General features: G+C 32.9%; 5 protein-coding genes and 1 long non-coding RNA gene across 6 annotated transcripts in view; 3 read left to right on the forward strand and 3 right to left on the reverse strand.

The window, feature by feature from the left end:
* Positions 1-7,441, forward strand: part of LOC148307100 (alkaline phosphatase-like) — a 10,691-nt gene extending 3,250 nt beyond the window's left edge. Inside the window, exons 3-11 of the mRNA XM_088263934.1 lie at positions 987-1,068; positions 1,784-1,913; positions 2,002-2,176; positions 2,253-2,431; positions 5,461-5,668; positions 5,764-5,904; positions 6,136-6,318; positions 6,399-6,599; positions 6,682-7,441. Coding sequence (XP_088120060.1) covers positions 987-1,068; positions 1,784-1,913; positions 2,002-2,176; positions 2,253-2,431; positions 5,461-5,668; positions 5,764-5,904; positions 6,136-6,318; positions 6,399-6,599; positions 6,682-7,034 — 1,652 coding nt within the window. The 3' untranslated portion in view covers positions 7,035-7,441. The remainder of the gene's footprint in view (positions 1-986; positions 1,069-1,783; positions 1,914-2,001; positions 2,177-2,252; positions 2,432-5,460; positions 5,669-5,763; positions 5,905-6,135; positions 6,319-6,398; positions 6,600-6,681) is intronic.
* Positions 7,442-77,059: 69,618 nt separating this feature from the next.
* LOC148307101 (uncharacterized) lies at positions 77,060-78,811 on the forward strand. Its single transcript, XM_088263935.1, has 2 exons — positions 77,060-77,502; positions 78,096-78,811. The coding sequence occupies exons 1-2, from the start codon at positions 77,289-77,291 to the stop codon at positions 78,215-78,217; spliced, it is 336 nt and encodes a 111-aa protein (XP_088120061.1). The 5' UTR covers positions 77,060-77,288; the 3' UTR covers positions 78,218-78,811.
* A 1,605-nt stretch (positions 78,812-80,416) lies between these two features.
* LOC148307102 (uncharacterized) lies at positions 80,417-85,618 on the reverse strand. The gene is made up of 9 exons (XM_088263932.1): positions 85,385-85,618; positions 84,256-84,364; positions 83,267-83,345; positions 82,482-82,968; positions 81,715-81,843; positions 81,436-81,610; positions 81,221-81,357; positions 81,019-81,151; positions 80,417-80,934 (listed from the first exon to the last, which is right to left on the reverse strand). The coding sequence occupies exons 1-9, from the start codon at positions 85,467-85,469 to the stop codon at positions 80,838-80,840; spliced, it is 1,431 nt and encodes a 476-aa protein (XP_088120058.1). The 5' UTR covers positions 85,470-85,618; the 3' UTR covers positions 80,417-80,837.
* Positions 85,619-87,492: 1,874 nt separating this feature from the next.
* Positions 87,493-98,865, forward strand: LOC148307103 (dolichyl-diphosphooligosaccharide--protein glycosyltransferase subunit STT3B-like). Its single transcript, XM_088263931.1, has 11 exons — positions 87,493-87,751; positions 88,968-89,186; positions 90,703-90,946; positions 91,314-91,684; positions 91,774-91,952; positions 92,896-93,098; positions 94,219-94,445; positions 96,940-97,042; positions 97,451-97,693; positions 97,779-98,102; positions 98,596-98,865. The coding sequence occupies exons 1-11, from the start codon at positions 87,570-87,572 to the stop codon at positions 98,665-98,667; spliced, it is 2,367 nt and encodes a 788-aa protein (XP_088120057.1). The 5' UTR covers positions 87,493-87,569; the 3' UTR covers positions 98,668-98,865.
* A 1,950-nt stretch (positions 98,866-100,815) lies between these two features.
* LOC148307104 (uncharacterized) lies at positions 100,816-222,937 on the reverse strand. Its single transcript, XM_088263933.1, has 19 exons — positions 222,905-222,937; positions 221,830-222,004; positions 186,592-186,732; positions 172,746-172,837; positions 140,407-140,525; positions 137,847-137,971; positions 137,181-137,422; positions 136,301-136,660; positions 116,760-116,837; positions 115,470-115,664; positions 112,740-112,860; positions 111,657-111,892; positions 111,313-111,516; positions 109,820-111,227; positions 109,537-109,743; positions 108,842-109,083; positions 108,494-108,604; positions 107,498-107,628; positions 100,816-106,838 (listed from the first exon to the last, which is right to left on the reverse strand). The coding sequence occupies exons 1-19, from the start codon at positions 222,935-222,937 to the stop codon at positions 106,658-106,660; spliced, it is 4,401 nt and encodes a 1,466-aa protein (XP_088120059.1). The 3' UTR covers positions 100,816-106,657.
* LOC148307105 (uncharacterized) lies at positions 173,977-174,505 on the reverse strand. Its single transcript, XR_015837903.1, has 2 exons — positions 174,375-174,505; positions 173,977-174,281 (listed from the first exon to the last, which is right to left on the reverse strand). It is a non-coding gene; the product is annotated as an uncharacterized LOC148307105 (long non-coding RNA).
* Positions 222,938-227,157: the final 4,220 nt, after the last annotated feature.

Genomic DNA, 227,157 nt, shown 5'->3' on the forward strand with positions numbered 1-227,157 from the left:
TATAACCCTCCTTTCTCATCCGGGCTTGGGACCGGCAATGGCTGAAACAATACTGATATGGTAAAAGCCTTCTTACTTATTTGGTATTTTAGCACGTGATTTGGAGAGAATCGCATTTTAAATTACATATACTTTCGCCTTTTTACCATCATTTTCACTCGTTTATGTCGGATAGAAGAAATAAATACCACATTTCTTTAACATTTTACCGGATAACGTCCTGTTGTTCCTTATAAGGGAGTTCCTTGATATTATTATCAAGTTTTACCTTCTGTCGATTCAATTCATAGAATGGTAAATATCACTCGTATATAATGTGATAAGTATGTCTTTTATATCAATTAAATCACCGACATTTTCAAAAATGCTGCTACGAACGCAACACAATATCTCTCTTTATTAGTGTCGGAGCAATGCTGGCATCATGTTCAAGGAGTGAACACACACGTACGGGAGTCCTTCGACTCAACCCACCTTCCCCATCCTCTCGTAACGTAAAGGTGGAGACTGACCGGAGCATTTCTCGGCGAGCGCTCTGACTATGGATGGAGCGCTCGGCTCGCTGTACTGACTGTACGAATGCTCGCATCGTAACGTGTTACGTCGAAATGGCTCCGGTCAGTCTCTACCATTACACACCCTTACGACGTATGTATGAAAAAAGTAACTTTTAGTGGTGGGAACTCAAACCTCAAAAACACAACAACATTTAAAAAATCCGGTGATAGACTTATCAAGGTGTATTGAATTATCACAGTGTCATTTTAAGACCATTTATCGCAGTGTCCCTTCAAACACGGCCTACATTAGGCTTACACAATTACACATACAGTGCGTTTGGTAAGTTGTACGAACAAATTGCGTATGCTCATCACTTTTTCAATGACAGAAATCGTGCAGCATCGGCCCGTGTAAATCAAAATACATAATATGTCTTCTCTGTCCGGTCTTAATAATTACAAATTCATTTCATCATTTATTTGTAGATCGTGAATACTGGTATGCAGAAGCTCAGAAAGATTTAACTAAACGTCTTCAGGAAGTTAGAGACAACAAGCCAATAGCAAAGTAAGTTTTACATTATGACAAAAAACCTTAATTTCTTTCCTTTTAAATTAAATTTACTTTTATCATTAAATATAGTTATTAAAAAGTATTTACTTCCACAAATCAAATTGGTGGTGGGTCAAAAAGTTATAAAATGGCTACTAAAGACTTTTTTTAAATAGTTTATCTTTATATATTGCGAATAATTTTAAAGTCCGACAAATAAAACAGTTTTCATATCCATATTATAATAATGAAATAAAAGATATTTGATATTTGTAATTTGTCCGGTAAAGTAGAGTAGAAAGATTTTTAACTGTCTCAAATTGATAAAAAGCTAATTTCGAATTATTGAGTTAACTTGTATTGACCAACGCACCTATCTTTCACTCATAGTTCTATATTTATCCTATGATATAATAATTTAAAAATGCTACATCAAAATTTCTACCAATGTCTCGTCTTTAAATAAAAATAAAATATTTATATACAAAATAAAATATGATCTTAATTATATAACTTATAGTCATAAATTAGAAAAAAACCTAAAAAATGTTAATTCGAAATTAATTATTCTTTTAGAAATACTAATTTGATGATGATTAATATGTTATTAAATTAATTAGAGAAAACCTGGTAAAGGCGGAATGGGTCAAATTAAAGTTTTTTTTTTTTTAAATCTCCAAAAGGGAAAAAAGTACCATATCTTAAATAAATATACGATGACGACTTACAGAAGCGTCGTGATGTTCATCGGAGATGGAATGAGTCTCGCTACCGTGACAGCTGCTAGGGAACTCCGCCAGCAACGGAGAGGAGAGAGTGGACTCATTTGGGACCACTTCCCTGCAACTGCCCTCGCTCAGGTTCGATATAGACATTAAACTTCTACATACATTTATTACCACAAAACAAAGTTTGAGGGATTTGTAATTAGAAAACACTTACTTATAGACTTACAACCTAAACGCTCAAACGGGGGAGTCGTCAGCTTGCGCCACAGCCCTTCTGTGCGGAGTGAAGGCGAACTACGAGACTCTCGGGCTAGACGGGACAGCGTCCTTCGAAAATTGCTCCTCATCCCAGAGCGCTGCCGTTCCTTCCCTGCTGCAGTGGGCTCAGGACGCTGGTGAGTCGATGCTGCCTTCACTACACTTCGTAAGAATGCGGTTCATCACTCAAATTTCATCTCACGTCCTCTTTAGGCAAATGGACTGGGATAGTGACCACGACTCGGGTGACGCACGCCACACCCGCGGCACTATACGCGCACTCTCCGTCTCGCTACTGGGAGGATGATAGTAAGGTGCCTCCTGCCAGCAGAAAAGCTTGTAAAGATATAGCACTCCAGTTTGTAGATAGTGAACCTGGAAAAAACATAAACGTGAGTATAATCGATTTCGTAATGGTTTTAAACACATATTTATTATAAACCATTAAGATTTCCAGGAGCGATCAGGTCTTTAAGAACAGTGTCCGTCGATGGTTGCTTAGCATTGGAAGGGACAAGGTAGAAAGTGAATTAATTAAAGTCCAGGTGTAATTATCTTATTGAAAAACCTTTAAACTGTAAATTATTTTTGTATCTCCTGTATGTTATGTTTATAATCTAATAATTAAAAAAAAGTATTATTAAAAAATAAAAAATAATATAAAAATTGTATTAACATGTTAGTATTCGGCTCAACACAGGCCATGCCTAAAGAGCCGTAATACATATAATAAATGTATATATGAAATGAATATGTATATTTGAATGTATCTATGTATTATGAAAAAATAATAATAATAAAAAAAAATAAAAAAATAATTAATGACATCACAGTTTGGTGAAACTTTAAGGAATTCGAAATAATATTTTTTCCTACATAAGTTATAATAAGTATATTTTTCAGCAAATACTTCCTATATCCCCGTCTTTGAGAAATGACTCGCGAAAACGATTTCAATTTCAATCCATGAAAAACATCCGAAAACTCGGGAGCTGTGAAAAACACAAATGAAGTTATCGAATCCGTTTCGGGTAGACCGCATAAAATAAATACGATGTGATCATAAAAATCCTAAATCGCCCTCCTCCACCAATCATCTCGATATTCCGCGGAAACTGCATCAAGCATTCCACGGGTGGTCGGCAAATCTGATGGTCCACTAGACTTATGCTGGTACTGGTGGCATCCACTACATTTTTATTATTAATATCACAGTATTATGTTACTTAGCGTGACAGGGAAGGTGCCCCCTTACTTAATATAATATTACAGAAAATTCGTGTCTCTATTGTGCAAATTCTCAAAAAAAATTCAGACCCCCTGGCAAGTCGTTTGTAAATTAATTCCATAATAATATACACACATTCAGATCACATAATATAGGAGAGTTGGGAACCGAACAGTTCTCTGGCTGTGATTAGTTGATTATGAAATGGCATTTAATATAATAGTTTGCACGGGCCAAAATTCTGGAAAGTACTGGAAGCTACCTTCGACACAAGTGGAGGTTATTAAGGCCTTTTCTCTTAAAAGCAAATGCCGTATGAGAGTTAATGACCTTGCCACGTATTCGTTTGAGGTCTCTACCAGTCAGGTAAGTCTGCATCCTAGTGCCGTTTCTCTTTATCATTACCACCCACCGAGGAATAACCATCTACTCCTTGCGGAAACTCTTTGACCTTAGTACGCAAATGATGCCTTTTAATTTTGTAATCGATGACTTCTGTCGAGCGGAAGGCTGATCACCCTTCCTTCATGTGTTAATGATCAAGATAACACTGCTGCCTATGCACCATTGATTGGGTGTGGATGAGGGTTCGAAGATGAAGAAAAAGACTCTGTCGAAGGTCTTAAATTAATTGTAGATAGATTCAATAGGTATTTCACACCCATTGGACTTAAACTCATTTATTGCGCCTCAATGCCCAGTAAATCTTGACGTTGAGTTACCAGCTCATCGAAAGGTTCGAGAGTAAAGTACTTAAAGGTGTACAAAATAAAAAATGTTACTTTAAAAAAAATTAGGAATAAGTCTTGCGGGCGCCACATTCAATTGTATGAAGTCTCTCATGCGGCTATGAAACATAACGCCGTACGAGGTCCTATGGCAATCTTGTGCTCTGACAGACCTGTAGGCAGTGTGTGGACTTCATATTCCTTTGGCTACCGAGACTTTTCGGCCTACTATCCCAGAAAGACCGCGATTTAACCAATAATAATTAAAGAGAAAAATGTGTAACATAATTTGGGAACACCTTTTGAAATGTTTCAAACATCTTTCGCGCAACAAAAATATCTGATGAGAGTTTAGTTAACTAAATTATGTCACATTATACAAAAGTCTAACACACCGACTAACATAACGACACTCGATTATTATTCAGCGCTTTTTTATGCCCTGCGCACAAATACTCAAACCTCAGAATATTACATTATAATACTCAAAAATATTACAACTCAAACCGCTCGCCACTTCCGCTGGACACAATACACACCACAAGGGCTGCCAGTAATTAACGAATAAAAAATAATAATTTGTATTTCGTTATGTATTTTACATTGAATAACTAAGTGCAAATTATTATTATTTATTCATTAATTACTTTTTTTTTCGTTAGTTACATATTATGTATTATATTTGTACCAATTTAATGCATGTTGTTGATTAACCCTGACACCTAAAAATGTATATATTTGAAGAATATCATTGAAGAATATTCTGTCTGCACTCAGTGCGAAAATGTTTCGTGGGGCCTTTTTTCCTAAGAATTGATTGTTAAAAAATGTATTTATATTTTATAATTTCGGTTTTGCATTAATATAAATTTAATTCAATTTTGTTAGTCACGTGTGGTTTTTCCAGTGCTTTACCAACCTGGTTATACTTAAGTGTTTTTATTGTATTTTTGTTTATTATATTTTTTTTTATAAACTTCGTTGTAATTTTTATACTTTATATCATTTTTCATTCTATTATTTTTTTTAAAGTTTTTAAAACTTGATTGCTATAGCTTTACTTTTCTATTACTTTTAACGGAAATAAAATTGTTTTATTCTACTCGTTTTTCTCGTATTTCGTAACTTAATTTTTTGTAATATTTTAACCGATTGTAAAAAATATTCAATTCTAAATATCGATGTTTAAATTGGAAAAAAATATTAATAAAAAAAAATTGCACAACCCTGAAAGAATGAGCGGATCTATAACATACTGTACAAAATGTAACTGACATTTTCATAAATCATGACGTCAGATCCGACGGATCCGGCATTTCTCGCTAGAATTTCGGCTTTTGGTAGTCAAAGGGATATCCTCCACAGGACGAGGACATGGATTAATAAATGAAAGAGTTCTTATGTAACATGTTCATCATATACGTAATGTTAGTAGCGAGATACTAGCGTAAACAGAGAATTTCAGGTTCTGCTCGGCGGAGGAAGGAGACATTTCCTCCCCACGGTGGCCCGGGATCCAGAGCAGCCCTCGGTCGAGGGACGGCGGCTGGACGGCCGGAACCTTATAGATGACTGGCTGCGGGACAAGAAACGGAGGAAACTAAAAGCTGACTACGTATGGAACAAGGAACAATTTGATGCTATCGATCCAGAAAACCTCGATTTTTTACTGGGTGAGTTATCATATTTTTATATATAAGTATATGAATTATGCATGTATGGAATTGTGTATAATAATAATAATACATCGAGTTAATCGAATACCTAGGTTTGTTCGAATATTCTCACATGGGATTCGCTGCCGACATGGAACCGGGCCCGGGAGCGGATCCTACTCTATTGGAAATGACGCTCACGGCTCTAAGTATTCTCGAAAAGAATCCAAAAGGCTTTTTTCTAATGGTAGAAGGTATGTATTATATATTTTGTAAATATTTTTATAAAATACATAGTTTAATTTGTTTCTTTCCGTGAAATATTAATTTTTATTAGAGGTGTAAGACTACTCCATTCTTTGTTAATAAAATTAAACACGCCTTTACTCATTATATGGTATATAATAGTATGTAGAAAGTATGACATATTTTTGGCCATACAGTTTTGTGGTCGCTCAGTGTTACGTTTGGACGGTTTCGTTTAGGAGGTCGCATAGACCACGCTCACCACTACAACAACCCGTATCGGGCTCTGGACGAGACTTTGCAGTTGGAGGCGGCCGTGAGAGCCGCGGTGACCAGAGCCGACCTACTGCTGGTCACCGCGGACCACGGCCACGTCATGACCGTCGGAGGACACTCCGCTCCTCGGGAACATCCCATTCTAGGTGAGTCCTCTCGGTCCGGGAGTCGGAGTCGGAAGGCGCGCTATAATACACGACAGAAGCGTAATATCGAGCCGTTCCAGAAACCGACGTGAAGTTGTCCGATGTGGACGGGCTGCCCTACAGTACGCTGTTGTACGGCAGCGGGCCGGGGCACGGACTGCGCCCCCCCGCGGACCCGGCCCCGGAGGGTGCCGCGGAACGTCGGGACGCGGTGCACGCGGCAGCCGCCCCGAGGCAGTGGGCTACTCACGGAGCCGAAGATGTCCCCGTCTACGCCATGGGTATGCGCTACTAACACATTTCTCCCTTCGAACGAGTCGGTTTTCTTCTCTCCGCGACGGACACTGATAATTCCGTTTCTAGGTCCATTGGCTACCGCGCTCTTCTCGGGCACGTTCGAGCAGAGTTACATCCCGCACGCGGTGGCCTACATCGCGTGTCTGGGCGAGCAGGCCGGGCGCTGCGAGGAGCTGCACAACTTCACGCAGTCGCAGGTCCCGTCCTGCCTGGAGGTGAAGAGCCCTCCGCCGCCCCCGTCCCCGCCGCCCCCCTACCGGCCCCTGCCCCCCGGCAAGGCGGTGCTCGCCTCCAGCGTCATGGCGGATGACTCGTCCGCTGCAGCCCTGCCCCTCTCGTCCGCCACCTTCCGCTTGCTCGTAACCCTCTCCACTCTCCTCTCGATATACTCGGGCTCGGGCTGCCTCGGGACAGTATGACAACACGCGAGTAGTTGAATCTCTCTCTGTTTTATTGTACAAATTACTAATGTGAAATAATGTTTTTTTACGATACTTATTTTGTGAATTTTTACGAGATTATGGAGGTAAATTTTTCGCGTTGATAGCATGTAGGTACGCTTTTTTTACAAAATGTTGTTTCGAATTATTTAATTTTAATCAACATTCTTATTCAAAAACAATGTTTAATAAATTTAAAAATTGTTTCGTTTTTTATTTCTTATTAAATGTTTTAATATCTTATTTGTGTGTATAAAACCAAGAATTTTATTTAATCAAATTAGATGCCTTAATTTAGATACCTACCTAACTAAAACATTCAAATTATTTATATCAGTGTAAATATTGTTAAATAAAACCGTTTTTAAATAAAATAATACATAAAATATAACAATATAGTTTTTTCACTCAGTTTTTCAGTTGAAAATAACCTGGTGATGGTCCAGTGGCAGTTGGACTTAGATATGCGTAGTAATCTCCAGAATAATGATATACTCACTATTGTTAGGCAACAACGCTTTATTTTACAGAATCAACGATCAGGTATGCCAAATACTTGAAAGTGGCGGGTATGTATGAGGAGATGCATGAACGTGGAAGAGGCGAAGAATGTTTGCAAAGACAGAGTGGTGTGCCTAGAGAGAATAGAACGCCACAGTTAGTTAGTTTTTACTCGTCGTAAGACAATAATTAATACTAAATATAATTTTTATAATTCATGTAGCGCCAATTACGTAAAATACTATTCAAATTCAACCCCGATTTAAACAAAAATAATTCAAAATTAAAATGTGTTCGATAATGTATAGATTTGCCATTTTTAAAAATATCTCTCGATATCTAATAGAGTTTAGTTAACTTAATGTATGCAACCTTATGCAAGAGACTAATGCAGACTAATAAGTATATGCTTATTGTCCACCGCGCAAAATACTGCAAATCTAATGACTCGCTACAGTGCCAGTGAGTTATAAACATCCAAGGTAGGTACTAGATCGCGGAGACTTGCAGGGCTGCCAGTAGTTAACGAATAAAAAAATAATAAAAAGTATTTTACCAATTACATCGATTCACATACATTGATTTCTCGCCCGAGAGAACGAAATTGGCGAGCCAAGACGATCGGAGAAATGAAAGTATTTTTCGCAGTGATAATGAAGATGGCTTGCACCGAAATGTAACGTGTTACGTCAACCTTTTCTTAATATGTACTCGTATTATTTAATTATGTAAAGGAGTTATGAAATTATTAATAATTATATATACAGTCGGACGCGAACTGACACTGTATGTATGTATAGGTACATATTCTGAAGAAACATACATAAATGTAGGTACTAAATTATTTATTATTACAAGAATTAATTATATTTTTTTAAATTTTATATAAAATCAATCGAGTCGACTAATTTTCGAGTTGTTAGATTTGTACAGCCTCGTTTAAAAATGCGCTTTTTAATTTTTTCTGTCCGTTAACCAAAGAAAAAAAACTTTCGCTTTAATTCGTTTGAACGAATTTTTTCTGTAAAAAAAAATCAAAGCACCTCGGCTGTCCAAATTTAAAACACAGTAAGGGACATTTTTTTGTAGTAGGTTTTTCTTGCATTTTTGGACTAAGTAAAGTCTACTTAGTCCATAAATGCAAAAAAACCTACTACAAAAAAAATGTCCCTTACTGTGTTTTAAATTTGGACAGCCGACCTGTTCTGTGTCCCTTAAAAACGTCTAATCACGAGAAGCGCAATTAACCAGTGCTGAAATATTTCATTGTATTTATTTTTTATTTTTAATCATTTATAAAAAATTATGAACGAAAAAACATTGATAAATTAACATTCATATAAAATTTAATAAAAATGCTTAATCAAATTGAAATCAGCCAGTTTTCGGGTAAGAAATTGATTAATAATGCATATATATTTTTCACATCGCTCGTTGTACCCGATAATACCAAGTGCATTTTTATTACAAATAGAATAAGTACCTATTAATGCTTAACCAAATTGAAATCAGCCAGTTTTCGGGTAAGAAATTGATTAATAATGCATATATATTTTTCACATCGCTCGTTGTACCCGATAATACCAAGTGCATTTTTATTACAAATAGAATAAGTACCCATTAATGATAGAAGTTGCATTATTCGTTCTCATAGAAAAAGTTTTATACATTGAATTTTAAAATATGCTAAATCTTCGAGCGTTTGTGAATAGAGAATAGTTTAAGATTTGAATAGAAAATCAGAGAAGAATAAAGAAACAACGAGTAAAGTATATTCCTGGAGGAACGTTGAACACTACAATAGACAAGATTTCGCAAAAATGAAACGTTTTGCATTCGCAATTATTCAATCCTTCCTCGGGAACGTTCTACAATTGTAACGAGATGAGACAGGAGTGACGTCATCCCCTCCGAGTGTGGAGCGCGCGCGTACACTAGCGCAGCCGACCGCAGAGATTTGTAGCCAGAATAGCTTCATTTTACCTGCAATTTACATGCGGTTACAACTTAACGTTCTCCGACTTTTTAAAAATATTTAAAACAGTAATTTTTATTACAATTTCTTTTTGAAAAATAAAAATATCCTTAAGCATCACATTTTTTTCGAATTATGAGTATGTAGTAAGAATAAACTATAAAACATATTTTTCTTAACTAAAAAAATTAATATTATTTTTGACCCAGCTAAAAATTATGAATTAATGAAATAGATTTTAGCGTAACTTATAGGGTTTTTACATTTTTATGAAATCAATTTATTTGAAACATACTAACTAAAAATATATATGGCTCGCTGCTTCACTTCGTCAATCCCCGTGCGTGTCTCTGGTATCATATTATTTTTAAATAAGAGAATTAAACTAGGTAGGTACCTTTTTTTATAACAGATATATAAAAAAATAAACGCACACGGTTTATATTAATTTTATTAAAAAACAATACAACATTCAAGAGCATCATTTTAAAAATGTATAGGGTGTCCGGTGGCAGAATTAGGATTTAAAATTTAAAAAAAAAAACTGCAAAGGATAAACATTTATATCAATAACTTTTACAAAGAAGAGAAGTGCGGATTAGTTCTCTTAAAAATTATTTCGTCTAAATGTGTAGACCGTCACGTCAGACACACTGACGTCTTGGAATCTGGCCTCAGTAGTCCGTGCCACTCGTTAGAGAATGACGTCGGGATGCCGTTAACTTCACGAACGACATTTTTTAGTGCAGAGATTGTCGTGGGGTTAGTTTCATATACTTTAGTTTCATATATTTTTTTAGGGATATTTAAAATGTATTTTGTACTTACAAATAGGAAAGCAAGAGTAAATTTTCATTTAAAAAATCAACTAACAAAAGCACATTAAAAATAAATACAAAAAACACGGTGGTACTAACTAAACCAACACAAAACAAAGAGTAATCAAAATAATCAATAATAAACATATAAGAGGCGTAGTGCTTCCAACGTTTCCTGGACTGGCTTAGCCACAAAAAGTCGTGCAGCAAAATCACATTTCCATGTCTGTTGGCCCATTCACTACGTTTTTACTCTCAAAGCTCGACTCATATTGATGAGTTGCTGTCGGTAGCGATCAGTAGTAACTGTTTCACCAGGTTTCAAAATCTCAAAATACACAGCACCTTTCTGATCCTACCAGATGCAGATGAAAGACTTCTCTCAGTCGATAGGATTGTCGAAACAAATCCACTTTTCATCTCCTGTAACAATTCGATACACAAAGCTCATTCTTTTCTGTCTGGCAAGCAAGATTTTGGAAATAGTTTTTCTTCTTTCCATAACCTTGTGCTTCAATGCATATGGCACCCATATTCCTTTCTTTTCAATCTTTCCTATTATGTGTAGACTTCTGAAAACAGTTGCTAAATCGACTTTCAGTGATCGACTTCAAGCTGATGTTGCGACTGACTTAAATCTTCATCCAATAATGATCGCAAATGGTTGTCTTCGAACTTCTTTTCGAGTTCTTTCGCTCTTTGTTGTAATGACCAAAATCGCCTTTTTTGTAATGTTAAAACCATTCTTTGAAGGTTTTTCTGACAGAGCGTATTCGAGATAAGTCTCCTCAAGCATTCTATATGCTTCAGAGGCAGTTTTCTTTCAGCGAAAAGCAAAATTTCCCGCTAATGCTCTTTTTTGGCGCGAAACTTGATATATTCAAGTCCACATAAAAAATACTTATTGAAACAAACGACTTATCATGAGTTTGACTTATCAACTGATGTAATAGTAAGTATTAGCGATGCGTTGCCAACTTCAAGTACGTGCACATTAGGCCGCCGTTTTCACTTTTTTTCGATTTCTTAATAGGCACAACGCTCAAAAGGTGCCAAATAGTCCTTAAATAACGTGTGTAAAATATCAATTCATTAGGATAACTCTCTCTGTCTCCGGATTGATGTCAAAGTTGAATTTTTTCGTGATTTTCGAGGTAAATTCCAGTTTGGATTCCAACCAATATGTATATTTATTTTTTACATACATCATGATTTCAGACAAGTGTTAGGGTGTTTAAGGGGTGGGTGGGTCAAGTTGAGGAACACCTGCACATTTGCGAGCACTTAATGCACACGTTTACAGAAGATCTCAGACCAATAAAATGAGAAATTGTGTTGCGCTCGTTTTCAACATTTTTGCCATAGATCCTATTCGTATAAAGTGAAAATGCCGGTTGTTTGGTGATTTAAGTAATATTAAATACAATGTTACAAAACTCCAAAGATATAATGAAATTACTTGTATGGAACCGATATAAGGTAAAACTTGCTTATAAAACAAACCATGAAACCACGTTTAAATAAATAGAAAATATGTTCATATCTAAATTTTAAAAAATAGTCCAAAGCTTCTAAACCTACTATAAAACATAAACAAGTAAAAAAGAATCTAATATAATACAAAATACTCTAAAAATCATACCCTAAAATACTTTAAAAAGAAGTTAGGAGAGTTTTGCCATATCAGTAAATTATTGTTTGACATTTTATACATTAAACACCAAATGATTTGCCTATTGCATGTAAAAAATCTCTTTTCGACACTTATTTTTTTTTTAATTATGTCAGAATCTATCGACACCCTTCATATTTTTAGAGACAATCGCTAATTATTTCGAAATGTTAGAAAAAGTTTGTTTTTCGGTTTGGTAAACCAATTTCAACACAGTTACTTTCACTTAATATCAATATTTATATAACTAGAAATTGTACTATGAATAGTGGTGGCGGTTCAAATATAAATATTTCTAAAGAATTATTATACGAATAACTAGACAAAATATTTCACACCCAACGGCTTACTGGTGCCGATCAAATTCTGCGTTTGAATATTTCAATGGAATCTGTTTAGGAATAATTATTACTACTTGCAAAGTATGTTGTAAGTGTTTACCCTCCCTGTTAGGAAGGAGAATAAAATATATTAATAGAACTGTACTTGGAAATTCAACGAAATAATTACATCTCACGAGCTGGAAATGTATTGCTCTGAACCACAGCCAGAGCTTAGTGACCTAGCAATCCGTTGCATTCTAAAAGCTTGCAACATTAATTACGCTTCGAATGATGTATTATCTTACACTGATTTTTAGACTGGTAGGAAAATATAACTGAATCACCAATATTTAAATTGATATCTGACAAATATATCCAACAATTTGTTACACGAAAGGAGAAGGAAAACTATCGTTTTTGGACCTCTCACATCATACTTAAGCAGTTAAAAGGACAATAAAGACCTTAACCGAAGCTTTAGTTACATTATGCATAAAAAATAGAAAATGAAGTTTTATGAAAACACAGATAAAATATCGAAAAGCCATAAGGAAATATTGAAAGCAATAAGGATTTTTGCCAGCTTAAATTATTTTATTATAATTCTTCACACACTTTACAAGATACCTCCCCAGCTAAACGAACTACAAATTGCCAAAAACACATTACATGATGCATTATTAGAATTACAGGATCAAAAACACAGAACACATCAAACATACCTACACTAAGTTTTGTCTAATAAACTTTAACTGTTTTACAATAAAGCTCTATAACCTACTGCCATTATCCATAAAATCTACAACTATTCATAATTGGATAATGGAAATGGTAAGATACGAAACGGATTGCGTCATTCAGCCACGTCATCCATAATTCCACGACTCATAATTGACAAACAACTTACAAATAATTTATTTATCAAATATTGTAAAATAATCTATCGGCATGCGAAAACCCAGTCGGACACATTTTTGCAACTCTAAATCGTTCATTTTTATGATGAAGTAAAAAATACTTTTATGAATGGCATTTTGGCAAAATTTAGCATTGTTATTAATAAGTGTTACTCTTATTATTTAATTTTGTTGTAAAAACCCTTATTTTTTAACATTAACATTATTTTTTTTGATTTTTGGCCTTACTTCAAAAGTTCAACTAAAAACCAAAAAATCAATATTTCAAAGTCGATCCGGAGACACAGGATGTTTTCCGATGTGTATAAAATTTTGTATAAGTATATGGTAAAAACATCATTTGATAGAAAACGAACAATTTATTTTTCTCCATACAACTTCGGCCGGCCTAGTGCATATACAACAGCTACAGTAGCTAGTTGTACCATCTATCAGAAACGGCGCTTTCATGCGCTAAGAATTGCAATTATAAATACAAACATATACATTAACGATCGATTTGAAAATATTTTTTTTTCAGAATATGGTAAAACTAATAAAGTATGGGGGAAAATTATTTGTGTAATTTGAATTCAATTAGTAGGTAAGATTATATAATAATATGGATATCTATTAAATAAACATACCTATCTATAGATACAAGATTTAGTCAGAAAATGAAATGTCCATTCATGTTATTTATGTTTACAAAAGGCGATCACGGGTAAATACTTTCGGGCTACCCCACCCCTCTCCTTTCTTCCTTCTACCATCCGCAGCCACATTACTGTTCAGTTTCAGTGTAACGGGTTCCCTGACAGCCAACGGGGGCGCTGTTCGTGTAAATATAACGTGTCAAGACATACCCTACCAGCACACAACTTATCACCCGCTGATTTGCTGAGATATCCAATTCTAAGTACATCAATTATGATTGATATTTCACTATTTCATGAATCTTATCCTACGCCTACTTTAGTGTACGGGGCCCTGGATGCGTTTCATGAAGATAATGCAATACCTACTTAATTAGTGTATTGGCATTGGTTTCCCCCATACTGTACTCGCATACTGTATTGCACGGTTTGAGCGGTGTAAAATCATTGTAATGGTAACTCCAGCTCTCCAGGTCATAACACCTAGAGACAGCACCCCCTCTCCCTACGTCACATCCCCCCACAACTCACTTCCGGTTACCATCAGCATGATCAATGGAACCCATAAACCTAATTTACGATCGGAAATCATTTGCGTTTTAAGCATTATTTCTGTCTACCTATGTAGATGTGTTCAATTTGTAAAATTCATGCGGTAATTTCTCCGAACTATTACATCACGACAGAGATTTCCATCCCCGTGCCCGCAGGCACATGGCGCCCGCGAAACGATTCGTATGTGCCCGCCACTATTCGACAGAGACAGAATTTTTTCATAAATATTAATTAAAAATGTGAATAATTTTTATTTATTTGTTAAAGTTTTAATTTTTTTGATTGCCTAGGTTTATTAAATACGTTCGTATGTTTGTTTGGTTTACATTTTGTAAATACATTTCTCTGTGTGTATGCAATTTGAATAATAATTGTATTATTTTGCAATATTTTTGTTTATTATTTATTAATCAATTATGAATACGAGAAAATAAATTATGGGTAAATATGAGAAGTTATGGAAGGATTTTTTTTATTAAAAATAGGTTGTGTCCGCCACCCTACCGATATTCTAGAATGTGCTCTAGGGTACAAAAAGGTTGGGAACCCCGCATTACGACAATCAATTCGAACATACGATTTTATTGTCTTATTGTTCGTAACAAGGCGGAGTTAATTTTTTATTTAACAGTGGTATATTACGAAAATATTAATTAGCTTTCGTACTCTGATAATATTATGATATTTATCAAGTAACATAAACCTGCCCGCCTATTAACTACTAGGTGTTTTACTACTAGAAATATGACGCGATAAATGTTCATATAATAAATACTATGACTTATTGAAAACAATAATTCGACAAAATCATTCATTATTTTTACACAACAACAACACTTATAGACATTCAGGTTCGTGGTGAGAATGTATTTCTGGATTTATTACTAAGGAGCAAAGGTTGACTATTCTAACCTCATTCTACCGTTAATTAACGTGTAAAATATTTTTTCCTGGATATTCGGCTGAAACAAAAATTTCACGAATGCCCAAAACCGCAGGAGTGGCGTTATTGAAGGCGACCTTCACCTAACGGTGTGTGGATGCGGGTCGAAAAATAGAAAAAAGTCATAAACGAGTAAAGTGCGAGAAGACCGATCATTGTCCGTCGTCGTAGATGCGATTTGCAACAAAATTCCACCCCTCCACCTAGATCAAATATTTCTGAGCAAGGGCTTAAAATGCCACGAGGTTAATAAAGAGAAAAAAATTGGATCAAAAAATTAAATCCTTACTTTTTAAAAGTTCTTAGTGTTACAATTTATCAGTAAACTCGTGAATCAGTGAGAACAATCGTTCAGTTGATCTGTCTTAATGACCAGACCACTGAAGTGATACAGATTCACTGATGCATATCTCGTGAGTGACCGGATCATAGCCACCTCTAATTTAATTTTAATTACAACATTTTGGTGTGTCCAAAACTTGTTCACAAATCTGGATAACCTCAATTAGGAATTATTTTTTGACATCTCAACACAGATGAAGAAGAATATGGAAGTCTGGGCAATTACAGGGCTTACGACCGTCATTGGTTTGATATGGGTAGAATTGGTGAATGTCCAGACTTCTATATTCTTCTTCAGCTATGTTGAGATGTCAAATAATAATGTATTTAATATTTCCTGTTATATTAAATGTCGGCAGGTTGGCAGTTTGATAGGTTGGTAAGAACGTTCTCTAAGGTAAGTATACTGGGGGAAATTACCACTCGAGTTCTAGTCCCTTTCGGCAGAGAAGCAACTTACCAGAACAGCCTTCGTAATACGGAGTTTATTGAATAGCATTTAATAACCTATTCTGAAGTTACCCCAATACAAAATATTGACAACGTACTATAAATATGTATGTTATTATTGTCATTCAAATACACATACCTCAAATTTTACTTGTTCCTACATTATTATCACATTGTTTTTAGAAGATATTTGTTAAGACTTGTAACTATTTCCATATAAATTTGAATGTACGCGTGGAATGTAGAAATACTCTTTTTTAAAGTACCTACGTTAACCTGGTATGTAAATTATACGATAGCGATAGCAGAGCTGCAAATTATAATTTATAGCGAACTGTTTATACTCCGTGATTAATTTAGTATTTACTGCAGAGGCTGAGAAGTATGTTGCGAAGGGCACATGTACATAAATTATATGGAGAACGTTACAAGTTTGATCAAACTCTCATCAACAAATACCGAACTCCGCTCCTCCTCGCGGTCCACAGAGGCAGGGAAGGGATGCGGATGGAGGCAGTCCGACGCACCCCATCACCCACACTGACACACGGCTCGTGTGTGTTCCTCACATCTCCACACTTGCATTCCTGTCCCGGACCGGATCGAGCTGTTTTAAAAAAGGCGTCATGGATAAGGGCTTTTCGATTAATACATTTCTCTTTTCGAGATGAGATTCTTATAAATAATCTAGACTTCCTTTTCATAACACAAAGCGGCGAAGCTTTCGAGAAATTAGCGAGTGGATTGTGGGATCTGATGTCGGAGCAGTACCTATGCAGAGTAGTCGGTGCGTATACAATATGTACCCGAGTATTGTGCGGAATGTATGTATATAAATGGAAGTGCTACGGTCAGTGCTACACCACCACCAGTGTATCTCGACCTTATCTTATCTCCCGGGACCGCGGCTAACTCGTCAACCCCTTTCCCCGAAGGCCTCACTCCTCGGGGGCCCTCGAGGCGAGATTAGTATCCGACTGTTCTATGTAGGGGAGAGTGCCCATGAGTGGGACAGAGGATGAATGGGAGAATCGTCCTCCAGCCCAAACTATTGTTACAAAAAAAACCAACATTAACGCTACGATATTAGACAGATTAATCCTCAAACCTCAGTTCTCGACTGACAATGAAGCGAGTAAGACGTGTTACAATTTTTTTGCGTCAAAAAGTGAATTATATACTGTTATTTGATTTTGTTTGTACATATAAGTTGTAAGAAGTGCTCCAATTGATATATACAATTATTTAAGTCGGTTCTCACAGGATATTATAAAGTAAGTTTCATCAAATTTACTTTAGTATAAATGTATCGATTTATCTATTTATGGGGAAAAATTTAAAAAAAAGATTTATGAGAGGTTCCACTGTATTTGTATTTTTTTCCCTACCTGTCCCGGTTTGGAGCTTTATAATTATGGTTAGCCTATTTATGATGTTACTTTTATGCATGATTAAAAGAAAAACACGTTTTACTTAAATGTTTTTAATTTTTATAAAAACATTTTTCTCAGAAAATGTATATTAATTTAAGATAACTTCTCCTTTAATATTAAGTATTTTATGACAAAGGCTGATAAAAATAACATCGATTTTTTTGGGGTATTTGATCTCGTGAGAACTCCGTTAAATAAAAATTTGAAAACCAACTAGAAAAAAATGTTAGCTGGTTTATTGTTCAGATTTTAATTGGTGACCTTCAAATGATAAATTAGAAAGCAAATATTTCAGAAACTATATTTGGACTTGGACGAATGGTCGGAGTCGGTTTCTGAATATCTGAGTGCCTATCCTTATTTCATTATTCATTACTGTCGACATATAACCCGAGAAACTTTGCGAATAAATATTAAATTACTGACAAATAACGTGTTTCCTCAGTGCGGTGCTAAGTAAAGTTAGTCGTGAATTTATTCCTATTTCTCCCTCGCCGCAAGTGATAATGGAAGCTGTTGACACGAGTCGTCTGCCAACCCGCTCGACTAACGACTAACGACTAACAACTAACGACGCCGACGCAGTGTAGTGGGTAGCGGGTATGCTCCGCGCGTACTATCTACATACATACCAATTCTAAACGTATGCTCGCTTTTTCTCGCGGAATTATTCGGATTCAAAACGTTAGAAGATTGGCGTGTGAAACGAAACATTCAGTTGAAAATATATTAATTTCTTTTTTATTCTTACAGAACTTATCCCAGAAAACAACAACTAAAAATGCATCATTATGTAATATAAACACGAGTGAGTAAATCGAAAATCCGTAATGCAGGGTACACATTACAGATTTTCGATCAATTAGTTGACCTGTAAATACGTTTTAATGGCATTATTAACTCATCGGTAAATAACTCTTAATTTATCGGTTATTTGGGTAAATTATTTTACACGCTTCAATATTTTTCATATTCATATTTTTAAGGTACGATATTATGTGAAGATATTTTTTGCGGAAAGAATGATTGATGTGTTTATAGATTTATAAATTGTTTACCTACAATTTCGTGGAATTTAATTAGTCCTTATGTAATAACTTTTGTTCTCAACTAATAAATTGCACTATTCTGTCATACAAAAATCGTTTTGAACTAAATCACTTAAAAAAAGGAATAACCCGCAAAGCCTCTACATTTAGAGACTTTTCTGCAGGTAGGATAGTATAAATAGGAGAGATAAATGTGAAAAATACATCACAAACACCCAGACCAATTGAAATATGTTTATTACCTTCATATTATCGTATTGTATATTACCCTTCAGTGTAACAACTTCTGATTTGTGGGTGTTGAGAATCGGAACTACAGTATATTTGTCCCTTACTTTTAGTGATATTGTTATGACATTTCGGTCTCACACCGGTATTGTTTCTACTTATATACTGATTTCCCGGTTTGGCCTTATTTCTGTAAGTTTGCATGGCCTAGTACCTCGTACAGTAGTACGTAATGATTTGTATTGTAAGCTAGCCTTCTGCACCAGCAGCGGCCGGTTGTACCAACACCGCTTCCCCCACCCCATAGTACAGGGCCTATACTAATGGTACACTCTAATCTCGTACTGGTGTTTTGTAGCGGTAATAATAAGTAGTAGACGCCGTAATTCGCGAGCTTATACGATCTTTTAATGAAACGCTTCTCGTTAAAATTTATTCAAATGGTTAGACGACTCTTCAATAGGAGAAAAAACATTCACCAATTTTTTTCCTTCCTGTCACTCTTTCGTTCGGCCTTCCAGAAAAATACAGAAACAGAGTATTACATTTTATATTGGTTATTTACGAAAACACGTTTTCTTATTTAAATTGCATAGAAAACTAGTGTTTTTTTTGTAATTCTATTGATTTATGCCTATAATGTTTTTTTACATACGACTAATCGGAGTTACGAATTGAATCATGGAACGAATTAAATCCGTAAGTGTAATCAAAGTAATAATATTGTATCAAAGTATTAATATCTTTCGGAAAATACAAAATATTTGTTAGATTCTCAGCAATAAAAACAGTGATTAATATTTTGGAATCACTCCACATCAACACGTTGGTATTATTATTTTTCTGCTATTATATCAACATTATACTATACCGTCATGCTTTTCAACTAACGAAAATAAACTCGGAGCAGTCCTGACGGTTACTGACAAAGTTACCGTGTATACACAAACGGTGTATGGCCATAATAAACTATACACAACAAATTTTGTGGAAATCAAAAACTTAAGTAAAATGGTTACGGCATTTTGACAAAACAACGGGATGTAGGTACTAAAGGATGGATAAGTCCTATTTTTGGTGATAATGAACTACAAATACACAACAAAGAGACCGGTAGAAAGTAGGTACAATGAATCCTTTTACAATACTACTGACCCTTATCTACCCAGTGGTGGATAAGGCACTGTATCGAAGTGATGCAATATTCATTTGATTGTTTATCCTCAGTTGCCCCTCCAAGGTAATATTAAATACATAAATATTAGTGTGAAAACACACCTCCAACATAGGTAGTCAAATGCGTTTACCACTAAACTATGAAGGTGGATTCAAAAGTCAATCCTTAACTTGATAAAAAGAAAGCGTAAGAAATACATATCTAGAATAATATATGTTTTTGTTTTGCTATTTTTAAATCGTATTTGCTAAAAAAATTGTTATTATTTTTTTGGTTCCTTATCTTATTTTGAGTATGACTTATTGTCATTCGATGACCTTGAACATTTCATGTGTTTAAAGCCGATAGTTTAAGGTAATAATAAACTTATCGGAAGACAGAAAATCGTCGCGAGTGTATGAGAATATCCATGGATGCGGAAGAAGAGAAGCATGTAGATATAGGTACGTATGTAGGTAAAAGTAAAAATAGTCTCATGGCGTTCTACCTTTACTCCCTCAGTATGGAAATATGGTTTCTTACTTAAGGGGATACAACGCAACACAGAATTCAGTCACCGGCCGACCACCGTAGAGGTGACACGTTTTTATACGTCCGATTTTTTAAAAGAATGTACGTATAATGGATATTTTTTGTTTTTTAGAATAAATAAAGATTTTTTCGACTCAATTATATTTCAATAATTTTTCAATAACTCTTTTTTCAAAATCATATAATTATTTCGAGAAAACCTTATTTTTTCAATGCAAAAACGGTATTTTAAGAAAAAATCAATTACGTAACATGTTTCCTGGATTTAGAGAATATTAAGTTACGAGTTGACGAGTACTGGACCTAAATTGAGTCGAGTCTTGAATTATTTATCTTTTAAGTACTTTTACTAAAAAATATTACTCATATTTTTTATATTTCGAGTTAGACGTATGCACACGAACTGTGGGAAGTATTTTCATTAAGATTTTTCTATATTTTCAAAAAACGTACAAAAATATAAATACATATGTAGGTACATAAGTAGTTTTTATTTTTCGCTCGATCTTGTCAGATCATGTTAATTCAACTGTATTTCTGCTTTCAACTAGCAACGTTACTACACTACATATTTAACAATCTTTAAAATAATGTATAAGTAATTGGAAACCGCAGTCATAAAAAACAAAATATAAAAATAAACATTATTTTCAAAATACACTTTTCATATTAATATTTTATGGACAAATATATGTTTATACCTACATATTTTATAAATATAAGTATTTACGTAAATACACGCGCGTATTTTTTTTTGAAAATAGATCAATCATCATTATTCAATAGATGTACAATAATATTTTACGTTCGTTAGACTCTATATATTATATTATAGAGTGATAAAACGTAAAGCAGATAAATAAATACAATCTGAATAATGGTTATTCGTTTACATTTTATGACTTCCTAAAGAAAGCAATAAAATGGCAGACCTTATTGAGCAGAATGTGTCTGCCTACTATCTATTTTACTATGTACCCATCTACCCATAGCTTATATCTAGAGCCTACAAACTACTCATTCTCACTCCCTCGCTTCCGACAGACAAATTAACATTATATATTTTTTTTACTTGATTGTTGTTTTAAATCATTTTATTATTAATTGGGTACTATTTATGTTAATTATATGTACACATTAATCTACACACAATGGCGGCGTTTGATAATGGCAAAATACTATATGAGTTATACATTAGGTATAGGTTAAGACCGAAAGTACTTAGATACTCGAGATAAGATAAGTAACAATTAAAATTGCTATTTTATGGCTTTTATTTGAATGTTTATTAGGACCTTAATATCCTGAAAAATAATGGAAACTAGAATTTAAAAAAAAAAAAATTCCCCCCCCCCGCTCCACATCAACCGTCCATTTTAGGTGTCCAGATTTTTTTGTAAACCTGGGTAAAAACTACGTTACTGTGTTTTGTAAAAATATCCGGCAGGATTTCGAAACAACATGACAACCCTTAAAATACTAGAATCAACATTGCACAAACTTTTTACAAACTTGAGATTCTTATGCGACTCTTAATCTTCTCAAGCTTCTTAAGCTTCTCACGTCGCCTTTTCTTTTTAAAAAAACTTCGGCATAGCATGTTTATTTTGAATTCCAACATAGGTTATAACATTAAGTATAAGTAATTACAAAAACCAATCTTTAAAAAGCACTACCTTATCTTATCATTTCTTGTGACACTTATACAAATGAAAATATGAGAAATATATTGGAAAAGTTTAATCTTAAAACTTAGCGAGCGTTTTTTGGTAAGGTCTGTATTTTTCAACTGTGAAACTTTTATCTTTTGAAATGCAATATTTTCTCAATAAAATTAAGCAGTCATTTAAAAAAAATTTAAAGTTGGTCTCGATTTTAGAAGGGTATGTTTATACCGTTTGACAATGTTTTTTTTTTAATGTTCACATTTTAATAGGGGTCAAGGTAATACAAATTTTTGGGACTCCTGTATACTATATACTCCTGTATATGGACTATGTGTATAATAGTACTACATACATTTATAAGGTAAACCGATAAAAAAATTACCCTGTCTTTTATTATAATCTTACTCAAGTGCGATTTATATACCGAAACGTTCAGAAGTATTGTCTGAAGTAGCTACCAAATCTACGTACGATTATACCTATCAATGTATGTATGTACCTACACACTCCTTATTAAGTCTTTATCGTTGAGAAGTAATACATAGTATTAGGCCAACAAACGTAATAACTAATGAATCTTCGGGATCTGAGATCGGCGCTGGCAGCAAATCAATGGCTGTTCGACTTTTGTGTAGATCTGATTTATACCTCCTGTTATACTATCCTGCTATAAGTATATGTAGTAGGTCGAACCTACACCCTCGAGCTAGCACGTCCCATCCGCCTCCCCCGCACTTCGCTTCGCGTCGTGGGGAGGTCGCAGACAACGGGGAATCTTCGTTAATAATACATATATTATATAATCATTAACGTTACTTATCTGTCTACATATCGTACGTACATGTACACTGCACACTTGAATCGTGGCATTTCCTAATATTCGGATACAGATTTTAAATATGCATCCCTGTATAAAACACAGCGAGAATAAATGTAAATCAGAAGTAATGTGTGATAACCTATGAATTACATCCGGTGACTCTACCGATTAAATTAATGAGGTGAGTTAGGTTCTAAAATGAAATGGAAATTGCATAAACATATTTAATATCATAAAAGACGTAAAACTAAAAAGGGTAGGTTTGTATTACGTGTCAGTCGACAAACTAATCAAAAGAAATAAAACGTCGTATCAATCCTAACTTTACCCACTGCCTACCATCCTCTCGCGCTGCCATTGTGCTACCTTGTACTTCTACTTACATCCTACAGAAATGAGTCGTCACCTTGTATGAATATCGATACATAATACGTTCGGCCTTCATTTGGTTCTGACAACTCTACAACAAAACAGATTTCTTTCTAGTTATGATTGACAGAAAGAGAAAAGCAATCATGCCAATAGTAATCATATTTTCATGAAAAAAAAAACAATATTTCTTTATATTTATGATGTATTTTCCGACCTTTAACTCAATAGCTGAAAATACTTTACATCAAATTCAGTTTTTTGACATAATTTTGGTAGTATCATCTCAATGTAGGTAGTCTCATCAAAAATGAAACGTTAAATTCAGTATCTTGATTGTTCGTTTTAAACACACAAATATTTATATATAAAGAAAGATTAGTTCAAATACCTCAACTAATCTATATTTTTCCTTAAAATATTAAAAGGCAAAACCGAGGGACAAATCTGAATTCAACTGACTTAAATGGAGTTACCGTATTTTCCCCTTCCAACTTTGTGCATGAAGCATTCATTTGGAAATATTCATTTAGAAGAAAATAATAAAATATCTTTATTTCAAACCTGTTTATTAAACGAAATTAATCACCCTAAATAATATAAGGATTGAACAAACATTAGTCAAGTAAAAAAATTGATTTGAGTTATCTCCCAATAAATCATTTCAAGTGGATTTTCTTTTCAATAGCCATATTTTAATCACCTGTTTTCTTGCTGTCCAAAAAAACGAAGTAAAATCGAATCTAGAAGTATCGCGAGAGTTTAATATTTCAGTTGAGAGGACATTTTCAGGACATTTAATAAATTCACCGGCCGACGATCTCAACAGTTATTTAGATTCCAACAGAATAGAGTCATTTAACGAGGCCCATTTTTTTAATTTTAAAAGGACATAAAATTCGCTCGGCAAATAAATTTTCTTCTGTCTCCGTATATTAATCAGGAGATAGTGCCCACCTCCTTACAATTTATACACGGAAATCTTTTTGAGCACCACTTGTTTCACTTAATCCTGAAAACATTATTATAATTCTGGTGGGTGACTTATTTGGGAAACAAATAATACACACAGACAACTAAATATCTCTTCTTGTAATGTAAACCATAATTTCTTGCTCATTTTGAATCGAATCTGTTTTTTTATACCAAATTACTAATAACATAAATTGATAAATAAAATTATTATTCCAGCTATTATATATGTGTATATATATTTACAATTTATATATATTAATTATTAATTTATATTTATATATATTTACAATTTATGAATAAAAATAACAATTGCATATTGTTTACTCTTATGCACATATTAAACGCATATCTACATACTTTGAGGCATTACACCTAACCCTAAAGTCTAGTATGGATCACTAAATAATTGACTCACAGGTTCCTTAGCGCCTAAAATTCAAGAATTAAATTTGATTGATATTATATATATAAGTATATAAAATGTTTCCACGATTACGCTCTGCTATATTATAGATAAAACTGGATTACGGAACGCAATTTATCATTTAGTCTGAAGACACGCGGTATGATAAGGCATTGGTGTGTTGAACATTATTACAGGAAAATGCGTTGCTCAACGTAAAACCGTGTAAAATCAATGCGAGCAAATAGAAGCGATAAAATTGATGTTAAAGGCACAAAATACTCCGTTCCATACCCTTAACGGTTATTTGGTACGCGAAACGCGCCCTTATTGCTTATAACGAGGTAGAGAAGGCACGTTTATTGTATTTGGAGTTAGTTATTAGTGCCTCCCTTTGCCCTACCCTGGGTCGCCGTACAAGGAGTACCTACTTCCGGTTACCTGCTCTCCTCTATCCGCGGAACCGTTCTCTCGGTACTGAACAACAATAGGTACATTTCACGATATCGTTATTCTGTGGAGATACCTACATATTCCGACTCAGCGCACCGCCGCACCACTATTCGCTTCCATGGCCGGCCCGATGTTCGGTCAGCCGATGCGGGATGTGGTGAGCGCAGAAAATCAGACAAAATATCTACATTTACACCAATTTGTCATTGGAATTAATTAGAAAAAACATAAATAGAATAAGTCCATTTACACATAGAATGTGTGGAGATAATGCGCGCTTATTTCGTTGTTTTCCTATCCTTATCCCCATCCAATGAGCAGGGATCATAAAGAATTAGACGTTAACCGTACGAGGGCAAGATGATATATTTTTATTTATTGGCAAAGCACCCAAAATTGAGCGATACATGCCGCGCCGCAACAAGGTGATCATTTCCGCGCTACATCTTAGATATTGGGTTGTCGAGGAGGAATCATATGTGACAAATTCTTTCACGAAAGGAATTCTCCCGAATAGGAGGCATGGCTATCATACTCGGGATTGTATACCCGCACTTTTATCAACGTCAGTATTTCGTTTAAAAATCTTTTATTCGGAATAATGGTACTATTTTGAATTAAGTTAATGAAAATTTGGAAACAATTATAAAAAAATTAGATGTTTAATTGAATGCATTATGATGACACATTAGAAGAAAAAAAAACTCTGCCATAACTGTAATTAATTTTTCCTTTACTAAAAATCTAACCCCGAACCTTATGTACAACACGGTATCATAACATGCTTAGCTTTATACTTCGGAAAGGAAAGTTCACATAATAGAACATAAAAATCGTACAAATATACAATTTTGAAAAATAGGAAAAATATTTATTGTCGTGTGCCCAACATGTGGAAATTATGAAATAATTACCTTCGACTTATGCAAAACAAACAATACAAAACACAACCACCCGAATCCAATGCCATCTCCCCCCCCCACCCCCTCTAGACCCTTTTGTTGGTCAACGTGATAGAAATTTCGATAACTAATAAAACACGCATTAATTATTATTATTGAAGAGTTTAAATGCCAAACTTTACATTTCTTAACAATATGTTTGTCTGTTTCATATGCCTCGAAGATCTAGAAATCTAGATGGGCATTTGTCACTCCTCGAACAGAATACGAGATCTATCGGTGAAATATTTCCGGTCGAGGGAGGATTCTCTCGACTCGAGATAAAAGTACGTGTACTGGGATATCTACCGTTTCTTTGTAACGCGAGTCACTGCGCCAAATACTCAATACTGGACGCCGTACGTCGGTATCGAAAGTATTCCGCGTATCGGGTGTTACTGAACAGATCGAGCTATTTATAAACTTTATGCATGGCTTTTATTAATAAATGACCAGAATGCTCTCCGACATCGTACTCGTATAGTAGTTTACGTAGTTAACGCATATTAAGTCGCAACGTCAGACACGAGCCGTAACGCATAGGGAAGGCAAAAAAGGTATTTCAGGAATTTATAGTCATGTTTCGAAGTGTGTATTTGTATTTGCCAACCTTCTCGCAGGTATTGGCGCTCCCTCTGTGCAGTAGATGAGGAGATGGGAGATTGTGTCCCGAGCGCCAGGGGGGGCGGGGACGGGGGCGGGGACGGGGGCGGGGGGCGAGGGGCGGAGTGGCGCGATATTAGAAACAGATATCCCTCCTTTGTCCCGTAGCACGGGGACTATTCGTTATGTCGTCACCTAATTCGAAGCAGCATTACGCGGGACAGGTTTTGTTCAGGAATATAATAATTTGTTTTCTTTCTGCCCTCCACCTCCCCCTCCCCCTCCCCCTTACGCCATCCACCCGCGCCCCCGCGCCCACTACAGACCGCGGACCGAATAACTCACGGAGGAGTATTAGTTAAATCAATAACAATTTCACAAATCAGCAGAAACTTCACATTTAGATGTTGACGTTTGAAGATTTAAATTGGCGCCTAAATCCACGTACGAGCATACTCCTCTTACTACAATAAATTAGCTTTATATTGTAGGTCCTCGTTAAGACCCAGTAATCAATAGTCCGCAACTTATTTTTTGAAAACCCAGGTAACAGTTTTTCTTTCTCTTAAATCACCGTTTTTATATTGAAAAAATAATTTTTTATTCGAAATAAATATATGGTTTCGAAAAGAAAAGAGTTATTGAAAGGTAAGGAGTTAAATAAAATGAATCGGTTTGTGGTCCCATGGTTAGTGTCGCGGACTCTTGAGTCACAGTTTCTCGGTTCGTACCCACTCTACCACAATTTGTTACCTATTTCTAATAATTAGCCGCTTAGACTCACAGAAATACACAGTATGAAATTGAAATATTTGTGTAAATAATAAAAACACAAATATTTATCTTTAAAAAAAAACAACATTTTTTTAATACATATATTCTAAAATATAAAATTCTAAAATGTAATCTAAAAAAAATCTGCGCAGACACGTCTGGCTTCTCGTACAGCCGGTCGCTTTCTGAATTTGTACGCTCGAGATCTCACCCTAAAGAGTGGGCTCGTAGTTGAAATTCACGATGCTTGTGGGTATACAATATTTTAGGAGCTGTCAAGAAACACGCTGTCCGCCATTAGCAATGTTTAGTATTGAGTGTGTTGCTGTTGCGTTTAACAAATGGCGCGGCCATTGCTGTTGAAAACATTGTTATAAAAATAAATAATTTTTGATTGTCACTGGAAGTATTTCATTATTATATCAGGTCAGGAAGAGATACACGAATATAGAAAAGGCTAGAAATGTTTTCGAAGGCGGAATGGTGTGGCGTTCTATTCTCTCCGCATACCCCTGCAAGTAAGCGTAGTGATGGTTAGTTAGGTAAAAACAAATTACGTGTTACGTTGTATTATAATTAAAATGCTATCGGTGAATAACTTTAGAAGATTTAAGATTTTGAACAAATGAGGTGTTGCATAGCGACGGAATGTTAGGATTCGTATCAATAGAATTCAAAAGACGTATAAACTAGAGCTAATTTTACGAATCACACGGCCAATGTACATGTATGGTAAACAAACCCTATTCCATTACTTTATGGAACACAAAATATAGTCTCACTTTATCCACTACATTAAATCCTTTTGTGAATTGGGTTAGTATTATTCAGCGAAGTTTCCCTTTACTGTAGCTACCCAATATACAGTGGTACAGCTGACGTTCAGCCAGTTCCTACGTACAACATGCCACTACCCCCAGTAACCTTACACTGTGCACATATACAGATACGAGTCTGGCGCACTTCACCTACTCGTAAAGATCTGTATCTCGCAAATAGATTTTGGGAAACGAATATCCACTTTTCTTTGCCATATATCGAATTTTATAGCAAATTTCCACCATTAAAAACACATTATACATATCTTCATTGACACTTTTATGATGAAAACATAAACGTTATGTTTAAAAATAGATTTAGGTTAACCTAAAGTTTAGGTTTTAAAACCTACAACTTCCTCTCTACAACCATTTAACTTCATTATACAATTTGTCCCTCGACATCATTTCTAATAATTAGTTTTACGCGTATAAAATAATTTCATAAAATATGGTCATTCATGCCACAAGACAAAGGAACGATTTTGGAAAGAAAAACGATGTTGAATTTCGGAGCGAACGTGATTTTAAATAATTACCGAATAGCCAATAAAGGACCTTTCCCGAATTCGACCATCCGTTTGCGGATTTTGCGAGAGGATTTTATATTTTAGGAAACGGAAAAACATTATTTTTTCCGAAGTTCGAAAAGGTAGGCGTCGCCTAAGGCCATAATTCAGGAACCGTGACGTTATAGTGATCGTTTTGGAATTGTTTTTTCCCGCTCAGGTATCCTCAACAGATTAATAGCCGATGTACCCCACTATGTTTAAGTAAGTACCTTTAACTTTACAAGTAGTTATCACATATAGGTGATATGTAAAGCCCAACCAAAAGGGGTAGCTACGCACATTGCAGTCCTGACGGCGCGCCGTGGGGTATATTAGCGATCTGGGCGGCCAATATTATTTTTCGTTCTAAATCGATTCAAAATATGTCTTTTGACTAATTTATTGTATTATATGGAGTTGAAAGACTAATCAGTAAAAAAATATGTAAATAAAAATCGTACAAAAAATAATTAAAAATAAATATTAGTCCGAGAAAGATGGCCATGGTTCCTCGTCCGGACACAGTCCTTCTTCCTCATCTGACGATTCTTCATTGCTATATCTATTGAGTTCAGCTGGGAACAACATGGCTATGGTCTCTGTTAAAAAAGGTTTGCTTTTTTACGAGGTACCAATCTCGTTCCTGTTATGACGCCTCTCGCGAAAAATTTCGAGCAAAATTTTGCATGTATACGCGAATATGTTTGTTCCGTTTATCAGCAGCTTCTTCTGATAGTTGGCCAATTGGAAGCAACACTTTTTCAATAACTTCCGATCCGTGCATTAAAATTTTGTACACCGTAGGAGTCATTGGATTCCAAGGATATAGTTTGATGTAAAGATCTGCCGTACTCTTCGCATACACAGAAAACTTTTAAGTATCAATTTTATGTCCGCTTGAAAATGTTTTTTATACACCTTTCAGACAATATATCGAATTCGCATCAATTGAAGTAATTTTTAATGCTAGCTCATGATCTTTGATGGTCGTCCTGATCGATTCATTACCCTAGGAATTGTAAAAGTTCCGTCAAGCCAATTTTGATTTTTTATCAAGAAAGTTTCCTCTTTTCTGAGTGCATTGGTCCATTTTTATTTCATTTCAGACTTGAAATGCGAAAAATCGTGGTATATTTTCTTTGCATACTCGTCAGGCAAGTTATATAATTTTAATAGGTACTTTTTCAAACATTCTAATTTTTCATTAATTTCATTAGGATTTTGTTGCTGCATGATAATAAATACCTGTTTTCTAGTCATTAATCTAACATCCACTGGTCTTAAAATAAAAATTTAACAATTTAAAGACAAAAAACAGTACGTAGTTCAGTTTTCATTATTATGCTGACTCATCTGAGAAGAGCGATTTCTTTAAAAAGAGCAAAAATCCGCAAACCAATTTTCAATTTCTATTAAGAAAGAGGGCTAGGCTATTAACTACATTCAAAATTTTTGCCGGTAAACGTTCGGAAGCACAACTAAATATCCTGAATTTGAAAAAAAAATTAAGGAAAAATCCATTTAAAGGCACTTATTTAAATTAGTTTTATTAAAGTAAATATGTTAGCTATTGTAATTTAAATCTATGTAAAATAGACACTCTTACCTGCTCTATTGCAATCCATTATTAAATTGTATACGCGTCATACAATAATCCTAATAAATCCTAAAAATACTAATAATCACTGAAATGTATGCGTACTAAACGAACAGCGAAAGAGAAACATTTGAACGCACAATAACAACAACTTTGCGACTGACCATTAGATACGTGAGATGAGCGTGGGGGGATAACAATTATTGTCTGTCATCAACAAAATGCTCTTTTTCATTTTGCTATATTTTTCATACACCTGCGACAATGTTTTTAAAAGTGACTTTTGGCCGCCCAGATCGCTCATATACCCCACTGTGCGGCGCGCCGGTGGTATTCAGATTACTGGGGTGGGATAAACGTTGACTTGGAACTTGTAACAAACCGACGCATTTTATTCCACATAATTTTATAGTTTTAATTTTTCGGCATACCGTAAGGACTATTGTAATGAAAAAAATCCATTTCAGTATGCCACTAATTACTTTCGATTAAAAAAAAACAGTAATAAATTATCATTTAAAAAAACCCCTTTAGGACGATTTAAGTTTTCTTCATACTTTATTCTCTTCTTATATCTTGTGGCATGGGTCCAAATATCCTCGTAGCTTCAAAAAACGTCGGATAAATATTCTTGACTGTATTTTTTTAAAATGGCAATTTAATTAATTAATTAATACCTATTTTTCCTGTGTGAAATGTAGTATTAGAGGTGATTTGTTGCTTTTATAAACGCTAAAATCATTTGATTTGTGTCAATTGATTTTAAATTACTTTTAAAATTTCTTCATTTTTTTCTAATGGTTTCGCTACCGTCACTGCGGAGGCAGACAAACTTTTTGTCTTCTTCACCCGGCTCTATCCTCCGCTCGTCTCTTCAACGACCCGCAACAGCGCATGTATGAGATAATTTGGTCCACGTAGTTTAAGCGGTCGTGCTCTGTAGTTTATGCCTTCACACATTCTCTCCGGAATCGTAGAAAGCAGGCCTGTCTTATATTATGGCCCATCCATTCGGCTCGGTGTTGCGCTACTTTATTTATGTAGTAAGCATCTAGACTCCCCAGCCCTAGTCGATACCTTGTTGTTCCCTATAAGCTTTTCTTGCCTGTTTTGACCATTCCGGGTAATTTCGCTGCCGAAACAAATTGCTTTACACATATTTTTACTGTCCAATACAATGTTTGTTTTCAATTTCCCTATTCTTAGGACCTGATATCTAATTATTAATATAAAATTGGAAAACTACGCAATATAAATATACGATGGTATATATCTACACATCCCAATTAGACATTCAGGAATAACAATAGAAGTTGCAGTGAATATAATACAGTACATCTCTTTGCGAAAGTATGGTATATGTACGTGTAACATATAACGGCCCTTGCAGTGAGTAACTGCTAACCGGAGTAGCTCTGTACGCAGCCTACGGAATATAGATGTGGTGCCCGGTAGGTACTCGGCCCCCGCGCCGCCCCCGCCCCCGCCCCCGCCCCCGCTCCCGCCTAGCGACTGATCCCTGGCAAGTTAATTCAGTTAACCCCATCCGTATATCATTACGGCTGCGGCTCTTGGCACCGGCTACCTTGACCCTATACTCACACGCGGAGACGCACGCACGCACGCACGCACGTGCTCGCACAAACGCTTACACACATACGCACGCACGCACACGCACACACACGCACACACACAAACACACACGCACACACACTCACACACTAGAATACTAATGATACTAAAAAAAAAACAAATGATACTTTCATTGCATTTAAAACCATATACTTAACATACTTCTTATGATGATTTTTTACGAAATAAATTGGGTTATAATATTGCACCAATAAAGTTTAATATTATTTCAGAAGGTTTATTGAAATTTCGTCCTCAACTCCTCCTCGTACGACTAATCCAAAAAGTGCTCGTAAACTTAGAGAATTTTGTCTCCCTAGAGAAAAGCGCTCGTAGCACTCGACTAGTCCAGCAGCGCTGCGACTGTTACATTATTCATATTCCGAACTAAATCTAAGTGCACCCGAACCGATCCGAACCCTAACTACAATAGTTAGTTTAGTACCTAGTCCGAGCCACGTGGCACGTGCCACGTGCCACGTGCCGCGTTCCTCCTTCCCTGACGGACACCTCGCTGATGAGAGTCTTAAATCATTACTCCGGGAGAAAGTGCTTCCGATGTGGAGCCATAAATCTTCGCTTTTACGACACGACCCGGAGTTACTTAAAAACCTCGCGTCACCGAGGATCAGTTCGAATACGGATTGAAGAGTTCACTTCCGAACGATCACGCGGATTTTATTTCCCGTAGTTCGTAAAATACATCTCGTAAATTCGCGGATGTGAGAGTAAATACTGTTCTTCAAATAATATGAAACTATAAAATATGGAAATCCTACATGGCTTATTATTTGTCAATATTTACGGCTACGTGGTACCAGGCGATATCTTTCAATCATAGTGTCACGCGGAGTAAAGAATAAGGGCGTTGAAGTATTTATAAAACTATACCACATTTTTTTTAGTTTCATTCAAAAAACATACCGCTTACTCAAACGGTTTCCTAAGATTCAGTTGCATGTCTATCGATCGTCAAAATCCCATGATGATAATCTATGTTTCTAAGTGAGTCGGTGTGCTGACTGGTCCAGTGTCCAGTGTCCAGTGTCCAGTCCCGCCTACTCGCGCGTACTGTGTCCTGGACTTGATGTAATTAAATTCCCCTTCCGGCGTCGTCGGCAGTCGAGCGCCTCACGCCTTGTGGCTTTAAGCAGAAACTTTAAATTAACAAAATAATATTACGTAGGTTCCGGGTAAATGTGTCACAAGTCGTCTCACCCCTCCACCCACCATCGTTAGGACTCCTCCTACAGAGAGTGAATTAAATAATAAAATTGCGCGACTGTTTACCGTCAGACTGTCCGCTATAATTCAACATGACTACCTCTGCCTAATACGAATTTGTACTTGTACACATCTATGGCTCGTGTACAAGCAATCACTAACTTGCGAGGATCGCGCCATTTCCTTAAATTCAATTTAAGCATAATTAATTACTCGTACATTTTTTACTACTCCCGAATATTTACGAGTGTCTTATTATTGTTGAGGTTTACATATTAAAATGTTTGGCTGTATCGAAAAAAGTTTGAAAGGAATAACTAAAAGAAAATCGAACATAATGTGCTAATGCAACTAATATATTTTCAGAATCATCTATTTACAATTAAAATACAGTAAAAAATTAAATATTTAGTGTTATTCGACACTCCTTCGTCAAGTTTGTAAGAGTACTTACTTACATTGAAATTAGTACGTTCGAATATCTAAATATTTTTGTTAAAGTAGTTTTAAATTTACATCGCTGCACCCAGAATGATTATCGCTGTATATATAATACGTTTTCAAGATATGTAAATAAAACCTCCTCGATCTCCCTGACTATACCGCCTTGTTTCTACCCAACTATGTATTGTTCAATATGCAGTCAAGAATCGCAGTCTGGTACTCGTATGAACCAAGTCTATGAAGTCACAAAGATAGTGCATAATTGTGAAAAAATTCACCGTACCGTGAGTTGAGACAGTGCAATAAGTTCTCTTCCAGTCTCTACTTTACCCCTTCCGCCCTCCTCCTTGCTCACACGCTTCCCGCCTCTCAAACCACATCCTAACCTCACAAACTCTACTCACTTCACTTCCTCAGATGACAAGGATCATCAAACTGCGATTTTGTAGTAGACTCGGGAGGAAAGTTTGTTTGGAAGAAGTTCTACATATACACACGAGTACAATATATGTACATACAATACATATATCTTGACGTCGCGTAGTATCGATAACAATATCTTTTATAGCTATCGTTTACAAGAACATCGTTTTTAAATTTTTATCATATTATTTGATGCACTTTTACTGAAAGGTTTGGTAAAATATTTACATCAAGTAAAACGATTTTAAAATGGATTTATTAAATTTTGAAATGTTGCTATTATGAATTTATCAAAAATTACGCTTAACATTTTTGCTATCTATTAATATACAATATCACCAAATGTATACTATAAAATTATTTTAAAAAAAAACTGGAAATGTTTACTTTTTGCAAAAATGTTTGTAATGTTAGTATATTACCACTCACCGAGATTTTCTACCAGTTTTAAGACGTACCCTTCTCTTCGTCAGGACAATAACTACACCAGCATGTAAATGTAAACGATACTTCACATCACTACCATAGCATTAATCGCATGCTGGTTTATTGGTCACACGCGTTTTTTGGTCGACCCGAAGACCAACATGCACTGAGGATTGTATACGCACTTAAGGCTGATTTCTAACGTAAATTTTTTTAAATTTTTTACATCTAGGTTTTTAAGCAATTCAGAAATTTTTATGAATCTGCAGATAGCCTATAGGCAGGTTATGTTAGAACGCATTTAATGATAGGAGTTAAATACATATATACAAATACCTACCTTACTTATGTCGTGTAAATGATTGATATTCACTGAGGGGAGATAATGCGCCTGGACCAAGTACAGCACGAGTAACACGTGTAGCTGAACTACGAGTACGGAGATGCAAGAAGTTGTTCCCGAGCACAGAGTGCGTGTTTTGTGATCTGTTTGTAGATTCACCGATATAGAGGCATAATATTGTATATTTGACCATTAACATAATCCTGAAATTTCTGTGTCATCAATTCGATGAAGCCAAACACAAATCATCATTATTTTTATATGTAACCATATAATTATTGAATTTATATAAATGTTTAAAAAACTAAATTTCTGGGAAGATTTAAAAAAAAATATTATCAGAGTTGTATTCGCTAAATAGAACAAACCGAACAGAAAATTGACGGCTAACATAATCTCGGAATCGTAAACCCCAGTCAACAGATTTACGCGTGCCTTTCGGAATACTAATAGAAATAAAGTTTAGTGGCCATTTACTTGTCGATTGAAATATTTATTAAACGGCCAAGTTTAATAGTCTCAAAGGCAAATAAATGGTGAATATTCCTCGAGTCCGCGCTAATCTGGCGGCTGGTTTGAATTATACTTATAATTACGCAGGCTACTAAATGTAAAATTACTTCCCGACGCGCGGAAACAGAGCTTCTCTCCACACGCACACGAGAGAATACGCGCTCGTAGCGTACAGCTCGTAGTACTATATTATGTATGTATATCCGGCAGCCTCGCATCTCCATACATAGTGGTTCACTCGTTCGCGTAGAGATTATCACTATTTCACGAGCACTTTGCGCGCACAATAAACTAGCTACAGCCGCCGAACTAATCTATATTAACCATTCCCGCCGAGCGCTAATTATTATTCCGATTCCATTGGCGGACCGTTCCCTTTGCGAGCGATGGTAGGTGAGAAGGTAGATACCTAATTTGTTCAACTCGTTTCATTCAACGATCGTTGTACGTGAAGCCGCAACTCCGCGTGATGCGCTGCACCCGCTACCAGCTCCCCGCTACCAGCTCCCCGCTACCAGCTCCCCGCTACCAGCTCCCCGCTACCAGCTCCCGCTACCAGCTCCCCGCTACCAGCTCCCCGCTACCAGCTACCCGCCGTGAGGGCACTAGAACGACGCTACCTCCGGTGGAATGTTTGCGGAAAGCGAACTAACTACTTACTCATCCTGCTTCCGCTGCAGGTGGGATAGCGAGGATAGGAAAAATATATGCGAAACATACATCACAAATATCCCAACCGATTGGAAATAAATATTTCTTTCTTTGCAATTGGCTGGAATCGAACCCGCGACGCCAGTTTCGCAGTCGAGCGTCTACTCAACTACGCCACGGCGCCTGTCATTGAAAGTTATTTACATTTAACGAAACGGTCTTAAAAAATACTCGTATTAAACTTACTAACTAAGTTAACCGAGCCCACAATCATCGAGTAATGTAGTGAGATTTTAGGGCCACCTCTCGCAGTCTCAGTTTTATTAGGCTATCCTTTCGGAAAACAAACCCCGCGCTTCCCTTCCTGAGACGAGAGCGTCTCAGGCCCGCCACCCCCGGGCCGAGATTTATGGGACAGAAACAGATGTGTTCCAGCTAAATACGCGAGGCATTTTTCCACCCAGGAAACCTCACCCTCCCTTCCACCCTCGCCAACCGTCCACAGCGAGAAAATATTAAATAATAAAAATTAAATCATAACTGTTTGCGCTCATGTCACCGCTAGTACATAGCTGTAGACATCTCTAGTAAAAAGTGAGCGGGGCTCCTGAAATATCTTGTTAAACATTTCATTTTAGTTAAATGTATAATTTCTATATGGTTTATCATTTCCTTCAAATATTATATTAACATGTTTATTTAAATGTACATTTAAATGTATTTAGATGTATCATTTATATATGTACACGTTGAAAGATATAACACAAAGGCTGAGGTCAGTGAATTTAGAGTACAATAGGTTTGAGGAATAGCTCCGACTGCGGATGACATACGGAGCAGTATTATGAAGTGAGTAGAACATTGCATTTGGGACTGCTTCCAAGTCATATTCCAAACACGAGTAGCAGGAAGAAAGAAGAATTAGTATTCCGAATTAGTACATTACGAGTGTACCAAATCCAAGCGACAAAACCACATTCTAATACAAAAATTTATGCACGTTTTTCAATATAAAAACATTTCCTTTTAAAAAACATAAGTGATCGTAAAAACGAGATAAAATTCTGGGTAAAGAAACGCGGATTAAATATCTGTAGATCGAAGTGCCAGAAAATGTTGTGTTGTAAGGCTCTTCCACTTCCCGCTTCACACGTCCCCGACCCGTGGAGTGATTCAAACGCGATATTTATTTATTGTATCAATCTTGAGGGTGGCGAAGTTTCCTCTCCTCTCTCCCTCCCCCTCTCCTCCCCCCTTCCTCGCTCGATCTATGGGGGTCACAATGGAAGCGTAAAAAAGCTCCGGCAATTTATTTTTTTTGCCACAGAATTCTTCCCCAAAGTAGGTTACTCCCGAAACCAAACTGATGAGCTTTTTCACTTACGACCCAGATAATCTACACTGTAAATATGTCCAGTGGTACTAGTTTTATATTGTTTTCATTTTACAAACATGTGTAAGTTCCCTAGTGCAATACACAATTAGGGAAAAATTTCACCTTATATCAAGGTTTTTTATTGATTCTAATGATGGATTACTTGATATAAATTCTAGTGAGCCTTAAAAAAGTTAATTAGCTTATAAATCTTACAAATATAATTTAGGATATTCAACGGACGGTTTTTGCATTTTTCTTAAATGTATGAACTACATTAAAAAAAAATATTTGTTGTAAAAAGGTTTGATTTATCTTTTTTTTGGATTTGAAAAAACTCTACGTGCGTGTTATGTATAGTTTTTTTCGAAACGAAGGGCTCAAATCATAATTCGAATTTTTTATGTGTTACAAAAGCTTTAAAAAATGTTCCACTCTATAGAATAAAAGGACGTGACACGTGGTACAATTTACTTAAATGTAAATGAGCAGGTAAAATCGTCATTTCCTGATGCAAATGATTATTGAGGTAGGGTGACGCGCGGATCTCATACCTCATACACCCTCCCGTCTCCTGTTCCCAGATGAACTTTACTCCTGAAGAATCTCCGCGTCCTGAAAATTGCCCTGCCTGAAACAAATGTGGTTTATGGTCCCGACTCTCGATTCCCTACCGAAATGGTGCCATTTTGCGGAAAGTGTGTTTTTAAACGGACTCAATTATCCCGTTTTTACTTCTAAATGCTAATTTATTTACATAATGGAACTATTAGGTAAAATATTAACCTGCGTACGTAAGCCGGTAAAACACTTTATTTCTTATATTTACAATTTAGAAACGGAAGCGAGGGGAATAAATTAAACGATGTAGAGGATTCTCAATACGAATACTAATTACCATATTTCGAGATATAGATATTCCTACGCATATACTATTAAGTGACACTACGAGTATACACAGCTTAAAGAAAAACGTTAAATCCATGGAGTCGCAAATCACTCATGTACAACGAAAGGAATTTTATTGTGTATGAAACATAAAAAGCAAGATGGATGTTTTATTCTTGATCTTAAGCGGAAGTTAGAGAATGGAAAAATGGTTGAATATGTGTGGGTGTAAATGAAATCTACCAACCACTACTACTGGTATGCCGAGAAACGTTTATAGGAAAGAGGAATACTCGTGCGCACATAGTGGGGGTATGAGGATTAAACTAAAATCGTAAAAAAATAAAGATACCGCGGAAAATGCCACGTAAAAAAGCGGACGCACTTAACTTATTTTTCCATAAAAAGTTTCTGTTTTAACAACAGTAGGTATCTATAAAATTTATAAATACTGTTATTAAAACAATTTGAGTATCAAACTCATTTTTTCGAAATTTGTTTGATTTGATAAATGTGTTTAACACGTAACACACCCACCCACTTGTAGAAAATTCTAATATAAACTCATAAAATCGATACAATACAATACAAATGCATTACCATGTACGTATAAAGGTTGGGAAAAATGAAAAACCAAGAAATACGATAAACCGGCATAATAATACGTGGCAGGTTTCAATAATTATTTTACCGAGAACGCAATATTATACTTGTACCATCACGCCTTCCCCTAGCAGGAGGTAGAGAAGATGGAACGCCACACTCTTCTGTTCTGACATACACTCCTAGCTTCCTTCACATCTTTACATCTTGTCATCCATGCCTTCCGATTACGTAGACTTTAGACACCACCAGATTAGAGATTCTGATAGATCTGGTCATGCAAAGTCTTATTAAGCGGTCATCGTTCTGTTATCCCGTTCACATTTGCCAAATATAGTAATTCTCTCGTTATCAATTTGCTCCAAATGTCCAGACCCATTTAAATAAATTTGCTTCATCTTTTCAATTATCTCTAATTTAGTCCTCAATTCCTTTATAATATATTTTTTTAATTTTGTCACAACGATTTTTTCATACATTCGTCTGAGGGAACGGATTTTAACGGCGCTCACGTTTATGAAATAAATAAATAAATGAAAATAAATAAAATTCAGAGCACCATTAATTTTATTCCTATATCTTTATCCACTTTTCCATTCTTAGATAATATTCACTCACTAACTAACTCCGCAGGGGTTGGCAGAGAGAATAGAAAGCCACGCCAATTTTTCATGGCAAACAATATTCACCTCTTCCACATTTACGCATCTCCATACTCGCCGATTGACAACTCCTAACCTGATCACTTTAAAGTATTTGATATACTTGATCTTTTTGAATAGTCCTCGGTTTTCCTCTGCTCCTATTGCCAAACACATCTATGAAATAAATAATGTTACTTCTTTTTCTCTTTCGAATACCATCACCTTTGACATAAGTATATGATAAAAATGAAGGTCTAAATATATTACACACATGCAACAAAGGACTTAGATAAGATTAGATTACTTATAAATATTATAAATTAAAAAGGTAATTAATAATAATTTACAACTAATAAATACACAAGTAAACTATTTTTCTAAAAGTCCGTTATTAAATATGTTTCCAATCATTCAACATCCCTGATCACTTTTGACTGTGACTGCTAATCAACAAAAAATAAATAAAGCCACTCGAGATATACCCAAGCTCCTTTGCCTAACCGTGAAAATATTTAGAATGTTGTTAAGTAAATAGTGTTGTAGTATTAATCAGTCTTGATAAAGAAGCGGTTAGCTTCGAAACCGGTAGACATTATAATTAAGTTATAATAAAATATTTATAGTTATTTTAAAACAAAGTTACATTTTAATATTTCATTATTATCTTGTTGTAGAGTTTACCGACGAAGCAAAACAGACTTATTGGTCTATAATTCGAACACTCTGCGCGAGACTCTTTTCCTTTGAATAGAGGCATGACAACTGACCGTCTCCAATCCATGGGTGTATATTCCTTCTCTAGTCATAGGTTAAATAATCTGTGCATCCATGTGAGAATGGTCTGTCCACCATATTTTTCTTACTAAGTGGTATGAAGCAATATTATCGTACCCAACAGCTTTACCGTTCCGTATTAATTTGAAAACATTTGTTATTCCTGTCATACTTATTTCACATACCACACGATCTTATATACTTCCCTCTATTGGTACCTCGGTAAACATTTTACCATTATTTTCATAAATTTCCATGAAATATTCTTTCTACTATTTTTGTACTTTACTTTCGTTCGTCAATACCATTCCATCATTTGATTCGATAACTTTCGTACTTCCATTGTCAGTTTTTTTGCATTCTTTACCACTTTCCAGAAAAGTTTCTTTCTTGAAAGCGGGTCGACTTCAAAAGATCTTTTCGTTCTTTCACTCCCATTTTTACTTTTCTTTAACATTCTTTATACCGATCTTTAACTCTTTTGTAAGGTTCACTATTCTCATTTTTAATTGCTAACACATTTAACCGAGCATTCTTCTTCTCAGTGACAAGTTCTTTTACGCCTACATCCCACCATGTACTCGTATACCTTTTCTTTCTAACCAGAATCGCAACTCAACACACACCCTTTGCCGATTCATACATAAGTATACGACTTGATGTGTTCTCAATTATATATTTAATTAAATCGTCGTGATTTCTGAATGTGTGTCAGTTTTGCACTAGCGAAAGATAGAAAACGTGTGGTTTTAGAATATGTAATACAATATAAATGAAGTAGGAGAGGAATAGGATGAGAACTGAATGACAATCTTCTTATCGTGTTGTCTGGAGTAAATACAGAATCCCGTGGGTAAGTGGGAGATTGCGCGGTATGCAAATTATTTCTCATCTCCTTTCTTACATTTCGCAAAATCCTTCACACCTATACTGCACACCGCGCCTATACTGCACACCGCGCCTATACTGCACACCGCGCCTATACTACATATTTCACATTATTTTAATTGTATGATGCAGTTTTAGAGTAGAAACATTAGCGACGTATCAGTAATACTGAGTTGTTTATTGAAGACATCCATGTACAGAACGTAAAAATATATAATATTTAGGAACAGAACAGAGGAAAAATATTTTTTGTGAGTTATAACAAATATTAATTGCGAAGTAGTCATGCTGCTGTACTATTTTATAATAATTTCAGGAAATAAATGTTTGGAAATACGAAATGAACCTAACCTAACAATATTGTATAAATGTATATATGAAAATTATGACGCGAATGAGAGACGTGCTTATGTACCCAATTAGATTCATACCCACATAATTGTCTCGTAAAATAAGATTAGCGCAATATTTATTTAAAAAGTTAAACTTGTTCATTCTATTATAATGTTACATCCTGTACACAAGATACTGCACAATGAGACAATATTATGAGCAAGAGATATGAGGCGCGAGGAGACCGCGTGCTAGAAACCTTCCCTTAAGAAGGCCTCTACTTCTATCACTTGAATAGAACAAAAGATATGACCTGCATAATGTTACATCCTGTACACAAGATACTGCACAATGAGACAATATTATGAGCAAGAGATATGAGGCGCGAGGAGACCGCGTGCTAGAAACCTTCCCTTAAGAAGGCCTCTACTTCTATCAGTTGAATAGAACAAAAGATATGACCTGCATAATGTTACATCCTGTACACAAGATACTGCACAATGAGACAATATTATGAGCAAGAGATATGAGGCGCGAGGAGACCGCGTGCTAGAAACCTTCCCTTAAGAAGGCCTCTACTTCTATCACTTGAATAGAACAAAAGATATGACCTGCATAAAAAGTTAAACTTGTTCATTCTATTATAATGTTACATCCTGTACACAAGATACTGCACAATGAGACAATATTATGAGCAAGAGATATGAGGCGCGAGGAGACCGCGTGCTAGAAACCTTCCCTTAAGAAGGCCTCTACTTCTATCACTTGAATAGAACAAAAGATATGACCTGCATAAAAAGTTAAACTTGTTCATTCTATTATAATGTTACATCCTGTACACAAGATACTGCACAATGAGACAATATTATGAGCAAGAGATATGAGGCGCGAGGAGACCGCGTGCTAGAAACCTTCCCTTAAGAAGGCCTCTACTTCTATCACTTGAATAGAACAAAAGATATGACCTGCATAAAAAGTTAAACTTGTTCATTCTATTATAATGTTACATCCTGTACACAAGATACTGCACAATGAGACAATATTATGAGCAAGAGATATGAGGCGCGAGGAGACCGCGTGCTAGAAACCTTCCCTTAAGAAGGCCTCTACTTCTATCACTTGAATAGAACAAAAGATATGACCTGCATAAAAAGTTAAACTTGTTCATTCTATTATAATGTTACATCCTGTACACAAGATACTGCACAATGAGACAATATTATGAGCAAGAGATATGAGGCGCGAGGAGACCGCGTGCTAGAAACCTTCCCTTAAGAAGGCCTCTACTTCTATCACTTGAATAGAACAAAAGATATGACCTGCATAAAAAGTTAAACTTGTTCATTCTATTATAATGTTACATCCTGTACACAAGATACTGCACAATGAGACAATATTATGAGCAAGAGATATGAGGCGCGAGGAGACCGCGTGCTAGAAACCTTCCCTTAAGAAGGCCTCTACTTCTATCACTTGAATAGAACAAAAGATATGACCTGCATAATGTTACATCCTGTACACAAGATACTGCACAATGAGACAATATTATGAGCAAGAGATATGAGGCGCGAGGAGACCGCGTGCTAGAAACCTTCCCTTAAGAAGGCCTCTACTTCTATCACTTGAATAGAACAAAAGATATGACCTGCATAATGTTACATCCTGTACACAAGATACTGCACAATGAGACAATATTATGAGCAAGAGATATGAGGCGCGAGGAGACCGCGTGCTAGAAACCTTCCCTTAAGAAGGCCTCTACTTCTATCACTTGAATAGAACAAAAGATATGACCTGCATAAAAAGTTAAACTTGTTCATTCTATTATAATGTTACATCCTGTACACAAGATACTGCACAATGAGACAATATTATGAGCAAGAGATATGAGGCGCGAGGAGACCGCGTGCTAGAAACCTTCCCTTAAGAAGGCCTCTACTTCTATCACTTGAATAGAACAAAAGATATGACCTGCATAAAAAGTTAAACTTGTTCATTCTATTATAATGTTACATCCTGTACACAAGATACTGCACAATGAGACAATATTATGAGCAAGAGATATGAGGCGCGAGGAGACCGCGTGCTAGAAACCTTCCCTTAAGAAGGCCTCTACTTCTATCACTTGAATAGAACAAAAGATATGACCTGCATAAAACTCGAATTTACCTTTTGCATTAGACAAACACATACCAGATAAGCAACAGAACATTTTATGGAATATAATTTTACTTACATTCTTGGTAAAAATAGCATTATACGAGGATAAATCAAATACCAATGAGGTTTTATTTGAATGTATGTATTAATATTATATATATGTATATATATATATATATATATATATATATATATATATATATATATATATATATATATATATATATATATATATATATATATATATATATTTATATATATTTATATATATATATATATATATATATATATATATATATATTTATATATATATATATATATATATATATATATATATATATATATATATATATATATATATATATATATATATATATATATATATATATATATATATATATATATATATATATATGTGTGTGTGGGGGTGTTTGTGTTCTCTCATGTAATACACTTCTTCTTTCTAATAAAAATATGTATCACTTGCTCTAACCTGAAATCACGAATAAGTCCAAGCGAATTAGTTATCAATCTCAAAATAATTGCGATTGATAACTGATTCGCTTTATATATGTATATCTATAATGGATAATTTTGATTTTTGACAAACAAGTGTTCCTTTGGACCCTAGAAATTTCCCCTTAGAAGTCCCCACCCCTCGGGTGTCCGCTTATCCCTCCACCCCTTTAAATATACCTCTGTCCGTGAGTTTTTCACACAATATAATACTATAATCAATTTAGTCAAGCTTTTTTTCCCTTGTGGCTTTTTTTGTGAATGATGTTGGGGTTATTCGTATTTCATGTCAATGCTTATTACGTTAATGATTTTGTGTTTAGTTGTTTTTCTATCTCAAGAGTAAATCAGTAAGCTAAATATTTTTTTACATAGATAATTTTTTACAAAGATAGTGTCATTGAAATATCTATCCATTTATATAAAAATTACTGATGCGATTTTATCAACGATTTTATCAACAAATGGTGTTTTGGATGGATTAGAAAAGGTTGAGATTTGTTTATATAATCTAGTGAATGGAATTTTCTCGACAAGGTTGCGTTTGGAAGGTATTCCTGGGGGTGGGGGTGGGTTGAGACGGTTTCGTGTTTCGTTTTCTTGAAATTTACATCAAAATAAATAGTTAATCTGCAGCGTAATGCTGGCGGTGAAATACCTACGCATTAGTCTCATCGATTGTGGTATTATCAATCGCCTTTGCATAACAGATTACGTTTCATTGCAGAACGGGGTGAACAATTTACTGTTTTATTATATAAAATAATAAACAGCTAATCTTTGACTCCACAGAATATGATAATGCATGGATATATATCGACTTATAATGTATGTATATATATATATATATATATATATATATATATATATATATATATATATATATATATCATGAGCTGGAGATAAAATTATATGAAAACGTCTTTTGTGTTTCACCTCGGAATCGATGCGTATATTGATAGTGGATAATTTCAGCGTTTAAATACTTGGGTTGAAAATAAATCTTTCGTATTATTAGTGTTATAGTAACAAATCAGGGCTTAGTGTGTTGAGAGGAGGTAAATGCTTTAGTAAGAGATTATATTATTGGATATTGAAAATAATTGGTTAGGAATTTATCAAAACGGAAGTTATATCTTAATAGTTTAGGATTACAGAGTTGACAGTTAGAGCTTTCCCAACTCCGACTCCCTTCGAGCACTAATACCATATTACTAACGATAACAGTAATATTTACTCATAAATTATCGAGCTATGTGTTGCGGTTTATTAAAAACATATTTGAACTTGAAATATGAATTAAAAATTCGTATGGAAATAATTTTTGACTTCAAACGTTAAAAGCTGCTTCCATAACTAATGGAAAATCCGGATCAAATATTAAAGACCAACTTGAAAATTTTCCCAGAAAACTTTTAAAACTCTCTTTTCGTGTCTCGGTTTCTTACGACTTGCATGAATTGGGGCTTGTAGATTGGATATTTTCTAATTTATATTTTCATTTTAAACCAGTAACCATTTCAAGTTTTTTTAAACCAGTAATTTATAACATAAAGTGTAATGAAAGTCTAAGGCGAGGGGAGTTTAAGTCATGTTTGTTTTCATTTTCTGTAAAAACATTATTCCAGTATGTAACATGCGACAGAGATTTTTTTAAATTTAAATTTTACTTAGCAAATACCACTAAAAATAGTGGTATTTACCAAGTAAAACTTAAATTAAAAATAGATAGACCACAATGTGACTGCCGAATTAATTAATGATAATATATTATTTTACCTATATTTCTTTATTATTTACAAAGGAAAATAATTATTTGATTTCGAATGTACTTTTATTACATCAGATACTCATATAAAACACCTACCAGACCTTGTACAAATACATTCGATTCAATGTTAAGTATGTAAATCTTGGATTATAAGTAATTCACGCGACGACTTCTCCACTTATCTCGGAGCGCGTCTCCAACCCAGAAATACCATATAACGCTTCATAAGTATATCGAGGAGTTTGTTATTGGATTGACACATTTTTCAATTGAATTTATATTAAAAACATTTTGTAGAAAATATTTAGCCATATACTTACTAAATGCTTTTTATATTCCATGTAAAGTAATATGTAACATTCTTTGTAACATTGAGCAACGAGTTAAAAGATAGATACCTACTACTACTACAGAAACGTGTTCTGCAGGTCCCTCTGGTGATGGAAATAATATTTTATTATTCTCATCACGCGTTGGGGAACTGTGTTTCGCTGAAAGGATTTCTTTTATTAGTTTTTTTTCAGAAATTACACGAAACAGTTTTTCGAGGATTCTCATCCGGTTACAGGACGACCCTTCAACTACTAATAAAACTCTTGTTTTCCTTCGTTGAAATAATTAAAGGAGAATGATATTATATTACCACGAAAATTTTTTTTTTTTCAAAACGTACCAAACATGCATATTTATCGAACTGTTTATTCCCTTTTTGCAGTATTCTATGAAAATGAACATATTTTACGTCTTATAATTGTTAGCACAATTGTACGTTGTTCATTCCGCATAGCGTGATTAATTAATTAATTTCATATATTCGATTAATTTTGCTTGTCACTAATAAACATGTACATAAAAGATGTAAGTAATGTATGTTTAGGAGGAAACGAATCACCGTCGGTGAAAGTTCGTTACTTTTCGCTTTCAACCCATTTCAGCAGGAAAGTTTAAGTTTCCGACCAACGACTTTGTTTACGTTTCCTCTGCCCTGTTCTCGGAATAGAGTAATCGGCTGGAATAGCAAAAGTTATAAATTCAATAATATAACATCTTACTTACTAATAATGTCCATTGCCTACAGTATGTCGCAAGCTTCAAACTGGCCGTCTCCATAGTCTCGTATTAGAGATTATAAGTACATATCGCTCACTCCTTTCAAGAACGTCATAAATCAAAAAACTTGATTTTTCAGGAGAACGTTTTTAAAGTTTAAAAATATACCACAATGTATCAAAAATAAATATCAAGCCACTTATTGAACTTCTTTCTGTGCAACAAATCTTTTAAGGTAAAACCTGAAGGTTTTTTCTCCATTTGAAAAATATTTAGTTTATTTAAAAAAATAGTTAAACAATGCCTTTTCTTCAAAATGCAAAAACAACGTTTTCTGCCCTGTAGCGGGTAAATATTAAGTTAAAAATATGCCGCATTTGCCGGGATATAGTACATTTTCCGGGCATTCTGAAAACACGCACAACTGAAAATTGACGATTTTTGATTTATGACGTTCTTGAAAGGAGTGAGCGATATGTAAAACGTTAATTTTTCAGAATTTTAATGATTTCATTAAAAAAAAATCGTATATTTCGCATTCCTCCTATCGTAGATCATCGTAAAATATACTCTATCGATTCAGTTTAAGAAATAGAATTAATTAAAGTGAATGAATATAGTGCAGTACCCCTTGCACCATCTGACTGAAGTAATCGTGAATTGAATACCAAATTTCCCCCTAATTCGTCAATATCAACAAGGTAGATGATTTAGAAACCATTTTAGACGCACTTAGGTGCACCGTTGAAATTCCCGCTCGGAAAGTGCACACCGAGATTGTGCGCATTTAGTAACGAAGGCGCCGATAAAACTTCCCGTAATGAGGCCTCAGGGTGTGGCAAGTTAGCGGTGCGAGGCGAACTTTATATTTATAAATTGGTACCAAAGTAACCTACTTTTACTTGAATAACCACACGAATTAAAAATTGTTTTCTATTTCTAGAACTTCAATACATGTGTAAATATTCGTATCGGTACCTTAATTTAAAATTAATTTAAATTCCAACACAAATGTACGTTACTAATACACTCGTGTAGTTTATGTAATTTTTCAAACAAAAAAATCTTATAAATGCAGAAATATCCACTTCCATAATGCCGTGGTAAGAAAAAATATTTCCTGTATTGTGATCTAAAACTTGTTATTTTTTAGTAATTATAGTATAATTTACGTGTTATGAAAAACAATTACAGTAAAATACGTAAAATCCGTAAAAACGTTTCTCCATTATGTCGGAAAAATATTCTCTGGAAGCACTATACGTACGAGGCCTCCATTGTGGAATTTAAACCCCTATTATTTTATAATATGTATCGAGGGAAGGGTATAAAGTACGATTAAAAGACAATAATGCGGATTTAGAGGCTCACCAACAGTAAATGTTAAGTTCAGAGTGTGAACGTAAATAAAAACAACAAATGAATTTATTATAAGCGAGCGGACAGGGTGGACAGCGTCCCGCGCGAGGGCCGCGGGGCCGGTACACTTACTAACACTGGCCAGACACAACTCGCGTCATGACGACGCGCGACGTAACATGTTACATTTCATCTGCAATCAAATTGATGCGAAAACTTTGTCACTATAAAAATTCTGAAAGCGTTTTAACAATCAATTTATTGAAATTTATGGCGGTTTTTCCATTCGGAGACGTTCCGTTCTAACTTTTAATCACTTTGCCGATAAAATTGAGCGACATCCGAAATAAAAAAAAACGATTCCACCTAACTTCGGAATAATTTCAGAAAAATTATGTCGAAATAGAATTAAGCAAAGTGGGTTACATTTCAGCTACATTTACATAATTACAGATGGCGGGGGGCGAGATCAAGTTGTCATGGAGTGGGTGAGGGGGGGGCCGCGGTGCTAGGGACATCTTCAGCATGAGTTATGTGACGTCACGGCACGATAAGTAATGTGCCACGTGACCTTGAGAATGTCGCGACAATTCCGATTCCAGTACCGAGTACAACACAATCTGAATTTATGAATTAGTGAATAAGTAAATCGATGAATCAGTGAGCCAGCGAATAGATCAGCGTTCGTAAATGTGGTTCACTGAAAATTGGAATCCGGTTACTTAATCACTAAAGATTAGTGGATCATTAAGATTCTGTCGAACGCCCGCGTACCACACCACACACCACACACCACACACCACACACCACACACCACACACCACACACCACACACCACACACCACACACCACACACCACACACCACACACCACACACCACACACCACACACCACACACCACACACCACACACCACACACCACACACCACACACCACACACCACACACCACACACCACACACCACACACCACACACCACACACCACACACCACACACCACACACCACACACCACACACCACACACCACACACCACACACCACACACCACACACCACACACCACACACCACACACCACACACCACACACCACACACCACACACCACACACCACACACCACACACCACACACCACACACCACACACCACACACCACACACCACACACCACACACCACACACCACACACCACACACCACACACCACACACCACACACCACACACCACACACCACACACCACACACCACACACCACACACCACACACCACACACCACACACCACACACCACACACCACACACCACACACCACACACCACACACCACACACCACACACCACACACCACACACCACACACCACACACCACACACCACACACCACACACCACACACCACACACCACACAGATTCTCCGCCCCTGCTCTACACTGTGCTCGCAACATAAACTTTGTGATTTATAGTTTTGTAAGACTACAATATCTAACTTAATTAATTTCCTACCCGAGATACGAGTATATTAAAAAACCATTAACACACTTTTTTCACAACTTACGAAACGTATATCTTTTAAAAATAAAATTCGACTCATCATTCGATGCAATTATCGCCGAAATAATATTTAGGTCATACCGTACGGTCCGATCCACAAAGCCAACATAGTAAAAATCGAACTACAGATCTATGACTCTCAATCCACGACACCGCCGGATTCATATTTAATAATAACACATGATATTTTGGTATTCGTAATATTTATTTTGAGAAAATGATATTTAAAAAAATGTAAGCAAAATAGGTTGTTATATTTCAGAACATAGACGTTGTACCATTTTGTAGACAATTTAATTTTTACTTTCGACAGTGGTCTGACAACTCTAAGCTTTTGTGTGAAAAATAATAAAATCACGGATGGAGACACATTTAGCGGTGTGGTGGGAGGGAGCGGACACCCGAGGGGTGGCACTTCTATGCGGACACTTCTAGGGTCCTAAGGAACACTTTTCCCAAAAATCAAAGCTGTCAATTTTATTCGGAGGTTTGACCTAAAATATTAGTCCAGGCGTATTAGACATAAACCTAAAACAAATATTTTACATAAATGTTCTTTAGAACCCTGGGTTCTTCCACAAATTCCCAACCCTTCGGGTGTCCGATTTCCCCCCCTACCCCTTATATGTGTTTTTGTCCGTAGTTTTTTTCAAAATTCGGCTGGACTTAACTATATATTCTCGTATTAATAAAGTAACCAGGTCCCACTGTCTGGATAAAATTGTATGGTTTTTGTAATAGTGCATATTTGTTTTACTCAATGTCCTATGATCCTTGATTTTGAGTAAAGTCGGATTGAAATTCTCAGTCTTTAAACGTCTTGCATAATTTAGGTAGTTAGGCGTTAATCGAAGACTAAAACAATTTACTGGAGTTATGAAATTTTGGGTAGGTAAGTACGAGTATTGTAATCACGCTAATAGAATACAAACTTTCTTAATTTGACGGAAAATATAGCTTAACTTACCCAAAACGGCTCGAAGTCAAAGCCATTAAATACAGATTAGAGCGGGTTTAGGATGTAATCAACTTTTCCAAAAAAATAATTATTAATAAAAATGAGTGCCCCTCGACCGAGGAATAAGTCTCAAGGCTGCGGATGGTACAGTAAAGGGTCTTCGGGAAATATGTAATCTCTATATTCTACGTTCCGCTCCTTTCCGATCCATTTCATTTCCATCTAGTTGAGTAAAGAGTATTATTCCGGAGTCCTAATTGCTAATTGGCCGCAGCTATACTACTCGCGAGTAGGCACTGTGTACTCGCTACTCGCTACTCGCCACTCGCCACTCGCCACTCGCTACTCGGCAGAGCGCGGTATAAAACACATTCGATAGGTCGTAAGCCCTGTAAATACCCAGACTTCCATATTCTCCTTCATCTATGTTGATGTCAAAAATATACAATAACTCCTAAGTAGAGAAACCGAAATTTACTAAAAGTATTTGAACACACTCAAAATGTTGTTTTAATTTATTATAGAATGTATGTATATTGGCGGACTTATTCCTTTAATAACGTCTTCCAAGCAACAAACTATGTAGTATTGTTTATTTTGTAGCGGATACCAGGCGTATAATTTTAAATATCACCTACAAACCTAATATTGCAAAATATCTACACTGAAATATAGAATATTTGCGACGAGAAGAAGAAAAACACTGAATACTTTTTTTCTTTGTTGAAATTGCGTATTACTCTGTTTATGTAAATATTTAATGATATTATGTGGATGGTTCTGGGCACTCGATAAAATTGAATATATGAGAATTGGTTAACGCAGTTTCATAGGCCGACATATTTTTACGATATGTGCAAATTGTATTATTGCATAAAATAGCTGTTAGTATTCCATAGCCTATTACGACTCCGGAAGGATTTTACCATAATACTAAATCTCTCCTAGAACAATAAATCATGCACACCAGTATGTGAATACTAATCTGCAGAGATAGTGTAACAGATGTAACGTAAGTACTTAAATATGTATATTATTATAAAACAGAAAACGGAGTAAAATAACGATATACGGTTTGAGCCAATAGATTACCGCTATTTAGCGGTAATCTATTGGCTCAAACTTGCACATTTGTGCGACGCTCCTGGAAACGATTCATAAATAATTCTCCAAAAGTTCGCCCCTAAATAATGATAAAGTTATCTTGTGACAAATTACTCCTCCAGGTGTTTTCAGTTCTTTGTTTAGAATTAATTTTCCCATGTCGTGCGACGGAGAAGAACGACCCCTTTTCTCCCTCTGATGCTCTCCCGCGATGCGCTGTTTGGAATTATTGTCGATTTATGGAAATTTTATTTCTTCTATTTTATCCGTAAAGAAGGTGATGTATACATTTTGTCAGACGTGTTGTACATAAAGTGTATAGAAATAAGAATGCGTCTACTAAAGAATATTTTACATACATTTGTAGGTACGTACTTCGAAATGTAAACGTTAAAATGTCTTACTTTGTATACATCTACACAATTTGCGGTTTTATGAAACTCCAAATTCCCGAGTTCTTCGATGATAACTCGGCCCCTACCTAAAGAAATTAAACTCTCGTATGGAGGAAATTTAATTCTTTTCCACTTCTCACTGACAAATTGGACGAACTTAGACAATTTCAGAATTTGTAATCTGCGAGTTGATAATCCCAAATATTTGCTAACAAAACGACTCCATTTCAGTTATTTCCATTTCCGGGCTCGAGTCGGACTACAGTTTCTCAGTTCACAGACCACACTCGAAAATTTCTTGTTGTTTATAAAATACTCCTAACGAGATTCTAAATAAGTAATTGATTATAGGTACCTAACTTAATCATAATAAAAGGACACGGGTGATGAACAATGATGTGAAACGGAATGTTTAAAAAAACTGAATGGAACTAGTGAAACCACTCAATTTACATACTACTGACTTACGTTGCTTATTCAAAATACCTACTAATCAGACGGAAATATATCGGAAAGGCTGAAGCGTTCACGCTGAATAGAAAAACCACAGAAACAAACAAAACGTGTTCATTGGGTCTCCACACAGAATAACGTATTATATCATCCATTTATACATGTATAAAAGTACACACGCCCAATGACAGTGTCACCCTACCGCATACCAGTCACTTGTAATTAAACAGTGTTCGCATTTTCATCTATCGGTCCATTTCACATCCGCCATAAGTACCGCGCGCAGCGGCTACTCAGTTTTCCGGGAGGTAATAAAGAAAACGAACAATTGCAGAGTCCCGTTAATATCAACGAATTTCGCTAAACCTAAATTATTTTTATTTGAAATTCGGGATGCTGTTAAACATACATGCGTCTATGTATTCGTACGTTTACTCTATATTTGGGTAAGCGATAGTCAGTAAACAGGTGCATCAAAAGACAATAATGATCATTTTACGAACATACGTATATACGCGATGACATCTACTACCTCTTTTCATTATGCGCTTGCGGCGCGCTTCATTTAGTTCAAATTATATTTAAATATGTTATTTAAATATGGTTTACAGATAATAAACGAGTTTCAATTCCTTGGATCTCAAATCAGCAATGAAAGAACTTGCGAAGGAGATATCAGACGTCGTATCGCCTTCGCCAAAAGTGCCATGTAGACAAAATCTGGAAAGACCGGGGTATGCGTAACAACACCAAGATGAAGCTTGTTAAGAGCTTGGTCCACTCCATTTTTCTCTATGCTGCTGAAACATGGTCCATAAAAGCAGCAGAAAAGAGGAAAATGAATGCCTTCGATATGTGGTTTTGGAGGGGCATGCTCCGAATTCCATGGACAGCTAGACGCACCAATGAGTCCATTCTCCAGGAACTACGCTTGGATGGCTTGACTCTGGCTAATGTCTGTACCCGACGGATTCTCTAGTTCTTTGGACAGGTTGCGCGTGGCAACGAAGATAGCCTGTAACGACTAGTTATGGTCGTTAGCTTGGAGAGAAAGAGAGGGAGAGGAAGATCTCCCACACGATGGACCGATCAAATTAAGGCAGCAGCAGACACCTTAGTGGTTGGAGCGCTACGTGCAGCGCAGTCAAGAGATAACTGGAGAAGAGTCATTGCTTCTGCAAGGGTCACAACCCTCAGCAATGAGGAATAAGACGGAGAAGAATGTTATTGAACAATTGTTAGGAAAAATATTCTGCATTGTATGAGTTTCGATATACGATTGTCTGGTAGTGAATTATTCATTTAGTGAGTGATTGATTCTGTAATCGAATTGTTGAGGACTGTTCGAATCTCCCGAAACGAGTGCTGAGGTTTTCTCTGTAATGGATGGGAAAGTAACAGCGTAGTATTGTCAGCCGCATTGAAATGTACCCAGCGCCAGTGCGCAGATAGCGGGACCTTTGTCTCGCGTACCACACACAATTGTTCCGAGGACAATGAGAGGGGAAATTAAAAAAATCCCACCCCAGCTCGGTCCCGACCGCAACCCCTGACCCCCACCCGAGACGCGCACATGTACGTAGTAAACTGGAGTCGGTAGTCCAATACCATTATCGTCAATCTCCGTTAACGTTCCTCGGGTTAGATGGTGCAGATCCGATTGAGCAAATATAATAAATACCTCACCTTTTAGGCGAAGACCAAATTTATTGCCGCGAATAAACTTTCTAAAGTTTGGAATGATATAACGTAATCCGCAAATAATCGTATCGATAGCACATACTTACATATCGTAGTCGTACAGGATAAAGTGACCAACTGACAAAACGTAAAATGTTCAGAAGGGCCATTTAACCGTTTTTACACTTTTGTCATCAATTAAAAACAAAGATATAATGTATTCACGATTGTGATTATTTTTGTGTGAAAATATATGTTTGCTTATATTGAAATGAGTAAATAATATTTTAGAAAATTTTCATCCTAAAGTTTTTAAAATTACTTAAAGAATTTGGTCACTTTTTCCAGGCAAATATCTAGGAAAAAATTCAGATAGTCACTTTTGATTCTTAAAATGAGATTGGAAACGTTAGTTACAGATACAAAAGTTTAATTCAAAGCATTTTATTTTATTAATTTAAATTAAGAAAAAGCCTTTTTTTTAAATAAACTAGCTAGTAACATAACATTTTTTTTAAATAACATTTTTTTATTAAATATACAAAAAGTAAAGAAGTATTATTCTGACTCAGATTCAGAATCAGAATCAGATTCAGAATTGGTTCTGGTGCTCTGTGTTCTTTAATATTGACAGAAAGTGATCTGTGCCGCCCATACTATTCCCGTGGAATTGCACCAGTATCACCAGCAAATCTTTCTTCTTTTTCTTAGTTCTTCTTTGCATAAATAATTTAATGGAGGAAAAATTACTGAAAATCCTCACCCAAATACTGACAGGATTTTAAAATCTTCGTTGTACGAATACTAATGCATTTTTTCCTGGTCTAGTGTGCTCATATCGCAAGCATTTAATTTGCAGCCATGAAACAATTTCGCTGTCTTTATTTTTATCGAGTTTTTTGTCATGTTTTTGGCAAGTGATTTGAGATCTGTGTATGCCTCCGTGGTGTAACCGTGGTGATCATCTTGCCTTCATGTAAGTAGGGATCAAGATAATACTGCATCAATAAGATGCAGTGCCCTATGCACCATTAGTTGCGGATAAGGGTTAAAAGAAGATTTGAGATCTAACATATCGTCAAATCTTAATTCATGTACATTATATGGATCACTCTTTCTTAATTTTTACACATTTTCATAAATAATTTACCTCTACTGGCCATTTGACTTCGAATTTAGTCACTTTGTTTCTCTAGAAACATTTGAATGTCAAATGTTTCATACAGAACTTAACTAACTTCATGGCGTTGAAAATTGTTACAACAGGCAATAATGTCCAACTGTCACTTGGTCACTTTTGCTTGTAAAGAAAATGAACATCAATGCAGTTAGTCATTTTTAACAAATCAAAATATTATACTTCCAAATTTAAAATCGCTCTGGGATTTTTTTCAGGGCAGTATTAAGCTAGTAAGATGTCAAATAGTTGATCACGTTTTTGTAAAAACTGCAGTTGGTCACTTTCTCCTGTATGACTACGATATCTTCATCTACGAGTACCCACTACATACGTCGTAAGTTTGCGTAAATACATATTTTCCAATTAGTTAATTTTCCCTGAAGCTCCGAGGTAAACCGATACCAATCCAAGAGCGAGCGGTAACCGGCAGGGATGTAGTTCATACCTGTTAACAACTACATACTTATATGTATGTATTACATACAGATACGTACATCTAGATATCGGTAATATCGGTCGCGCTAGATCCGACAGGGCGACAACACTAATTACACGGTCGGAACACTACACTTGCACCAGTTAGATACATTTCCGGGAATTGGCTACTAGCTACTTTGGAAGCTACTAACCATGTAGGTACCTACAAAATATATTATGTAGGTATACTACAAAATAAATCAAGATAAATATATTTGTTTTTAGCTATAAAAGTTATTAAGATCCGTAGTGTATATATAAAAAAGATAATTAAATATAAATAGACATAAATTTTCGTGTCAATGCTCCTAGGAGTAATTGTTACATGGAAATTGTTAACTAAGTGGTATTTAATTCAGTTTTATATTAAACGATGTTTATTAAATAAAATGAATTTTATTTAATAAACATCGTTTAATATACACCAACAAAAAATCCTCAATGAAAGAAATATTTTCATACTTAAAAAAATAATAAATAATACACTCCTATTAAAATTTAGGAGATTATAATAAAACAATAAAAAGAACGACAGTCCGTGTTGTCAGTATCCGAGATCGGCAACCGGAAGCACGGCCGAAGTGCCCAGCGAACGACTTCAGTTTATCGTCATTGGCTACCTCATTCCGCTCCCCACTCCCCTCTCCAACTTCACTCTGCACACAGCATTCCAGGGATGTAACAACGTCGTAAACATAAAGCCTTTTAACTTTTCCCTATACGAGCGTATCATATTATTCTCGTTCGGCGATAAAACACAATATAAGGCGCTGCTCTGACGCTCTGTCTAACCGGCTGACGAAGACGTAATACACGCAACCTAAAACTCCTCTAAACGACCAGCCCTCACACTTTATGTCACCCTCGCGGTGCTGCGTCGTGGTGCCGTTACCAGGAGCCGAGCAGCCACGAGCTGGCGGGTGCCAGTTATTGCTTCTTCACTCGTATAATAATGCCTCGTAAACCTACAATTTTCTAGCTTTTTTCATCACTCGTACAAAGGACGATGCAAAAATTCTCATTTCATTTATTCCTCGTATTTATTTTAATAGATTTAAATCATACTTACATTCAATATAACATGATTTTTTTGTTGTAGTTACTAAAAAATAATTTTTTACATTAAATGAAATATTATTTTATGACATCTCATAAAATATGAAGAAGAATATGGAAGTCTGGGCATTTACGGGGCTGACGACCGTCATAGGCTGGTTTAATTGATCACTTTACACACGTATAACATTCACCAATTCTACCCATTATTGACAACCACACTACTCAAATTCTTGGAAGTTCCATATATATATATATATATATATATATATATATATATATATATATATATATATATATATATATAACGTAGTAATATTTTCCTTTTGAAAATTAAGTGTAAATAATATGTAAAGTGGGTGTATAATAATAAAATAAACAATGTGTTGCTTTGTAATTAAAGAAACGACAATAAAAGTTTATTCTTAATTAATCTTTACAATAATTTTTATATCTATCTGATTCTGACAGTTATTTTTTCCTATCGGATCTCTTTTGTTTAATTCTGTGCGACGCATGCGACATCTGTGGTAGAACTGTTTTATAATATGTAGGTACTTTTTGTAAGTACTTAATAAAATGTATAGGTAGGTACCTAGTTATTTTATTACATCTCCCCCCTTGGGGAAGAAAATTCATAGTAAAATTTTCACTCGTCCTCCGGATCATCTCCTTGAAGTGAAGGGACTGGTATAAGTTTAGTGATATGATAAAGGTTTGATTTTATTTTTTTGTGACCTGTATCAATTCTGTATATTGAGTTAGAAATTTTTTCAATAATTTTATAAGGTCCAATTTTTAGTTCATCCAATTTTTTTCTGTTTAGCTTGTTTCCATTTTCCACATACACCATGTCTCCTACGTTGAATTCGCAGCCTATTCTATTTTTGTCAAATAATGTTTTATTGTAATTATGTGATTTTATTGTATTTTCAAGCGCTATTTGCCTGTCTCTAATCCAGTCATTATTAGATTTTCCTTGTTTTAATTCGTTGGGTAAAATATTTACATCTGTACCATATAAAAGATAACTTGGGGAAAAGTCAGTGACTGAGTGATTAGTATTATTATATTTACTAACACATTCTTGAGCTATTGTGGTCCATGCTCTTCTTTTCCCTTTTTCATTTATTTTGCATCTGATTTTGTTCACCAATGTTTGATTCAGCCTTTCATTTAGGCCATTTGAGAATGGTGCATTTACTGCAGTGAAGATTATTGGGATCCGCTTGTCATTTAAGAATTCCTTGAATTCTTTCGAGTTTATTCCTGGGTATTGGTCGGTGAGAAGCATACCAATATCCTCGGTTTCTGTTATTTTCATGACTAGTTTTATAAAATCATTTGCATTCTGAGTTTTCGAGGTTAAAATAAATGCGTATCTTGTAAAGTGATCCACTAAGAGATGTAGATATTTTTTTGTTGATCTTGAACCTCCTAAACCTCCAATTGTGTCTAAAGATATTATTTCAAAAGGCTTTGTGGCCGGGCCTAGATGAGACATAAATCCAAATTTCTTTTGTCCTCTTGATTTATTTTCAATACAAATTTCACAATTTCTACAAATTGTTTTTATGTTTTTCGTCAAATTTTTGGCTGCGTAATGTGGACTAATAGTCTTTTGCATTTGTCCAATTCCAATATGGCATAGGTTTTCATGTATGTCTTTTATGATTTCGATGCTAAACGGTTCTGAAAGAATTATTTTTTCTTTTTTCTTGACCTTTTTAAAATAGACATTGTTTTTTTCAATCCATTTGTTTTTTTTCTGTTGAATTCTTTCATTTTTATTCTGATCTCTTAAAATATCTTCTAATTTAACCAAATTTACAACTTTTAATTGTTCATCTGCATTTTCACTCGATTCTAATACTGGATTCCTGCTTAGACAATCTGCTTCTAAATTCTTCTTTCCTGGATTATATTTTATTTCAAATTCATATTGCGATAAATAATATGTTAAATCACCTAACTCTTCATCGGTCCTAGATTTCAGATTCATATTTTCCAAAGGTTTGTGATCTGAATAAACCGTAAATGATTTACCTATTAACCAGTATTGCCAGTATCTTACTGCTTCCTTAATTGCTAAACATTCTAAATATATTGCTTTTTTTTTCTTCTGAGCTTCATTTAGTTTTTTTGAAAAGTATGCCACTGGTTTTTCTCTACCATCGGGCTGCTTTTGTTTCAAAATGGCCCCAACACCTTCTAAAGAAGCATCGGTATAAATGTTGATTGGTAAATCCTGATAAAAAATTTCTAGAACGGGCTGTGAGCAAAGCATGCTTTTTGTTATTTCAAATGCTTTTTGGCATTTATCACACCAAATAAATTTTTGATTTTTCCTTAGTAAGTTATGCAATGGATCTAGTATTATTGCACTCTTTGGTATGTATTCATGGTAAAAGTTTATTTTCCCCAGAAATTGTCTTACATTTTTTATCGTTTTTGGAACAGGAAAATTCTTTATTGAAATCAAATTATCCTTTACTGGTTTTATTGAATTATTTTGAATTATATGACCTAGATATTTTACCAAGTCTGACGCAAATGCGCATTTTGTAAATTTTAACCTGAAACCTTCCGTTTCGATCGCTTCCAGCAACTGCGTTAGATGTTTAATGTGCTCAGCAAAAGTTTTAGAAAATATAAGAATATCATCTATGTAATTAACGGTGAAATCAGTAAGTTTATACTTTCTTAATATGTTACCTAGTATCCTTTGAAAAATTGCTGGTGAGGTCTTCAATCCAAATGGTAGGCAAGTCCATTGGAAATGTCCTTCTTGTGTAACAAATCCCGTCTTTTTTCTGTCTTCGATTCGTAAAGGAATAGACCAAAACGCTGAGTTTATATCTAGTGTTGAAAAAAATTTGCAATTCCTGGTCTTTATCATTAGGTCTTCAATTAAAGGAAATGGTTGGGCTTGAGGCACTACTATTTTATTCAAGTCTCTGAAATCTATACACAGTCTGGATTTTTTGTTTTCCTCTTTTTTAAATGCCAATGTAACAGGTGCAGCAAATGGACTGTAGGATTCTTCTATTAGCTTATTATCCAGTAATTTTGCAATTTGTTTTTCTATCTCCTTTTTATCTTCTACAGTACATCTGTAAGGCCTCTTACTGCAATATCTGTCTACTAGTAAGTCTATCCTCGCTTCGTATCCACTAACAGTGCCGATATCATATTTGTCTTTTGCAAAAACGGATTTATATTTGCAAATCAGTTCATTTATTTTAGATTTTTGAAATTGATTTAAATGATTTATTTTTATTTCAAAATCTTCTTCTTTTACATGTTCATTATAATTTATTTTGCATTCCTCGCTGTTATTATTTTCTGTATTTTTAAATTCACTATTTTTAATTTTATATTTTGTAGAAATTTTTTCTACTTTCTTTTTATTTTCATTTTTCAAGCATTGTCTCTGTGTTATTTTTAAGTCTTCATTTTGGATTAGTTTAAATTTTTTTATCATATCTAATCCTATCAAAAAATCATATTTGAAATTTTCTTCATCAATAATATATACATCAACGTTTTTTTCCAATTCAAATATTTTTATTTTCAAAGTCGTCAAACCGTTTGTCTTTTTAACACCATTAATTGTTACTAAATCTGCTTCATTCATATTGTTTCCTTTTCCTTTTAGTTTTAGTAACTTAGAATTTATTAGAGAAACATTTGAACCTGAATCGTAAATTCCAAATATTTCAATTTTATCATTTAGTAATAGTTTGACATTTATTAATGGTGTTATTATTCGTTTTTTTGATCGGTTTCGTTTAACTTAGCTTCTATAACTGAATTGTTTACATGTCTGATAGTATTTTTATTATTAAACTTATCATCCTCCTTTGTTCTAAACCAGCACGTTACTTCAGGGTGATATCGAGTTCCCTTATTTAATTTTTCACAAATCTTACATGGACTTTTATCTTTAATTTTACCACTAGTTCTTAGATTTCCATATCTTCTTTGATCCGAAAACCTTTTTTTATTTACAATGTTTTCGTGTTTTTTTACTTCATTGAATAAATCGACTGTATCTTCTAATTTTTCTCTATCAATCTTATTAATTATAAATTCTGGTAAACCAGCCACAATAAGATCTACTAAGGTACCCATGTCGATCGTTCTTCTCATCTCCAACAAAAGTTTTTCCTTCCTTATGGCATAGTCTAACAAGGAACCGTCGTTATATTTAAAAGATAATGCAAACATTACATGGTTCCATCCCTTGTTTGTAAATGTTTTACAAAAGTTGTTTTTCCATACTATCCATTCTGAGTTCATGGAAAATTTTATCATCATCGAACTGTACCAATCTTCACAACTTTTATCCATAAACAATCTTAATATTTCAATTTTTTTCTCATCCGTTGTCACCTCAAAACGTGTACATTCTTTTTCAAAAATATCCATTCACTGGTTTGCATTAGGATTTTTGCTTGTAAATTTTTCAATGATGAACTTCTCTGAAATATCTTTTAAATTTTGATGTTTGCTTACCTGAGCATTTTGTATTAATTTTTCTAGTAAGTTTTCTAATGTTTGAGGAGCAGTATCCATTTTATTTTTATTTTGTTTCTTCATTTTTGATTAACAAAATTGTCGTTTTATAACGTAGTAATATTTTCCTTTTGAAAATTAAGTGTAAATAATATGTAAAGTGGGTGTATAATAATAAAATAAACAATGTGTTGCTTTGTAATTAAAGAAACGACAATAAAAGTTTATTCTTAATTAATCTTTACAATAATTTTTATATCTATCTGATTCTGACAGTTATTTTTTCCTATCGGATCTCTTTTGTTTAATTCTGTGCGACGCATGCGACATCTGTGGTAGAACTGTTTTATAATATGTAGGTACTTTTTGTAAGTACTTAATAAAATGTATAGGTAGGTACCTAGTTATTTTATTACATATATATATATATATATATATATATATATATATATATATATATATATATATATATATATATAAATATATATATGTATAAATATATATATATATATATATATATATATATATATATATATATATATATATATATATATATATATATATATATACATATATGTGAACCAATTTTTAAGCATTGTTCTTGAATCTCTAGAACTTTACTAGAGACATCTATTGGTGAGATGAACAGAAACTTTTCATTGAGCATTACACGCTTTATAAAATTAGGATTTCTATGTTATATGGCACGTCGAATTACAATCTAGTTCTGAATATTATGTGAATGAAACACCGGGGACAAATCCGGCTTGCTCCGATCTTGGGACATACTGAATAGAACAAGCAACCTACAAATTTAGGTTGAACCGAGGGTAGAGAATAGAAATATAGTAGTTGGATAGACGTTCTAACTTACCTCCTACAAAAGGCACTTCGAGAAGGAAGGGAGAATGGAATTGTGTCGGACGAATTCCTTATCGGTGCTTCTATTCCACGTTCCCGCGTCATATACTGCCAATTAATACCTTTCGTATGACGCTGTTCGCCTACTCTTAAAAGACGAGATTATCTTCATCATCTATCTTCTCAGGCCTGTATAATTCATCGATTTACTCGACTCTTTCCCGGTAAATTATCATTACCCACAGTTACGTAATAATCGTGTTTTTTTTTGGTAAATCTATTAAAAAATATAATAATGACTTGGCAAAAATTCAAAAACGTATTTCAAAGTGATCTCACTAAACATATTTTGTAATTTTATTTACCGAATTAAAAAAGTTACCGTTTTTTTTTGCATTTTTATGCATTTCATATAAACATTATCTGTGTTTGAAATTAACTGATAATAAAAGTAATTTTTACCTAATTGAAAACCTATACCTATTATGTATAAAAGTATTTTACAGATCGTTTAGAAAAGTTATTGAGAATGTTAAAAATAATATAATATTATAATATAATATTATTGAGTAATGAAATAATCCTAGATTTAAATATATATATATATATAATATAAATCCCTTACCGCACCCAATGGTGCATAGGGCACTGCTTCATATAAACGCAGTGTTATCTCGATCGATTACACATGAAGGAAAGGTGATCAGCCCTCCACTTCAGGTACCAGTCCAGTGTAATATTGAATAAATATTAGAGTGAAAAAATCACTTATATTTATTAAACCCCCCTGGGAATCGAACCCGGGACCTCCAGAACGGTAGGCGAGCATGCTGACCATTACACTACGGAGGCGGACAAAAGATTTAAATATATATATATATATATATATATATATATATATATATATATATATATATATATATATATATATATATATATATATATATATATATATATATATATATATATATATATATATATATATATATATATATATAATTATTCACGTGAGGGAGGCCATAATATAGAATTTTCTTAATTTTAACTAAACATGTTTAATTCAACTTGAGATATATGGAAAATAAAACATCTTTAATGCCAGTAGTAGGGGCTAGATCTAGGGATCTATCCTTTTTGCCATATTTTCTAAAATTATAAAGTTTAATGTCTTATTATTTTATTATATTTCAGATGATACATAAAAAATTACATTGTTATTGATTAAAATAACATATGAATGTTAAGACTATTCAATCAATATATGAATGTTTACGCTAGCATGACACGAGATATTTAAAAATAACCTTTGTTTCAATTGTTACAGAAAAATAACGATGTCTGTGTGTACATAGTACATATCGCTCACTCCTTTCAAGAACGTCATAAATCAAAAAACTTGATTTTTCAGGAGAACGTTTTTAAAGTTTAAAAATATAACACAATGTTTTAAAAATAAATATCAAGCCACTTATTGAACTTTTTACTGTGCAACAGATCTTTTTAAGTAAAAATTGAAGATTTTTTCTTCATTTGAAAAATATTTAGTTTATTTAAAAAATAATTATACAACACCTTTTCTTAAAAATGCAAAAACAACACTTTCTGCCCTGTAGCGGGTAAATATTAAGTTAAAAATATGCCTCTTTTGCTGGGATATAGTACATTTTCTGGGCATTCTGAAAACATCCACAACTGAAAATTGTCAATTTTTGATTTATGACGTTCTTGAAAGGAGTGAGCGATATGTACCATAACTATATTTATTTAGCTCACAAGTTGGGGAAGGTTCGAGTGGCCGATATGTTTTCAATCTCACCAGAGAAAATATCATCAACATGTCAATAATACTTTCAACATTACCTCGAATAAAATTTATGAATTACTCATTCGGTTGTTTTCGCATTCATTTTTAACTTCGTTTTTCAGGTATCAGTTGGAAAATATTGATCAGAAGGAAAAACTATTAATACGTTTTTAATTACAATTTTATGTAAAGATATGTTCCATTTAAATGTTAGGTTTTACACTATTATTTTCAATCTGATACTTAAACATGACGGCTAAAGCAACAGTGTTGGAGTCCCAAAAATCTGGATCAAGCCTATCAATGATCCCACCGCCTCATCGATTACAAGGAAAAAAATAGCTTAAGTATTTATTGAATGCAATTTACTGAGTTTTACGGGATACAGCTTTCAACACAACAAATATAATCCTTTGGTAGCTATTTCGCGCTAATTTATTTATTTTTAGTATTATGGAATATATTGAGTAATGTTCTTTTTTATACATCACCGATCACATTTTTTAGAAACTGGTACATGCTATTATTTGCTTTGTTTACGAAAGATTAAATGCTTTGTTAGCCATCCACAATGCTACCCCGACCAAACATACTGAAGGTATAAAGTGCAAACATTAATGTTATGTTTACGATAAAATATTTGTATATTTGTAGCGGTATAATTAAATTGTATATCAATAACAAGGCTGTCTGCTGTCTGTTGTCCGTGATATGTGGCTGTTCTAATAGCTACACCGGGAGTGATGATGTTCCGTCCCTCTCCGGGCGAGGGGGAGAGGGGGGAGGGGGGAGAGGGGGGCTCCCTGGACCGTCCATTACCGGAGACAATAAAACCAAATTGGATTGTGTCGGAAGAAAAAACACGCGAGCAATCAGAACAGCCCTAATGTTGCTCGTAGCGGCGGCAGCGCTACGAGTCCGCACGCTCGGCGGCTCGGCAGCTCGGCGGCTCTGCGGCTCCGAGGGCGAGACGACTCGATACGTAGGTACTTGGATTTCCAGTAACGTTCCGGGCCCGAGATTCCGTACGGCAGTTAACTATGTAATGTAGATAACTTTTACTTTACTTCTGCACTTTTATTTCTAATGAGTTTGCTATTTTTAAATCGATTGTGGATCCGTGTTGTCAGAAAATAAACGTTATAGAGAAGAAGATTTTTTTTACTGAATAGAAGTAAAGTCAAAGTACACTACGTAGTTAAAACGTTAACTTCCGAATGGAATCCCAGCCAAGATCTCTAGATCGAAGTTATTATTACAGTAATATAGCTATGTACTACAAACGTAATTAATGTTTCATTTTCGATAAAAAACAAAATGTCATGCAACTTTTAATTTTCGCATTTTCATGCATATATATCTTGGGTAAGAATTTTAAAATATTTTTTTAAATTTTGGTAAAGAATCCATAAAAAATAAGTGAATTTTATTTTCTCAAAAACGAAATGTCCAACTGTCGGACCGAACGATTGTAAAAAATGTACAGAAATTAAGGTTTAGATTAGTTGCGTTTCAATACATTAAGCGAAAAGTTCCATTATTTTTTAATGAACCTACAACTTACCTAAATATTTTTTCCGAAGGAATTGAGAATTCAAGCAAAAATTCAATTTGACTCCTTGGAAAGCTTTAGCCGTTCGGGAAATATGATTTAGAGCAGATTTATTATAACTATAACTATCCACGGTGACGCAATGGCCCGGGGACATATTACTTTCATTTTATACTCTACAGCAATTTATGTACCTAAGTTTTAATTTGAACACGATGCAAATGTGGATGTTTTTCTGTTTATATAACCATTTATATAACAAAATATGGTCTCTCTATTCATCGTTGTTCGTGCAATAACTGTAATTTTCGCGTAATGTTCGTATTCAATTCCCGAATTTTGTCGATTTCGTAACGGTTTACTTTTTGTGGATAATTTTATAAACTACATATAGCTACCCGTGAAATATTAACGTGTATTTATTCAGAAATAAAATAATTCCCTTAACGGCTATGAAGTTCCTGTTAACAGATGTTCGTAATAAAAACAGACTGTAAATGGCATAAAGAGCTCACCGCAGAACCGATAAATTACCCAACATATTGGGACTAAAAACACAAGCACTAAACGTTCGTTCGTACCCAACGTACGCCGATACGGGGCGCGGGTCGCGGGTCGCGGTCGTACCGCGCGCTTGTATTTCATTACGGACTTTTTTAGAACCCGAATTAATGTTTTCCCTCCAGTTTCCGGATATTTCGTTACTATATTATATTATCGCTAAGTAAATACGTTTACGAGTGACCCATTGTTTTGTTTTTATCTTTAAGCCATAATTTAAGCGCTGACGTGAATGGTCTCTTAAAAAGGTTTAAAAATTAGGGGGAACAATTCGGGAGGTAAAGTCACGGAACAGGAGTCAGCAAGAAATGGGAGGAAGTGGAAAACATACTTTACCGTAGCATTCGCGGCTTAACTAAACCCACCTCCTTGCTGCGCAGCAGAAAGTACTCCGCTAATACACAGTTCCCCGGTGCTCGAAGAGATTCGGGAAGTGTACCGCTGACCGCTGACCGCTGACCCCTGACCTAGAGACCATACATTATTCTTCTATTGTCGAATATTACAACGGTAAATTTCTCTGTAACTATTTTATAATGTTTACATCTTGTCTCATCGATGTCTAGAAAGAAAAACACATTATACTGCATATTTACAACAACTAAAACGCAGTACATTCTTCAAATTAGAGATACACTTTTTATTTAAACAAAATAAAAATTTTCATAGAAGGATATAGAGAATATATTTTAACCTTTGTACAGTCCAAAAAAATGGTTTACACGAAAACAACATCCGACTGCGTAATAATATTCCAAAATATTTCAAATTTATTTATTTCAAAAATCTTTCGTCGTTTATAACGAAGTAAAATTAGAGTCGCGTCTCTAGAGAGTATTCTTCCGCAGATTAAATAACATTCAAAACATTTTCCGCTGATTTTCTCGTTCGTTAGGATCAGTTTCCCTTTATACCGGAAACAAAAGGCGTAGATGTCGTGACCGCGATCAAAGCCTTCATTACCTCTCATTATTCGGGAAGTTAATTCGCGAGGAAAGTGCCAGAGAGACGAAACGTATAATGAAATGAGACGTCTGCGAAGAGAGCCCGTGACAAGTGATGGATCACAGCGCCCGGGAATAATTACACCTCGGCTGATGGAGACGCAATAGAGCCATACAGGGGGGAGTGCCACTGCCACTGTCAGGGAGGAAGCGACACTCGATCGGGATTTCCTTTCCGGAATTCTATTCGGATCATTATACGGTTTGTGTCAAAATACGATAGCTGCGTAAAGTACTCCCCGTCGCGCCACGCCGTATACAAACGCGATTACTAGCACCTACCGTGCGATCATTTCAGGCAGGGTAGGTATTATTCCAACCGAATGCCTTCCGCTTGCCGATTCAACGCGAGGTCTTTATTAACTACCCGACGAATTTCGCATTATGTTTTCTCTCGAAATTCAAAATCATTTACCTAAAAAGAATAGTAGGTACGCAGGTACAGTTATACATTAGTTTTACGCTGCGAGTGCGAGTCGGGGTAAGTTGACTCGATCGGATATCGATCCTGGGATTTAGAGAATGGTACGAGTAGTGATTATCCACCACACTAAGTAGACAGATAAACTTACCATTCCCATTCATTTCCCTTTATTGTTTATTAAACTAGAAGAATGGCATTAAATGTAACATACGAACAAAGGGCATTTTTCTCTATTCATTCGTATTTTATGCACGATAAAATGGACGGTCTCGTTTAGACGGATAAATTGTAAAGTAATTGAAGTAAATCTTCTACTGGCGCCGCTCGAGTAAGATGGGAAATCAATATTATTTTGATTAACATAATAAGACCGCTATCTGGTCTTTGATGCGGTGGACGGAGGGCTGATCGTGGTTCAGCAGCTAGGGGGAGTAGAAGGTTCCTGGGCGGTGGGGCGGGTGGGTAACTACTACTCGTCCTCTTCAGCGGACGAGGACATCTCTCCAGGAACACGTCGCTACACGGAGTGAAGGCATTCTGCGGAACAGAGACGTATCGTCATAAACCTGTCCTTGATATTAAATATATTTACTTTCAGGAAAGATATTTAAAGCACTATCAAAGATCAACTTACGTACGGATGTTAACGAGTTTACTTTGTCATGTACTTTTACGAGTTTTCGAAAATAAAATGGTTTTCTTTTTGGTATTATTAACTTTCTGGTAGTACTGATCGAGAACCTGTTTCAATAAGTCGTTAAAAATGTAAGTCTAGAAGTAAAGTCGAAGTACCTACAATACTTTGTTAAATAGTTAACTTCCACATGAAATCTAAACATTTTTCACAAATCCAGAATTTCGTTCTACTTGTTTCTAATAATTTAGTGCACAGAATTGAGTAATGTGGTTTTCAATCATAGGTAGAATGATAAAGTGATCACTTAAACCAGCTAATTAAAGGTCGTAAGTACTGCAAATGTCCAGACTTACATATCCATAAATAAATAATCCAAAGTGTACCTAATTAAAGGATTAATTTTTGTCAACACACTCAAAAATATCGTAGAAAAGAAAACAGCTATCAATTACCTTTTAAATAAAATATAATACCTGAAATAACGATTAACATTACTTTAAGGTCAATAATAAATCTATTGATTTCTTTGAATTGTAATATTATATAGATGCCCCATAAAAAAATTGTCAGCATATCCAGGAATGGTTTTAAATACACTTACTTTAAAGATATATTTTTTAAATCTGTGTTTTTTATTACGTAAGTATTACTCACGTACTTAGTAGTACTTACGATTTGATTTAGAACAGTTAGATGGAAAATTTAGAAATTATTTAGGATGTAAAGTGACGGCTTTCGTTTCGGAATCTCTCTGCCCCATTTATTATACATTAACTGTATTTCCACAGATAAAATGTGCTTTTTAAATTAATAGCCGTCATTCATTATCTTTATATTGTATTCAGACTATTCTCGAAGATGAAAATTACTTTCTTTGTCAAATAACGTATGTTCCCATTCCCATAATTCCATAGTAATAAAAATACGTATACTTAAACAATAGTATTCATTTTGTTTCACAGATCACAGTTAGGGACCTATTACATAATTTTATTAATCCCTGAATTTTGCAAAATCACAATTATAAATGTTAAGCGGTTTTGAAAGAGGACGATGTTTTTAGATCATGATAAGTAATTTATTAATATAAATATATTTATAAATATAGTTTTATTCATAAAAAAATATATTTATATATTCATAAAATATTTAAAAAAAAAACTAAATTATTTAATTTTGTGATAGCTGTTTCGCCTTGCGAGGCAGCTACTTAACTATATGTAACGAAACAGTTCCACGCATTTAAGTAAAAATAATATATTATTAGGAGAAATAAAATAACTCTGTTTTTTGATCCACTCACTTTAGTTAGTGCTTTAAAACACAAAGTTGGTGCTTTAAATATTCAAGGAAAAAAAAATGTTTAAAGCAGTCAATAAACTTGAATTCCTCTATTGTTATTACGAAGTGAGCGTATTTTTATTTGAGTATAAGTATATGTGTTTATAAAATCTTAGATGTTTATAGTAAGTTGAAAGGTTCATCATAATGTTTCCGCAAGGGGCTGTCAAATCAAAGTAATTATTCTATTTTACTTCATAGGCATTTCGCTAGATGTCACTTAAAACTCGCACTTCAATATTGTACATGCAGATATACTCCTACAATGAATACGGTAAATATTACACACGCATGTTTACAAAATATAATATCAATGAAGGCAGGCGACGACAAACCCTTTAAATTACATACTACTATATTCCCTTCCCATTCTTTTTTCGTCTCTGAAAGACATCTATAACAAGTTTTAGTAATAATTCCCCGGGGGGTACATCCAAAAAAAAGTTTCACACAAAAAATTACCTTTTATGGTCGGACCAAAAAAGGTCAGTTTTATTATTATTGAAAAATAGCAATTCAATATAGGTACAAATACCTACACCTTTACTTATTTCTCCAGAAATATTACAATGCATTTTTATATTAATACATCAACAGTATGAAAAACCCTTTTAAAAACCGAATTAAAGGTAAAATTTCGAAAAATAGGTCCCAGAATGAAAATCATAGATTTTTTTATCAAATAGGGAATTAAATTCTGTACATTTTTTTTCAAAACTACGTTGAGGTTTTATTTAAAAAATGACTGGTTTTAAATTGAACACATTATTTCACAAGATGGACGTTTCGATTACTTTTTTTGGGTTCGGACCCACTCTACCGCAATTTGATAGCATTTTATAATGCATGAAAGTTTGGCTCACGAAAATAGCATGAAATTGAAATAAATTATGTAATACACAAAAATTTATCTAACGAAATATTAAATAAATAAAAAACTCCTCAGGTTTAATTTCCATCGCGATATTATATTTGAAAAGTAGAATTTTTTTTAGAAACGGTATTTTGATACGATTTCATGTTCATTTTTGCTGTAATTTCTGACGTCAGCAAAACAACCCTAGCGGTGCTGTGAAATAGCTTTGTGTGTTTACCCATTATGAGAAAAGCATTACTTCAAAGAGAATATTACATCCTTTTGGTAACTTCCAAACTTGCATGTGGTGAAACTTGCGCGAGTCTCTGAAGTGAAATGGTTTCCAACTCACAAAACCAAACATATCGACTAAACATTATATCCCGCGAACGGCAATAGCTTGGCAGCATTCCACTATCGCGAGAATTATTACTTCACACGGTAGAACTTCGATTATTCCAAAGAAACGGTATCGTAAGCTCAATATGTATTCAAAATACCCGTAGATTTCATAATATGTCAGTTTACAAAAATCACAAAAGAAAGGGCAGCAGTCAGATATACAACATCGAGATCAACCGATCGATCATGAATACTGGGGTGATCTAATAAACCAATATACATATAATGCAAAGGCAATCCAAATCACGAATTGATTTTCTTACCTCAAAGCTCGTGCACCTGTGATCCAGAATTATTCACCATTGGTGGCACTGGTATAGTCAAAGAGGCCTCACGTGTTCACGGAAATACATATTAGATCCATTTACGTATCAACTAACGCGGTTTACACATTACACCCACATAATAGTTTAATATTGCACGTTATTTTATCAAGAACACGACATTACACAAGATTTATTGTCATTACACCACAAACTAACTAAATCGCGTAACACTGAACATCACACGACATTATAATACGAATCATAAAACGATATTCTTGCTCGCATACGACTGGCTGCAAATCGGTGAATTGAGTAGTCCACTTGCAAATCACGTTATATTAAAAAAAGCAATTAGTTGAGAAAACTGATAAAAATTCTTATAATATAAAGACGCATTCGTTTGCGTATTACATAATTCTAGGATCATATCAATTTAATTAATGTTAAGAAATTAAATCACCGCTTATCAATAATTATTTAATTTGCATTTTAAAACTAAATAAAGACAGTTTTGCATGAAGTACTTTAAACATCGATAGTTTTGCAGTTGTACAAACATACGTAGTTTTGAAACAGTTTCATATTTAAACTTCTATCCTATCTATTCTTAAGGAATTACAATTTTAATTACAAATTTTATTACACTCTCATGTCTCCGTGCATTAAAGTCTCTTCACTATCAGTTTCTTCTGCAGTAAATTAATAAATTTTGGCAGATTATGTTAAAAATAGACGTTAATATTATAAATCTTCTACCGATTGCCGCCATTAGCTAAAAGAACCTAATTTTTTAACACAAAGTGGTTTGCAAATGGACTTCTTTAATCACGGTGGCGTAGTTGGGTAGACGCTCGACTGCGAAACTGGCGTTGCGGGTTCGATTCACGCCAAGTGCAAAATAAATTCCAGAAAGATTTATTTTCAATTGATCTGGGTGTTTAAGATGTATTTTTCACATTTACCTACCCTATCCTTACTATCCTATCTGCAGACAAGCCTCTAATAGAGGCTTGTCTGCAGATATTGCAATTTTTAAAATATTTATATTTTTAAACCTACTATTTCATGCAACAATACTAATCTAAATATATCCTGTTATCCTTTCTAAGTCCGGTAATTTCCTGTCATAATTATTTTAATTTCCGTTTTGAGTTTTACGATTTTATTTACACTTTTCGAAATCAAAAAATTCAAGTTATTTCACAAATATCGAGTATAAAAATAAATTTAAGTGGAGACACACGAGGCAAACCACTTTTTTCAATTCGAAATAAAAATCTTTAAAATGTGGGGGGTGGTACTCGTAAATATGGGATGAGAGTGAGGGTACCCACCCGTTAGCGATAATGACAGTAAACTCATCTGAGTTATTATTTTTATTTCTAGGAAATTCTGCATCCTGTGAAGATGCCATTTTGGACCACAACTGCAACTGAAGATCCCTCAAGGGAGTAAAGTTAGAAATTTATAATAAGTTGTTTTCAATGTAAGTTATTAGTTCCCCGACATATTAGCTGCGGCCTGCAAGCCCCATCGGGTGACGCCTCGAGTGTATGGTAGTCTCGAGATATGTGTTAACAATGTGAAACACAGATTTGTGCATAATTGTAATACACATCACGTAATGGATCACTAGAAGTCCTGGCACAGACCCTCGAGAGACAACCGATATGTATTTATGTAACCTCGTATATCAACCAATATCAATATCCGTTTTAAATTCATAACTTGATTACACTAAATCTAACACCAATAATTTATTACAGACCTTCGCCATAACTTACTGTATGTCACATGTCGACTGCTCCTATTAAAGTGGTAGTATATCAAAGTTATCGATTACTCAGGTGGAAATTTGCTAACGCGAGTATTTTAAATTCTACATAGGTCTTTTACTATCCCAAATATTTACGTAAGTTCTTTTTTAATTTTTTTTATTCGAGGAATTTGTTGTTATTTGGAAATTGTCTTTAGGAATACTAGGGAAATTACGATTTATTTATTAAATGTATTTTACATTTATCATTAATTAAAAAGTAAAAAATAAATTAAAAAAACGCAGCGATCCCAACGACTTAGCAAAAGGCCCGGTATTTCCCTTTCAAAAAAAGTGGAGTGTATATTCTCGTATGTGTATTTGTGAAAATCTGGATATTTAAAAAAACCTGTTTTTAGCCGAAAATGTTTTTAATTGGAACCACTTGACCTTTCATATATACATGTATAAGTATATATATAAGTAAAAATGTGGCCCATCTAATTTATTAAAATGTGGGACCTATTTACTTAAATAAATGTTTATGAATTGTAATAAATAAGAAATAATGTTTTGTATATTTACCAACTATTTTGTATTATTTAAATATGTATTTTGTTAAAAAAAAAGTTCTCTACCTTATACGTATATCAATCGAAATAAATATTCAAAATAATAGCTACCTATTGTTTTCAATACATTACATTTCGCTCGAAGATTATCATAAGAGATTAAACAGTTGAATAATAAATTGCAAATAGCATTAGCCTTTTAAATACCTGGTCCATAAGAGAATATACAACCACAATTTGAAAGGATAATATATCCAATAGGATTATATATATGAAAATATCTAGATACAATTACAACATTTGAGTAAGTTTATGGAAAGCAGCTTACTAGAGCATTATGATAATAATACAGAGCGATAATTTTGAATTCAATGCAGAATAGAAGAAGTTGAAACGGAGAGATATTACAGTCGAAAGGATGAGATAGTAGGCAAGAGAAGAAAGCCACTAGCAGTAGGTACTTCCACACAAATACCTACCGGTACAAGTAGGTGGCGACAAGTTCTGTGCATTTAGTGGGAATAGCTCGGGAAACTCGGGAAAACTACCTACGTCAGACATGTGTGACGGTCCTACTTGTTACTAGTTACTAGGTTCCTCCCTCTCCCTCTTCCCTATCCTTCTACTTATCTAGTACGTAGGTACCTATCATCGTCCTACTCTTTCCTTAGCACTTACTGCAAACTGTAAACTTTTACATACATACATCTTCTACATCTTCGAACCCTTATCCGCACCCGATGGTGCATAGGGCACTGCATCATATAAACGCAGTGTTATCTTGATCGTTAACGCGTGAAGGAGAGGTGATCAGCCCTCCGCTTCTGGTACCAGTCCAGGGTAATATTGAATAAATATTAGAGTGAAAAAATCACTTTTATTTATTTGACCCCCCCCCTAGGAATCGAACCCGGAACCTGTAGAACGGTGGCCGAGCGTGCTGACCATAACACTGCGGAGGCGGACAAAAATATACCTACGTACATCAGAATACCATTTCTATTATTCCTATGAAAATTTAACATCTAATAATTAATCATCTTCATACAGTAGGACAAACTCTTTAACCGGTTCGCTGCCACGAGCGCGTCTACGCGCTCTTCAATTCCGTGCTCGCCAGGCCGCCATACGCTCTCCTTCTAGCTTGTCGCAAGTCAATATCAAATCCAATTGGAATTTTAAATTCGAATATATGGGACAAGATCAAGAAATACTAAAATATTACAATTTACCGATACTATCAAAGTTACAGCCATTTTTCTAAAAGCTTTTACTGAGAGTCAACTACAGTTTTTTTAAATGATATTTTCCTGCAACATTAACGTTTATTTTAATCCTGTTCTAATCTTAGTTAACATAAATAAATAAATGAATAAACATATTTTATAAACAAAATTATATTTTGCTATATTTATAAGTAAATGTATTTTCTGTATCAAGTTGTGACAACTGACTTTTTTGTGAATATTTAAACTGTCCTTTTCTGAGTAAACAGCAGCTCAAACGCCACATGATGTATATTTTTGGTAAGTTTTCATAATATCCTTTATATCTGTATAAAAAAAAATCCTTTTTAAGTTTTATTTTTGTTGAAAAAATTACGGCCTGCTGGGTACAACCATATTAATACCTTCCGACATTGAAATTATTAAATCGCACTGTTTATATAAATAGAACTTTAAAAATTGTACTTAAAATATTACAAAATAAACTCATTATTCAATTATTTAATTTTCATTTTTTTGTCTGTAATTTTAAATGAAACATCATCATTATCTCAGGATAAACATCAAGCGTTTCTATATTCATTACTTTTCTTTGAAAAAATAAAAAATACACAAACGCTAGTTTTTTTTGGATGAATCAGATTTTTCCAGATTGGGAGGTGCAGGGGAGAGCAAAGTCTGAATTTCTGGCACCCCATCCTCAAAACATTTTCCTCTCCCTCACTCATATTACGATAGAATGTTTTTTTTAGCAGAATCACCACTGTCAGAAATTATCAGCCCCGGATACCTTTGAACCGTATTTCTTAAAAAGCTGAAATAAATAAAAAATAATCCCATAAATGTTAAAACAACATCTCACTATCAAAAAACTAAATTGATGTCATTGAGAAAAAAGGAGATCAATTTTAAACAGGTTGAGGGAAAATAAAATTTTTACAAAAATAATTTACTCCTCTGTAGCGTAATAATGGTTAGCGCGTTGGTCTACCGTACTAGAGATTCCGGATTTGATTACCAGGGGTGTCAAAATAAATATAAGTGATTTTCACTTGGGTTGGTGTACGTACCTGAATCGCAAGATTGATTAACTTACATTCGTGTTTATGTCGTTCAAGGTATTACAGTTTTTGTATGATGCGGTGACTTATGCACCATTGTGGTGTGAAGAAGGAGAAGAAGAAATTTTCATTTATTCAAGAAAATCTTATACACCTTAGATAGGTGGTTATATTTGAAAGAATCTGAAGAACATGAGCAGTGTTACAGTTTACTTTGAGTTGTAAAACAAGATCTCACAAGATGGGCCCCTAAAATTTTAAGCTGAAGCCCTTGGGAAAATTATAGAGGCGTCGGAAGACTTCAAAAAGATGGTCCGATGACATAAGTGCTATGGGGGTAAAAATGTCTGCAAGCAGCAACCGACCGAAAAAAATGGAAGGATACGGAAGAGGCCTATATCTAGGCTTAAAATACGTCCCGGTTTGACCGGGATTGTCCCGGTTTCAGACATGGGTCCCGGAGTCCCAGCTGGCTTAGTTTTTTTGTGTGTTTTTTTTTCAAGAGTACGCTAGTCCTAGCAGAAATTAATACACGCTCTTCTCTTTGAACACACTATGTTTTAATAATTTATATAAAGGAAATGTTAATTTTGATTTTAATATTCATATACCAGCCTACATAAACATCAATCTACATACATACGTATATAATATGTAGATTGGTGTTCTCTAAACGCAATCGCAAAACTTCATGTCATGTTTACATTAGTGATCGTTCTTGATAAATGAACACAACTCACAAATACCACAGACAAATTCTATTTTGAAAATCATGTGTCAAAATTGAACTATAGAGTAATGAAAAACAGCGTAATATTCAAGATTATCTAATATAATAGTTATAAGTCGCTTATTATGACCTGAAAATTGTATTGAATTGAAATTTTGCGTATATCGTAAGAACTTAAATATATTTTTGTATTTAAAATATGTTTTTAAAGAAAAGAAAATATTGAAAGAACAAAATAAAATAGTTTTGCATATACATGCTACACTTTTATAGCAAACATGTGGTTTCGTTGGGTTCATAAATTTATCCGAAAGAATTCAAACCCAGTTTCAGAAGAAGAAGCATTTCGTTGGAAACAGAGGTTAAGTCTTGTGTATGCATTTATTGGTGTGAATACTCTCGGTGTTGTTTTGTACCTTTGTAGGACGGGGAAAGCCGATTGGGCTAAATACTATGGACTCAAGTCAGACTCTGACATGAAGCAGTCATCAGGTAATTTTAACTTTTATATTAAGATATACTCGCTATAATTCGCTCTCTGACTTATTAAGGCGGAGACTGACCGGAGCATTTCGTCGTAACGTGTTACCATGCGAGCATTCAGGCAGTCAGTACACCGAGCCGAGCTGTTCGCCGCTCGTTCCGAATGCTCCATCCGAAGTCGGATACAATTTTAGGTTAGTACAGGGTTGCCAATCTGTGGGAAATTCCCCAAACTGCGGAGAATTTGTGGGGATTGGCATTATATTTATTTATTTTCTTCATTAGGAGTAAGCAGTAATTTATTAAAATCACAGAACCAAGAATCGCGTCTTCGTCGTCTGACCCTTTAACTACGGTACGAATGCAATGTTGCGAAGATTCATACAGATTTTGGGCTATGGATTCAGATTTTCAGATTTTTGGTGTGACATATGGCAGCACTGAAATGCTCCGGTCAGTCTCCGCCTTTAGACAATTTATCCTGCGAGTTCTATAGCGTTAATGATAATACTTTTAAAATAAACAAAATAAAGTTTATTTGTTGTCGTTTTACTTTCCATATTCCCGTTGCGTGTATATCATATTTTTATTAAACTTTTTAGCGTACGAGTGGGCCGATGCGTTGAAGATAAAGAATCCAAAAGTTTATAAAATAGAGGGATTTCACCTCAACGAGATACAAAGAACTCCAACTCCGCCCAACGATGCACCCGTTCTGGACTGAAATTAAGAATAAACTAACGCCATTTCATGTCATTATCTACACTTCTTCATTATTCTACTACCAATTATTTAATTTGATCATGTTGCGTTCAACCTCGCTGTCCAAATAAAGAGGGAGTATGGACAAAATGTTATATTCACTTTTACACCTTTATTTCAAGTGCTAACAAATTTATTTAAAAAAATTACTTGTAGTGACATCTGTAGACTTCTTTACAGTTTCTAATGCTTTTGTACAATTACTGTAATAGGGTACCTTTATAAATCAAATTTCAATGAAATATCAATTTGGGCACTTTAAGATTGCTAAACCCGTATATTTACATTTGAACTTTATTGCAAAAAAAAATAATACAAAACTCAGTCACTGTTTTCTTCACAAGAACCGAGAGTTTGCAATCGGTAATTTATTTTCATTCTGGATATTAAACAAAAAAGAAAGGTGAAAAAAGGTAATTTTGACATGAATTTACACATACGCTTCAATTTGAATCAGTTGAAATAATAAAGTTGGTATTTTTACGCCACCGAGGTGAAATAATTATTATGTTTGTAATTATTTTTAAATAGAAATAAAACAATTAGTCGTTATAAATGTGTACATTTTATTTTCAAATATCACATGGAAATTCAATCAATATTACTTCACTAAGAGTTGTGTGGCGACACAACAGGACTCGCAATTTAACGCTCGAGCGCCACGCCCCATTGTGATCTGCTTTCTTCAGTGTAGTTCTGGGAAATAGGAACAATCCCATTTTAACATACCTACTTAACGACATATGGAAGCATTCGTCACAATATTGTGTTTTAAGGCACCGTAGATAATAATTTTATAAAAATATATATTTGTTAACAAATTCAAAACACTACAAAAAAATTATCACAGGTAATAAAAAAAGTTGAACCTTAGAATCTTTTCTGAATATTCAAATAACGCATCTTGTAAGTAAAATGGTTAATATTTGTATGTGTATATGTAAATATGCAATATAATAATATATATTCACATAACTGAACAATAAAAGCATTTCTATTCATTGGTTGATATGATTTAAGACTGGTAAACGAGTTGAGGCTTAGTGAAAAAAGCAGTTTTTAATGAACATACATAATTCAAAATATGCGTAAGAAATAAAAAAATATATACTTATAATAAAATACATAATTTGCTTGTTATCACTATTTTGAGATTAATTCACATGATATCATGTATTAAAAAATACTTTTTTAAAACTACATAAAGTGCAAACTGAACCGTTAGTTTGGGATTACGACACTACTGAGCGAGAGTAAAGGTCATTTCTGAAAAATTACACCGTAATATTCATAGTCGTGACACCTATCAATGTCCGCGCCATTGAAAATGTCAATATATAGTGTCTTAATGCAAATTCACAGCTTGGAAGCAGCTTGCGGCCTGTTTTTAAGAGGGATTAGCCTCTTGCGACGTCGATTCCCAGCTATCGGCCCATCTCTTTGGTGGTCTGCCCGGAGTCGTCTACCATGGGGTTGGCCGTACAGTGCGATGTGGGGGAGTCTGGATGTTTTTAATGTTGTTGTGAATTAAAACAGATGGAAAGAAGGCTTGAAAAGAAAATTAAATTGATGGAAATGAAATTGGACTGCAAAAAAATCTTAAATTATCAGTAAAAAATCAACAGTTTACTGGGATGATAAAATTTTAGTAAATTTTGTATTACCTAACACAATTCTTGTTTATCTCCATCTACTGGGACAAAAAGATGACAATATGAATTTATATATATATATATTTGTATATATATATATATATATATATATATATATATATATATATATATATATATTTATATATATATATATATATATATATATATATATATATATATATATATATATATATATAAATATATATATATATATATATATATATATATATATATATAAATATATATATATATATATATATATATATATATATATATATATATATATATATATATATATATATATATATATATATATATATATATATATATATATATATATATATATATATATATATATATATATATATATATATATATATATATATATATATATATATATATATATATATATATATATATATATATATATATATAGATATATATATATATATATATATATATACATACATATATATACATACACATATATATATATATGTTTACTTAACGCAGAATTGCACAGTTCACAATAATCTGGGTCCATACAACATTGATAAAAAATAACACAAAGGCGAGGTGATCAGTCACGCTTTGGGTGTCAGGGTAACACTTAATACATTATTTTTATGTTGTCCTTCCTAAATATCTAAGCAAGACCTTGTGTACGATAGGTTACACGGAGCCAAACGCAATGTTTAAACTTCACCCTCCAATATAATGCTTTAAATCTAATTAAATGATACTAGTGACTGTTGAATATTGGCTGCATCGAGTATAGCGGCAGCAGTAAATAAACAGTCACAATATGACAACACCATTTCTAATATAATAAAATGGTCAAACCATAAATTATTTTACTATATAATTTGATTATAAAAATGAAATGAAAGTATTTAGTTGTATCTCTCTATCCTTCCATTTCTCTCCCCTTCAGCAGTTGGAGTGGGGGTGGTATCCGAAGTCTCTTCTCTCTCTTTCTCTCGGTTCTATACATCTTCTCTTCTCCATTTCCTGCAGTACAGCAGATCTGTAAACGAATGAATTTATATATTATACGGCGTGATGAATGTTGTAAATGTAAGAAAAGTGATATAACAGAAAGAATACGTACCTATATTGCTCATACTTCATGACAATGAGTTGCAGTTCCTGTTTGTAGAGGCGGTTCAGCATGGCGTTGTAACACTCCAGCTCGCTCAGCCGGAACATGCCCCACCGCAGCTTGTGGTCCAGTTCCTGGGAGGCTGCAACAGGCACACGCATGATGCACTGTCCGTGCGGGTGGAGAGGGGGATCGGGGTGGAGAGACTCACCTTTGGAGTAGACTATGAGCCAGTGCGGTATCTCCTCCAGAAGGTAAGGAGGCACCAGCGCCCCCGACAACGGCCCGAACACATAGCACCCCCCCACTAGACACGGGTGGGCTGCCGAGGCTTGTCGAGTCATCTCGCTGCCAATACAACACATTAACTGTTTTACAAAACTTTACTCCGCCTTATACATAGGTATGTGAGCGGTATATAATTACTTAAAGTAGTAGATTCCCTGGTGCGGGCTGTGCACACGCTGCCAGCCCGAGGGCACGGACTCCAGAGGATGCGTCCAATGCGTGGTCTGCGTGTTGTGATCCATGTAGTATTTGCGGCCACGCAGCGTGAAGTCCACAGACCAGCCCGGAGGCAGTGGCAACTCCCCTTCCTCGCCTTGAGCAAATTCAGTACATTATATTATATGTAGGGCCGAAGGAAATCAGATTAAATACATGTATATTAAATATAAAGAGGTTACTGTAAAGTTGCTCGGTTACCTTGGTTTGTGCCGATAATGCCCGGAGGGTGGGTGGCGTTGTGTATGAGTTGCTCTCCATATGTCATTCCGGGCGGACTAGACACTACGTTGGAGTAGATTGGAGCAGAAGATGGATTACTCGTATAGGCTAAAGAAAATGGTATTGTAGTATATGTTAAAAAAGTCTCAAAGCACCAATGAAGAGATTGTAATATGTCAATCAAATATAATAATGATAACGATAGAAAACTACCTATATACTGATCTCCAGCAATCCACAGTACATATATTGCTGTTTCTTGAATCATTAAATGATATACAAGCATAAGTAATAAATACGGAAAATATAATAATAGATCTCAATATTTATATCTACCCCCATGGACACGCACCACCAAACAACTTCTAACAACTTGTATAGCATTATTTATTTATATCACTTTAGCTAGATATATATTTTTTATAGTGTAAATAAACTTCTCGTCACAGGTTCTGCTTAGTGAGTCGTTCATCAAAAAATAATAATATATTGTAAAAAGTAATAAATAAATGATATACACTTTATAAAAAACAATTTGTATTGGCACAATATACAATGAAGTTTTCTTAAAAGTAGTTAAATACATACATCAATTAACATGCCATGTATGTAAATGTGTATTACTAGCCACGATGGCCAGCCTAATAAATTGACTAATAGTAAATAAAGCAACATATTTATGGAAAGTAGGAGTTTTGGAAGTGGAGCTGCACTGCGATAAAGGATAACTAGAGGATTCTGCCCACCTTGGATCTGGCCATGAGATACATTGTGATGCATCGAGTTGCCCGATGGTCCGGCCAAGTGAAGTTGCGACGACGTCGGAGTGGAACCTCGGAGACTCCTGGTGGAAGATTCGTTGCTATTCTCCCTCGACAACATCTGATGCTGCTTTACATGCTGTTGACTTAACTGACTTTGTTTCATCAACTGTTGCTGACTCTGGCTCATCAACTGATGTTGACTCGAATTCATGAGTTGTTTCTGATTAGAGTTTATCAACTGTTGTTGACTCGAGTTCATTAACTGTTGGCTAGAGTTCATAAACTGTTGCTGTTGCGAGCTCATTAACTGGTGTTGACTCTGACTAATTAACTGACTTTGGTTGATCAATTGCTGTTGGTTTTGGTAAATCGGATCGTTTTCTCTGGGGTGTGACGAAAGTAGATGTCGACTGTTCTGCCTGTTGAGATTCCCCACTTCTATATCTGCGTAGCTCACTGAATGAGACATCTGTAAAGAAAATATATTACAGAATGCCATATAAAATCGCATACGCACACACACACACACACATTTACTTCACAATTATTTGGAATACGTTTTTATCACGTAATAAATGAGCACATTATGAATCTTTCAGATAATACAATATTTAAAGAGGGATATTAATAGTATGAAAACCCAGCTACTTTATGCCACAATTCAACCAGATGTTGAATAACCTGCTCTGAATAATCTGTATAAATCGCAGGCATGCGTACCAGCCAGGGTAGAGGTATTACAGGATGAACATATTGGTGACACTTACCGATGCCGTACTACCATCAGAGGTGTTGTTAGACGTAGAAGGGTTGGATGCGTCTCCACTAGTTGATAAACTAGCAAACCTGCAACACACCGTGTGATTGTGTATTATATTGACCTCTCCGCGTACTGCTCCAACCGTGGGACTATAAAACAGCAGGTCAGTAGCATGTAGTCCCACGTTTGGAGCGTACTGATTATTTCTCCAATATTTTCAGATTATGTCCGGATTTGGACTACCAACACCGTCTATTGATACAACACAATTAAATCATTTATTGGCTAGTTACATGTTTATTTAACATGTTCGCAGACACCATAGTAATTTAAAGCCATGCACACAAATATTTCACAAAACAATTTTTTTATTATTTAAAACCATCAGATAGATATTTTAAAAATATTAATTAACATCTCTTCGTCGTTTTTTTACAAAAAAAAGGATCAGCAAAATAGAATATCAGATTATAAGCATAAAAATGGCAGTTCCGGTGAGCATTTAACCGGCTGATAAAGCTCAGTAACATGCTTGTGAACATTGAAACTTATTATGTATCTGTTTCCTGAGACACTATGGCTTATTGTAAGACACAATAGCTGTATAACAAATATAACCAGAAAGGCTGCTTTGTCCTTGGAGCATGTTGAAATTATTTTTTTAATATTTTATTTCTTTCAGCAATTAAAATGTGCGAAAACATTACAAATTTTGATTATGGAAATTTTGCTAGAAATAATGCACAGATGCTCAAGAATACAAAATTCATCCCATTTTTTTGATGGGTAGTGCTGTTATATTGATGGGTAGTGCTTTTATAATGAAAATTAAATAAACATGCATAATCCTAAACTGCTATTACGGAAGACAAATATATTTGTAAAAAATACACAAAGAATAATCTTAATGTCCTATATTTAGTAAAAATATTCACTGAATATTTGAGGCTTTCCTATGGAGAAATTCAATTGACAAAATAAGGGCATAAAATATACCTTTGAGCAAGATTGGGCACGGACTCACTGGGTGTGTACTTCCCGGCGTGCCCTCCGAGACCCTGCCCCTTCCCCAAGCCCTTACGCTCCGCTGTCCACACATTGATTACTGTCCATTTAAAGGAAAAATAAACTAATTAATTGTAATACAATCGGATAGTTTTCAGCCCAGAGGAAACATTGAGCATTTTGTTTAGTATCTTTTATTTTCCCAATAACTGAGTTTTGTACTAGATACAAATATTTGTAGGAAAAATGCACTGTTTTACTAAAAAAATCAGTACTTATTATTTTGGAAGGATTTCGCACCAATCAAAAAAACCTCACAAGTTAATCGCGAGATGACCAGTTGCCAACTGTGGAAGGTTTTGTTTCAGGTTGAAAATTAGTACAAAGATATCCTTATATTTTATATTATCAAAACTATAAATAGTTTATTGTGATTTTTACAACGGTGATTGATTTTATCCTAATTTACCAGGTAGCGATAAATACTTTATACTTTTATAATTTCTTATTTAAAAAATGATAAAAATGTGTATTTGAAATATAAATCATAAAATTTACAATTAGTCTGCAACATATCCAAGCATTTTTCAATGCAATGTTGCTTTTTATAACAAAAGCTTAAATCATCCAAGAAAAGGTATACACTGACCACTTGAAGAAGTTACAGTTGGCTTGTTTTGTAGTCAATACACAAATCCTATTCGCCATTGACGCCAAATAGGATCCTTGTATTGAGGATACAAAACGGACAAGAGACATAAAATGCTCCAAATAGTCAATATACTCGCGACTAAGGATCTAAAGCATTCATTATTCTTTCGAGGAAAGAAAATAGATGATAGTATACAGAAATTAGGGATTCAAACAGTAAGCAGAAATCATTTATGAAAAATATCGGGCAGCCACTATATATATTTTTAAGAATTTGATGTAATCAATGTATATTATCGAGAGAGAAAACCAACTTTAGATAATTTAAACGATTCCTGACACATCAATTGTGCAATACTCGTTTTAACATCTTTATTCGTAATAATAAATCGATCATTTATAAATTGTGCATAATGGTTTTGTCTTCCTGATCATTGTCTATCATTTTATTTGGTAAATAACGACTTACTCGGCATTTCTGGTGGAGTATCTTTTTTTACATACTTTCCCACTACTCCACCTTTGATATTTTTTTGTCCTTTTCGAGATATCATTTTAATTTTTTAAAACTCCAAATCAATATAAAAAGAAAAGTAGAGGGGACTTATTCGCCCATGGCTATTTAAATGTTAATTTTTAGTATAAAATTCAAAATAAAACGAAAACGAAGAAAAATATAAAACGACAAACTGACAGCTAAAATTGTGTTTTTTTCATGTATTTTCATCGGAGCTCATTAATGTTGCCAATTAATAATAAAATTTCCAGTACCTACTCATTGCAGCAATTTGTATGTACAAGAAATTAGAAAATGTACTCAATCTGGGATAAAAATTTTCACTCATGAATCAAATGAAATTATAGTGACCCACTCACAAGTACAATTAGACATTAAAACTAATAATATGTTTATTTGAAGCAGGGCCATGATAAGCGGTATTTGCATACACCGTAGCAAGATTTCAAAGTCATTTGGACGAAAAGTAATTGAAAAATGCGAGTGTTATTGCCTCAAACGATCTGGGATGCTTAACCTTTTCATGGCCGCAAATAAATTACGCCGCAGTGCTCAACAGGCCAAGTATTTTTTTGAAAAAAAAAAGTTGTCTAAAGATTTTTTTTTGTTGTTTTTATTGAATTATAATTTACTTACCAAATATTATATCCCGCATCGATTGTTAGAGTTTTATTCTTGAAGTTAAACCAGTTTCAAATTTTCAGGGTTGTCACACTAAGTCGCACACGCAAGTTTTTATTAAATTCAATATTAACACACAACTATTATTTATCAATGGAATATTTTAAAATAATAAGAAAAACACAAAAAAATGAGCAAAATAAAAACCCCTGGCGTTCAAAACAATCGATTAAAATAATCAATATTTCAAGTGGTTTGAGTGGTAGCCCTAATGACATCTGTCAACTGTCAGCTGAAAGTGATACCGATAAATCACTTAAAAGTATTTAAAAACTTTATAAAATATTTTGTGACAACTTCAACTGATGGCAATGTATGTTCCGTTTTTGACAGATTGTCAATATGAGTTAAAACTGCGGAGTAATACGTCATCAAAAGTACTGACGAGATATCTCGTCTCTGGCCATACGGGCACTCCGCCATTTGCCGAGATATCTCGTCTCTGGCAACCATCGGGTTAAAAAACATAAATATTTCTTAATAAAACATTTATTAATTAATACATTTTCTTATGGTCTTCAAAACAACCGGTCTATTTTATTTATCTGTACCAGATAGTAAAATTATTTATAGTAGGTTTATATATCGCTCACTCCTTTCAAGAACGTCATAAATCAAAATACTTGATTTTTCAGGAGAATGTTTATAAAGTTTGAAAATATATCACAATGTATTAAAAATAAATATCAGCCACTTATTGAACTTTTTACTGTGCAACAAAACTTTTTAGGTAAAACCTAAAGGTTTTTTCTCCATTTAAAAAATAATTAGTTTATTTTAAAAAATAAGTAAACAATATATTTTCTTCAAAATGCAAAAACAACATTTTCTGCCCTGTAGCGGGTAAATATTAAGTTAAAAATATGCCGCTTTTGCTGGGATATAGTACATTTTGTGGGTATTCTGAAAATATGCACAACTGAAAATTGACGATTTTTGAATTATGACGTTCTTGAAAGGAGTGGGCGATATGTACATACAAACATTATTGTATTCCAGTAATACGTTGGTAAAAAAAATCCAGGACAATCAATATTCAGCAGCAATTTTTATGGAGGCTGCGTGCTGTCATTGATGTCATTCAATATTTCAATGATTCATAAGCATAAGCAAGTATTACTATTCGCCTGTCAATGAAAGCAACTGTAGCTTTCGGAACTAGTCGTTAAAAATAAATATCAAGCTCAGGTTTTAAAAATCAAGTGTTTTCAATTGCAATTGAAAATGTGTACTTTTTAATTAATTTATTTTCCATCTGACTAGACTGAGATACAACAATAATGGTCAGGTGCAGCTAGTAAATAATAAAATACTCAAGTCTGACTTGGTTATATAAAATATGTATTATCGGAATTTTTTTTTGAACATGGTCACATTATTGTCGCGACGTGTCATCGTTATCTTTATTTTCTGTGACAAGTGCTGTCGAATGCCACCGCGTTAGCAATTTGGGAAAATGCCGGTGTCTGAAAATGTAGTTAAAAATAAGCGGAAAAACCATGAAAAGTTATCCCAAGCAGCCGGTTACAGCGCATTACTAACTTTCGTTATATTAGCATTAGCATGGCTTTCTGGATTTGCGTCCCGACTCTTCGCAGTTATACGGTTTGAAAGTATCATCCACGAATTTGATCCATGGTAGGTTTCTGGCAATTTTATAGAATTTTTTGAATATTCACCATATCTTTTTTTTTAAATGAGGGAAATTTAAAATTTTCTCTCTATTTTATAACGTCTATTTTATTGTTCCTTCACTACTTTTCTAGAAATCTGAATTGTGACGTGTACCAATAAACCATGTTTTTTTGTTGATGAGTAGCCATTCATATTCTTTCTAATGGATTTTGCATAAAAATATTTTTATTGTTTTACTTTAAAATGAATTAAATTAACATTCACACATATCTACATCCATTTTCGAGCAATATTATTCAATATCGGCGAAAAGGGCGTTATATATTTATGTTATTATTGAGCCTTAAAATTAACTAATAAATTTCATGATAAAAATAAAATATTAAGTAGAGCAATAATTATACATTTACTTTTATCTACTTTGATTTGGCCACTTTACTCTTTCAACCACTTTGAATTATTACTAAATTTCACATTTAATCCAACTTCCATTGAATTTCATTAAATGTCTAATTTTGTTAACAATCCATTTACCTTTAATGGAGTCGTAAAGATATTATATTTATTAATGTATTTAATACTTATTTCTGTGAATATACTTTAAGTGTGTTGTCTTCATCGCAGTATTTTGGTTTTTATGGCATTTATAATGAGTTTTTTGTTACATTTTCCACACTGAGAAATTTGTCAAAATCCTATTTCCTTGTTATTTCGGTTTTATGCCAAGACCAAATGCCGCCTACACATTGCTCGCATTGCTCTTGTTCTCTTATACGGCTGTGAAACATAGCACATACAAGGGCCCAGAGCAGCCGTATACTGAGCTTTCAGAATAGGTGTCTGCGGAGAATTTTAGGCGTGCGGTGGTTTGACTTAGTGAGGAATAAACAGATAAGGCGTAGGACGCAGCAAATCTCGGTCACAACTGTCGTTAAGAAAATGCGATTCAGTTGGCTTGGCCATGTACGATCACTGCTGACAATTCGTCGGCAGTTATCGTCAGAACTTCGGGACGCGGATCTGACTCGGGAGGATGCAAAGGAGCTGGCAGCCGACAGAAAGCCAGGAGACAGTTTGTAGACTCCATATGCTCCATTTAGGGGGCGGATATGGTTTAATTAATTAAATAGGTTTGAAATACCAACGAATAAAGCAAATAAATGTAATCAATCAGTGAATAGTTTACATGTGGGTAGGTAATATTATTGTTTGTGTGTAGGTTCAATTACCGCGCCACGGCGTACATGGTGCAGCATGGGTTCTACAACTTCCTGAACTGGTTCGACGAGCGCGCGTGGTACCCGCTGGGCCGCATCGTGGGCGGCACGGTGTACCCCGGCCTCATGATCACCTCGGGGGCCATCCACTGGCTGCTGCACCTGCTGCACATCCCCGTGCACATTCGGGACATCTGCGTCTTCCTGGCGCCCGTCTTCAGGTCTGAACCACTCCCTTCGTGGTCCACAATTCTTTCTCAGTACAAGTCACAACTATTGTATATGCAACATCGCTCGCGGCGAGCATCAGCGAGCATCCCAAACTACGGATGGAGCGCTCGGCTCGCTGTACTGGCTGCCTGAATTCTCGCATGAATGCCACAACTCAAAAAATTTTAATCAAACAATGATTTGCGTCTACTAAATTGTTTATTTTATCTTTATGAAATTTTTTTAAAATTCTTGCAATAATCGTTTCGCCTTGTTAGGGCATCTCGATACAAATGTATGCGAGAAAAATATTCTCAATATTCTCAAATTAATATATGCGAGAAAATGTCCTATCGAGGTGAAACAATCGTCATAAGAATTTTTACTTGTAAAAAGAAAAGACAATTTAGTATACTCAAATCTGTGTTTGATTTAAATATTAAAAATATTAATATGAAGTTCTACAAATTAAACGCTAAATCGATAAATAACTTTATTTATACCTGTTAACCTTCCCGAGAGTACAATAATTTATGTCCGACTCTGGGACTAAATATATAATAATGACTGCTCGATACGTAATTTTTTCCATTTTGGAAAAAACGCTCGCGGCGACTCACTCAAACGACTGTCAAAAAATAACTGTGCGATCAAAGTGCTGGAAATTTTGATGAGTACCTTTTAAAACATGCCCAAACACATGCTCAAATTTTTATTGACAACGAGTTCCATCTTCATGTTGAGGTCGGAAACTTTTCAGACTGCCCACACGGGCAGTCTGAAAAGATTTGTACATACAAATCAGTGAAGAAATCTTTTTGTAATGTATTATTTCTTATAATTTGTTTATAAATTTATTGACGACACTTGACCAAAGATGTCCCTATAAGGATAGAATTATCTTTTTGATTGAAATATCAACTAAAATTTAAGTTAGAAACCAAAACCTTACTTCCCGGGTATAATGTTTTATTGAGTTATTTTTTCAAGTTTTCTTGTTAATTTATCACATTTCTGATCTAGACACACAATAAAATACGTGCATAATAGTTATATGTACCATATTTATTGGTAAAACAGTAAAAGTTATAATATCATGAAATAGTTTATTTTTATAACTCGGTTGAATTTAAACGCCGTTGACGCATCAAACAAGCGAGCGTTATGATTGGTCGGACTGATTTGTACCACAAAAATCAATCTGTTTTGTGCGTGGTACCTTTTTCTGCATTTAAAGATTATTTTTAGTTTGTTCTCGTTTTATCAGGTGCAAAATATTAGCGCCTCATTGTTTGTCAAACCATTTTACCTCCCCTCTGGGCGGGGCAACTTTTTTACTTGCGAAGATACATTCAATTAGTGTCTTTGTATACGTGTTTTGAAAAAAACTGATATGCGGATGGGTTAAGAGACTTAGAATAAAATAAAATATGAAAACAAGTGCGGGTATGAAAATCAAAGAATGGACGGTGGTAATCTTTTAAGATTTTACTTGTAAGTAAAAATTTGTGTAAATACCCTGTCCAGCGGTTTGACAGCCATCTCGACGTATCTGCTGACGGCGGAGCTGTGGTCCAAGGGCGCGGGCCTGTTCGCCGCCTGCTTCATCGCCATAGTTCCCGGCTACATCAGCCGCTCCGTGGCGGGGAGCTACGATAACGAAGGCATCGCCATCTTCGCCCTCCAGTTCACCTACTACCTCTGGGTCAAGAGCGTCAAGACAGGCTCCATCTCCTGGTCCTGCATGACGGCTCTGTCGTACTTCTACATGGTGAGATCATGTTCCCGTTGCAAATATATTGTAGTATACCATACTGCTGTGGCTGGTGTATACACCATATAAGCATTGTTAGCGCGTTAGGTTACTGTGCTGGATGTTCCGGGTTTCATTCCGAGAGGGGTAAAAATAAATATTAGTCATTCTTCACACTTATATTTATTGAATATCATTCTGGACTGATACAACTTTCCTTTGTGTATTCAACATACAAAAAGTTAAAAAAAGGGATTGTTTCCCCAGATGTTGATAGAATGAAGCCACACATTAATCTAAAAATAGTTAGGATGTCTGGAGAGTCAGTCTGGATACCCCGTGTTTGTATGTTGGGTATTGTATGTGCCTTTATTGCGTTGCGCAGGTGTCCGCGTGGGGAGGGTACGTGTTCATCATCAACTTGATCCCGCTGCACGTGTTTGTGCTGCTTCTGATGGGGCGGTACTCGGTTCGCCTGTTCACGAGCTACACGGTGTTCTACATCCTGGGTCTGCTGCTGTCCATGCAGATTCCCTTCGTGGGGTTCCAGCCCATCCGCACGAGCGAGCACATGGCCGCCTCGGGCGTGTTCGTGCTGCTGGTGGCCGTGGGGGCGCTGCGCTTCCTGCAGGGCACGCTGCCTCGCGGGGAGTGGCGCCGGCTGCTGGTGATGGGCGGGCTGCTGGCCGGCGCTGTCGTCTTCCTGAGCGTGGTCCTGCTCACTTACACCGGAGTCATAGCTCCCTGGAGCGGCAGGTCGGTGCCGTAAACTTAATGTCTATCTTATCGTCCCTCGCGTATTAGCAGTGACCGATCCCTAGTAATCCCTAGTAATCTGATTGCAGGTTCTACTCCCTGTGGGACACGGCCTACGCAAAGGTGCACATACCCATCATCGCGTCGGTGTCGGAGCACCAGCCCACCACCTGGTTCTCCTTCTTCTTCGACCTGCACATCCTCGTGTGCACCTTTCCCGTGGGCCTCTGGTACTGCATCAAGAACATCAACGATGAGAGAGTATTTGGTAAGCCTTTGTCTTATTATTACATATCCGACACTGCTATCTGCCTACGTAGATCTTATTTTTATCATATTTAACAACAAATGCCCAATTGTTTTTTCTTGAATATGAAACTCTGACTACATTAAGTTATTCATATTGGCATTCCTATACAATTTGGCAACAGTTTGTTAAATTCCAGAGTGAAATTAATCTTAATTCCAAACTAGAATTGTGTTGTGTGTAGAAGTGTCGGGTTGTGGTCCTGTTATTAGTGTCGCGGACTCTTAAGTAAGAGTTTCTCGGATCGAACCCACTCAACTACAATTTGATACCTATTTCCACTTAGGCTCACAGAAATAGTATGAAATTGAAATATTTGTATAATTAAAATGTAACTTTGTTTTAAAATCACTATAAATATTTTATTATAACTTAATTATTATGTCTACCGGTTTCGAAGCTAACCGCTTCTTTATCAAGACTGATTTAATAGTCTTAATAGTATTAATCAGTCTCGATAAAGAAGCGGTTAGCTTCGAAACCGGTAGACATTATAATTATGTTATAATAAAATATTTATAGTGATTTTAAACAAAGTAACATTTTAATTATAAAATGTAAAATCACAAAGTTGGTGCTTCAAATATAAATTGAAATATTTGTGTAGATAATAAAAACACAAATATTTCTCTTTACTGAAAAAAAATAATAGAATCCTAATATTTTTTTTTTCAATTAATGACATCATATTGATTTATTTATTGTAACTGCAGACAGTTAGTAGAATTCCATATTGAATTTTATTTATTTACGGTTCACAAACAATGAAAAACATATTACAATAAACGAAATACAGTGCAATACAAATAGTTTAAATTACAATTGAATTAAAACTCCCATTTCGGTTTGTTAAATTGCATTTTTTAAACTTTGTGTACGGTTATAACGAGTGTTTGTTTGTCAGTGTGCCTGTATGCTCTGAGCGCGGTGTACTTTGCGGGCGTGATGGTGCGGCTTATGCTGACCCTGACGCCGGTGGTGTGCGTGCTTGCGGGCGTGGCCTTCTCCGGCCTGTTGGAGCTGCATCTGCAGGACGAGCCCGAGGAGAGGGTTGTCCTGCGAGAGCTGCCGGAGGAATCTCAGCCCAACAGGAATCTCTACGACAAGGTACATTGGACAATACTTACTTACGCTGACTTGATCTTACTATATGTAAATATATTTTTGTTTAAATGGTCAACAAGACTAATGTATTGCTCTCTTTGTTAACTACCTGTAATCAAACTGGTTGAGATTGAAATCAAATATATGCGACTCTTTTACTATGGAACTCGTCAAAGGATATTGTGGAAGTAATTTCTCATTCTGAAGTTATACTATTTGATGATTACTTGAAGTTATTCCTCAATAGTAATAGCATTTTATTACTCTTCTTCTTCTTCTTCTTTATGTAGATCCTAGGGATCTGTTTGTGCCTCCGCATGTCGCTCTTGGGATGTCGACTCCCAGCTGTCTTTCCATCTTTTCGAAGGTCTGCCTGGGGGTCTGCGTCCTTCAGGGTTGCCTTGGAGGGCGATACGTGGAAGTCTGTCTTCTGACATTCTGTTTATATGTTCCTTCCAGTATCGCCTTTGTTGTCGTCCCCACCTCACGATATCCTCCGCCTTACACATGCTTCGAATGTCGGTATTTCTTACTCGGTCTCGCAATGTGTTTCCGGTTATGGATCGGAGTGTCTTCATTTCGGAGGTTTGAAGTCGAGATTTTTTACTCAATTATTTATTACTCGATAGTAATAAATGACGGTGAACGCACCTGTATCAGAGAGAGCTCATCTCTATGTCCTCGATTACTATCTTCGGTTTCAGTTCCTATTTAAATCTTTTTGGTTTATGCCATTGATTAAAAATATATTGTACCTAATGTACATCAAGAATAAACAAATACCACTTTTACATTAATACACACAATTTATTCTTAGTCGACTTTCTATCTAAACGTCGGCTGCAAACTCCCTCTCATCTCTTCTCAAATATGAACCACCAAATATTCACATCGACGCTTCTCATCTTTAGTTCAGATGTGAACTGCTGATTTATTATTTAACATTTATTTCTTTAACAATGGGATAAATTGTGAGCAGAGGGCATCCCAAATAGTGGAAAATCTGATGCCTCGTAAAGAGGCGAATTGAAGGTTTTCGGGAGGCATGCAGAGTACATGGTCAAGTTATTCTAGTTAATAACAAAATGTTTTAATTTAACAATTGAAAACGGTATTGTTTTAGGCAGGTAAGGTGCGTCGCATGCGCCACGAGCAGGACATGGTAGCGGTGGGGGTGGGGGCCACGGGGGGGGCGGAGGCGGGCGCGGAGGGGATCGGTCCCAACCTGCGCTCCGCTGTCGTGGTGGTCGTCATGATCCTGCTGATGCTGTTTGCCGTGCACTGCACCTGGGTCACCTCCAACGCATACTCCAGTCCCTCCATCGTGCTGGCCTTCTACACCAACGATGGGTTAGTGTTACTTGCCGCATTCTCGCCTTTCGTCGCAACTTCCGATACACTCGAAATATTGACATTCTGGAAATACTTTCGCTCTTGACGTTGTCTGTTTAAAGTTAAGCATTTTCATATTAAGCTTTCCCAGGTTTCTAAACTCATTTAACTTTTACCTTAATGGCTCATTTAACTTTTACCTTATTTACCAAATATAAAGCGACAATACTGCAAAAATTAAAAAAAAAAAACAATTTCTACGATGGTACACATATAATCTTATTTCTAATTCGAAGTTTTATGTCGAGAAAAATTATTCAAAACTGTAAACAGGTGTGTGAGAAATAATAAAATACAATTTGAGATGGAATTCATAGAAGTCACAAAGTTTTTAAGTATTGAAATGAGCTTATGTTAAAATTATACGGATAAGCTTGGTCGCTTTTCTAAATAGGCTAACAATATAAATCTTGTATTTTGTCGAGTTCATAATCAATTTTGTAATTATATATTTGGTAAAATCAACGAATAGCAGACAAATTAATAGAAATGTGTATGTACCACAATATTCACTAAATGATATTATACAATATAACTAAGTAATATAATTATACATTTAAAAGTTTTGCTCTTTGAATTTATTGAAATTTAATAGATTAATCGTTGACACGAGGGTCTGTACATTATAATATAAAAGTAAAAAAAAATCTATTTTATAATTAATTTTTTTCATTCTGTGTCAAAATATTTACATATCGTTGTATGTATGGGAATATGTATTTTAATTTTTACTTTTTCACTCATTACAATATGGACACATTGCAATAATATTTATTAATGTAATTCTTTTGTTTTGTAATATTTTGCAACTCAAGGGATGAAGGAGGGTAAGATTCCACTGAAATAAGTGTTAGTTTTGTTGCGCACTATTTTACCCGAGTTTTGTACCAAGTACAATTTCCAGCATCTTTTAGAGCTAGAAAAATGTGTCAAAGTAGGAATTGTAATTGTATTAGTGACCATTTATTATTATTTTGCTGTAGTGTTTAGTTATTGCTTCTGTTTTTTTAAAAAAAATTGAGATGTATTATTTTTCTTCACATATCGTTTTTCAGAGAATGGTTTTCATGCAAAACTGTATGGTATTATTAGAATTACACACATTGTATATTTATGTCTTATGTTATATGAGTTACGAGTATGTTATATTTTATTGAAATACCTTACCGCAATTATAAGCATGGTACATCGATATGTAGTTTCTGTTTGCTTTTTTGTAATTATTTTCGAAATATATACTCAACTGGCAAAATGTAAGCCTCTCAAAAGGTTAAAATGAGAAGTACAAAAATGCTTTCGTACATTTCCAAATATTTGTTAATAATTTGGTTTTAATTATTTTCTTTGCGAGAGTTTTCATAGAGCCCCCTCTAACTCGCATGTAATGAAGTGTTTGAATATTGAATATAAGTTTTAAACAATTGAGTAGTATGAATGTTCAACCACAAACCAAATGATGAAAGATACACAAGTATGCAAAGTGATCGCTTAAGCCAGCTGAAGCGAGCCCTGTAAATACCCAGAACTCTTTTGTATCTAAAATATATCTTGTAATCATTCTTCTCTAACCCTTTTCTTGGCAATGTAACCTACGTGGGTGTAAAATAAATCTTAGGTAATGCAGATTTTAATAAAACCACTTTACCATATTCTTAACTTGCAAGTTAGTACTACATACTGCCATTGTTAATTATAAAGCACAGCAAATGGAGTATATTTGATCAAAATTACTGTCAATAGTCGAAGACAGGTCATTTTTCTGTTGGTAATTTGTATTAATTACCAGCATTTCTAGAAATACATACAATGTAAAGCTCTTTACTTCTAAATTTAAGGGACTAAAAATATTTCAGATTATCTCATTTTTAATATTTAAAAATATATGTGGTAATGATTCTATAGTGATTTGTTTATTTAACTAAGTAACAAAAGCCGTGAATGAAATCATAAAGCGTAGTAAATGATTACTTGTTTTATTTTATTATTATTGAATGTTTTATATGCAAAATCATTGAAGCGACTTAAATTTCGAAACATTTTCGAATTATAACAAAATTTAAATTGTAGTTTTTTAACAAATGGGCTTTTAATATGTGTGTAGTTATTTTAGACATAATGGGTACACAACTACGAGTGCCCTTGCCATTACTGCTATTCCCCCTTTCCTATCTACTATTCTTCCTCCATTTCCTTTCTCATTTAGTTGTAATGTCATCGTCTGTATACCACCAAATCTAAATCAATCTCTATATCACTCGACTACAGAATTTGGAGTGGGACTGCTTACCTTACCTTTATACGTTTGGAAGTGAATTTTACACCACAAAACCTATTTTGTATATAATCATATATGGCATGGCATTTACATACTTTATTTTAATATTACTTATTTTTAGATTCCATATGGTGTTTTATATAAAGCAATGTATTATGTGGATATTGTTACTTGCAGGTCAAGACAGATCCTGGATGACTTCCGCGAGGCGTACTACTGGCTGTCACAGAACACGGATGATGATGCGCGTGTCATGTCCTGGTGGGATTACGGCTATCAGGTAACTTCCCCGGTTCATAATTCAATTTAAAAAAATTAATTTATAAAAAACAGCACTGGTCTTAAATTTTAAGTTTGTGTGGTTAACAATTCCATAAATTTTTTATTCTGAATAATTATATGCCAATTCCAAAATAAAGATTTTTTATTATTTAATTTATTTTATGAATTTTCTTGGTGGATATTCACATTAATTTTGATAACCTGATTCAATGACGGGGTGGTTCTTTAATCCGCGTAGTTTTGTTACACAATATAGTAACATTGTGGTAACAATGTAGTACAATTAAGTAGAATTGTGAACATTATTCACTTTTTATTGTCATTTTGACATAATATTAAGTCGCTTTACTTTTTAATAAAATTGGCAATAATTATTGACATTCCTTAATATTATGGTTACTTTCAGATAGCGGGTATGGCAAATCGGACCACTCTAGTGGACAATAACACGTGGAATAATTCCCACATAGCCCTGGTGGGAAAGGCGATGGCCTCCAACGAGAGCGCCGCTTACGAAATCATGGGCGACCTCGGCGTGGACTACGTGCTCGTCATCTTCGGGGGCGCCATCGGCTACTCGGGGGACGACATCAACAAGTTTCTCTGGATGGTGCGCATCGCCGAGGGGGAGCATCCCAAGGACATACGCGTAAGTGACTCACCGTGCCAGAGGTTTCCCAGTAGGGATCGTCTCATCCAGCCTGAGTTAGTTAAGAGTAATGTGCAATCCGCAGGAGAACGACTACTTCACGGAGCGCGGAGAGTTCCGCATCGACGCGGAGGGGGCGCCGGCCCTGCTGAACTGCCTCATGTACAAGCTGTCCTACTTCGGGTTCGAGGGCAACCCGGGCGACGCGCGCTCGCCGGCCGGCTTCGACCGCACGCGCCAGGCGGTTCCCGGCAACCGCGGCTTCTCGCTCACCTACCTGGAGGAGGCCTACACCACGGAGCACTGGCTCGTGCGCATCTACCGGGTTCGCAAGCCGCACGAGTTCAACCGCCCGCGTCTCCCCGTTGCCGATCGGCAGATCAAGACTTCCGGATTCATCTCCAAAAAGGTTTGTGGAGCGTTCCATCCGCTGCCTACGCCAGTGAAACTGCACGATTGTAGGTGTAGTAGTAGTAATTTATATAAAATATTTAAAGTTTATGCATACTAATAATTACAGTTTTGAAAATAGTATAATTATCCTTTTATTACTAATTATCTACATGTTTTCAATTCTAAACCTATGTTAGAATAAAGTAACAGATTATCTCTGTTGAGCTTGCTCTATGTAAGTAAGTCTGGTCTTTTCATTATGATAAATATCGGTACTTACGCTTATTTCAAGAATTCAACTGCAACCGTCAAAACAATTTGCTGTCAGATTGGTGTTAAATCATTTTCAATACACTTAAATTATATCCTTATCAAGAAAAATAATTGTTTTTTTTTATTCATGACTTTGGCTCGAGAACATTTTCTTTTCCTCATATAATGGATTTTTTGTACCGAACGCGGTAGTTAAATTTATTAAACTAAATTGTGTATTTTCTATTTTTTTTCAGACTGCGAGGCGCAAAAAAGGCACCTTAAAGAACAAACCCGTTGTAATAAAAGGTAAAAAAGCGGTCAAATAGTCGGATGAACTGTCGTATGGACGAGTGATATGGACGAGACTGCTCTCACGTTACAATACAAACTAGTCGCAGTTATCAACAATCTATTCACTACTTTTCCAATGGGACGCGGGTTTACTGTTCTGTTGTGCGTTGTGATATTCATAATATATATAATAATATAGAATTCTTAACAAAATATAGATTTAAATATCTTTATTATTATTTTCTCTCCTTGCTAAAAATGTTACAAATGTCCGTCCCTGATCCTAATGTAATTAACCCTCTCGATTGTCCTGGTACTTTTCCATTATTCAAATGCCAATGTGTACAAACTATTTATTATGAATTTTAATTATCAAATTTCACTGTCATATGGTAATATAAGAAGTATCGCTATCGATGAATCACAATTTTATACGAGACTGTGTAGAGTTATAGCGGGACTGCGAGGGCGGGTGTTACTCCCCATGAACCAGTTTTATTGGACAAGTATACATAAAAGTTGACTCAATGGTACACAGTGTATGTACGAGTCTGCTTATGTCAGCCCACTTGTGAAAATTGATAGAATGGTATCAATCGCAACTATCGCAAATATAAATTACTAATGTTCCGTGTATTAGAACATTATCTACTTTTGGTATGAAACTGTAGCTACATGGTTTATATTAAAAGTTTGTACATAACCATAATGTAACAATTTAAGGATGTGCGTGTGTTTTCATCTGGTTTTAATCTTTAAAAGATACAATTATTATTTAATGAATTACATTCTAATGCGTGAAAGATTTCGCAAATTTTAAATCTGTTTTTGTTTTCCTTTTGTCATAGATTTTACTAGTTATAAAAGCTTTATCGTTTCTCGACTCTAGAAATTAAAAATTAAATTATTTTTTCTAAATAAATATTTTGGTCTAATTTTGTCTTATGGACGTGTTATTGCCAAATTATTTAAGGCTTAATTTTTTTGTTTTTGTAAATACGTATAAAATTGTCGGCCGATGAATATTCATTTTGTACTGTAACTCGTACTTACGCGCTCCACTCGCTTCTCTCGGTACTAGTACATCTGTCGTACCTTCCTGCTGAATCTAAATTACACCAATCATTTCACTAAACACGCACATACATATTGTGTTGCGCACTTAGTTCAATTATTATTTTTACTTCATTTTGATTGAAGCACTCGCAAATTGTCAAGTTTGAGATAATTTACAATAAGCGCAATTTATTTATAAATTTAAATTGTTTATTTTTAGAAATGGCATTTTGGGTAATTCCGTAAGATTACATTGTGAGGATTTCCACAGAAATGTTTCAATATCGGTTCATTTAGGGAGTCGGTATAAAGCGATAGTTTTAGATAAATATCATTCGCAATATTACTTAATAATGACTGGAAATCAGTCAATACTTACTGCACCGCAGAATAATATATGTCACAAATATTTATATTATTTGCCCTTTAAAGAATACCACAAAAAATCCACAATTTTTGACGTAACACATTTGTTGTTTTTCTAAACACACCTAGCTCGCAGTACTATTTCTTATCCAAAGATACCTTACAATAGGATGCTACCGATACGTTAGATAAGTAAATTGTACTCGGGGTAGAAACCTTCGTGTATTGTCTGGCTTCTTGGTAAACTTGCTTCGGTTATGTTCTAATTCTCTTGTGTTTACTCAATGTAAAGACGTCCTCTAGAGTCAATCGGTCATTGTTGGATTTTAAATGCGCAATTTGACTATGAACTAAGAATTATGGTTTTCCACTCGAAGAATATAACAATATATTTACACAAACGTCCTCTTACCGATTGGGTGCGGCAATTATACAATTGGCCTTTTGAGCTTGACTCTAGAGGGATGTGTTTACTGAGATTGACCTTAAGGTTATTGTATTTATTGTTGAAATAAATATAATAAAACCAACCCTTTATTGTTTTATTGATATATAAATACGGATGTTTTGATGTTCATTCATGTCCAATATGTAGTTAATAAATCTGAAATTGGTGAAATATTTGTGTAATAAAACAAATGCCAGAGTATTATGTTATCTAGTACTGTAATTAGAACAACATCTCTTATCGATTAATGGTTTGAAATAAATGAAACAATATGTATTTTAAATATATTTACTTATATTTTATATTACATGAAGTTATACATAATACGTATTACATTGACATAATATATATATATTTTTAATATCGTAATACAATCATTCACTTTAAATTTGTCTAAAACGATTAATGTTAACTTGACCGTGAGAAATGTCAACGCGAGCACTTGGCACTTCAGAGAAGGAGTCTTCGGTGCTACTTTTAGGTAATTTGTAGTAAAAATATTGAACATTTGGTAATCACACGTGATCCGGTGACAATGCCGACAGTAAGTTTATTTATATAAAAAATATTTATATGAGGAACGAGCGGAACTTTTCGCAGCGTTCTTAATAAAGTAAATATGTATTACGATCTGCAAATTGTCTTTTGAAATAGTTATCTCATCGAGATACGGAATAATCTCCAATTGTGTATGAAAGTAAACTACACAGACACTCAAATATTCTTTACTTAATCTTAAATATATTCACAAAATGTCAAATATTTTATAATAGAAACATCAACAAAATATCAAAGATAAATAGAAATATAATTTGATGACATTTGTGTGTAAAGGTACATTTAAACATTTACATGAATTCTTTGTCTATTTACATTAATTACTCCTTTCACTCGTATTAGTTACTTTACCTAATTTAGGCCATTCCATGGCAAAGACACAGAGATTAATCTTCAAAACTGTACATTCTCAAACTTAGCTAAGGTCAATAGTAATAACAGGTCAACAAAATATTCTAACAATCTTCAGTGGAAATGGAGATACACTGATGTATTGACGTACAACTCAATAGGGTCTACACACATATCGTCTGTATATGTATAAATATAATAGCGGTCCAACAGAACATCCACCTTATTTGGCACAGTAATACTTATGTAATGTGGGAAATGCTAACTAGATTGAGCGTAAGACATGTAACATGGTTGCCAAGTATAATACGTATACACAAAAAGTCACTTTTGCACTGGGCTTACAGTACTGGAGTGAGGATTGGCGGTAGAGCACCTTCGCAGTAGACTTGTCATCACTGATACATTATTTGGCACATACTTCGTGGGATGAAGATTATTTATAAAACGATATGTTATTTCTACCATGACTAGATCAATTTGAGCAAAACACTCAACATCGGGTCGAGTTATCTCGTATTAGTTGCGAAGAAGCGAGATCATCTACAGAGAGTGTAAGAAAATAATGATTACCATCTTCTGCGACCGTGTGTATTGTATTGTATAAATGCCGGGGTGTATTGTAAATGGTAAGTGAAAGTTTAGCCAACAAAGGAAACGTACGACAGCTGAGAAGGTGTGTGAAGAGTGTCGACTAATTAATATTCCAAATACACCGATTAACAAATAAACCTACGCAACTATAAACTTGTGTTGACTCCATTAAGCGCTAGCTAGGGATACTAGGACAGTTTGGAGAAGGACTTTCCTACGCTATGGTGAAATCACATCAATATTTGTCTATTCCTAATTATAACATATTTGTATCTTCGTAACATAACTCTCGCGGGTCCTGAATACGCATTTACTTTTAAAAAAGATTGTCTCCTATACGTAAGTAGTTTTTTGGCGCCGCAACTCGTGACAGCGGGGCTGAAAGTGGAGGGAAACGATGATACATATTTCCTTAAAGGATATAAAGAAGCCGTTTGTGTCGTTTGCTACCCTTTCCCGGACAACATGGAGTAAGCGAGGGAATTGCCTTAAATCACAATACGCGTAGGCGGAGAGGCGCCTCGGCCGCTCGTAAAGTACATCTATTTATGTTATTATTGTTCAACGATATGCAGAGTTGTCGGGGGCCGACCACTGGTTGTCACCACCAGAGTCCGGTCCCCGCGCCTTCCTGGCCGCTCCCTCCCGGAGCCGCTCCCTAATTGTAACAAGTAGGTACGAGTAATACAGAGTTCTACATCACAACACAGAGTGGTACCGCACAACGGCACTTACCTTACCAATAATTACAAAGTTCCTATCTACTCTCCTCTGTGTAAACGTGTGGACATTAGCGCCGCTACGTACGCACTCGCCTCGCTACATACAGCGCGCGTATACACCTCTTAAATATTATCCTTTGAAAAATATTGTTTTTATATTGTATAGCATTTATTTCATAATTTATACATGTACACGATTCACTTTGAAGATAAAAAATAGTGTTTCACATTACATATACCTAAATATACATTTAATGTATTCCGATACCATTCGTGAGATTAACATATATTTCTTTAAAATTATAGCCATTCGATAGATCTGTGTAAATATAAGATTTATATGAATAACACACTCGGTGTAATCTGTTTATGCGTAGAATATAGTATATTATAATAAGATTTAATAAATAAGTACATTTATATAAAGGTATAATATATACATAAACTTTCCGGTGACCGATACCGATAAAGGGAGAAAGGTAAACATACCGTCACATTCATAAATATCAGAGGTTTTTATGCCTTCCATAAAACGTTTAGTTTTCACATTTTAAAGGCACTTAGCTCTTGTGAGGGGCGGACGAACTCGCAAACTACTCCCTACCGCTTCCTCGGACTGACTTCTACATCTTCCTTCTAAATCTCCCTACCTAGTCATCGCATGTATCCCTAATAAACCGACAGTGAAGCCTCCTCGTGTAAGGAAAGTAGGCGTGGGAAGCTAATTTAATACTATGTCTGTTTAAGTAAATATCACAAGTTCCTTCAAATCGTATGCTAAAATGTATCCGTGTTCAAATCCACCCCTCAAAATGAACTTCCAATTGTCATTCCAGTTAAAATGCTGCATTCGCTAAAGTAAAATATTCAACTTTTGAGAATCCTAGAATCAATCAGTGCAATATCAATCGAGAATAATAAATAATCACTAGAAGCTAAATAAATAATTTCGTCTAAATGCTCTCACAGATTACTAATGCGTTTTTTTTACATCTTGTATTGTTCCATAAAATTGACTTAATTTTCAAACAAAACAATGATTCACTCGGGAAATTAAATGAAAAGCACTCTATTAAACCCCCGGGTTAAATAAAGAATATTATTACTCAGATGAAAAGGTCACTAGAAACTAGAAACATTGAAGTAAGATTTGTGTTTGGCAATTTTTGCCCTCTAGAATATAAATACAATTTAGATACACAATAAAAAAATGATAACATAAAAATAATTATTTTAGAAAATTTATTTTTATAGTAATTTTTTTAAATCTTTATTTAAGTTTATTATTTTATAAAAAACATGTTTTTTTAAATATATTAGGCATTTATTTAAAGGTATTTATTAATTAGATCTAACCTTATTTATTTACAGAGAACCCTGATTGATACTTTTGAAAATAGTTTTCATCAGTTTAAAGAAAATATTTAATTGTTTCCGTTGACAAAATATCCCACCCATATTGCTTCCAGAATCAGTAAAAGAAATGAGAGGCGAAAAATGATAAGAAATGCGAGGTCCTTAATCCGAACTGTTGTCACAGAACTATTGTGGACATAATTTGTTTCTTGAGAGGATTCGGTTTGTCACAGAACTATTGCGGATATAATTTGTTTCTTGAGAGGATTCGGTTTGTCACAGAACTATTGCGGATATAATTTGTTTCTTGAGAGGATTCGGTTTGTCACAGAACTATTGCGGATATAATTTGTTTCTTGAGAGGATTCGGTTTGTCACAGAACTATTGCGGATATAATTTGTTTCTTGAGAGGATTCGGTTTGTCACAGAACTATTGCGGATATAATTTGTTTCTTGAGAGAATTCGGTTTATGATTGTCGAGTGATGTAACCGGATGTAGTTTAGCACATTTTCTCTAAAAAAATATTACGATTTTTATTTAAAGAGGAAACTTTTGATTTTTGGAAAATAACAAAACTCTTAATTATTTCTTTATGTATCTAAAGTAAATTTTACTATATAATTATGTGAAAAATTATTATTTTTAATACTGATTTTCTCCTTGGCTTCTATTTTCAGTGCTTTCATTTTCACAATATTGCCATTTCTAGTAGGTACTTTCAAAAAGACAATTTTATTTTATTTTGTATCAACATTAATGGAAAACTTTGGAAAAGAGCACAACCATTTATTTGCTTGAAGAAAGAATTTGTGTATTGTTACACTTTTCAATTTGTACAAAAAATTACATAGAAATATACTACACCCACAAAACTTGCGCTTATCCACTAATCTAATATAACGCGTCAACTCTGTCGAGTAAACAAATGCAATTTCACTCCCTTTTCTGTTCTCTATTTGATCTGACCATCATTCCAAAGCAAAATTAAATATTAATTAATAATGACCTTGTCAGGGATAAGGATATGAGCAAAAGGTGCCAACATTTTGATTGCTAACTGAGTTAGTTAGGATAGAAGTGACTGTCATATTCATACTAAAAATTTCAACTAAGGCTTGAAAGTAAAGATATTATTTTTAACTCACAAAGTAAACTATGTAGTTTACAGAGGATAACAAAATATCTATACGCAATAATGATTATTATTATTTCAACATACAGATGCACTTATAAAATGTATTTATTTCTGACTACATTTGTATCTTTAAAGATTTAACAAATGAAATGATATTATCTATTAACTTACACAACCTACATTTTGATTTATTAAACTCTTTATGGCAAACAGTTAAAGTTTAACATTGATATGTTTTAGTATTCCAGTTTTTGTTGCTGAAATTTCAAGGATTCTCTGAAAATTTTCCAAATTTGAAGGAATGCCAAAGTCTCGGATGAGCTTATTAAAATATTCCAATAAGTGAATCGTCAGAACCGTGGCGAGGTGGCAATATGGAATATCTCAGCCTAGCAGACCACACGTGACCGCACATCACTGTCTTTATATCTTTATACAAGTCACGCAGTAAGTATAACCAGCGGGTTACGTGCGCGTCCCTTATTTTCCACTCGTTATTCTTTAATTAAATTAAGTAACTTATGAGATAAATTTGACATAAAAGTAGTGTCTGTTTGTCAGTCCGAAATAAGGCGAGATAATAGTCGACACTTTTGGTGTGTCATTTAAAAAACATAGTATTGCTCTTTTGAGACTAGTGATGATTTTCCATTTACACTTGACTAACTCTAATTATTCAATCGAACTGCAGTTGACTCCAGCAGTTTTCCTTGCTTTGACATCTGTTGACAATATTACATATAAAACATATTAACACAATGTACACATTACACGTACGCAATCATTTCAAAATCAACTTCTTTCAATTCATTTTGAAATAGAAAAAAATCATCACCGGGTAAAATAGATTTGAAAAAATTATTTAATCGAAATACACTTATATTCAGGAATATATCTAATTTTAAGTGTGAAATTATTATAATTTTAAATCATCTTTAATAAATTTAGCAATAAAAAGTAAAAAAATTCATTCTTTCTTAAGTTTATGGAAAGTATTCTAAATATGTAATTACTGAAATATTTTACCCGTGATAATAAAAAAATTATATTCTAGTTCAAATAAATCTCATTTGACAAATCAAAATGATCAAAATCCAAAGATGATATTAATTTGTACTACTGCACAATCACACTTCCACCGCTATTTGGGGATCAGAGCATCTTCCGACCAGTCTTAAGGTGAAAATGCTCCGCTCTGGTATAACATACCTTCTTATAGAAACTTTTAAAGTTCAAGTGGAAGGGTTTCGAGTGCCTTTGGTACAAGTTAAAATAATGCAACGGGGATATGAAAAATGAATAAAAGGTATGATTGCGATCATTCGGTTCCATGCGATGTTATAAATAGTAACATTTCTTCACCGGTGTAGAGTCCCTAATGGAGAGGAGAAGTGGGAGAATACAGACTGGAGAGGTTAGTGGGGAGTGGGGGTCGGCTAGGCGGAGGGGACGGGACAGGTTGGCGCTGCAGGCTTGGAATGGTTGTCAGTAGGGGAGGCGCGGTGGCGGTCGTCCAGAGCGAGCTTGTCTCGCTCCACGCGCGGCCGTTTGGACTCTGCGTCGGGCGGTCGGTGCGACTTCATGTGCGCGCTCCGGCTCTTAACTTTGTTAAACACTCTGAAACAAACGCCACAGACACATTGTGAGAACGAGCCGGGGTATTAATCAGAGTTGCGCTACTCCTTTGTGTAGGTGCAAACCAAACGAAACAGTACACAGAGGGACATGCTCACAACCATTCATTTTCTTACCATCAATAATACGATCATGGTATTTCTTATAATAATATATACTAATACAGTGCAGTATCACTGTGTTCACTAAGCGTTCATTTGAAAAACAACGGATGTCGAAATAGCGCACAATCCTCGACCCTCTTTAATATGTTTAAAGAGTTTAAAGGTTTGGAATCTCGCCGTATTATATTGATTTTGATTATCACGAAGCAGAATGATCTGTCTTACTTTTCAATATCGACTGACAGAAGAAACATATTTTCTTTCTGAATTAGAAATATGGAATTTTACCCGAGGCAATCAAATGTGGTGACTTTGACACTACAGATATTTATTTTAAAACTTTTGCTAATCGAAAATCATAATATTGTATTTTTATTTTCTAAATTCGTTTTAATCGCAATAATGAAACTTCCTAAGACTACAGGAATATGTCGATACTATTTTCTTTATTCTGTTGTTTTTCAAAGAATCGCATCAGCATTGGTGGATGTTTTTATTTGTTTCCGCATATTTGTGTGGGAAGTGGTCGGTGCTTACTTTCCACAGAGCTTGCAGGGGAACTCGTCCCCACTGTCCGTGGCGGGGGTGTTGGGGGTGTTGGGGGTGGCGGGGGTCCCCGGGGGGGTGGAGGGAGGGCGAGCGCCTCGCGCCGACCATCTCCACCAGCCCTGGAAAACAAAACTTATTCTCAATAACAGAATCTTGCAGGTAAAATTCAATAATTTTTTTGATCTTAATGCACATAAGAATTGAGATATACAAGTATGTATATACAAATACATTATTCTAATTCTCAAAACAGGCTTAAGAACTGATTTTTAACGTAACAATTTTTTTTCTATTGTTCCGCAGTGAGCTGATACCAGCTGGCATCTTTTATTTTGTTTGGTGGCTGTCAATGTTCAATGCATGGATAGAATAAAATGATATTTTTTATTTGAATGTTTGTCAGAAATTGGAATAGGAAAATAAATGATCGCAATATTATCAAAACAATAATTATCTAATTCAAATATTTTAAACGCTTGTGAAAAATGTTGCAATTTGACATTTAACATAAATTCCAATAACATGAAGAATAATGTGAATAAGAATGTGATAATCACAGACTAATAATTGTAAATATTGAAATATTGAATCAACCAATAGAATAGCAAATACACCTAAGACAAAGAAACCGTTTGTTTTGATTTAAGATTTTGCCAAAATTATTTATTAAAAAAACAGATCAAAGTAGCTTTTTCTTTTAAAGTTATCTCATATAGTACATACTTATTGTTAACTTTTTTAATTTTTTTTTTTTACTTTTTGATTTTTTGTTTTCTGTTAAAATCAAATATTTGTAGTTTATATTAGTACTTTAAATTGATTTATATTTCTGATATCTATTGTATTCTTAACAGTACCCTTTATTATAACCTAAAATAAAGTATATACCCACTCACAGGCCATGCCTTTGTGGGACCGATTAATCTAGAAATTATTGTTTGTTCATGATGCCCTCAATCTTCTTTAAAAAAAGTTTTAAAATACCTTATTAGTATCTGGACTCCATGATCTGAGGTAAAGGCTTTTATAATCTTTGGTAACTTTCTTCCAGAAATAGTAAAATTGAACACACTGTTTGCTGGTTTTTGTCCCGACCTGTAAATAAAATCCATTATAAGTGACAGCTCATTTTATAATAAATATTAAAAGAAAAAATATATTCTTAACTCGACGGCAGAGTTGATCACCTCGCTGTAAAAACTGCCTGGATCTAATTCAGACAAATGAAGGAGTGCCGTCTACAGAATATGTTGCAGTTTGTAAATCGTGATAACCTAAGACTCCCGTCTGGTTGGGGACCAGCAGTGAAAACCGAGAAAGTCTTTTACCAACCTGTCTCCCTATTCGGAAGAAGTCCTTATCGTGTTCCCGGAGGGCGGCCAGGAAGGCTTCCACCTCGTCGGGGGTCCAGCGCTCGCCCCCTCCGCCCCCCTCGGCCCCGCCCGCCCCCATGAGGCGCAGCGTGGCAGCGTGCGTGTCGCCTCCGCACTGCCCGAGGACCTGGAGCGCGTGCTCCCGGGAATGCCCTCCGACGGGCATGGCCGCGCACATTGCTAACTCCATGAACATGCGAACTAAAAAAACATCCACATATTTGCACCGGACTCGTAAAAAATGTAGCATTATGACAATAAAAGATTATAGTGAGATGATAAATTCAAAATTATTATTTTCTCTCGCCCACTCCCCCTGACAGAGTAGTCGTGATGACAATTTGAAATACATTTTAGCAATTAATATAATTATATGATCTTAGGCAAGTATATTACTTTATATTTAACGAAATCTCTGGTAATGACGTTGATATTTTTATATACCCATATATTATTTAAAATTTTTATATACTTAGAAAAGTATTGCATGAATATAGAAATATTTTGGAAAAAACATTATCCGAATGCATCAAAATTTCTCTATTCACTATTCAACAAAAAGAAAACGTTTAAATGTAAAAAAAAATAGTAAATTACATATATTCACATGTCAATTAAAACATACTCGTAGTTGAACAATAATTGAAAAATCACCTTCATTGTCATCTAGTGTATCGTTAATGCCGGGGTCCCACAGGAGATGTTCGTAACTGGGATCTCTATCAAACTTAAACTCCTCCGTACTGACTTCGGGAATATTGGCCTGGAATTGTGTTCCCACGTTTACTCGTGGTGTCTTGCGGCCTTCCGTGTCGATGTTCATACTATCCAATATTTGGTGACTACAAGGGGTTTGCCCGCCTAAAAGATCAATAATGATTGCATCAATGACGAGTCAAATAGTAAACGGTGTTAACTCTATATGTCCAATACTTACTACTCGGATAAGCTTCGTTGTACAATCCTGGGGCTATTCTCGCAGGATCTAACATGGGAGGGGGTGTAAAGTATTCATCAGTACAGCTTCTCAGTCTCGACTGATGCTGATTTTGGAAGCAGTAACCGGAAGTTTCGGATCTAGGCCTTTTTCTGGAAATATGTTGCGGACTCGCTAATCCGTCCGTTTTGAAAATTATGTTTTCAATACTTTGAGATACGTCCGAAAATATTTCTTGTTTCGAATCACACTCGGCCTTGATGTACGTCGTAGTGACTTCGTTGGATGAATTTTCCACGGGCTCCGCGGAGTTTTGAGCGGTGCTTTGAGGAGATTTTATAACGCCTTGTTTTAGCGGCGGAATCGGAATGATGCTCTCCTTCGAAATGATTTGATGAGTGGCTCCCGTCAACCAAGAGACGGGGAGTTGGTTCGAAGCGGCTTGAATAAGTTTATATTCTCCGTTAGCTTCTACCAATATTCCGGTCAAATTCGGGTTGTTCAAATCGATGGGGCCGTGACTTATGATTTTGTAAGATTGGTATCCGCCAAAATCAAATTTCTTCTTACTTCCGAAATCTTTAGGACTACTGGAGAGCAGAGGATCGTCCGAATTGGGCATCATTTGAGATTGTAACGTGTGCAGAACCTGTCTGGGGAATGTAATATTGCCGCTCGGTATAAAGGTTTGAGCGCAGGGTGAAAGGATGGTGTTGCCCTGCTGGCCGGACAAAGGGGAGGGCAAAGGAGTGACGCACATGGGGGACTGGGGAGGGGGAGAGGGATTACTCAACCCGTACATGTCTAGAGCGTCTCCGTGAACTATACTTTCTCCGGGGAGGACTTCTTCGAGAGCTTCTTCTACCTCTTCGGCGCTAGACATCGTCGTGGTGAAGAATGCCGCAGATAAGGGGGAGCTAGTGTTTCTTACTTCGTCAACGTCAGTACTGTGCGATAAGGCAGGTTCTATGAAATTATCAGTCGAATGGACTCCATTGGTAGGAGAGAGTATGGGTAAGCTCTGTGCAGTTCCTTGGCTGAGAGACGGGGATTGCGCCTCGTGGCTCGCCGGGGGCGTAGGATACGTGAAGCTCGGGGAGTCGTGGTACTTCAGCGGAGAAGGCAGCGGCGACGGAGCCGACAACCCCACGTGGGGAGAGTTGGCGTACATGATGTATTCCTTCTGGAATCCGAGGACATCTTTGGAATTGACATTCGATTCCGCAACCGTAGAGTGGTACGTGCTGAAGTCGGCCAAGCTCTCCGGGAGAGGCGAGTTGAGTACGGCTTGGAGTTGCTGGTTTACGGGAAATTGAATGGGCGATCGGTTCGCTTGTAAGGAGGCGGTCACCGTCGCATAGTCTTCTAAGGATGCAAGGTCGTCCAATTGTTCTGACGCGCTCGTGAACTGAAAACAACATACACGTTTGTTACGGTATATTATTGCTTTTAATAAAAAAGTAACATTTAAAACATATTTGCAAAATGTCAACCTGCAAGCCATCGGACGAGCCCTGTTGTAGGAGAATGGCAGGATCTTGGACATGGTACACGTCATCCTGCAGCGAGGGACTGAAGTAGCCTCCTTCGTCCTGTTGAAAGGACATGCTGGTCAGGGTGAACTCCGCCGGCTGGTAGCTCAGCACGGGGCCCGGGGACTGGTGGCCGGGATCGGACGCTGACCTTTTCACCGAAACCTGGAAGACGGGATCGAACTATCATTATTTTATCTTCTACCGAGTAAAGAGAAAATGTCTCTTAGCAACTCGACATAATAATCGTATACGATAGGCTATAGCCTCGGTGTAATCGCATTGTCCTTTTTCCTTTTCCTTACCTTACTTCCTCTTTTGAGCAGTTCTATGAGCGTGGCGTCCTTGGGTTGTTGCTGCGCTCGCGGGGACAAGAAGTCCTGCGCGGGCACGGGCGACAGCGTGGTGGGCGAGGGCGCGGGCGCGGGGGGCGGAGGGGGCGCGGGCGCCACGAAGGAGGGGCGCCCCCCGCCCGCCGCCGCCCCCGTTCCCGCCGCGGGGCTCGGGGTCGTGGGGGACTGGGACTCGCCGCTGGATGATACTGGAATTTCAAACGCAACATAAAATGTGACGAACGAAGGGGAACGCACCTTTTATATCGTCCGGGTTCACTTTGGAGCTTGTAATGTAGTACAAAAGTAGGATTTTCATAAAACAAACTAGTTATTGAATATAAAATATTTTATTGAATCGTTTAATACAGAATCCTTCTACAGCATTGGAGCTCAGATCCTCGCAGATTACCAGTAAAACGCTCGATCCCGTTAACACTGGTGACGGGTCCTGCGCTAGCGCGGAAATTTGATCTAACCGCGAAGGACGGGTCGAAAGATTTGTAAAAAAGTCGAACTCGATGCCATCTCTTGGCTAAAATAAAAAGTTGTTCGTTCGAAAATAAATTCGTTTCATTCCAATAGGTGTGCTTCAATGTTTAGAGTAAATTTCCGCAACATTTGTATTCCATTTTAGGCTTTTATCTTTTAAATTTTTCCAGATTTCGCCCTTTCGAAAACGTATTTTATAGTCTATGATCTCTGATCTGTTTCCATTTCCAACATTTGGATCCCTTTTCCCCGCACATATTATGTATTACGTCATTTCTTATATCCGTGCAACTTTTCGATGCTTTTAGTCGGAATTTTGATCGGATTCTGTTTTTATCGTGAATACGAATTCGAACAAAATATCGAGAATGTAATAATAATGAAAATATACATATTTTATATTAAGTATGTATTTATAAAAATGTACTGTAATCATCGCCCTAAGTTCAGGCGAGTTCATAAAAAGTAATTTGAGCAAGAAAGTCTCGGAGTGCGTTTCACGAACAACAAAGCTTCATAACTGTGACGTATTATCCATATATCCTATCAGAATGTCGGACTCACCGACTGGCGCGGCTCTCCGACTGATGATCTTCTCTTCGATGAGCGCTCGGACGGACACGGAGGCGGTCTGCAGGGGAGGCCCGTTGACTTCCTTCTTCTCCGACTTCTTGCTCTCGGCCTCCTGGAATTTAACTTTACCTAGTCAGTACCTATTTACAAAAATAGTGTACTTCTGAAACTTCAGTGTTATGACTATTGATATTTAATGAATAAAAAATATAGTAAAACACGAGTTTTATCACGTAATCCGCCTTTGAGGATAATATCCGTTCTTCTGTATCATTGAAGTAATCTGGTCATTAAAACCTGATCGGAATTGCTATTTTATACGAGTATTCGCTTATTTTCTGAAATATGTAAAAAGTACTTTTTTATCGGTAAAAAATAAAATAAACGCAAAAGCATTCAAATTGGGTATGAAATTCGATGATAGCGTTCTTAGAAATTATTCTTCATATAGAGGTGAATTTTCTTGAGATTTTTATATGAGTTGTTATTAATTGTAATTTAAAATGAGAAATATGGCTGACATAAATAATAATAAGGTTTGTCAGTAGATAAACAGAGGTTAGTCAACATTAATTAAATACGCCGCGAAATTAACTCTGTTTTTTAGGCAGCACCATTCGAACTCTCATTTCGCTGTCAATGTCACCGCAAAGCTGCACGAGAGAACAGCAGAGGAGTTTACTTTCGGAATCTTAAAAAAAAACACGGTAAATAAAGGTGTACTAGATGATAGGCGCTGCAATGATGTCCGAAACGTCAACACAACGTAATTACTCGAAAAAAGTTGCCAGCATACGACGCCGAACATTTGGCCGATTAAATTCTCTTCGAATTATATATTTTGACTTAATTCTTTTTCCTTAATCATACCCAATGAACCCCGTAACTTTATGGAGAACCATTCCCAACGATGCATATATTTAAGATAATTTAGATCAGAAATATACAAAGTGGATAATTGCCATCTGATTTATGAAGATATGAGGGAATTCTCAATAATTTTAACGAATCTTTAATTATTTCATTAATTGATTCGGCAGTCACTTTGCGGTAAATCCTATCCATTTGTTAATTTAAGTTTTACTTAGCACATACCACCATTTCTTAAAATCAATTATGGGATTTGAAAATAATGCGGAATGCATCGAAACACGTGTCACAATAGATTTTGAAATATTAGTATTTAATATGTAAAACTTTAATTAAACATCAATCATTTATACCTATGCTGATTTTCCGACATTATTCATATTCGGTTTACAGGAAGATTTTATTATAACGTTAGCACACTGTGTTGATAATTCAATAATGATGGAGATAAGTCTCCAACGAATTAAAAGCACAGATATTTTTTTTATTATTTGTGCTACCTTATCGAAAATTTGTACATCAATATCTCAAATTGATCTAAATGGGACATGCCCCGCCTTACGTAATTTATTTATTATTTATATAGTTAGTATCTTTCTTGTTCTGGACTGGAATGATGAACTACATAGTATCATATGTCAAGTATTCAGTGATGGGATTCAAAATCTTCAAGAACCGGTTCGCCCTTTAGGTACTCCCCCTACCCCCCTATATAAAAATAGTTTTTACATTTATTCATTTATTTGTCTTTTTTATTCGGCACATAAACAGAACATTCACATTACAACTGAGAATGATCCAATTATAATAGTAGGTACAGATTTAAAAGTCAATTAAAAGTAATGTTACACCACCCATAACCCATGTTAAGGACCGGTTCGGCGAACTCTAAAAAAATTAGGCAACGGTTCTAGCGAACCTGTGCGAACCGGCTGAATCCCACCACTGCAAGTATTGTTTCGGTAAGCTCAACTTATGGAAATATATTTTTCGCGAACATAATTAACGTTCACAGTTCCAGCCCTGGGGATCGATCACAAGCATATCTCATGGCGACATAAGTCTCTTCTTGTGCCTATCTGCCTATTCTGCCCGAGTGGTGCATGCGGTTCCGCATTGGGTGGACCATTTCCTAGATCATTATTTGCATGGAAGTAAGGGAACCGATCTTGCGTTCGAGGTGTCTGGATTCATGAGAGAAACATATTTGTTTCAATATACAGATGAAGTAAGTCGAGGAATTCAAGGCAGATTACATTAGTTTCCACTAATGCAATAGGAATTGAAATGATGGAAAAAAGTAGTAAAGGAAGAGAAGATAGGACTCGAGGTTGTATGTCCGTACTCGCATAAATTAGTATAAGATGGAAATACTATATTCAATGTGAAAGGGTCCCTTGAAGATAAACAATAACGATAAAAACGTGATTGTTTCGAATAACTTCTTTTTTTTCTAACCCTTGTCCGCACCCAATGGTGAATAGGGCACTGCATCGAATTGACGAAGTGTTATCTTGATCATTCCTTGCATGAAGGAAAGGTGATCATCCTGCATTTCAGGTACCAGGGTAATATTAAATGAATATTAGACTGTAAAATCACTAATATTTATTTTTACTCCCCTGGGAATCGAACCCGGGATCTAACTATTACACCACGAAGGCGGATAATGAACTTAAACTAATAAAACAATTAATATTAATAGTAAATAGTTTTTATCTAGACGTTTTGTAGATACTGATATTAAGAGCGGAAAGGTCGCTTGTTTTCAGTTAGTTACGATTGTGATCGATCCCTGAATGTTCTTATAACTAGGTGTAAGTATTGAAAGGACATAACCTTAAAATTTACCTTCTTGAAGTAGCCGCCGTGCAGGCGCATGTGGCCGTTGAGCGCGGGCACGTTCTTGAACTTGCGGTGGCAGAGGTTGCACTCCACGGGGCGCGGCTCGGCGGGCGGGCGCGCCGGAGCCGCGAGCGGGCCCCGCGGCGGGGCTCCGGCCGCCGGCCGCCCCAGGCTCGACGGCCGCTGCCCGTTCTGCTGGGCCTGCGAATGACACAGGCGTAGGGTCAGGTAAACAGTCACGCGGCCTTCCTTAAGAGAGAGGGAGAGAGGGAGAGAGGGAGAGGAAGACCGATCGAGTCGAGGCGGCAGCAGGCGTCTCGGTGCAGCGCGGTCGTCGCTTCAACAAGGAGAAGAGTCGTTGCTTCAACAAGGGTCACAACCCTCACTTATGACAAATAAGACAGAGAAGAAACGTTGTAAATAGTTGCTCGGATGATATTGAGATTTGGGGATACTCTTAAACGTGCAAGTGAAAAATGACTTATGGTAATAACACGTAGTCCACCTAGACTTCTATATTCCAATCTCGATAATTTTGAGGTACCTATCGATAATTTTTTAATTTGATTTATTTTATTTTTTTTTGAAAATTTTACGGAACAGTTACATAAATATATTTACATTAACGAGTAACACTAAACAGATGTTTGTGTCATTCCAGTTACACAATTTCAAATTTGTAATTTAATATATATTAATACTTAGAAGAGGGACGGAAGGAAGGAAAAGGAAAAGCTAACATAAATAATATAATATATACTTAGTTGTATATTTATCATGATTTTTTATCTTTCAATTCATTCGGTACAATGTTGTTCTTATTCTAATATTATATAACAAATAACAAGTTTTCCTTCGACCGGCTTTCCCTAAACGAACTGTCTAAACTTTTGTATTATAATTTAACGTGAAATTTGTATTTTCCTATTGTGGAACCTAAACTCATTGTCTTGTTATTGAAATTGAAAATAGCTAAATTGATTGATTAGTTCCAGAAAGGTCTCCGTATTAATGGAATATAGTGAGGCTGCCTTTCTGAAAGTTTACGGAACAGGTTGTTGTTTTTCGGCGTTATATCATTCAGGCCGGGGGTAACTTTTCGCCCCGAGAGGGGGTCGACTCCACCCCTTTCGCCTTTCTTTTGTTCTCCAATTTTAATTAATTTTGATTGAAATTCTGAGTAGCGGACACCGCGCCATTGAGAAATAGATTTTATTCAACAAACAAACAATCCACTTGGTTTTGACATTCCGTAATCGAAAATGAGTGATGGGTTGAACGAGTAGCAGGCAGTACAGAGTACAGAGTCGGGTTCGGGGTCCCGCTGAGGGCGGACTCTCGACTCCCGGAGTCCGCCCTCAGCGGGACCCCAAACTAGGAATGGGAACAGCCAATTGGTGCTTAATGTTCTAATGTTCGCGATGGAACGTGAATCGTTAAAAAAGCTTTTCCAACTTTAGTGCGTAAACTCCACTTTCTACATTGTAGTAAGTCGTAGTTTATTAATAACACGTTAAAACTCATAGTCGAAGAGTAATCAAAAACTTTGTGTAGGATTGGAGTGGAATATATAGGGAATAGAAATGAAGCAAGCGAAGGAGCTAAATATGGGAAAGAAATGTCCGAGGAATAGTTAGGAAAATGATAATAGCAGCAAAGACTAGAGTACTTGGTGTTGCATATCCGTACTGGTACTACAAACTCGCTTGTGAAAGCTACCGAGAAGGTATTTCGCCCTTTGAGGGTACGTTATTTATTTATACGAGTAAAATACGAATTACCGATGCGTTATTTCGTCTTCTGAATCCATTATTAATCGATTTATTGTTTATTTTGGCGCCTGAAATAAGTGCCCCCCCACTTATGCCTCCTCCGGCGACCCCACTAAATATTTAATACGTTATTCATTATATGTAGTATTCGCGCTACTGTTTCTCTATTTATGGACTTCGGGCGTTGAGCGTTATCTAATGATATAATGAAAAGATGATTATTAATCAAATTGTAATCCTCTCACAAAACACTAAGTCAATAAGGTTCTCTCAAAGTCAAGTCTAAGTAACGGGAGCGGAATGTTGTTGTTTAGTTATTGTCACCGGATTATTATTTTAAACGTAATGCTAATCGGGACTTAACTAGTTTAGGTCCGCTGCGAGGGTGTAATCCCGTAACACAACAGGGTACGTACTTAGTGCCGAGGGTCCTATTCTCTAGACGTCCCGCGGAGTTTACTCCAGAGCACCCTTTCTTCCTCCTCCATACCGCGTAGTGCGTAGATCCCTTCACCAATGCACCCGCTCAACACACTTACCGACCACTGTTAGCGGAAGACGAAGAAGAGGATTAAATATGCCTTAGTTGTACCACACGTACTTAGCGAGTATTTGGGTACTAACGTGATTGTGTTAATAGTACCTACCGAAAGGGTGAATACGACCATCGACTTGTTGGCGAACTTTTCAATATTATTATATTATTGAATATTATTATATTATTGGCCGTTATTCAATATTGAACGTTTTTTTGTATTAAAATAAAAATTATTCTATCGTCACGAGTCACTCAAAACTAAAAAGTATTATTAAAACATACTGAGCATATTAATATACCATAGAAAACAGGAAGCAAGTTGTAGCAGAGGGGAATCTAACCTAGAAGCTCACAACGCTGAACGCTACGCGAGTTTTAAATCAGTTAATCACACGTCGAAAAATGCAATAATCGTTTTCTAATAGCTTTTCTACTTATATAAATACATAATGCTATATCTTAATGCTTCCATCGGAAGCTCGTACCAAAATACAAACATTTATTTTTCATAAAACTCAATGATTAAATTATTTAATAAATATAACATATCCTCGTTAGGAGACCTATGTATATTGCCATTCTCATATATTACACAAGTGTAGTCACATACATACATATATGTATGAGTACACGTGTACACGTTTTAGCCTCTTTAATGTCCTTCTTTAGTACCGACTTCCTTCTTCTGAAGAGAGTAGAAATGATAAGATAAGTAGGTACTTGAGGAAGTCTGAGTAGAATCAAGGAAACATTCCCATAATACTAAATTCCTCGAATACGTGAAATAATATAACAAGGAAAAGAGAACGTAGTAATATAGTCCACAGCTTGCCAAACTCTTTAATAATAATAAAAAACCTCCCGAAAAATAATCGAGGGTGGAGTATGATAAGATTTTAAAAGAAGAAGAAATAAAATGAGATGATTTATAATATTATACGTGTCATCAAGATATTGATTATTCTATAATCGCATCACAAAAAATACATGACGTCCATGGGACATTTTCTTTGTCAACAAGTTTATTCGATACATCTTTTAATTAATAAACGGATTCATGGCCAACGATACCTGAAAAAACTGCATAATTGAAACATCCTTCCTCATTAAAATATTTAAACCCCTATTTCTCAAATGAACAAAAATATTTGATACCCAAACACAAGCATACAGAAAAATGATTTTACCTGTTGATGAGAGGTACTATTTTTCTAAAAATTTACAAATGAGTGCAAGAAATGAAATATGAAAATAAAATGAGCATATATTTATTAAGTCTAACTAACTAACTAACTAACCATCACGCCGCTTCCCCGCAGGGGTAGGCAGAGAGAATAGAGCGCCACACCACTCTGTCCTTGCAAACATTCTTCGCCTCTTCCACGTTCATGCATCTCCTCATACATACCCGCCGATTTAGTCAATGACTGCAAATAAAGCGACGATATAAGTCATTATTATTTGTCCGGCGAGCGACAGATTTACGATCCGAGATACGGTGGGAGGAACTTTAACTTGAACTTTAAGGGAAATTTAATTATTTTAGCGATGAAAGGATCGTGAGAAAAACTCTTCGAAAGACTTCAGGAAACGATCACAAAGAAACGACTCTCTACATCAGCTGTACTGTATGATGCAACATTACTTTATTAACACATATTGAAATCCATAAATCAATTTAAAAATGGCTTATAATCTTAATAAAGACAAAAGTAATACACATTTAAAGTGATCATTTCATGTACTGTAAACCGTTCACCGTACTATTCATAATTAAAAACAAGCACACTTAAAGTTTGAAAGTTGTATATATCTATTATACATATATGTATATTCCATATTTAATTTTGTAGTTCACATTTCACATACAAACTTTAGGACGACACTCTGGCATCTGCCATCTCCTGAAACTTCATGTACCTTGGATGAAACCTTTATTTTGTATATGTGAGATATTTTTCTAGCTATTTCACATACCAAGAAACTTTTTTTTTTAAGTTTCAAACTCACTAAAAATGCCCGACATTGGGTAAACACCTTAGTAAAATCAGTGAAGATATTTTTATTTGAAAAACAGTATTTCCAAGATATTTTTATGTTTTATTTGTAAAATAGCAAATAAAAACTCCATCACGAAGGAATAACATCGAGAAATGTTTTTTAAAAAAGACTTATTTTACGAGTTTACGGGATGTACCCATATGCATATGGTTGAATGACTTTAAGAAGTGAACCCATTTTCTTTATAGCGAGAATTCGTAAAAAAATATACCTTTGGTCTCTGGAAGGTGGGCGTATGAAACAATTGAGATATCCAGTGGTCCATGTCGAGCGGCACAAGCGGAGAAAAACTAACAAAAAACCTGCAAACTCTGAATTCCCACAGAATCCACTTTCATTAATTAATTAATCCTCTCGTAACAACTGAAACTCTACTTTTTATCATTTTTCCGCTTTTAAATCGCTTCAACAAAACAGCGCTATTTACAATCCTACTTTGAAATAATTACGAAAATGCTTTTGACGGTATTTTCCATTATGACGAAGCACTTTAGTTCACTAGCACTTTGTTTGATACTATTGTTTAATTACACAAAAAACTCCGTTCCGTAAAATGCACTTTTTTGTGTAAATTCGAAACGTTTGTAAATGACACCATTTAAAAAAAAGTTTATTTGAAATATATTTTCACAACGTGACACTAACCCTGTGTCGCACGAGTGTCCGAATCTGATCTGATTTCTGTAATTCCTTGCGAAAAGCGTTGGTCAGCGGAGCAGGTAAACCTGTTCCAGAGACATTGCGGAGAATGGTGCAGGGCCGCAATAAGCTTTTATTTCATTTTGTCTAAATTTAATGACTCAAAAATTTCGTGAAAGAAATTTCGTTAATTTACATTAAAATTAAATACGACGAAATCACGGGATTATAATATTATTTTATTTCAATTAACAATACATTCCTTAAAAAAAGCTACAGAATATTTGGAAGCCACATTCTCATTCGTTCTCTCCATTCTCATTCTGATACTCACCATTTTTTAATTGTTTGCTAGATATTAACTCTTATATCCTATAATATGATACATATCATAACTTATATCGATAATAATAAGAAGTATTTATATCTTTATACTACACTAATATATTTTTATTAAAATAATTCAAATCAATATTTATAGTTTGTTTTTTTTTTACAATTATGGAGCTCACTACTAAGTGAAATTTTATTTTAAAAAAAATTGAAAACAATATCGTTTATATCAGCCATATTTGATGACGTCTTATCACATAAGTTTCACATAGGAATTTATGCTATTGTATTCAAATATGTGTAAGTATAGTTTAGTACGAAAGTTTATACCTGAAATATTGAAATAGAAATATCTACATCACTTTATAGCATGTTCAACAGGCCAATCATTCTCCTAAACGGCAACTATACACGCAACCATTTTCATTCACATATTTTTACCCGATAAATACTAAATGTACAATTAAACTCGAAAGGCCAAATAATAAAACTTGATTACATTAATGTTTTATCCAGCCCTGTCTCGTGATTAACTAGTAGTCAGTGAAAACACGAACCGATGGGGGCTGGTCCAGTTAAGGGATGCTTTATTGGGAGGGGATCTTCACCCCGTGAGATCGGCGAGACCTTCACTTTATCAGGGATGACAATCATAATTTAACACGCAGGAGCAGCTACAAAACGACTACTAGAGAACGGGACCTCTCGGCTTCTGATTAAACAGAATCTGACATAATTATTCTTGTGGTGCTAAAATTTGACATCATTAATTGATTTGAAAGACAATTCGTGGTACTATCTATCCGCACTGAATTATATTTAATATTGATTCGGTAAATACTACTAATTATTCTACTTATCTCCCGTATTATACTTACAGCATGACAATGCTGCTACGATTGATTTGAAAGACAATTCGTGGTACTATCTATCCGCACTGAATTATATTTAATATTGATTCGGTAAATACTACTAATTATTCTACTTATCTCCCGCATTATACTTACAGCATGACAATGCTGCTACGATGCACTCAACATCATATTACGGTGTTTCATGAATTATATTTAATATTGATTCGGTAAATACTACTAATTATTCTACTTATCTCCCGTATTATACTTACAGCATGACAATGCTGCTACGATTGATTTGAAAGACAATTCGTGGTACTATCTATCCGCACTGAATTATATTTAATATTGATTCGGTAAATACTACTAATTATTCTACTTATCTCCCGTATTATACTTACAGCATGACAATGCTGCTACGATGCACTCAACATCATATTACGGTGTTTCATGAATTATATTTAATATTGATTCGGTAAATACTACTAATTATTCTACTTATCTCCCGTATTATACTTACAGCATGACAATGCTGCTACGATGCACTCAACATCATATTACGGTGTTTCATGAATTATATTTAATATTGATTCGGTAAATACTACTAATTATTCTACTTATCTCCCGTATTATACTTACAGCATGACAATGCTGCTACGATGCACTCAACATCATTAATATGATGTTGAGTGAATTGAGAGTTCATGAAACACCGTAATCGGTGTTTCATGAACTTAAATCTCAAAATATAAAATTGTAATAATTGTGTAATGTAATGATAAAATATAATTTAATCAAGTTGATAGGAAATCTTATGAAATAATATAAAAACGTTTCGAAAAGGGATTCATGTTTTCCAGAGGCGTTGGTAGGTAGGTGCCTAAATGCGTATATAATTAAACGGTTTAATTAATTTAAGGTAATCATCGCGAGATAATGACTCCAAATCCCAAAATAGGTTGGAATTACGAATAATAACAATAATTATGGTGCCTTCTTAGCATTTAGCACGCGCGCGAGGGATGTTGGGGCGGGAGGGGGTGAGCGGAGGGGCGGTAGTTAAGGGTCCGCAGAGGATATGAAATTTCCCGTTCGTTAATTCGCGAAGTCGTAAACAAACGTATTTACTCCGACTGCCTCCAATAATATGAGATATTGATTTTATGTTTTAATGTACCATCTCACCCCTCTCTCCCGCGGGATGTGGTTATATCCAAAACATCGCCCTAATCTAATAAAAATTCCCGATAATATCTGCTGCGTTTGCTGTTTTCTTTATGAAAATACAAATATTACGCGCGAGTATACATATTTTTCTCCCAGATTTCTCCTGACACGTGCATATTCCTCGGGTTTCTCGGATTTTTGTAGCAATTTATTGCCGAAAAATCCATTTACATTTCTAACATAAATTTGGTATAATTTACGAGGGCAAAATCGTTGATCATTCGTAAAAGCAAAATAGAATTTGAAAATAACTTATAATATTTTTTTTTATTTTTAAATAATTAATTTTATAAATTTATTTATAAAATCAAATAATTTTAATATTACTTTTGCAGTAAATTATCTTGAACGATTTAAATTTCCGTATAAATATACGAAGCGATATAAAGCAAGTTTGTGGGAAGGGAAGTCTTTGGACATACGTACATACAATTATATTTTGTAAATTATTGTAAATTCAAACATACACAAGTGCTTAAGTGTAAGTATACTATACTCATGTAGGAAATTCGATTAGGAAGAAGTTGAAAGTGAGGTAACTTTTGAATAGTAAGAATACAATACTGAATAATAATAAACTTTGTTTTCGTTCTCTTTCGAGAACGTGATTTTATTAGGGACATTAAGAGTGGAATTGTTTTTCTAAGTAATGTAGACATTGTGAAAATCATCCTAATAAGACTCTCAGAATTAAATCACCCTCGATTTATTCCCCAAAATAAACAAAAAAATAAGGAGACAATAGTGAGTAAGTAGTAAATACGTCTCTCGAATATTTATGTCTGTATTATTTATTGTCGTGTTCACACATCAAACTTCACAACTATTTACGAGTTATGAAAACCATTCCATACACAATTTTCCAGAAGATGTCAAATAACAAATCAATAAAAAAACTTTAAATGTATCTCAAAATACTTTGGTATAAAAATATACATATATGGAAAGAAAATAGCTATGCTTTTACTGATATTAACATGTATGTACCTACTACATATTTGCCTAAGCTAGAGTGAAATAGCACACCCATACTTCTTTCTAACATAGATATAAACCTGATTGAAAGGACCATGCAGAAATTGCTCTGTTCCAAATTAATAAACTGATTTTGTAATTATGCAAATGTAAATTAATAGAACAATCTTAGTGCAATATTGGATTTCCACGAAAAACGGCAAATATAACATATTATAAGCCCTCTCTCAGACCTGAAGCGCAGGACCGATAACGTTACCTTTATTAACTAACTATGGTTCACACCGCTTCACTGCGGGGGTAGGCAGAGAGAATAGAACGCCACATCAATCAGTCTTTACACTCTCTTCATAAATTTGTTTTACTGTTCTTTTTTCACTCATTCGATTCACATGCTCAAACCATCTCATCACACCTTTCTTAATTGTATCGATAATACATATCATAAATTAACGATCAAGTCAACTCCGTGTCAATCTGATGCGATGCCCTATGCACCGTTTGGGTGTAGATAGGGTAAAACAGTTTACAACTGTGTTAAAAATACAAACATATATTTATACTTGTCCTTTTTCAACATAAATTTAAATTTTATCAATATGAAAAAAATTGTGATATCATGGAACACATTTTTTCTGGATGTGAATTAAGTAACCAAAGTTATTGTTTTACTGAAAACAAATTCCACACCTTTGTAGATCATGTTTTAAAATTTATAGTTCATGTTGTGTATTTGTACGAGAGGGGCTTATTCATTAGAGCAGAGATCACCTCACCCCATCACTGTCTACCGTCTAGACCTCTACTATTAGGTTGAAATGGTGAAATAAAGAAAAAATAATACCAAATGTGTAATTCTTCTACCCACTGATGTTTGTTTTGTTTGTAAACAGCAACACTCTATGCTGCTTACGTATTTGAAGAGTCACAATACGAACTAAATGCAGAAGACGAAGAATTTCATTGGATATCTCTCAATACCAATGTGTATCAATTAGATTTCCATTCTTCATTGCTAGTTATAAAATAATAAATAATTTATTAATGTTTAAGGCAAGCATTGTAAATTGGAAGATGCGAAACGTAAAAATTCATAGCGCAACAAAAGTTAATTATGTATCTTTATCCATAACGACAAATGTAAGTTTATTATCAAACAGATCGTAGACTGCATTAAACGTCAAATATATATTTAAATACTTAAGTATATATTTCAATGAAATATAAAAGTTTGATTGACGAGTCGCCACTGCGACTAACAAGTGAAGAATCAAAACAGATTTGCGTGAAATACGCGAGAGGAGACCCCTAGAGATGAAAGTATTATCCGCCAGGACTGCCAGTACTGCCAGTACATGTCGGGGTAGGGCTGTCTATGCAGAGTAGTAATGGTCGCATGGAACACAGCCGTGGGAATTAGGGATAGCAAATATTTAGCATAAAATTATAATTTTACATGGATTTAGAATCATTTTATAAAGGGGTGAAATATTGAGCTTAACCTTTGAAAGCCAAAATGTGGAAGTACGAGTATTGCAAAAAGTATCACAATAAACAATTCACTTTATTGGATACAGAGGTGTTTTAAACGTACTGTCGTGAGAAAAATATCGAATACGAAATTCCATTAAAAACATAGTTTTATAAAATATAAGGCAGAAACAAAAATTGTTTTTAATTAAATTATTAGTTGTTGTTTACGTGACGTGGATGATATAAGTGAAGGAACATAGGTTAAAAAGATATATTATCTGCCGTATGAAACTGTTTTTATTTTTATTTTATTTAAAAAAAATATTTGGCAAACACCGAGAAAGGTGTTTCTCCCAGTGTCAAGTATTATTTTTAATTACAAAATAATAATAGAAAATAATATAATATATAATTGAAGCACTAACCTTGCGATTTTCCATAAAATAATTAAAATGTAACTTTGTTTTAAAATATAAACTGATTTAAAAACAAAGTTACATTCTAATCATGGAAAATAATAATAACAATTCATACAAAATTTCATAGTTTCAATACGTTAAGCTTTATCATTTTAGAAATTATGACCGCAAATCTGGAATTAGGTTCAGAAAGAAGGGTGGATACTGGCGGGGAGCTGGATTCCTGCCTGTGTTTAATTTAAGCTATGAATAAGTTATCGGATTAGTACATTCAATTTTTATCTTATCAAACAAAATGAAGAAAATTTCTTTAATTAAATCCCAATAGATACCCAAGATTGTCAATTATGATTAATTTTGGCATTTCAAATTGATTTGACAATTCGATTCTTAATGTAAATAAAATCAAGTTTAAGTGATGCGCGTGTTCGGTACTATCAGCAAGGAGTTAATTTCCGCTCCGAAAAGTAGCGTTGAAGGTGAATGGCGTGAATGATCAGTGATCAGTGATCACCCCACGTGTACATGTGTGTGCCGGCGTGTCAGAGCAATATAATCTCTGGCGGTAATTTGTCGCTAACAGATCAGTGGCTAGTTGGAATACTGACCTGTTTCGGCCTATTGGGACCCAGTGATCTTCGTGCCTACAACCATCAGCTGTCCAATTATTTCGGCAACAAATATTTGAGCATATACAATACGTAACGTTATAACTACACCACCGCGTTAGTACCTACAGACAATTTATTGTGATTACAGTACAAATATCTTTGGGTGCAAATCATCCGCATCCAAAAGGCAGTGGTTACCGCATTCGTTTACTAAGCGTGAATTTACTCGGGTCTCATATTTGAAATGAGTGTAAAACTGGACAAATTTATATGTGTATTGAAGATAAAGTCGCCCAATTATAACCATCTGCTATTTTTTAAACATCGCAAATACCGAATATGACAAGAAAATGTGCACAACTACATATTAAAGCATTATATTATTGCAACATGCTGAATTAACATACTTTAATATTCAATTTCGAATCTTATCCCAGAATTAAGCGATACAATTACCAAATTTATAAACCTATTTAAAATCAATCTAGTAACGATAAGTCCATACAAGAAAAGAGATTTGAATAATTCTCGCCGTTTTAACGATCACCTCCTGCCTGCTACCCTCATCCGGTTAAAACCATCATCTTTCTAGTTAATTACCATCGTTCTGTATGTATTAAAAACAATTTAACGTTATCCAACGAATAATTTGTAGATTTGATGAACTCTATAATTCGCACACATTCTCTACGCTTTGTTCGTTGAAGATAATCATTTTTACCTTTTGTTGTAGTAGTTATTATTGTATTTTTTTTAGATTTGCATAAATTCAATAGACGTAAAATGTAAAAAAATATCGATTAAATCTTTGAAAATGACAAACTCACCCGATACCTATCCTAAAAATTGATGCTACAATAGTATATTGAAGACGTAAGATATAACGGGGTTGCGTGTTTTGACTATTTTTCGTTAGGTAACAAAATAATCGTTAGTCTCTTTTATAAAAAAAAAATCAACTAATTGTTTATAACATCGCAAATTGCGAGCAATTCAATTACGTAGAATGATTTATTTCTCCTACTCGCCTTAAATTGGAATAACAGCCCTGTTAGTAGTTTGTATTAGGATTATTACGAAAGTTAAAATATTTAGGTACCATAATAATTTATTCTTCCGTGATAAAAATTAAAAGATTTTCGTAAATTATTCATCGCTTCCATAAATTAAAACTGCTAAAAAGTTCCGACATTAAAACGATCCCTTATTTTTCGAGCGAAAGCGAGAACAGACTTCTTGGCGATAATAATTGAAATTAGAATAAAAATAACAGTCGAGAATGACCGGTCTACTCCTATTATACACATCTTACTACCCTTACTGACTACTATTGTAGTAAACTTAGTGGGTATAGAACTAGGGTGAAAAGAGCAAAGTGCAGGGTGATGGGTATATTTTACATCCAATTTTTACACTCATAATACCACAAGTCGTAATATAGATTTCAAATTAAAGTTGAATTAGCCTTAGTAACTCAATCGACCGATAATTTAATAATTAAAGGGATATCTATAATCTATTTGATAAAGTTTTGATAAGACGAAACGCGTCACAATATATATCAGTGTAGGTACTTATATATTTAAATATAAGTAGAATTCAATCAAATAATTATGTTTAATTTTGGATAAATTACCCAAAAAATCTATAATCGAGTTACATGTTTTGAAAAATAACGTTTGTGGTTCGCAAATCTAAGCAATGTTCAAGAATTATGTATTATAATACTTGAAACACCAAATTCTTTTAATTATTACATTATTATTATGTTTTTAAAAGGAATTATTTAAAAACTGGTCTTAGGATTGCATTCACGTATAATTGGATGATTCTACCGACGATATTTTTTTATTATCCACTTTGCAAATATTAAGAAATTTATGACAAACTTTATAAAAATAAAATTTTAACTTATTTAAATTCAATGGTTGTGTTATTCTACGTCTTTTGGGTATCTTTGATTTGTTCTTTCCCTTGCACCGAATCGCAGAACAGGTTACGACAAGTATGGTAACCTGTTTGGTATTTACCTATCGTGCGTGTAATGAAGGGGTCGGGGTAGGTGCTCCCCGAGCCCTAGAAGGGGGTAGGTAATGCTGCAGGAATTGATTCTTGCAAGACTTTAGCTAGCCGAAGGTCAAACGTACTTATTTAGGGGTTCGTGACCTCTGCTACAAATAATTATTTATTATTTAATCCCTTGTCCCTTTGAAGGGAAACAATTATCTCTACCGAATATTTTGCTTTTTTATGTATGTATATAATAATACAATTATAATATTTACAAAATGAACGTTTTACTACGTAAATGATCAAAAAAATCCTTATATTACAGGATTGGACAAACATTAAAAAAAGAAATTTTATATGCATGTATTTGTTATTTTTAGAAATAAGAAAAAAAAACTTAAAACAGAAAAATAAATTGAAATTCATTTTCATGATAAAAAAGCTGTACAGGCATAAATAATGTAATTTTATTAAAATTCGCAGAAATATTTACCGATCTTTTTCATATTTAAAAAAAAAAAACAATCAGAAGAGTGAAACAGCAAATATTTATTTTTGACATGACAAAGGAAATAAATAGTATAATTAGAAAAACGAGCATCATTAAAAAAATATGTACATGCATGTAGGTTATGTTAAAGACACGAAGGATAAATCTGCGAAAAACTTTGATAGAACTTCCCATTAACCCCCAAAGTAGGAGTTTATTTCAGTTTATGTAATCGCGTCGTAATTTCACACTGCAACGTTAAATAAATCATCTCTCCCCGGAAGGGCTTCCTTTCCTTTCTTCCCTCAATCCTCCGTTCTTCTTCTTCTTCCACTCTTCGCTCTGTCATCCTCCGCTGGAGACAGTAAATCAAGCCCGAGCGGAGAAAACACCATAAAACTTTATTATCCGACATAAATTCGGTCGCCCTATTCCCGTGCTCATAACCTCAACTGATATTCCTACCTTACCTCTTTAGACCCCGGTATCAAACGTCTATACTAATACTTTATAATATTTATTTTTAAAAGAGGGATAAAATCCCACATTGCGAGACCGAGTAAGAAACATCGATATCCGGAGCATGTGTAAGGCGGAGGTGGGGACGACAACGAAGGCGATACTGGAATGAATATATAAACAGAATGTCAGAAGGCTGACTTCCACGTATCGCCCTTCGAGGAAACCCTGAAGGACGCAGACCCCCAGTCAGATCTCCGAAAAGGTGGAAAGACAGCATCTCAAACAGATCCCTAGGATCTACAAAAATAAGAAGGATAAAAGCTGACTAAATGCAGTAGAAAACCTTTCTCTTAGACGAATGCGCGGCGAAACAATGTATAACAGATGTTCGAATGATGAACTAAGGAAAGAATGCAGTAATGATATGAGCATTATCGAGAAAATTATGAGATGGTTAAGAGACGTGGAACGAATGAGTGAAGAAATAACAGTACAACAAATTTATGAGGCGAATGTAGTTGAACATAGGAGCAGAGGAAGACCCGGAAAAGGCATGATCAAATATAATATTTCAAATACTTGAAAATCCTGCGGTCAGGTCAGAAGTCAGAATAATCGGTGGGATGTATGAGGAGATGCATGAATGTGTAAGAAGTAAATATTGTTAGCATATACAGAGGGGTGAGGCATTCGATTCTCTCTATCTACCCCAGCGGGGAAGCGCTGTAATGGTTAGTTAGTTAATTTTTATTTTCTACTACTGCTAGATACAACAAGTAGAGATTTACTATTTTGTTTTGCTTTACATGTATTCACAATTGTTATTTTGTTATCTCAATACATTGAACATCGCAGGAATCACATAACAAGTTTGAGTTTGATATATACATAATGAGTTTGAAATAATTCCGTTAGGTTAAAAATCAGTTGTTCGGTGTGATTCAATAACACAATCAAAATGAAGCTTATGGGTATTTACTGTTATTTAATTTTTTCGTTTTACTTTTAGCTCTTTAGGTCTGAAGAGGTTAGTGTTTTGTGACGAAGAGGTACCATCCCCGTGTCCCTGACGTCCATTTACTAAATATTGTACCTCTTCTATACATTCTTAACCAGAGAAAAAACGCTAGAATCGAGATAATGTATTAGAGAAAAGAAAAAATAAGGTAAAACCTAGTAGCATTAATATGGCCGTCACGTCAGATGGGCCACTTCCGAACACTTAAGTATCAATTCCAGGTATCTACGGAAAATCAGTATTGGAATAAGGATTTTCATTTGAAGATTGACAGTATACGAAATTATTTTGATTAAAGAGATGAATTTGAAATTTGTAACTTGAAATAAAGTGGGAGATATTAAAAAAATACAAATCTAGATTTACTATAGATTATCTTTATTTGTTTAACGCGACAGTCGCATTGTTGTTGGATAAGATAAAAATATAGTAAAAATCTTAGCTTTTGTATGGAAAGAACAATCAGTCAGATAATTCCTAAATCATGCAACGAAATTGATATAATCCATATATGGAAGAGAGCCTCTTTTTATTTATTTTTCTGAATATTTGCAAAACAAAAATAATACTGAACACAAAAAGCTGCTGAACCTTTTCCGCACCCAATAGTACATAAGGCACTGCATTAAATTGATGCAGTACTAATTTAATCGTTTTTCACATAAAAACAACGTGATTAGTCCTGCGATTTACGGTAACATCAAATGAATATTAGGATTAAAAAACACACTTTTATTTTTCTCCCTCCTGGGAATTGAACCCAGAACCATCAGCATGGTAGCCAAATATGCTAATTATTACTATGGAGGCCGATAAAATTAATGGAGTCAAAATTAAATTTATGAACTTTTGCATTTTTATGTGTTAATTTATTCCTTATATATTCATTATGACTTGCATAATCATGGATTTTAAACAGTTTTTCTATGTTCTGATTATAATTTATCAAAACAAATCAATGTAATAAAACAAGACAATAGGGAATGCAAGATAATTGTAATACCCACAATTTTAAAGGGTGATCTGGTAGTATCGAGTTATTTTATTCAAAATATTTAAAACAAATATTTAAATGTTTCAAAAATGCTCGTCATTCTTTCCATTTTTTTAATATTTCACGTCGTACAATGAACTACATTGAATTAACGGAAGTTTTTTTGTTGTTCCATATTTGACGGAGGCAAAGTTTCAAACTGTGCTGTGGGATAAAAAACAATTCATTTTGATTACAACCTGGAATCGCTCTCGAGACGTAGATCGTAACTATTATTAATAACGGATTTCTTTCTCCTGGTGTTAAGTGTGCGAATATAAATCTAATCAACAGAGGTTTTACCCACTATTGTCAAAATGTAGATATAATTAAATGATCAAAATTGAATATAAAGGAAAGAAAATCCTGTTATGACGCCGTGTTAGCGCGCACCGCGCAGGGTTACCGCGCACAGAAGCATTATTATTGCCTGCTGAAATAATATTTTACGACATAAAATACATTAATGGGCTAGTAAATAAATAAATCGGCCTATTTTATACGTAATACATTACTTTGAATAATTCAAATGGATCCGCTTTTATGAGTAATAAAAAGGGTCTCTTTCTGGGGATATTATTTCGCATTATGTTGTACAAGTATGTAGGCGGATGGAAGATGGAAGCTTCCGAATTCTGGTAAGGGCCTCTTATAAAAGTATGTTTCCGCACAAACACACCGTCTCCTTGTCTATAAACCTGCTTAGTGAAAATTCGAGAGCAATTGCTTTATAAGATAATATAAACATCTCGTTATAAATTACATTTTTTATTTCAAACGTTTCAAAAGCATTCTGGAAATGTATTTGTATGAATACGATTAAATTGACAATTTAATCAGAGCATACAGGACATTTCTTAAAAAATGGTACTTTAATATTGTTTGCAGGCACAAAATTTGATGATCAAGATATTATTGTTATTTTTGTTTAAGGTATTTGTCACATTTGGTTCATTTTGGAGTTTGCTTTGTTAGCTATCAATAAGGAAAGTCTTCCTTTATTCCAGAAAATGCAACTTGGGAGGGTGCTTATAAATATTATAATTATCGTGACTTGGAACTACACAGATTTTTTAAAGAGAAAGATTGAATATTTTTATAATGGGAATACAGGAGAAGTTTAGGTTTCGCGAAAGAGAAAGTAATGAAATTTAACGATTGTCTATTTGTTTTAATATGCCGTTCTTTTTACTTGTTCTCACCCAATAGTGCGTTACATTGATACGGTGTTGATTTGATCCTTAATTGCACGAAGGAACTGAACATATAACATAATGCATTATTGCATTAAGCAATTAAGAAATACAATTTCGTTTGATTCAATTACTTGTAGGTACAACATTCTGGCAATCGCCTCGTTTTTTTCAATGATGTTTTACTGAATTGGGTAGTATAAAAGATTTAATTTAATTTGTTGACATTGAGAATGGTAAAATAAATACTTATTTTAATACAATATAAAAGCTTTTATCGACAAAAACATACTCGCGGGGTGCTATGTTCTCTGGACTTATGTAATTTTGTATAAAATACAGCTTAATATAGCCAAGTATTAAAGCGACGGACTATAAATAAAATTTACGGCGCAAATATCAAGCGAAGGAAAACAAAAAATCGAAAACAAAATCCCGATAAACTCGGTGGCCTCGCGGGCGCCAGGAGCCGCGGAGCAGCGCGCCGCGCGCCGGGCCCAGGGGACGCGGACGCTCGCCTCCGTATTCGCACAAATATTCAGATTTAAAAAATCATTTTTAGAAGCGGATTCAAACACTTTATGCGCCAATTCAGCTCGATGAATTTCGAAATACAATTCGTTATCAGATAGAATAAGTACGGAGTTCAAAAATGTAGATGTAAAAATCAAAATTTAATTTATGTATGCACTTAAAATATACAAAAATGAATACCAATTTATTTACTAAATCTGAAGAGTATTACCTGGGCTAAAGGCATTACTGTAATAAAATTCAGCCAAGACGTTGTTTTATTATTATTCTTATGTTTAATGTAAATATTTAAATATTAAAATTAATTTATGTATTGTAAATATGTAATATTTGTAGATTAATAAATGAATAAAAGAAAGTGAATCACCGTTACTTTAAAGTAAAAATAAAAACATTTATTTATCGAAACAATGAATCCATTTCCAACAATATTTATTTAAAAAAAATCCCTACTATGTTTTTTTGGATATTGGTTTTAAGTATGCTTTTTATCGTAATAATATATAATTTTTCCCTGCTGTCTTCTAGCGAGCACCTAACCCAACGTTTACGGTAGATATTCTGAGATTCCATTACGTGTACGGTATAGCCCTCCATATTACCCGCTCGCGCGTATCGATACAGAACATAGCGTACCGGGATACCATATAGTGGGACAAGCCCCATACAATGAGGAGAGCTTCTCCGGCAGATTTGTCGGGACGAGGGTGTGCCGTGGATAAAAGTGGCCATCAGCATGTCGGATATTGGCGGGAAGTTATTCCAGAAGCCAATATGGCCGTCGCCGCCGTACTATTGCTCACTAGGGCGGGACAAAGAAATGGGATTTCGGGATTTTATGCCACGACTCGATTGGACACTTCAACACCCTCATAGACCCACATTTGAGTACGCCTTTCAAAAAATCCTATCGCTTTCGGGAACATTTGGCACGGAGAATGGCAGATACCCGTGAAATAATATTATTTTAAGTGTCTGTATAGTACACATACTCGTATGTGTACATGAATAGTATTGTGGAGTTTTCAACTAAAGAGAATAAATTTTTAGCTACCCAAAAAATACATATAAATTATCATTACAATTTCGGTTATATAAATACAATGATAGTCTTTGAATATTCCATTTCACAATCTAATTTGAATTATTATTTATTTAAATATAAATTTTGTACTGTAAAAATTAAAGTACAAACGATATTAAAAATTCAAAGTATAGGTTGTATGGTTATTCAAAGAAGGATCTCAGTATAATAGAAGAAACACTTCTATCTGTAACAAATTTATATTATTATCTTAACATAAATGAACAAGTTTTTAATGAGAGGGAAATATATGACTAATCATTGACTGTTATAACAGATTTCTTTACAGACTATGTAATATTCAGCATTCCACGCATCATTCCCAACTTTACTACATTAAGTATTTCAATTAATATTTGATCATTTTCACCAGATCGTCAATACCTAGGTTTTCACGTCATGTTCCCATCTCAATAAAAAAATCATTCTTGTTGAGATATTAATAAAGTCTTTATATAAATAGCTCTTAAGTAGTTTCACTCAAAATATTGTGATCTTTTATTTGTGTTTACAGAATCTAGAATCGAGCGCATATATTACGTGTGTCCATTTATAGTAACAGAACGTGCTCAGAATAATCACGTCACAACCCGCTAAGACGAACCCGTAGAAATATAAATATGATGGAAGTATTATACGAATTATGTAGAATGTGATAAGTAAGGACTTCAGGTTTATTTGTTCTTCTTAATGCTTTTTCAGCAAAAGAATCTCGTCGAAGAAATCGGTTGATAAAACATCTTCCTTCCCTCTTTGCTCACCGCTTCTCCCTTCCGCCGCTCCATACTGCCGTGAATATCCTCCGCCGTGTGTGTTTTATTCCCCGTCCTATTTATTCAATCTCAACATGTAATCCGCACAACACAGGTGCGCCATCTATGCGAATATTGTCACCCATATCGTCGGGGTAGCGACACGTTTGTACGGCAATAGAATATGTAGGTATTGGGGCAAGTACTCTGCGAATTTTCAATCCAATCTGCTGCGCAATTTAGAGCTGTGTTTTTGTATAATACAACACACAATTCGCGACAGATTCTTATCCAGAAAGGTCACGATACGATATCTCGCATCGCACATTCTGAGGGGTTGGGAAATATACGTAAACAGAACCCGTCCAGAAAATGCTAAAACTATGATAGCAACAAGGCTCATGCGTGAATTATCCACAAAATATTGCTGTATTTAGTTCACTTATTTTAACAAAAATAATAACAAATTCACTTAATTAAGATGATATGCATTATTTTATAAAAAAATCACACATTTCATTTATACAACGACAAAGCGACGACTAAAAGAGCCAAATATATATATTTTTTCAATTTCAAAATAACACTTATATCCGAATTTTGGTAGTGAGTCAACCCATCTCTTTCAGTTAAATGGTGTCATCATACATAGGTTTAATTAATAAATAATGAATTTATTATGTATAATTAGCAGAAATTGACTGACACTGTTTTAGCTGCTGGTCATGTTTAAACCCGCTTCAAAAAAATAAAAAATAAAAACAGTCACTTCGTTTTTTTTTTAAATTTTATTGTGCCTAATATTTTTGCACAAAGTGTTAAGTAATTAAGTAAGTAATAAAAGTTTTGTTTTTTTTTTAAACTTAAATCCTGTTGATTTTAAATATATAAGTATTACCTTTATATTACGTTACTATATTTTTTAAACATCTTAAAGGTACGTTCGATAGCCATGCGACCCTAACAGACCCAAGTCTAGTACTAGATGCAACATATTTGACAAGATAGTCTGCCACTACTGAATGAAATGTTAAGCTTAACTTTCATTTGGTTTAGTCCAATAATAAATAATATGTAATATAATATCACAGCGAAGCACCCGTGAGGTTATATTTTACGAAAATGGCACTGTATAAATTTTCCAAAATTATTATTTTTATGAAAATACTGAGGTAATACGAAAATACCGAATAACTAATCATTCAGCCCTTCTCAAAGATGATAAGTCTTGTCTCTCCAGCTAGTCTCTGCAACAATACGGTTGTGGATGGACTTATCCTGGATTGACAGGGTATAATTTTGTGTATTTTTATCTGATGATGCACTACTTGAAGTATTATATCAAATAAATAATCGTACCTGCATGTTCCACGTTCTAGGCGGCCGCTGCAGAGCGAAAGGTCTGTGCGGTCTCGGTGGAGAGTTTCCCTCTTCCTTGACCACTGGCGGCTTGGTGCCCCCCGCGGGCCGCGGCTGCTGGTTGGGTGGTGCGACTCTCCCCACTCCCGCCGAGCTGCCCCCACCGCTGCCCCCACCGCTGCCCCCACCACTGCCCCCACCACTGCCCGCGGAGCGGGGGGCAGCCTGCTTGCTGGATCCGCCGTGCGCGCTGTGTCCAGTCGAGGCCCGCGCGGGGGAGGCGTTGGTACTGCCGCTGCGTGAGGGTCCGTTGGACGCCCGCTGGTGGCCAGGGGATGATTCACTGCTTGGCTTAGAGGACTGTTGAAAATGTAAATTTTGACATAGTTCCTTTCATAATATTTTCATATTTATTGTCAATGCTTTCGATAAAAACCTAAATATCTAAGTTGTTCATGCAAGGTAAGGTAAAAATAATCTAAGGAATGATTGATATGAAAAGAGTGTCACATTCATGATTCTAAACCATCTCCGACAAATTTCAGAATCCAAATAATAATAATATATGAAACCTGCCGTTGATAGGAGATATTAGATGGCTGGATTTAGATTAAAATTTTTACTTCGAATTCATTGGACTGCTATACATACCAATGCGCAATGGTTTGAAATATTTATTCTTATTTAGAATGTGGTCTAATTTAAGAAGTACCACAGAATGTGAGGCAAAAGTAAATGTTACGGTAAAAAGAAGTTAAAGAAATATGAGAAAAAAAATCAACACGTTAGAACAATTTTAAAGATTCAGAGAAGGTTTTGTAAAAAAGGGTGACAAACAATTTTCGTTGTTTAGAATTTTTCTCTAAAATTGTATCCAAACCTTATGGGACGGTAGTGGACTGTTTCCTTTGGGACTGCCTCCTTTGGAGCTAGCTGGACTGCTCCCGCCTTCCTTACTCCCCGCCGCGGCTCCGGTCGCCGCGGCAGCCGCTCCGGTCCCCCCTCCACTCCCCGTGCTCCCCCCGCTTCCCGCACTACCCGCGCTCCCCGCGCTCCCCGCACTTCCGCCCCCGGCGAACTGGATGCAAGATCCGCCTTGAGGAGATGAAGCGTTGCCTGATGCTAACAAACAAAAAAAATGTTTAAAAACAAAATTCCAGTATCTTCAATATTTTTTTGATATAAAAAAACATGACAAATAAGCTGTAGAAAAATAAGTTCATGGAATTGAAGATATCGGGAACAAAAACATTTCCAAAGGATCCTTTTTTCAGGTATATATTATTGTCACTTGAAAACGTAAATACTTCTTAAAGAGTTATATAATCAGTTCAGTGTACTATTGTAGATCACGACAATAAGTTTTCAGTTAAATTGTATGCAAGTTAGTCGACGTCCAAAAAATAATTATTTTAAGGATCCGCACTTAATATAAGTACAGTATTTCAACTGGTGTAAAGATAACATTTAGATTTAGACGATTGCGGTTTTTGGTACCATACTATAAACTTTGTTTTGGTAAGACTATAAAAGGTTGCGCAAGTACCTGGTGCTCCATGATGATTCTCTGCATGCCTCCGAAGAGACCTGGCATCACAGTATGACTTTCCACAGCCCTCAGCTCTACACTCGAATGGTTTCTTGTTGCGATGAGTCAACATGTGTCCGTTACTGAAAACAAACAAACAACACTCTTACATACTTTATAATTTATATCCCTTTGATTCAGCAACTTTTATTGCTTTTCTTTTAATTAATGTATAACAAATAATGTTTGGGTATATAAATCGATGCAATGGATTGTGTATCATATATCATTTAAAAGCCATACCAAAGTTTAGTAAAATTTTACAATATGAGTTATGTTTCAAGGAATACTCATACAATGAGACTATAGATCTATTCATTTTTTTAAATTTATTTTTTACTTAATATATACCACTATTTCTTCAAACCTGTTGTAACATATGTTTTGATGCATTCCACATCATTTTCAAACACCGTACGGTGTTTGAAAATGGATAGATTATACCACAAATTGACTGCCGAATCAATTAATGAAACCATTATATTATATACTATAAACAAGAAATTGAATAATACGAATAATAAAAAAAATAATCATACAAAGTATCAACTTCGAAGAGTCCGGACCAAGCTACTCGTAAATATACCTGTAAAACTATTGATCTATAAAAATGTGTAGTTAACAAGCTGAACTCAAATATTAGGAAAAAGCTATTGTATAAAAACAAACTGAAATAAAGTTAAGCAAACTGGGCACAGGAATGAAAAATAAAATAGAGATCAAAGCGACGCAGTGGGAACGTAATGTATTTACTTTACGAAATCCATTCAATTTTCGGAATCGGGTTGTAATTCTACGGGCGAACTGTTAAATCCTTCTAACCCAGTCATGCACAACTCGTAGTCCGCGGGCCGCGTATGGCTCATCTTATAGAATTCAAAAAAACAATTGAGACTATTCAAAAAATATATACTAATAATATATGTAATAATATTTTCACATGCTCATTAATTTGCAACGATAAAAGTTTGATATTTATTTGACGGTTAGAGTATTTTTATGTTTGTCATTGTAGAATAAATTTATATTTTTTGTGTTACACGTAATTCTCTATTAGGTCTATTCTATAAAAGAAGTTAACGATTATTTTTAACATAACAAAAAAATAGTAGAGATATGCAATACCTACTGATATGTTACTCATATTTAAGCTGTCATTGTGCTATATATGTATTTTCGCAATTTTCACATTTATCTAAATATTTTTAACTGTCTAAAAATGGTCATAAAAACGTAAATAAATAATTATTATTTTGACTAAATATAAAAAACATAAAAAAAACAATGTGACGAATAAAAACATAGAGAAAATACCAATTTATAAAGTTATCTTCAATTTCTACTGACTGTCGTTGAAAATTTCACTAAACGAAGCGAAACAGATTGGATTAATATGAACATTATACTCAAAACGATGGTAATACAAAAGTTTTGATTTAACGTGATGAGGGTAGGATACAGGAATGAGAATAGGTTTATCTTCTGTTTATATGGATTTTTTCAATACCACTTTAGGGACGCTCAGTACTTAAGTAGGTAATTGTAGTATTAATTTTTCATAAATGTTCCTAATAAACACTAGATCATATTTTACTGTACTTTAAATGCTTCTTTTCGATTACTTTAAACCTTTGTTCTCCTATTTATATAACACAGAATAATATGTAAGTTATAATTAATATTAATGCAAAAAATCAATTTTGAAAAATAGAAGTTCACTTATGGAAAATGTGGAACTTTGCGTAATTATTGAAAATGTTGTGCACCACTACCAACATCTAACGAGAGGAGAATAATTGCATTAAACTTGCGAGGCAAATGCAAATATTTAGTAATTGCATTTGAAGCTTGGATATTTTTATACGTCATATAATATTTGTACGTATCTCTCAAAATAAAGCGTCTTTCAGCTTGATTAATGGTGTTACTCTCTCAGAAAGTGTATGGGAAGATGACATTAATGTATTTATCCAGAAGAGAAAGCGAAACTTATCCAGAAGAGAGGCTGAAAAAATCCAATACTCGTAAGCTTCCAAAGGAATTTATTTATGTTAATCCACTTTTTGTAGGCGGCCTCGTTCTTAACAAAGGGATGATGGATGATAAAATTACACAGAGTTAGATCTCATACAAAATGGATAAATAACACAAAATAGGCAAAAGATGGAGGGCGGGAGGAAAGAGAACACACAAAAGTGACAATAAGATCCAATATACAATAAAACACTTCTCATTTTATTTATGGCAATATATTACTTACTTCTTTAATATGACTTTGAAAAATCGATATTTTAAAATAGGGAGATGTTATCGCCTTCTAGTTTTATTGACCGCAATATTCGACAAAAAAAGAGTACATTTTCTAAATACGTACATCGTACATTGGCGGTCACTAGCTGACATTTAAGCTAACTTTACAATGACTGATCATAGATGCGATTGAAAGAATTTTGTTTAAAAAAACATAATTTTATCATTTACCATCATTAAAAAAATGAAGATTGTTAAGTTAACTTACAGGTGGTCTTGTCTTTTGAAGGCTTTGGCACAGACGGGACAGCCGTACTTCCTCTCGTCACTGTGAGTTAGTTTGTGCTTGGCGAGTGCTGAGGCGTTCCCGAAGATCTTGTTGCAAACCTACAACAAAATTAATTCCAAACTTTAGTATTATTCCTCAATAATTATTATTTTATTTCAGCGGAAAAATTGTTTCCGGGTTTCTTTGTAAGATTATTTTTAAGCAATTTTTCCATGAATGATAATGATATTTATGTTTTCACAATAAAAAGAAAAATAAAAACGTTTATGTCACGCAGTTCAAAACATATTTTTTATAACTCATTTTTCATTGATTATATAGTCTTATATCATTAAAATTGTGTTTAATTTAGTAGTAAAAATCCAAAGAATACATTCGAAATTTCATATTTTGAACAGCTTTTCCTTCCACACATCGAATCTGAGAACTAATGTTTCCTTGGCAGTGCCAGCAATACAAATGAGAAAAGCTTCCCAAAAAACTCTCGATCTAGTAACTTTAGCATTTTTATACGGGAAGAAAATTTAATTCGTTTACATTAAATTTTTTGGACGTAATCCAATCACTATACTGATTACAAAACTATTTGAATTCCTTGACTTTTTTCGGTTCTATTCAGCGTGTATGGCTTATAAAAGGACCCCAGGCGATATCTTGCAAGAAACTCGCTTGCACAACTCAGATTCAAACTGTGGGCTTCGAGTCATCATATTACAGACTATGAGATTCTCTGCCTAATGTAAAAATGATGTTTGTGTGAAAGCACTAATATTTTAAACTAATTTTTTCAGGTAAAAAAAACTTCAGTATCTAATGAAAACATTTTAAAAATACATTAAGAATGCGAATAAACACAAGAATGCCTTAAATAATAAGGCAGGGGAAAGAATTATGCCTACCTAATAACTTGAATTCGTGCAAAATAAAGAGCCTGTAGGTATTTTTACCGGCGGAAAATTTAATGTTTCACCGAAGCGTGGGGTGACTTTGAAGGCTTTCATTACAGCATTAATTAAATTAAATTTATTTTAATCTGCAGGGAAGGATACTCCTCCTCACTCCCCTCCCTTAACCTACCCCTAGCCCTCGCCCCTCAGAGTATCCAGAATAGAAATGATCAAACAGAAAGCTATTCCGTTGCGTTTACTCCATCTTCTCGTTGTCTCCCAATGTTTGTATTTCAAAATTGTCTATTTGTACAATAAAATAATATTCCGCTTCGAATCTCAGAAGGTTTATATTTCGACTTTATGTTTTCAAATTTATATTTTGTATAAATTGAGATTGTTGGGTTTGGTTTATGTAACGATTAAAAATACTGGTGAGTATTATAATTTAATATTCTTCTTTAAAAGGGTCAAAAATTACAAGCGAGTAATTTTCCAAGAAAGGTAGAAATATCTCCCCTTTATAATACAAAACAATTATGCCCTGTTTATTTATTATGGTGAAGTAAATTTTACATAAAACAAAAACATGTGAAAGTAAAAGACATTTATAAGTATAGTTTTACATAATAGAAAAAGTAGTAAAATGCTGCTAATATTCGTGACTCAACTAATTACAAAGATGTATAAAATAGAATAATTTTAACAAAGGACAAAGTGTGGGATGTCCAGAGTGGATTTATGAATGGGAGAGGATGTATGGATCAAATTTTTGCCTTGCGCAACATTACTGAAAAGTTTTTGGCCAAAAACCAAAAGCTTTTCTGTGCTTTTGTGGATTTGCAGAAAGCGTATGACAGAGTTGATAGAACGAAGCTATGGAAGGTGTTATCTGAGTATGGGGTAAGCAGTAAACTTATCCAAGGCATAGCATCCTTGTACGAGGATAGCACTGCATGCATAAGGGTAAGTGGTTCATTTTCATCCTGGCTTAGCATCTCTAAAGGTGTTAAGCAGGGATGTGTAATGTCACCGTGGCTGTTTAACCTATACATGGATAATTGCATGAAAGAACTGAAAGATTTAAATATTGGAGCCAGAATGAATAATTTGACTGTCTGTTGCCTTTTGTATGCTGACGATGCTGTTCTTCTTGCCAATAGCAGAGAAGACCTGCAGGCGTTGGTGACAAAAGTGTATAATGTGTGCAAGGAAAGTGACTTATTGATGAATGTTAGCAAATCCAAGATTATGGTTTTTGAAAGAGAAGAATGCAGATCTGAATGTGAAATATTAGTAAACGGAGAGATTCTGGAACAGGTAGATGATTTCGTGTATTTGGGTAGTATGTTTTCTAGGGATGGAAAGATTGATAAAGATATAGAAAGGAGAGTGAATGCTGGGAACAAAGTGAACGGTGCACTGAAATCAGTTATAGCAAATAAAAACCTATCAGCGGAAGCTAAACTGGCAGTGCACAACGGAGTCCTGGTTCCAACTCTAATGTATGGAAGTGAAACATGGAGCTGGCAAAAGAAGGATGAAAGTAGACTGAATGCAGTCGAAATGCGATCTCTCAGAAGAATGTGTAACAAAACGATGTATGATAGATGTGCGAATAGTGAAATAAGGAAGGAATGCAAAGCTGAGATAAGCATTATCGATAAAATTAAGAAAGGTGTGTTGAGATGGTTTGGACATGTAGAACGAATGAGTGAGGAAAGAACGGTAAAACAAATTTATGAGGCGAATGTTAGCGGGAAAAGAAGCAGAGGAAGACCGAGAAAAACATGGCACGATCAGGTATGCCAAATACTTGAAAGTGGTCAGGTTAGGAGTCGTAACAATCGGCGGGTATGTATGAGGAGATGCATGAACGTGGAAGAGGCGAAGAATGTTTGCAAGGACAGAGTGGTGTGGCTCTCTATTCTCTCTGCCTACCCCTGCGGGGAAGCGGCGTGATGGTTAGTTAGTTAGTTAGTTATAAAATAGAATCTTTAACTCATTTACAGTCGGTAAAGGTATTTTCGCGAAGTGCAGTAAGATTTATGATGAAGAACTATAAATGTGTTAAAATGGTGTTATTTTTAAAAAGTTAAAATAAATTGAAAGTAAATATATAAGTAGGCGTTAGTGGCAATTGAACGTATGGTAGGTATTAGGTTGTAAGACCCGTAAATGCTCTGACTACTAATTTTCCTTTTTTTTAAACTTCCTACCGAGGCATGTATTCCAAGTTGAGTTGAATTTTTGACATCAATTTTCGGGTATCAATAAACAGTTAGATCGCTCTTCATACCATAAATATAATCGTGGTAAGTGGGTAAGCAATTCCCCATTCCAATAATAATAGCAAAAGTTCTGTAACTTAATGATCGCAATCTGTCAATAACTTAATTAATTACGAAATCGAAAGTGAAAACAAAATCTTCTTTGCGTAGTGGAATTTGCCGACGTCATTATTTTGACGGAATTCGAGAGGGTGGTTTTCGTTTCAGTAAATTCAGCAACCCTCATATTTCATACTGTAGCTGCATTGTCATCCTAACCCTTGCAAAATTAGGTGTCACATAAGTAATGAGTTACAGAAAAAAATCATGCTCTACATCAATTATTCGATTTTTTAAAAAGGTTTAAAATCCAATAAAATTTAACATTTAATTTTACTTCAGTAATGGTGTAAAACCTTATTTTTATAGAAAATTCAAGGTTAGAAATTATGTTCAATACATTATGTACCAAGATATATTATATTATTGGTAGTTTACTCATTCATCCATTGAATAAGCAGTTAGATAGCGTAGACGTCATTGTGATTGAGTTTGCAATTTGAGTAAAGCGGTTGGAACAAAGCACATTAATCCCTCATAAATGATTACCGACACAGCTTGTCGATTTTAGTATAATTGGGTATAAAACACATACATACGCGCATAATATGTATTTATATATAACACATTGACACATACAAACATCACACTCGAGACGGATCAACTTAAGAGTGGAATAAGTCAATATTTACAATTTATTCAGTTGTATACCATAAAATAATACATAGGTTCAACTAATGATTTTGCATTTTTAAGTACATATATAGATTTGATTGAGTTTGATTTAAGCTTTTTATTATAAATTTAAAAAAATCCTTTGATAATCAGGCTATTTGCAAATATAACTATTCTTGTTATTCTTTAAAATTTTATTCTCACAGTTTTACTTAACTTATATGTACCTACTAGTATTCGTAAAATACAAATTTCATATTGTTGTTTGACATCTATGTATATTTTTCGTAAATATTATTATAGAAGTCTTATCAAGAATGGAAAACTTTGAAGAAAAATAATCTTATTTTCACGTACAAAATAAATTAATAAAAATTAACTTTCTCTCAATCCTCCTTGGAATGGATTACCTATATTTCAATGTAATATATATTGAACTAAGTTTTTCAATTTTTTGGTTAAATCAACTGTGTATTGATACTGTTTCAAATCACATTGGAGCGTACATAATCTAACATTTTCACAATCAGAAAAAATCATGGTTTTGCATTTAAAAATAAAAAAGTTGATACCCTTTTCGACAAAAGGTATATTACTTTTTGCCAGTTAAATCCTATTATAGATTATTATACACTCATACATTTTATGTATTTAGCTATTACTCATATTTAGAGGTAGAAATTAATTAATTGTTTGATCGAATTCAAAAGCAGGCATATCCTTTATACGAGTACATTCCGTGAAAGGGTAGCTTTAAGTTACTGACACACACGAGTACATACAAGATACGCTTTATAAGATGTTAGATCTATGAGAAACATAGTTTTCAATACATATTTTAGGATGAAGCGAGCAAATGACGATTCATTAGGCTAGACTGTGTACTTTGCATGCTTCGGGAGATTTTAAATGCCTGTTTACTTTACAATGCATCAAGTTCCAGCCGCCCAGAACGTCCGATGCTAATGTCGTTGGTAGTTCTCACCTGAACTACAATACACAAGCCTGACTTGGGAGAACACAAAGGAACTGACAGAAGAACCTCCAGTTGGCGGAAATCCTCTACACTTTGTTCCACAAACACAGGAAGCTGATATAATGTTTTTTTATGGTTATAATTTATTGATGTATACGTTTTTCAATAAAATATTAGGTATTTATTTTGCTTATTGTTTACGCATTGTTTTGTTGCAAGTTTTCAAAAAAAACGTTACTGCAAATTCATTAAAAAAATAGAAATAAAAAGTTTGTGTTATTTATTTGATTCTTTCTTGAAAACATTCTAGCTTACCTAATTTTACAAAAACATTTTATGAAAAAATAATTCATTCAATTTCATATTCAATTTCAATATGAAAAAATAAAATCAACGATATCTCGCTTTTAAAATAATTATTAGACCCTTGATTCGAGAAACAGAAATCTTTCTCAAGATAATCCAATTACCGGACAGGATATTAGTTCAGGTTCCGGAAAATATTCCTTCGGAAAAATGTTCCTTATCGAGGGTCTCGTGTATAGTTGTCGGTACGGAAGGAAGCAGTGCTTGATTTGATCCCTCGCCTCCGTATACAAGATAAGCTCTGTGAAATAACAAAGGGTCTGCGATGCAATTGTTACACTTGTATTGTAGCCGGGTTACTTGTGATACCTTATCTCCGATGTTGCAGAAATGCAACTAATAATAGGATCATGTTGCACACAAACAAAGTATTGGTTACATTGCTCGTACAACAACTTACGTGCAGTATAAACCGTAACTATAATAACACACGAAACAATTTCACTGGCAAAATAATTTAATTACGCTTCGAAACAATATCGACGAAGAAAGTTAATATTTCAACTATTTGTTTTTACTCAAACTTAGTCCAATTATTTAGAAAAATATTGTACACAATAATAATATTTTCCTGCATTCAGAATACCGCATAATTTGTTTTCTTCTTGTTCTAATAGTTATTCCAGCTAATATACTTTCATAAAATTAGAGAATTTGTTTCAAACACCTTAAAATCTGTAATATAAGTATTAAATAATAATAAAAGTTTTCGCAGTCACGTGGTAAGTACGTAAATTTGGTATAATCTGAGAGACTTCTTTCAATGAATAAAATAAAAATCATTTACCGGAAATCGTTATTACATTATTTATTAATAGTCCAATGGCATACTTTTATCCCCTATCACATTCGCCCTCCCTTGTGTGGCCTCGGGGTGGACTTACGGACTTAATTATGTTTCAGTATTATATTTAATTTTTGTTTTCCGCAATATGTACTTCCTGGTTAGGTTTATAAACAAGACTTCAATGAATTTGCCGCAGGATCTGAGAATGGGAAAAACCGAGAAAACGGCAAACCAAAAAAATAATCATATGGATTAGCAGTACAGTAATACCTCGAGTCAGGTAGCTATTACGTTTATGAGTCCGTTAAGAAACCATATTGATAAGTCAAATTCTGTATCACTCAAGTGATATTTTATATCTGCCTGGATTAGTACTTTAAACGCAGGAATGATCAAATTGCCTTTTTGAGAACAAAATAATACCGAAAATCTTTGTAATTATACTATCTGTCTTGAAAATTTATTTTGATCAATAAGAAAGAAAACGAAATTGCCATTTTTAAATCTTAAACGATCATTCGGTTCAATATATTATTTGAATTGGTACCCAAGTATTAACATACCTATAGTAATATGCCTCCTGCAGTCTTAAGCATTAACCATTTACTTCATACTCTTCGTGTTTGTACAAACTAAAGACAACATTAAAATGCAAAGCAATATGGAAAAAAATATTATGCTTCATTAAAAAAATACCAAATAAATTATTCAAATAAGTTATATGTACAAGTTGACTTCTGCCATTCGTACAATTATTTTTATTATTTGTGATAACCTCCAATTGGCACTTCTCTTACTGTTATTTTTACTTAGTTTTGTATTTACTGTTGGTTTTCCTAAGGCAGATAAAAAAAAATCGAGCATTCACATTGATATATGAGATTGTATTTGATCGTTATATACATATTATCCAGAACCTAATTGGATTATATTGAGACCTAATTCCAGGAAGACCTTTACAATTGACAGATTATCTGCCAATTATATATCCAATAATCCCCAATAACATTAATCATACAAATATAAATTATAGTACGATACATAAAAATATATATTTGTATTTCGTCTCAACTTAAATTGACCCTATGACCTAAGCATTTGGAATTAGTTTACTTGTATCCAAGTTACACAAGTTAGTACGAGCACGTTTATGGAATTCCAAGTGATGGCTGCTATTCTCCTATTACTACTTACTATACCTCTTCCGTTTCCTTTACCATATATCATAAAGTATCCTTAATTTACGACAGCTTCAATCTGAAACCCAAGACGTGTCATTGTATAATTAGACATCAATTTTAAACATCACGTCAATATGATGTGGTGCCTTCTTTACGCACATATTTTGTAAATCATAAATTAATATTATAACTCAAAAATATATTTTATGCATATAATATGTGTTATACGTCTGGTGGTCAGTTTCAATAGATAAAAATGCATTAACTTTCTAGTATAGATAACATTAAATCTTTTTCTAGACTTTTGAAACAGGTTGCTATCCATATAATAAGGAAGATACCTATTTTTTAAAAAGTAGAGAATAGAAGTAGAGGTAAAATTATACATTTCAAAATTTGAACTTTTTATTTTTCACTTAAAATCAATTCTCAGACAATTTCACATCAGTTTTGGTATTATTTGTTGATAAAAAAATCAAACACGTACATTGGAAAATATATAAATATAATTTTATATTTTCGCAGCGGAATATCTGATGAGTGATTTCGCAACTATGTAATCTCTCTAAGTGATTGCCTGAACAGGGACGATACGATGAATACTTTCGTATTGGCCCTAATACGTTGCGTACCTGTGTACCACAGACAGGTACGAGGTGGAGCCTGCCTACGCGAACTGTTGTGCTGAGGTAACACGACTAAAGGATTACACGCCAGATTAGACTTACCATTAGACTGAGTCTTGAGACACTAATTGAACGGAATTATTATTAATATGTACTTAAGTGCTTCGCTGATTTATCCAAACTCTACAACTAGTTTAAGGAACGATCCATAATCCTACCGAGCCCATTTATAGTACCTCTTATACTCCTAATACAACACCCATATACATAAGATGAGTAATCCTAGTACCTGTCGTGATAAAAATAATATATTTTTCACAGACATTTCAATGTGAACTATCTTTAATTATAAATGTACAAAAATACTATTTACAATTTCGGAATTCAAAACAAAAGTAATATAATATTCTAAACAAAAATTGCGCGCGAGAAGACGTCCGACCTCTAGTGCGGCCTTTCGCGTTCTGAATATCAACGTTTGAGCCTCAACCTTATTTTTTTAACAGTTATTTCTTTTGATTATTTAAATTCATACTGTTAAAAAAGCTGTAAGTTTATTTTAACTTACTGAAGAACAAAATTGGCTTCGTAAAAAATACGATACAAGAATACAACGAAATTGACTTGTATGCGATTAAGGATAGTTCTCCATTCAGGTGAAGAATTAGAAATACTTATTAAGGTACCTACGGATCAAGTATTTAAATTAGAATATTTTGAATTGGGGACTCCAAATGAAATCATATGCTTTATGAGATTATAAGAAGATTTGAACATTATTTCATCAAAGGCTTTTGAAGTACGAAATGGTTTATTATTAGATATAAGGACTGTTTTTGAACTTTTCAACAAATAGGCACTCCAAATATCTTTTATGTGGTATTCGGGGACAAACCTACATGAAAAGTAATAAATTAATTTCTTAACTATGGATTTAAAAACAAGGATTTAGACATACCCAAAATGTTGTTAAAAACTATGGAACTAATTTTCAATAATAGAAGAATTAAAATAAAAAAAACCTTTTATTATATGCATGAAATTTTATGCACAAACCATTATTTTTTCGAAAATGAGCAAGAATAAAAAATACAAATAAATGTATTTTTATATACAAGAGTCTAACGATTAATAAAAAAAATGGCAATACAAATAGGATGGGTATAGAGCGGCAGTAATTTACTAGAAAAATTACGATTTTCAATGTAAGGGGATATGATTCGCCTATTTTTGTATGGGATCTTGATTATAACATCAAGTATTAATGGGATTTTTAAATACGGGTCATGACCGTAAGCTCGTGTCATGAGCTTTTAGCTTCTATTTAAAGACATGATTTTATATCCTTCATTTTTATTCAAATGTATTTTCAAGAATATAAACATAATTTACGATGTTTGGTCAAAAGATGCTACAAAAATGCCAGCTCAAAAAATCTGACTATAATTTTAAAGTGTTTAAATACATAAATACGGACGTACGCTTCTGTACGGGTACACTGAGTACGGGTATGCAACCTCGAATGTCTTGATGCTATTCTTCTTTTTCTACCTTACTATTGCTTCTCCGATTTCTTTACCATCTCGAGCTTCAATTACGTCAAGTTTATTGCAGTCCAAGATAAACAACTGCAGGACTCGAATTAACACCGTGTCAGATAAAGTGCCCTACGCACCATCTAGGTAATGAAATAAATTTCTGAAGACGTAACATCTATTAAACCTAAAAAAAATATTACAGTGAAGTTTGAATCTTTTAGGCATAAGAAATAATAATTGAATTATTTGTGACGAATGAAGGTTAATTTGAGCCCACGCGAATTGATGCTCCTGTAAAATGAGTATAAATGTCTCCCTCGGAGCCTTCCCTTTTGCATTTATAATCAACCTTTAAATCAAATTAGTTCGTTTACGGAACATATCGCTATGTGTATATATGTATAACATATTATTCCCTGTGCCGGATAAAAGGTTCGATTAAAAAGTTTCCTAAATTATATTCTTCTTCATCATTTTTTTTCACGTATTAGATCTGAAAATATGTTTTTCAAGAAAGTGACTCCTCCTGTGAGTTGACACCTAGCTACCTTTCCATATCTTTGATGGTGTTTCACTAAGGCGGTGACCCAGTAGTATCTCGCTAGCCGCAATGTATGGGATCCTTGATTCATACATCCTATTCTTTCTCTACTCCACCGTACGATGTTTTCGGTCTCACAGGTTTGCCTAGTATATTTGTTCCGAATTCTGTCTTTGAGCGTCGTCCTCCCTGTGATGGCCCTTAAAAATTTCCGAGTAGATATTTGGTTCTGATTGTGTCGCCTCTCGACTCCATCGCAAACGTCATGATTGATCTTATGTATGCCTTGTATATTCTGACTTTTCTTTCTGTTCTCATATGCATAAAGTCACCTTCAAAATACTACTAAATATTATAAAGTCACCTTCAAAATACTACTAATATAATACAAGTACTCTTAGACCAAGTCTCTTTCTATGCACACACACACACACACACATGTATATATATATATATATATATAATATATATATATATATATATATATATATATATATATATATATATATATATATAAATATATATATATATATATATATATATATATATATATATATATATATATATATATATATATATATTATATTATACATTTATATAGATCTATACGTATATCTATTATAGTCACCTTCAAATACTACTAAATATAATACAAGTACTCTTAGACCAAGTTCTATCACGCACACACACTAACATATATATATAATATATATATATATATATATATATATATATATATATATATATATATATATATATATAAATATACATATATATACATATATATATATATATATATATATATATATATATATATATATATATATATATATATATATATATATATATATATATATATATATATATATATATATATTTATATATATATATATATATATATTTATATATATATATATATATATATATATATATATATATATATATATATATATATATATATATATATATATATATATATATATATATATATATATATATATATATATATATATATATATATATATAAATATATATATATATATATATATATATATATATATATATATATATATATATATATATATATATATATACATTTCTCTCTCTCTCAAAAACGAAATAGGCATTTCAAACTATTAAAATTTTACGCATATCATGAACTTGTGAAATGAAATTATATTTTAGTAAAATGTGGGCCTAACAAAATAAACTCATTCGTAATTTAAAAAAAGTTAACTTTTCGATCGCGCCTCCTGTGCTCGTAGAAGAGCACGCTTATGTTATTATCTGCGGTGATATCTGTAGCCGGTTTCCCGCCGTTTCCCGCAGCGCCAGCGCCATCTTGTTTTGCAGAACAAATTAATGAAAGTCACGTGACGCGAAATGTTGTTTTATTTTCCTTTCTTTGTTTTAAGTTTTGTGAAACGAGCGCGGATATCTGATTTCCGGCGGAGGCGAGTGGAGGCAGGTGGGTCCAGGGTAATAGGGTTGCCACATTCAAATTAAATTGAACCGTTATGACTGTATCGAGCCGTTCGCTACAGAACACAGAGAAGATGAAATCTCATTTTATAGCACGGTGTTGTATTTCTGTGTATTTATTTATGAAAGATATTTTACAACATTGGTTTATGATGTAAAAACATCAATGAGAATGGGTCGAAGGTAAATCTAGAAATCCATTGATAACGAAATATGGCCATTCGTCTTGCCATTGCAGCTCAAAATCTCTCAAGTCTATCTATTATACCACACAATAGGCAAAAAAAACATGTCTTTCTGCTCTCAGCAGAAGGTAAAGATTTTTTCGATTAACTATTTAAGGTTATTGGAAAAGGCTAATGTAATTGGAAAAGAGAGCAGAGGAAGACCGAAAAAAACTTGGCACGATCAGGTATGCCAAATACTTGAAAGCGGTCAGGTAAGGAGTCGTATTAATCGGCGGGTATGTATGAGATGCATGAACGTGGAAGAGGCGAATAATGTTTGCAAAGACAGAGTGGTGTGGCGTTCTATTCTCTCTGCCTACCCCTGCGGAGAAGCGGCGTGATGGTTGGTTTAGTTTTAGATTATTTCGTTACCTCAGAATATTTTTACTAATTTTCTTAGATATTACTTCTGACTTAATAAAGCTACGATACTTCTTATAATTTTGAGAGACTATCGCCTTTTAATATATACAAAATTTAACAAAGTAAGTACTCGTTCATTTCTTTCAGAACGTTATTAGAATCGAGGAATACAAACTTGTTCTTCCTGAATGCAGAACCAATTTGCCGTTGTTAATATTATACCTATGGGAGTAGTTTGTATTGCCTACCAAGAAAGGTGGAATTGTTTCGTTTTAGGATTTCTTAATAGAAGCAATTCCTCGCCATGTTGTTTTTTTTTTTTAGTATTATTTTTTTGACATCAATAATTTTCATGTTTTTTTACTATGTGAACTTTTCTCTGTCATTTTCTTTTATGTTTTTAAGTACATTGATACAATATACATGTTAGTTTAAAATATGTAAAACATAATAATAATTTGGAACCTTGAAACATTCCTTAAAGTCGGTGCTCATAATATGATTTTTTATCTATCAAAACCTCACAATATATTAAAGTATCCTTTTGTAATATAACATAGGATTTTAATATTTTAATTCATATTTTATACTTGAGTTTTCTAATTGTAAGAACCAATGTGACCCCTGATATTATTCTTGTCGGTTTAGAGACATTTAGAACTTTAATATTTTTAAACCTTCAAGATAATACTGGCGCCGAGGGATGTTTCTTTGTTATAGCTACAGAAGTTTAGTATATAGGAGTATTTACATAATTCGTTTGTTAGGCCTTACTACCTTCACAAGGTGATAGGACTCGCGCCCAAGAAAAACTTTCCTAATATCACCCCAAGGACGAGTGGATGACGGCACTGTTTTGTTTGCACAAAAAACTTTCTCAAACACGAAGTTGTTTAGAAAATTCCAAGTTCGTAGGGGTTTCTATGACCTAATCGTTTATTTATCATTGACGAGATAATCAAAAAGTAATGAAATGTTTTTCTATATCTTCAATGTTTATTTTAAACAACTATATATGATAACATTATTGTAAGAGTAGTCATCTTTACATAAATACTTAAATGTTTCACTTATTTCGAATGTAACAAGGCACTACAGTCGATTGACTTCACGGATAGTTTTTCGGAACAGAATGGAGACTAGCATATTCAGGTAAAGTCAAATACGAAATAATGCGTATTATATTTAAAACAAATTGAAAAATGAACGCAGCATAAAGACGTTTATCCTGGTTTAAAAACTTGGTTTACTCTGCTTAGTGTACGAGGCCCATAAAAATAGGATGAATATAACATTTTTTTTCGTCTGTATTTCAGTCTCCATTCAATATTCTCGTTAATCTGTTTTTTAACTCAACTCCACTAAATACTAGGTTTAAGCTTTTGTGACAACTGTTTTACCTGATGTTATAATTTATTTATGAATTTAATAGAAAACAAGAGCAAAACATTTTTGGTAAAATAATGGAAAAGAATAATTTATTTATTTGCAAGCATATTTTCAGAAGAAGGTTTTATTTTATATCGTAGGAAATATTTGTGAATTTTTAATTCGTATGACGCCTTACGCGCCTTACACCTTACACGACGTACACAGAAATCCATTTATATGTTATAGTATATATTTGAAATGTATACAAATGGATTCAAAGTAAAAACAAAGTAGGAATAAAATTGTAAATGATATGATGTAACCCAAACGCGTATTGTAATAATGTGATCGATTAATTTGCGTAAATGGTATAGAAATGGACTTTTCATGTATGCTTTATTTTGAATCAATCAAATATTCTTCCTTTACAAATTGATCGACCCTCTGAATTCCCGATTGAATTGAGCTTTCAAATCAACATTCATGAAGCTTCGTTCGCACAAAACTCCTTATTACAATTTTGATGGGCAAAAATATAAAATGATACATAATTCAGATTTCTTTTATTCTAAGTATTTATCTTATTTTATTTTAATAAATCATTTACGAATTTGTATGGTAATGTTAATTCCAAATTTTAAAATACCGAATTTGGACTTTTTAATATTAAGTTTTTTACACTTTTTAACACATTATTTATTTTAGCAATATACTACTGATTTTCTGCAAGAATTATTTTTTTAATTAAAAAATCTGGTTAGCTAATGAGATTGGGTATATAAGAAGTGCTAAGGTTTTTAGGATAATGCATGTAGTAGGGATTAGGACCAATATAATGACAATATGGACGCGAACGTTTTGAAACAGGTATGCTAGTAGAAATAAAGAAGAAACAATATTCGACTACTGTTAAAAATGGATTTGACCACCTAGAATTGTTATTTCGACCATTGTGCGTTGCCGCTCCGCTACAAAGTCATACTTTAGTAGCTAACAAAATAAATATAAAGCGGACGGGAAAAAAGAACCCACATATTTCTACGTTATGAAAAATGGTCAGGATAAAAGCGGCATTTATTTAATGAGGAAGAACGCCGAGGGGTGTAGGAGGGAAGAGTAGGGCGGAGTAGGAGAAGGGAAGTATCGGAGCGGGAAATGTATTAGTTTTGGATGTCCATTGTTGATCACGGGGGATGAATCCGCGTTTCCAAGTGATTTTTGTTGGCAGCGGAACAAATGCTCTCGCATCGCGGAGGATTCAAAACGTTTCGATGAATTATAATATATTTGTATAGAGTATATCGAGAATGGATTGTACCGCGATACGCAATTTGAATAATGAAACGCGTAATAATTAATACAGACATTTAAAACAAAGGTTGAATTATTATTCGAAGCGCGTTACAAAACAGGAATAATAATAAATATTTTATATTCCTCTTACATCTAACACGAAGGATTCTATTACACGCGCATCTCCAACAAGTAATGCTCGCTGTAAATGTAACCAACTTGTAATTTTTATTATGGTATTATACCGGGTAGATTGTTTAGCGAGGCAACATGTATAATGTGGGACAATTCTTTTTCACATTACTTTTACACGCGCTCTTGTTGAAATAACTTCGTTACGCGTTTACATACATATATACACACATACATACATTAAAAACCTTCATTACCATAATGTTTCAACTCTAATTTTAACTCATTGAATTACTCTCCTATGCAGTATTGGAGTACAATCAACTTGTTCAAAGTATTAATTAATTTTTATAAATTTGTACATATAATACATATATACACACATACATACATTAAAAACTTTCATTACCATAATGTTTCAACTCTAATTTTAACTCATTGAATTACTCTCCTATGCAGTATTGGAGTAGAATCAACTTGTTCAAAGTATTAATTAATTTTTATAAATTTGTACATATAATACATATATACACACATACATACATTAAAAACCTTCATTACCATAATGTTTCAACTCTAATTTTAACTCATTGAATTACTCTCCTATGCAGTATTGGAGTACAATCAACTTGTTCAAAGTATTAATTAATGTTTATAAATTTGTACATATAAAACAAGCTTTTAATATATACATATAAGTATAAGTTGGAGATAAAAATGGCTGAATTTTGTCTCAAAAAGTCTGACATTGTAAACAATTCTACCGGAATTGTTTTTTCAAATCGACAAAAGTAATGATTAGGTTTAAATTTGTTAAATAAAAAATATCTTTTTAAAAACAGCCTTAATGGAATACTTGTTTATTCATCAAATTTTGTTTTGATGCAACAAATTTGTAAACTTCTTTTTCACAATTTCAAGCTTTGAGAAATTTCTGTTTTTGGAAAATGGACAAAGTATTTCTCCTTATTTATTCATTTTTTAATCACTGGAAAAACAAGGCATGTACTTACATTATTTACCGAGGTAAATAAGAAATGTGTTGGATTGAGTCTTTGATTTTCTTTTATTACCTTTAACAAAAAAGTACACGAAGGTGGCCACAATGGGAGAGAACCGTTACAATGTGTTTCTTTACAAAACTTTTTGTTTTCTCACTAAAGTTTCTCCATCTCCACAGTTGACAGGGTAAATAGCGAGGGGAGGAAGGAAAAGAAAAGGTCGGACCATTAGAGATATGGTTATTTTCTTTTTGCCGATTTTCGGAACGGTATCTACCTCTAGCTAGATATCGGAACAAACCCAGAAACTAAACCATGCTCTGATCGTCCCCTCTAAACGCCTCGTGAGAAATGGATTCGACTTCATTTGGCATTCTGAAATATCTTATTAATTTTATTATTTTCTGTTTGGCCCGTATCCACACTGATGGTGCTGAGAGCACTGCATTTAATGTGCAGTGCAAACTTGATATTACTTACAATAAGACTAGCTGTATCGGCATATAAAAGTCAATATTAAAAGGTTAGAATAATAGTTTACTCTATCGTTATACGGTAAAATCTTACAAAAAAACTAAAGAAACGTTATGATACGAAATGAAAACTTGATAAAAGGTGTTATCTTATGGATAGCAAAAAAAAAATATTATCCAATGTTGTCATTTTTTATTTTAATTTTTAGATGACTTAGATAGTAATGAACGACATTTTTTTAAAATAAATACAATAATTGAGAATATCATTCAACACGTATACAACATCATCAAAACTTCTAACGCCATTGAATGTGTTTTTATATAAATTTCCCGATGCTTTTAGTTTAATTGAGTTCTCCATTTTCGTTCACGAAGGCTTTGTAGCTAAACACGACCACATCCATAAATTATTCGGCATTTATCAGAAAACTAAGTAAGATGTAAAAGAAAGTAGCTGCGGGCAACAAATATGGGTAGCGATCCAAAGGTTAAAAGGCTGTCCCTTACATGTACGCTGATATAACTCATAGGATAATATTGATTATGTTTAAATATACTTCATGTGAGGCCATATTTACATTTACTTGTTTATCTTTGACGTAGGTAGGATTTAGTCATTCGGAAGATCTACATAATAAGATCTATATAATCCGGTCACTAAAACCGTATTCATTGCACGACGCTTCTTTTCAGTTCAAATTAGGATAAAACCGTTTCTACCTTCATTCATTTTTTGTATCGTACTAGTAATTATTGCTTGATTTTATATTATTAGTAATTCAGCAGTTATATTAGTAAATTCAATTGCAAAACAGACAAAATTGTTTAAGTTCATAAGAAAAAAAATAGATAAGTAGGAATTGCCTACCTTCCAAAATATTTGGACTTTCGGCTTACAAATAGAAAAAAAAATAAAGTACGAAATATAGATAAGAAATAACATTGAATATTATACAAAAACTTACTATACAATGATTTATATATATTTCAAAAGATTATTTGTGATGGTTTATTGGTTACCTAAAAGATTTATGATTTTTTTAAAAACATGTTATTCAAAGAAATATCAGTAACATACTTAAAAATGAACGTGTATATACGAGTTAAAATTGGTATATTTTTCTGTAGAATATTGTATATTTTTTACTGTAGAAAATTGGTATATTTTCTGTAAAAAATACATATTATTTCGTCTATGGTTAACAGCCAATTCGTGTTTCGGAAAAAACACATTTTACGATATGCTTCCAAAACTAACGCTATTTTCAATGTACTGTTAAAATATTTTCACCCAATAAATACAATCCAACATTTCATATTTTTTATTTATTGTATTCATTTCCTCTCACTCAACTTTAAAAATATTATAAAAATGCCCGTTATGATTTCGGGTAAAATAGGTTATTTCTAAAATTTATTGAGAAAAATGTATTTTTTAGAAACCGATAGAGTATAAATTAGTCTATTACCGTTTATAAAATAGATTGTACCCGGAAATAATTTTAAAAAATTGCTTTTGTTTCTCATCATTTCTTTTTGATAAAGCATTAAAATATTTTTTTAATATTTTGATCAGTCTGTCGTATGTTTGAAACGAGTCATTATTAAGAATATAACCGAACTATAATACTAGTTGGTCCCAATTAAGAAATGGAGCTCAGCACAACTAAGCTCTAAAGTGATTAGTTGATAATATATATTAAACCGTGTAAGAGCTGATTCAAGTGCTGCCGTATATTTATTTCGATTTTTCCGTAAAATTCAGGACAGTTGATCGTCTTTACAATATGAGCGATTTTCTAAGAAACACCTGTAGGAGGGTAAGAATCGAAGTTCAGGAAGTTTTAATTGGATCATTACTTATGCGCGAAATATATTTCAGTATAAATTTTAGCGTTCCTAGTATTATTGACAGGAAATGATTTATTTTTATATAAAAAAACTTTGATTATTTTACAATAAATTTGTTATACAACCTGCTTCCACTATCCATAAACTCGTTAAATATCGAAACGAAGTACAAAAAAGCTATTCCTTATGGAAATGGGTAGATATAAAATATATCACACCATTTGGTCATGTTTTGTGTCGAAATAATTTTTTTTCGTATAGAAAATGTTTCCTTGACACGGGAAATAGTTCAAAAGTAATACATATTTCTTATTTGCTGTTAATTACTATTTTGCGAATTGGTAACACATTAAATATTCCATATTTTTCACTGAAATTAATTTCAAACGGGTAAATACCATTCAGTTGTAAGAAAAAAATGTTTGGAAGGCCGCAAGTCATTAGCAACTGTCACAAGAACCGGAAAAGGGTCCGGCCGGAAGACCCACACTTTCCGGAAGCAGCAGGAAAGCAAGCTATATGACGGTAAAAGGGTTAATATTTACCTTGAGACGACGGATGCGCTAGGACTGACATGTCTGTACCAAGTAGTACTATTGTGTGTAAAGTACGTATAAATATGAGCACATGTTAGGGAATTACGTTAATTCTGTAACAAATTTCATTTAATAAAAAAAGCTTATTTACATCTCACCAATAGATGTCTCTAGTGAAGTTCTTGTGATTCAAGAACAAAATTTCATTTGTATTGAAGAAGTCTTACAAATTAGAAGTATGAAGTTTTGCAAGCTTGTACGATTACAGGTTATTAATTATATGCAACCACGAGTGCCCTTGATATAACCACTCTCCTACCTATCCAACTTCCTACATTTACTTTTCAAAGTAACAAAATGTTCTTCACCCTCACCTCTTTTGCCAACCTCATCTGTATCACATTAAAAAATTCTACTCCTATTTCCAAAAATTTCCTCATTAGTAAGCAGGCTCAGTCATCTTTTGCTTCTTGTGATTCCTCAAATTGAAGAAACGTACTAAGAATCAGATGAAAATATGATTTATAAAACTTATAATTTGGCCAGTTATTTTATTCATAATATTTTGAGTATGTCCAATAAATATATATAACGTGGTAATATTTTTCTTTTGTAAATTGGGTGTAAATAATATGTAAAGTGGGTGTATAATAATAAAATAAACAATGTGTTGCTTTGTAATTAAAGAAACGACAATAAAAGTTTATTCTCAATTAATCTTTACAATAATTTTTATATCTATCTGATTCTGACAGTTAATAATATATTTTTTCTATCGGATCTCTTTTGTTTAATTCTGTGCGACGCATGCGACATCCGGTGGTAGAACTGTTTTATTTAGGTACTATTTGTAAGTACTTAATAAAATGTATAGGTAGGTACCTAGTTATTTTATTACATATATATATCAAACATTTAACAACATAAGTTTTTAAATTATCATAGGAACGTAAACAATCTACAAAATATCGTCTCTTCCATATCCACGACCACGGATGTCAAGGGTTTCTGTCGTGAGAGAAGAAATAATTAAGAAGGGAGTACCTTCTGTCAAGTATTCCGAAAAAACATGAAAATGGTAGTGAATTTGAGAACCAATATTACAAACAAGCAGACGGTAACGGATATTGACAATTTACAGGTTAATTACGTTAAGCGTATTAAATTTAAAATTTATAAATAATTAGGTAAAATATATTTCAACGCAAAACAGAAGATAATTTAAAAAGAGACATCCCCATGTATGTTTTGAAAGCGTGAATTTTATTGAGAAAATACTTTGGAAGATAATAAGTATAGACTGTTTGGGTTTTCCCTTCATGGTTTATAATACAATTATTATTAAACACTGGCACGTGCTATTTCACTAAAGCAAATATTTCCTTATTTTCAGTGCTTCAGGTAATAGAAAACATCTACCAATAACATTTCTTGGCTCCAATTACTGCTTTATTAAGTACCTACACGTGTTTGATAAATTTACATGAAGTATATAATTGTATCGTTGTGAAATTCCTTTCATTATCACCAATGTAATACTTGTCGCCTTTTGAACTGACAAACAGTTATTATTTATATAAGACCACATCTTTCCTTGTAAAAACTTAAACAATGTACCCAGTAAATTATTTTCATGTTAATATTATTTTCTCTACTCTAAGGTATCAATATGATTAGAATCATTTTGATATTGAGAATAAACGGGCATTTCAATTGATGAAATGTAGTCAAAACACGACACCTAATAGTATAAATGCGGTTAGAGGTGTAATAACAGAAACCGTTTTCAAAATAACCTTTCTAGATGTTTTTCTTCTTCTAGCTCTTATCCGCATCCAATGGTGAATAGGGCATAGCATCGTATTGATGCAGTGTTATCTTGATGGTTGCTGTACCTTACGTGAAGCCAAGTTGATCAATCCTGCGCTTCAGTTACCAGTCCAGGGTAATATTACATAAATATAAGGGTGATAAATATCTTGTTTTGAGAATCGAAATTGGGACCTCCAGTATAGTATTTAACGGTAAATAGATAATGACAAATACTATTCATATGTTTAAATGGTATGTGAAAAGAAATCACTTTTTATTATTAAATATACAAAAGTACAGGTGAGTAACATATTTTAACCAATAAAACAGAAAATGTACTTGTGTGTGTTTATAAATGTATTTTATTTATATTAAAAGTATCCGTTTATTGAGAAGAAAGAAATAAAATAATTTTATCATACACTTTTGTGTGAAAAGGCTTAACGCAGGTGACGTGTTCTCAAGATGGGGATGTTTTAGGCTTCTATCTTCAGAAGACCTTTCGAGGAGACAGTGACTGACAGGGGTAGATAAAGGTATGGTACAATAATAGTTGTAACTATAGAAAGGGGTACGTACAATGAGAACGGGGCGGTGTTGCTATAGGAAGGGTGTGATCGAAAAATTAGGTATGGTCTAGATCGAATCTTTCCTTAAAATTGCTCTAAAAATAAATTCAACGACATTGGAAAAAATATATAATATTGTTGAACTAACATTTCATCATATTTTTATGGAAAAAAAACTTGATTTGTACAAATATTAGTTTTTTATTATTTTTATTAATACATTTGGTTTCGTCTCGGATCAATTTTGAAAACCTGCAATAGGATTTTTCTCCATCTTTTTTAATGTTTTTCTTCCTTTAATTAAAAAATAAAACTATACAAAAAAATAAAATTAAAATACTAGCACAAGGTTATACTTCCGTGTAGAAAGATTTAAAATGAGTTTTTAATGAGTTTAAATTAAACTTCTGGCGTTTTTAATTTTTTTTGTAATATGAGCAAGAATAATAGTCACAGTAAGTTTTTCTTTTTACTTATAGGAAAAATTCTTTTGTGAAATGAAACTTAATATATTTTATTTTATTTCATTTGATTAAAGAAAATAAATGTTGATATAAACATATAAATAACTGAATTTAGAATAATTCATCGAGTCGCTTTCGGGGAATCGTACAAATTAGCAGTGTACAACTTACACTAGCTACTCCCAGTACGGGTAAGAAACCCTGGGTGAAATTATTATTTTTGCCATTTTCCGTTTATTCCTTTATATTTTCTATAATCTTCTTATCACTTCATGTAAATATCGATCAAGTTAACGCCTCGTGAATCCATGGCGGTGCCTTGAGTACTATAGGATGTAGGCAGGGATACTTTTTTTTGAATGGTACAATATTTTTCAAAAATCAAAGATCTGCGGGAAAGTATCAAACATTTGAAAAATAGTCATTACTATTAAAAAAAAAAATTCGTATGTAAATAAAATTAATTCACTTTACATAACTATTTGTTTCTTATTAAGGTAATCCTTACAGAGACGTAAAAATATTAGATAAGATAATATAAAATCATTAAGCTTTTACAGGACTTTTCACCTGCCATCGATGATGGCCTAAGATTCTGCCTATGTTTACATATCTATATCTGTAGATTATTCAGATGATGTCCTATGTGCTCTAGTGTCTATTCGTGTGGAAATATTTGATGAGACATTTATAACATTTCCAAAAATCTGTTATATTTGCTGAATTTCACAAGCATTATTTGAATAATAATATCGCACTGCATAAGACTATTTTGCGCTAGTAAAGTTAGTCCAAATTTTTTTCAACATAATATTGGCCAACGAATACATTTTGGTTACTTCGTAAAGACGGCCTTGATACTCTATCACATTGATCGCAAAAAAATTCCGAAATTAAACTAAACAAAATGCTCTGAAATTTAAAAAAATATAACAATTCTATCCTATAAACACCAGTTTAGGCAATTATATGGTAATTGATTTAATTAAAAATAAATAAATTACGTATTGAATGATAATGACGAAATACTACATAATTTTTCTCTCCAAATATAAACTTCGTGACTCATATCATATCATTTTATCGTAACACTTTGTTACAATTTTAATGATTGTTCGTGTAAGGATAGAAAACTTTTAAAATTTCTTGGAAAATAATATTAAGGTATTAGTAGTTTTCCTTGTTAGCTGTGTACAGCATCTGGTGCAACGAATTCTCCGTAGAAAGCAATTAAATAATTTCATTAGATTGCTTTGCTCCAAGTTTCAGAATGGCTTGACTAACTTGCACAGTCATAATTCCCCCCGACCCCATCCCACCACCGGACCACCGATGACCACCCACCCCCACACCCCCACACCCCCACACTCCCACACCACCACACCATCTCACTCACCGCACAGCACAGAATGACAACCAATGGACGAATTTCCTATTTAAAATTTTAATGTTATTTTAAAAACTAAAACGAACTTCTGCTCCTTCTTTTCACCATTTTATTATATGTTTATTTGTCTGAAAGTGGTTCTAAAGACATGCTAATCCTCTTTTATTGTATTGCTTTAAGCTAAATTTTGGCAACTTACGACAAATCATGTTAGTGCGTGTAGTTTTAACAAAAAATTTAAATGTAGATTGTAATTCTCAGTACATGAAATTTGATGTGTTAAAAACATGTTATTTTAGTGTACAACACGAATTATTTTAGTTTGAAGTCGTGGTCGAATCACTCGATTAAGTTCTGTAGCGTGCGATGTATTTTATTTTGTATATTAAAAGCAATGTTAACTTTATGATATGGTAATAAAACACTCTCCTTATCATTCGTCGTTCACTTTGTGAAAAACTATGTTTTTTTGTGATATTACACAAAGGGAATGGATTTTGTGGTATTGTGGATGATAAGAAGAGTGTTTCAATATATTTATTTTGTTTACAATTACTCTACATTGTGGTAAAAAATGTAAATTATTGTTAACCAAAAAAAAAAGTAATTAGATTTTTTTTAAAGTTTTGTTTAGTGATAATTAATGATATAAAAACTATAAAAGGAGTTAAATCAAATAAAAAATTATCATCTAAAATCTTAACCATATAAAATTCAACTGTTTTTTCATAAATTTTGCGTATTTTTTCTTATGAAAATTTAAGTGATAGAATAAGCAACGTACATATCCATCATTCCTACTTATAAATGTCAAAGAAAGAGGAGGGTTGTTCAAACTAAATTTATTTCAAATAATGTCGAGTGTTTTGGAAAAAATATGGCGTTTATCTCGAACAAAGGAAATTTCTAAAAGTCATTCATTGACTTTTAATGTCTGTTCTTATTTATTATTTATTTATCCTCACGTCGGAGCAAAATGAAAAATACACCGAGTTTGTTATAAAAGAAGATTATTTATTTGCTGTGATTGAAACAAGGGTGATACATTATTTCTGAGGGAAGCCAACAATAATAAAGGAAGTAAATCGTTACTTGAATGGCCTGAAATATTGATGGAAAACTTTATATCGCGCTATTTGCCATACTTATATGTTGTTATTTGACATAAATAAATAAACATTCTTAAAGATTAAATTTAGATCTTAGATATTCATTCAATACTACCCCGGACTGGCACCTGAAACGGAGGGCTGATCACCTTTCCTTCCTATGTAAACGATCAAGATAACACTGTGTTTATATGACGCAGTGCCCTATGCACCATTGGGGTGCGGATAAGGGTTACAAAAAAAGATTAAATTATAACGATTTTCATTTTATTCTTTTTTATTACATGTCTTACTTAACAGGTTTTTAAGCATTATCTTATTCAACGTTCTCCTAATCACACCACCTAAAAACTCTTGACGAAAAAGAACACATTCAACTACAGACTATAGCTTGATGATGGAATGGTCAAGTAAAGTTTATATTTTACTTGATGGAATAGTTATTATACTGGTAGACGTAGAGTTTTCAATTAGTATTACACAAAATGAACGATGAATGATAATAAGAGTGTTGTATTACCATACCACAAAGTTGAAAATGCTTTTAAAATACAAAATACATTATTTCGTTTATTTAATAAAAATTAAATGGGATATAATTTAGCCGGGATTTTACTATGTTGAAGTACTATCAATTAAACAGCAGCAACTGAATCAATATATCAAGGCATCAGTTCCAATTGAAAGATCAAAGGAGCATATAATGATATACAGTAGTTCTAATCACTCGGATATTCAGGTAATTCAGTCCAATTATCAAGCTACTTGAACACATTAGCAATACCTCAATCACTATATATTCCTCATCAAGTGTCAAGTTTGCTAATGTCAATTTTGCTAATGTTTGAACTTATACTGCGAAAAAAAATACAAATAAATCTTTAATCATACAATTATTCCCTTCATACACTTGGGGACCAGCTTTAAGAGGTAAATAAAGCCTAAAAGGGTCTTAATATTTTCTTGACTTATTCGTAAGACTTACTTATTTCTTACTTACTTACTTACATACTTATTTTGATACATTTGACTTATATGACATACATTTTTTTTCAAATAAGCATTGAATTTCTACACGGTCAATAAAACGAAACACTTAATAGCATGGACTATATTAGCATTATTTCCTCATTACCAATGATAGCAATTTTGTATTATTTATTTGAAATTAAATAAAAAAATTATAGGATAGACGTAACATTTCCCTTTATGGGATTGATTGGCCGTTTAATAGAGCAAAATATATTTCATATTTAAGATATTTAATTTCATCAATTAAAGATTTTCTATCCATGTAAATAATTTATTTTCAAAACAATTTATCGTTTCGTGTTCTTAGAAAAAGTAAATACATATAAAGCTATTAACGGCGTTTTATTATTATTTCTTTATAAAATATATTTATTTTATCATATTACATATTTTTTCAAGGTTTAATTTTATTTTACACTTTAAATTATCACTTTTGTGTGATGTATCATATATATCCAACATGCAATATATCTAGAGTAAATATACATGGAAATGCAAAAAGTAAATTTATTGATGCCTTGAGACGGGAAGTACTCGTTAAATGCGATGTAAATATAATTTCGTCGTGTGTTCCGAATTTTGGGAATACGCAAACCTCTTCTAATGCCCCTTGATCCCATCACACATTTACATCCCACTTACAGCGCCACCCTTATCTCTACACGTCTCGCCCGTCATCCTTCGCACTCAGCACTAGTTCACACGGTGCCCGCGACATAAAGCATCAGGTATTCCGATACCCAACTTACATATTACAGGGTGGTAGGAACGAAAATGGGAATACTAATTGTTACTGCTGGCTTAAGAAATATTTTAAGTAAATTTAAGCGTTTTTAAGATATACATAAATATTTAAAAAATTTAAGCCCACGCGGCTTGTGTTGCTGGTGAAGGGTGGGTTTTAGACCTCAAATATCTATCTCAAAATTTACAACGGTACCACGAAACATCTCAACTAATTTGAATGATAATACTAGAAAATACGAGTTTTACGAACCTTTTTTAAAATATTAACTTAACCTCTTCTTCATCTTACCCTTATCCGCAACCAATGGTCCATAAGGCACTAAATTGTATTGACGCAGTGTTATCTTCGATCGTTACTTACAGGAAGGCAAGGTGATCACCCCTGCGCGTAATATTAAAAATATATTAAAGTGTAAAATCACCAATATTTATTTTCACCCCCCTACCTGGGAATCAAACCCGGGACCTCCAGCACGGTAGTTAAACACGCTAACCATTACACCACGGAAGCGAACAACTTAGACCGAAATAATTATAGTTCGAGTTCACGCGGGGTCACGATCCAATTACAAAAAATATAAAAGATAAAATAGGTAGATATACATATTCGTGATAAACATACTTAATACGATAGTTGTTAAATTTTGACAGCAAAGGAGTTAAACAAAGTAATAAAAAATAACCGTATTCTGTCATATGAATTTTTATACATCTCACGCTTATATTTTCGACTGATGTTCATATTCACAGTGTCCGTCAATTCACCTGTTCCCCCCTCCCCCTCCTCCACCCACGAATCTTCCGACACCCGAATCGATCTTCCTCCCGTAATTTATTTATAATTTACGTTAAACTGACAGAATTTCCCCTGGAGAATAAATGATCAGACAAGTAAAGAATAAGTACTCGAACCCGCAAGGATTACGCCCCTCGTATTTCTAGAACAAACTTTACATTAATAATGATTTTAGACGAACATAATCTGAAATAAACAACATTTGAAAACAAGCCTCTTATAGAAGAATGAATAAAAATAATATTGCGATTTAAAAAATATTTTCCATGTTATTTATCTCGACAGTTCACAATCGTATGCAATTTTCATCTTATCTCATTAAAATTATTCAATGCATAGGCAAGCACGAAACCAATAATATTGCAAAACATTAGTTGTAGTTTTTTTTTTATTAAATATATTTTTAAAATCTCGATAGTGATATGCGTATTGATCACCGAATACATCTCTTTTCTGGCTGTATGTGTAATTTTATATATTTTTTAATTCGCGAATATGTCATATAAAGCACACTAAGTATTTTAAATAAAATCGATTGAAACGATACGCAATTTGTGGTAATATTTGAACATTTTATATTTGAATTTGCCAACCGCTGAAATCAAATTTGTTAACGATAATTATGATATAAAAAGCTTCTTTTCATCTCACCAATAGATGTCTCTAGTGAAGTTCTAGTGATTCAAGAGCAATGTTTCAAAATCGGTTCATATATATATATATATATATATATATATATATATATATATATATATATATATATATATATATATATATATATATATATATATATATATATATATATATATATATATATATATATATATATATATATATATATATATATATATATATATATATATATATATATATATATATATATATATATATATATATATATATATATATATATATATATATATATATATATAGAACTTCCAAGAATTTAAGTAGTGTGGTTGTCAATAATGGGTAGAATTGGTGAATGTTACACGTGTGTAAAGTATCACTGAAACCAGCCTATGACGGTCGTCAGCCCCGTAAATGCCCAGAATTCCATATTCTTCTTCATCTTTGATGAGATGTCAAAAAATAATAAGATAATTATGACTTACTTTTCAATTAATTTCCTTTTTTATTTATAAATAAAACCGCAAATTTTAATGTATTTCCGTGACTTCTCGCAAGCTTAAAACATTTATTTAACTTACTTTAATATTTAATTATATTTAAAAATATGGCGTGTGATTTAATAAATTTAAATGTTAAATGAATTTCGGAGTCTGTGCCAAATATCTGGCTTAAGTTGTTCTGGCCGTGTACTTGATTTTAAAATTTACGTTTTCATTCTGTCCTCAAAACGTACAGTTTGTAATGGAACTGGAATTTCAATTATAAAGAAAATATGACTGCGTTATGTAAATTAATAATGTGTATTTATAATATGTAACCAAAGAAACGTCGAAAGAAAAATAAACAAACTAAAAAAACATATTTTTTTTGCTCCACTTAATTGAAAATATAGCTTAAGGAATGTCACATAGGTTCATTGAACGCATTTATTTACATAAATATATAAACACGCATCATATATGTATGTTCATATAACTTGTATGTAAATCATCGAAAATCTTCATGAGTACACCCTGTACTGCCGTGTATTTTTCATACTTTTGTTTTCCTTCCTTTTCCAACTACCTGATTTACGTTTCTAAAAGATACTGATCGTTTTGTTAATAGAATTTTTTATTATCGTCATATTTCGAGATATTTCATTTATAAAAGCGGTAAACGCGTATGCATGCCACCAGCTGTGACGTCATACATTCGTTACGTAAAAACGTCATTTCATTCAAAGATTAAAAAAAACGGATTAAAATAATCGTTCGGTAGACTTATTCATCATTTAATTGATTTATAAACCTAGTTTCAACACAAGTCCCGTAGTTCAACAAACATTTATAAACGACGAAATAGGTTCGAAATAATGAATATCTTCGTTGAACATCAAAGTAAATCAAATCAATTTAAATGCAGATTGGCTTTTAGGTTATACAAAATTGCATCGGCCGGCCACTATATAGGGTTAGCTTTGTGCATGTTTCAATGATGAGTATCGAGGCTTCTACTCGGCGAGCATTATCCGCTCGTTCGGGTCGGTCGGCATTATATACCCACCCGCTCGTCGGAGTCAGCCCGCTGTGCCGTCGGAACCCCCTCCACCGAGTGGCTGACCAATCAGCAATCGGCAACCAGTGACAGAGGTTAAACATGGAATTTGACATTCGCGGCAGTTGAATGAGCAATCAGCGTCGGGTCTCATTAGCGATTTTACCCCCATTTCTCTGCATTCTATTTGTGGCGTGTCACTCGTGGCACTGGTTAGAAGTTGTAACCGTGGCTTTAACTTTGGACATGTGGTCCAACAGACTACACCACTATTTATGACTTCCAACTCTTTCTGGTACCCTTCATGAGTCATACACATTGTAGATGGTGGAGAATATAACAAGCCAAGGAAAAAATATTTAGTCGCATGTAGTATAATGTGTGAATTGCATGGGTCCAAAAATCTGTGAAACTGAATACCTAAAGTGGTATCGCGATTTATTTTTTTATCATTTAGTTTTCGGCGCTTGCTAACTCATTATAGAAGCATTAATTAAAAAAAAGTTATATAAAATTAAAATAATTGAATATTTTTAAAAACACATTTGGTTTCTAATCAGCAATGTGATGAAAAATTGGGTTAAAATGTTAAATGTAAAAAGTAACAATAATTTAAAATTCCATCCATTTATTATTTTATTTTTGTGGAACAACTTAATTTTTCAGACCAGCATATACTGCATGCTGAATAAAAGTTGTGTTTTTCAAATATTCACAGTTGTAGGTGCATATATCATACACGTATTGTATTCAAGTGTGAAATCATAGTTTATTGGACTTCGAACACACGCTAATAGTGAGTTATGTGGACAGGCGTACACACATGCACAAATACAGTGCGGGATATATTCTTAGTAATGCGAGTTTCCTCTTCCACAAACACGGTACACTTCGGAGAGGCGTTGGCGCACTTATCCACTGTCCGGCCATTAGCGCCATATTTCCTCCAAAGCGGCATTTAATTGTGCAGATTACCCCTTTATGTGCGGGGAGTGGCCATTACTGCGGAGAGCTAAAACTAAAACAAAAGGGACCTGCTCACCGCATTTTTACATTTCGCGATTACTGGAATGATTGTTGCCTCGAGATCTTTAATCCGCTTTCGATTGCCCACGTGCGACAATTATTATTTCCTTCGCAGTATTGAGTTTTGTTTTTAAACAATACAGTATTTTTATACTTAAAAACACTAAAGTTTATTTTAATATGGAGCTAAACACATTGTTATTAATCCGTTCGGTAGCACGTCTGTTAAAGGACGTATCTTAAATGATCTATTATGAGTTTTTAAATAAAACAATTATTTATAAGTTGCCTAAGAAAATTATTCTTGCTTATTAAAAACAAAGATTTTAAGCATATTCAGTTTGAATATCTTTAAATGATAGTGAATGTGTATGGTTAATAATAAATGAATAAGGTTGACCCCTTAAAACAACGATGGATACAATACAATAAATACAATGGATCCTATAACTCATATCGATCATGATTTGTCACAAAGGTCATTTATGTGTATTATTCGTCTAGTCATAATATCTAAATAAGATACCTCTAAATCTAATAGATCTTAACGTCCTATTGCCGGACGTAATTTCATCGTGTGACTTTTATAATAAATAATGATAAAAGCCTATCCAGACAATGACAACAATAAATACCAATTGTCTTTAAATTATTATTGATTTATTTCTGGTCAAACTAAACTAATTATTTGAAGCGTAAACAAATAAATCATTTGAAACAATATTATCAATAGCAAGCATGTACACGATTTATCATAACCTGTCAGATATAGCAAATTTATCAAGAATAGAAGGAAAGCAATTCATTCGGTAATGATTTTGATATATGGTGGCTCGTTCGTGATAAATTGTAATTTATGGATTATGTAAATATCTACGATATCGAAACACTTCTTGCGGCGGATGCAATTAGTAAAATGATAATTCTAAATATTTTTATTTTTTGCATAATCATATGCGAATAAGTCAAAGGTTAAAAGTACTTTACATTTTTTTAAAGATGACAAGTCGTGATTAAAAAAAAACAGTCGCACGAAATATTTATGTCTCTAAAAAAATATCTAAAATACTCCGGGACTCTAACAGGGAATTTTCAGATGTCCTACTGTTCCAATAACAAAATTCTACATTTGTTAATTTGGGAAAATACCTGGGAGGGAAGAAAAGGGGATAGGGGGATAGGGGGATCAAAGATCAAGTTAAAGACAGTTTGTACGAAACGAGGGACACACTGTGATATCAATGTCTGCTTACAATGTTAGTGATCTCAGCGCTGACAATGTCGAGTTGAACATAAGTATTCATCGTTACTTCTCCCAATATTCATCGTTAACCAATTTTGATGAACGATAAATATAGGAATATATTCAAGTAAAGGACTGTGAAATTAGTCACGAAATTACTAACACTTGCCATAAGTACACTGAGTAATAAAAGCTTGTGATGGCAATAATATGAAACAATCGGTGAATGCATTTCCAATGTCGTTGCTATGTCCGGCAATTTGTCAAATTAATCCCCCTAATGGACTCTTTAAGCTGCATTTTCGAGTGCAGCTTTGATACTATCGCACTTTACTATTTCCCTGCCCTCCACGGAATTCCAGTAACGCAGGGGCAGATATAGAGAATGGAACGCCACACCCGTCTGTTCTAACAAAAACTCCTAGTTTTCTCTCTATGTATAAAGTCATTCATATGTGCCCTCCAGTAATAAAGATTTTTATTTTAGATTCTGATTGATTTCGTCGTGTCAAGTCTTTCTTGAACATTCTCGTTCTATTCTCTTATACTATTTTAGTTATTCTCTAATCATCCATTAGTTCCACGTGTCCAAACTACCTCAAAGAATCTGTCTTATTGTTTTCATTGCCTCTAACTCAGATTTATGTTCCTTCATATTAAATTCTGCCAATCATCGATTTTCGACACTCTTCTCTTGTACAAATGTGGCAGTATTGGCAGTATTAGGATTACATCGACCAGAGGTGAATTATGGGTTTCTAGTATTTTTTTTAGAACGTATCATGTTTTTTTTTCAAATAATTTGTTTTTTCATCATAATTTGTTTGTTATCAATTCATAGAATCGTACTGTTTACTTAAAAACATTTTTTTAAAAACGAATCACGGTTGACTGAGTATTAGAATAAACATTTATCATTATTTTTCAAGGCCTGTATATATATAAATATATATATATATATATATATATATATATATATATATATATATATATATATATATATATATATATATATAAATATATTAATATATATATATATATATATATATATATATATATATATATATATATATATATATATATATATATATATATATATATATACATATATATATATATATATATATATATATATATATATATATATATATATATATATATATATATATATATATGTATATATATACACATATAAATGTATTAAAATTTTACTTGAACTTTTTTTTATAATTCTTTTGTTTTCAAAAAAATCAATCACGTCAAATGTTACTTGGGTTAATATAAAATTAAGTTGTGATTTATCGTATATTGGGCCTTAAACTGACCTGACACTGCTGGGGGCCCTGTCTGCTGGGGGAAGCTGCCTTCGGACGGAGTCTTCTGGACACAAATCTACTGCCACCGCCGCTCTCTGTCCCTGAAACAATGACATTCGGTCAAAATTATGAAGAACCAAATTGATGGATAGCAGAAAACAGCCTTTTTCAGACATTTAAGCTTTTCTTTCACTAAGCTATTTATTGATAAAGATAAAAAAAATCAATTTGGGATGAGAGTATGGAGATCAAGGCATTTACAGGGCTTAAGACCATAAGTAGGTTTAAGTGGGCACTGTATACACTGTATAACGTTCACAATTCTACCCATTATTGATATCCACATTACTTAATTTTTAGATATTTTTTCATTATTTTATTTGTTCCAACATACAATGTATCTTTCTCTTCGATCCCTCATCCGCACCTAATGGTGCATAGGGCACTGCATCATATAAATGCAGTGTTATCTTGATCGTTCACACACGAAGGAAAGGTGGTCATCTTTCCGCTTCAGGTACCAGTCCAGTACTAGTCCAGTACTAGGGTAATTTTTATTAAATGTTACAATAAATTAGTGCTTGTCATATGAACTTAAGAAGTCTTCAAATTTTACCTTAAGGTTTGGAATAAATAAAAATAAAACAGGGTTTAACGAAGCGTTCCTTTAAAACACATTTTTATATATTTTTTCGACACTCGAAATAAGATTTTTCGAGACTCTGATTTTTGACATGATAACTTTCATCTGAATTGTATGTAAGACGAAGGAGATTTTTTGTTACTATCGAATGAAAAATAAATTGGAAAAATTCAAATATTATAAAATGTATATTTCAAATAAAATCGAAATTAAATTTGTTTCCTTTGATTTATTTATAGTAATATTACATTCTGTTTTCAGGCAGACTTACCTACACATAAAAATAGAAAGATATTATCAAGCAATATCGTTTATGTAAAAATATGTTATGGCCATTTATTTACTTTACCAGCGACCTAGTATTGTCGTTACCGACATCGTCTAACTATCATCACGATGTCGATGATGACTAAACTTGGTAAAATTAATACGTCGGAAAAGCTTTGAATTGAGTGTTTTAATATTTATAAATCCATTTCAACCAAGAAATGTAATTAGATAATTTTAAATATTATCGATAAACTTTATGATATACATGATTCGGCTACGTGAAACGAAAAAATGTTTGTTGTGTTTGAGAAAAATGAAAAAAAGAAATAGAATAATAAATGTATCATATTTATTTATAGTTAAATATTATACCTACCTACGATTATTTAATATTGATTTTTAATATGTTTTTATTATCATAATATTATGAATAAATTTGGACAAAAAGTGAAATCATTCGTTTAAACAAATATGTTATTAAATAACTATTACAAACATTTTGTACAAATATACAAAAGAAAAGAATGTAAAGGGTCCTTTCATTTGTTCATGTATCATAATCACTGCGCTTTCCATAATATCATGACCATTATCTCGACATCTTTTGGCAACGTTCGTAGCATTTTTTCAATCTAAAAGAGAAGAAAATTATATTAGCGGTATTATGAAAGAGAGCATTGTTACTAAATCGCTTAAGAAAATAAAACAAAACAAACAAAAAATACCCAATGAAGAAGCCATTTGTGTCGAGACTCGGTCCGGCCCAGAATAACCGGATTAAAATTTACGACTTTTCCGAGAAAAGTGTGTCAAAAACGAAAACGAAAAAGAATTGACGTAAAAAATTACAAAGGAATTTGAACATTTTGGAAGAGAAACGTAAAATATTAAATATTTGAAGAGACTCCGCCATTGACGAGCGAAACACAAAGATTAATGAAACTTCCTGAATATTTTATTTCGAGTGTCTGACGAAGAAACTTATAATTTCGGAAGTGACAGTTACGCCTGCCAGTTGCGTGTGAACGTTTATACATATTTTAAATGGCGAATTCCTATCCAAACAGGTGAAGAAATAATTGTTTTAGGAGGATTTTTTAAAGTAAGAATGGCTTCTTTTGATGAACGTCACTTTGATACAAGAATATCATGGAACTGACAGTTTTGATGTTCCTTCATTAAAATAATAACGGAATGCTTCCAAACGCGTTTGAGAAATTTACCAAATTAATTTGATCTCATAATGAATAATTTAATAATGAAATATTGGTACGCTTTCCTTACTAATAAAAGGTAATTTCTCGGCAAAATTGTAATTCAACACATTGTTATTTTATGTAGTTAACCTTCACCTGACAATGTGAATATTATTGACATAAATTTTTTTTTATTGATCATCACGGACATTGTTATTTTTAAGTTATTGACGCGATCAAATAAATTAAAACCAGAACTATTTTTTTTCATTTAAATATCTTAAATGAAATCGAGACTTGGCTAGACACATGTTAATTCATTACCCTTAAATAAAACACATCTTTTTCCTAACATTTAGCAGAGGTGGCTAGATCAAAACTCGTTTCTTCAAGATATTTGCTTGTGCATTGTACTGTACAATACTTTGGTTGAAAGTCAGCGATTTATTTTTGATTGTTTCATGTATTTATAACTTCAGGTCGTAGTATAATATATATATATATATATATATATATATATATATATATATATATATATATATATATATATATATATATATATATATATATATATATATATATATATATATATATATATATATATATATATATATATATATATATATATATATATATATATATATATATATATATATATATATATATATATATATATATATATTTATATATATATATATATATTTATATATTACGACCTCCTCTTACAATTTACATATACACATATACATATATGTATATCCGAGTACATATCTACATATAAAATAAATCTGTCATGAATCTTAAGCAACTAAAGTTTCTATTGTCAGACTGTATCGGCACATAAATTTCAGTATGTGCCAAAACAATTTCCCAAAACAATGAAATAATTCTTATATTAAAACGCAAAATGATTCATGATGATGTTTTCTCAAACAAGATGTTCGAAAAAGTTTATTCTAGCCACCCATCATTCCGACTGACAGTTTTTTCTTCGTTCCGCTTCGTGTGCTGCATTTTTGGCACAATTATTGTATTTCCAACTAACAGTACTTAGTATCTGTAAAATGTAAGGTAAGAACCAATATTTTCATGTGAAATCTTATTTATTTTCACAACATTTTGGGGGTGTTCAAATCCTTATTCACAAATCTGATTTTCTTCAATTTATTTTACTTAAATAACTCCGAAGTTGAGAAACCCTGATTTGTAAACAAGGGTCTTGGACGACCCAAAATATTTTTAATAAAATAACTTGTCAAATTACAAGCTTCATAAAAATCCAAAAATCATGTTTTCAGGTGACTTCCAGTTTGTAAAATTGTTCAGGAAAGATCAAACATACGTTTAAAAATAAGGATCTCTGCCTTAATACAAAGCTTACTCAAAGCAATCATAGATATGAGTTTTAAAATTTTTAGATGATGAGGTTGTCAATGACGGCTAGAATGGTGAATGTTACGCGTGTATAAAGTGATCACTTAAACCAGCCTACGACGGGTCTTAAAATCGTGACGGGTGTAAATGCCCAGACCTCCATATTTTTCTTTATCTACGAGAATATTGAGATGTCAAAATGTATTATGTTCCCCATACGAAATACGATATGAATTAAATCCATTGACTATCCTTTTGACGATTTTATAAATATAATATGTTCTTATGATGACGTTCACTAACTTTTACGACAATGAATGCCATTTTGAAGCTAAAAACATACGTTCAATCTAAAATCAGCAAAAGTTTATTGTTGTTGTTGTTCAACAACAAGGCCAACTAAATTAAGTAAAACTCAAAATACAAGAACTTCAAAAATTATGCTCTCTATTTCCGTGTATTTGTATTAAAATATTTGATATTTTGCCCAAGTTCGAATAGTTTTGATAAAATATATAAATGTTTTCTACTGCAAAACATAAACAGTTTGAGATTATTGTAGTTGTTGAATCGTTCTGATGAGCGGGACACGGTGACGGTTTCTGGTTTTCGCGAACCCTCGCGGGAAATCACAGCGCAGATTGGTGCCTGGCGCCTGGCGCCGGCGCTACTGGTGCAGCGCTGTATGGGGTACACCAAACTAGGCTCCTTGCATGACACGAGCGAGTCTCGAGCACACCACAAATGACGACTTGTCTCATTTCCTCGGGGGTGCTCACATGTTTTTAGACCTTAATGCGCGATGACAAACGGGAATGCTCTCATTTTCCAAACCGAGATTTACATTTGTAAAATTTCTCATCCCGAATACACGATCCGAAAATATTCCTACATAATATCCATATGTTATATCCACTTACAAAAAATTATAAAATGAAATCAGTTTGACGATTTTTTGTGAAAGTAGATACATATGGTAGTCGATATATACATAGTTCGCATCAGACAAATCAATAAAATAAAATGTATATACATTTTGTCTTAAATTTTTGCTCAAAATCTCAAGTCTCCTTAATTATTTTTTTGACATCTCAACAAAGATGAAGAAAAATATATATGTCTGGGCTTTTACAGAGTTAACGACTATCATAGGCTTGGTTAAGTGACACATTCATCAATTCTATCTATCTATCTATCTATCAAAGCTATTATTGAATAGCTTTGATATTTTAACACAACCTTGAATTTCAATGAACGTATATTTTTGTAAACCAGAATTTTCATTTTTACCTCAATGCTCATGGTAGATAGCATGCTTCATGACAGATGTCAATTAACATTTTGAATGTTTTAGATTGCATTATTGTTTGATAGATTTTCAATAATTTCACCGAATTACAAGCACAGGCATTGTGAAATTATACATATTGTAAATTCATGCTGTTTAATGTATTTCTCATTAGACACTCGTTACTTGACTAAGCCATAGCAACTCGTAGCCAAGTACAGACAGTTTATAATATAATCAGCATTAAAAGCACTACCCTCTTGATATTCCTTTTAATAGCTTAAAAAAAGGTATTTCAGAACTTCAAAGTTTATATCTGTATTCTTTAAAACAAATAAAATACAGAAAATACCCAGTCATACCCAGTAGTTTCAATATTCATTTTTTTAAAAGATTTATTATTTCATAAATAAATCTTACTCATTTATTTGCTATAAAATATTTACTAACACGTTAAATCCTTTATAGTTATATGCTGGTTTACGTTTTACTTTCTCAATGAGCAAAAACATATTCAATATATGCGTTTTCTCTTCTTTGCGTATTTTACGTTCTAATTCAAGTTGACTAATTTCTTCTTTTCCCATGTTCAGTAAATAAACAATCTCGAGTCGCATCCGCCATCTTGTTTGTGTAAAACTAACTTCAGATCTGAGTAATATAAGACGGCGTAGACTTTGATCTTTCTTCATTCGTTCTTGCTTAATTACCGGAATACTGAAGAGAAGATACATTTAGAAACATCGTGAAAAGTTACTCAGAAAATAATAGGTTAAGGTTGCCTGCAACAGATGACCTCATAAAACGTTTGAATAATAATCATTGACTCACATTTTACGTACATATAACTACGATATTTTAAAATGAAAAGATTTGTTTGACTTTTTTATGATTTTTTTTTCTAATTTTTGTGGAAAATATATTGAAAATATAAATTTCACTTGGTAAGTACCACTATTTCTTTAAATATATTGCTACACGTATTTTGACGCATTCCGCATACTTTTTAAACACCATATATGGAGCTGTGTCTAAATTTTAGAGTTGTGTCCATCTTTAGTGGGAATATGGATACATGGAGGCTTAAGTCATTATCATATTGTTAATTATGGGTAAATTATTATGAATACTTTTATGAATTTCAATTATTTTTAATTATTTTGTATCAATCATTTCAAGTATTTTTATGTTATTTTTGTCGTCATGCGTGTGGTTGTTATCTATTAAATGGTTGGTAAACGCCTTACTTCAACGTCCTAAGGACACAACTTCAATTTAGATACATATAGCTTCACATTCGGTGTTTAAAAGCGATGCAGAATACGTTGAAACACGTGTTACAATATAATTTAAATTAAAAATGGATAAATATTACCACAAAGTAATTACCAAATCATTTAATGAAAGTAGATTTATTTAATGTTTTCAACTTCTAAGCGTGGTGAAATGAATTTTGTTAATAAAATGCTGCAGGATAAACCAAATATGTATAGCTCATTCACAGATGGTTTTGCACGATATTGTTCCTAGACGCCTCATATTATATGCATTACAAATTCCTTATAATCGGGGCTGATTCTCAGTGCTCACTAAGGAGAGTCCTCGATAGATAAAGAATTCACAGGACACGATAAGACCGGTTGATCCACTTTACGTTCTCCCAGGACATTATGAATAATAAAGAGTAAATCCTCTTTTCTCAAAGACATCACATCTCTGCGATGCTCCTTCCAGAGTATTATCCGTGACTGTTTAATGAACCTATTTATTTATTTATTTCAACATGGCCCTAACATTTAAGGTTCAAATCTATTTTACCTTTTCCTTCAATGAATATAAAACATACACGTAATTGATTAGAAAAATCGATCCAGAATATTTACTCATGAAAAGCTTCGGTAGTTTATTTGTGTAAATAACGAATAAGTGTTTACAAAAGTGATATTACACAAAGTAAACAATGAATGATAAGGAGAGTGTTTTATTACCATACCATAAAATTATCAATGATTTTAATATGCAAAATACAAAATACTTTTATTTTATTGATATTTATATTATTGATAATAGAAACTTGAAATAAATCAACAATATTCTACGTTTCCTATCATGATATTTTTAATGAAATCTTGTGCTTAAATAGCAGACTCTGGGTTAAACACCTCGCCTTTCCTAAATTAACTATAAATATAAGATCACTTGAATATTTCAAAGTTAGCCTGATATTTTTTCGATAAATGTAGGTACTATTTTATATTTTGATGTGCAATATTTTGAATTTCATTTTCGTATGAAATTCATTAATTCAAATTGATTTACATCACTCTTTAATAATTCTAACATAGCGCAACAGCTGTCACTCAACAACCTGATTTATAAAAATATTTGATTTCGATATATTAATTGTAAAACCGGATTTTAAACAACCAAACTTTTTAGTAATAAACAAAATATTTTACAATTATAAACCAAACAATTTCCCATCGAAATATTATAAAATGTATATTTGAAGTTAATAAAATTACTGGAAATCTCAAATAATGTTAAATATTAAATCGCTATGAATTTTAGATGTACTCGAGGAGATTTTCGTTTTTCTTACGAAATTATTAGTCTTTGACGGAAACTCAACTTCCTTTTTACTTAATCATTAATTTATTCGGACCATATTTTTCAAAATCAAGGATGTTGAAATATAAATCAAAGTAAATTATTACAAATATAACCTAATTAAAGATAGCTTCATTATTTTTCACGATTAAACATAGTTATTTCATTAATTGATTCGGCAGTCACTTTGTGGTAAAATGTATCCATTTTTAATTAATGTTTTATTTAGTAAATACCACTATTTCTTAAAATCTACTGTGACACGTGTTTCGATGCATTCGCATCATTCCGCATACGGTGTTTGAAAATGATGCGGAATGCATCGAAACACGTGTCTCAGTAGATTTTAAGAAATAGTGGTATTTACTAAATAAAACATTAATTAAAAATAAACATAGTTACTCTAAGCATACTAATTAGTGACGGTGAATGATATTTTTTTGCGATTTTGGCCCACAGCAAATTGACACACTTTTTTGAGATTGAATATCTAACAAATATATTGATCTGGCATTTCAAATATGAAATGTACCTTTTAATTTTAACCATCTATCAGTTTAATTTGTAGTTCCTCGTTTAATATTTTTACGTTTATATAACATTGTAATGGTAATTACACAAGCTTGAAAGATAATTACATAGGCTGAACTGTCAAATTAAAATCTAATTAGAAGTTAATACTTTGTCGTGGATACATCAAATTAATTAAACATCAATCAATCTTATTATACTACACCCCCTAGTTTTACAAGTTGGAAAACGTGACGTCAGAGAAATTCTTATGTTAATAATACAAACTGATATATAATAGACTGTTTTATTATAGTAATATCTATTTTGATCTGAAAACCAGTTGTAAAAACGATGGAGTGCAAAGTGTGCTAATAGTGTGAAAAATGTAAAAAATATTTACCTGACTGAGCAGTTTAAAATCTTAATTTATTATTTCTTATTTTCAACAAGTAAATGAAAGCAATGAATTCATAAGGTAGGTACCTTTCTACAACACGAATGTCATTCATAATTTATTATCGATTTGTTTGAATGAATGAATAGCCGGCGATCATTTGTATTTTCTCAACATTTGAATAAAATAATACTTTGAACTTCATAAAAATAAATGTAATTGTCATTCTTATAATGAGCTGTATCCGGTTGCACGATGCCAAGGTTTAGCGAAATCAAACAGACAATAATAAATAGTGCATAAAAAAAACACAGGCGTTTTTAAATATAGCACTGTGTCAAAAAAAATGAAAATAACTTTGGAAATTTAAGATGTTGATCAAACGAACATTTAGATTTGAATTGACATGGATTCATACATGATTTGGTACTATCTATTGACATACCATATATACATGTACCAACATTTGTCCATTGATCGGCTCTGCAATGTTTCCAAAGTCCATAGTGGAATATATACAAACATATGCCGTCATATCTAATGGAAATTAAGTCGATGGTATTATCTGATACAAATATATGAAACTATTGTAAACAGAGATCCAAACTGCTTTGAACAACGCAGATACTTTTTTCAAGTATTTGAATAGGTCGCCTGTTTTACAGCGAGTTATGAATAGTATATGATGTAGCTTAGTACCATCTGTTTTATTATGTGGCCCAGTCGTTTTATAACAAAGGTTAGAGCCCGTATACCTATTACATAATAAATGGTCCTGTATGCTCCTACTTCTGATAATACCTCGCGTTTAGTTTTGCTTGCAAGCGATAAAATCAATATTCCTGCGGCTGAAACAGAAACAAGAGCGCTGAAAATATGGCGTTACTCATCCGAACTTACCCCGATCCTGAAACTTTTCTAACTTCCTTCCTCCTCCCCGCCCTCCCAGCCCTCCCCCCACCCTGCGGGCTTGAACTATTAATACGGTTTGTACTCCAGTAGTACGAAGAGCCCGAAGATTGATTACAATGTTTTGAAAGAAACAAATTCCCCGAAAAGGTCTCTGGAGCATTGCCTTAATATAATACAGTTTAATACTGCTGCTCTAAAGTACTTTTTAGAAGGTTTTCTGGAAACAAAACTCTAAAACCCCCTTTCTCGCGAGCTCGGGGAATTCACTTTTTCGGCTTCCTCTGATTACGATAAGAGAAAACTTGATGATATCTTACCAGGACTTATTTTTAATATTAAAAATAGTTGAAGAATTAAAATGTGGAAGAACATTAAGGAGAGTTGGTTATAAAAACACGATAATTAATTGATATCGGAAGATAACAGACAAGTGACAGATAGACGAGAGTTCTTTTACCATCTCTTTATTTATCTTGGGGTAAACAATAGGGTGAATTCATATGACATCTCAATATATGTAGATAAAGAAGAATATGGAAGTCTGTTTACAGGGCTTATCACGTAAAGTAATCACTTTTCACACTGTAATATTCACTATTCAACCCACGATTGACAGTCACACTACTCAAATTTAATTGAAATTTCAAAGTTTAGTTCTAGTTTTATAGTAAAACTAAAAAAAATTAATAAAATGAATTAAAAGCTATAGGTAAAAAAAAATTGAGCAAAAATTACATTATTTTATCGGCGTGAGACGCTGTTAGCCGATAAAATAATGTAATTTTTGCTCAAAAAATTATATATCAATTTGTTATGAACTTTTTTTCGCCAAGCTTATTCAATATCTCAAAAAAGTAAGACGTAATTAAAAAGTAGATAAAGTAGGAGGAGTGTGGGAAAAATTAAAAATGAGTGAGCATTGTGAATTTAATTCTAATACTGCTAAGGTATACCATAAGTTAGTCATAAAAAGGGTTCATATTGATCAATCATGACATTTTAATTAATATATTGTAATGTTTAAAAAAAAATACACACACACACATATATATATATATATATGTATATATATATATATATATATATATATATATATATATATATATATATATATATATATATATATATATATATATATATATATATATATATATATATATATATATATATATATATATATATATATATATGTATATATTTATATATATATTTATATATATATATATATATATATATATATATATATATATATATATATATATATTTATATATATACATATATATATATATATATATATATATATATATATATATATATATATATATATATATATATATATATATATATATATGTATATATTTATATATATATATATATATATATATATATATATATATATATATATATATATATATATATATATATATATATATATATATATATATATATATATATTTATATATATATATATATATATATATATATATATATGTATATAATATATATATATATATATATATATATATATATGTATATAAATATATATATATACATATTTATATATGTATATATATATAAATATATATTTATATATATATATATATATATATATATATATATATATATATATATATATATATATATATATATATATATATATATATATATATATATATATATATATATATATATATATATATATATATATATATATATATATATATATATTTATAAAACATAAAATTATTTGTGACTTATGTACTACATATATGTCTATCAGAGTAGAATGTTAAATATCTGAGAGCTGTTACATTTTATAAAAACCTTTATTTCTCTTATATAAAAAAAACAATACTCCTGCTTCATCAGCAAATGGGAAAATATACAGAATGGTAACTTTTATCACGCCACTTCAATCATTGATTTTTACGACAAAGATAGTTTGTGAAATTCAAGACATTACTTTAATAATAAATTAATTTAAATACCTACTATTACTTACTGTCTGATGTGAGATTCGAGCAAAGATACTTCGAAATTAAGCGTCATGTGCCCTATTCACTGAGTACACTTATCTTGCTTGAGAGCAGTTAATTTTAACAACACGTTTTTTTCAATATTTGTATATAACCGCTCACTCAAGTCTACCAGTTTACACAAGTACCAGTGCCTTCGTCAGGACAATCGCTATAACAGTATGCAAGAAACACTATCCACCATTTTCATAGCAAAATGCACACGCTTACACCTACACAAAATGTATAGATGTAAAATGTGTAATTCCATAGTGATTTTTAGAGACGGGGTTTTTTTTACTAGTATGTTTATTATATTTATTTCTATATTTCTGCGATGGTTTTTATTCTTAGTTAGTCAAATTATAAAAATGTGTCGTAAAATATTGATACAAAAAAGGGCATTGAAAAACATTTCCGCTATGCCTCTTTCATTAATTGTACATGTATCATAAAAAATAACATAATTTTTAAATATCCAGAATTCTTTCCAATAATCTTTCTATCCTACTTTAAGTGAGATTTATAAGGAAGTATTTTGCAATTATTAATTGCTTCCTCAATATTGAAATAATATAAAATACATGCAACTTAAAATATAACGTTACATTATTCATACGAGGTTTGTAAAGGTTAAATATATAAAATGCTAATGTTTATTTATATACACTTTACAAAGCGTGGGGTGAGGTAGAGGCCTAAACAGCTTAAATAGGACCAAACCCGATACCCAAGTTTCTGCTTCGGTATTATTTATTGGAGATTTGGAAATTTCTAGCAACGACCCCAAACTGTGGGCGAAAAGAGGTACTGGCGCAAAGGGTGAGAGGGTGGATGTTGTTATTCTTGTTGTTGAGATAATTAAAAATTTATTCTGAGTTATGAAATTCAGGAACTCGTTAAATATGTAGCGAATCCCTTATTGGCAATACAAAACAGAAAGGGTGATTACCCGTGACCGAAATATACGTGTATAATAATATAAAGTGTATTGATATTTAATTAAGAGTAAATACATTCTGAATTCACCATAACTTGTAAGAACTTTATTCAGGCTTTGGTTATTAATGTTTAGAAGTTCAATTTAATTCGAGTTTTAATTTATTTATGGCACTACTAGTTTTCAAGATTTGTTTATTACGATATTAAAAAAGCCTGTAAAAAACAGAGTGATCGGAATCAAATCCCCACCCCCGGAATACCACCCTCATTTGAAAAATATGTTATTAAACCTCGCTTAGAAGTCACATGTACTTTGAATCGATGTAAACACGTTTCCCATATTTAACCGAAATATTCCTAGATAAAAATAAGACATCTGGAGTAACATTATTTCTATACTTTTTGTTAGCTTTTGCTAATTCAATATCACTTTGAAAGTCGAGTTTTGTTATTTATTCAAACGATTTTATGTTTTTTTTTTGGCAAAAATGCTTAAAGTAATGTTGAAATATCAATTTTAAGACACGTAACGTTTTTAGGTAATTTTATTTTTTTAATAAAAATATTTTTTTTTGTCAAAAATTATATTTTTTTTATTTTTTAGACACGTAAAAATAATTATTTTACAATTAATATATTTTCAGTAGAATCTTCAGGCGGTCATTTTGATCGATAAAATAATTATTTTAGTATCTACATTTTAGTCCCATATAATTTATTTGAAAAAAAAGTTTTGTGGAAAATGGCGGGGATTTATATAAAAATCGTTTCCGTATAAAACAGCCAGCAAGAACCGGAAAATGTTTTCCCCAAATCTATTGGAAGAGGTTTTATTTTATGCAAAAAATACGCAACCCGAATTTATTTCCAACAAAAATCCACAAAACACGCGAGTCCTCGAATACTCCGCAATGTTTGCAGCGATTCCATCCTCAATATTGTTAAAAAATAACATGTTGAAAAACATTTTGATTTGAATACTGTGTTTCGTACATTTAGAATTTACTTATATATTTTGGGTTTTCTGCTTAGCTCTAGAAAAACAAGAATTCTCGAAATAAAATTCAATGCAAGAAAATTACTTATTGCATTCTATTTGCGAAGAAAATGACATATTCATTGTTGATAATCTTTTTTCGTAACAAAAATATGTGTTTTTCGTTCACGTGTTTACAAAATGTTGTATTCTCATTTTGACAACTCAACATCGATGACGAAGAATATAATGTTTGGGTATTTACAGGGATTACGACCTGTCACACGGTTTAAGTGATTACTTTATACATGTGTAATATGCATAATTCTACCCATGATTGACAATCACGCTACTGATTTTTTGGAACTTATAATGATGGTTTACTGAAAAATTCTGAGTTCAATTGGGTGTGGATAGAAAACAGTGTGTGTTACAGGCTTAATCTCTTTTTAATGTATACCTTTTGTTACATGGTATAAACAGGATTTGAAGTTTTGGACAATAGATGAAAAATAAGTCAATCGAAATGTAAATATTCATAGCGCTTCAAACCATTACCTTTTTATAAAAACATGATTTGTTAAAAATTGTGTGTTGAAAATCTCAATTTAGCTAGATTAGTCTGTTTGATCCTCGAAATCACTTTCTGCCATTTTCCATAAATGATTCCCTATCCACTGCTAGTGTCACAGTGCTCGTGGTATAAATGAAGTGGTCCTACCTTGATCTTGTTCACTCTGGCCCAGGCTGTCGGAGGTGTCGGTGAGGAAGGCGTCTGAGGTGAGCGGTGGAGACAGGGCCATCTCTTGGCAAGGCGACGAGTCCAGCAGGTCGAACGTTGCGGTGGCCGTCTCTCCAGAACCTGGAAACAACAACACAACAGTTTAAGTCAAATTCTTAACCATGTTCCTCCTAAAAATGGCTAGGTATGGTTAGGTTAGGTGAAATAAGGTAAGGTTAGGTTAGGTCACACAATGTGCAACACTGCTCAAGTAAAGTAAAATGATTTGTTGTGATGTCTATCAACCTGGTACTTATAATACATTTTTTAATCATTTAAAATAAAATAAATATATTAAACAATAGAACTCACATTAAAAAAAAAAGAGTTAAATTGAGTTTTTTTTACAATTAACTTCCACTGAGAAAAGAAGGCATAATAATTAGACTATTACAAGTCTAAACACAGCTTATAGTAACAGCACTGAGTAACCAAAAAACTAGAGAACTTCTATGTGAAATTTCAGATAGAAGTCTTTCAAAATATCAAACATTTTTTAAACTTTTTATCGTTTTACAATATTTAATATTAATTGATCTAAATAAGTCTCCGGCTAAATTAATAGTTGAAAAATTGTAGGCAATCCTTTAAAAATCCTTTTTTGTAAGATTATGCATTATACTAATCGGCTTGTACGGGTTCAAGTATTGTATTTACGCTTCATAGAAATAATATGTACAAAATTTCGTGATATTAATTTTTATTTTAGAATTTCGAAAGCATAGTAACTTGCCATTAGAAAAACACTTTTAATACCAAACTGTCCTGAATATCATTAAAGTTCAATATCTCCAGTTAACGGTCGGGTGTTGGAAGCCATTTAGTGAAGTGGGGTGGGAAGACCCTTCAGTATCCTTAGAAACCCGAATGGAGCAGTCCACAGGGAACAACAACACTAATAATAATTAATGTAGCCCTCAATAGTAGGTGTTTTCTGAATAAAAGAGGCTTTAGTATATTTTAAAGAGTTGTGATTTTTTAAAGTTCTTTTTAATCGCTATCCGTCTTTAAATGGTGTATAAGCCACATCGTTTTGACATGGTGTAGACTCGATCGTTAATTATATGAAATCAAGAATATCAATGCTGCACTATTTGTTTTTTATGTGGAACATATTTGACGGGATACATAACACGGAAGTGAGGGAGCATAGGGATTGAAAAAAAAAGTAGAATTAAGAAAACATAGGAATGACGGATAAAATCCGAGTAAATTCCGTAAAAAACTTATATGATTAGGCTCAAATTACTTGAAATCAGTTCTAATCCTTTGAAAAAAATTGAAATTTATATTATTTGAAAACTTAATCATGTAAGAAAACTGAAAAATATGTTCAATTTGCGAAAAAAAAACTTTTCACATTAATAATTATTAAACTTTTCCTTTTGTGGTGTAGTGACTACAATAAAATACTTGGCTCGGTTCCCGGCAGAAGCATTGTCAACATTATGTATTTATACATTATGGGAAACAATTCAGTCACGACAACCCTATTCTCATAGTCAGGATTCAGTTAATCAAATGCTAAAAATTTTATATTTAATTTTACAGTTTTGAAATAAAGGTACTAAATAAATCCACAAACTATATAGTCATCTCAAGGTATTCGATTATATAACGCTGTAACTTGAGATTAACGCCTGAATTATCGCAAAAGGCATTAATGCTGAAATTCAAATAACTGTTTCGTGAAGAGGATTATTTTCGATCACTATACAATTTCGCAGATCAAGACCTGCACCGTGTTGATGTCTTAATTAAAAATTTAAGGCGTCTAGGAAAATTTGGTAACTTTGTTTTTAGCAACGTGTTATTCAATATTATTCCTATACACTATGATTATGCAGAGCCAATGTTATTCTTGGCTTACACGATCCTGGGAACCTTGATAATGTGGAATATGTGGGACATATTATAGCACAGCAATACCAATCTATCCGTGCAAGTTGGATCCGCAAGTTGGACAGTGCAAACAACTTAATCCACACCGTCAATGAAATTAATCAGAATTAATTAAGCTGTGGCACTTTGAACAATTAGATATTCGTATATACATGTATACTATAAATTAGCAAATAGAGAGATATTCTATTCACTTCTTACTACTGCAATATATATATATATATATATATATATATACATATTTATCTATATATATATATATGTGTATATATATATATATATATATAAATATATATATATATATATATATATATATATATATATATATATATATATATATATATATATATATATATATATATATATATATATATATATATATATATATATATATATATATATATATATATATATATATATATATATATATATATATATATATATATATATATATATATATGTGAGTAATTGTTCGTTTGCTTAAATCTCTTAAAACTTTGATATATACATATATATCTATATATATATATATATATGTATATATATATATATATATATATATATATATATATATATATATATATATATATATATATATATATATATATATATATATATATATATATATATATATATATATATATATATATATATATATATATATATATATATATATATATATATATATATATATATATATATATATATATATATATATATATATATATATGTGAGTAATTGTTCGTTTGCTTAAATCTCTTAAAACTTTGACAAAACGTTGTATTGGACAAAACGCCTTTATTTATATGCCATTTTCCTTCTTTTCCGTTAAATCAGACTGAGCCTCAGCAACACGTGGCCAAGAGCAGTTTGTTTAGAAATAAAAATAAACATCCATTTTAATTGGGGATACTAAAAAACAATCCACCTAGTCTGATTGTGGTTTGCTAACAAGTGTCGCAGACCCCGAGTCAAACGGGAGCTTAAGGTTCGATCTCCACTCCCATTTTCAAAAACAACCCTAATAGGATTGAATTTGAACATATTTTTGTATTAAGATCAAAAACAATACGTTCAAAAAGTATCTATGTATATTTAATTTTGCCGACGTATTGCTAGTCGAGTATTCATTCAGCTGTTCGCACCATTGAGACATTATGAGTGGTCTGAGAATAAGTTATATCAAACACTCCCACTTTCTCTCCACAGAACTACAAATAGATTTCCAATGGTCTGAATAAATGAATGCCCAAGTGGGTCAATTTTATTAAGGTCTCAAAAATAGATAGTATTTTAAATATAAATATTATTTTAAGATATTTTGTCGTCATATTATATTATATGCCATGTAATAGGCCCTTTTCACAATTTTTGTCACTTATATTATTTTTATTAATTTTAAAATCAACGTTCTAATCGGTTCTTATTATTTCAATTTACCTACAGGACGACACTTTCGCACACTACTTAATCCATGAAGTAACAGCCTCCTTCTATAGTTTATTCACAAATTTTCACACCATCGTACTCACAAGTACAGACACACCTACTTTTGTGTTAGGAGCTATACGTTTCCTTAAGGTAGTAGTTTTAACACAGGCAAGCTGAGCGCGGAGTGCACAGGACGCGAGGAGGCAACGACTGTGACGTCATATTTCAAATCACCCAACGACGAATCGCTTCGTATTTCATTAAAGATATTATTATTGAAAATTTTAGCTTTATTCGCTAAAAATTATACTCAATAAAATAATAACCCAACTTCATTGACTGCTTTACATAAATTTTGAAATATATATATTTTTTATACAATTTGAAAATGCATGTAAAATGCAAAATGTTTGTCACAAAAATAAATTAACCCGGATCATATAATCGCGTTTTAGTTTATTTCTAGAAATGTGGTCATAATTTCTTTAATGATAAAGCTAAACGCATTTAAAATATTTGTTTTTATTAACCGTTATTCTTTTTGTTTGTTTTTTTTTTTGGTATTTTTTTGTAAATAAAAGTAAGGCTTTACACTGGCGGAACCATCTTCTTACTGGATGACTGCCAAATATGTATTTTATATTTTATTTTTTCATAATTAGTCTCTAAATAAACCCATCAAGAAACATCCTAGATATTGGAATTTTACTTAAGTTTTACTAAAAAAATGATTGTCAGAAGTAAAAGCGATGGTATTCAAAATACAAAAATAAATTGGTAGGTATAACGTATTCAATCTGTAAGTTTGGTATAAGACCGACATTTGAGCCTTGGTGAATACCTTACACGTTCCACGCGAACACAAGCACAAACATTAATCAATATCCCAGCCTATATTAGTGTTTGCCTAATTATTATTGAATAATAATTCTTAATTAGCCCGAATACGCTCGTATGTTGCCGCGATAAGATATTACATAGCACATTACCATCTGATGTTTCAATTATTAACTATTATTGTTTAATTTAACACTTACCCACCCTCCTCCATCCCTTATATAAAGCATCCCCTCCTCAACTCCGGGTTCAACCCTAAATTCCTAGCAAAGTCGAAGTTTCTGGAACTTGTAATTATATTTACATACATCTTGCAATCTGTTCGTGGAACTTTAGACACCATCGCTTTTGAAATGAAGTTATACTCGCTTCTTATTGAAGTACTCAAATTTTTAATAAATGATAAAAAACTTTCACTCTGTGTGAAATGTTTTACCTTTCTTCAAAATTATTAAAAATTTAAGATCTCAATTGACTGATTTTAATTTTAACCAATCAGGACACCACTTGTATTTCCAAAAATAAATTAGAACATAAGACAAGCCTAATTCAAATGATTCTGGCTGAAATTACGATACAACAGTTTATCAACCTACTAAAAACCTTCATGATTTATTAAAATAAAATAAAAAATCAAAATATTAAATAAGTTCTCAATTCTACCTTAAATTTTCATACTATTTTCTCATCGAATCAAATCTTATTGAATGACTAAAACGAGCATTTTCGATTTCAAAAATCCCATAGCCAGCCGTGCCTATTTTTTTATTAAAGAAATAGAATTTTCCATTAAATTAATATGGATTTTCCAAACATTCTTTATTTTTATTTCATAATCCTTTGTTTTTTTTAACAATAACGAAAATTATTTTTCTGACAAAAATTTCTCTTTAGCCATTTAAACTTTTTATTTTAATTTATATTTTTTTTAAATAATGGTAATTTTTCATTAAACATGATTTAATATGAGTTTTTGTCTACAAATGAAATATTTATTCAGATTTGATAATAAAATATGAATACAGCTTCATTTTGCATGAAATTAATATCTTGTTCTCATTTATATTCCGTCAAACTGAATTTTGTGGGTTTTCCAGAGCACCGGGAGCTAAGTTCTTACTTCACAGGGGGATGTATTCGAAGAATAAAGAACACGAAATTCTGATTTATTACATAAATTTTTAATTAGATTTACTTTACCAATTTTTAAATCTACTTTAAGGAAAATTGTTGTCTTGAGCTAATATTACCCGGAGACAAAAATTGAAGCATAATATTTTAACCTAAGCTATCCGAGATAACATTTTACCACTAAGCCAAGCATTTTATTAATTAGATTGAGAAATTAATCATACTCTATCGATCGTAATTATTTAAAGACCTTCATTGTAATTTGAGCGAATTCCCTGTAAATTAAAATGTAAAACTTTCTCATTATTGTTTTGAATTATGAATTTGTTGAACACAAAATATTGTTTTACTTACAAAATAACTTAAAATCGCACATATTTCTTTTTGTACCTTTATTATAAAGTTGACAGTTTTTGAAGCAAACAGCTTATATTGAAACCGGTTGAAATTATAATTAAACTATGAGATATAAAGTGCTTTTAAGCAAAATTATTTTGTAATTTATACAATGGAAAATCACCAAGTTAGCTTTTGATGTATTGGTAATATAAAATATTGTTACTGAAATGATATTTTTTAAATTTGTTGTTCCTGATTCTATATTTTTCTGTCAGTAAAATGAAGTGATTAAATTAATTTTTTTTTACAATACCTCCAAATTGAGTAGTTTTTATTTTCTTATTTATTTTTTAACAAAATTTTTAACAGTATTAGTATATAACCACTCACCGAGTGTGAGTGAGTGGTTATTTACTAATATTATTAAGCTTTAGTAAAAATGAATAACCACAAAGTAAATGCTTTAAACATCAATAATATTGAGAATATTATTATTTATATAGTACATCTTTTGAATAATAGTGTGAGTACGTAATGTTGTGCATAGAGTAATCACGCGTGACTTTGTCACTGAAAAAATACTTATATGGTTTACTGATACATGCGTATTGTAGTCAAACATTTTAATTACTTCACTTCGAAGGGCAACAAATATCTACTTTTTTCATCACAATTTCTATGATATGGTGCATACGATACGACAACTTGAACGATACGACAACTTGAATTTTAATTTAATGAAAGGTTAGTGATCAGTCTTATCTTTCATAATCTTAGGATCAAGAAATGAAATATGAGTGTATTTGGTGGGATACAGAGGAGACAAATAAAAACGCTCAAATTGAAGGTATTCACTGCAAAACAGAAATGAAATGGAAGGGAAATAGTAGAATGAAAAAACAGAATACCAGCAATGCCTAGGCCACTCGATGTTGCATACTCGTACTGTAATAAGATATGTTTGAGTCTTTCGGAACAAAAAGCGCTTTCAATGCTTTTTTTATAAATATTAAAAAATGAATACATACAATACTTAAATGCAGTAATTAAATACTTCACAGATTGTATTATATTTCTTTTAAATTATAAATGAGCTTATTTAATTTAAAACGCTTTTCAATTTCAATGGTAAAAGAGGAGATATTTGAGAAAACCAATTAAAATTTCTTTTAATAGCCTTAAATCTAAAATTTCAGACGATTTCACCAATTTTCAATTAAGTATTGCTTAGCGGTAATCATTTTAAGACGTTCAAAATAAAACGAAATGAATTCATAATGAAAAATAATGTACCTTGCTAATATTTTCATATTACTATATATAGTACATTGCTAATATTTTTTTATTATGAACTTTATTTACACTACACATTCTTTATGTAAGATAATATTTTGATAGTTTATGAAGAGACATTCATATGACTTAATATCCTAATAGCGGCTTATATCTTGATTAATTATTACTACGCTTAAACATATGTATATCTTTCTCAAACTTGATTATTGTACTCATATAGACAGCATTAAATAAGTTGCTCATATGGATATAACAAGCATGCTTGGAATTAATTACCAATGATAACTAAATAAAGAGACGTTAATGAGGTAAGTTACATTATAATACAAATAACTTATAAACGGAATTGAAATTTCAGCTACATTCAAAATGGTGTGTTGTGGTTTTACAAAGCGTTGCATGGTTTTTCGTGAATTTCTCAATATCTCCTTGGATTGATAATTAGACTTTTGTAACTGACGTAAAAACCTCATATTGTAGTTATAATTATGTATTGAATACAGAACACGTTCGCAAATCTGATAATCAATTTTTCAATCCAAGAGAGAAACAAAATCATGAAAAACGGAAGATAAGTGTGTGATATCATGGATTTATAAAACTTGTGATAATTTATGATATATTAGTAAATAACATTTTTAATTTACATAACTTTTTCATAATCTCTAAGAGAGCAGAGCAAAATAGGCAATAAGTAATATGTTTGACAAAGATACGACTTAGTTGATATTTAATTTCTTGTTGGTGAAATCTAGCTCAGTTCTCTAATAACCTCTGAGCTACAATTTTCTATTCATAACAACTTCATTGAAAAGAATTTAATTTAATTTCTGAAGTTTTCGCTTGCCGAGGAAATCTAATAAAAGAAAATGATTTTTTTTTAATAAAATATATGTGTAAGTAAAAATAATTCTGTTCGACTCATTTTACACTGATAATTGTTAATATTTCCAACCGCTAATATTTTATTTAGTTTAAATTCACTTTACTTCTTAAATTGTGTGAAAATCAATCACGAATTTGAATAAAAAAGTAAACAACATTTTATTCCGTACAGTTTTTTGTGATTCTTGCTCATTATTAAACATCTACGATGGAAGTTTTAGATTCGACCAACGTATATAAATATATGTACCATACTTTATATTTGAGCTGATTTTATTACAAGAATAAAATATTTTTCATATTAATATTCTGAAGAAGTTAATTTTGATAATAGTTAAAGCGTGAAATAAAATTTATGAAATTTATATTTATGAATCATTCAAAATGGCTATGGTAATTTGATGTTTCTAATATAAGTATTTTTAAATTCTAAATGAAGATAATTTTCAATAACATACATATTTATGAGCGCCATTGCGAATGCTTAGAAGTAGGTACTTATGATTGAAAATTTACTAATACTAATGGATGAATTTCGAGAATATTTACAAGTACTTATGGTTGAATATAATAATGATAGAAGGGAAATAACTTAGTGACTACGTATGTAATAGGCCCCGTATTTTTTTAACGTTATTTACTCATAATATGGTTAGTAACATATATTTTTCATTTGATCCAAAATTGTTTTATTGTGGTTCATCACAAATTCAACCACAATGGAATGAAAGAAAAAGTACTAACGTTAATTAAATGGAATATAAAGATAAGAAAACAGAGAGAGAAAATGTTTCGAGATAAAGAGAATTCGTTCAAATTTCTTATACAGAAAATATAATTTCCTTAAAAGAATAGGTATTCCCTGCGGTCATTCAATTTTATCTCAATTAGATAATTACCTAGTAATGTGCCACATTTAGACTAGTTAAATTAATTAATCCCGAGGCGAATGTATGATAGATTATGAAACAATAGGTCATATAAAAAGTATTTGCGGTTTTTTGACACTAGATGATGTTGATGCCGATAAATCAGGCAACACTCACCAATTCTTTCAAATAAACATGTGCCTCAAAGGGGACATTTTAGTCTATATTTTTCTATAAATTGTTTTCCAATTTTTTGATTTTGTACAAAGTTATTTTTATTTAAAAATAAATAAAATATCTGAAAAATACGCTATGTGATGCATTTTTACTATAAAAAAGTTGTACGATTAGAATGTTTTGAGTAAATGAAGGACCCGTAAGTTGTTGCTCGATCCCATTCCTGAAATTTCTATGTCAAAGTTGTATCTCCCTCTGGTCGGCTAGATAGAAAAAGTCGATAAAATTTTGAAACTGGCGGAGCAAGACTAACATGTAAGCTGTCAAGAAATAGCGGAGACACTAAACATCAACCACATTTTTAAATCATTTAAAAAGAGCAAGCTACAAAAAGGAGGGCAATGTTTGGGTGCCAGATGAATTAACGTAATGAAATTGTATAAACCGAATTACCATTAGTGAAATGCTGCTGAAACGCAATGAAATCGAACAATTTTTTAACATTTGTTGGGATGTTTTGAACGTGTGGAATGAAAGAGTGAACAAAAAACGGTAGAACGAGTAACCTGGTAATGTAGTTGGAAGCAGTGAACGAAAAAGGTTTAATTTATTATTAGATTAAAACCAATATTTTTAGCTTTTCCACTTTTTTATTTGACCAGCGACCGGGTTTCGTCGTTACCAACATCATCAGACTGGTGATGTCGGTAACGACGAAACCCGGTCGCTGGTCAAATAAAAAAGTGGAAAAGCTAAAAATATTGGTTTTAATCTAATAATAAATTAAAAATGCAATTCCATCACGAAGTGTCAGTGGATAATATAAATCTATGAAAAAGGTTTATTATGATCAAGTACACAATAAAATGTTTGACGGGTACGTATGAGGAAATGCGTGAATGTGAAAGAAGCAAACATGTATGCAAATACAGAGTGATGTGACGTAGAGGTGGGCAGGATCCGTCATTCAGAAGATCTGCAGCGGAGGATCTGTTTTGATAAAAAGTGATCCGATCATTAAAACCGGATCAATTTAACGATGGATCTTTTCGAGTGTACTGTTATTTGATCATTCCGTTGACTGAAAAAAAACTCGTCGATCAAAAACGCATCGGCAGGGGAAGAATTATTTTAAATCACAAATCCTATTGAATTTGGCCGAGAATTTTAACTGTCTTGAAATGTGTTTAATTTTTTTATTTTTAATTATAAAGTAGTACAAATATTATTATTTTCATTTCGTTCACTCTTTATCATTTATCATTCACTTTGTATAATACCACTTAAAAATATTGACCTGATGATGGAATGGTTATTCCGTAGCCGGTATTCATAAAGGAGTGTTATTTAGATGTATTACACAAAGTGAGCGATGAATGATAGGTTGAGTATTATATCACCATACCACAAAGTTAACAATGTTTTTAATGCACGAGTAAAAATATATTTTAGCCCCAGCCACAATTTTCGTCGATGTCTTTAAAAGGGTCGATAAGAAATCTGAATAAATAAATTGGTAATTCAATGAAGAGATTAATCAATTAGCCAGTAATGAAATCAACAAAATATTCAACTAAATTATAATGTTTACACACACACAGGCCATAGGATCTTTTTTTTGTATTTATATTTTGTTCATATTTTTTTTGTATTTGAATTTATGTCATGTTTGTGTAATGCAAAATAATTTAAAACAAAGAAAAAAAAATCGTTTATCAGAACCTTTTAAATCATCAGTTTTTATTATGCATATTTGAAAGGAATTAATAAATTTCTTCGTGAACAAGATCAATATATCTGAACAGATCATCTAGATCTGGTTTTCATGAACAACCCACTTCTAGTGCAGCCTGTCTGTCATCCCGATGCGATGTGATGGTTGGTTAGTTATGATAATTTCGTGATAATCGTATTTAAGTATGAAAACTAGAATTTTCTCTTCATATTTTTGTCTTGTATTTATCATTTTATAAAGCGATGTAAATAAGTCGGATGAAGGTAAATAAGTGCCCACACTTTTGCAAATGGCTCGACATAATATTGACCGTAAAACATTTTTACAGTACCTAGTAGCATCACTTCTGCCGGCATAATATGGTAAGTGTATCGGCTAAATAAACATGCTAATATTTCTCTGGAATATTTTCCATCTACGTGTTTGCTATATGGGAAACATTTTTCATACTACGCAAGCATCGTACACGGTACCATAAAAATCGCAAATCGTATAATTACATTTTATGTATTTGCTTTATGCGTGTTACAATCTGTAAACGACCGGGATTTGTAAAGAGCCTTCTACTTAATATTTTATTTTTATTTGAAATAAAACGAAAAATAATTTTGAAAGACAATGGTATGCGCATGCGAGGAAAATGGTACCATTGCACTTTACGGCCAACCCCAAAGTAGATGACTCCCGGGTAGACTTCTAAAGAGATGGATCGACAGCCGGAAAACATTGCAGGAGGCTAATCCCTCTAAAAACAGGCCACAAATTTCATTTAAATAGTTATTTTGCATATTAAAAGCATGCATGATAAGGAGAGAATAATATTTCAAAGCTCTATTATTAACTAGGGCTGTGAAAACAATATCAATATCACCATAATAATGTTTTGACAATATCTTGGTAGGTGCTTTATAGCTTATACATTATTTTAACTCTGCAAAAATGGATTATATGTATGGAGGAAATATAATACAAATTGATTTCATATCAAATGGGATTATTAGCTACAAACTATTAAGTATTCACTAAAATAAACACAAAATAAAGTTAAATTTCTGAAGTATATAAAATGTTTTTTAAATAGTTTCTTAGTCTCTCTTTTCTAATCAATATTGAAAATAGTATATAACATGTAACGTATTTCTACTTGAAAGATTTTTGTGAGCATCTCAGTAACTCGTTGGAAAATATTAATTACTCTCCCTTTACTCTCAAAACATAGATTCTTCCTTTTTTTAACTTCGAGGACATTTCCAATTATTTATTACCCACGTTTTTTTATGTGACGGTGTAGTCGAGTACTACCTGCACATCTGTCAAGTACATTGGGCGCACGTTCCAGAGATAAAATACAAATTCCAACGCTGTTATTTGTAGCCTTGCAGTTTCATAAATAACAAAAAAATCTACATGATTTGATATGGAATGAGAGATATCGACGTGAACCGACCGCTTTTAACTTTAGATATAAAAATATGAATGGTATAATAATTTCGAGGAGCTTGTATTTTTGGAGTCGTAAACGAGTTAATATTTTATTTTTTTATACAAATAATTGAAATAAGACTCGTCATAGGAAGAACCAAATTGAACTATTAGATAAAGTGCATTTTGATGGATTATGAGATATTTCGATATTGAATTTAATAGTTATGATATTACTTAGATTATGGAATATAATTGCATCATTATACAAATGTATACGTACACAACAACAATTAAACAAAGTAAATCCTATATGAAAATAACTAATAGTTAATACCTTTGCTTCTTAAAATATGTACCTATTATGTGACACATGTTTCAAGGCATTCAACATCATAATCTAGTACCATATTACTAAAAAGTGACAGCTGTTTTTTTAATTAATAAATATCCCAATAAAACTACGCTTGTGAAAAAAATATTACAATTTAATTAAAAATTAATCAGATTCATGATATTATTCCCCATTTTATTTATTTTTTCAGCATTTATTTTGTGTTAAGTAAGACATGAAATTATTAAAGAAAACACATGTTTTTTTACCACTTAAGTTTATTTTAAAACGACTTGTTTCGGAAGCTAAGCTTCCATCTTAGTTTACATTTAGACCTGAAGATGGAAGTTTAGTTTCCGAAACCAGTCGTCATAAAATTAACTCAAGTGGTAAAAAAACAAGTGTTTTCTTTTATAATATTATTTTGTTTGTGTCATAACATTCTTCCAGCCCCTATCTGCACTCATTGGTGTATAGGGCACTGCATTATAAAGAGTCAGTGATATCTTGATCGTTAAATATATGAAGGAAAGATGATTTGCCCCGCACTTACCGCAATGCAAGGTAATATTGAAAAAAAAGGTGATAAATCACTTACTTATGTATAAATTGAATCCGGGACCTCGAGCACGGTATTCAAATATTGACATTCTTTACCATACCTATATTATAATAAATCATAATATGCTAAGTTACACATATTTTTTGGAATTCAATATATTTTAGAAACTGTTCATTGTGTATTAGAAAAATTTCTGAAAATATTAAGTTTATACATATAAATTTTTTATTATGAAAAAAAAAAAATTTGGTAGGTAGGTAATACAAAATGAGTAACCCAATTATAATAAATTGTTATTACAGTATTTTTTTTTAATTATTGGCGTATAAAATTCTTGTTTTTGCTAAGTTTTATTCGCTGTATATTCTAGGATAGATTTTGCAGGGTTCGGAACTAATTCACGGACAAGTAGAAATATTTGGATTATCTACTACCGCGGTAGTAACTACCCTTCCATGTTGTAGGTAAGGCGGGGAAGGGGGGGGGGTCGTCTGTTTTTTCCTGGACGAGAAATTGTTATATGTCCTGGACCCTCCAAGGAGACTCATATTTCAAAACGCGATAACGTTTTAGGGGAAATAACCTGCTGTGACCGCATTCATTAGGCGCTGCAGGGCCGAACTGAACAAACTGTGTCCATTAGGGCCGCACTGATCTTGGAAAGTGCCATCGAAAATTAATATTACCCCTTTTGTCTATGTTTTCACTCATAAAAAAACAACTCCTACCCCCTCTTCACCCTTCAACATCCCAAGGCCACAACTCTAAAATTTAGACTTAGTTTCACATACGGTACATTCGTTTGAAAATGCCATAACAAGGCGAAACAATTGTCACGATATTATTTTTTATGTGTTTTTTTAACAACAAAATACGATTTCAAAACATAAGTGATTGATTTAACAATTAATGTATAAATTCACATACTGTGTTTGAGAATGATGCGGAATGCATTGAAACACATGTCATAATTGATTTTAAGAAAAAGTCGTATTAACTAGGTAAAACTAAAATTGAAAATTAATATTACGTTAGAAATCTCCACATTGCTTAGTAAAAAAGTAATTTTGATTTAAAGTATTCAGTTTTCAAGCAATATAAAACATAATTTCTATTGAATTCATTGTCATATGATGAAATTTTCATTATTTTATATATAACATTTCAAATTGTCAGTAAAGGTTTTTTTTATATGAATCACAAAAGAAATAATCACCCATTTATATTTGTTTTTCAGTTTCAATTTCGAGGAATTTATCCCTATTTTTACGACCACGTTACCCTTTTTACCTAGCACACTCATTCCTTGACTCTCTCAAAGGTTAATAATAAAACAATGTCTGTTCATAATACTTTTGAGATAAAATTTATACATTTAAAAATAGACACATCAACTTATTTTGTTTGTTTTTAATTTAAAACCATTTTTTACTTCCTAATAAGTGCTTAAGTCATAAAACAAACAACAAAATATGTATAAAATCGTACAAATAAAATTTATTATTATACATTTGTAGACTTTGCATAAACGAACTGATTTCGAATTTGATTTGTCTATAGGGCTGAAAATTGACATTATCAATTGTATATCTTCAGCAAAAAGTTTATCAGAAATTACTAGATCTCCCGTATAATTTTATATCCATAGACATGTTTAGTCTCTGCGATCTTACTTCTCGAGATTAGTTTGATCTAGAAACAGAACTGCAAGTTTGGAATCATAACCGTTTACATGTGCATAGTATGCAAGTAGGTCATAGGAAGAACCAAATTGAACTATTAGATAAGTGCATTTTGATAGATTATGAAATATTTAGATATTGAACATAATAGTTTTGATATTAACTTAGATTAAAGTATTTAATTGCATCAGTATACAAATAAACACGTAAACAAAAACAATAAAACGTAATAATTTAGTATTTCATATGTGTTTAGTCAACCAATGTTTGCACCGGAAACTTGTTTTCTTTAATTTAAAAATATTTTTGGACTTTTAATATATCTTTGGTTAACCAGTTATTGTGGATGAAGCTGTTTGCTTCGAGACCGGCCATTTTAAGTAATTTAGTTGTTATAAGATACGTAAAATAATTTAATAAGATAATTTATATTTAAAATAGTAAATTTCACAGTTAAAATAAATGAATTTGTAATTGCATTCAATTAGAGGTTCCTTAGCAAAAAAAACACTAATTATATCTTAAGACACGCGTAAAACAAAAACTGTTAAAGGATACGAGTACTAGTTGACTCTCAGAGATATCTTAATATGAAAGCTTTTTGGCAATAGATCACAGCTATAATCCTTATACTGAAAAGCTTGCGAAATAGAAATATTGTAAATTGCTCACTCCGGATCTTACTTCGTTTACCTTTGCGCAGAAAATTTATTATGAACATAATTAGAGTCTCCAATTTATTGTAACCTAAATCTCTCCTTCTCCTCATAATATCTGGCCGCAATTAACCACCGATTAACTAGCACAGATAATTGTGAAACTTTCCTCTGGAATACGATGTAGCTTCCCTGAATAATAATATGTCCAACTTATTACCAGAAATGAATCATGCTTACGCCCAACGCCGTAACTAACGGTTCATCCAAATATATTATTATTAATATGAATCATTATACAATTTATAATTTCGCCGAATCAATTATTTTTTGTGATAGCTATTTTACATTACAAGGGCATTATCAAACATTCGAAAAATCAACTGCATAAATTCTAGTTCAAATTTATAAAAAAATGCAACAAAAATAAATCTCTTATTATATACTGAGGCATACTTCTAAGACAGCGTATTTTTCTGAAGATTGCAAAATAATATAACTGTGTAACTTATTAATTTACTAAAACGCAGTATCTCCGTAGAAGTAAGAAGAAAGGATAATTCGCTGAACTCCAATATTTTAGTAAACTTTTGCAGATCTATACATCTCCTCATACCTGCACACGTATTCTGACTTCTGACCTGTCTTATTTCAAGGATTTTGAGTACTTAATCATACCATGTCATTCTCGGTGTTCCACAGTTACGACTTCAAACCCGTTAAACCGTTCAATCATAATTAAATCGCTCTACATGTTCAAATTATCATAATTTTACTCTTCTTTAAGATATTGATCATGTTTTTCTTAACCTAGTGTTCTTTACTTGTATTATAATAAAAATTATTGCAACAGCGAGTTGTTGCAACAAATTTCATTCATAAGAAAAAATCATAACGAGAGGCAAATTAATGAAGTACGTGATGCAATTTTTTTTAATTTGTCGTCACCACGTTTTGCGGGAGCACTGTGTAGATATGCAACATTAGTACGTGATTCAAACATTACCAACGTAGCTAAAGCTTAGTTAAGGGCAGTTCAGACTCCTGACTGGAGGACGTGCCACGAAGTACGTGATACATTCTCTGCGCTTTGTTATCTTTGCACTCAGTTAAGCTTATGCAACTACTGAGATTGAGTTCAGAGCCAGCCATAATATTGATGGCAGCTTTAACGAAGAAAATTGATATATTGACTATTGGAGTCAAATTACTTTATCACTATATGGTATTATATATGAAGTACCTATATTTTAATAATCCAAAATTATTACTATATCTTAAGGTTTTTTATAGGAAAATAAAAACCATTTATATTTTTAGTGCATTTTAAATACTAAAAAAATAATAATTATTTAACTATAAGTTGTGAATATGTAAATTTATTATATATGCTTCTTTTCCTTTTGAGGAAATTTTACTTAAGATGTGTCCTTAAGCAACCTTGCACAAATACGAATATGCAACCCCGAGAGGATTTTCTACATTTAACTGTTCTTATACCATTTTCTTTCCTACTTAGCAGTAAAATTCTTTTGATTTTACGTTGCATGCATAATGTAAAATATATTTCACTATTACATACGAGTATACTTAAGAATTTGAGGTATAAAAATGATGTTTATCTCATTGTCAATCTTGAAACCACTTACCAGCAAACATTTATATCGTCTGGTATATCCGGTTTTAAAATTTTCTTCTTCATAACAATTTAATTAATTAATTTGTAATTTTTTCTACAAACTTGAGCTTTGTACTAATACCCATTTCTACCTTCCATGCTTTTACCAGTTTGCTACTCTATACAATTTAATAAATAGAACGGTAGATGTAGATTCTTGTTTTACATATAACATTTACTTTACATTTGTACATATAAATACGAGTATGTACATTTTCAAACACCGTAAAATGATGCGGAATGCATTTAAACAGCATCGATTTGAAGTAAAACTTAATTAAAAATAGATAGACATTACCACCAAGTGCCTGTCAATTCAATTAATGGAGTTATTTGATTATTTTAATGATAATTTATTTAATAAATGATATATATTGTATTGAAATGTGAAATGTGTATATGAAATGTGGCTGGCGGAAAAAAAATACTGTGAAAGGTATCTATTTTATGGTTAACAGAAATAATGGGTTAGTAAACATCGCTTCAAAGTTTTTATCAGTCTTCTTGCTATGTTAAACAAAGTACACAGCAAAGGAAACATTAAATAGCTGTGAAATAACCTTTACATTAGGAGATCCTCAACATAAAAGAAAGCTTGTTGAAATAACGCGAGTATTTGTCTCAAATTGGAACCAATTTAAAGAGACTCAATTTTTTACACTTTTTTTAAGAACCCAGTCTTTGTTCTAGACATGTGAATTTCAATTTAGTCGAATCAAAACTTTGATGCATACCTTGTATTTTAGCTTCATTTTGTTAATATCATCATATTGTGTAGGAAATACCAGAGGGTCAGGGCAAATATAGCAACAACAAAAAACTTTGAATGAAACTTAATTTGCCTTTTAAAAAAAATCAGACAAACAATTACAACAAAAGTATTAATTTACTCTTAATCTACCTCTAGAGTTAAGTTTTTAGTCTATGCACACACCCGTCACAAATCCGTCAAAAAGTAGGGTATGAATCTCTCATAAAGTAAGATAATAATTTGTTGAATATTTCTAGATTTTGTCGGGATTTTAACAATTTGAACGTCATCCATTGATGACAGATTACAGTTGAATGATTTATCGGTTAGTAAAATGTTTTAACGACTGAACAAACGATATATTTAAATGTCATTAATATCTTACTATTCGAGATATCCCTTATATTATTATTTTCAAAAGTCTTTAAACGTGGAGGAACTAAATGACTAAAATAAAAACTTATAGTAGAGAATTTCGTTATACGGGTTGGCTACCCTCTTATAAAATTTCGCGTTTACCCCAATTCCCGGTTTTATTTTTTCGGGTGCGAATCCTTTATTTGCCCTCAAACGAGCTGCCCAATAATACTAGAGCGAGAGAAGTGAGTGTTCGCGTCTGCCTTGATTAAACACACCCCATTCTTCCTGAAGGAGTTGCGGGAAACGGAAAATTGTCGTTACCCCACTTTACCCGCACTAACACTTCAGCTGGCATTACCTTCGGGTTAAGTTTAAATAAATAGAAGGGATATGAAGACATATTACGACTCGTGTTAACTCACTTACTCGGAATACGAACATTCCTTTCGGTTTATATTTGAGAATGTTTGAAGAGTCTTATCATTAAGCCCCATACTGCATTTTCTTACGTATTTCTTACAAATTGGGTGATTCAAATAAAATATAATCACTTCCATTAAAATAAATCTAACTTTTATTAATTGATTCATCAGTCACTTTGTGGTAATAATATCTATCCATTTTTAATTTATCTTTTATTTTGCAAATACCACTTTTTCCTAAAATATGTTGTGACATGATCAATTTCGCATAATTTTTAAACATTGCATCTAAACACGTGTCATAATAGATTATCAAAAAATAGTGATAAGTCAAATTGAAATCAAAAGAGATATCTATCATAAAAATAATTGTAGTTTTATCAATTTTTAGTTTTGCAATTTATATCACTCTCCTTAAATAATGTTACATTTAACATCATTAAAGAATCGACGTTTATTTTAAGTTGAGATAAGTAACAACAAATATTATGTGACAATATTTTTATTAATGATTAACAGAGATGATGGCTTTATTAGATGGTAGATGTTTCTCAACAAAATTTCGTTGAAGTATTTAATGTCGTTGTAGTGTTTCATCAAAAGTTAAGAGTATATGATTTTTAAACAAATAATTTTCTATGTGGATTGATATTCTTTCTTTACTGAGCACCTGATATTATTGAAAGCGCAGACGAGTTTTCCAAGTAACGCGGTATGTCTTAAATGTGAAATAAACTAAATCAAATTGAAAATGTACTTATCTCTTGCTCTTCCAAGGATAGTGTCGCAAGTTCATACATTCCGATAACTGAATGCATCTAGTTAAATACAAAGACGATAGTTTAAGTCCATTTCGTATTCACGCTCCCATTTGACAACTGGAATTTAATTGTGAGGATGTAAACGTCGACTGGAATAATGATTTGTAGTAGCGTGTAGTTTAACCTTTAGTATACCTATAACCTACATAACGAAGATACCAAGTAGGGTAAGAGCTCCATTGTTAGACAGTCACCCAATTATTGGCATTGCAATTTATGTCTCTAGCCAATTAAGTTCCTTAACTTAAAGATATATTATATTTAAATGCATATATTTCACATTTTGGCGATAAATGGATATTACTCCACGAAATGTTATTATTCTTGAATGCTAAAATATACTTCTCTGTAAAGGGTAGACAAAAATCCTTATTTTCTTAATGATATTAATTTTATACCTCGATCTTCCTTTTTAAGAAATGAATTGGCGTGTATTTTTCGTACAAAATGACCAAATTATGGACTCTTAAAATCAAAATTTGATTTTTCTTATTTTATCACTTTTTATACGGAGTAGATTAGTATAATAATAGATATTGCGATTAAATTATCACTTAATCCAGCTAGTCTTATTTTTTTCGTAGAAAAATAAGGTCATTTAAAAGATATTTATGTTCAGAGATATTAGCAAAATTACTAAAAAATAAGTAGCTACACTCTAATTCAAATGTTTTTTTAGGTTCAATAATAGATTTTTAGTTGCTGCCTACTGAAGTTATCGTATTTCATCCAAAATATGTATAAAATAACAAAAGTGGTTAAAAAGGAATTAAAATTGTTTTTAATAAAGAATTTAGAAAAAAGAAACGTTTTTAAAAAATAATATCTATTTTATGTGTTTTTTATTGAAAGATTAAACTACATAAGAAAATGAGTTAATAATTAGATAAATTCTCCATACGTACTCGTATACGAGTATAGATACCCTTTCCTGTGTTCCTACCCTCTAGGGAGGCAAGGGATAGTAATGACGATGAAGCCTCAAGATATCTAATTGCATGAATATGGAATAGCTCTCGCTAATTGGAGCCACTTAAACAAACCTAAAGATCGTATTATATTACATATCATATATTACATCTCATACTTGATTCTTTCTACAGTTCTGTTGATATAAGTAACACCACATAAAACTTTATGAAGAATTAAGATTAAAGTTTAAAAACTTAACAGATCTCTTACAAGATTTTATTTGATAAATGTTTATTTAGTAAATATGCGCGTGTATGTAATACTTGAGATAAGAAAAATTAACTAATAAACACAAATTATTATATAATATGTTGACGTGCGTTTCGGTATCTTATAAAATTGCATTTTTAAAATATGTGTGACTTTATTTTGGGGTACAAAAACTAGGAAATTTCGAAATCAATTATTTCAAGTTAGCCACACAACATTTAAAAAATATTTGCTGGTCAGTAAATGCGATTATTTTTTTTTTCAAACATCTCACATTCTTCTAAAATTAAATTTCAACTTGGCTTATTTAAGTATCACCTACTTTTAGAAACTACCCAGAGACATAAAAATGACGTTGAAAATGACATTTAATTACGCGTCATATACATACAAGTGGTATTTTCTATTATTAAGTTATTTATAATTCAAATTAAATTTCAAAAATAACCTTTGAATTAATTTTTTTTTAGAGGATTCAAAAATAACATTAATTTTTTTTAGAGTTATTTATGAAAATTTAAGACTGGGCCTAAAGTCACGTATATTTTTTCATAAAAAAATACCGAATACCCTTTTTGGACTAAAGTCTTAAATTGTGTAAAGCAAACATTTTTTAACTGCAAAAATCACACGTATTTTTATACAAATTTAGAAAAATACAAAGTAAATATAGTTGAATATCCATAAATGACAAAAATAATCACAAATTAAAAAAAAAAACTTTTTTACGTATTCTGAAATGTATTCAGGTCTTAATTAATCCTGAAAACTACTTTCCATTCCAAAAAAGAAGATCACTTACTTGGGATACATCCTCTGCAATCCCAAATGCGATCTCATCCAATTAATTTTGAATGGAAAAAAACGAGTGGGAGGAAAAAGTAGGAGACATTAGTAATTGGGCTGGATTTCCACCGAAAGAACTATTAAGATAGCGAACGACTAATTTTATGGGTGCAATGTGATTAGTATTATATATACCTCGGATACTAATTCCGACTTACCTATGTTACATCATATAGAAGCAATATAAGTGGAATAAAAAAGGCCATTGCCGCCTCCGTAGTGTAATGGTCGGCACGCTCAGCTACCGTACTGGAGATCCCGAGTTCGATTCCCAGGGGGGTCAAAGAAATATATGTGATTTTTTCACTGTAATATTTATTCAATATTACCCTGGACTGGTACCTGAAGCGGAGGACTGATCACCAGGATATATCAACGGTCAAAAAACACTGCATTTATAAGATGAAGTGCCCCATGCAATATCGGGTGCAGATGAGGGTTTGAATGAAGAAGAAGAAGAAAAAAATCAGAGCATCTTGAGTGTGTCCAGATAAATCAGTATTATACCTCGGATACTAATTCTGACTAACCTATGTTACATTTTAGAGAGCAATAGAGATAAAAGTGGGAAAAAAAATCACAACATTTTGATTGCATCCAAATACTTGTTCACAAATCTAGGTTTCTCCAGTCAGAAGATATTTTAAATTTTTAACACAAAGAAGAATATGGTAAGCTTGGTATTTACAGGGCCATAAGCGTTGTATTTTAAATAAATGAGGGAAGATTTATTTATAATATTTGTATTCCAGCATTAGTCTTCTACCTAAATAATAATACATTTCAAAAAGCTTTTAGTTTTTCACGAACAGAATATTTATTTATGCTCTTTATATGAAAACGTTTTTCATGGAAATTAAGCTTATAATAGAAAATGCGTATTTATTCACCTACGCAAAAAAAAAACATTTGAGAATTTTTTAGATGTCTTACAAATAAAACCCTAAACTAAAATCGTCAACCTTTTAAAGAATTATTTTTTGATTTCTCGGAAATAATATAACAGTTTGATAAGTAGACTAAACATCTTTTAGCAAGTACAATGGTTTGAGCAGCTTCAGGAAGTGTTATACTGCACTAGAACTTCTGTCATTGTTACCTAGAACTATTCGGGAGTCCTACATTATATTACGGTATGTTTATGCATAACATTGTTCTTGGATAGGTAATTACAGGAAATGACTTCGTAATTCCTCGTTGTTTAATTTTAACAGCTACCATTAAAGGAGTGGCTAAGGAAACTAGTGTATTATGAAGATTTTGTTTGATGCAAGTTCTCGTACATTCAAATTAATTTAGAGAAACATGTCATGCATTGTACGCAGTACCTACTCCGGGAAAATGTAAAGGGAAGTAAGTCGGTAAAAGATGGTTATGCGAAAATTCAAACCGATTAAGGTGTGTAGTAATGAAGTGTAAATTCACAGCATTTTGAGTGTATCCAAATACATGTTCACAAAATCTAAATTATCTCCAATTACAAGAGTTATTTTTATATTATTAAAAAAGACAATATTTTATTTAATAATGTGAAACTCTTTCATTTTATTAATAAAAGAGTTTCTGCTCAATAAAAAGCTTCTTTTCATCTCATCAATTGATGTCTCTCGTGAAGTTCTAGTGATTCAAAAATAATGTTACGAAATTGGTTAATGTATGTAGAACTTCCAAGAATTTTAGTAGTGTGGTTGTCAATAATAGGTTGAATTGGTGAATGTAACACGTGTGTAAAGTGATCACTTAAACCAGCCTATGACGGTCGTCAGCCCCGTAAATGCCCAGACTTCCATATTCTTCTTCATCTTTGATGAGATGTCAAAAAATAATACAATTTTTTATTTATTGATTATTTATTGATTCGGCAGTCACTTTGCTGTAAATCTATTCATTTTTAATTAAGGTTTCACATGGTAAATACCTATGTACCAATATTTCTTAAAACCTATCATGACACGTGTTTCGATGCATTCCGCGTCATTTTCAACACCGTGTATAAAGCTACGTTCAAATGGTAGATTTGTGTCCTTGGGATGTTGAAGATTGAAGAGGGGGTTATTTTTATCAGTGGGTACATAGACAATAGGGGGTAGCTTTAGTCATCGTCATATTGTTAATTAAGGGTATATTATAATTTATATTTTTGAGAATTTCTATTGTTTCAACATGTTGTAGTTTGTGACTATTCGTATTAATAATTTTTGGGATTTTTACGTTCTTGTTGTTATGAATGTCACAATAGTTTTTCAGAAATAGTGATAATTACCCAGTAAAACTTAAATTACAAATAAAAATATTAAGTTACTTTTAATACAATATGTGAAACATTATAATGTTTGTTATTTTTTCCAACAACTACAAAGCAATATGGTGCAAACATACAGTATTTGTCCCGATGAAGAGACAGGTACGACCCAAATCTGACATAAAGATTATACTGCCTCTTAAAACAGATATACAATTTTTTGAAAATTGAGTCATATCTATCTAATTATTATCATGTGTATGGTATTATTGTAAATGCTAGTGTATAAAATTATCTCTTAAACCAGTCCACAACAAGTCGTTAGCCGCATAAATATTCAGACCCCTTATCTTCATTTTAATAAACCTATTCATCTTTTTTGAAGTAAAAATATAAATCCTGAAAAACTACTGGTTTCAAAGTACTAACATTTGTATGTAGTATTACTCAAGACAGTGATAATTTCATTCATCATGTTTTATTTGTCCTTCTCATAGAAGAAGAGAAGTTTTCGATGAGTAAATAACGTTGTACGAATTAAGAGTCTATACGTACTGCAAGGAAGGTGGAACGTGAATATAGTTGTGAGTAGGTATAGAGCCAGTCGACAGTTTATGTAGACTAAAGGAAGGTGCAGACACGAGGACGGAATAAAATAGCGAGCATTAGCAATTATAATTCCTGGCGAAGCTTAGGGATTCCGCTGCACGGAATATTCTGCAGGAAACTCTCTCGATTTATACTCCGAGTCCTGTTCAAATGTAACCCTGACTTATAGATTCAACCTTCGGAGGTTACTAATCCTAATAACGTGTTATTTTATACAAAATGATTTTATAAAATGATCAGTCAATATATATTTATGAATATACATATTTGTTAACAATATCGATGAATTAGCCTTTAATATATATTATTGTATTGTATTGTAATTTTCTAATTCATTAATCGCCTCCATAATGGTCAGCACGCTCGGCTACTGTTCTGGAGGTCCTGGGTTCGATTCCCAGGGGGAGGTCAAATAAATTGAAGTGATTTTTTCACTCTAATATTTATTAAATATCACCCTGGACTGGTACCTGGAGCTGAGGGCTGATCACCTTTCCTTCGTTTGTTAACGATCAAGATAACACTGCGTATATCATTGGGGTGTGGATAAGGGTTTAATATATACTATTCTGTTGAATTCAATGTACGTAAGGTAGAGAAAAGCAACTGAGATGGTTTGGGCGCATAGGACGCAGAAAACGTTATCATATTTTGAACCAGGCAATCACCATGGATCCTCTTCGAAACACATCTAGAAGATGACCAAAAAAAGGTAATAGGTAAAAGGTATATATAAATGTACATATAACTATCAATATATAGGGGTAGGTAGAGAGGAAGGAACGCCACACTCTTCTGTCCTGACATACACTCCTCGCTTCCTTTGATCCATACATCTAGTCATACATGCCCTCTGATTACGCAGACTTTCGACACCACCAGATTTTAGGTTCTGATTGATCTGATCGTGCCAAGTATTTTTCGGTCATTCTCGTTTCGTCATTCACCGTATATACTTTCTTAGTGATTCTCTCGTGCTCCATTCGCTTGACATAAACACACGAATAAATATTTGCTGTCCATTCCATTATTCATCAAAAATCATGAAAAATTGCAGTTTTTTTCTGCTCTAAGCTTACTGCTTCTTTCGAGAGAGGTGTCAATATGACGATAATAAACCTTAGAATATGAGGCGGTATGAGGCATCCTCCATATACTCGGCGAGCACATAAGGTATGCGAACGTAGAGAGAAGACGTGGGGGTATTATGGGATAGCGCCTGTTCGCCTTAAAATAATGGTAATAAAGCAATGCCGAAGCCTCGCCTGCTCCGGGATCGAATTATAGCCAGCCAATGCAGGTGATTCCAGATTCTTCAAGTTTTCCTTGCTACTTGCGTATATCTTAACTCGTCAAAACTATTGAAAATTCGTTTTAAAGTAACAATATCTACACTTTTAAATATTTTATTTTGGTAATTAAAAAAAACAACAAAAAAAACAAATATTAAAATATAATTAATATGTAAAATTGTTTTAAAATCACTTCAAATATAAATTATACAAAAACTAATATCTAAAAAAAAAACACTTTATTTTTACAAAATAAATCTGAGGCATATTTATATTTTCACGCCTTTATACTGACTTCACAATCATAGACACAAGAATAAGTCAATATTTGTATTTTAGGAGCATTTATCATATATGGAGTTGGTTTTATATGATTAAGATATATTTAGACATGTGGAATGAATGATCGAGGAAAGAACGGTAGAACAAATTTATTGAAAAAGGACCAGAGGAAAACCGAGGAAAATTTAGCATGATCAGTATGTCGAAAACTTGAAAGCAGTCGGGGTTAGGAGTCGAAATAATCGGCGTGTATGTATGGGGAGGTGCATGAATGTGGAGAAGGCGAAGAATGTTTGCGAAAACAGAATAGTGAGGCGTTCGATTCTCTTTGCCTATCACTGCAGAGAAGCGGCGTTATGTTTAATTAGTTGTATATTTAGAATAGACTGAAATAATTGTGCATCAAAAATATTTTTAAAATATGGGAAACCCGAAAATAAGGAATGTAAGGAAAAAAATTGCATGTAAGTAGTCAGTATTTTATGAAAGGAAATTTTTAAAGTAATTCATTTAACAATCATATAATTAGATTCCGCGAATTCGATACAGTGCCCTATGAGCCATTAAATGTGGTAAAGAGTAATAGTATATGTAGAACTGACAAAAAATGTACCCTCAATGCAAATAAGACCAATTGTCAACATACTAAGAAGATGATGGAAAATATCCTCCAAAACGAATACCTTATTATGAAGTTCAAAAGAATATAAGGCAGAAAAGGAGGAGAAAGACCAAGAGAAAGTAATAAAGACCATCTAAAACTCTAATCGAGTAAAAAATCAGGTAAAATATAATATACAAAAAATCAGGCCGTGGACAGAGAACGGTAGTTCGACAAACAAAGCCTTCAGACGCTCAACAAGGAAATATTTTCCAATAGATTTTTCAAATATTTATTTTTCAATTTTATAAATGAAATCCTTGTGTATTTTAAAGGAAAAAAATGTTTACTGAACCCACATCGCACCGCTTTCGTGTAGCTTTGGAGAATCAACTCGGATATAAAATATAATTCCCTGAAATGTGATGCTATTTTCCCCAAACCTTTGCAAACAATATTCCAATACATAATACCTATCCTTCCATACATCCTTTGTGCTGTTTCATTCGATATATTTTATTTACATACGTCTATGTGGCCAAGAGAAAACTGTTCTATGTGCAATATTTAGCCAAAATATTATCTATACCTCGGAACACATTTAAAAAGAAAATATTTAATAGTGCCCAATATACAAATATATGTAACTTGTTTTTTATTCATCTGGTACTTTTAAAATATTCGTAAAAGATAATAACGATTTACATATTTTAAGTGATTTAAAAAAAAATAAAAATAAAATAACCCAGTTGAGATTTTTTGCCTTTGAAATTATTCATATGAGAGTCTTGAGATAGTTCAAAAAAATATGTAAATACATTGTTAAGTCAACTATTATCATTCATTACTTTTATTATAAAATTATTTCAAAAGTTTATCCACTGTTTTTTTTTAAGATAAAAAATATTTTATATACAAATTTGAATATTCTAAAGACGTTTAATTATTAAAATCATTATTCAATATAATTTTGTGCCTATCTTGTTTAATGGCGATGCATATTTAAGAGACGGTAGTGAACAATAAGTAAAGCAATATGTACGAAAAATTTACTTTTAAACTAAGTTTCAATTATTGTCTTAAAAATAATATAGGATAGTTTACCTCTAAGAGGTAAACTATCGAGCCCCTATACATTCACATGGAAAATATAAATAGGCAACCATCCAGAAACCAGAAATTCAATAATAATATTCATGAAATCACAAAAGGACCGCATACTGTGTCATTTTGATACTAACGGAGGGTTTGCAATACACAGCACACATTTCCTGACTGGTTTCACACTTAATTTAATTTGAAAAGCAGCCAACCTAAGTAATGTGGGCATTCTCGAGTAATCAAAGATGTTGAAAAACAGTTTCTTTCATATTACACTGCCTGGTTAAGAAAGGCCTTTGTGGCGATGTTAAAAAAAGTCATTCTTATTCTAATCCTTTGAATCAAAAGTATTAACTTGATCTTTAATTGCAAAAAGGCTATATAATCAATTTATAAATCAGGTACTAAAAAAATTATGAATTTAAAGTTCTAGCATCAATTCTATAGAAAATAGAAACATAAGTATGAAAATATATAACGGAAAAATATGGAATGAAGTATCAATTAAAATATTGATTTGGCGTTAAATTTGTAGAAATCCATATTGTTTTTTTTTAAATATTAAAATCAAAACACTGATTTGGGTCTACTAAGGTATAAATTTCATATAATATAGGTATAAATAAAAAATTAAATAAAATTCTTACAATAGTTTAGCGTGAACTACAGAAGTTTGATAATGCTCTGTATTTTAAGTTGTTTATTTTATTTTCGAAAAACACAAAAAAAATATCGTGACAATTGTTTCACCTTGTTAAAGCATTATCAAACTACTGTGGTTAAGGTGAAATAACTGTCACGAATTTTTAACTTTATGTTTGAAAAAAATATACAAATATATACTCATATATACAAGTTAGTAGACTGAAATCAACGTTTTGATTTAAATATATGAAATATTTAGTATGAAGTTTAAAAAAATAATTGATATGTTATTCAGAATTTGGGATATGGGACATAGTACATTACGATCGCCAACAAACTATGGTATTAAGATGTTTCATATTCAGATAAAACGTCCTCTGTAAGGAAATTTATTTTTCTGTATGTAAAAAGTATCGAGTTTTGAAGGAATAATCACACACGTGTGGAGGTGTGGAGGTGTGGAGGTGTGGAGGTGGGAGGGGAGATAGAGCCTCCGGCGTAGAAGCCATTTCAGGGAGCATTTTCTCACTACTATCCCATTATAAGGAATGGAATCCTATTCAGAATGGAATATTGTATTTCTAGTTTGGTTACGATATATGCGAAGATAAATGTATATTTTGTATGTATGAATATAAAGCTTTGTTACAATAGGCTGATATCCTTTCCCTTTGTCTAAATGCAATGATTCAATTTGTGAATTCAGGAATACGATGAGAGGAAAATTGCTTTATGTTTCAACAGGTTTTTCTATTAGAAATTTCGCCATTTGAAATGTTAAATTAAAATGTTTTGAAAAAAAAAATATAATGAATTATTGTATACGTAATAAAACTAATTAAACATTTTATTCATTGACATATTTATGTTATTTTTTTACCCCTACCCACTCGATTATGATGCATAGGGCACTGACTTAGACGGAAGGGGAGTTAACTTAATCATAAATCATCAAGTGACGTAATCGGTTTGCCCTCCAGATTCCTCTATTAAAAACGGAATCATTTTTTTGGGTCAGCTTATGTTATATGCAAGCTACTGTAAATTTGAGGAAAATTTTCGTTTTAGCTGCTAAAAACTATACTGTGAAAGATTACTTAAAATATTTTAAAAATTAAAATTACCTGCATTCAAAAATTGTTTAAATTCAACAAACATTTTTCAGATTTCCGACTTATATAAAATGTATATTAAATTAAATATCATTTTATTAATTTGTTGACTAGGTGTTTATTTTGTAGAACTCCAGACTTGAATTTCAAATATTTAAATTAAACACTTATTTTAGTAGACTGAAATCAGTGTTTGATTTAAATATTTCAAGTATAAATCATTTTACTCGCTGAAAATGTCAAATACAAGCAAAATCTATACTAGAATTGCAAATATTAAAGGAATGATAAACGACCGTGACGATTGACATAGTAATTTTCCTAATATTTGCTGTTTTTCATTGTGTCTAAATAAAAGTAGAAAATTTTTATAAAAAAAAACGAATAATCAATTTCCTTTTTTAATAATACTAAGTTTAAATAATTATTTTATTAAATGATTCGGCAGTCATTTTGTAGTAAAATCTATCCATTTTAAATTAAGTTTTACTTCGTGAATACCACTATTTCTTCAAATTCATTATGACACTTTTCGATACATTCCGCATCATTTTGTATGGTGTTTGTAAATGACGCAGAATGCATCAAAACTCGTGTCACAATAGATTTAAAAAAAAGTATTTATTAGGTAAAACTTTAATTTAACTTTAAACAATTCTCTTAAAAATAAAAGCACGCTTTTGTAATTTCTTGTTTGAGAAGCGACTAGTTTGCGAAATATTCTTAAGTAATTGGGTGGAGATACCAAAAGCGAACACAGAAAAAAAGAACAAATTTCTAAGAAATATTGTAACAGTTTTCTAAGTAGGTCACCCTCTTAAAAGAACTTATCTTTGGAAACGAACACTCGTTCAAAGACGCCTTTAAAATTTGGTACGAAAAGCGTAGTGAAAGAAATAGTGCATTGAAATGAAAAATTCCGAGAAACATTTATGAAAAGAAAGTTAATATTATTATGAACCTATGTCAAAGCCGGCTGTACTATAGGGAATTTTCAATTTCTTTTAAAAGCAAAAACGTTTATATAAAATAAAAATATACGAAACATTTTACTTTTCATTTATAAAGAGAGGATTCGTTTTTATCATTCAAATTCAAACCATTACAAAAAAATCGTAATAAAGTGTAGTAGTGATATCAGCATGCATCGAACAACTAGAGGTAACTACATGTTGACTTGGAATTTACATTATGGATAATGATTACTGTGTAAGTATTTCGTACTGGAAGCGGGAACTGACGGGACTGGGAACGTTTATGCACTAGTATTAACGGCATTGGTGCCTACCAACTTATCAAATTACAAACGTTATCTACATAAATAAAAATGTAAATGTTCATTTGTTCAAAATCATAAAATCTATAAAATGTATTCACCGATTGCTTTGAAATGTTGACACAATGTTGCAATTGAATACGCGCGTGTTCGTATCATATTAATACTAGATACAATATCTATCATATTATCAGACAGATATTTTAGTAATATGTGGACAGGTAAATAATTTTTAAGAAAACATTTTTATACCACAATGGTACCGCCATCTGTTGAATGTAATAGCAATACGCGCAATACTAAATATTACTCATTGTGGATAGCGTGCTTCTTGAAAACTGATAAAATATCGAGTGCCAATATGATTGTGATATTAAACATATTAGAAATGTCTGCTTTCCCTTTACTTTCTTTTCCATTTAACCAGACTGAACCGCTCCAACGCGTGGTCGGGTAGAGTTAGTTATCTAATTGATTGACTCCGATGTCATTTTTATAAACAATAGTTTTTACCAAATGCAAAAAATAAATCAAATATATCAGAGAAAGTCTCCTTGTCATACTCCGCGCTTTGATTGATGCTGCTAGACTCATGTTTAAAAAAAATTGTTTCACAAAGTTTTGAAAAAGAACTCATTCGTGTTCAGAGAACTTACTGTATCACCTGTATGTAATATACCTATATATCAATGCGGACACTTAGTAGTTGCGTGATTAAGGTTTACGCGTGATCATTACTCAACGTCATGTTGTTCTCGAATAAAGCCTGTACGGGTTACCCAATATTCCCATCAAAATATTCAAATTTTCTGGTTTCACCTTGAAAATATGATTTTTTGAATAATGGCCATAGTGATGAAATTATATTAAAATAAATCAGGATACACCAAAGAGCGCGTCAGTTTAGCCTTTTAATTTCTGATCATTCAAAAATTACACTTGATACTAAGGGGAAGGGGTACCAAAACACCCCGTTTCGTAATTGTATGGAAATTGTAGTACACAGCTTGCAGCAAATACTAACTCACGCCAACTGAGTCATAGGGATACCACGTCTGTACCAACGCGCCGTCATACAACGACTGTGTGCGGGTAGCGGGAAACTAGATCAAACAAAAGCCGAGTAGTTTAGTTGTTTCACTCTCTCGTAATAGTCGTACCATATTTATTAGAGTGAAAGGAATAACATATCGCTCACAGGTAAAAAAAAATATGTGCTGATATATAAGTACGTAAATCTCGCGGTACCAACTGATTATGATTTTTATCAAAAACAATATTTAGAAACATTTAAAAAATTGAAATAAAAACCCTAAAAACTGAAGCGCCGGGTGGATTGAATGATTTCATAAAATTAGCGATCGGGTCATCACTACTTCGATCAGATTTGGTGCCCTTGGCACCATTTAGGTACGGATAAAAGTATGAAGTAATGTATAACATATGAAATATGGTTGTGAGTGAGTATTAGTGTGTGTCGTACATCTCAAACGCTAAGTGAAATTTTTCTGACATCTCAACATAAATGAAGAAGAATATGGAAGTCAGGGCATTTACAGGGGCTACAACCTGTCATGGGCTGGTTAAGTAATCACTTTACACACGTGTAAAATTCTCTATTCTACGTATGACAGTTGGCTGTTATGAAATCAATGATGAGAAAATCATGAGATGGATCCTACATCTGTGGTTTTCAATCATGGGTAGAATGATGAATCTTACACGTGTGTAAAATAACTCCTTAGTGGAGAAATCTAGATTTATGATCAAGTATTTGGATTCACTCAATATGTTATTTTACATGAAATCCCTAAAAATAAAAATAAATGTTTCGGAAAAAATATATTTATATAACATATGAATGGTTTGTCTGTTTTATTAACGTTAAACTTTTTATATGTCTTGTACTGTTGAGAACAGAATCGAGTCTGGCAGACGCAGACGTCGCGGCCGCGTGGTCGGTGTGATCGATGGTAGTCTAGAGTCCAGAGTTCTGACCCTTCAAGTGTGGGTGATGGATGAGGCTCCTGACAACCCGAGGAAACTTTATTTCAGCTTCTGACGTTTTCTTTTTTGAAACTGGAATCCGGTCCACTCATTTATATTTTTTGCTGAAAGGATTGCCTTCTCGGAACATCTGAATGTCAAATCTCGCAAGTTTGAAAATCGAAATAGAGTAAGATTGAAATTAAGTAAGGTCGTAAGAGCTGGAATGCTCACACTTTCAGCTTCATTCATAGGAAAATTAAGAAGAATATAATCTTGACTCATTTAATGTGTGTGTATATATATATATATATATATATATATATATATATATATATATATATATATATATATATATATATATATATATAAATATAAATATATATATATATATATATATATATATATATATATATATATATATATATATATATATATATATATATATATATATATATATATATATACATATATATATTATATATATATATATATATATATATATATATATATATATATATATATATATATATATATATTTATATATATATATATATATATATATATATATATATATATATATATATATATATATATATATATATATATATATATATATATATATATATATATATATATATATATATATATATATATATATATGTGTGTGTGTGCGTGTGTATACGTGTGTATATATAAAAATAAAATCTCAGCTCATGGCGCCACACACAGCCATACTTTTAGATCCATTTAAACCCACACGTGAAAGGAATCCAAGACCATTACATACATATATGCAAATGGCAAAAATTTGTGTGATATGGATGTTCAATTATGGGTGTTCAATAACGCTACACAAGTGTATAAAGTGATCACTTAAGGCGAATCCTAGGTCGTAAGTCTTGGGATGCTCAGGCTTCTTTTTTCATATACAAAAAGAAACGATAAATGTTTTATCTCAAGTTGAGACACCTATAATATTTCGTATTCTTAGGGTGAATAATCCTGAGTCTGATTATAAATTGTAAGATTTTTCTTTCGAGTTAATTTCAAACGTGAAATGAAATTCGGATACAAGATTGTTGCTTTTCCATTATTCGTATCACAATGAAGCAAATGGAGGAATCGCGGAATTTAAAATGAAATTGTATCCGTCAGCTGTAATATAATTACGCGAAGTCTGTTTTAGTAATTAGTGGCTTCTTGTTGTGGTAGAATAGTCCAGGGTAACTCAATACACGGTCTTGTCTCTAGCATAATGGAGTCAGTACAATCTTCGTTGGTTGCGATTAGTATGGGAGATGCGCTACAGCGAGTATCAGAAGGCACTAAATTAATTAATTTCCCAAGAAAGTACGCCGTGAAGGCAGGTGGAATGCAATTTCAAACATTAATAATAAAAAAATATAAAAAATAAACAATTCGATATTTTAATACAATTTATGTTTGGGCGTAGATTTTTTCGATTATTGGTATTCAATAAATACAGTTTTGATATTTGAAAATTGTTGAAAGAAGACTTATGAGATACACCCATATAATAATAAATTTATTTTATTTCTAGTAACAATAAAAGGTCGTAAGCCATCGGTGTGATAAATGTCCATTATAGTATAAAATTAGCGAATTCTAAAAATAATTACAAATGGCAATGTTCCTTGATTCTAATTTTAGGTTTCTCGTAGTTCGGACAATGCATTTTTAACACAATATCCACAAGAAATTATTAACGCCGCTTTTTTCCGATATATTAACTCATGATTTTGAGCAATCGAGTATTTCACCTCAATTAATATTAGTAAAAAAAAGTTTTTAAATATCTGTTTGTATTTACACTCGGTGACGAGAAATCTGTAGCTCTTAAAACTAATCGTGTTTATTTTAATAAAATCGAAAAGCGGTCTAAAAATATTACAATCATTATATTTTTCCATAAAGCTAATGCCAAATGTAACAATAATGGTTTGTTAATCTTCTAAAAAAAAAATTTTATTTTATGAAAATATAAATCAGTCATTTAATGTGTGTTAATCTTTTCTATCAAATGAGCTAATAAAGTGTAAAAAGTTCACAAATGTTGTATTTTAATTTGGTGTTATGGTAATATCACACTCTCCTTGTCATTCATCGTTCACTCTGTACTAAACCACCTAAAAACTCTACTTCACGATAACCGGTTTAAAAATATTCGATTATCAAGTCAGCTTTAGACTCTATATAGTATACCTGTTGACCTGACGATGAAATGGTCATTTCTCATTAGGTAGTCGTGAAAAAGAGTAATTAATTATTACACGTGAGTATTGAAGTATTACAGTAGAGTATTTAAGTAGTTGGGTAATATATCCAAAATAAAACAAGGTTTTTGTTGGATTGAATTCTACATTTATTTGTGAATATCTTAATACGTGACGCGTTTCGTCTTCTTAGGACATTATCAAACAAAGAGTGTTTGATAATGTCCTAAGAAAACGAAACGCGTCACATGTTAAGATATACATAAATACATGTAGAATTCAATCCAACAAAAATCTTGTTTTATTTTGGATATTATTACCCAACAATTCAATATGGATTTCTACCTACTGTCTGCAGTTACAATAAATGAGTATTTAAGTATTATGTGAACGCTGAATGATCCGGTCGGAGCGAGGGTTGTAGCATCGAGAGATGTCGGATGGAGAAGTTAGTAGGTATGCTGTCAGGTAGCTTACCGGCAGCGTGCAGCGTGGCCAGCAGGTCGGCCAGCAGCGCGGGGTCCTGGCAGGCCACGGCCACCTCGCCCGCGCCGCGCAGCTGCAGCGCCACGCCGCCCTCGCCGCCCGCCGCGCCGCACATGAGCACCGCGCGCGGCCGCAGCGCGCCGAGACCCAGGCGCGCCCCAGACACCTGCAACACAACACACCGCACAGTTAGACTAGCACCGACTCTGGATGATCGCGGGAAGTCAGCAGACGTGATCTTCGTTTATAAATTGTATATGTTTCAGAGTTATCACCAGGACAACTGACACCTTAGCGCTTCCCACAAGTAGAACAAACTCTAAACAAGGTTCCTATATTTATCATTCATCAAAATTGGTCAACGATGAATATGAAAATGTTGATATGCTCAACTCGACATTGTCAGCACTGAGATCGCTTACATTGCAGGTCGATATTCATCTCGTGGTGTGTCATGCTAATGTACATAATTTTCAATTTTTGTGCAGCTTATAATTTGAATAGTTTTTAAAAAAATCTTATTTCTACCATATCTCCTATGACTGAGGGTGGCGACTGCCGGATTGATTTATTCGAATGCTAAAATATTATTTCTTTGGCAAACTACATCTATCCACTATTTGGTGAAAAAATCATTGTATTTTTCGACATTTCATCAAAGATGAAGAAGAATATGGAAGTCTGGGCATTTCGGCTGTCCAAATTAAAAACACAGTAAGGGACATTTTTTTGTAGTAGGTTAGTAAGTAGACTCTACTTGGTCCAAAAATGCAAAAAAAACCTACTACAAAAAATGTCCCTTATTGTGTTTTAAATTTGGACAGCCGTTTTACGGGGCTGACGACCATCATAGGCTGGTGTGAGTGATCACTTTACATTTTTTTTAAATCTGGGTATTTACGGTCGTCAGCCCCGTAAATGCCCAGACTTCCATATTCTTCTTCATCTTTGATGAGGTGTCAAAAAATAATATGAAAATAACTCCTGTAATTGGAGAAAATCCAGATTTTGTGAACAAGTATGTGGACACACTCAAAATGTTGTAAAAGTATCATTGAGTGACTACCGCGTTGTCGGCCACCGTTCCTTTCTTTCTCATTTTTGTATCCAGATTTTAGTTGAAACTCCAGAACTTTTCTTCCTGACTAATATCATCCTCTCTGTTGTATACATAGCCCGTTATTTCCCATTTGCACACAGAATACTTACTACTTATTATAAAAGTCCCACTAGTTACAAAAGTCAATGTTTTATTTGGCTGTGAGATAAACAGTGAGCTACTGTGCCAAAATTCATGAGTATGAAAACAACTTTGATATCTAACCCCTTTAGAGTGCGTCAAACGCTCAATCAGTTCACGATGAATTACACACACGCACACACACACACACACACACACACACACACATTAAGTATAAATGTAAATATATATAATATATACGTGAGTACATTCCTCCATATTGCTTTTGATTGGAAACAAGTTGTCGTTACATTACAGTAATTCCCTAAATAAACATACTCCATACTCGGTTCCAGCTGCCAGTATGCAGTCACTCGTTCCCCTAACCCGGCAGACATTATTTTACGCCAATGAGTACCGCATGACGTAGAATAATTTTCAGACAAGCTGTCACTACCGAGTTAGTCACTAAATCATTTTCCAAAACCAGAAACTAAATTTCATTCGCGAGAGCGGCAGTAACACACCTGCAGCGCAGTTCCAAACCAAGAGCTGTATGAAGTTTCGTGAGATTACGTATTTTCAAATGAAACTAGAAGTGCTCGTGTGATCAATATTCGAAGAGCATTGTGATTTTCAATTTAATGGTTAACATTGTAATTTTATTCCCAATAACTATGTATTTTATAATGCCTTAATTTATTTACCGATTTCAAAGAAAACCGATTCTTCTGCAATACTACACATATCGCTCACTCCTTTCAAGAACGTCATAAATCAAAAAACTCCATTTTCAGGAGAACGTTTTTAAAGTTTAAAAATATAAAACAATGTATTAAAATAAATATCAAGCCACTTATTGAACTTCTTACTGTGCAACATATGTTTTTAAGCATAACCTGAGGGATTTTTCTCCATTTGAAAAATATTTAGTTTATTTAAAAATAATAATTAAATAATACCTTTTCTTCAAAATACAAAAACAACACTTTCTGCCCTGTAGCGGGTAAATATAAAGTTAAAAATAAGATTCTTTTACTGGGATATAGTACATTTTCTAGGCATTCCGAAAACATGCACAACTAAAAATTGACGATTTTTGATTTATGACGTTCTTGAAAGGAGTGAGCGATATGTTAGATCACAAAGATATTATGTGGAAAGAAAATAGTTTGTATTAATTAGTCTCAAGAAATAAGATGTGTTTCAAACTAATTTTGAAATAAATTTTTACTTTTCATTAAATATTTTAAAATACATTATTTTGTAAATAATGAAATGATTAGTTATTACCATACATAATTTAAAAAAAAATTTAAGTATGAATTTAAATATAATATTTTTTATGAAAATACAGTAAAAATTTGACAACTTTTAATATTGGGGACTGCTAAATACAAATATTTAAGTTCTTATTCAATTAACAAGTAATGGATACAAGTTGAAAGATAAGTTTTGTTGTAATTACATTAAATTGATTTTATTTTTGGAATCATGTTTTATTTGAAAGTATTTATCATTTGTTGTAAAATATGTTGTAAATTTGAAATGTATTTTTCAATAAGTACAAATTTTTTATTATATAAACAAATTTATATAATAAAAAATTTATAAAAAAAGGACTCTTACACATAAGCATTCTTATGACATAAGCTATTACGAGTACGGGTATTCAACTCCGATTGCCTTATAATGTTGCAATTCTCCTTTTTGTTCTACTATTCCAAATTTTATTATTATTTAATCGAATAATTTAGGTATTTTTTTTTCATTTTAACCAAGATAACCCATTACATTCTGTAAAACACCTACACTGACTACGGAGGTAAACACAGTACTGACTAGCCCTTCAAGTTAGTATCTTGCACTTAGCCTTTGCGCTGGGAATTGTGTATTTTTAGATAATCATCCCGCAAGACACGAGTGTTTGATCCCTTTGGATTGGCTCTTCCTGAAAGCTCGGCTTATAAGAGATGATCTACTGATGAAACGTGACGTTTGCCGAGAACTGGTGATCATCACTTAACAGGTAGCATTATTTTTCACTAAGCCTAGCACTTATCCAAAACGTTGAAATTAAAAACAGTATTTTATATTCGAATAAAATGGCGGAATAATTTTGGTCTGCAAAATTTATTTTTCTAATAATATATTTTCCGACTTTAAAAAATGTCATTTATTACTTTTGTCATTACTGCAGGAAACCATGATGTATTTATTATTATATTTACATAAATAAACTAACTAACCATAACGCCGATTCCCCACAGAGGTAGGCAGAGAGAATAGAACGCCATGCCACCCTGTCTTTGCAAACATTCTTCGCCTCTTCCACATTCGTACATCTCCTCATACATACCCGCCGATTATTTCGAGTTCTGATCCGGCCGCTTTCAAGTATTTGACACACTTGATTCTGCCAAGTTTTCCTTGGTCTTCCTCTGCTTCTTCTTACAACTAAATTTTTTTAATTGATTTATTATATAGATTTTTTTTTACAAAATACATATTGAAATAATACAAAATATACAAAAAAATTCAAATATAACGTTTCTACCTCTCTAATAAAGTAGATACTTGTGTTTAGAGAGGGAGTTCGTTTTACAATGATTTTTTTTATAAATAAAGTATATTGAAAAAAAAATAATTGCCTCATAAACTTGTTTAACCTTTCTTTCCTCACTTATACGTTCCACATGCCCAAAACCATCTCAACACACCTTTCTTAATTTTGTCGATAATGGTTATTTCAGCTTTGCATTCTTTTTCCTTATTTCACCATTCGAACATCTATCATACATCGTGCATCTATCATAGATTTTTTTAAACATAGATTAATGAGGACATACAAAAAAGATTTAGTATGACCAAATCTATCAGAACCTTAGAAATGTATGAGAAATTGTGTGGATGTAGATGTGGCTAGGGGTGTATGTCAGGAAAAATGAGGATGATATTTCATCATCTCTGCCTACTCTTATAGAGATACGAGGGTTGCCTTTTAAGTTTTTACGATCGAATATAAGATGGCATTTGCGAGTTGTGACATCACTGTATTTGTGAACTTACTAATTGACCAATTAGGTTATTGACAGTGAACTTTTGAAAGAAGTACGTTTGTGCGAAAATGGAGATCACTCGTGAGGGATTGCGTTGGATGATTTTTTATGATTTTAAAAGAGGGTTTAGTCAACAACAATGCATAAAATCACCTCGTGCAACTTTTAGTAATGAAGCACCATCAAAGAAGGCAGTTTACAATTGGTTTGCAGAATTGCGTCGTGGTCGTGCGTCCGTCAGAGATGAATGTCCTGAAGGTCGACCAAAATCGGTTGTCGTTCCGAGAAACATGGATGCTGTGCGCAACATGATTGAAGATGATCAGCATATGACTTACAGGCAGTTAGAGGGGTCTCTTGGCATATCGAAGACTGCAATACATTTTTTTTAACAGAGTGGCAAAAATGTTTCCAGAATTTATTTGAATATATGCAAAAGTATAAAGACTTTGTTTATAACAATAAAACACTTTGTTTCCCACTTGTTCGGTAATTTTTTAATTTTTATAAAATCTTAAAAGACAACCCTCGTATAGTAACTTTCCAAGTAGTGATTTTTATTCTAGCACAACTAATATTTCCACTGTCATATTTTCAATTTCTTGAAACATTGATTAATTTCCTTTATTAATATAAATAAATTTAAACCTTTAAGCTATACTCCATTAATTTTTCAATCATCTTGTCAAAATGTTTTAATTTTTTTAAACATTTACAAAATGAGGACATTTCCTTGAATCTGATTACGGCTAAATTAATGTTACAATCTAAAAAAAAATTTAAAGCCAGTTACAATTTCGCAGATTAAATCGGAAATTTCGCTACAACTTCAGTAATTACGCTAACGTCTCTATCCGACAATGTTCCAGATTTTTCAGGGAAGTAGGGTGGAAAATATTATACAATGCCCGGGGGACTTAGCGCCCTAAATATACGTGTGTAAATGTCATGTCTGAGTGACGTGTGACAGATTATCTGAATTATTTTGGATAACATGTTTATCTCTCTCAGTCTGTACTCCTGGTGTAAACATGCAGTCAAATTATACTACACATTTACTGTATTTTAATAAAAATAAAT

The sequence above is a fragment of the Brachycentrus maculatus genome, unplaced genomic scaffold (assembly GCF_059751285.1).
Source record: "Brachycentrus maculatus isolate JH-2025_06_01 unplaced genomic scaffold, ASM5975128v1 h1tg000209l, whole genome shotgun sequence".
In the NCBI taxonomy this organism is placed as follows: domain Eukaryota; kingdom Metazoa; phylum Arthropoda; class Insecta; order Trichoptera; family Brachycentridae; genus Brachycentrus; species Brachycentrus maculatus.

Excerpts from the sequence above, each read along its gene's own strand:
- LOC148307101 (XM_088263935.1), top strand. The coding sequence starts at position 77,289 with ATGTGGTTTCGTTGGGTTCATAAATTTATCCGAAAGAATTCAAACCCA. Across the intron at positions 77,503-78,095 it reads TGACATGAAGCAGTCATCAG|CGTACGAGTGGGCCGATGCG; the intron begins GTAATTTTAACT and ends TAAACTTTTTAG.
- LOC148307102 (XM_088263932.1), bottom strand. The coding sequence starts at position 85,469 with ATGATATCTCGAAAAGGACAAAAAAATATCAAAGGTGGAGTAGTGGGA. Across the intron at positions 81,611-81,714 it reads CATTATCGGCACAAACCAAG|GCGAGGAAGGGGAGTTGCCA; the intron begins GTAACCGAGCAA and ends AATTTGCTCAAG. Across the intron at positions 81,152-81,220 it reads GCTCATAGTCTACTCCAAAG|CCTCCCAGGAACTGGACCAC; the intron begins GTGAGTCTCTCC and ends TGCCTGTTGCAG.
- LOC148307104 (XM_088263933.1), bottom strand. The coding sequence starts at position 222,937 with ATGAGAAAGAAAGGAACGGTGGCCGACAACGCG. Across the intron at positions 111,228-111,312 it reads GCTCGTCCGATGGCTTGCAG|TTCACGAGCGCGTCAGAACA; the intron begins GTTGACATTTTG and ends TGTTGTTTTCAG. Across the intron at positions 108,605-108,841 it reads TCTTCCGAATAGGGAGACAG|GTCGGGACAAAAACCAGCAA; the intron begins GTTGGTAAAAGA and ends TTTTATTTACAG.
- LOC148307103 (XM_088263931.1), top strand. The coding sequence starts at position 87,570 with ATGCCGGTGTCTGAAAATGTAGTTAAAAATAAGCGGAAAAACCATGAA. Across the intron at positions 89,187-90,702 it reads TTCCTGGCGCCCGTCTTCAG|CGGTTTGACAGCCATCTCGA; the intron begins GTCTGAACCACT and ends TACCCTGTCCAG. Across the intron at positions 91,685-91,773 it reads ATAGCTCCCTGGAGCGGCAG|GTTCTACTCCCTGTGGGACA; the intron begins GTCGGTGCCGTA and ends ATCTGATTGCAG.